Source organism: Pyrus communis, chromosome 10 (genome assembly GCF_963583255.1).
Source record: "Pyrus communis chromosome 10, drPyrComm1.1, whole genome shotgun sequence".
Classification (NCBI taxonomy): Eukaryota; Viridiplantae; Streptophyta; class Magnoliopsida; order Rosales; family Rosaceae; genus Pyrus; species Pyrus communis.
Window position 1 is genome coordinate 14646654 of NC_084812.1, and position 288358 is coordinate 14935011.

General features: G+C 38.4%; 18 protein-coding genes, 8 non-coding genes and 4 pseudogenes across 32 annotated transcripts; 11 read left to right on the forward strand and 19 right to left on the reverse strand.

The window, feature by feature from the left end:
- Positions 1 to 17053: 17053 nt before the first annotated feature.
- Positions 17054 to 21915, forward strand: LOC137747494 (probable protein S-acyltransferase 14). The gene is made up of 7 exons (XM_068487617.1): positions 17054 to 17403; positions 17744 to 17963; positions 18080 to 18171; positions 19900 to 20023; positions 20116 to 20201; positions 20598 to 20663; positions 21332 to 21915. The coding sequence occupies exons 1-7, from the start codon at positions 17194 to 17196 to the stop codon at positions 21455 to 21457; spliced, it is 924 nt and encodes a 307-aa protein (XP_068343718.1). The 5' UTR covers positions 17054 to 17193; the 3' UTR covers positions 21458 to 21915.
- Positions 21916 to 23984: 2069 nt separating this feature from the next.
- LOC137748482 (uncharacterized) lies at positions 23985 to 27526 on the forward strand. 2 transcript variants are annotated; one of them, XM_068488641.1, is made up of 7 exons: positions 23985 to 24067; positions 24769 to 25151; positions 25256 to 25422; positions 25499 to 25579; positions 26110 to 26185; positions 26271 to 26363; positions 26989 to 27526. In XM_068488641.1, exons 2-7 carry the CDS (start codon positions 24788 to 24790, stop codon positions 27150 to 27152), a joined length of 945 nt encoding a protein of 314 aa, XP_068344742.1. In that variant the 5' UTR covers positions 23985 to 24067; positions 24769 to 24787; the 3' UTR covers positions 27153 to 27526. The 2 variants fall into 2 exon arrangements, with proteins under 2 accessions (XP_068344742.1, XP_068344743.1); XM_068488642.1 differs by having other exon boundaries at positions 25259 to 25422.
- Positions 27527 to 47177: 19651 nt separating this feature from the next.
- LOC137747401 (large ribosomal subunit protein eL22y) lies at positions 47178 to 48900 on the reverse strand. The gene is made up of 3 exons (XM_068487505.1): positions 48775 to 48900; positions 47959 to 48201; positions 47178 to 47527 (listed from the first exon to the last, which is right to left on the reverse strand). Exons 2-3 carry the CDS (start codon positions 48186 to 48188, stop codon positions 47383 to 47385), a joined length of 375 nt encoding a protein of 124 aa, XP_068343606.1. The 5' UTR covers positions 48189 to 48201; positions 48775 to 48900; the 3' UTR covers positions 47178 to 47382.
- Positions 48901 to 53807: 4907 nt separating this feature from the next.
- LOC137747355 (LRR receptor kinase SERK2-like) lies at positions 53808 to 57975 on the reverse strand. Its single transcript, XM_068487451.1, has 4 exons — positions 56921 to 57975; positions 55873 to 56133; positions 54893 to 55777; positions 53808 to 54694 (listed from the first exon to the last, which is right to left on the reverse strand). The coding sequence occupies exons 1-4, from the start codon at positions 57339 to 57341 to the stop codon at positions 54216 to 54218; spliced, it is 2046 nt and encodes a 681-aa protein (XP_068343552.1). The 5' UTR covers positions 57342 to 57975; the 3' UTR covers positions 53808 to 54215.
- A 22878-nt stretch (positions 57976 to 80853) lies between these two features.
- On the forward strand, positions 80854 to 110576 carry LOC137748807 (small ribosomal subunit protein uS15-like). 2 transcript variants are annotated; one of them, XM_068488996.1, is made up of 5 exons: positions 80854 to 81008; positions 81135 to 81207; positions 81780 to 81918; positions 82012 to 82198; positions 110379 to 110576. In XM_068488996.1, exons 1-5 carry the CDS (start codon positions 80986 to 80988, stop codon positions 110410 to 110412), a joined length of 456 nt encoding a protein of 151 aa, XP_068345097.1. In that variant the 5' UTR covers positions 80854 to 80985; the 3' UTR covers positions 110413 to 110576. The 2 variants fall into 2 exon arrangements, with proteins under 2 accessions (XP_068345097.1, XP_068345096.1); XM_068488995.1 differs by lacking the exon at positions 110379 to 110576 and adding an exon at positions 82777 to 83096.
- Positions 84972 to 85682, forward strand: LOC137747181 (uncharacterized; the record flags this gene model as incomplete). The annotated part of the gene is made up of 2 exons (XM_068487229.1): positions 84972 to 85236; positions 85324 to 85682. Coding segments are annotated over 2 exons (624 nt in total), but the record flags the coding sequence as incomplete, so codon positions are not given.
- Positions 88284 to 90179, forward strand: LOC137749012 (eukaryotic translation initiation factor 3 subunit I-like). The gene is made up of 7 exons (XM_068489191.1): positions 88284 to 88683; positions 88845 to 88972; positions 89068 to 89187; positions 89284 to 89373; positions 89558 to 89644; positions 89744 to 89823; positions 90104 to 90179. The coding sequence occupies exons 1-7, from the start codon at positions 88284 to 88286 to the stop codon at positions 90177 to 90179; spliced, it is 981 nt and encodes a 326-aa protein (XP_068345292.1).
- LOC137748805 (uncharacterized) lies at positions 92806 to 95711 on the forward strand. Its single transcript, XM_068488992.1, has 8 exons — positions 92806 to 92995; positions 93280 to 93396; positions 93505 to 93652; positions 93737 to 93826; positions 94384 to 94438; positions 94575 to 94697; positions 95266 to 95322; positions 95421 to 95711. The coding sequence occupies exons 1-8, from the start codon at positions 92949 to 92951 to the stop codon at positions 95549 to 95551; spliced, it is 768 nt and encodes a 255-aa protein (XP_068345093.1). The 5' UTR covers positions 92806 to 92948; the 3' UTR covers positions 95552 to 95711.
- Positions 95870 to 95986, reverse strand: LOC137749078 (U5 spliceosomal RNA). The gene has a single exon (XR_011070155.1). It is a non-coding gene; the product is annotated as a U5 spliceosomal RNA (small nuclear RNA).
- Positions 97349 to 97467, reverse strand: LOC137749083 (U5 spliceosomal RNA). Its single transcript, XR_011070159.1, has one exon. It is a non-coding gene; the product is annotated as a U5 spliceosomal RNA (small nuclear RNA).
- Positions 102074 to 104983, forward strand: LOC137748806 (uncharacterized). Its single transcript, XM_068488994.1, has 8 exons — positions 102074 to 102264; positions 102552 to 102668; positions 102783 to 102930; positions 103015 to 103104; positions 103662 to 103716; positions 103853 to 103975; positions 104562 to 104618; positions 104717 to 104983. The coding sequence occupies exons 1-8, from the start codon at positions 102218 to 102220 to the stop codon at positions 104845 to 104847; spliced, it is 768 nt and encodes a 255-aa protein (XP_068345095.1). The 5' UTR covers positions 102074 to 102217; the 3' UTR covers positions 104848 to 104983.
- LOC137749081 (U5 spliceosomal RNA) lies at positions 105156 to 105272 on the reverse strand. Its single transcript, XR_011070157.1, has one exon. It is a non-coding gene; the product is annotated as a U5 spliceosomal RNA (small nuclear RNA).
- Positions 106637 to 106754, reverse strand: LOC137749084 (U5 spliceosomal RNA). Its single transcript, XR_011070160.1, has one exon. It is a non-coding gene; the product is annotated as a U5 spliceosomal RNA (small nuclear RNA).
- On the reverse strand, positions 109197 to 109314 carry LOC137749085 (U5 spliceosomal RNA). Its single transcript, XR_011070161.1, has one exon. It is a non-coding gene; the product is annotated as a U5 spliceosomal RNA (small nuclear RNA).
- A 1056-nt stretch (positions 110577 to 111632) lies between the features above and the next one.
- Positions 111633 to 114186, forward strand: LOC137747908 (eukaryotic translation initiation factor 3 subunit I-like). The gene is made up of 7 exons (XM_068488035.1): positions 111633 to 112032; positions 112195 to 112322; positions 112417 to 112536; positions 112637 to 112726; positions 112911 to 112997; positions 113098 to 113163; positions 114070 to 114186. Exons 1-7 carry the CDS (start codon positions 111633 to 111635, stop codon positions 114184 to 114186), a joined length of 1008 nt encoding a protein of 335 aa, XP_068344136.1.
- Positions 114187 to 116835: 2649 nt separating this feature from the next.
- LOC137748808 (uncharacterized) lies at positions 116836 to 119825 on the forward strand. Its single transcript, XM_068488997.1, has 8 exons — positions 116836 to 117043; positions 117328 to 117444; positions 117553 to 117700; positions 117785 to 117874; positions 118352 to 118406; positions 118543 to 118665; positions 119234 to 119290; positions 119389 to 119825. The coding sequence occupies exons 1-8, from the start codon at positions 116997 to 116999 to the stop codon at positions 119517 to 119519; spliced, it is 768 nt and encodes a 255-aa protein (XP_068345098.1). The 5' UTR covers positions 116836 to 116996; the 3' UTR covers positions 119520 to 119825.
- Positions 119826 to 119837: 12 nt separating this feature from the next.
- On the reverse strand, positions 119838 to 119954 carry LOC137749082 (U5 spliceosomal RNA). The gene has a single exon (XR_011070158.1). It is a non-coding gene; the product is annotated as a U5 spliceosomal RNA (small nuclear RNA).
- A 1364-nt stretch (positions 119955 to 121318) lies between these two features.
- On the reverse strand, positions 121319 to 121437 carry LOC137749080 (U5 spliceosomal RNA). Its single transcript, XR_011070156.1, has one exon. It is a non-coding gene; the product is annotated as a U5 spliceosomal RNA (small nuclear RNA).
- Positions 121438 to 124370: 2933 nt separating this feature from the next.
- LOC137749086 (U5 spliceosomal RNA) lies at positions 124371 to 124488 on the reverse strand. The gene has a single exon (XR_011070162.1). It is a non-coding gene; the product is annotated as a U5 spliceosomal RNA (small nuclear RNA).
- Positions 124489 to 125786: 1298 nt separating this feature from the next.
- Positions 125787 to 125910, reverse strand: LOC137749089 (U5 spliceosomal RNA; annotated as a pseudogene).
- A 2854-nt stretch (positions 125911 to 128764) lies between these two features.
- LOC137747413 (UDP-glucuronate 4-epimerase 3-like) lies at positions 128765 to 131010 on the reverse strand. The gene has a single exon (XM_068487517.1). It carries the CDS (start codon positions 130431 to 130433, stop codon positions 129135 to 129137), a length of 1299 nt encoding a protein of 432 aa, XP_068343618.1. The 5' UTR covers positions 130434 to 131010; the 3' UTR covers positions 128765 to 129134.
- Positions 131011 to 137886: 6876 nt separating this feature from the next.
- LOC137747910 (3-phosphoshikimate 1-carboxyvinyltransferase 2-like) lies at positions 137887 to 140771 on the reverse strand (annotated as a pseudogene).
- Positions 140772 to 141077: 306 nt separating this feature from the next.
- On the reverse strand, positions 141078 to 144456 carry LOC137747672 (3-phosphoshikimate 1-carboxyvinyltransferase 2-like). Of its 2 annotated transcripts, XM_068487828.1 has the most exons (8): positions 144078 to 144456; positions 143358 to 143602; positions 143021 to 143174; positions 142706 to 142920; positions 142506 to 142623; positions 142097 to 142307; positions 141678 to 141739; positions 141078 to 141587 (listed from the first exon to the last, which is right to left on the reverse strand). In XM_068487828.1, the coding sequence occupies exons 1-8, from the start codon at positions 144429 to 144431 to the stop codon at positions 141369 to 141371; spliced, it is 1578 nt and encodes a 525-aa protein (XP_068343929.1). In that variant the 5' UTR covers positions 144432 to 144456; the 3' UTR covers positions 141078 to 141368. The 2 variants fall into 2 exon arrangements, with proteins under 2 accessions (XP_068343929.1, XP_068343928.1); XM_068487827.1 differs by having other exon boundaries at positions 141078 to 141739.
- A 9045-nt stretch (positions 144457 to 153501) lies between these two features.
- On the reverse strand, positions 153502 to 157541 carry LOC137748144 (transketolase, chloroplastic). Its single transcript, XM_068488235.1, has 7 exons — positions 156737 to 157541; positions 156281 to 156371; positions 156043 to 156148; positions 155652 to 155934; positions 155250 to 155398; positions 155017 to 155170; positions 153502 to 154752 (listed from the first exon to the last, which is right to left on the reverse strand). The coding sequence occupies exons 1-7, from the start codon at positions 157232 to 157234 to the stop codon at positions 153790 to 153792; spliced, it is 2244 nt and encodes a 747-aa protein (XP_068344336.1). The 5' UTR covers positions 157235 to 157541; the 3' UTR covers positions 153502 to 153789.
- A 17139-nt stretch (positions 157542 to 174680) lies between these two features.
- Positions 174681 to 179693, reverse strand: LOC137748298 (probable tRNA N6-adenosine threonylcarbamoyltransferase, mitochondrial). 2 transcript variants are annotated; one of them, XM_068488430.1, is made up of 13 exons: positions 179308 to 179693; positions 179154 to 179198; positions 178549 to 178623; positions 178188 to 178284; positions 177827 to 177917; positions 177618 to 177667; positions 176632 to 176822; positions 176407 to 176492; positions 176190 to 176265; positions 175987 to 176070; positions 175745 to 175859; positions 175342 to 175430; positions 174681 to 175240 (listed from the first exon to the last, which is right to left on the reverse strand). In XM_068488430.1, exons 1-13 carry the CDS (start codon positions 179596 to 179598, stop codon positions 175106 to 175108), a joined length of 1425 nt encoding a protein of 474 aa, XP_068344531.1. In that variant the 5' UTR covers positions 179599 to 179693; the 3' UTR covers positions 174681 to 175105. The 2 variants fall into 2 exon arrangements, with proteins under 2 accessions (XP_068344531.1, XP_068344532.1); XM_068488431.1 differs by having other exon boundaries at positions 175338 to 175430.
- A 395-nt stretch (positions 179694 to 180088) lies between these two features.
- On the reverse strand, positions 180089 to 180448 carry LOC137747911 (uncharacterized). The gene has a single exon (XM_068488036.1). It carries the CDS (start codon positions 180446 to 180448, stop codon positions 180089 to 180091), a length of 360 nt encoding a protein of 119 aa, XP_068344137.1.
- A 12049-nt stretch (positions 180449 to 192497) lies between these two features.
- On the forward strand, positions 192498 to 192607 carry LOC137749091 (U6 spliceosomal RNA; annotated as a pseudogene).
- A 12433-nt stretch (positions 192608 to 205040) lies between these two features.
- On the reverse strand, positions 205041 to 206026 carry LOC137746903 (L10-interacting MYB domain-containing protein-like; annotated as a pseudogene).
- A 10099-nt stretch (positions 206027 to 216125) lies between these two features.
- Positions 216126 to 220146, reverse strand: LOC137748622 (arginase 1, mitochondrial-like). 2 transcript variants are annotated; one of them, XM_068488792.1, is made up of 7 exons: positions 219970 to 220146; positions 219699 to 219848; positions 219119 to 219278; positions 218575 to 218708; positions 217694 to 217903; positions 216888 to 216998; positions 216126 to 216593 (listed from the first exon to the last, which is right to left on the reverse strand). In XM_068488792.1, the coding sequence occupies exons 2-7, from the start codon at positions 219837 to 219839 to the stop codon at positions 216333 to 216335; spliced, it is 1017 nt and encodes a 338-aa protein (XP_068344893.1). In that variant the 5' UTR covers positions 219840 to 219848; positions 219970 to 220146; the 3' UTR covers positions 216126 to 216332. The 2 variants fall into 2 exon arrangements, with proteins under 2 accessions (XP_068344893.1, XP_068344892.1); XM_068488791.1 differs by lacking the exon at positions 219970 to 220146 and having other exon boundaries at positions 219699 to 219854.
- Positions 220147 to 254029: 33883 nt separating this feature from the next.
- On the forward strand, positions 254030 to 257362 carry LOC137746928 (protein GRAVITROPIC IN THE LIGHT 1-like). Of its 2 annotated transcripts, none has more exons than XM_068486939.1 (3): positions 254030 to 254261; positions 254372 to 254432; positions 255875 to 257362. In XM_068486939.1, the coding sequence occupies exon 3, from the start codon at positions 255945 to 255947 to the stop codon at positions 257211 to 257213; it is 1269 nt and encodes a 422-aa protein (XP_068343040.1). In that variant the 5' UTR covers positions 254030 to 254261; positions 254372 to 254432; positions 255875 to 255944; the 3' UTR covers positions 257214 to 257362. The 2 variants fall into 2 exon arrangements, with proteins under 2 accessions (XP_068343040.1, XP_068343039.1); XM_068486938.1 differs by having other exon boundaries at positions 254031 to 254261; positions 255882 to 257362.
- Positions 257363 to 288358: the final 30996 nt, after the last annotated feature.

Sequence of the window (288358 nt, forward strand, 5' to 3'; positions counted from 1 at the left end):
CAAATATATTTGATTCAATTCATAGCAAATATCAAATTCACATAATTCAACAATTATGATTATGAGGCATACACAATTTATGTAAAATCTAAAATACGTAAAACATAAAGTTGGGTCATGCATCATGGTGAATGTTCCTGCTATTAGGGCTATAAAAATATCGAGATAAAAACCGTTGTTTTGAAAGAACTTGATTGCGTGATGATATGGATGAATTGGTTTGATGCAGAAAAATTCTTCAACATCAGATTCCTATGCGCAGCGGTAGGAGCGTGCTGATAACGTGTTGTGGTCTATTTTATCTGACAAGGAAAGAGAAGGCCGGCGGCAAGGAGAAGAGAGAGAGATGTGTGTGTTGAATTGTAGGGGAATGTGTGTGTTGTTATCCCTCCTACATTGTGCCTTTATTTATAGTAGTAAAGGGAGAGAAGATATTCCTTCATCCCCAAGGAATACAAGATACAATAGGAAATGATAACTAGAATCAAATCTAATCTAGGATTTACATAATCATACTTAAACTTGGAATGTTTACAACAAATTTAATAATTTTATAACCCTAAAAAATACTGTAATAATTATATATATATATATATATTAATTTAACAATTTTATACTCCTAAAAACTATAATAATTATATATATATATATATATATATTAAATTAAATTTAAAAAATTGGTGACCATTGGATCGGCTAAGATTTAATCTCAACCGTCCATTGTGCATTAGGTTGGAGGCTATCTTTCTCTTCTCTTTCATTCACTTTGATCTCTCTAGTCCAGACTTACTCTTGTGTCGTCTCCTTAATCTGCATCTCTCTCGCATCCTCCTCCGTTCACTTTCTTCAACTTGACTCCGACAACCACAAGAAAGCCACATATAGGCAAGCACACGCTAAAGTTATGAATTTTGTATTTTTTTTCAAAAACTAGTGATTTGGGGTTTTCATTAAAATTAAAACTAATGGCTAGTTTCTGGGGTTTTCTGATTTTGGAGATTCTAGAGTTTCTTGGTTGGGGCATGTTTGCAAACATTCAAAAAACCCAACGATCGAGCAAGCGTGCTTCGCGTTGGCTTCGCAAGCTTGAAAATCACAAAAGGACGAGGGATAAATAGAACCAAGCATTGGAATTTAGGAGTATAGATGTAGTTATGTAAATTAACTTTATTATGTCATGCCATTTAGTCGTATTGTATGCCGTAAGGTGAGATTCATTATTTAATTTCATATATATATATATATATATTGGGGATATGTTATCGGGGGACTGGGGAGGTTATATATTATATATATTGGGGATATGTTATCAGGGGACTAGGGAGGTTAGAATTTAAGTGGCCTGTGAGGCAAGCAACGACAGAGTAGTGACGTGCCCCATCTATTTTGAGAAAGGCTTCACAACCTTAAAAACAAAAACTCTTTCATTTTGCATATCTTTGCACATTTAATATTTTGTAATAGACTAGTAATGTATGGATGTTTTTTTATTAAGCTCTTATTTTCGAGTGTGAATGTAGTATTTAAACGACAAATGTGTTTTAATGTTTTAAAGTAATATTTATGTGGCAATGTGTGGTATGTGCAAATGTAAGAAAATATATATATTTTTCTTAATGGGTCATAACGGGTCAGGTCACTTTACCCGTTGGGTAAAGTGATCTGACCTGTTAAGGACCCGTTAAGATAATGAATGTGATACGACACGACCCGTTAAGATAACAGGTGTTATGCAAAAACAACACGAACACGACAAACACGATTCATTTGTCAGACCTACAAGTATAAGGTAAATCAAGCCTCAGTTTCAAGGTCTTAAGTCCAAGAGGCCATCTTTCCTTGGAAGGTTCACTCGATGCAATGGAACTTGATCTTAAATGGCTATTTTTTTTTTACTTAATTAATTGGCGTTTTAAGTTTTCAAGTGTATCTATTAATACGTTTTCATAATACATATGAAGATTCCGAGTGCATTAGAACATTTATTTTGATTTCGGCACCTTATAAAGAATTTGTTAATGTTTTTTCACACACACTCTCTCCCTTCCGCACTATTTTTTAAATTGAACACTAACTATGTCTAGAACCGAACATTGACTATTTCTTAAAATGAATATTAGTACTATTACTATTTATTAAACTAAACATTGACTATTTTTAGAAGTGAACACAGGTACTATCATTATTGAGAAAGAGAGAGAATGTGGGTGAGGTTGGAACAAAATAACAAAATTTAGTTTGTGCGAAATTACATTGTTGCTCATAATTTTATTTTGTGATAGAAGATCAAATTGTCTTTTCACTATTTTTTTGGTTGACAAAGAAAACTTTGTTAATAGGTAATTTAGATTTATCCAATCATATGGACTGTTGCATGCAGACATACATAATACGATAATCTTGGTACTTTTGAAGACGTTCCAAAAATTTACTTTCTCAATTGTTCACTCACATCATAAACTAAAACAAAATTTGTAAAACATAACAACCTGCACTTGTTGTAGAAAGTAGAAACTCCGATGCCCAATTTTACAGGCCATAACTTTCGGTTGTTGTGAGGATCGTTGCTAATTTATAAAAATTGTATGACAACATTTTCAAAGAGTTATCCTAAATCAAAGGGTCATGGCAAATGGTGTTTTGCCATAGTGACGAAAAGTAAGTATGTTTATGCACCCTGGTGCGAGTTCAGTCTCACTAATCTCGCTTCACCCTAACAACTAACAATTTCACCGCCTAATGCTATCGATTGTTTAAAAAATAAAAAAAATAAAAAATAAATCAAAAGGTCATGCCAATTTCCAAAGACAATTTGAAGAACCAAATTACCCAAAAGTTAAGTAATTTGGTTTCCAAGTTATTTGACTCTCATGGTGATTTATATTTGACTGACAAAAATCATGGAATCGAGATACTCTAGCTAACTATTTGGAACCCTAATTAAGTAAGACATATTGTACAGAGCAAAAGATTCTTCATGTGTTTAATATTTAATTCTTGGTATTGAAGTAAGGTGGTATTCCAGACTAAGTTTGGGAGGTAATGTTCTTCCCAATCAACATTACCAAGGGGCTTTTGAGCTCTATCTCGAGTCCATAAGCTTACTTGTATTCCACTTTGTTACTTGTTTTCTCTAAAAGTTCGTTTACTTTCGAGATTATCAAATTAGAATTTTTCAACAGAGAATGAGAAAAAAAAAAGAGATTTCTTTTACATGAAGTTCTTCTGCGACCTTAAGTCCTACTAGTATTGCTTCGTACTTAGCCTCGTTGTTTCTTGCTTAACCTAACTTGAGGGCTTATTCGAGTATAAAGCCATTTAGTGTCTGCAATACCCATGTATGTTGGATGATCCATCTACGTAAAGCTTCCAAAGACAAGGGTTTTTTGAGAGACTCTAAGAACTAATTACTTCCTTCATACCTTGCGTTGTAGCAGTGAACTTCGCTAAAAAGTCTGCCAAGGCATGGGCGTTGATTGACGTTCTGATACCTTGTCTCCGGTTCAAGAAGAGCTTTTGATATGTAGTATATTGGTTTATGCTCCTTAGAGTCTTTTTGGATCAAAGCTCCATTTACTGCATTGTCTGATACGGCTAGATAGAGGTACATATCCTCTCCGTTGATGGATTTGGATAGTAATTAAGGTTTGGCAAAGTATTCCTTGAGTTTTGTGAAAGCCTATTCGCATTCGTCTATCCACAGGAGTCCCTTGTTTTTCTTTATTTCTATGAAGAATGGTTTGCATTTGTCGGTGGACCTTAATATGAATATGTTGAGAACGACTGTTTGTCCAGTCAGAATTTGTCTTTCCTTCATGGTTCGGGGTGATCTCATTTCCAAGGTGGCCTTGATCTGATCTAGGTTGGCTTTAATTCCACGCTTAGTCACTATGTAACCGAGGAGTTTCCCCAACACTACTCTGAAGGTTCATTTCTCCGGATTCATCTTCATGTTATACTGCCGGAGTAAGTCGAATGATTCTTGAAGTGCGTCATATGGTCCTTCTTTTCTTTGCTCTTGGCTAGCATGTCAGCTATGTAAATTTCCATTGTGTCTCAAATTTTTTCTTTGAAGATTCATTTGACGAGTCATAGGGAGTTGCCCTTGCATTTTTTAATCTGAAGGGGATAACCTTGTTACAATAAGTACCTCAATCGATGATGAAGGACGTCGCTTCCATGTTTGGCCCATACATCTTTATTTAGTTGTACCAGGAGTATGCATCCATGAAGCTTAGGAGTTTGTGTCCTATCGTTGAATCTACCAGTAAAGGTTGATTAATAGGAGATAGTAGGGATTTTTCGGACATGCCTTGTTTAAGTCTGTAAAGTCCACACATACTCTCTATTTTTCGTTCTTCTTCTATACCAACATGATGTTGATCAGCAATTCGGGTGGTGCACTTCGACGATGAATTGGGCATCTTTGAGTTTGTCTATTTTTGCCTCTATGATCTAACTTCGTTCCGTACCGTGATTTCGTTTATGCTGGATAACTGGTTTTGCTGTTGGGTATAGGTGGAGATGGTGACAAATTACCGAATAGCCAATCTTGGGCATGTCTTTTGCTAACCATGCGAACACATCTTTGTTTGCTCACAAGAAGTTAGTAAATAGTTTTTTTTCCTTAGTCGACACCTTTAAGCTGATCTAAGCTTTTCGTTCTAGTTTGTCAGGGTCAAGGTTGATGTAGACGACGTCTTTGTCCACTTTGGACTCTGGGGTGATGACGTCTTGGGGTCTTTATCATGTTCATACTCTCAACGGTGCAATAGCATGCTGCCGACTGGTTTTCTCTTATCTATTTTACTCCATCGGGTGTTGGGTAGTGAAGTAGCTAGAAAGGACGGTCTTCATCTTATGTAACCAATTTTGAACGATGATGACATTGTGCGGGGTCAGGCAATCCATTACGTGGAAAGTCACTAAGTGGTTATAAGGTTTAGCTTGGACAGTTTGCCTCACAGTACCTACAGATTGTACTAGTGTCCCGTTAAAAGTGTGAAGCGACCGTTTTCCCTTTGTTGATACTATCAAGGATTCCCATCTTTCAACGACATCTTTGAATAGGACACTAACTCTTAGACCATTGTCAACTAAAACACAGATGACTAAGGCGTTTGAGATTTGGACTTTAACGATAAGGGCATCATCGGGGGTGAGTGAACGTCTTCCAAATATCGATCGAAAACATCAAGATGTTAGAGTCAATGGTAAAAGGTTTGTTGATGTTGGTCCACCAGTTTTGGTTTCTTGCAAGTTGTCTTCCTTTCGTTTATGGTGTTTTCCAAGTATTCTTGTTCTCTATATATGCAGTTGATTCTATAGGGTGATTGGATTAAATGAAGCTTTGGGAGCCTTGTGGGCTTTCTATGGCATTTTTCTAGGAGGGAGCGTCGGGATGACTCTCCAAACGTCAAATAAATCACTTCTAGTTCTTGAGTTACCAGCTTCTTGAACCATGAAATTGTGTCTTTGAGATCTTTGATACGGGTCTTTATACCAGTGAGTTAGGCGGGTTTTTTAGCCAACAAACCGTGACAAATGACTTCGAAGGATAAACAAATATTCATGACATTTTCCCATATCTCATTACTGACTATGACACAATTGTGCCCTTAATAGGCATCTCCTGAAGAGATGGTTGGACTTTCATTATTACTGAGCTTTCTGACATATCAGAGGGTGAAGTGATCTAGTTGAGAGGAATATTGGTTCTTTCTCAATGAAAGCATTAATTGTTGGAACCAAATTTGCACACCTCCGTGATCGGCAATTGAGCACAAATCCGTGTCAAATTCGTGTAGTCTGAAACAACCTACAAAATAGTAAACAATCGTAAGCAAACCCTTGGTCGAAGGGAAGGAGTGTGTCAGCCAAAGGCTATCTGCCAGTCAAGTTAGTGAATGATTTTGTACTCAAGTAGTGGGCAAGAGAATTCAAGTGTATATATTGTGTTACCATAGATAAACCTTAGACGAGTGTATTTATACTGTGGAATAAAGACGTTTTAAGGATAGAATCATTGTTATAAGCCGGAAGAATCCGAGAATATATCTAGTAAGAAGATATTGCATCCTCTTAGGAGTGTGATTACTTACGGAGTACGCCTATCCCCAGATTGTAGGGACTCCAAAACTTATAGGATTTGAATGAGTCCATATCCAGATTAAATCGTGTGTGGAACAAGCATGGTCATCCAACGGAGTCGCTAGAACTGAGCTTATTGCCCCGAAGTAAAGTGATGGTGGCATCCTACTCTGTCTGATACGGCTCTGCCGGAGCCAGTGAGTCCATGACCGGAATTCTGAGGTAATAATATACGGATCAGCCTTACTCTAGCCCTAAAAAATCATGGTCCCATAGTTTATATACCCTAGAAGGATAGACCATGGACTGCTCGTTGACCCTGACGTCAATATTACTCTGTCACAAAAAATTTTAGGTTTCGTCGAAAACCCAAGGCTTGAATCTTTCCTAAAACCATCTTCCTCGATTTAATAGAGGTTGATGGTGAGGTCTGGAGCCTATGGCTCGACCCTAGAAACCTCCAGACACCGCCTGGTACAACAAGCTTAAAAACCCCAAGAAAGAGGTTCTCCAAGTGATTCAACTAAGAAGTATTAAATGGTATAAACTCTGCTTCAGCAAGAGTCTACCGAATGACCCACAATAACTTCACTTGCGGTCTACCGAAAGGCATGCCTGCTTCAGCAAAGATGTACCGAGAACATGCTTTGCTTCGGCAAAGGCTTACCAAATCATATGTCCAGTTTCGCTTGAGGTGTTTCAAATCTGATCTTTTTGCTTCGACAAAATGATACCGTAGAGACCTCTTAGCTTCGACTTGGACCTTTTCGAACCTATATCTGGGTCTATCCCTTTAGTTTTGGAATGGAATTGAATGTCCACTACTCAAGTCCCGATACTTGGGTCTGAGACTCAAACATACCTAATGATAAGTCTGGAAGACTCTCCACACATAAGAATTGCGAAGTTATTTACTTCGTATGCTTTCATAAACTATTGTAATGTGATATCTTTATTGTGCTGTATATTGCATATGTATATGTATGTATTCTTGTATGGTTGTTATGAATACATGTTGAATGTGCCATGAAAAAAACCTGGTGGTTTCCCTGAACAAGTGCATCACCCCTATTAATATCTTTTTAATCTCCATGATGTAAATCCATTAAACTAAACTATGTCCCTAAAACCTTTGGTTCTAGCTATGATGCTTATGAAATTTATTCAAAGCACTAATTCAAATTTTGTTCATATACAAAATGTCGAACGTCGCTAAACTTAACTTCACTGCTTTGGAGATATCTGAAGGAAATTACCTCAAGTGGATTCAAGACGCAAAGCTCTACCTCACGATAAAAGGGTATTAGAGCGACCATCGAAGCTGGGAACAAAAGAAGTGAAGTTAAGAAGGCGACCACTATGATCTTCATCCACTACCACATGCATGATGCATTGCAGACTGAACATCTATATGAAGAAGATCCTCACACTCTTTGGCAAACATTGCCTGATCATTTTAGTCACCAGAAGTTGATCATTATGCCTGAAGTTAGGCACGATTGGATTAATATGAGATTCTAGGACTATAAATGTGTGAATCAGTATAACTTAGAAGTATGTAGAATTCGATCACTGCTCATATATTGCGAGGAAGAGTTGACTAAACAGGATCCCTTAAAAAATACCTATTCTACCATTCATGTTATGAATATTGTCTTGAAGTAACAATATCGAGCACATAATTTTACTAAATTCTTGAATCTTATATTTGTCTTGTTGGTTGTTGAAAAGAAAAATTAAATATTGATGAAGAACCATCAATCCTAACCCACTAGCACTAGAGTTGATCCAGAAGCACATGTGATTACTTTCCATGGCCAAAAACAATGCCAGAGGCTAGGGAACACAACAAGGGCAAAAAATCTAAGCCCTCAAATAGGGGAAGATAGAACTTTGGCAAGTAGAGGGGAAGGCGTGATTCCCTTGTTCCAGAACTTCCAGAGTAAGCCTAAAGTTGCCAATGATTCCTCTGACCTTGATATGTGTTGCCACTGTGGGATGCTAGATTACTGGGCTCATGTGTGCCGTTCTCCTAAGAAGGTCGCAGAAGAGTATCACGCAAAGAAGAAAGCTTGAGAGGCTAATTTTGCACAAGAGACAAACTATGCTCAAATTGAGAATCTTGCAAATATGACATTGAAGACATTTGACTTCTAAAGTTTGTTATATTGTAGTCTACACTGATGATCACCTTCTAGATTTATGTATTATGACGAAATAAACATTGCACAAGTTACAGAACTACTGTTGTCTCTTAATAAATAGATTATGGTTGTTAAAGTAACTTGCAACTTAGGCTAAACCTAGGTCGTTAAACCATGAAAAATTTGTTTAAACTTTCTAGTATTTTGTGTTTTTGTCTTCCAATAATAAATATAGTATATGCCCCCATATTAAGTGTGTGTCAAATTTTTTTTTTATTTTTTATTTTAAATTGAAGGAGAGGGGAAGAGAGTGAGAGAGAACGTGAGAGGAGAAGAGGGGCAGAGAGGGAGAGAGGGAGAGAAGGAGAGAGATTTATTTTTAATTTTTTAACGTTTATTTTTTTTAATCTTTTTAATTTTTGAAAATAGAGATGTTAAAATCACCTATAGGTGAGGCCTAAATAAAAAACAATAAAATTTTGTTTTATGAAATTATGTTACTACTTTTAACTTTTTGGTTGTGATAGAAGATTAAATAGTCTTTTCATCCTTTTGGTTGACAAAGAGGGTTATATTAATATGTAATTTGTATGTATGTATGTATGTATGTATGTATGTATGTATGTGTGTGTGTGTGTGTGTGTGTGTATGTGTACGTGTCTGTGTCTGTGTCGGTGTGTGTATATAAAAAAACAGACTACTAAGTCAAAATGGCCCAGAAAAGTCTAAAGTAATTAAAAATATTTAATCTTGTTTTAATTTATTATTAAATCTATAAACAGGCAGCGAATAAATGTATAAGGAAAACAAAACAATAATTATAAATTGAAACAAACAGAGATAAAGTAAAGGATAAGTATAGGTGGTAATAAAAAATGATAAAATATGCATAAAGTAGTAAACTCACATTAATTTATTAATCTTCAACTACAATGTTACAAGATAACACCAAAGTTGGAAAGAGAGACAACAATTTAAACACTCAGACACTCAAAATATAGTTTACAAAGTGAAAGTTTTTGGCGTACAAACAACTAAGCTCGGAGGCTCTATAAATAGAAAATTAAAAGCAAACTCAAATGCTAGATGTAGCATATCCAGCAGAGCATCAAAAAGTAGCCTACAATAATGAGCGATATCTTCACTTTTTGCAATGACATTGACTTGGCTTCATGTGGAGAACCAGAAAGATTCTTGAAAAGGCACACGCCAACAAAAGCTACAGGAACCAAAGGACAATTATTCAGAAAAGGAACAAAGACTGACGTCAAGATTTCAGACAGCAAGCATATTATCTTCTCTCTTTTTTTTAGAGAAAAGCATTTCATGCTTTATTTCTTTGGACGGATAGGAGGACATATTACATAGCAGTCGTCCTCATTATCATCTACATAGTCTTCATCCATATAATGCTGAGATGACGCGTCTTCAAATTTCATCTCTTCGTCATCTAGGTCGTCCAGCATAAGGATTTTGAGAACCTTTTCTCTTAGATCTTTCTTCGAACAATATGGGTTGGACTTAATTAAAGACTTAAGTTTTTCAGTCTTTGATGATGATGATTCAGGGGTTGAACGAGAAGGTTCAATAGCACACTGCCTATTAGGCAAGATTCTTCTGGCCTTGAAAACATCTGGTTTAAGATGGTCTGGTCTAGGTGAAACTTGTCCCACCAACGGATAAAGAGCCGTCTTTCAAGCTGGGGGAACGAAATCCCAAGCACCGTCATCATCGTCTACAAAACCATAGTCCCATTTCAGGATCCATGGGAGTTCATAAATCATCATGAACTAGAGAAACAGCTTCCTTCTATCATGATAATCAACATTTTCTTTACTAAAATTATCTAGAAAAAATCAACAATTACTTGGGGTAAATAATCCAAATTTGGACCCCAAACAATGAACATTGTTTGAAACCAGTTAGGAACCTCTATCAGAGATTTAAAATGAAACTGGATGAACCAGGTATGGGAATATCAAATGTTTTGGAAATATAAGACTATATCTCAAGCTTTCTCGTAATCCCAGAAATTATAACCTCGTGGACTCATATCAGGGCTAGAGTGTAGACACAGATGATAGAGGCTATTTCCTTATTCGTCGAGAGAGATAACTTTTCGAATCATGATTTTTGAAAATGCAATCATGTTGTTCGTCTCACTTCGGTATATGTGAACAACATTGACTGATTATATCTCTATCAGAAGTTTTTCGTACCAATATCTTGGATTAAGATATAGATGAATATGATCTCGGTGGTATTTTTCACCAACCTATCTTAGAGATAACAGTAGATCGAAATCCTCTATGTTCATCAGAGGAATCGCCATGGTGCATCTAAAAGGATTGTCAGTTACAGCCTTCTCCCTACATTTGTTATAAGGGAGAGCATATAAGATTAAGTTTTGGATTTTGGAAAGATGAATGAGAACCTCTCTGGTTCGAGGTAGAGCCATTTCTAGCAAGGGCTAGATCCTACTCCTTTTTCCTTTAAGGTGCCTTGCAAAAATTCACAAGTTAAGAAATCAAGCAGCGAATTAAATTCACCCTTAACATGTTCAATATCAAATTCAAATGCTAATAGAATCCCTTGCCATCTAGCAAATATTTGTTTTGATGCTAAATTTTTAACATCTTTCAATAATATATCTTTAGCAGCCTTACAGTCTACCTTTATCAGGAACCTCTTGTTAAGAAGATTATTTTCAAATTTAGTAACTACATGGACTATGGATAAGAGTTCATTCTTAACAGTTGAATAGTTTTTCTAGGCTGCTTTCCAAACACCTGAAGTGAAGCAGACTAAGGCTTCCTTGCCATTTTCAGTATTTTATTTCAAAACTCCTCTGTAACCTTCATCAAAAGCGTCAGTTTCCACTACTTTGAATGCTTCCAGATTTGCCAAAGCTAAGCACGGGAGTTCTTTGACTTTTTTTCTTCAAAAGTCGTACCACTTGAGTTTATTCCTCGAACCAAGGAACAAGAATCTTCTTCAATCTTTGATAGAGCGGCTTGCTATCTTTCGCTAAATCCTTGTAAAAATCACCTACATAATTCAAACTGCCCAAAAAACATTGCAATTGTTTTTTACCCAGAAATTTCATCTAGAAATTTATCAGCAAAATTGATAGCTTTATCAATAGGCAGAGTTATTCCTTTATGAATATTATGCCCTAAAAATCGAACCTTGGTTTGAAAGAGTTTCATCTTTCGAGTTGAGACTACTAAACCTGCATTCTTCACCACTTTCAAAAAGATATTTAGATGTTTAAAGTGTTGTTCTAATGAATTAGAATAAACCAAAACATCATCAATATAAACAATAGTAAAAGTGGAGTAAGGATTAAAGATATCATTCATTATGTTTTGAAAATTCTGAAGGAGCATTCTTTAATCCAAATGGCATTACATTTCATTCATAGTGTCCGAATGGGACATTGAATGCAGTTTTATACATGTCCTTTTCAACAATTTGAATCTGCAAATATCCAGATTTCATATCGAATTTTGAAAATATTACTGCTTGATTTAACTTATCTAACAAATTTTTCTTATTTGGAATAAGGTACATAATCCATCTAAGAGCTTTATTCAAAGGTTTGTAATTGATAACTAACTTGGGTGCTCCTCGCTCAAGCTCAGCGGCATTCTCAATATAAAATGTTAAACAACTCCAAGGAGAGTAGCTTTTTTGGATTAACCTCTTTTCAAGAAGTTCGTTGATCTCTTTCTTGCAAATCTATATCAATCTACTATTCATCTGAATGGGTCGAGCCTTGGTGGGGATTTTCTTTTCATCAAAATCAAGCTTGTATGGTAGTTCGACAATATGCCTCTTACGATCCTAAAAGGCATTTGGAATTTCAGCACATACCTATTTTTCAAATTCCTTTTGTATTGACTCAATCTTATCTTTCACCATCTTCATGATGAGTTGTTCTTCAATTCTTTTAAAATGCATTTCTTCTTTCAGAGAACAAAGAAATCTTTCTTCGTTTTAAATATTCTTTTGTATGATATTTACGTACTGCATTTGAGGTTCCCTAGAAAATGTGAACTTTACCTTTGTTCCTTCAACTTCAGTTTCAATTCCTTTTTTTGAAACTTTGAACGGGTAACGCATGTTGATAAAGGGAGTACCTAATATCACAACATGGCTTAGTCCTTTAACCATAACAAAAGGGGTTTCGAAACAAACCTTATCTTGAATGACCGAAGTATCTAACACCTTATACTGAATTTTCATAGGTTGATCACTTGCACTTCTTAGACCCTGAGAAGTTTTTGAGAAGTACTTTATGGGTACAATTCCTTCATTTATGCAATTTAGATCTGTTCCTGAATAAATGAGTGTTTCGATCGAACACCTAAAAGTTTACTAATAACAAATGTAATTACAGAGTACCACTTTTAAGAAATTACCATGTTAATGCTACTAACATACTTTAGGGTTAAGATGCTGCTATTTGGATTAACAAGCTGCAATACCGGTTCATCCTCTGGTGGCCTGTTTTTCTTCTTTTTTGTGAAGTCATCCATCAGATGTTGAAACTTGCTTTTAGTTTTAGCTTCATTGCCCCTACTTCGAACCTCTTCTTCAGGCGAAAACTTACAGAGTTTAAGGATTCAAACTCTATGTTTTAATCCTTTAATTTCTTCTTTTGTGGTATTAATTTCATGTTGTATTTCAGCTAATGTGGGTTATTTCTTAGCTGTTTTCTCAACTATTCTATCAACAATTGTTTTGAAGCTATAGGCTTCGACTAACTGTCTCCCATTTGGCTCAAGCATTTTCTTTTCTTTTGCCAAATCCAAATATTTTTCTAAAACTTCTCTTTTCTCTAAAGGGACTTCTAGCTTATCTATTAAGTCTAGAATCAGACTTTCTTATTTGGTGATCACAAAAAGATTTAATTTGCAAGCACATTCATCTTGTGACTCTGTGCTGCTTTCATCCGTCGATGATGTAAACATCTATTTGTCTTCAAGAACTGCGACTTCATTCTTGCTTTCTTCAAAGTCAGATGAATTTATCATTAGTTGGCATAATTGCTTTTTTAGGCCCTCATCTAGATTGTGATTATTTACTTTTTCTTTCATTCAGCATTGAGGTCTCATATGTCCAACTTTTCCATACTTGTAGCAAACAAGAGGTTTTTTATCTGATCCTTCTCTCCCCTCTCTTTTTATTCATACCAAGGGAAAAATCTTGCATCAATCCTCTTTTCTATCATGAAAATATAGTGAAGTTTCTTCAATGAAGCTCTTTTTCCTGGGCTGTAGGCTTTTTCTAGCCATTCTCTTTTTAGAGTATTCCCTTCACTAAGATAATCTTTCTCAATAAAGTCCCTATTTGGTTCAAATTTTGTTATTACACAGATGTTAGATTCAACATCGTCTCATTAAATTATGGTTGTAAGGGTAGATTCCTAGAATTCCTAGAAAAAGTTGTGGCTCCAGTATTTTCAACCTTATAAAAAGGGTAATGCACTTGTTCTTAGGTCTTTCTAAGGCCTTCTAGGATAGTCCTTTCATGATCTTGCTCATACGAGCTTGTTTCAAGTGTTGTCTTCCTAAAGGAATTTATTTTGCAAAAGGTTTTGCCTAAGGGAATCAACACTTATCCGAGTACCTAAGGTTAGCCTAGTGAACTTGTCGTTGTTAAAATGTATTTTTACATCTCCATCATCATATTAGTTAATACGGCTAGATTCTTGGTTTTGGATAGGTTGAGGAGAAATTGCATCATGCAATCTTCATCTTTCAGGTAGAATAACTTTATTTCACCTAATCATTTTCGGTACCACCGTATGTGCTTTTTCTAAATTAGTTTGGAACAAAATAGTTTGTCCCTTACTATCCGTAACTTTGGCTCGGGGTACAATGGTATTCATAACCTTATATGAAAATTGATAAATCATAGCGATATTATGTGATCTAGGGTCCATATCATACCCTTGGGTATCCATACTTAAGGTAAGGGTCTTTAAGATTCTGGGGTTGGATAACGACATGGATAAGTTTGGGTAACAATTAAAGTAAATTGCCCCCTCACTTAAAGAAGACTCTACTAATCCCAAAATGGAATTAACAAAGTTTATGTGACATTTATCCCTTAGATAGAGTATAATTGAGGTATTTAACCCTGTCCTAGTCAACGGTTTCACGGCAACCTGGATTAGACTTATATACAAATAGTTATTACCCTTTTGCATATGCTGATCTATTTGGTGTTGAGAGAGTAGTTGGAAGTCTGCACTAGCATTAGTGACAGAAATGGTTTTTTCAACCGTTTTTATTGAATAATCGGACTTAAATTCAAATGTTCCCTTCTAATAAATATCACAAGTTGAGACTTTGGGGATATTCCAGTTTTCTAAATCATTTTCTATATTCAAGATGGTTACTTCTTCAACATTTTTAACCCTAATTATTCTTGAGCTGTTACTGCTATTATAACTACTACTGCTACCTACAATTCTCTTACTTAAGGATCTAACTAAACCAACCATTAGAAGCAGTAGCGGAGCCAAGGTGGGGGCAATATGATTCCTTGACCCCAATAACCTTGTGGCCAAATGGCTAACATATTGTCTTTATTGATGTGCACAATGCTGCAAATGGAAGCAGCTATTATATAAATATACATACAGCACGCATGCAATCGTCAATTATAAAACAAAAGGCATCCTTGTTGCCCATGGTGCAGTTGCCACGCCCATGATGTGCATCCACCATGTGCAAACCCTTGCTGACCAGGATGTGGTATCCACATGCAACTGTCCAAACTGTCCAGAATGTGCATCCACATGCTACATTCCTGTTGTCCACTTTGTACAGCTTGAGTGATTTCTTTTCCTTTAACACCTAGAGCATTTTTGGTGCCGACAGCCCCAAATAAGAAGAAGAAGAATGAGATGCTGCTCAATTTGTTAGCCATCACTTCATCAACGCCTCTTTTCCTCCTGCTAAATCTTCCCACCACCATGAATCTACCGCTTGGCAGTCTCTAGATCGTCAGACTCGTGTTTTCAGCCTACCCTGCCTAGGGCATCGAATCGCCTGGCACTCTGTCTTCACTACATATATACATTGTCCTTTGGTTTGGTTTGGGGTCACTATTCTTCCTTTCATCTTGCTTTGCCAAAGGAATCAACTTTAGGTGACTACTAATCTATTGCTACTCTCATTCACTTTTCCCACATTTTCCCTATTTTAATTTTAGCCTATAAAACAACATCTAATCTTAACCAATTTAATCATTTTAGCATTTTCTCAACGATTTCCTAAATCAGACTTTTGTTTTTGGGTGATTCATTTGTCTCCTATTCAATCTGTCAAAGGTACTTGTTGTTTCCCTTTCAACCACTATTTTCTTTGTTTCAAGGGGCTTCATTTGTATCCAATGTTTTTCTCAGAAAAGTCATCCATGACCCTCAAGGTAATGACAAACAAAACATTAAGGCAGTGTTTGAATTCGGAATTGCTTGCTTTGCGTGATTAGTAATGGAAACTCAACTTTTGACCCCATTGTCTTAAATTCTTGGCTTCGCCACTGATTAGAAGAGAGTTAATCTACTTCTCTGTTCCCTAGGTGATGTGTCGGCAAACTTACTTCCTACACCTCACTACGGCTTCACACAACGATCCAGCCCGCTGATGACTTCCCCCTACCTTAATGAGAAGTTCTTGTAGAGTATCTTGATCTAATGATACAGATTAACTAGAAACTTAAACAAGAGCCCTATAACTATATATAAAGAAAGGAGGCATTTAGAGCTCTTTCAGTGTAGTAAAGCCTCCTAGGTAATAGGCAACTCAATCCCCTTAAATAAGCAGTAACTGCTTGCATGAACAGTAACTGCCTAAGTGCATCTCTACTCCAAAACTAAATAGCCCAAGCAATTCGTATTAAAATATTAGTATTTTTTATTTTATAAAATAATAACAAATAACTTTAGTTTTAATTTCAGATAATAATAAAGGATTAGTTAAAAATATTTAAACGTAGTGTAAAATGGAAGAACATGATTAGGTATTTATAGAAAAAAATTATAATTGTTTTTTTATTTTTAATTAGTTTTTATAATTTTTAAATAATTTTTCTAATTTTTTTAATAATTTAAATTGTGGTCGGGCTTGAGTCATATAAGCACGGCGTTGGCCAGGTGATTATTGCCTGACTTCTCCATCGAGCTTGCCTTGAACCCAATTACCCGAGTTGGCTGTGGTGTTTTTGGGGTTTTATGGTGGGGAGTGGATTGAGTTGCCTATCCCCAAGGCAATAAGCAACAGTAAAGCTGCTATTAAGGAAATGGATCCCTATTTATTTATTTATTTAAATAAGGATTAGTTGTGGAATCCACGTTACATTGAATTTCAACCATCTAAACCGTCTATTTTTTAAGTTGGACCTCATGGATCTTCCTTACAAAATATTAGCCAAATCGGAAATATGTGAGACACCTAATTGAGTTAAAAGAAATTGACGAACACTTTATTCTATAAGAAACAATGAAATTTCATCTTGATAATCAAATAATCAAATAATTTCAAATTAAATTAAATTTTACAATAATAAATTTATAAATCAAGACTTACAAAACAAATAATTCAGATCATTAAAATTCGACGTAAAATGAGCTCACATTATCCCCATTTTTATTCAAAAAGGCAGATCCCATTAGACAAAGGGCTGTATAAAGAAAAAACCTCGTCTCCAAAACATGGATTCCAATTTCACACCCCACCTGGAATCTCACCCTTGAACCCTTTCCTTCCAAAAATTTCGTTTCCAGAACTTATAAGACATCCCACTCTGTTTTGCATTTCTGTGAGATTGTACCTCCAAACCATCAGCTGAATCATAAACCCTAGATCACACCCACCTCCCTGAGAGATCGAACTGGGAAAAAAGAATCCTTCTTTATGAATTTTCGTTATTTTTGAGTAATATTATGCATAGATCGGGAGTCGCCATGGCTTGGAACGTGTTCAAGTTCTGCATAGTTTTGCGAGGTCTGGGGTCGGTCATGATCCTCCTGGTTCTTGGGGTCGTCGGTGTCACCTATTACACTGTCGTTTTCGCCAATTACGGCCCGGCTTTGTACGATGGCGGCCTTGACTCTCTCATTGCCGTTGGCGTATTGATCATATTTCATTGCTTGGTAAGGGTTCTTCCAAAAACTATTAAATTTTGGGTTTTTTTTAACATTTTTTTTTTTTGTGGGGTTGATGGGTTTTCTGTTAGAGGTTCTGGGTTTTAGGATCTGTGGCTTTTGGTTTTGTAATTACAAAATCTGCCATTTTTTTCTTTCAAATGTTCCAAGAACTTCGAAATTACTTGGAGCTTCTTTTGGCAGTAATTTCTAGAATTCTTTTAGCTTTCTGGGTAAATTAGGGTGTATATTAATTTGTGTTTAGCTCAAAGCAGTCAAGATATGGTGTCTGATTAAGTGTATTAGAGAAAATTAGGCTAAGAGTGGAAAGCTTGTTATAATGTTGCAGTTGGTGATGCTGTTATGGAGTTATTTTTCTGTTGTTTTAACGGATCCGGGTGGTGTGCCACCTAATTGGAGGCCTGCTGTTGATGAAGAGAGAGGGGAGGCTGACCCATTGACTTGGTCGGATTTTAATGGTTTGCAGCCTGACCCCTCTAATCAGAGGATCCGGTATTGCCGGAAGTGCAACCAGCTGAAACCACCTCGTTGCCATCATTGCTCAGTTTGTGAGTCACCATATCTGTGTTATTTTATTTCCGTAATATCAGTTAGCGATATTTTGTTTTGCTTTGTTATATTCTTTTGTCTTTATATCAGAGCATGAAATTATTTCAACTTTCAGGTGGGCGGTGTGTACTGAAAATGGATCACCATTGTGTATGGGTTGTTCATTGTGTTGGGGCCTTAAATTACAAGTATTTTCTTCTTTTCTTGGTAAGTTTGCTTTCTGCGTAAGCGGAAAGACTTTTCAAGAGGAGATTATATTTGAATGGGTTAGACTTTATTCCAACTACGAAAGGATTCCGTTTTCATTATCTTATAATATGCCCTAAGGGCCCGTTTGATAATCATTTCGTTTTCAGTTTTCAGATTTCAGTTTTTAGTTTTCACTTTTTTGGCAACTACTTTCAGTTTTCAAAAAAATGAAAGCTTAAAACCAAAAAGTGAAAGCTCAAGGCCAAATTTTGAATACTCAAGGAAGTAGTTTTCAATTTTCATTTTCTTGAAACTGAAAGTAGTTATCAAACAACAATTCAGTTTTCAAAAAAGCGGAAAGTGAAAACGAAATGGTTATCAAACGGCCCCTAATGTTTTCTCTGCACCCTAGCGTGCAAATTTTTATTTGATGATCTTGTTGCCAAGAACTATTCTAATTGCATTTTAGCTTTATTCTCCGAGGTATGAGAGTTACACATGATTATGAGTAGTGATTATGAATCTATGATAGTCAAGCTGGTAGTACAAGGGTACTTGCATATAAATCGTTCGCCCTAGTTGGGAGCATTTCCAATAAAGGTACTTTGATTAGATGTTAAAGGTGTTGGGGCTAGTTTCCATTGTTCCCAAAGGGAGAGCTGGGTGACCACTCTGATGTGCAGCATTGCATGGAACGTTAACATGACTTAAGGTTTTCTGAATCCACCATAGGGGTAAACTGTGTTTTCCTTCTTGTAGATAACTCATAGCACACGCATCACACCTTGAAGAGCAAATCTTAAAAAGGAACTCCATAATTTAACTTTTAGAATGATTGTTGGATTATAAGAAGTATAACCTTGTGGATATTATTTCATAAATTAGGAACATGGTCCTTTTGGGATGTATATAATTTTGTAAATGGGTTATATATATAAATCAGATATGAGGTTCTGTAATGAGTTTTTCCTAGCGTTAATAAAATGGTCTTGGACTGCAGGCTAAGTGATGGTTACAAAATTTGATAAAAGAAGAAAATCTGAACAGATGAACTAATTTTTGTTTCTATGGGCAGGGACTTGCAACTAAATCCAAATTTCTTTATGATTTTGGGTAAATACACACAGAAAAATATTATGATTAACCTAATTTACTAACTTATATTATATCAATATGGAAATTATATCATTTAAAATTTCTAATCAAAACCCATTGATTTGATGGGAGTTGATTGCTTTTAAAAATCTGTAGTGTAGGGCCAGTGACTTTAAATGAAAAGCTTTAGATTGGTAGAAAATCTGAAAGCAGTCACTCTTTGTTTTTTGAGAATGCAGTCAATCTTTGTTTCGATAATAAAAGTTTGTAATTTATGCAAGAGTTTTAAGAATTCTAGAGACTTTTACTGTCTTCTTAAAGAATGCAGTTACTCTTTGTTTTGATGGTAAGTTTTTTGTTTCATTCTGGTTGGTATCGGTAATAGTTGCATATTATATGCTATACAATAGGAAATTCCCTGGATAACTTGGAAAGTATGTTTTACTCATGTTTGTGGGTCAATATTTAATCAACTAGATGGTAAATTGTATGGATTGTTGTGTCAGAAACTAGTTCTTGTGCATGTTATGTGATTTTCCTTATCTTGCAAAGCTATCTATTCGTGGGATTTCTGAATTTTTTAAGTAAGATTTCACATTGAATAAACTTTACCTGTAGACTAACTTCATGCTTTTGTTAATTTGAATGCAGTTTTACACATTTCTCGAGACAAGTGTCGTAACATTATCCTTGCTGCCACATTTGATATCATTCTTTAGCGAGGGAGAAGTACCTGGAACACCTAGCACCCTTGCAACTACCTTTCTTGCTTTTGGTATTTTCTAAATTTACCTATTTTCTTAGTATTCTCACCTACAAGGCTGTTGGTATCTGCTTAACTAATGAACATTTCTGCTCTGTTTGCAGTCCTGAATCTTTCATTTGCATTAAGTGTTTTGGGTTTTCTGATAATGCATATATCATTGGTGGCTGCAAATACCACAACCATTGAGGTAATGTATTTTGCTTCAGTTCACTAACACTATGTCTGGTTTTTGCATTCTGCCTTTTAACTGGGGATTCCCTTGTGCTTATATCTTAATGATGTCAAAGAGGTAGGCTCTTATAGAAAGATTAGACGTTTGATATGTAGTTCAGGCTCCATGTATTAAGGAGAATGCTGCTTTCCTTGATTTCAATGTCAAATTTTACCAGAGGTCCCTAGATCGAAGTCTGTCAACTTTAAATTGCATGGCCTTGGTTTAATGTTTGGGCCACCAGCAATGTGGAAAATCTAGTTACACTGTATTAGTAACTCATGGTTAGGCTTTTTCATACAAACATATAAGTAACTTCATTGGTCTTGTGGTATGGAATTGCATGCTGATGAAATTATTCTCTGTGATCAGGCATATGAAAAGAAAACCTCCTTTAAATGGCGCTATGACCTTGGTCGAAAAAAGAATTTTGAACAGGTTGGTACAATTTGCGATACATAAATGTCCTTCCTTTGTTTTCTTAAGTGCATCTTTTAAATTTAACCAACATGCTGCGTTTTTAGTTTGTTTTGAACTCACAAGTTAAAATTCCGAAGTTAGCATTTGCTGAGGAATGAAAGTTTATGTTCTATAATATATAATATAGAATAATCACTGAGCCCGGAATGATTTGGCATTTTATGGAAGCCTCAGAACACAATTCTCTGCAACAGACTGCTAAATGTGTAAATTCATTAGTTTTCCCTTAGTTTGCAGATTATTTATACTCTTAGAAGAACATTATAATGCTAGTTTCCTTGGTTATATCATGAATAATGAGGTGTAGCACTGAGTCATGGCATATGCACTACAATCTTACATTTTATTTAACTATTTTACTTTCCGATTAAACAAAGGGTCATCAAGGTCTTTTTCAAAACTGTTGTTATGTTAGTACATGGGGCAGGTTGAAGTCCAGCAATGGGCAGGTTAAACTGATTTCTGTTCTATCTTGCCCGGATTTGAACGTACAGGATATATTTTCGTGAACAATACTGTTTAACCTAAAATCGTCTTTAATCTGGTACCTATGTGATCATGGTTGTAATAGTCGTAGTAATTCAGTGTGTGCTCATACGACTGGAATTCTGCTATTTCCATACCAGGTGTTTGGGACAGACAAACGATACTGGTTCATGCCTGCTTACTCAGATGAAGATTTACGACGGATACCAGCGCTTCAGGGTCTCGAGTATCCGTCTAATCCTGAGTTTGACCCCCAAGAGTTCTAATACCGTATGTAAGACATGTCAGCAATACAGAAATTTCCTTGTACAAAGATAAGAGTTAAGGAGCAACATCCACAAGAAGTTTCCTTGCAGCCATAACTCAATCAAATGGCTGGCGGCTTACATGGGCGCAACTTTCGTTCCCACGGGCATCTTCTTGTAAGCATAACAGTGAGAGAAAGAGAAAGAGGACCGTTATCAAGGGGCGGGTGGCCGGGGAGAGCGGTTTATGGGTTGCAGTGTTGCGGTGTAGTGGGAATGGCATATGGCTGGCTGATGTTTATTGTGTGTGTTAAATATGTGGTAATTTGGGAATTTGGGAACTGTAACATAAGGGAAATGGAACTTTGATGTGGTAATTTGATTATGTTCCTCCTTGGGTTTGTTGTACCATCCATTGAAATTACAGAAGCCAATCAAATGTAATATGCTTGCAAGGAATAATGTAATTTCATGCTGAATTTTTTCTTCTCTTGTACATGATTGATCTTCGATATCATGTACACTGAGATTTCTGGCGTTACACTCTTCGTCAAGGATTCAATGACCAATCTCTAATGGCCGGAAATCTTGATATATACTAGGATGCGGAGTAGAATATTTTATATTTATCAATGTTTTAAAAGTTTTCGCCTAGGCATTGCGTATGCGCTAGGCAGTTGGTCATCGGTCCGATTAGTTCTTAGGCATTTAAAAATTAAGAAAGTGTGTTTGGACCTGTTTAGGCGTCCATCTAGTCTGTCTAGACGTCCACCTAGCCCATCTAAACCTACCTCGGCATCCGTTTAGGTTACGACTTTCATTTAGACACAAAATTGATAACTTGCATTTTTCATTTTATTTTCCCAATAAAATGTAAGAAACTTGTTGAATACTAAGATGAACACTCATTTTATGCTTGTTCCACATGTTTTCAATATGTTTTAATACTTTATAACCTATATGTCATTTTATTTTGCAATTTATGTATCCCTACAATTAAGTGTTTTTTAAGTAGGCCTAATTGGATAAATGGTCCTCGTGGTGATAGAGTATTCAGAATATAATCCCTGTGGTCAAAGAATTTGGATTCAATCATTTGTGGCGCAAAATCAATTTTCTGATAGTATTTCTAAGGGAGTTCGCTTCAGGGTTTGTCACTTTTAGAATGCTAGAAAGTATTACGACCAGCTGCAATTTCCTGTGGGAGTTAACGGAGGTGCTGGCTAGAGTTCCAACAATGGCAGACGGTTCATCCTTGCCCCTCCACCTTCTGGTCGCAACCAATCAAAGGCCAGCAGTGCGTGGCATGTTGTCTTCTTTAGGGCTAGCCCTGAGAATTTGGGGGTCCTAGATAGTATTCAAAGTGGGGCCAGAAAAATTTACTGACTAAAATGCAGTTCTGTGTTTCGAACTCAACATCCCAAAGAAAAATGAGGCCGAACATTTCCATTGCACTAACAAATGAATTATGATACTTCTTACCTTTTTTTATTTTTTATATTTATATGTTAATTACAGGATATAAAATTTTTTTGGAGGCCTTTCCGAAGTGGGGGCCCTAGGCGGGCGCCTACTTGGGCTACCCTCAGGGCTGGCCCTGGTCTTCTCTGAAACTACCTCAGCTCCCAGCAAGGTCCGTGATGATGCTTATCTGGCTCTTGACCTTGACTGTATGTGCTTTCATACATGGCAAATGGAGTTAACGGAGAATTAACAGGAATTTTGTTTTGGGGCTTAAATTCTATCGGACTTTACTATTAGGTTTAAATTCGAGTCTGCTTTCCAAATACTCTATCATTACGAGGACCATTTATCTAATTAGGCCTTTTAAGTATAAGTAGGCACTTATTATACCATATATAATAAATTTACTTAAATCCGCCTAACCCGCTCAAGCCCCCGTCTATGCCCTGCCTAGGCACTAGGCCTTAGCGCTCCGCCCACTTATTGCCTCATTTTTTTTTAGAACTGTGATATTTATTTTGTCAAAGTAAAATATCAAAAAATTTCTCTTATACATTTGCCTTTGGTTTTTTCCTTTTCCTAACCAAATGATATCTGGAACTATTCTAACTTATGAAGAGATAAATTTGAACTTAAGTACAAACTAACGGGCATAACTATGAGTTTGTTTTTTTTGGTAAAAAACAAACTATGAGTTTGTTCGAAAGTACTTGAAAGACTAAATACGCTTAAATGCTTTTTCGTGATATACTTGTATTTAAAAAAAAAAATTTAATCCCAAAAACATTTTTAGTAAATGACAAAAGCATTTTCAATTATTTTACAAACATTTTCAAGCTAATCGTGTTTGGTCGTAGAGGAGAAGGGTAATTCGGTAAACTAACACAAAGTTTTTCGAACATTTGTTTTGCTTGCATCCTATGATTATGTGACACGTGTCCAAGCCATGTAGATGCAGTCAAATCGTTGCCTCCAGAAAGTCGTGGACCAATGGAGGGGGACACGTGTAAATATCTGGCCCGGCGCTCCCTCTCAAAGGCAACGAGTATATAAAGGCAACCAAACGAAACGAAACGAAGCAATTAGGCCGTTCTGGAATTCTCTGGTTATAATCTTTTCCTCCACTCTCTCAATCTCTCAAGCCCTCGTTTCATTTCCTTCTAACAGGTACGAACCTCTTTTGATTTTTCATCCCTCTTTCTTTCTTCTCGCATTTTCTTGGCTGCCAAACAGAATAACGAATATCTGATTTCTCTGTTCGATTAACTGTCCATAAAATCTGCTGTCCCTGATGCGAACAATCATTTATGTTCTGCTATATCCGTGAAAATCTGCCCCCTAAACTAGTCGTTTAGCTCGTTTCCTGTGACAGTTTTAATTTTCATTCGAATTTCACGAGTGTTCAACTTAATTATAATAGCTATGGTTATCAATATCTCGGATATGGTTTTATACGAAAAATGTTTGATTAATGACTTGGATGATCGTTCACTTACATTTTAATATAATGATAAATATATACGTCTCGATAATTCATTAGTTTCTGTGTGATTAATTTTATGATTTTCTTTAATTATATGGAATTCCTCACAAAGATGTGTTGATAATTGTTTCTTAATCAATTATCTTTGGTCGATAATTTATTTTGGAAGATATGAAAGAAACTAAATATATAAGAAGATAAAATACAATAGTTTCAAAACTTAGATTTTTTTATTCTTTTTTTTTTTTTTTTTTTTTTTTTGGACTTTAGAATGATAACGTACCTAATTGAACTTAAACCGTTTGAGTTTTTGATCATTTTTATTCGTAATTTTTGACGTGTGGTAATATGAAGAATAATCTATACTGAGATTTTCTGTTTCCAGGGGGATAAACACAAACAAAATGCAGAGTGAAAGAGACAGTAAAGGTGGTGTTTCTCAGTCACGCGGATTGTTAGATAGTTTTCGGGGCTTTGGGTCCCGGAGAAGTACGTTCCCTAGCCTCTTTGGTGGAAGAGATCCATTTGATGATCCCTTCTTTAATCGCCCGATTGGTAGCATGTTCGAGTCTAGTATTTTCGGTCCAAGTTCCGTTTCTAGTGATACACCGGAGAGTGGTAGAGCCAATGAAATATCAGTAGAAGAACTGAACTCTGATGATGAGGGAGGGGATGGTATAGTTACTGGGGATGAGAGAGATAACTGTGGAAAGCAATCTGTTTCGAGTAAAGAACCATCTGTTGAGCATCCAGATGATGTTTTGGACGGTAATGAAATTTTCGCATCTTTGTTAGAAATTATTGAGGGTTTATACTCAACCTTGTAATTTACGTTTAGTGTAAGATGCTGATGGTTAACATGTTGAATGTAGAAGAGAGGAAAAGCAAGGATGTGACATATAGAAATGACCGCAATAAGGTGGAAGGCACTCGGTCACAAGGCCGTGGTTTATCTTGTCAGACTTGCAGAGTCACATATGGTGGTGTAGATGGAGCATATTACACGTCTACGAGAACCAGAAGGGCGGGCAGTGATGGCGTAAGTAATGGTTTCTGGGATTTGATATGTCACTTGCATAATTCTTTCTTTAACTGAACTTGTGATTGCACATCAGGTGGTGCTTGAGGAGGCCAAAGAAGCAGATAAGACAACCGGTCAAGCAACACATAGAATCTCGAGAGGACTTTATGACAAGGTAAAAATTTCTTTTGTCTGTTAATACAGCCTGTAGCAAGAACAATGGATATAACACCTATAACAACAATTTGTAGTTTTAGGCATTAGTCATTTTCTGGAAAGAGCAGTTGATTAAGAAATTGATATAAAAGGTGACTGACCTTTTGTATCGAACACTCAAAGTCACCCTTTTCTGTTTTATTTAGATCAAAATGGAGTGAGTGTAGCCAGTGCACTACGCTTGAATTACCCTCCCTTTCATGGGTTGCTTGAGAGATTGCTCTCATGTACATTGTCACCTTAAATATTTGTTAATTGTGTTACTATCCTTGTTCTCAAGTTTAATGGGATTGGATTTTATGCTATCGTTCGGCATATATTCATTTCAACCCATTTTGGTTCTTAAAACTGCACCCAACTATGATTTGTTTTAGTATTGCATAGATCAGTTTGTGGCTGTTATTTCCCACATCTTCTGTGTAAGCACCACGAAATCATAAGCAATTAACTCTGTACTTATTATTGGAATTGGGACGGTTGTATTGCTAGGGTCATTCTGTTACGAGGAAGCTCAAGTCAGATGGGAAGGTGGATATGTTGCAAACTTTACACAATTTAAATGAAGGTTTGTATTTGCAGCCTTATATGGTTGATACGTATTGTGTTTTGGATGTACGAATAGTAGAACTGATGTTGCCATTTTGTTGCAGATGAGCTTCCTGGTTTTGAAGAAGCATGGACTGGTAATGTTGGAGGGCACTTGCCCAGCTGGAGACATGAATTTGATATGCATGGCAATACCAGTAAGCACCCCCCTCCAGCCGCAAACTTTCTTTATTTGTCCTTTGTGTTTGTTTTGTCACCTATTTAATTTCGATCGGTGGTTAGATGGGGTCTAATTAGCTTTTTGAAGCGGAAAGTCTTGGGTAAATGTCCCTGTCAATTCTGTTATTAATTTCTAAATATCGGCCTAATCTCCAGTTAGTCAGACCTTATTGTTATCAACCGTAATCTCATGCTCCATGTGTTGAAACCGGTGGAAGAGAATGGTATGTGCCACAATACCAGTGAAAGTGCACTGGCAATAATGAAGCTTCTGAGGTTTTCCATTAAGTGGTTATGTTCTATCAACGGAATCCAGAGTGCCATATGAGATTTTGGGATAGATATCCAAGCGTCAGACCTATGAGCTGTTTGTACAAGGACTGTTAGAGCGTTTGCTCTATGCATACTTTGCCCTTCCCTCCTCTCTTTTGGGAGGCTTCGAGCGGAACTTCCTTATCTTCTTCCTTATCTTCCTTGTTAGTTTGTGCATTGGGTATCATAGGAAATGTTATGGTTCAGAATTCAGTTGATCACTTCTGGTTAAATAAAAGGTCGACTCAGTTTCTTAGCCAAGTAATGAATGACATTGGCATTACAATGTAGGTTCCTCCACTAGCAGAGAGCAGAATAGAGAGGTGATTTCGGGAGTGGGGCTTCTTCCATCTTCTGAGCACGTGCAAAGCAGCAGAGGAATGAAATCAGACAACGCAACAAAGACTACCTCCGATGGGAGGACCAAAAGGGTTGTCAGAATCAATATAGAGTAAACCATGTCAGATGTCGAGACAGGGAGATAGTAGTCCAGTTGTCTTGAAACACTTGGAGAGTACTTCATTTGTCTGAGTAAATTTACGGGTTGTCCATTCTCTGTTGGGCAATCAATAGTTGTATTTTTAGTCCGAAGTGTACGAGAATCAGAGATTCATGCCATGCACAATCACATTGTTCTGTTCATCTGAGTTCTGTAAGGTGACGATTAGGATGTAGCAGGTTGGTTTGTTGTTTGAGTGGCTCAGTGTTGGAAGTATGTATCCTAGGAGTTACCCATCTCCATTGTACCATTTACCGAATTTGTTTCACTCATCGTTGGTGATTGAAAGTTGTTCTGCGATCGGTAAATTCACTCGCGTGCTTTGCTCTCTTTCAATCTTAGAATTTTCAAGTAGATCTGCCATTTCAACCCGTGAATTGTGTCAATGTTATGGATTGGATTGCAGACGAGAATGTCATGTATCAAAAGAAATAAGAATCTAACTTGAACAAAATTACATAAAAATTCTTCTTCAATTACTAATTAAACCAACGTGGAATTTTATATGCGTAAAACAGATTATGAAATTATACCAATTTTTTATAGGAAAATGTTATTGGCATTTTAAAAATCTTATTTTACACTTTTCACAAGTGTATTTTTCTTTCTTAATATAGAAAATTTGGAGTGTAGAATGAGATTTTTGGAGTGGTAATAACAATTTCTTTTTTTTTAATTGATGCTCTAAACTAAACGAAATTCTACATCGCACCATCACCCCCGGTGGCGGCAATGGCAGCGAACCCCATTTTTTACGTTTTCTTGTAAGCCATGTTAGCCATAAATTAGATCAGGCGCGACCAAACATACCTGAATCCACTCCAATCACATTTGAGCAGCTTAACTTATCCGTATTCCGTGCTAAAAGTGGCCAACAATCAATCTATGTCCAAATTATTGTCAGTGAAGTAGATGCATTTGGGTTTTATCAGCCCCTTGAAGTCTCAAGCTTTGACGGCGGTACCCTAAGGTGTTGATGGGTTGTCATTCGTTGTCTAATATAACAATTTTGTTCTAAATACTATTCGATTTCTCATTTCTTATTATTTTATACGAGTTTTTAGCATCCAATTCTGTTAATGTCACTTTTTATAAAAAATTTCAAATATAGCAGAAAACTCACTTGAATAGACCTAAATGCCCTCAAAATCCAAAATCTATTTACACAGAAGCCAAAACACTTGAATAGATCTCTTGTACATCGTTATTCAAAGTGTGATGCCGTGATGGAAATTCGCAAACGTCGTGAAGCAGTTGCGGGTGTTCAACCATCAGCTAATTGAGTACAAACTTGTTTTCCATCTTCTTCTCTCTATTTCCTGTTTTGTTTAATGCAAACTCTATATAAATCCAACAAAAACACACTTGTTTTCAAGGCGTGTGAAATAAATCCAAAATTTTATTTCTGGAGTGATTGATGATACAAATTAAAGATTGACTGACTCATCAAAACACTCATGTTTCTGGGTTTAACAAAGGGAACTTTAATGAAAAGCTCCCGGTACTGTTCATTTTAACGAAAAATCACACTTTAATGAAAAGCTTCCGGTACTGTTCACTTTAACAAAACACTTGAAGGATGAAGGTTGTTATTGAGAGCTGATCTAGGTGTGGAAGTTGTATTAAGAAGTTGAAAGGTGGACGATAATTGATGATGCATTCTTGCTCAACTCAATCAAATTCTCCAACTTAATGGAAAAAGTTTATAGCATCATGCGTAAAACGTGCTTTAGTTTACCGACCTAAATGCTGCTCACAGCCTGCATAATTATGTGATATCTAGCTTCATACATTTCTTGCCAGAGAAAAAACAAGCACGCTTTTTGCTTGCCCATGAGGATTTCGGCCTCTTGCTTTTGGCTGGCTGTTATATTTGATTTTTACAATTGTTTAGATCTTTTAATTTTAATTTTAAACATTTATTTCTTATATCATACAATGCTACGTAGTATTGAAGAAAAATCTCTTGCTTCTCACTATTTGTGAAAGACCTGTGTTTTAAAAAAATAGTTATAATAATTACGCGTTATATATTATGATTATTTTCATTAAGCTTTGTATTATATAAGTATATGTGGTTTAATATGCTTAATTTCATCAATCATGTAAAAGGTTTTACCTGACTGTTGGGTAAAGTTGTTTCCCTCAATCACCCAGCTTTTATATGTACCAAGACTTGTACTTGGACAAGGATTGTCTACCCTCCCACTTCCGGTATCCTCCCGTGCCCTCCTATTTGTGTGGTCACGGTTAAGCTACGTCAACATTTTATATTACTATTCATTTTTGTCTTATTATTTGTATAATATATATATATATATATATATATATAAAATGTTGACGTGACTTAACCGTGACCACACAAAACAGGAGGGTACGGAAGGGCATCGGAAATAGGAGGACAGACAATCCTTGTCCCTTGTACTTAATCAAAAGTCCTGCCATGACCATGATATTCTAGATCAACCAAAATGATATAGAAATCTATTTGTGTTGAATTAGTAAGTTTAAGTATGTGGATTAGGATTAGAGTTCTTGTTATGCATTTGGTGATTTGCTTGTACTTTTGAAATAGGAATTGACCACGATGGTGGATTCTTGTGTTAATAACTTGGAGCAATTTTTTAGAATCTAGGTAGGGAAAATAAGGCATACCTTTATAAAGATTGACTTCATTAAATTTCATGAAGTGATATTTGATCTTATTGTTATGCATCTTTGGTTCATTGAAATGTTGTTTGTTGTCGATTGCGGTTAAATGTTAAATTGTGCATCTTTGGTTCATTGAAATGTTAGTTGTTGTCAATTGTGGAATTATTGTTGGAAAGCATTGTGATATATATGAAAGATTAAACGACATATTGATGCACCACTCATGTTCGGAGTTGAGGTTGAAACTTGGGTATAAAGAGAGGAAATGAGGGTAGTGGAGAGAATCTTCTGTGTAGTTGAGTTTGACTCTTAGTTGGTACTAAGCATCATGTCAGCCCAATTGCACATCGTTTTTATCTGGTAATTCAGGTATGGCGACAAGTAGTTAAATAGGATGACTAACAAACGGGAAAAAATGGGATGACTGAGTTATGGGAGTTAGTTTGTATAATAAAACATTCAAACCACTACTGCAAAGGTAAAATACACGATATGAGACGTGCAGGTCCACATGTTTTATTATATAGATTCACGGGTTTGGTAAATAACGTTAAGCTGCATTGCATTCACGCATTGTCATTTTAATCTCCATGACTGATTATATTTTATAGTTGAATTATGTGTTTCCATGGCACTTAATTTAGTATTGTCAATTTACTATGGTGAGGTTAGATCCCTACTGAGTAGTTGAAGCTCACCATTTTATTGTTATGTATGTTTACGAACTAGACAATCAAAAGGGTAAAAGGATGAGATTGGCCTAAATGTGAGGTTGGAATTTGATTTTATTTGTTTTAACTTAGTAAAGAATTATGGCTTTTATTTATAAGAGGAATTTATTCACCCTGTTTCAGTTAGTTTCTCTTAATTTTTTAATTTTTTAATTTTTAGCTCGCACTAGGCACGAGGTTACCTTTTCACCGACCCGGGTCTGGGGCGGACAATCTTGGTAAATTTTGGGTTGGATAATGCTTTGTGTCCCTTATGGGAAGACTTAATTGTCACCCACTTACGATTAACAAACATTTATTGTCTAAACATCATATATTCTCTTTATCATCATCTAAAGATCATATCTGCAAAAAAATCATTCAATTCAGATCATTTAGCCATCCATACGTGTTAAATCAATCAAAGATTTTGGTAACTAGTACATCCTCATAATGAGCCGTTTAGACGAAATTACATGTAAATCTTTGGGTGCGATAGCATAAAAAATTAGCTCTCTCCAAGTTCATATATAGCTAATTGAGAAATTTTAATTGAACCCAGCCTTTGTATCTCTACATGCAACTTCAAATTTTAGTGAAAGTTATCATTTTTACTTTATTGTTAAGGACAATATGCATTTAAACTAAAAAAGTAAACTGTATCAAGTAATTATAGCATGGGCTTCAATGGTTGCATAAAACATTAAGGACAATATGTATTCATACGTTTATGCCGAATTCCTACACTAATGCATTTGGGGGTGGTTAATACGCAAAAACACCATCATATTATCAACAAGATAGCCGATAAGTAATATAGTGTAGTATTATTTTTTTTATAAATGAGATGTTTTATGTTCGATTCTTGTCAAAAGTAAATTTTAACTATTATTGCTAGCCTATTATGAAACTTAACCAACGCTCCTACCCTTTTCACTTGTTCAATAAAAAATAAATAAAAAAAAAGATCGGCACAATTAAATGTGTAAACACAATCATTTGATGTTTATTTTATTGAATATAATCGATTAAACTCATACCAAATATTAATCGAATTAGTGGTCCATAAACTATGAGCTGTAAAGGCGATGAAGAGAAGTGAAGGGAAGATGTTAGGATGACCAAGGAAAAGTGGATGGGGGTACAGCAACGGTAGCCATGACATATGGAAAGAGCTTTACACAGAGGCAAAGAGAGAACGGGCTTTGCTCGATGGAGACGATGGATTTGCTAGGGTTTTGTTTTTTTCCTTGTTAATAATTAAGATTTAAGTGGGTGTAAAAAGAGGTTTAGATAATTAGATGGGTTTCTTTTTTTTTTCTTCTTCTTCCTTTTTTTTTTTTTTTTTTTTTTTTTTGATAACGGTAGTTTGGATACTAATGTAGGGGGAAAGAGATAATAATAAATAAAATTAAATCTTTTTTTTTTTTAAATGAACGATATTATTTACATTAAAAGGGAGGAGGCGAGCTTAGCCTTACAATAGGCTAGCAATAATGTGGTTCAAATTCACATTTGGGAAGACTCGAATCTAAAACATCTCACTTACAAGTGAAGAGGAATACCTACTAGACCGTAATTGTGACAGCCCATCCCGAGATATTTGTATCGATGACGTGAAATTACTAAAGTACCCTTGAACGTTTGTGGCCTTGTGTGGTTTAAGTTTTGGTTGTGGACAGGTTTGTTTTCTTGTTTTTGGTTGGTTGCAAACTGGACCACACAACACACACACAAAATTCCTTTCCCCGTTGACCTTTTCTCTCTCTCCTTCTCTCGAACTTCATCCATTTTCTGTACAAGTCGTACGGACACCACCCAAACCATTCCATTTCTTCACATATCGACGTCGAGGAGATGTTTTTATGTTCCTTGCAAGCTCAGGAACTCATTTACACTATTATCTGGACGTGAAGCCTTCATTTTCCCGAGAAACCATAATCTCCGATTTAAGCACTATTCATGCAATCGTAAATGTGAAGTTTTAAGGAGATTTTAAGCTGCTAGGAAGCTTTAGAACGTCTTCACGAAGCTCAGAGAAGAAAAACGAAGTGTTTTGGACATCGGGAAGTTGAGTTTGGTGAGTTTCAAGTTTGGCCGGATTATCGAGGCTTCTCCGGCGAGATCCCGTGGATTTCAGGGCTTGAAATTGGTAAGGTTTTTTTTTTCTTCTTGTTGTAAGCTTTAATTTGAGACAAATTTCATGGAATTTGGTTGAGAAATGGAAGAGATATGAAGTTTTAAAGTTTTTCCAGTTTTCCGGAACCAAGGAAGAAGACGACGAAATATTCCGTCAAAGTTGACGGAATATTTTAACGGCGTCAGGTAACGCCGTTAACTTCTGTTAAGGTTTTTAATGTAATATTCCATGGAATATTCCTAACTACCGTTAACTGTTTCGTTAGGCTTGGTCGCGCGTGGGGGCTCGTCTGGCCGTGCCTTGGCCGGCGTGTGGCGGCTCGTGGGTGGTCGGAAATTTTTTCTAAAAATATGGGGATGTTTGTGGTGTTGAGTAGATCACGTTGGTGTATTCAAACACCTCATTTAAGCAATGTATGAAAAGTTATTAGCTAGTTTCGTTTATGTGCTTTAAGTTAACGTTTATATAGTTGTTTCGCATATAGGTGAGACCTATCCTCAGGACGAGCACAGTCAATCGAGGTTTGGGGGCTACGACCCTTCCACATATTAGTGAGTGGGCTTTTGGTTTTCCGTATATACCTATATACTTGAGATTTTTCCCAGAAAATCGATTTAAAAGAAATTATGTTTGAAATGCCATGCCTATTGATTTATGCTTAGATTATGAATTTGTATGATATGTGCATATTGTGATTTGACGCTGTGGACGCTCAGGTAAGTACCAGGTGAGTTGTAGATTGTTTATGTAAATTGGTTGATTATGTGAGATGTGTTGAGAGCTCATAAACTTGCACCCCCGGTGTTAGTGCTCCCGCCCGTGGTTAGGGCACAGTACTTCACGTGATGTTCACCTCCTGCACCATAAGCTCACCTTGGATCCAAGTTAGGTGCACAGTCCTGTCATAAAAACCACTATAGGTGGTTCCGACTCGTAGGTGACCCGCGATTATTCGCACAGTCTTCACGTGATCGTAGCACTTGAGAGTATTTATTTACACCTAGTCTTGTCGTACAAACCACTTTAGGTGGTTCTGACTCGTGTGTAGGTATATTTTTTGAGATGTGGAATTGAGCCGTATGGGTCATGTTAGGTGACTTCGGCTGACATATCATTTTGCATTGATTTATATCACCTGGCTTACATATTTTTATGCTAAGATATTCGATATGGCATATTTGTGAATTTTGTTATTCTGAGCATGGTTGTGGTATAGATATGTATTCTATTTTCTGGGAAATTATACAAGTTTTACAGCGAGGGGTTAATATCTTTGGTAATTGAAATGGTTTTGAAAAGCTTTGTTTTTGCCCACTTACACTTTCTGTTTTGCGCCCATCCAGGTTCTTGTTAGGAGTGCTTTTTGGTGGCTTGCGAGGAATCCACGGCAGCTCTGATAGATTATCACCTTTGTATGGTCAACTTTGGGTGTTGTAATTAGTAATTGTCCTGCTGGACTGCACTTAGGCTACTTATGCTCTGGTTGTGAATTCACATTTATTTTGTCTTGCACCTTATCTTAGTTAGTGCTCTAGTTAGTTTGGTTTTTATTTATTCGCATTTTTATATTATTATTGATTCCGCACTGTGCACATGGCTATGTCACCCTCACATGACGGCCAACACGCTTTGATTTCGGTCGGGATGTGTCAGTAGTATTAAGTGACAAATAAAATTTAATCTCTGTAGTACTAAGTGAAAATAAAATTAAATAAAAAAGTATAGAAAGTAAATTGGATGGAGAGATACAAAATATGAGTGCAAATAAAGCTAATTTTGTTTGACCCTTTTTTTTTTTGAAACTTTTTTTTATTTGGAATTGAACACACTTCACCTTTTTTTTTTTTTTCCCCCTAATTTTATATTACCTTTAAAATTATTAAATTATGAAGGGAGCTATGGTTAGCCACTTCGGTTTAGGGATGACAATTATAACCGTTAAACCTGATAACCGTGTATAACTGCCCGATGGAATGGATTTGGGTAAGAAAATTCTGGTATGTTATGGATATGGGAAAAAACTGTGAATATTATTTGATTAAGGTTTTAGATATAGTCATAAGGGTTCTGATCCGTAACAGTTCCTGAATCCAATCCGAATAATATATTATACAATTTAATATATATATATATATATATATGTTGCAGTCTTATCGGATTAGGAATGTGATTGTGTAAATCTTCGTGTATTTAGGAGTATCTTGTATATTCCCTTTAGTAGTTTAATTCCTATTAGAGATGTAATCCTATTAGGGTAAAGATTCTACCTATCCTACTACTATAAATAAAGGCATAAGGGGGTGATACAACACACACCTCCGAATTACATATTTTTCTTCTCTATCTGTTGCCGTCGGCCCCTCTCCCTCTCTATCCTTTATACAGTTCAGTCAAAGAGGCCTACAACACGTTATCAGCACACTTTTGCCAGAAGCTAAGGAATTGAAGGATCATAGGAGGAGGCACTCTTCTACAATTCAAAGGCTTTCAATTGTTTTCTTCCAATCAGGTTCTTCTAAAATAAATTAAGATATTTGAAAAAAACCTTGAAGCATGAAAACATTCCCCATGATGCATGAACCCCCTATATTTTCCTTTCAATTTTATATATATATATATATATATATATATATATTGTATGTATGTTCATATATTTTGTCAATATATATACTTGTCCATGCATTACGCATTTATGCTATATGGAATTATGAGTCAAAGCATCGAAATTAATTTAGAAGCAACTAGGGTTTCTAACCCTAAAAATTTGGAAAAAAAAAAAAAAAAAGGAATTTCAGCACTACTGCCGCACCATCATGGCACCATCGCCGAACTACCACATTAACCCGAAGCCCAGCTGCGTGGGGAACGGTGTCGTTTGACACCCTGGACTATGCACGTAGCCCTTTGGGCTTGCCGTCTTTCGAACCCAACCAGGCTTCGACTTGGGTTAACTACCACATGGGCTTGAAGCCCCCGGTCCAACTCGAGCCTATACCCGCATTCCTGAAGCCATGCTGGGCTTGTCCCTGATAAGGCCTAAAAACCCAGCCCACGCTAGCACAGCCTATTGCTGTTTGCTGGACTTTTGCCTTGCCTCGGCCCATATGCCACAAGCCAAAGGCTCTTGATGGGCTTGTTCATGCGGCCTGTATACCCGAAACCCAGCTTTGGCTGAGCCTTTGGCTTGTTGGCCTTGCTTGTGCATTACTTTCGGCTCATAACGCCAGCAGCTTTATTGCTGGGCCTCCCACTTCTCGGCCTGTGGCCTGCAGCCATGTATTGGGTTGCTTTTTGCAGCCACCCGAGCCCACATGCCGCTTTAGGTCTTTGCCCTACTCACGGCACCCAAACCCAATGCTATTGGGCTATGGTTTTTCTAATCTAATGCTAATTTTTGGCATTTTAAATCATTTTAACCCGAATGTTATAATTATTTTTGCTTCTACGATCAACCCCGAATGGTCTCGATCTATTGAATTAATTAAAGTGCCCAACAGTCTACTAATCTGACAATTAATCCAAAATTATTGGCCTGAAGCTCACTTTTTGCCATTAACGATTCAATAAATTATTTTGTTTCTTTGAATCGTTAACTATCTTTCATAGTCTTGAAGCACTCACACTTGGGTTCCTGAAGCAATCCACAAATCCACTACACTTTATTGTATATTGTATTATGTGTTCTTGCAGGTACCTCTATATAAACTGAATGTTCATAACTAAATTGAACTTGTAGTTTCTAATTTAGTGCCTTTGAAACCCGAAGTTTTCATTCAAAACATACCACATGAAACTTGTAGCTTTCATGATTAAATTAAACCAATACATGTCTATAGAACCCAAATGTTCTACAATATAAGTTTATGGCTTTCCATATGACTAATCACATTTTGTTGTACCCTCCGTTTAAGGACATGTCGAACTTGAACAAGCTCGATTTCACCGCTCTAGAAGTCTTTGGAAAAAACTACCTGAAGTGGGTTCAAGATGTGAAGCTCCATCTTATTGCAAAGAGTTTTAGAGCTACTAGCAAGGAACCAATCGATGATGCACCCATCGATGAAACTCAGAACGCTACTGCTATGATCTTCATTAGAAAACACATCCATGATACACTGCAAATCAAGTACCTCACAAAGGAGGATTCCCGTACCTTTTGGCTCATTTTGGCAGATCGCTTTGATCACTAGAAAAACATTTACTTGTCTGAAGCAAGACACGACTTGTAGCATTTACGCTTCCAAGATTTTAAGTTTTTGAATCAATATAACTCTGAAATTTGTAGAATCTCATCACTACTTAAGTTCTGTAACAAGGACTTAGCTGAATAGGATCTCCTGGAAAAGACCTATTTGACATTCAATGCCACCAATATTGTCTTGCAGTAATAATATAAGGCATAGAAGTTCACCAAATTTTTGGATTTGATATCTGTTCTACTTCTCGTTGAAAAGCAGAACCAGATTTTGATGAAAAATCATCAAGCTCGACCTATTGGCTCGAACACCACGCATGAAGTGCATGCGACCAATTTTAGCAGCCACAACTAACGGAAGTCCCGTTGTGGCCATAGAAAAGGGCGGAAATGCCCACCATGGGCCCAAGGTCCACCGAACAGAGGCCCATCCAAGGGAGGAAACTTGACCCAGAAGCGCCAACCCCTTGCCTCGAAGGCCCCAAACTTCAAGAACAAGGGAAAAGCTACCTTTTAATAAGATTCCACTAAATTGGACATGTGTTATCGTTGTGGATCAAAAGATCATTGGTCACGCGTATGCCGAGCTACCCCCAAGGCCATTGCCAAGTATCATTCTCGTCGTGAGTCTAACTTTGCACATGTGGAACATCCGGAAGATGCTACTACATCCATGGAGGTTTCAAATTTTCAGAAGGATCCGCTCCTATGGAAGAATAAAGTTTTATTTTTCTAAGACATGTTTTTAGGGTGTTTTACCCCTAATGGCCGAAGCCTCCTTATTTTTAGGTTTATGGTTTAATTTTTGAACAAATTTTCTAAGTATTTAGAATTATTTGTTGGTTTTGGTTTGTTTTGAACTATGGATATTATTTCTCAAATTGATTAATTGAATGAATAGAATTATATTTATGCATGTGACTAATTCAATTAATTTATTTCTAGGTATGACTAGTTGGGAAGTTAGTTGTCTAGCTGATAGTGCAACTATGCACACCATATTACGTGAGAAACACTATTTTACTAACTTCGTACGTAAGAATGCACATCTGACAACCCTCTCATACCCATCCAACCTGATAGAAGGATACAGAAAGGCCCGTATAATGTTGTCCAATGGTACTGAATTAACCATTAAAGAGGCACTCTATTCTCCACTTTCCGGAAGAACGTTGCTAAGTTTTAGAGATATTCGAGATAATCAATACTATGTTGAAACCATTGAAGAGAATGGTTTTGAATTTCTTTGTATCACTTCTTACGAATATGGCCAGAAACATATTCACGAGAAGTTGGAACATCTCTCGAGTGGGTTATAGATAACAACCATTCGAGCCGTCAAGAAACACCATGTGGCCGGCCCTATGGTTGGGTTCCAGGACACTTTGCTGCTTTGGCATGATCGAATGGGACACCTCGGACGAGATATGATGCGCTGTATCCTCAAAAGCATCTTTGCAAAGCATGTTTCTTGGGGAAGTTGAACATTCAACCCTCAATTATAAAGATTATTCACGACCCCCCTAAATTTATTCAAAGGATTCAAGGGGATATTTGTGGACCTATCCAACCAACATGCAGACCATTTAGATACTTCATGATGTTGGTTGATGCATCGACATGATGGTTATACGTCTGCTTATTATCCATACGTAATGCTACATTTGCGAAACTCTTAGCATAAATTATTAAGCTTAAGGCTCACTACCCTGATTATCTGATCAAGTTGATTTGATTAGATAATGCTGAAGAGTTTACGTCACAGACCTTTGACGATTATTGCATGTTTGTTGGGATTGAAGTTGAACATCTTGTACCCCATGTTCACACCCAAAACGGCTTGGCAGAAGATTTCATAAAGCACCTTCAAACCATAGCTCGGACTTTGGTTATATGAACCAATTTGTCGGTATCTACTAGGGCCATGCAATATTGCACGCAACTATGTTGGTCCACCTGAGGCCCACTGCTACCAATCTCATTCACCGTTACAGTTGGTTACTGGATACGAGCCTGACGTCTTACATTTCTTGTGTTTGGGTGCGCAGTTTATGTGCCAATAGAGCTGCCACTACATACCAAAATGGGTCATCACAGAAAAATGGGAATCTACGTCAGTTATGATTTGCCATCTATTATACGCTACTTAGAGCCTTTGACAGGAGATTTCTTTACCGCACGTTTTGCGGATTGTCACTTCGATGAGATAGTCTTCCCGTTGTTAGGGGGAGATAAGATCACTAACGTTTTTGAAAAATTTCGTGGATTACTTTCACTATGTCTCATTTAGATCCCTGCACCCCTCAGTCTGAAACTGAAGTACGACGTATTCTAGATCTTCAGAGCATTGCTTAAAGCATGCCGAATGCTTTTACTGATGTAGAAAAGGTGACGAGATCACATATACCCGCTGCAAACGCACCTGCAAGGATGGACATACCGAACATACGCCGTAACATTGTCGTGGAAGGCCGAACCGTTACAGAGGGTAGGGTGGCCGCACCTTCCACACAACAAGGTACACTGATGGCTAGCCAATCACCTACTCCTACCCTAAAGCGTGGCAGGCCTTCTGGTTCAAATGATTCGTAACCTTATAAGAGGAAAACGGCACAAACTAGTGAACCTAGTTTGAATCCGACCATTGCTTACTCATCCGTTCCAACGCATGAGGTTATTCTAGATTACAGTGATGTTTTAGATGAGACATACCAGCCTCCTCAAAATCTTGATATTTCAATCCATTATGAAGTATTGTACAAGGTTTGGAATCAGAATGAGATGATTATCGATGATGCATTCACGTATACCACTGCTTTTGACATCATGCTTAGCAATAATATTGAACCACATTCCATTGATGAATGTCAATGTAGAATGGATTGGTCAAACTAGACACAAGCAATCTAGGTCAAACTTGATTCACTCGCGAAACGAAAGGTGTTTGGGCTTGTAGCTCCTACTCCACCATATGTGAAGCCCGTGGGCTACAAGTGGGTTTTCGTGAGGAAGCGTAATGAATAAAATAATGTGATACAAAGCACGCCTCATAGTGCAAGACTTCTCTACCCTGTGATTGATTACAAGGAGACATATTCCCCTGTAATGGACGTCAAAACGTTTCACTACCTTATCAGTTTGGTAGTTTTCGAAAAACTGAATATGCAGCTTATGGATGTGGTAACCGCGTATCTGTATGAGGATCTAGATACAGAAATGTACATGAAAGTTCCAAAAAGACTTCCATTGATTGGTTCAAATACTTCTAGACCACGGAACACTCTCTCAATTAGATTAAGAAGATCACTCTATGGTTTGAAACAATCCGAGCAGATGTGATATAACTGTTTGAGTGAATATTTGACAAGTTAGGGTTATGTGACAACGAACTATACCCATGCGTGTTCATTAAGAAGTCACATTTTGGATTTGCGATCGTTGCAGTTTATGTCAAGGATATGAGCCTCATTGGAACTCCCATAGAGCTTGAGGAAATTGCTGCTCACTTGAAATCGGAATTTGAGAAAATATGTTGGGAAAACTCAATATTGTCTTGGCTTGAAGATCGAGCATTGTTCAGGTGGAATCCTAGTTCATCAACCGAACTACACCCAAAAGGTGTTACGACTTTTTAATGAGGATAAAGGAAAGCCTTTAAATACTCCTATGGTCATTCGTACTCTAGATGCTAAACGAGATCCCTTCTGTCTGAATGAGGATGAGGAAGAGATTTTGGAGCCTGAAGTTCCATACCTAAGTGCAATTGGTGCTTTATTGTACTTGGCTCAATGCACTAGACTTGACATCTCTTTCGCTATTAATCTTTTGGCTAGATACAGTAATGCGCCTACACGCAAACACTGGAATGGTGGTAAATACATTTTTTGCTACCTCAAGGTAGCGACGAATTTGGGCTTGTTCTACACCCACGAATCCTTGAGAAGAGCCGCCGCCCCCTGGGTCCTCGGGTTGATTATTGCCTCGTTGGTTATACAGATGCTGGTTATCTGTTTGATCCACATAGGGCATGTTCTCATATAGGTTATGTCTTTACCATTGGAGACACCGCTATATCTTAGAGGTCTACCAAGCAAACGCTAGTTGTGACTTCTTTGAACCATGCTGAGATACTCATTCTGCATGAAGCCTCGCGAGGGTGATTTTGGCTGAGAGCAGTTATGGAACATATTCGAAGCACTAGTGGTCGTCCTTCCGTCGTTGACCTTCCTACGACGATCTTTGGGGGAGACAACACCAAGCACATAGTGCTGAAGTTCTTTTATTCTCACTAGCAACAACAACATCAGAACATTGAAGTCAAGCAAATTCATTCCCAGGACAACCTGGTCGATCTCTTTACGAAGTCATTGCCCAAGTCTACTTTTCAGAAGCTTGTCCAAGAAATTGTTATGTGTAAATTATCTGAGTTGAATATCTTGTAGTTCTCTTATCTGGAAGTTATGTCTAACTTAAGGGGAGTATCCTGAAGCATACTTACTTGATCTTAATGTACTATTTTTCCTACGATTAGCAGCATTTTTTTCACTGGGTTTTTCCTACCTAACGAGGTTGTAACGAGGCACCCATCCTGGGATGATCATACTTCGTTGAGTTCATTACTTTCGTACTATTTGAAGTTTGTTTTAGACATTATGCATACTTCTCACTTTTCTCCTTAGTCTATGGGTTTTCCCCATGCCTTGGGTTTTACCATAGCGAAGTTTTGTGAGTTTTACTACCGATGCATATGTTCTTATATTTGAGACTTGCATTCACCCGTTGTGCCGACGACTTCATCAATTGTTATATCTTATCTACTGCAGATCTGATGCGACGTTTTGTTTGAGTATTTACACAATTAAGAAGGAGTGTTGCAGTCCTATTGGATTAGGAATGTGATTGTGTAAATCCTAGTGCGTCTAAGACTATCTTGTATATTCCTTTTAGTAGTTTAATTCCTATTAGAGATGTAATCCTATTAGGGTAAGGATTCTACCTATCCTACTATTATAAATAAAGGCATAAGGGGGTGATACAACACACACCTCAAAATTACATCTCTCTTCTCTCTCTGTACTTTATACAATTCAGTCAAATAGACCTACAACAATATATATATATATATATATATATATATATATATAAATATAAGCATTATTCATTGAACCCATTACCTTGAGAATACAAAACATGTGAGTTGCATTTGTTCGGAAAGTTCAAAAGTTCTGAATCAAAGTCAATAAGAATTCAAAGGTGCTTGTGAGAGAGATAAAAAAATGAGCCAACATGATCAATATTTTAAATTTGATGCTTTAATTTTTATACTCCACAAGATTCGTTCATTGAATCATGTTATACATCAAATATTTAATGACAAATTCATATCTACTAAATTATGATGCGTCAACTAAATGAATATATTTCTTGTGTTTGCTTCCCTATCTCCATCTCTTTACATACTATCCTCACTAAGTGACCGGAGCAACCGAGCGAAGGTCATAAACTTTATGTTGTTCCAAAGTTTTGCTGATTTTGTGCATCAACATAACTATTAACTGATGGGAAATCCATTACCCGGTGAGTAGGGTTATGGACAATCCTCAATGGTTAATTTGCGGTTATAGATATAGTTAATTTTCGTGGTTATAGGGATGGATAAAGTATTTCTGTCCCCAAACTAAATTGTTGCCATCCCTACTTCGGTTGAAGATGGTATATGAATATGATCTGACACTGTTTTCTGGACAAGACTATGTTTAGCCCTTTTGGTTGGAGATGACCTTAGCATAATCCTCCAAAATTTTCCCTTTTGTAGCTAACCCTTCAGGGCGTGTTTGTTTGGCCATGTTAACTTTTAATGGATTGGATTGCTTAGTTAGGATTAATAGTCCATGTATAGTGCAAGCAAAGGTTGAGTTTAATGGGACTAAGTCGGACTCGTGCCGACTAAATCTTTCGCTAGGTGGGCTTTGTGAGAACTCTCGAAAAGGAGAGGATTTCTAATCTCGTCTCCCCGCTTTGCTTCACCCTACGCCTGAGCCTTCAAATGATGACTTGCCCTCCCACTCTTTCCCCCTCCCTTTTCTCCATCTCAGAAGATCTCCAAGTCTACAAGACTGGGTTTAACGCCTTCGACTGTGTTTGATGGAAACGAATCCAATAAATCCAAGTTCGTCTTAAATCCAAGCCACCGCCAATTCTCATGACTCCACAAACCTTGACTCCCTGCTAGTCAGCTTGCTGGGCCTCGCCACAGGCCAGTTTCGCCGTTCCACAAACTTGGCATCTCGGATCGAATCCACGAATGTTCCCTTTGCTCTGCGTGTTCTTGGTTTCTTCTTCTCTAAGTTTTCAGCAGTTGTGTCAAAGATTGGAAAGCTCTCTCCAATTCGAATCTAGATAATGGCGATTATTTGCAAGTATTTTCCATTTTTCCTTAACTTTTTGTTCTCATCAAAATTTTGCTTCGTTCTTTGTGGTGATTGGTTGTAAATTTGAATAAATTAGGGATTATCATTGTGCTAATGCATTCCTACCATTGAATTAGGACTCAGAGAGCTCATTAAGTAAATTTTTAGGTATTAACAAGTAGTTTTTTGTTTCCATTTTTAGTTAATCTAGCTTCTTAGTCTAACACTACACCAAACACTTTACTACGTTAGTCCAGCTTAGTCCATTCTAAGCCAGTCTAACTTAGTCTATTCTAAGCCATTCCAACTTAGTCCTTGAAGCTAGTCCAATTTGAGATAAGCCCGGTGCAACAAATGCACCTTTAGGGTCTTAATTTTTTTTAAGGAAAACTAATGAAAAGGGCTTCAAATCTTTGCATTAATAAAAAATCATCCTCTAACTTTATTTAATGATAAAGACAAAAAAAATTTAAACAAAAAAACATAAATAAAAAATAAAAATGCAACGCGCGAACCACCCCCCCCCCCCCCCCCCCCCCGCACCCCCCAAAAAAAACAGAAAAAAACCCTTTTTTCACTCTTTTTTTTTCACATTGTTAGTTATTATTAAGAGATATTATATTTATATTATATATATATATATATATATATATATATATTTTGCTTAGAATAAGAAAAAGACTTCAAATTGAATTACATTTCCCAGTTTTATTTTTGTGGTGTTGTTTTCCAATCGTAGTCAAGTGGTGAGATTCTTGTGTTAAAAAATTAATAACATAAAAAAAATATATTTCCCACCGCTTACATAATAACATGTGGTGTACCACTTGTGTTACAAGCACAAAGAAAACTTTCTCCAACATGACACTCAAGCTCAAGAAATTGGATGGAGAGCTACATTTAATTATTGTAGGTATGTAGAAAATGTGAGGGAATTTTAATTTGGTAATTGAAAACAGTTTTTTTAAATATAATTATTGAGAGCATAATCTTCTCAAGGTTTTGATTTAAATGATCACTTTTGGGTTCATTGTTTTCGGTGCAATGGGTACTTTTACAGGACCAAAAAGGGTCTAAGTTCCAAACCTTATGAAACAGAACCAAGAATTAAACACCATTTATAAAACTTGACCAATAAGTAGACACTATTTATAAAGCTGGATCAATAAGTATACACTATTTATGAAACGAAGCCAAGAATTAGGCAGTATTTCTAAAACTAAACTAATAGGTGGAAACTATTTATGAAACTGGACTATATGCTATTTATGAAACTAGACACTATTAATGAAATATGATCAAGAATTAGGCACTATTTATGAAAGTGGACCAATAACTAGGCACTACTTTTTATATTAAAATTGGGTCATTTTCATTAAAATTTAAGTTTTCTTGTTTTATTTATTTATTAAATTTTAATGATTTTTCATTAATATTTAGGATAAAGTATAAAAAATTGCCTCAACTATTGGTATCACAACACTTTCATACCTTATCTTTTAAAATTGACAATGTCATACCTCATCTTTAGAATTTGGTCCAATGTTAACCTTCCGTTACTTAGCTGTTTACTTTTCAGTTAAATGCTGACGTGGCTTGATTCGGGACCCACTTTCTATTAAAATATTATTAAAAACTAAAAAAAATTATTTAATAATTTTGAAATATTAAAATAATAATAAAAAGTTAAAAAAAAAATTCCAATTTGTCTCCCCTCTTCTCCCTCCTACAACCTAGAAAAAAAAAAAAATAAAAAATAAAACACCAGATCCCGTCGGCGGGAAGATGGGTGCGCAGAGAAGGTGAAGGATGAGTGTGGAAGAGGATGTGGAGAATGGATGAGAGTGGTGGATTTGGGGTTTGATGGGTTTTCAAAAAAATAATTTTTTTGTTTTTTTTTTCCTTCCTCCTCTTCTTCTTCTTCTTCTTCTTCTTCTTCTTCTTCTTCTTCTTCTTCCTCCTCCTCCTCCTTCTCCTTCTCCTACGAGAGAGGAGGGGGGGGGGAGGGGGAGGGGAGGGACGAACTGAGGGTTATTTTTGTTTTTTTTTTGGTGTACTTTTTATTAGGGTAAAGTACAAAAAACTACCCCAACTATTGGTGTCACAATACTTTCATACCTCATCTTTTAAAATTGACAATGTCATACCTCATTTTACGAATTTGTGTCAATGTTATACCTTCCGTTAGCTTGGCGTGAATTTCTCAGTTAAATGCTGACGTGGCTTGATTCAGGACCCACTTTATATTAAAAAAATTAATAAAATGCTATTAAAAAAATCATTTAATATTTTTTAAACATTAAAATAATTATAAAAAAAAACAAACAAAAGAAGAAAAAAGAAAAAAAAAACTTCATCCCTCCCCCTCCCCGCCCCCCCACCCGCAAGCCTGCAACCCAGAAAACAAAAGAAGAAAAAGAAAAAATAATAATAATAACAACTTCATCCCTTCCCACCCTCCCCCCGCGTCCTTCTTTCTTCTCCCCCACCCGAGCCCCTACCTGTAACCCAGGAAAAAAAAAAATCCCAATTTGTCTTCCCCTCGCATCCACCTTCCACGCCCACCCAACCTCGCACCCACCCCTTGCGAAATCGGCGAACGGGATCTGGGTTTTTTTTTCTTCTTTTTCTTCCTCCTTTTTCTTTCTGGGTTGGCAGGGGGTTGGATTTGTATTTTGGGGGGGGGGGGGAACGAAGTAGGTTTTTTTTTTTTTGGGGGGGGGGGGGTTGGGGGCTGATGGGTTTTCAAAATTTTTTTGTTTTTTGGTTGAATCACGCAGGGAAGAAGAAGATGGGGAGGGGGGGTGGATGGGACGAAAGGTTTTGATTTTTTTGATTTTTTTTTGTTTTAACTTTTCTTTATTATTTTAATATTTAAAAATATTAAATGATTTTTTTTTATATTTTTTTAATTTTTTAATAGAAAGTGGGGTCTGGATCAAGCCACGTCAGCATTTAATTAACAAATTAACGGCAGGCTAACGGAAGGTATAATATTGGCATAAATTCGTAAGATGAGGTATGCCATTGTCAATTTTAAAAGATGAGGTATGACATTGTCAATTTTAAAAGATGAGGTATGAAAGTATCATGACAGTAATAGTTGAGGTAGTTTTTTATTATTATTTTAATATTTATAAAATATTAAATAATTTTTTTTAGTTTTTAATAATATTTTAATGATTTTTTTAATAGAAAGTGGGCCACGAATCAAACCGCGTCAACATTTAACTGAAAAGTAAATGGTCAAGTAACGGAAGGTATAACATTGAACCAAATTCTAAAGATGAGATATGACATTGTTAATTTTAAAAGATGAGGTATGAAAATGCCGTGACATCAATAATTGAGGTAGTTTTTTGCACCTTACCCTAATATTTAATTATTTTTCATTAAATAAAGTTATAATTTGATTTTTGGGTTAAAATAAACTTAACCCAAACACTTTACATAAAAGCTCTCATTTTTTTATCCCCTTCAAAATTTACACTTAAAAACTCATTCAAAAAGGGCAAAGCACACAAAACAAAGAAAGCTCCCAAAAAAGAGGAAAAATGAAAATTTAAGATATAATCATTGTACTTGCTCTAAATCTTGATCCAAGTTGGTGAAAAATGAAAAACCTAGCTTCGGGTGACCAGAATCAAATCTAAAGGCTAGTGCTATCTACACTCCCTTTTACCGCCAATGCCTCATGTTAATTTCTGTCATTTGATCTAATCACAAAAAGTTGAAAGGAATATATGGAAGGTAAAAAGAGGTGTGTGTAGCAATATAAACAAAATTCAACACCAACTTGGCAGCAGGCTTGATATCATAAATTATACAAGGGATAAAACAACAATCAGGGAGAAGCAATAGCAGTGACGCGAACTTGAGAATATCACCCGGCGCAATTTGTTAAAACATAACTAGTTCAACTTCCTACAAATCCAGATCTGTATCCTCATCCACTAATAGCAAATATCTCATAACAACCAAATTGAAAAGAAAAACAAAATTTCAAAACAGCATTAATTTTAAGAGTACCACACGAAAAAGTTGAATAAGTGAACAAGGCGCTTAGATGCCCCAGCATCCTAATCTTCCTCCTCCCCTTCGTTCTCGGCAATGTTGAAGTACCTCAGTTCGTAGACATTTCTATCCTTGTTGGAAGCAATCACACGAAGCCAATCTCGCACGTTGTGTTTCTTTAGGTACTTCTTTGTCAAGTACTTCAGATACCTGAACCACAAAAACAACATAAATACTCAAACTACATAAAAACTGTACTCCACTTTTCGGTTACAGTTACAGAAGAAGAACTAGTTTAACCAAGTCTCTAGACTCGCATAAAATGCATATTAAAACCCTAATTTAACAGTTAAAAAATGCAGAATAGCTATCATCATAGAGATACCAGTGATCAGAACAAAATCCAAAGGATGCTCTACACAAAAGGTGCTAGATTTCATCCATAAATCATTTGCGAATAGAAAGAAAACTAAATAAATTTCAATGTGCATTATACATCAATGGCTAGTTCAAGCCACATGCATTCGACAGGGAGAAAAAGACAATCTCATCGACCATATAAGAACTCGTAAATCCTATAAATTAACCAAACCTCCGATCAGTCTTACATGTATCAATCATGAAAAGAGAAATAAAATTACCTCTTTGAGAAGTTACTGTCAGAGGTGACAGTGATCTTGCTCTTCTCACGGGTCACACTGACGGTGTCACCAAGTGCACCAGCCTTGCCTCCAACCTTGATCCTCTCCTGAAGAAACTTCTCAAGGGAAGCAATGTCCATGATCTTGTCCTCCACTGGCTTTCCACAATCAATGGTAAAAGTCACTCCCTTCTTTTTCCCCTTGGGACCTGCTGCAGTTCCTCGACTCATTGTCGGTTATCTCCTGCAGCACAGATACAAATCAAACATAAGCCACATTATATGTACATACATCTTTGTACAGACAAAGGCCACATTATGTGTTATAATAAAAATCACACGAAGCAAATCAACGCACCACCACACACCCTACACATTCAAATTTATACACAAACAATTATATCTCTAAAAAATAAAGTCGAGCATTCAGGTATTTTCTTGTAAAACCTGATAACTTACATTGATGTGCATAAAATTTCATACGTTCAACATAAATACAAACTGAGAGGTGAAGATTTTATATTTCAATTGCAATTTCAAGCCAAAAGCACCATATACCACCTACTAATTCATTTTTTTTTTTTTGAGAAGAAAACAATAATCTATCTCTGAATTATGAACCTAACAATCTAGCAATTTCGAATCTAAAAACAAAACCAACTGAAAATCTGAATTAAACCCAAAAATAATTAGAAAAACTAAACAAATCAAATAAAAAACCCAAAAATAATAATGTTCACGGAAAAAATATATTATCTGCAGAATGCGATGCAATCACACAAAAAAATTAACAAGTAGACGAAAACCCAGAACGTACCGGGAGTCGAGAGAGAAGGGGGTGATGGGTTCGTTAGGAAATGAGAGATAACAGAAGACGACCAAGAAGGTTAAATATCGCGGCGCCAGTGTGATAATATAAAGGAGGAGAAATGAGTTAGGGTTTATCAGCCTTCGTGCGCTATCGGGCCGTTTTTACGGGACACCCTTATTGCATTTGGTCCTCTTTTCTCCCTTGGGCCTTCAGAAAATGATGTGGGCTTTATTCATAGTATTGCGACAAACCAATTTTATATTTTATCATTACATAGAAGTTTTTTTTTCATTTTTTTTTTATTTTTTCATTTTTGGGATAAAACGATAAATTTTGTTAGATTAACCACCATCGGGGTTTGAACCCACGTCGTCATACAAGAGTTTAACTCATTTCCACCACTTAATAGAAATATAGTTAAATAAATAATTAACTTAAATACCCTTAACGAAATTTGTATAGATACAAAGAATCACATAAGTAGTTTTTTTCTTTTTCTTAAAAATGAGATCAGCTGGTGGTTTCCAGTCCACCCATCCGAGGGTTGGAAGACTTGCAAAGCAAAGGCATTTCAGTCTCTTCTGACTACCATCATGCGATTTACCAATGCTAGGAATCGAATCCAAAACGTGCATGTGAAATACGGAGCAGGAATTAATACCTAACCAATAGGACACCTTATGGTGGTTATCACATAAGTAGTTGAAGATGCCATTTTCACACGTATGTATTAAATAATACATTATAATTTATAATATATTTATTCCTCCATTTATTATTGTTCGATCTCCATGGGAGACCAGAAGAATGACTAGTTGTCATAGTTGTTTTGCACTTTCTTAATGAAGATAATTGTCGTGGTTGTCTAGCACTCTCTTAACGAAGATGGCTTGGAGATCTCTACAACGTTCTTGTCTTTTTGTTTGGCTGGAGTAAAAATGGAGACGGAGTAGTAGATCTTAACCGATGAGGAGAGGCCCGATGTGGAAATAGACAAAATTTTCATTGTGACGGGAATACAGGTGGTACACTATGTGTTTTTATGTAAGTGATGACAAATTTTATTTGTTAAGTTATTAACTTTTTAACACACATATCTCACCATTTGTATAATGATACGTGGTGTATCACCTTATGCGTCGATCACACTGAAAAATCTCTCACAAAAACGAGGGAGAGAGTAACATTGGATTTGGGAAGATACACAAAGATACAGAGAGGAGTTGGAGAGCGTGAGACGAAATAAATTTTGAGTCTAGGATGGTGGCTCGTTGGAGTTGGTGCCTGGGTGGAGGGTGGTGTCGCGGCAGGGCTAGAGATCCAGAGGTACAAACATGTTTGTGTTTCTTGAGGGCCAACTATTTTAGTCGACCTTTTTGGAGTTATATAAGCGGGTGTGAAGCACATAAGTGGCTTGCACCCATTTAAAATGGGGAATTTAAACGAAAAGTTTCCGGTACTATTCATTTTAATGAAAAATTATATTTATACACTAAAAAGTCAATCCTAGTACTATTTACTTTACTATTTATTTTGTCCTTATCGTTAAAACTCAAAGTTTTCAAGCCTTTTTCATTAGTTTTCCCTTTAATTAGTCCGGCACTCATTTAGGACAAAAATGCACCAAACGCGGATTCTGCATTGAATAATCTTATCTAATGTGTAATATGGTGTCAAAAGTGAGGCATAAGTAAGCCTAGTCGTATAGTTAGGGTTCCCAACACTTCACAACCTAGATTAATCTTAAAGTTGAACATTTTTTAGTCCCTCAAATATATAGTGAAAAAAAAATTAAATATGAAAACTTTTAAAATGTGAGAGGCTACAGTACACTGAGAATTGTTGTGGATATCAAAGTCAAAAAATGGATAAAATATGTATTGGTAATAGTGGATGCAAATTTCTTCCTACTTGTTCTTGGACAAAATTGTACCTACAAAACAAATAACACCTTAGGTCAAGGCTAAGAGCCTCACCCACCCACGATGAATTGGATGTGTGGTGGGGGGGTGTGGTGGGCGAAGTTAGAATTTTGAGGGAAAAGTGTTTGGAGAATTTAGAGAAGTTAGCAAGAGAATTAGAATTGAGTTTTGGAGAGAATGTGGAGGATTATATAGGGGTGTGGCCGGCCCCCTTGGGAGAGGAGGAACCAGCCACATGGATGAATTAGCTAATTAATTGAATAATTAATCAATTAATTGGCTAATTAATATAATAAAAAATGAATGATATAGGAGTTACCTTGTGGAGAAGATATAATGAGGGATTGATGAAATAGGTTATAAATAAATACCTATTAGGGCTCGGCGGGGTGCATCTTCAAGGTTTTAAAATTCCTAGTTTTTGCTTCTATTTTTTGTTTTTCTTTGTAATCACAAAATTCAACATAGCAATATAGCATAATAAAACATAATATACCTCTACAAAATCAACATAATATTGCGTATGCATGAACAAGATATATATTTTAGAAAGATAAATGCAGTATAAGGTAATATATAAAGCATAGATAAATTGGGGGTTTATGCATCATAGTGAATGTTTCCATACTATCAGAGCTTATAAAATATCGATTCTGTGTCTTAGAAGAACTTGGATTGGATGAAAACAAAGAAAGCCCTTGAATGCCAGTTGTAGAAGAACCTCCTTCAAAAAATTTTGCTTCCCTAGCGCAACAGCGGGAGGGGTTCTATTAACGTATTATGGGCCTATTTTGTTGAGGGATTATAAAGAGGGAGAGGGAGGCCGGCGAAAAGAGAGAGAAGAAAGGATTGGTGAATTCTATGATGTGTATTATCTCATGCCACTATGCTTTTATTTATAGTAGTAAGGAATGGAAAATTCTTGCCTTTCAAGACTTCAAGTAATACATTACAACTAGGAAACTATGTAAAATATACTATACAATCCTATAAAGATTTACACAATCACACTTCTAATGAATTTAGGACTCTAACAAAGCTATTTTTTCATTAACATATTTCGAAGTAATATTTGTATATATTGTGTTAATATAATTTTTGTGAACATTTAAACTTAGTTAAAAGTAATCAACAAAGTATGAAAGATTGCCCAACGAAACCCCCTCGAACACAGTCTAACCACACATCAATATCTTCCTATACACATCAAACACATTCCAAGCATGAAACAATTTAAGATGTTATCCTTAGGCATTAGATTTAAATTTAGGCCGTTTGATCAATTTTTTTTAAACCTCTACATCGAAGATGGTCATATAATTTGTTTGATAACGTGGAAGGAAAAAATCGACCATGGGTCTCTTTAAAACCCTTATTTGCAACTCCAATTCACATCAAATGAACCAAGTATATGCAATCAGAGGCGGATATGCATTGGGACCAAGGTGGTCCTAGGATCATTCAAAATTCATAAAATATACATGTGAAGGTCTTTCGAGGACCCTCCGAATGTTTGTATGGGTCCCTTTTTATGCCTATCAAGTGTTTAATATAATGTCTGCTAGGCATATCTTGATAAATTGCGTCAACAACACTCGACAATTTCTCTCGATATTACTCATTAGATTGTTTCAACATATGTTGATATCTGTTGACATGTACACAACGTGGTTTGACGTGACGACAATAGGTCTACTCAGTGTTCGACAAATTACCTCAGTGAATAAACTTGTACTTTATTACTAGGACCCCCAAGATCCAATTCCTGAATCTGCCACTGTATGCAACACAATTATGAAATTAAGCTGGTCATATATAATTTGCAAAACATTGGACTAAAAGCTAGTCAGTTACAACACCCTAATTTGCATCTCCATTTGGTATCGGATGTGACCCTGTTGTTTGGTTGGGATCTGACCTAGTTCCTTTTGAGGAACTTCATGGTTTGATTCTCAATTAGAAGATTGCTTTTTTAGCACAATAATGTCATTATGGATTTCGTTTGGGGGCAGGGTTCTAATTTGCATCTCCATTTGGTATCGGATGTGACCCTGTTGTTTGGTTGGGATCTGACCTAGTTCCTTTTGAGGAACTTCATGGTTTGATTCTCAATTAGAAGATTGCTTTTTTAGCACAATAATGTCATTATGGATTTCGTTTGGGGGCAGGGTTCTAAATCGGCTTAGTCAATTGTCGGTGAGACTCACATACATTAACGACTCATGATTAATCGTCATCCACACTGATACAAACCCCTAATTTTAGCATTCCTCAAAGAATAATCCAACAGCTCATATAGAAGAAAGGGTCCACTACTCTAAACAATTTGGCTAAGTTCTGAACTTATGTTTCATAACATTGGCTTTGATCAGAATGTGTGTTACACGAACTATCATAAACATGTTAGCATTTGTTCTTTGTACAAAAATGAGCAGAACCCGAAGATTCCCTCACTTGGGTACAATGGAGAGCCAGCCATTTCAATATTCATTTCTTTCTGTCTTTTCCATAAAGTAGGAAGAAAATGATAAGCAATAAAACAAAGACGACATACATGGGCAAAAACGACAAGAAGCACTCGCAGGCACTTTTTAGCAAAAGCAGATTTGGACCTATGTGTGTGTATATCAGTCTCATATATTTGGAGCTATGTGTGGGTGTATCTCAGTCTCATATGTGTGTGGATCTCAGTCTCACAGATTTGGCCATCCCCAATAAATATAACCCCGTCAAAATTATAGCTCTGAAAAAAATAAAAATTAAATAAAAAATTAAATAAACAATATCAAATTATACTCATATATCATCTCTAACCGAGAAGGTTAAAAGGAGTTGAGACTCCAAAAAAAAAAGCTAAGAGGAAGGCTATATATGGCCAACCTAATGCCACTTTGGCCAAATAATGGTCCGGTGGGCTCTACAAAATTATAGTCTAGTCATCGGTTGAAGATGAGTTTTTGAACAATCAGACTATTTTTTAACTTTTGGACCTTTAGCCCTTTCCATTGAACATGTTAAATTTTAACAAGGCAGTATTCTACTCTAGAATATTATAATATAGGAGAAGGATTCCAACTTATCTCTAAAGGAGCAGCACAATGCCTCGGCCAACTGGCATAACTAACATCTGAGCAACATGTTTATTTAAGGGGTTTACAGAAATTAGTTTTGACAAGTTCAAGCTAATGACATTGCAACACAACATCTTCCAAATGCTACACATGAAAATTACAAATAACCTTAATTTCCTAATTCAAGCAACATGCCTCCTTGCAAGGCTTCAGTTCAACAAAGGCAGCTAATCAAATGATGCATCCTCCCATCAAAAACACTTATGACCATCTGTCACAAATTACAACACAAAACCAGTACATATAATACGTACATGCCGTTCACGACAACTTCAGTCAAGAATCCGACACAATGGTAAGAAGAACACAACTCCAGTTCCAGTTAGCAGTTAATAACTTAATTGACTCATCTAACCCTCTCTAGCATTTGAAAATTGTGGCAACTCTGTATGAATCACGCACAAATAAACTCGCTTAGCTCTTTCACCACATTATCCATTGATGGCCTGTGAATGGGAGACTCGTGCGTGCAAAGAAGAGCAAGTCTGCCAAGTTTACTTGCCTCTGATTCTGAAAATTTTCCGTCAAGGTTTGCATCCATAAAATCTTCAAATCTGCCGGCCTCAGCACCTTGGCGAGCCACCTGGGTGATTTTACGTTTTCCAGAAAGGATTTGAAATACAATCATACCAAACGCATAAATGTCACTGTTTGCAGTGAAGCGTCCAGTGGTTGTGTACTCGGGAGCCAGGTACCCCATGGCAGCACTTGCTTTGAGCATGGAGAAGACGATATCATCTGCGAGGAGTTTGTGCAAGCCCGAATCTGAGAGTAAGGGGTTGTAGTGGGAGTCAATAAGCACCTTCTCAGCTGATATAGTCTGGTGAACAATAGCAGGTTTATTGCCCACGTTTCCATGCAAATATCCAACACCTGCTTCCAAAAAACATGTTAAATATTTAGTAATAAACGTCAAGTATTAGAAGGGAATAATATCATGTCAAATTTCAGCACACACCAAGTAAATTGCACGGTAAGGAGTTTTGGTGTCTCCAAAGTAGAAGAGAAACGAAAAAGCAAAATCGAAAAATAACAATGACAATTACTTTACTGAGCAATATATACACTAACCTTTAGCGATCCCATTGATTATAGATACTCTGGTTGACCATTCAAGAACCTCCCCACTCCCATCCTTAATGTCAAGATACTCTAACAGACTATCATTTGGGATAAAGTCATAGATAAGAAACCACTCTCCCCTGCCTTTTGAGCAGCAAAAGCCTCTCAACCTAACAAGATTCTCATGTTTTAATGATGTCAATATCTTCATTCCCTTCAAAAACTCAGCTTCATCGGGCTTACAACTAGTCTTGCTAATGCAGTTTATAGCAACAACTGAGCCGTCTCTTAGGATACCCTTGTAGATGGCATAAAAATTGCTCTTCCGCAACAGATTGACTTCAGAAAAGCTTTGAGTTGCACGCTCCACTTCTTCTAAATTAATCATAAAACTCTCAAGAACTTCTTGAGAGTACCCACTGCTACCTTTAGCCAACGGATCCCACCCATTAGAATACTCCAGATTGATAAGAGGAGACACGCTCTTCTTATAAACTTCCTTTGCCTGGTCGGTACTAAGCCTGCTATCGGAAGAGTCAAAAGTACTCCCAATCTTCTGCTTTCGTCGACGACACCAGAAGAACAAGAAGAGCCCAGATACAGTTAATGCAACAATAACTCCAATCACCCCAAAAACTATACCAATTTGTGGGGATTTTGATGCCTCTGAACAGCGCGTTCGGCTACAATTGGAATGGATATTTGCAGACTTGGGGATTTCTTTTGCAGTAGATGAGTCTGGATCTTTTGCCGAAAGGTTACTAGGTTCAAATGGTTGTGGCATGTTTGGGTTCCGAGTGTTAGTAGCTGTGCACAATTCTAAGCCAGAAAACCCAACCCCACATAAGCTCGGGTTGTTTTTGTATAGGAATCCTTCATTAAGTCTCTTTAGAGCTGCATTTTCATCCGAAAATGCAAAAGGGTCAAATTAAAATTCGTACAGAGAAAAACGAGGAAGAAAGCAAAGCAGAAGTGTAGCACCATATTACCTGGAGGTACATTTCCTGAGAGAATATTGCTTCGAACGTCAAGGACTTGTAGCATCGGAGCATTGGCTAATCTTGCTGGAATAGGACCAAAAAAGCTATTAAAGCTCAAGTCTAACCTTGTTAGCGTCCCCAACTCGCCCAAACTTGCAGGAATTGCCCCAGTTAACCGATTGGATTGCACAGCAAGAACACTAAGCCTTTGAAGCCGCCCTAATTGTGTAGGTATCCCCCCAGTCAACTTGTTGTAACACAACTGCAAAACTGCAAGGTCCAAACAAAGAGAACTCAGGTCGGAGTAATATGTTTAATCCCCAAGTTCTGACAATAACCCTGAGAGTTGCATTCTAATAAAACTATAGAAGCATTCTTGAATACCAAATGATTCACTGGACAAAGCAATTCGTTTATTCAAAGAGATCTCAAAAAATAAAAATTAAATTAAAAATTAAAAATTAAAAAAAAAAAAAAAGGCTCTTTTCGTAGATTCTCTTTTCGGTATCAAACTACAAATAAATATGTTGGAAAATACTAAGATCAATGGCGAACTAGGAGTGGGGATTTGAACCAGGGACATTCGCATCAAATAAGGGATGACTAAAAGACTAGAAAAGTAAAACTATTACATTTCCTCCCTCCATTTTTAAGCTAGATTACCAAACGGGCTTCGACATTTTGGAGTTGACTAAACCTTTGGAGAGCATTCCATATCAAATCATAGGGTGACTTGGTGAATGAGGAACCAGATCAAATTGATCAATGCACCCGCTTCAACCCCTAGATTTCAGAATTCAAAAAAGACCCAGAAATCCTTATGCAATAATTCAATGAGCAAAAACTTTTAATGCACCCACTTTTCACCACATGAGATGCACAGCAGAAAGCTTTGAGTGCCTCTTTATGCATTTATCAAAAAGCGTGGCCAAGTTCAAATCCCCCTCCTCGTAAATCAGACTAGTTTAGAATATCGTTCGTCAAAACAAATATGTGAACATTCAATCTCAAAACAGCACAAAAATGCAAATTTATAACAAAAATTAAAAAAACCCACCTTGCAAATTGGGCATTTTACCAATCTCACGAGGAATTGCACCAGAAAGATTGTTCACGTTGAGGTACAAATCAGTGAGCTGGTTCAAACCAGCAATCTGCTTCGGGATTTTCCCACTCAAGGCATTGAAGTGAAGATAGAGGCCAGTGAGGCTCTTGAGGCCGCCAACGGCCGGGGGAATCTGGCCCCACAGGCCCTTCCCCTGCAGAGAGATGTTGGTCACACGGCCCTGCTCGTTGCAAGCCACCCCTTCGAAAGCGCCGCCGCAAGGGTCGGCGTGATCCGTCCATGACGTCAAGAACTGGTTTTGTGGGTCCAACGAAGCCTTCATTGCCATGAGAGCAGGGAGCTCGGTGAGCGAGGAAAGAGAGAGGGGGAGGAGAAGGAGGACGAGGAGAATGGAGAGAGGGAAACAATGCATGTTTGGTTAGTGGGGAAGTGTGGGAAAATGAGAGGGAAAGTGTGGGGAAATTTTGGATTTTTTTAGTTTTTGGTTTCTGGGGTTTGCTGTGTTTTTGAGTATTTGTAGTGGAATGGGTGGTTTAGGCCTTGCATGTTGTCTGGGAAGATAACAGGGTGTGTTTGGTTAGAGGAAAATGAGAGAAAATGGGTAGGAAAACGTCGGGATTTCTCTCTTTCTGTTTGGAGGGTGGGGAATTTTGGAACTTTCTCAGTTTTTGGCATCTGGGTTTTTCTGGGTTTTTGAGGATTTGAAGTGAAATGGGTGGTTTAGGCTCTGCATAATGACTGACAAGATAACATATGCTGTTTGGTTAGTGGGAAAATGAGAGAAAATGGGTAGGAAAACGTGGGACTTTCTTAATTTTGTTATGAATGTGTGGGAAAATGTGGGATTTGGAACTTCTAGGCGAGAGCGAGAGGACTGTTGGTTTTTTAATTTTCCTTCTTTTGTTTTTGTTTTTTTTTTTTTTGAATGGAGATAGAGAGTGGGCTTGGTTTGAGAAGGAGATGAGTGGACTCTGCAGGTGAAAACAGAGCTGCACTGTCACACACTCTTCAGTTACAGTATTTAGATGTGAGAATGATTTGCTCGATGCATGCATATTTGAGTGGCTTATACTTTATATGGTTCATTTGGAAGCAAAAGTATATGAAAACTATGGGACCCTCCCCCTTGAATTTTGAATTAATGGGCCCTTGCAATTTTGTTCATAAGGTCCTACAGTATTGATCCTATTAACACATTTTGTGATCCCATTAACACATTTTGTTCAAGTATTTCATTGTTGTTTTTGGGATTCATTATCATAAAAATTCGATATAAAAATTGAGCGTCGGCTATCGATTACCAAACGTCATTTCTCTCTTTGTTTACCTAAGAAATGAGAGAATTGTAAAGAAACGTAACTTGGTTGAGGCTAGGGTTGGTAAATTACAGGGTACTTATGATCTTCTAACGCTCGTCTTCAGATACGATATTCCATTCTTGTGACAATAACACTCCAAACTACAAGAACAAGCAAACTTTAATTATGTAGAAACTCTCTCTCATTGACTCAAGAATTAACACATGAATTTTTAGGAGGCTTCCTATGTAGACTGATTAATTTTGAATTATTTGACTGCTAGATAAACCATCTATTTATAGATATAGAATAACAACAATCAAGTCTTATTCCACTATGAATCCTAAAACGTCACGCTCTGTTTGACTTCAAACATTCCGTTAGCTCAAAGTACTGTATATCTTTTATTATAGTCTCTTTAAAAGTCTCCTTAGATATTTTTCTACCTCTTTTGCGATGAGCCTTCGTCTCATAGTTGCATCTTCTAACTGGAGCATCCATAGGTCTTCGATTCACATTTCCAAACCATCTTAACCAATTCTCTCTTCTTATTTGCAATTACGGCCACTTCTACTTTAACTTGGATATCCTTGTTCTTAATCATAATCATTTCTTGTGTGCCTACACATCGAATGAAGCATTCTTATCTTTACTACACTCATTTTTTCCACGTATTGCTTTTTAACCGCCCAACATTTTATGCCATAAACCATCGCCGACCTTATTGCCTTCCTATAGAATACCTTTAAATTCGGAGTGCGACTCTTCAAACAAAATGAGCATGACTGTTGGGAGGGGACGCACTGCGTAACAAGAGGCGTGTTCCTTTTCATCAAATTTCTCATACGGCATCGTTCTCTTGGAATGGAGATATTACCCCTATATGAGTTTTCCAACAGGACTACTTAAACCTTTGAAATTTTAACTAACTTGTCCTATTGAAGTCTTTGCCGCATGCCTACATAAGAAATTTAATATAATTAGCATCCCTAGTTAAGTTAATATGTTTTTAAGACTAAATAATAAAATTGAAGTTTATTTTCGAAGAAAAAATATGAACCGAAGTTGTCACATTTAGATTGTTACATCTAAGGCATATCTTATTCAAACTCTCTAAACCAAGTTTAAGTGGGGCTTGCTACATCTGTAACATTTCCTTTTTATCATATTATAATGAATTCAAGCTACAAAACTTGAATTCAAAAAGGAAAAAAAAAAAAACAAAGTGTCGATCAGTCTAACTTAAATTGTTTTGTAGAATGTCTAAATACATTTAACGTTGGCAATTAAGCAATGCCAAATGCCTACTTTAATGTGCTTCTTAAAAAATTGCTATGAATCTCTCTTCTAAAACTATAAATGATGTATTTGATTATTCTTGCAAAAGCAGCAAAATACACCTGAGGAGCATAAATCTATTGCAACAATAGCTTCACTTGATGCACAAATAAACATTATGAAAATAACAGTGGTTAGTGGAAGCTGTAAATAATAATTGGGAATAAGAAAAAATCATCTATATATGAAAAAGGAAATTTAAAAAAATAATAATAATCATGACATCCCTTTTAAAATGGATCATGGAATGGGATTAGGAAAAAAGAAGGATTCTCTTTGTGAGGATTTTCGGGATCATTTTATTGTGTTCGTTCATCGTACATCGTGCAGTTAATTTTTATCAAGTACTATTTGTCTTCAATTTTAAATTAAAAAATTCAAAATAATTTCTGACCATATGATGATAGATAAACGAACAAGATGAATTGACATCGGGAATCCTCAAAAGAGGATCCGGATTGGATCCCATTCCTTGAAAAAAGCCTAACAGCTTAAAAGGTAAAAGCAAAGAAAGAATGGCATAAACAAGGATGACAGTCCTTTGGATTCATTGTGGTCTCTATCAATTGAAAGGGAGTGAAGTGAGATGAGCAGACAAATCCCATGCTGCTTCTGTCTACTGGTTCTCACCATTCTCCACTGTTTTCATTATTCATTCCAACACATGTGACTGGTGTCCTTGAATCTATTGAAGGTACCTTCCCTTTAAAATCTTATTTGGGTAACATTGTCACTCCGATATGTGTTGGCAAACTACTGATTTAACTCATGCAGGTAGACGATAATGTTTTATCTTATAGTTATAGTTATACTCTCTTGTTTTGGTTATCAAACTTTCATTGGTGAATGTGAGGTGAATACTCAATACTAAACTATCTGCTTTGAATCCCCCAAAGCTGATACAATTCCAAGCCCAAGTACACGGAAAAATGACAAGTTCAAAAGGCATATTTATCAAGATTCTCTCAAACAATACACTAAGCATCTCTATACCCTATATTTTGTAATTAATTCGTCAATTTTGTTCATTGAATTATTAACTTTTGAGTACATGATACTCGATATGTCATCCATAGTATTGATATTACGTCGAGTCGATATCATAGAGCAAAGATAATAGCCAATGGACGAAAGTTGGATATAGTACAATAGTTAATGTGATAGATAATGTGAGATATGAAATGAACATTATAAAAGTAGGAGTGAAGTCATACTTTCTTAATAAACATTATAAAAGTGGTTAGCTATAAGTCATAGTCATTAATTAAAAGTTAAATTTAACTAAATATTTAGCTTGGCATTGCTGAAGATGCTCTTAAACAGTTCGCCAGAATGTTGGAAATAATTGAATATGTAATACTTGAGGGCTTCTGCCAATGTTCCTCCCGTCAAATTCAAGGTAGACGTGTAGAACCTTGTATTCCTGCAGCTTGAAGATAAACTTGTTTTCTTTTTCTTTCTCCCCATATTCGTATAAAATAAATCATATATATCAAAACTGATACTGGATGTGACATCAGTTGTCAATGATGGAGAGGATTACATAAGCATATTATATATATATGGACCCATTATTCTCTACAGCTTCTTGCATGTGAACCCCCTTTTTCACCTGTGCATGCATGCATGCAATAGTACTCATGCTAGCTAGCTAATATGCAATACATGTGAACTTTTTTATTCCTTGTCTTTTTTTCCCCGGCTCCAATGGTAAAGGCCATTTTTCGTAGAGGACAGATTTTATTCACAGGCTCGCTGACTAGCCAGTTCTGTATTTTGTGGTAATTGGTAAGCCATATCACTCGCATTTGGATTACTGAGTACCACTGATAATTGCAACCAGCTGTCATCGGTAATAATATATTTTGCTTAATAATGTGACATACCGTCATATATAAGTTACTAGAGCTAGCTCGTGATCAATCGAAAGCTCTTCCTCGGCACCTACTTCATTCGTAGGACAATACTATGAAAGTAACATGCACACCTTTAGAGCTTTCCAAATTCGTAAGGGATACAATTCAATGGACCATGATTAATCTATACCTACTCCGATCTGAAATATATCTACCTAGTAGTACAAGGTTGAACTTGTAAATTTTCATATAGAAAAGTCTTTCTTTTTCACAATGTATTGACAATACATATAACATTCACGCACCAGACAATCTAATGAGAGAATTGTAGGATTTATTTTAAGGGATAAATAAATATCAGAGGATATTCCACCCATATGAGGATATTAACCTCCTAATTCTCTATGTGATAATTAGATGAAAATCAAGAGAAATTCATATTAAAATATACTTGGGATTTTCATGGGCTTTTTTGTCTTTGTACGTTCTTCCCAACTACTATATAAGGAGGCTTTGGGGAAGAGAGAAAACACACACAAAAAACAAACTTTTCCACAGTTCAAATATTCTAGTTAGGTCTTTAGGGCTATCACTTTCAGCCCTAGGTCTTGGCAGGCAAAAACTAAGGGACAACTCAACATACCGTAGCCAACCCAAAGACCTACAAGGTTCTAGATGTGCACGAATGGTCAGAGCAGTTGTTCGTGTTTGTAGGAGCGTGTCGAGATTCAAGCTTCTGCATAAAAGGTACACACGTCCTTTCGAATTTATTTATAGTCTTCCAACAGTGGGATCAGAGCCACTCACACACTGCTCACACGAAAGCATGAGATATATATGAATATGCCATGAATGCTTGTCTTTAAAATTTTTGTTTTTGCCATGCTTATTTTTTTCTGGGTTTTAATGTTCGAGTTATGTTCTTTACATTCATATGAGACTATGTTTAAAATTTGGTAAAGAAAAACCGTGGTTAGAGATTGAAACCCTAGTTTCGTAATAGCATGAAAAACGACTTTTTTTAAGGTTTTTGTGACCCTTTTTCGTGTGGTTAGAGTTGCTTTTGGAATTCGCCAAAGAAGACTTAATTGTAGCTGGTAATCTGATCTTTCTAACAACATAAAATACACATAAAACGGATGCATAGTCGCTAAGTTATGGCCTCTGTAAACAGGCCTCGTGAAAGTGAAAAATCGGGAAATTCCAAATTTCTTGGAGGAAGATGATGAATAGTGTTTCATCTCTTCCACTCTCGGCCTGAGCGAGTACAAGTACAACACTAGGCTTTCGTGGATGTTAGCTACATTGTTGAATTCATCTTAGGGAGTTCAATCCAACGGAGGTCAAAAGAATGGCATCAGACCGATAAAAGGCGGCGGGTGTATGTCACGTGGCACCCACGACAAGTGGGTTCGCGCAACATTAAATTAATTAATTTAAAAAAATTAAATTTTGCACTGCCGCTTTGGGCGGCGTGTGGGCCATGTTTTTGGGACACGGCTAGCGAGTGAATTATTGTGGTTCACTAACCTACGTAGGTGTATATTTAGGTTTGGTAATAAAGACGTTTTTAATTTACTAAAATTAAGGAAACATTCTTATTTAACCTTTAAAAATATCCAACACATGCCAAGATTTTAGGAAAATCAAAAAGAGATAATGTCGATCAAATTTGCTCATGTTGATTGAGCATTTTAAATTAGAAAGGAATATTCTTTAGGAGAATATTTAAAAATGATTACCTAATTAACAAAAATAAAAAAAATAAAAAATTATACTGAGGTTCACTAATAGTCTGTGAAAAATCTTTAAGGAGATACTTTGGGTGTCAAAGAGGTTCGGTTTTTAAAAGATTTGCGCTGCCACCCCTCTCGGATTTGACTTGGCCACATTTACAAGGGCCCACATGTCGAGTCCATTGTCTAAAAACCCTAATCATTGTGCATTCAATTGGATGTTGCAAAAAAAATGGATAAGCTTAAAACATAATAATGTTTAAATAAGATTTATTTCAAAAATAATTAGAAAATATGATCTTGACTCTTAGAATTGAATGATAATTACGAGTGACTTACCGGATTTTTCAATCTCAACCTAGGAGAAAAAGTGAAATATTTTCTAATGAGTATTTTGAAATAAATAAATATAAGATGTGTAATTAATAATGCCAAAATTGTTTCACCCTTGTAAAAAGAAATGGCTGCCAAAAATGTTGTCGCTGATTTGACCAAAGGAGAAAAACTGGTTGGAACCAACTATGATATTTGGCATAGGAAGATCCAATATCTTCTCAATGAACAAGAGCTCTTGGAGCATTTGGAGGCTTCGATGGATGAGCCTGATCTTAAGAGAGGTGGAACCAATGCGGCTCAGCATACTGCTAGAGTAAGGTCTTATGAATCTTGGTTCAAGAAAGATCGAAGTGCGCACTTTACTATGTTAAGCAATGTGCATGATGATCTTATTGGTGAGTATGAAAGGTACTCGACTGCTAAGGAGATGTAGGATCAACTGAAATTTTCTTTCGATGGAATCTCAACTACTAGGCTGAGAAGTCTAGTGTTGAAGTTTGAGGTTTACAAGGTAGATCTTAAGCACTTTGTATCTGAACATCTTAGGAAGATGTCCAGCATGGTACGAGATTTGAAAGCTACTGGGATGCCTTTAAACAAATCATGACACACAATGATCAAATTAAGAACTTTCATGACATCTCACGTCATGTTGAATTGAAAGGTGAGCACCGAATGACGACCCAGAGTACTGCCCTTTTGACTTAAGGTGGGTCCAAAAAGGGTAAATAGTTCAAAGAAAGGGTAAGACCAAGGCTGAGAAAAAAGATGCAAAGCTTTCTCCTAATTCTACTAAGATTAAGGCTCACAGAGGTAAACGTGGCAAGAAAGACGAATCCAAGTCAACAAGCTTTAACTGTAAGAAGAAGGGACACTTCGCTCGTAATTGCACTGAGCCGAATAGAAAGGTAATCCCTAACCCCAATTCTGTCATTGTTTATGTATGTTCGCATATACATGTTGCTCACACGTATGATAATTGGATTGTAGACATCGAAGCAACCAAACATGTGACGCGAGATAAAAGGGGGTTCGAAAATTATCAACAATTTCCAACAAAGTCACGCTTGGTGTACGTGGGTGAAGGAAGTCATACATAAGCTTTAGGAGTTGGTTCGTATCGACTTTAACTAAGCATTAGGTGCCAACTACTTCTGCATGATGTCTTGCAAGCCCTTGGAATGCAATTTAATTTACTTTCAGTTACTGCACTTTTATATGAGGGATATTGTTTTTACTTAAGCCCGTCTAGACTTGTGATCTATTTGGATCAGGTTAAAATTGGATATGGTTCGATAAAGAACGATTTTGTTTGCTTGGATTTAATTGATTCTGTTATTCTACTTCTTTAGTAACTGTTATTAAACATGTTAATTCTGAAACATGGCATGCTAGACTAGGGCATATAAGGCAAGATAGAATGACAAGGTTAGTTAGAGAAGGCTTGTTGTGGTCACTCACTAATGTCAGTCTGCCTGTATTTGAGCCTTGTTTAGCTGGCAAAGCAATTAGAAAGCCTTTTGGAAAGGTTGTTCGAGCTACTCAACCGTTAGAAATAATCCACTCTAACATATGCGGACCAACGAGTGTGAAGGCCGGTCATGGAGCCTCTTATTTTTTGAATTTGATTAACGATTACACGTGATATGGTTATGTGTACTTGATCGCTCATCGCTACGAAGCTTTAGATTGTTTCAAATGCTTCGCAGCGGAAGTTGAGAATAAAAAAAGGGAAGACTGTAAAAACTCTTCGCACTGATCATAGACGCGAGTATTTGTCTGAAAAATTCAAGTTTTTTTTTAAAGTAAGGGGATACGCACACAACTTTCTGTTCCTTACACGCAACAACAAAATGGTGTTGCTGAAAGGTGATGCGAGATTTATACGCACACAAATTAAACCCTCTTTTTGTCGATTTGTAGTATAAGTATAAGTAGGGATCGTTCTGGACCGGGGATTAGGAGGGATTGCAAATCTCTTGGAAACTGACTCAAAAACGTAAAATAAAGTTTAAAACACTAAGACAAACCAAAAACTCAAAATGCTTTAAAAACACAAACTAAATTGAATTCTAACTAAAATGAACATTAAAGCAAAAGGGGGATTGAGGTTTTTACGAAAATTGAAATAACGAAACAAGTTAATAAACTAGACAGAATGTAAATATGAAATTTATGGATGAATGCTAGCTAAGGGGTTCATCTCCATACATGTTACACTTGCATACAAGATTGATTTCCAATTGCATTTCAACAAACCATGAATTCTCAACACCCCGGGTTAATTAGGTCCGCTTAAATTAACCGTCAAGTTTTCCTTAAGTTAATGAATTGGATGATTGCATACGACAACCCAAAGCATTCCTCACAAGTTCCCTACATGAATTGCATAATAGAGAAACAAGCAAGAATCATTAAGCATCATGAAAACTATAAGTGTTGACGAGGCATTCGTTACTATGATTGCATGAAACTTATGCCAAGAATTTGTTTAACGCGATTGTTTATAAGCAACCTCCACTACTTGTGAATATAAGTTCATAACTATTATGTGAAACTCACTTATATTCTAGCGTCAAATTCATGCATGAAAATTAAGCGTTCATTCTTAATAAACATACATAAATAGGTTATCAATCAAACAGTTAAACAAATTGAATTCACAATTTATGAAACGTAATTAAAAGTAATCAAATCATATTACAAACATAAACATAATTTCGAATCACCCCCTAGCTAAAGGGGGGTTTAGTTCCTCATACAAAACAAAGAGAATTGAAATTAAACATTGAAATCAAAGAAACGCCTAAACATTCCAACAACTCAAATTTGAATTGTATGAACGTTTAGGCCTTCTTCTCTTCCTCTTTATTGTAGCATAAGGTCTAGGGATAATTGGTTTGGGGGATGGAAGTGTGAAATGGAAAAGATGGTTTTGGATTCTAAGGGGACTCACGGCAAAGAGAAGGAATGGAAGTGTTTGTGGTGTGTTGTGTATGAAAATGAGATGTTTTTGAATGAATGAATGCAAGGGTATTTATAGGAGTAGTGGAGGGAACATATGGCTATGTCATTTGTAGGTGAAGTAGGTGGATGTTGTAGGTGAAGTAGGTGGATGTTGTAGGTGAAGTGGATGTTGTAGGTGAAGTAGGTGGATGTTGTAGGTGAAGTAGGTGGATGTTGTAGGTGAAGTAGGTGGATGATATGTTAAGTGATAAGTGATAAGTGATATGATATGTGGTTATGATATGATAAGTGGTTAAGTGCATGTGGGTTAACTAATGAAGGAAATGCATGTGCAATGACAATGTGTTAGAATGGATGTGTGTTATGCATGGCATGATTGGGATTAGGAAAGGTTTAAATGTCCTAAAACTAAAGAGAACAAGGTTCCAACACTTTGGCTCCAATTAGGTCTTCAATTTCGTCCAACACTTTGGCTTCAAGCATAAGCTATCCGTCCTTAGCCCAAAAGTGCTCCAAAAGTCTCCAAAATGCATCTTTTTGCTCCTTTAGCCCTTTGGACCTACAAACACACGAAAATAGCTTAAAGTACTAAAATAACTAAAGAAACATAACGTAAATGCACGAGAACAAGCCATTTAAGTCGCATGAATATGCTCCTATCAAATACCCCCACACTTATCTTTTGCTAGTCCTCGAGCAAAACAGAAAGAAAAACAAAACAAAACCAAACGAAACAAAACAAGTAAAACACAACCTAAACCTTCCAACAACCGTCTTAGGGATTTCCAAAGCACATGACAAGTTAAAAATCATCATTCCCACAGATTTTTTCCATCATTACACTTAAGTACATTCTTAATCATAGTCACCACATACTAGTTCACAATTAAGCATTTAAAACACATTTCGAATGTAGTAACATGCCTTAGAGAAATTGCTCAAATCCTTACAAGATATGCACTCGTTTTTCACACAGATTTTCTGACTACACACCCTACACTAGTTATATGTGAGAAGATTGATGTAAACATGTAGACGAACACTCACATATGTTATAACAAGGAAAGCATTTTCTGGATTTACGATAATGACATGAATATGATCTCATGAATGGAATGCTACTACTTAGAATGAGAACCAGTGATTCCATAAGCTCATATCAATTTCAAACTCCACATTATTGAACACATAACGATCAAGATAGAAGTCAAAGGGGTGTAACGGGGCTAAAGGTATTTGGCTAACAAAGAAGGTATATGGAAAACAAAGGTTCTTAAAGAAATAGCGAGCAAAGCATTTGAATTAACGTAGAATTCACTTTTGAATGAAAACTCAACTTTTGAACAACAAGGGGGAACAAGCTCTTTTTTTTTTTTTTTCTTTCTTTCTTTTCTCTTCTTTTCTGTTTTTCTTTTTCATATGTTTTTCACAATTTTTTTTTTTTTTTCTTTTCTTTTGACTCTCAAAACATACAAACTTAAGAACAAACTTTTACTCCCCCACACTCATTTTCTTGCAAAATGTACTCAAAAGGAATTCATTTAAGTCATGCTCACTATCTTTTAAGAACAAGGGTACGGATGGTCCTAATCTAGGCTAGGTAAGGGGTGATATGGTTAGCAAAGAAAATAGGTTAAACGAGGCTCAACGGTGTTAAGACTTACAATATATACGAAATATGGGAAGTAAGGCTATTTGGCTATGGTGGCAACTACACAACTTCATCTTGATATATGTTATGCAACTCAATAACATGCTTTGAATGAAACGGATATAAGTTCTAGCATTTAGTTCTATCATGATACAATTGCATTCTAAGTAGCAACCAAGCAAGGAATAATGAGATCATTCAACAACTTTAGAAAACAAAGAATCACAGAAAATAACTCTCCAAAGAAGGTAATGGCTCGAGTCTCACAGGGTTGTAGCGTTTGTTTGAGTTCCTTCCTTCAAGCATGTTACAAAAACGAATTTTTCTTTTATGATTGCATGTGAAGTCATACATTATAACCATAACTAAGCATAAACCAAGAGTAAATCAAACTTTTCTCTATGTTTATAACTCTTTTTAACAGTCATGCAATTACAAACCAAATCCTTATCATTGTGTTGGAAGGTACCCTAAGACACAAACTCACAAAAACGACTCAAAACACTCTTTTTAGGCTTTTCAAAACAATTTTCAAATTTTTATGTGCTTTTCGGAGTTATAAAAACAAAACATACTAAAACACTCTAAAACAACTTAAAAACACCTTAAAACAGCAAGGAACAACATTTGAAGTTATGGGTGATAAAATCCCACGAATTTGCATTAACAACATTAGTTACCCCCCCACACTTAAATCAAACATTGTCCTCAATGTTTTAAGCATAGATTCACACAAAACATAAGTAAACACACAAACAACAACTAAACATACTAAACATGGCAGAATGTAATTAACAAAGAGAAGAGTTTAGGGACGCAAATCTGGTTATGGAGTGTAAATTCCCTCTTCTCTTTGTTGATTGCATTGAGGCTTGATCTTGATGATTCCACAGGCTTACTCTCGAACTGGTTTCCGCCCATCATTGATTTTCCTTTGTGCTACTTCTTGAACTGGGCAGCAGGATGGTTCTTTTGGTCTCCCCCGAAGGTCTGAGCTTACCCTTTTGGTCTGTTTCTTTGTTCAATCTTTCCAATTCGTATTGAAAAGGGTTGGAGGATAACTCAGCCTATGTTTGTCTCCACATGCTTCAATGTATCATTTTCACTTGCCTTACTCGCTCTCCTTTGCAGAAGTGGTCCCTTCTCCGGAAGTGTATCAACCGTTGAAGATGACTACTCGAGAGCAACGCTAGGTAAGCAATCAGGAATAGATTCCAGGCAGTTGGCTCCAGATCGGAAGATTGACTCCAAGTGCCGGCTGATTGCTTCTTTTACTTTGCCATGCGAGTAAGAACAAGGACAAAGAAAAAGACAGGGAAAGAGCATGATATGAGATACTTTTGCTTTTGACCTTGATGATATGAGATACCTTTGCTTTGAAGAAGCGGTGAATGAATCAGCACATGCTTCAATCCGCCGTTTCCTCCTGGGTCATATGTACTCCAGGCATCTGGTATCATCTTTGGGGAAGAAGAAAGAATTGAGTATTTTGAAAGGCTTTGCTGGGAGTGCGCCCTCAGAGGTGAGGGAGAGTTGGGCATTTTCTTCAGGTTTGCCCTGCCATAAAAGACGAAGGTCGACATATATAGAGATAATATCAAGTGGTGGTACTTTTTACCCTTGTCGACAAACGTTTTGATCCCGCAATTCCGGCTTTTTGAAATAGTGGCGCCTCTTCGATCTTTGAATACGCCTCTTTGATTTCTGAGCAGGCGCCCCTTCGATTTCTGAACGACGCCCCTTCTCTTTCTGAACGACACGTGGTAGTGCAGATGCGGCTCCTTTTGACAAAGCTGCACGCGTTTTCTGAAAAGCAGAGAAAGCGTCGCCGAACTTTGCGCTTGTCGGCTAAAGACGTGTAGTTGCGATGATGGCCTCCACGTGTTTTCAGCTTTGTCAGAAATCTTTTGACAAAGTTGAACGCGTTTTCTGAAAAGCCGAGGGAGCGTCGCCTAACTTACGCCCGAAAATCCGGCTCTTTGAATCGGTGGACGCGTCGCCTTGGCATTTTATAGAGCTATCGATCACCGCCAACATACACACTCTGAAGATTTCCCATTCCTGAAACTCGACTTCGGCCCTTTGTGAAATTTTTAACTCCATCCACCCCTTCTCTTTGAACACTTTTGAAAAAAATGGCAAACTCATCGAACCTTAGCTTAGATTTGAGTCTCAGCAGCGATCCGGTTGCGCCCCGTCAAGGTAATGTATGGCGCCCTTCTTTTTTATCTTCTAACGGTCCTCTTTCAGGTGAAGACTCTGTGATGCAGGACGCCACAACAGCTACAATAGTAGCTAAAAACCTCCTCACTCCAAAAGATAGTAGGCTGCTGTCAGGACGGTCCGATGAGTTAGCCGTTCAAGAGTCCCTCGCACTTAGTGTTCAGTGTGCGAGCTCTGTGTCCAACATGGGCCTACGCCTGCTTGCTCGGTCCCGCCAAGTGGAATCGTTGATGGCAGAGGTGGAAAGTCTTAAGCAGGAAATCAAACAGCTTAAGTACGAGAATAGAAGTTTGCATGTGCTTGCAAATAACTATTCGGCGGGCATGAAGAGGAAGCTTGATGAGCTGCAAGAATCTGAGGGTCGAATTCACAGTGACCGTCAAAGGCTTGCGTCTTATCTCCAGAGGCACCTTTTTCCTGGGTCATCCAGCGCTTGGCCAAGTATTGAGGCCTGGAATGCTCTAGCTCCGATGCCTCCCGCTCCGATGCCTTCCGCTTCGATGCCTCCCGCTTCTATGCCTCCCGCTTCTGCGCCTTCCGCTTCTGCGCCTCGTAGTGGGACTTCACGCAAACAACCTTTGTGAAGCTCCACCTTTCTCCATGTTTAGTATCTTTCTTTTTTTCTTTTTCTCTTTTTTTTTTTTTTTTTTTATTTTATTAACATAAATAAAATCAAACGGCATGGAATTGGTCCTTGAATGGAAGGTGATACTTGAAGTGAACCGGCATTGGTTTGAATTCTAGTGTAGGTGCCTGATTCAAAAAAAATAGCAAGTTAGTATAAAATCTAATGGAATTTGGAAAAAAAATACTTACTTGTTTTGTCTGACAAGAACTCAATGACAAATACCACTCCTTTGAAAGTTTCAGGGATATTGGACTTGGCCAGATTGCAAGTGATGGTTATTACTTGTCCAATGTCATCAAATTTAACTTTTTTGGATTTTGTGGTTTCAAGAACGTCCTCTTTGATGGATTCATGACATTCCCTACTTGTCACCTTTGGAAGGGCTTCCAAGATGTCTTTTTCACCTTCTTCTTCCTTGGAAGTCATGAATCTGCAAGGAATAGGGTTAAAAATAATGAAATTTGGAACAACCATACCTGTATTAGATGGCATAGGAGCAATAGGTGCCTCCGGTAAAGGTGTTTCCACCCTTGCCGTGGGTTGGGTGTATTCCTCTTCCTTGTGATTTGATTTTGATGGTTGAGGGTCCGTTCCAACCTCCTTGTCACTTCTCAACATGATTTCCTTGGCAGTTTCAAATTCTCCCTTCGGATTTGCAATGGTTGAACTAGGGAGTTCGCCTTGGTCGCAAAATTGTCCTTCGAACTCTGCTATCTGCCCAATTTGCTTTTCCAGAGTAGTAAGTATTTGAAAAATCGTATCATTATCATTTGAATTACCTACATTACTTTGGGCAGGTTGTGGTGGCTGCATAGGCGTTGAATAGAGCTCCTCATACGGCTGCCAATATCCTTCTTGTTGAGCCTCATTGTCTTGATTTTGTAAGCCCTGCACCAAACAAATTAATTCATCAAGCTTTTGATTATAATTTATTGACGAACATAAATTTGGTTGGGCATATTGAATATGAGGTTGTGGTGGCTGCCAATATCCTCCTTGTTGAGCATTTTGAGGTTCCCACCACATAGAGTTTGAATGATCACTCCAATCCGAATTGTAAGTATTGGAAAACACGTTATTCCTTGATTGAAGATTAAATATATCAACTCTTTGCATTTGGGACCTTTCCATGAGTTGTGACAAAAGAGAAGCATTATCAAGTGCCATCTTGTTCTTAACAAACAAAACACAAATAAAAAAAACTAAATCTAAAAGACAATACAGAAACAAACAATCCAAGGGATTAGCAAATTTTCTAATCCCCGGCAACGGCGCCAAAATTTGATGCGAGATTTATACGCACACAAATTAAACCCTCTTTTTGTCGATTTGTAGTATAAGTATAAGTAGGGATCGTTCTGGACCGGGGATTAGGAGGGATTGCAAATCTCTTGGAAACTGACTCAAAAACGTAAAATAAAGTTTAAAACACTAAGACAAACCAAAAACTCAAAATGCTTTAAAAACACAAACTAAATTGAATTCTAACTAAAATGAACATTAAAGCAAAAGGGGGATTGAGGTTTTTACGAAAATTGAAATAACGAAACAAGTTAATAAACTAGACAGAATGTAAATATGAAATTTATGGATGAATGCTAGCTAAGGGGTTCATCTCCATACATGTTACACTTGCATACAAGATTGATTTCCAATTGCATTTCAACAAACCATGAATTCTCAACACCCCGGGTTAATTAGGTCCGCTTAAATTAACCGTCAAGTTTTCCTTAAGTTAATGAATTGGATGATTGCATACGACAACCCAAAGCATTCCTCACAAGTTCCCTACATGAATTGCATAATAGAGAAACAAGCAAGAATCATTAAGCATCATGAAAACTATAAGTGTTGACGAGGCATTCGTTACTATGATTGCATGAAACTTATGCCAAGAATTTGTTTAACGCGATTGTTTATAAGCAACCTCCACTACTTGTGAATATAAGTTCATAACTATTATGTGAAACTCACTTATATTCTAGCGTCAAATTCATGCATGAAAATTAAGCGTTCATTCTTAATAAACATACATAAATAGGTTATCAATCAAACAGTTAAACAAATTGAATTCACAATTTATGAAACGTAATTAAAAGTAATCAAATCATATTACAAACATAAACATAATTTCGAATCACCCCCTAGCTAAAGGGGGGTTTAGTTCCTCATACAAAACAAAGAGAATTGAAATTAAACATTGAAATCAAAGAAACGCCTAAACATTCCAACAACTCAAATTTGAATTGTATGAACGTTTAGGCCCTCTTCTCTTCCTCTTTATTGTAGCATAAGGTCTAGGGATAATTGGTTTGGGGGATGGAAGTGTGAAATGGAAAAGATGGTTTTGGATTCTAAGGGGACTCACGGCAAAGAGAAGGAATGGAAGTGTTTGTGGTGTGTTGTGTATGAAAATGAGATGTTTTTGAATGAATGAATGCAAGGGTATTTATAGGAGTAGTGGAGGGAACATATGGCTATGTCATTTGTAGGTGAAGTAGGTGGATGTTGTAGGTGAAGTAGGTGGATGTTGTAGGTGAAGTGGATGTTGTAGGTGAAGTAGGTGGATGTTGTAGGTGAAGTAGGTGGATGATATGTTAAGTGATAAGTGATAAGTGATATGATATGTGGTTATGATATGATAAGTGGTTAAGTGCATGTGGGTTAACTAATGAAGGAAATGCATGTGCAATGACAATGTGTTAGAATGGATGTGTGTTATGCATGGCATGATTGGGATTAGGAAAGGTTTAAATGTCCTAAAACTAAAGAGAACAAGGTTCCAACACTTTGGCTCCAATTAGGTCTTCAATTTCGTCCAACACTTTGGCTTCAAGCATAAGCTATCCGTCCTTAGCCCAAAAGTGCTCCAAAAGTCTCCAAAATGCATCTTTTTGCTCCTTTAGCCCTTTGGACCTACAAACACACGAAAATAGCTTAAAGTACTAAAATAACTAAAGAAACATAACGTAAATGCACGAGAACAAGCCATTTAAGTCGCATGAATATGCTCCTATCAAAAGGAAAAACAAAAATTTATTAGACATGGTCAGGTCTATGATGGCGCAGGCAAATCTCCCCATACATTTCTGGGGTGATGCATTGTTAACTGTGACGTATATACATAACCATGTGCCTTCAAAAATAGTTCCTTCAACCCCATACAAACTTTGGAATGATGTAAAACCCAATCTGGGCAAGTTGTGTCCATGGAGTTGTGCTAGATTTGTTCATAAACAATCACATAAGTTTGGAAAGTTGGGTCATAGAGCAAATAAACATATCTTTATAAGATATTGTGAAAACTCGAAAGGTTATGTGATGTATGGTGAACATCCATATGGAGAATGAACCGAGATTGATTCACGTGATGTGGAATTCATAAAGAATGACTTCCCAAAACTTGGCGATACTTTAAAAAACCTTGATCTCCATAAGTTTGAGAAAGGTGAAGAACTCGTAACATCTTCAAGCAAAGAAGGGAAATTAATTTCCAATCCGATGGTCACTGAAGATGATGTATGAGGACTTGATCAAAGTGGAAGTACACAAACCAGTGGGAGTAATGTATCCTTGGACACTTAAGATAATATGCCCAATGATGAGAGCATACCCTTTGAAACTCATGGTCACACAGTTCGAAGAAGCAAGAGATGCCACATTCCCAAACATCATTTTGAGGTTGACAGGGAGGTCTTCATTTACATACCTTCAGAGGAAGACGAACCTTCTTCTTACAAACAAGCATTGTCTTTAACGGCCAAAGAAAAGTGGATAACTGTAATAGAGGAAAAGATGAGCTCTATAAACAAAAATAATGTTTGGGAGTTAGTTAATCTTCCACCTGGGCGTAAAACCATTGGAAACAAGTGGGTTTTAAAAATCAAGTGCAAGGTGGATGGTTCAATTGACAAATGTAAGGCACGCCTTGTGGCGAAAAGATACACTCAACACTTGGGTGTAGACTATGAAGAGACATTCTCCCCTATGGTGAGGTTTGCCTCTATTCGCCTCATTTTAGCTATTGTTGCTCAACTAGATTTGGAACTTTACAAAATGGATGTTAAGACAGCATTTCTCAAAGAAGAACTAGACGAAGAGATATACATAGATCAACCTCTAGGCTTCGAGGCCAAGGGACAAGAGCGCAAAGTTTGCCGCCTAAAATGTTCCATATATGGCCTCAAGAAAACGTCTAGACAATGGAACATTAGATCCATAATTCAATCACTTCATTTGGTTTTGTGATGATTGAGGAAGACCACTATGTGTATCTTAAGAAATCCGGGAAAAGTATTCTCATACTTTCTCTATATGTTAACGATATCCTAATAGCAGGAAATGACAAAACCTCCATAGAAACCACGAAAGCATGGTTGTCATCCCATTTTGAGATAACAGATATGGGTGAAGCACATTATGTGCTTGGAGTTAAGATGTCGAGATATCACTCAAGGAAACTTCTAAGTTTGTCTTAAGAAACTTACATTAAGAAGGTACTTGAATGATTTAAGATGGAGAACTCCAAACCCATAGACACTCCTATGGAAAAAGGCGCGATATTTTCCTTAGAACAGTGTCCAAAGACTAAGAAAGAGAAATAATAAATGGCAAACATCCCCTATGCCTCTGCAGTAGGAAGTCTGATGTACGCGATGCTTTGCACACGCCCAGACATTTGTCATGCCGTGGGCATGGTAAGCCGCTATCAAAGTAATCCTAGATGAGCTCACTAGCAAGCCGTCAAGAGGATTATGAAATACCTGCAAGGAACAAAAGACTTGGACCTATGTTATTAAGGAGGAGATTTGAAGTTGAGAGGATATAGTGATCCAGACTGGGCAAGCGATAGAGATGAACGTAATGTTGGAAATGTGCCCTAAAACCAATCATATGATGATACTTTATGGACATTTCACATGTTAAACTAATCTAGTTTAATATTAAGGGCAAACATTATTGTTTGAGCCGTCTCATATAAATGTTATATGCTTAAACGATAAGTCCAAGGAATATGTGATTGGAAGAATGCGATCTAAAGAAGTTAGATTCATGAGACCATTCTTTCGTTGACACATCCTAAACGTTCCTGATCATAGGATTGTCAATTGGGCATTGACAGTCCGTTAAGATCAGTATGTGTTATGTCTTCTCTCAGGGAGAGTGACTAGTCTCGAGTCATTGGTGTGTGTGACATCAAGACAAATACGTAGGTGCTCAATAGAGAATGAGTTCACTGAACACGATCAACGAAGAGTTCTCATATTCATGTCACATGAGAACTCATGGTTGGGATAATGCAAATTAGTCTTTTGACCTGAGGCATCACAGTTGTCTTGTGGTTAGGTCCTTAATCTTTGATTATGTCAAAGTCACTCCATCAGGAGGGTGTCCACGGCATCGTTGGGGTTAAGCCACTTAGCCATGGAGGCAAGTGAATGCGCAACAAGGGATCTCTAACCTTCAAACTGTTTGAGGGAGAATACTCTATGATATGATTAAGAATCTTTGGCCAAAGTATGAATGAGATTTAGGAATGTGTTCCAAATCACATTCAAGGTAATCATATAAGCACAAGACTCACATTGGATAGTAGACATGAATAAACTATCAAACCAAACAATGTGGTCAAGAGTATTGTATTAGAGAAAAACCGTATTGCATTTGTAATCCTAAAACTGAATAGGTTCTCCACCTCTTCTGATTAGCTTGGGTAACCATGACATGCTGCTAGGCGTCAACCATGGTTTGTGGAAGCCCTAAAAGTGTATTATCACTAACGGGAGAATTGAAAGTAAGTTTCAATTCACAATCGATTTGAAAGAGTTTGAATCGCCCACTGCCTCGCTAAAAGGAACCTAATGGATCGTACACCGTGTAAGGTAGAGATTGAAGATTCAACGAAGATGAGTAAGAATAATTAAATGGTTTAATTATTTATGGCAAGGATTAATTAATATGTTAATTAATCAAACGAATAAGTTCGTTAAAGACCTCGGGATAGTTTTGGACCTTAAGGCCCAATGGGCTTTGAACGTCAAGTCCATTGACTTAAGTTGTATGACAACTTAATGAATAATGATTCACAAAGGCCCAAATAGCCCAATAAATCCCCTAAGGCTGGCCATTTAGAGGAGGGTAGTGAACTTGGCTTAATTGCAAGTTTGCCACTCCATTGTGAGGTGGTATAAAGACATCTTTATAGCCATTTCATCCTTAGGGTTTTCTAAGGAGTAAAGATGAGAAGAAAAAAAACCTCCATTTGCTCTCAAAGAGGCCGGCCACCTTGGAGGGATCATCTAGCAATCAAACTCCTCCAAGGTCACTCATTTCTTCTACAATATGCCTTGGTGTGGAGATTTAGAGGTTCTCAATTTAGGGAACTTGGAGAAACCTTTTCATCCATCCAAATCCATGGATCTAAGATGCAAGGAATGAAGGCCCTCTCTTTGGGTGATTAGCCTTTGCTTATGCAAAGAGGAGTCTACAAAGGTATTGATTTCTCAACTCACTTTGTTTTGAGTTGAGTCTTGGTTCACCTATCTACTAGGCTTTAAAGTTCATGGGTTAAGTTTTGTTTTTGAGTGCATATAAACATGATTCCGCCTTTTAATTGTTAATTGCATGTTGTTGATGTTGCTCAAATGAACTTGTTTTTCACAAATCATCCTTCACGTAAGTCCACCTCAGGTTATGCTTTTGTCCTTGGAGGTGGAATTGTTTCTTGGTGTAGCAAGAAACAAACTTGTTTTGCTTTGTCCATAATGGAGTCAAAATATGTTGCCCTTGGATCAACTGTTCAAGAAGCTGTTTGGCTTAGGAGGTTTCTACGACAGATGAGAGTTATAACTTATGCTCAAGAAGTTGTACTTGTCTACTGTGATAGTACTTCAGCCTTAGCATACATTAAAGATCCTAAGTATCATGGCAAATCTAAGCACATAGATACACGATATCATTTCTTTAAGAACAAGGTTACCAAGGGTAAAGTAGTGTTGAAACATATCTCGACCAGTAATATGCTTGTTGATCCCATGACTAAACCCATAATTAGAAAGTCATTTATGACTCATGTAAAGAATATGGGTTTATGTAGGGTTTGATGTGTTTTTTCTTTGTATTTGACATTATTATTGAGTAAAAAGGCATTGAAGTTTTTCATTTCATATTTGTTTATTTTTGAAATGTTTGTTTACACATCTTTACGAGTGTCACCAAGTTAGAATCGATTTTTTACATGAACGATTCACCCTGGCCATGAGATAGTGAGTAGGATGAGACATTTGTGTCCTCATTGCATTGGACTGCAAGACTGGACATGTGTATGTTGAATGTACCAATATGCACAAGGTAAACGTCACTTTAGAAATGTCTGAGATGAGACTTAACAGAAGTCGAACATGAAATTTATTTTATGTTGAAGTTTGTAAAGCCGGATATGAGTATCTAAATGGGCACCGAGAAGGCGACTAGGCTAGCAAACTCAGGTTAGGCGTTTGTGTAGTGACTAGACTAAGATTTGTATGGTGTATGTCCAATGGACATGTGACACACTCACTGAAATAAGGATACACCATAGCATACAAATCATACTGTATGTGATATAACTGACTAATAATGAGAGTGATGAATTGATACCTGCTTTAATCACTATGTGAACCACAAGGAATCTATACGATTCCACCTTTATGCCATTTGAACTAAAGTTTATGTCAAAAAGATGAGGTTTGATGATCGCCACTTTAGCACATTTATCTAAGACAGTCAAGTTGCTACTGTCCCAAGAGGTTTGTCTAGGCAAGCAGTTAAACCAAATTAGACTGACATGAGAGCTTAAGGAAAACAGTTCAAAGATAAAACCATGTCATGCGATTCATTAGCTACGCGGCGTCTTTTGATATTTGTTATCAAACATAAGACATGGATAAATGATACTTGTGAGACATGACATTGTTTTTTATTTCATAACGAGGGATAAAGAATGTCAAGTCTGGTGTGTGACGAACAGTTTGGGGTATAAAGCAATGAACTTCTGAGTGATGCACTGTTGTTAGTTTAGTGATAGCTTAATGGCAGTGCTTCTGGTTATGTATGTTCTTTCTCGCGAGGTCGCGCGTTCCATTTCCTATATGAGGAGATAGACTAGAATGGATGTGACTTAAGTGTGTTGATTGAGACTATACCACACCCTATGTGGTTGAGTGAGAGATGTAGGATTTATCTTATGGGATAAATAAATATCAAAGGATATTCCACCCACATGAGGATATTAACCTCTTAATTATCTATGTGATAATTAGATGAAAATCAAGGGATATTCATATTAGAATATACTTGGGATTATCATGGGATTTTCAGTTTTTGTACGCTCTTCCCAACCACTATATAAGGAGGCTTTGTGGAAGAGAGAAAATACAAAAAGAAACACAAGCTTGTCCATAGTTCAAATACTCTAGTTAGATCTTTAGGGCTATCACTTTCGGCCCTAGGTCTTGGGAGGCAAAAACCAAAGGGCAACTCGACATACCATAGCCAACCCGACGACCTGCGAGGTTCCAGACGTGCACGAAGGGTCAGAGCAGTTGTTCATATTTGTAGGAGCGTGTTGAGATTCAAGTTTCTGCATAAAAAGTACACACATCCTTCTGAATTTATTTATAGTCTTCCAACAAGAACATTTTGCTTATTTCATATAGTTTTTGTATTTGTATCACAAATGAAACCCGATTATCGACATAGAATGGTTTGATTGTCTTCCATAACAATCATGTACAAAGTCATAAGCAGGCTCGGGGTGACTTAACAACATTTTTAGCGTGTGATTACATTAGGGAAGATCTCGGATCAAATTAAATCGGGAAAGTGATAAAGATTAGTCTCTGTTCATTCACAAGCTCATACAGTAGTATATGCAAGAGGGATGCAAACGCAAAAGACAAATGTGTGTGTACAATTGCCAATGAAAAATGAAGTGCAAGATGTTTCTCCCTCTTAACATATCTTACATTTGTCCATTTGATCATATGATTTAGGTTATGGAGTTGGTGGATATAATTCACAGTTCAACTGAACTTTGTCCTGCTAATAGATCTTAGTTTAGCCATAAGATTAGGAGAATAAAGATTTTTTTTTTTTTTTCTTCTCTTTTGTCAATAATAATTGAATAAGAAAAATTCAAGACATGTACAGAAGGGTATGAAGAAACATAAAATATGAGGCTTGATTCAAAGTGAGACCCAAGATACATTGCCTTGTTTACCTTGCCTCTCGGTCGATCCGAATCAAATCTATATGTAGGCAATGAATCTTTACTAGGAAAATAATAATTTTTACGCCAAAATGAATCGTGGTCTGAGACTTAAAGTACAACTGCTTAAAGAAAAACTAGCAAATGGCCACACACAGAGCGCGTGTGTGTAAATTTTTTTATTTTATTTTTAAATAAAAGGAGAGATGAGGAGAGTGAGAGAGAATGTGGGACAATGGAGAGAGCTTTAATTTTAATTTTTTATTTTTAATTAAAGATATGTTAGAATCACATGTAGGTAACGATTTGAAAAGGAAAAAACAAAAAGCAAAATTTTAGGTGTAGAAAATTACATTTTTGCCTATATTTCTTATTCATGTTTAATTTTAATTAGAGAGTTAAAATGGTAATTTCATAAAATTTTGGTTGACGATTTTGTGTTTGAAGTTTTGGCATGTTTGCCAAATGACTATTGAGTCTTATGTTGGCCCAAGGGCCGAATAAGTACAATCATAAGAAAGTAGGCCCAAAGATTTAATTAGTTAAGCCCACGGGCCGAAGTAATAAACAAAGATTGTTAAAAACCCTAGCCCAAGGACTGAACAGCAATAAACAAAAATTATTAAAAACCCTAGCCACCACCTTGCTTATATTCGTTGTTACTGATAGGACCTAGCGTTTCTGGTCGACCAACAGAGAGAGAGTGTGAGAGAGAGAGGGAGCGGCGGAGCTAAAGTCACCAGCAGCTGCATATACACTACTACAAGCCGGCAATCATGGGGCGTATGCACAGCAGAGGGTTCGTTCTCTTCTCATTCTCTGAACAAAGTTCTGTGAGCCGATGATTTGTGCTCTTTGAGCCGTTGATTTGACTGGGATTGATCCGTTTTTCATGGTGGCTTTTGTGTTTTGTGGTGTTTTGCAGAAAGGGTATTTCAGCTTCGGCTTTGCCGTACAAGAGGACCCCACCTAGCTGGTTGAAGACCTCTACACAGGATGTGAGAAAACCCCAACTCTTTAGCTCTTGAATTAATTTGGGTTGTTTTAGGTTTTTGTTTGGTTGATGAGAATATGGGTTGTGTTTAGATTTGTTTGGCTGATGAGAAAATGGACTATAGTTCGAATATTTAGCTCAATTTTGTTCCCCATTGTTGGAAAATCTAGGTTCATTGCTATTTGGTTTCGGATGTTAAAAGATTTAAACTGATTTTATGATTTCATTTTATGGGTAGTATTTTATAATTTTGGCAACCAGGCCGCACTGTGTTGTTTAATCTGTTTCTGATGTGCTGTTTGTATTGATTGACTGATGAAGATCTACAATTGATCTTGTTGAAGCTAATAAAACATGGAGTTTGATATCGCTGTCTTTTCCTTTTAGGTTTAATAGCACATCAGAAACAGATTAAACAACACAGTGCGGCCTTTTCCTTTTAGGTTTAATAAAACATGGAGTTTGATCTTGTTGAAGCTAATAAAACATGGAGTTTGTATTGATTGACCCAAATTTTCTATTTGTGTTTTGTGCATTATGGTTTAATAGCTTATCAGGTTGGTTTTTTCCTTTTAGGTTGAGGAGAACATCTGTAAGTTTGCCAAGAAGGGTCTGACACCCTCTCAAATTGGTGTTATTCTTCGTGATTCTCACGGTATTGCTCAGGTGAAGAGTGTCACTGGCAGCAAGATCTTGCGTATTCTGAAGGCTCATGGTGCGTATCTTGAATTTATTTTCATAATAACCTCTTTGTTCATAGGAGAAATCTTGAAAATTATATCTTATACTTTCCTTTTTGCGTGGTTAGGTCTTGCCCCTGAAATTCCTGAGGATCTTTACCACCTGATCAAGAAGGCTGTCTCAATCAGGAAGCATTTGGAGAGGAACAGGAAGGACAAGGATTCTAAATTTAGACTGATTCTGGTTGAGAGCAGAATCCATCGCCTTGCTCGTTACTACAAGAAGACAAAGAAGCTTCCACCAGTCTGGAAGTAGTAAGTACCTTTTTGTATTTCATTTTAAGTAGTCATAGATTTCATTAATCTTACCTGAAGATGCGCAGATGGGTCATTGCCTTCAAAACACTTGAGAATTTTATCAGAATAGTTGAGTAATAAACACTGCCATAGGTCTGCTAAATCAAACTTTGGGTATGGGTCCAAGCAGTTTAATCTTTGATGCGGTTTTACAAATCTTGGATTTAGTTCATGTATTCTATAAGTAATAAACCACTGCCCTAACCAAATTGTGTACTGTATTATGTAAACTAATTCGTTTTCTGGTGTTCTTACGTATCCAAAATCGGAATACCTTATTAAACGTGGTAATCTAATATTTGTTCCCTTGAAGAATGAAATTTGAGTCATGTCAAAGTGTGTTGGTTTTCCTCCTAATTCATATTTATGCTTGTTATATAAGTAATAAATCATTGTTAGGCTGAAGCGGGCCTCACCATGAAATCGTTGTTGTTCCGTGTCTTGTACTATAAGTTTACATGTCAACCGTCGTGTCATTTGCAATGAAATTGTAGCGGCTACCTTGAATGCTTACTCCTTTGTTCTGTTGTTTGCAGTGAATCGACGACCGCCAGCACTCTTGTGGCTTAGGAAGGATATGACTGGCAACAGTTTTGGGTGCTCCTGTTAATGTACTTTTTAAGAGAGTAGTACTTATGCTTTAATGTCTTATTTTCTTTCATTTGCTTCAAGTTGGATGACTTAATTCAGAATCCTGTGGAGCACTCCTTCGTTGTCGACGCCCGTTTCGGATATTTTTCTCGTATTCAGCTGCATAACTGTGCTATCTCTCGTGTTTGTTTAGTTTTCCATGGGGAGTTGATTTTGGTCACCATATATGAAAAATCAAACAAAAGCGATCAGAGTTCTCTGCCTACACCCACACCTGGGTTTTCTATTCAAATTCTTCAATTGGGTGTTGCCATATTCGATTTACTTAAAAGAGTAAACTATTGATTTCCCTCCTAATTTTCACGTAGCTTTCAATTTACCCTCTATTATTTAATCCTCGTTAATCACTATTTTTTGCATGCTATATAATTAGCTTGTATTGTATTTAGTGTAACGTAAGAGAGATGGATGATTTTTTTATTTTTGTTGACAAGACGCATGATACTTAACCACAATAACGGAAAGTAATCATGCATTTATACCATGGTTTGAGTTTGATCTTCCTCGCCTCTAACAACTAAGGAGAGTATTCAATTGGGGATTTGTGAGATTTTAATGCATTTTTATGGAATTTAAAAGATTTGGAGAGATTCCAGATAAAATTTTAATTCACTTCCCTTACAATCTCATGAGTAAATGTGAGATTTGTGGATACTTAAAATGCATTACGAAATATCTTCAGTTCTCTCCTATTCCTCAACTTTTTCAAATTCTTTAAAATAAATTTCTAATTGAATACAGTTTTAATAAACTATCTTAAAATCTGAATTAAATATATTTTGAATCACTTAAAATTATGATTGAATACACTTTAAATTATAGAGGATCGTTTAAAATCCTGATTAGATATCCCTAAATCTATTATAAGAATTAAAAACTCTTAAAATTTCAATTGGATGCACCCTCCTAAGTATTTAATTCACTAAGAGCAACTCCACCCCTAAAGACTTTGCGCCAGCACCCAGCCCATTTATCCACTTCAGTGAACAGTAATAGACTCTAATGAACAGTAATAGGCCAAAGCATCTCCACCCCAAACAAAATGTGCTGGCACCCAGTCTAAAAATGCACTGGCACAAACGATCTCCACCCCTACAAAATGCGTTGGCACCCAGTCCATTTAAAATATTAAATAACTTTTTTATAAAATAATAAATAAAAAAATAGTTTTAATTTCGGATAGGATTTTTAACCAATCTCGTCACGCCACGTGTCATTATCCGAACGTACTATTTTTTGAATGGATTTCCGCTAAGATTTTCAACCAATCCCGACAACCCACGTGTCACTTCCTGTTTACAATAATTTAGGCAAGATTTCGATAAAATTTTTAACCAATCTTGTCACGCCACGTGTCATTATCCGAACGTACTATTTTGTAGATAGATTTCTGATAAGATTTTCAACCAATCCCGACACGCCACGTGTCACTTCCTATTTACAATAATTTAGCCAAGATTTCGATAAGATTTTCAACCAATCACGTAGTGCCACGTGGCATTGTCCAGAACCTCATCTTCTTTTTTTTTGTCCATATAAACCCTACATCCCTACATCCATCCTTACACTAAACTCAATCCTTTTTTTTAGCTCAGAATTCTTCTTTATCGTTTTCAAATCTTGAGTTCTTACAATGTCTTCTTCAAGGAAAGCGTATAAACAGTTGCAAGAGCAGGAGAAAAGGTTGTTGGCACAACAGGAAGAATTGGTCAATCTTGACCAAGGTGGAGGTGGAGATGAGGCCTTCGCAATGGATGAGGATGAGGATGATCACCATAGAAGGCGGAGGGCCTCACATTCCCGCCGTATCATGGAAGCTATGGGTCAGATAGCCAAACCCAGACGTGCGGCAAACATCGATAGAAGAAGGGAAAGATGAGGTAAAGATCTCTTGGAAGATTATTTTATTCCCAACAGCGTTTTCCCTGATCATGTTTTTAGACGTCGTTTTAAAATGCAACGAAGTTTGTTCGATAAAATCATGAGTGATGTTTGCAACCATGATCCATATTTTGTGCAAAAAGAGGATGCTTTTCATGTTCTAGGTCTTCTTTCTGAGCAAAAAATTACGGCTGCCTTGCAAATGCTTGCATATGGAGCATCTGCAGATCAAGTGGATGAGATCACAAGGATGGGAAAAACAACAGTTCTGGAGTCCCTAATGCGGTTTTGCTCTGCAATTGAAGCCCTCTACACCAATGAGTACCTTCGGCAACCCACGCCAAGGGACATGCGAAGGCTTCTGAGGAAGGGTGAGATGCGAGGCTTCCCTGGCATGATTGGAAGCATCGACTGCATGCACTGGACATGGAAAAACTGTCCAAGTACGTGGCAAGAAGCTTATGGCGACAGAAAATGAGCCAAAAGCATCATTTTAGAAGCGATGGCTTCTTTTGATACATGAATTTGGCATGCTTTTTTTGGTGTTCCAGGAGCTCAGAATGACATAAATGTCCTTGCCCAATCTCCAGTGTTTGACGAACTGCTACAAGGAAATGGGCCGAGATGCACATATTGGGTTAATGGTAATAAATACGAGGGACCATACTACCTTGCAGATGGTATTTACCCAAGGTGGTTAACATTTGTCAAAACAGTGCCACATCCGCAGAGTGAAAAAGAGAAACACTTCGTAAAGTGTCAAGAAGGGTGTAGGAAGGATATCGAGCGTTGTTTTGGTATCCTGCAAGCTCGTTGGGCCATTGTCAGGGCTGCAGCTAGAATGTTTGATGTCGAGGCTCTTCGATCCATCATGATGACGTGTATTATTCTCCACAACATGATTGTTGAAGACGAGTATGATTATGATGTCGTCGATGAATACGAGTCGGATCCGATGAACAACTCAAGAACACAAATCTACTATGCTCATGACCGGACCGAAGATCCCGTGCAACACGAGCTGTTGGAACGGGATGGACGTTACAATGAATTGATCGTTCAACGGTACACTTCATTGCAAGAGCCATACTGGCACATAACCCGCCAGAATGACTTGATTGACCATCAGTGGAGATTGCACGAAGGCGAAGATAATTAAAATAAGGCTTGTGGTTGAAGAATAAAGTGTATTTTTTTTTAAGTAATCTTATTTAGTGTGTTTTTTTTTTTAAAGTTTAAATGGTGAGGTTATGTAATGTTATTTGGTGTAATTTTAAATAAAGTTCTAAAAATAAATAAGAAATTACATAAGAAATTAAATAAAATTCTAAAAGTAAATAAGAAATTAAATAAAGTTCTAAAAATAAATAAGAAATTACATAAGAAATTAAACAAAGTTCTAAAAATAAATAAGAAATTACATAAGAAATTAAATAAAGTAGTACAAATAAATGCAAAATTATACAAAGTCTGTGGAGTTAGGATATGTGGTGCTAGGATCTTGGTTGCTATGATTTTTGTAGCTGGAACCCCCTTGACTTGTTTCGGCATCTCTTGCACGCCTCCTTCGCACGACATCTCTTTTTTCTGATGTCCAAAAATATTTTGAATTCGGAGACAGTCCTACTAGAGACTTGTTCATAGTGTCACGATCTGTTTGAGCCATCCTTTCTTCTCTAAGCATCTCATTCTCTCGATGAAGTGCTTCTCTAATCATCTCGTTCTCTCGATTAACTATTTCTCTTTGTCTCTCAGCCGCCGCATCACGAGCCTCAGTTGTCACATCCCGGCCTGGGGCGAATCACTTCCCGGGCCCGCTTCACCACCGTAGCACGATATTGTCCGCTTTGGGCTTACCATTCCCTCACGGTTTTGTTTTTGGGAACTCACGAGCAACTTCCCAGTGGGTCACCCATCATGGGATTGCTCTAGCCCCCTTCTCGCTTAACTTCGGAGTTCCTACGGAACCCAAAGCCAGTGAGCTCCCAAAAGGCCTCGTGCTAGGTAGGGATGAGAATATACATTTAAGGATCACTCATCTGGGCGATGTGGGATGTCACAATCCACCCCCCTTAGGGCAATCTTTGACAATTTGCCAACATTCCCATTTGTTGAATGATTTGTTATGGTTCTTTGCATTGTAGAATGCTTGTGCTTGTAGTGTCTATAAAAATGTGGGATAAGATAGTATTAAAAAATACGGGTGTAACACAAATAAATAAATTAAAATATTGATGGGCGTGGAATGCATATTACATAGAAATTACATAAGAAATTAAATAAATTAAAATATTGATGTGGGTGGAATGCATATAAATAAATAAAAATATTGTTACCTCATCCGCTAAACTTGTCTCACTACGCAGATTACCAGAAGTATGAGAGATGACGTTTTTCCAACAAGTAAAGGATGCGTTGAGTTTTTTCCAACAACCTTGAGGACCTTGACTAGATTTGGCATCTTTTCCATGTACATTGCAAAACGATTTTGTAATTTTACTCCACATTTCTCGCTTATCCATCTCATTACCCGTAATCGGGTCATGAGTAGTGCGAACCCAACATTCACACAACGTAACATCTTCACTGAGCTTCCACGAAGTCATTTTTTTCTCTCAAAGTGTACAAAATATTCAAATGTAGAAAGTGTAGAAAGTGTAGAAAATATTGAAATGTGGTGTAAGGTGGAAGATGAGGGTTAGGTATTTATAGAAAAAAAAATTAATTTTTTAAAATTTTTCTGTATTTTAAAAAAAAAAAATCACAAGTTTTAATTAATTTTTAATAAATTTTAATGTTGTAATTAATCTGGACCGTTAGATTTGAAAAATAATCAAATCCAACAGCCAACCAGCTGCCACGTGGCCAACAGTCAAATTTCTGACCGTTGGGCCTTTTTTTTTTTTTTTTAAGTTTTATTTTTGGTGAAAAAAACGTGGACCGTTGATCTGTGATCGGACGGTCCAATTTAAAAGTCAAATTTAAATTTTTTTACCGTTGGAAATCCAACGGCCTACAAAAACTAGCCGTTGGAAATCCAACGACTCTGAGGAGGGCCACGTAGCCCTCAGCTGTTCGAAGGCAAGTTGGCCTGAACGCGGGCCCCACCGCTTGCAAAACTGTTGCCTACTCACGCCCAGTCACGAGTGTTGTGCACACGCCAACCTTTTGGACCGGCTTCTGGGTCTGTCCGAAATGGGCTGGCCTGCTGCCTGGCTTGGGCTGGATGCCAGGCTGTTTTGCGGGCTGGAGGTGTTGGACAGGGTGCGGGCTGTTTTTTGCGGGCTGGAACTGCTCTAACGCAACAGCTCAAAAAAAAAAAATAATAATAATAATTGTTTACAAGAAACTCTCTTAATACAGTACTTTTTTTTGGCGCGAAGGAGGATATGAACTCCGAGTCCCAACTGGGTTTTGGAGTTTTTTGGGTACAAATAGCTGGGATTAGGATTTAGGAAACTGTAAACCCTAGTTCCCCAAATTCCTCTAGATTTTCCCGCTGTATCCAAACATGAGGCCAATACTGATGAAGGGGCATGAGAGGCCCTTGACCTTCCTCAAGTACAACAGGGACGGCGACCTCCTCTTCTCTTGCGCCAAGGATCACAAACCCACCGTCTGGTTCGCCGACAATGGGGAGCACCTCGGCACCTACCGCGGCCACAATGGCGCCGTTTGGTGCTGCGACGTTTCCCGGGACTCCTCCCGCCTCATCACTGGTAGCGCTGATCAGACCGCCAAGCTCTGGGACGTTCAGACCGGCCGACTGCTCTTCACCTTCAACTTTGACTCCCCGGCCAGGGCTGTTGACTTATCCGTCGGCGATCGGCTGGCTGTTATCACCACCGACCCCTTCATGGGGCTCACTTCCGCGATTCACGTCAAGCGCATTGACAGAGACCCCGAAGATCGTAACAATAATCTCCTCTTATTTGCTTTGCCCTGTTTTTAGTTTATACAACGAAATTGAATACGATGTTTTTTTATTACGAGCGATATTACTACTTTAAGCTAAACTAATTCAAAGGCAATTTTGAATGTAGTATATAATTCGTTGGTTTCGATTTTTCAGAGGTTGGTGAATCGATTTTGATTCTCAAGGGACCTAAGGGACGAATTAATAGAGCTGTTTGGGGGCCCTTGAACAGAACCATCATAAGCGCCGGAGAAGACGCAGTTATTCGCATTTGGGATGCAGAGGTGAGTTATTGTTGGCTTGTTCAATTCTTGCATTTGAAATTTCGAAACTTTTCGTTAACTTTGTTGGCAATGAGTGTTGTGTTGTTGTATTGCAGACCGGTAAATTACTTAAGGAGAACGACCAGGAAGTGGGTCACAAAAAGACGATAACTTCACTTACAAAATCCGCCGATGGTTCACATTTCCTAACTGGTTCCCTTGATCAATCTGCCAAGGCAATGCATCTCATACTCGCCGCCTTTCTTTTGTTCGTATTGAGTTGTTGCCGGCTCTGTACTCTTTTTGTGGGTTTTCTGTTGCGTATCTTTTAGCTTTGGGATACTAGAGAGTTGACACTTATCAAGACCTATGTGACAGAGCGTCCAGTCAATGCTGTTGCAATGTCTCCTCTTCTTGATCATGTAAGTAAATTTCATCTCAAATGGGTTTGCATTATCTTCTTGCCAACTTGTTTCAAGTCAGAAAGTTTCCGGCATAAGTTCTAAGTTTGAAGATTTGATTATACTTAATCAACACACTTAGTTCCATCGCATCTCTCATTTACACGTAATTAATCAAAACAAAATGCTTTTTGTTGCTGTCCAGGTGGTACTTGGTGGTGGTCAGTATGCAGGAGATGTCACCAGAACTGATCATCGTGCTGGGAAATTCGAAGCCAAATTCTACGACAAGGTAAACCATTCGACTTTGTTTATGTTTTGTAGAATGAATGTTCTTTGTTGTCGTCTCTTCAGTACATGGTTTTTAATTTTTTTTTTCCGGATCCTATAGATTCTTGAAGAAGAGATTGGAGGTGTTAAAGGGCATTTTGGACCTTTAAATGCTTTGGCTTTCAATCCCGACGGCAGAAGGTATAGTTCGATTCCATAAATGTATTGGTTAGTTTCATGAAATTACCCCTAAAATTAATTTACTCTTGAAATCGAGATGAAATCGTGCTTAATTAATGAAATCGTGCTTAATTAAGGGTGCTGGAGTTTAATCTAAAGTGGTAGGGGAAAATTGTCTGCTTATATGCATTGAGAAGGTTGTTCTGGAACTAGGAATTTCATGTTGTTTTGATTAAAAACGTTTTAGCATTGATATTTAGGTTTTGTTTTACTATTTGTTTACTCCTTTTTTAACTGTCAGTTTCTCAAGTGGAGGTGAGGATGGATTCATACGTCTGCATCACTTCGACCCTGATTACTTCAACATCAAGATTTAGGTTGCAGAGCGTGCCGGAAAAGCTATTTCTCCCCTTCCCAAACCAGTCGTGTAGAAGAATTTGCAGATGAGATGATCGTTTTTATCATTCCCGGTAGTTCCAGTTAATTTTCAGATTTGATTTTAACTCTACAATTTTAGGAAAAAAGAGAACAAAAATGTAAACAGCTGACATGATAGTACAAGTTTCAGTTTGGTTTTTAGAAGCATTTTGAAGCACAACATTTCTACTTGTATTGTCTTGACAAGCTAGGTTTGAAATGAAGACTTCGTATTGGACATTTTATTCTCAATTTCCTTTCGATATAGGGCATATTTAATCTTCATTTACCCTTGTTCATATCAACGGGCTTATAGCTTAGTTGATTATAAGCGTTCACCCTTTGCATTTGAGGTCCCGAGCAATGATTCCCTCCTCTCACAATATCGCTTCTATAAAATAAAAAATGTTCATACGGTTAATTGGAAAAGAGTACTGTGTTTATAAGCAACATTCAAGTAGGCTCATATATTCATCTGGCTATGCCATCTTCCCAGTTCACTGGCTATGAACAATGTAGCTTCTATTCTGCTACGTCATCCACAGCTGCACATTTACAAAGCAATTCACTATGGCTTACGAGCATCTGTGAAGGAACCCCATCACGTCAAATGCAGTTCACCGGTTCTAAAACAGTTGAGTAGAAGATTATATTTATATAGTTTGCATCAGTAACTTGAATCTGTTACACTACCACTCCCCTGCATCCAAGCACAAACCCTACCGCTCGTAGCCCACACTGCCACCCCAAACACGAGAAACGTGAAGTACCATTGTTTACTCTCAGTGCACCGAAGCTCCAAAGAAAACTTGCCCTTGGAGTGTGCGTAAAAACATTCGATCCTTGAGAATTGGTGTATGAAGAACTTACCGTACCTAATTGGTCATCAAGAAGAAACTAGTGGGAGATTTAGCAGGAAGAGCTTGAAGGAGCTAAAACTGCAATCTGCTGGATTCTCATGACCAAAATTGTGGAAATGATGGAGGACGATTCCGCTAATACCTCTTAAATAAATGGTATATGAAGAAATATGATGAGTTATTCAACTAAAGACCGTATGAACTACAACTAATTAATGAGGCCGCCGTTTTTACCAAGAAATGTGTTAGTATATATGTGTTAGACCCTAAAATAACAAAGCTTACGTGGCGCGCAGGCCGAATAACTAATAAGCTAACTAAGTTCAGGGCATGCCAACTCGTCGGCCGAGCTCGGCTGAGGAGTAAAATTCGTTGTTGTCGCGTTGAGCGCGTTGCTGACTTCTTAATTTTGCGACTATGACCGAGGAAGGAACGCTCTCGGTCTTTGGGTTCTAGAGCCTGAAGACGAGGCTGCTAGTTCTGCGAAGTTCACAAATCGTCGATGCCCGATTCGGTCACCGTGATTATATTTGTAAGAGTATAAGCACGTCGAATCGACACCAGACTATATGGACACAAATATTCAAAGGTGATGTATGTCTTGATGTTGAACGTGGTTCGGCCGTCAGAATGCCGAACTCTAAAACTCACTTGTGAGTATCCAATCATAAAATCACTTGGCGTCCGATACGCCGAATTTCGTAACTCGTAACATCTTACTTCGTCGAGAGGGCTGATAAGATGACCCCTGCCAATAAGGATTCGAAAACCCTTCTCGACCGAGACTTGGATAAGTAACCAGTAGGCCTCGACGCAGTGCTGTTTATCCAAACTGAAGGTGCTCCTCAGTCCGCTGATTCTACGGCAACAGTGCTGTTTATCCAAACTGAAGGTGTGTCGGCGGAAAAAGAAAAGGAAAATTCTCAAGGTGTTTGAGAGGTTTTGCGCAGGGCAATTGTAAGTTGAATTGAAGGTCCTTCATTGTTGCATGATTTCTTGTATTTATAGCACCAACTCCTTGAGATCGAATTAAACCCCTATCTGGATTGGGAGTCCTTGCTCCGTTCCAACTTTGCTTCAAACCACCCTACTCCCATTAGGACTTTGAACTCACCCCCCTTGGGGGCTTTGTTCATTGCTGGTCGAGAATCCTAGTTGCACCAGGACTCCCTCGACCCTCTTTACTTATCTGGGCTATTCCTTCTTGCGATAGGACTCGACCATCCCTGCTAAATGGCCCGGAATCAATCAGGCAGCCCATAGCATTTTGACACAACTTTGGGCCAAGCATAAACTTACCCTTGGCCCAGCAATATTATTTTGAGTCCAAACAATATGTTTAATATTTAATGGGGTTATGCTAATGCTAATGCCATACTATTCTACTTATTTGATATGCATTTAATTAGTTAAATTAGCGTTGGACATTTTCTATATAACACAAAATGTCTGATGGTAGTTAGAAGAAGACTGCAATATTTATGTCATCTTCTTGGCCTCCGAAAGAATAAACTGATAGAACGAAGCTACCCGTTGGTTCTTTATAAAAATAAAATGTGTATATATATATATATATGTTAAAAAAAAAAAAGTGTCAAAGGTGTGGGGTTTTACCTTATCCTTCAGATCACTTGTTTTACGTTAGTTTAGGACATTTAGGTCAAATTCCTTATATGGGATAATGTTGCATTCATCATCATTCCATCTCTCTCAGACTCTCGGGGCATCGCAAAATCTCGTGACATTCATGTGGGCGTCTGTCACCGAAAATAACATTTGAGTTCTACGCCACTACCGTGTTCTCCTTCCACGTAGCCCTAAATCTCCTCCACCTCCCTCACCCTTTCCAGCTTTCCTGCTCTGGTTTTCATGGACAACAACAATCGCAACGTCAGCAGCAGCAGTACCTCCAGAAGGTAGTTTCTTCCCCTTCCCATTTCCTCTCCTATCCTGTTTGGTTGCTGAGAAAATGGGGAACGAGTTCAGATTAAACAAAATCAGAATTGTGACCTTCCTTTGTTTTCTGAGAAATTTATTCCATTTTTTCATTGTTTCAATCAATTCACCCTTCTTTTGGGAATTTCTCGATAAAAGTTGGGAAATTTTTATTTTTTTTCCATTTAACGGCAGAGGAATAATGGAGTTTGTGCTTACCTATAACAAATACTGTGAAATTCTGATTGTGTATTTTTGTGGGCAGTGGTGGAGGAGGAAGAGATTGGGAGGTGAAAAATCATAGTGAAACATCGAAAGGACGCGGAGGCGGCGGAGGTGGTGGCTCCGGCAAAGATAAAATTGACGCACTTGGTAGATTATTGTAAGCACTACACTGGCCTATCTGTTAATTATTTGTTAATTATTGTTAGGGTAATGCAGCTTAATGGCATAGTTTATTTAAACTCTAGCCTCTCTGTTACTTATTTAGGACGCGTATATTGCGCCATATGGCGGGTGAGTTGAGTTTGAATATGCGAAGCGATGGATATGTGAAGGTTAATGATCTATTAAAGCTAAACATAAAGACATTTGCTAATATTCCGTTGAGATCACATACTATTGATGAGATTAAGGAGGTTAGTGATCAGTTCTCGATAGTCCTTTATTTGTTAGATGAACTGCATAAATAGGATGCTTAATTATGTGTTGCGTCTTGTTAGGCTGTCAGAAAGGATAATAAGCAGCGCTTTGGCCTCTTGGAAGAAAATGGGGAACTTTTGATACGTGCAAACCAAGGCCACACAACAACGGTAATTTATCTTGAATATCCGTTTTGAGTCGCTTCATGGAGATGCGAGACCTTCTGTTAATTGCTTGAATTGTCAACTGTTTCCGTAGATTACTGTTTTCCTGCTTTAGTCACACGCTATCCAAGTAGTTTTTGTCTGTGTAATCTTGTGAAATCACAGCAAGGTATTAACTCGTTTCTCTTTGCATAATCTTGTGAAAGCACGGCCAGGTTAGAGTCTTTCTGTAAGTGGAATCTTTGTTGAGTCTTGAAAATTTGGTTAAGCTGGAGAATTGTTACCTTACACTCTAAGACTGGATGTCCTTTCATTATTTTTTCTTGAGCTCTGAGTGTCAGATCATTATGTAGATACTTATGGAATACTTAACAAATCAGAATTTAGTTATCCAGTTTATTTGTCCTGTGCATTTTTAGATTATGGATCTGCCTAAAATGCTAGCTTAAGAATGCCATTGTATTTACCATTTTTTGCGTTGTGCGTTTTTGGATTGAGCATCCATCTATACTTGTTGGCTTTAACATTATATGTTAATATCTACTTTGCGTGTATATTGACAGATAGTTGAATCTGAAAGATTGTTGACACCAATCCTTTCATCTGAAGAAGTTCCAGGTTTATCTTTTAGTGTGCAATCTTATTGCATTCTTAGCACATAATTTCTCAGTCAAGAATGAAGAGTTGTGCGTGTTTCTATGGAAATTTTACCCCTTTGTTTGTCTCACTGTTTTTCTTTCCCTTTGATTTGCAGTTTGCGTGCATGGGACCTACAGGAAGAATTTGGAATCGATATTAGGCTCCGGTCTAAAGACCATGAAAAGATTGCATGTTCACTTCTCACGTGGCTTGCCAACAGATGGGCAAGTGATTAGCGGTACTGTGTTTGATTAGGATTATTGATTAGTAAATTTTTCTTTTCATGAACCTGTGATGATGAACCGTCTTTCATTTATAATCGCACATGAATGACAACACTTGTCTGGGGAGGACCATTTGTAGACCCAATTTCTAAAACTTAGCACTTATCTATGCAATTTTTTGTAGACCTGAAAGTTTTACATATGTTTGCCATTTTTAAAGGTTAAAATTTTTCTCTTAGTTCATCAACTCTGTTGCAAGTTGTATACAAAGTTTACTTTAGTGAAGAAACAAATGAAGTAATACTGTTCACAGGTGGTGAACCTATTAAAGTATGTGATACAAGTTCTCCACCTTTGTGTCTAACCTCGATGAATTCTGCATTTTGTGGTCACCGACTTTTTCAGAATTTTAGATTTCTTAAAATTTTTTAGTCATTCTCTAGTGTTTTAACTGGTAATAACTATCATGACTTAATGAGCTATAGTGGCAATGATTCTGAAAATATACAAAAGTTATTCATTTGAATCCAAGACACTTTTTTCGTCATACTGTAATAACTTGTTTGATTTGTATTCTTGTAGGTATGAGGTGCAGTGCTAATGTTTTGATCTATCTCGATGTTAAAAAAGCTTTAGAAGGTATAGTTTTACAAACCATTCATTATCGTAGTTCAGAATTTTCTTTTACATTTGTCATGAACCCAAGCACCTATGATTTCTTGTAATTTTCATTGCAGAGGGAATGAAGTTTTACATTTCAGAGAACAAGGTGATCTTGACTGAAGGTTTTGATGGTGTTATTCCAGTCAAGTACTTTGAGAAAATAGAATCATGGCCCGATAGAAAGCCGATACCTTTCTCAACCTAAATCGGTTGGATGCAATCGTTCCATTTCTCTATTTCATTTCCGACCCGTTGGAGGATTGTAGCAACTATATGAGATGCAACGATTCTGTTTTTCGTAACATATGTAAAGCCGGTTGTTGTCAGCAATTTTCTTATCAATGGAAATCAAATTTGATGTTTTTTATGTTAGATTGATGTCTTTATGTCTACACAACTAGAAGACTGCTTTTCTTATGTAATGAAAGTGGAGTGAAGAGACTTACGGACACGGGCATCGTGTCAATGCCCCGTGAGATCATGAAAAGCCAATGAAATATACTTGAAAACTAGTTTATAGGGGCTTCTCTGTGAAGAGAAACTCCTCTAAAAATTAGTGTATGCCATTATTTGAGGCAAGCACACGGTATTCTTTAGTAAAAGGCGAAAGAATAATTCGCTCTGTGCTCACCTCATGGCTGCATGGATACTAAATTTTCCATTTCCTCTATTTTTATAGCAGTTCCCATCGTGATGGTTTTGCTTCTGTTCCATGTGGGATTTTGAGAAACAACAACAAAGTGTTGCCCATTTGGCTTTACCTCAAAATCCCATTACTAACGTTCCCTTTAGATCTAATGATTTCAAATTTTACTGGATCTTCAATTATCCAATACCCTTTAAACATTTCAGGATAACCCTTTAAACATTTTAAGGTTCTCATTTGAAGTGTAAATAGGTGGACATCAAAACAACACTGAAGATGAAGAACAAGGTTTCGACAGAGCAAATAATAGGTGACAATTGACTCCAATAAAGGCACATTTGGAATGGATTATGCAAGAAGCACTTCTGGCTATAGACATTTTGTGACAAGTACTTTTATTAGTAGCATGTTAAAAAATTTCTCAAAAATACGCTTCATGAAAAACACATGAAAGTGTTTCATGAAGATGTGCTTCACCAGAAAATATTTATCCAAAAAGCACTAAAAACTATTTTCATGACCAATAAGTATTTGAATGTCCTTGATTACCATTTCATTTTTTTTTTTTTTTTTTTTTTTTTAGTTTTATAGATAGAGGGGACGCAAAGGAAATGAGGTATGAAAATGAGTGAATGACACATGGTGGGAGAGGTGCAGACAAAACCACCGCCAAAAGCTAAACAACATCGACATCTCTTCAATGCACCTTATAACTCGATTCTCGTCCAAGACCACCAGAAGTGGATATTAGAGTTGGTTATTGCAACTCACGACACTGTTTTTGAAAAAAGCTTAAAGTTAATAAAGGCCCATTAATCATCTCTCCTCCCAATCATCTTATAAATTTATGCATGTTATTTTATTAACTATAACAATTTTGACATAAAGACACAAATAAAAGAATATTAAAGAGCAGGGATGTACTTTAAGCATACATTGGTATGGGTTGGCTAAGTGCTCGACAAAGTGTCTCATCGAAAAACTGGAATTTTTATTTTGGCATTGTGCACACTATTGTTGGATGCAATGAGGATAGAGTTCTGCATCCTCATCTACTTAATTGTGCCCCGGTGAACTAACGTTCTAGCTTGGCCCTGCTCTCCCACATCATTTGCCTCGTATCTCAAGCACAAAATTGAAAAGCAAAAACTAAAAACGAAACCTAACCCTAAATTTCGAGCAGAACAACGTTAGAATTTGATTGTCCAACCTCCAAAAACAAATCAAACAAGCCATGAATCTGTTCTAAACATATTATCCGGCAAAAGAACAGGTAGTGTTTGCATATTGAACTTCATTTGTAATCTGCAAGGAAAGTTCCCGAACATAAAACTTTAAGTAACTGAAATTTGTAGGGCTTCTCTTGTAAGAGAAATCCCTTGAAAAAATTGGCGTATGCCACTGAAGGCGGTGCACACACGGTATTCTTTAGTAAAAGGCGAAAGAATAGTTCGCTTTGTGTTCACCGCATGGCTGCGTGGTTGCCATATTTGACATTCTCTCCTCTTGTAGGCGCATTCTCGCAGAGACTGTTTTGCATCCTCCGATGTGGGATTCAAATGCATTTACATATAATCACATCACATGCTAAAGGACATCCAGATTAACAGCCATATCATTATTATTTTAGACCAAGATATTAGGTTTTAGCTTGTCATGTGTAGCAATCACCAATTTGAAAACTTACAAATATACACACAAACGAAGCACACACGTACCACACATTTTCTTTTCCTAGATAGACGCTGGTGAATGTAACCTCCTCCTCTCTGCAGCCTTTGGCCTTCACACTGCTGGCTATTTTCCTCATCCTTCTATACATGTGGATTATTCCTCCGCCACATCCACAAACAAAACCCCGTCGCCGCCTTCTCCACCCAAGCTCCCTATCATCGGAAACTTGCACCAACTAGGGTTGTACCCTTATCGCTCGTTTCAAGCTTTATTTCAACGTCATGGCCCTCTCGTGCTTCTACACTTTGGAAGTGTCCCCATCCTTGTTGTCTCTTCAGCTAGGTTGCCCGTGAGATCATGAAAATCCATGACCTCACATTTTCTGGTCGACCAAAGTCCACCATCGTAAAGAAACTACTAAATACAACTGCACCGGGGTTGCATTTCTCCTTATGGTGAGTAATTGAGGAATATTAAAAGCATATGTGTCTTTTCGTTCTGTGAGAGAAGAGGAAACAAAATCTATGGTCAGCAACATGAAGCAATCGTCGTAATCAGTTTTGAGTTATTGTTGGCTTGTTCAATTCTTGCATTTGAAATTTCGAAACTTTTCGTTAACTTTGTTGGCAATGAGTGTTGTGTTGTTGTATTGCAGACCGGTAAATTACTTAAGGAGAACGACCAGGAAGTGGGTCACAAAAAGACGATAACTTCACTTACAAAATCCGCCGATGGTTCACATTTCCTAACTGGTTCCCTTGATCAATCTGCCAAGGCAATGCATCTCATACTCGCCGCCTTTCTTTTGTTCGTATTGAGTTGTTGCCGGCTCTGTACTCTTTACTGAATTGGGTTTTCTGTTGCGTATCTTTTAGCTTTGGGATACTAGAGAGTTGACACTTATCAAGACCTAGAGCGTCCAGTCAATGCCGTTGCAATGTCTCCTCTTCTTGATCATGTAAGTAAATTTCATCTCAAATGGGTTTGCATTATCTTCTTGCCAACTTGTTTCAAGTCAGAAAGTTTCCGGCATAAGTTCTAAGTTTGAAGATTTGATTATACTTAATCAACACACTTAGTTCCATCGCATCTCTCATTTACGCGCAATTAATCAAAACAAAATGCTTTTTGTTGCTGTCCAGGTGGTACTTGGTGGTGGTCAGTATGCAGGAGATGTCACCAGAACTGATCATCGTGCTGGGAAATTCGAAGCCAAATTCTACGACAAGGTAAACCATTCGACTTTGTTTATGTTTTGTAGAATGAATGTTCTTTGTTGTCGTCTCTTCAGTACATGGTTTTTAATTTTTTTTTTTCCGGATCCTATAGATTCTTGAAGAAGAGATTGGAGGTGTTAAAGGGCATTTTGGACCTTTAAATGCTTTGGCTTTCAATCCCGACGGCAGAAGGTATAGTTCGATTCCATAAATGTATTGGTTAGTTTCATGAAATTACCCCTAAAATTAATTTACTCTTGAAATCGAGATGAAATCGTGCTTAATTAAGGGTGCTGGAGTTTAATCTAAAGTGGTAGGGGAAAATTGTCTGCTTATATGCATTGAGAAGGTTGTTCTGGAGCTAGGAATTTCATGTTGTTTTGATTAAAAGCGTTTTAGCATTGATATTTAGGTTTTGTTTTACTATTTGTTTACTCCTTTTTTAACTGTCAGTTTCTCAAGTGGAGGTGAGGATGGATTCATACGTCTGCATCACTTCGACCCTGATTACTTCAACATCAAGATTTAGGTTGCAGAGCGTGCCGGAAAAGCTATTTCTCCCCTTCCCAAACCAGTCGTGTAGAAGAATTTGCAGATGAGATGATCGTTTTTATCATTCCCGGTAGTTCCAGTTAATTTTCAGATTTGATTTTAACTCTACAATTTTAGGAAAAAAGAGAACAAAAATGTAAACAGCTGACATGATAGTACAAGTTTCAGTTTGGTTTTTATAAGCATTTTGAAGCACAACATTTCTACTTGTATTGTCTTGACAAGCTAAGTTTGAAATGAAGACCTCGTATTGAACATTTTATTCTCAATTTCCTTTCGATATAGGGCATATTTAATCTTCATTTACCCTTGTTCATATCAACGGGCTTATAGCTTAGTTGATTATAAGCGTTCACCCCTTGCATTTGAGGTCCCGAGCAATGATTCCCTCCTCTCACAATATCGCTTCTATGAAATAAAAAAAGTTCATACGGTTAATTGGAAAAGAGTACTGTGTTTATAAGCAACATTCAAATAGGCTCATATATTCATCTGGCTATGCCATCTTCCCAGTTCACTGGCTATGAACAATGTAGCTTCTATTCTGCTACGTCATCCACAGCAGCACATTTACAAAGCAATTCACTATGGCTTACGAGCATCTGTGGAGGAACCCCATCACGTGAAATGCAGTTCACCGGTTCTAAAACAGTTGAGTAGAAGATTGTATTTATATAGTTTGCATCAGTAACTTGAATCTGTTACACTACCACTCCCCTACATCCAAGCACAAACCCTACCGCTCGTAGCGCACACTGCCACTCCAAACACGAGAAACGTGAAGTACCATTGTTTGCTCTCAGTGCACCGAAGCTCCAAAGAAAACTTGCCCTTGGAGTGTGCATAAAAACATTCGATCCTTGAGAATTGGTGTATGAAGAACTTACCGTACCTAATTGGTCATCAAGAAAAAACTAGTGGGAGATTTAGCAGGAAGAGCTTGAAGGAGCTAAAACTGCAATCTGCTGGATTCTCATGACCAAAATTGTGGAAATGATGGAGGATGAGTCCGCTAATACCTCTTAAATAAATGGTATATGAAGAAATATGATGAGTTATTCAACTAAAGACCGTATGAACTACAACTAAATAATGAGACCGCTGTTTTTACCAAGAAATGTGTTAGTATATATGTGTTGACCCTAAAAATTACAAAGTCTACGCGGCGCGCAGGTCAAATAACTAATAAGCTAACTAAGTCCTTCGGTTGAATGCGGGGCGTGCCAACTCGTCGGCCGAGATCGGCCGAGGCGTAAAATGCGTTGTTGTCGCGTTGAGCGCGTTGCTGACTTCTTAATCTTGCAACTACAACCGAGGAAGGAACAGTCTCGGTCTTTGGGTTCTAGAGCCTGAAGACGAGGCTGCTAGTTCTGCGAAGTTCACAAATCGTCGGTGCCCGATTCGGTCACCGTGATTATATTCGTAAGAGTATAAGCACGTCGAATCGACACCAAACTATACGGACACAAATATTCAAAGGTGATGTATGTCTTGATGGTGAACGTGGTTCGGCTGTCAGAATGCCGAACTCTAAAACTCACTTGTGAGTATCCAATCATAAAATCACTTGGCGTCCGATACGCCGAATTTCGTAACTCGTAACACTTTACTTCGCCGAGAGGGCTGATAAGATGACCCCTACCAATAAGGATTCGAAAACCCTTCTCGACCGAGACTTGGATAAGTAACTAGTCGGCCTCGACGCAGTGCTGTTTATCCAAACTGAAGGTGCTCCTCGGTCGGCTGATTCTACGGCAACAGTGATGTTTATCCAAACTGAAGGTGTTCGCCGGTTGCCTCCACAGTGCTATTTATCCAAACTGAAGGTGTGTCGGCGGAAAAAGAAAAGGAAAATTCTCAAGGTGTTTGAGAGATTTTGCGCAGGGCAATTGTATGTTGAATTGAAGGTCCTTCATTGTTGCATGATTTCTTGTATTTATAGCACCAACTCCTTGAGATCGAATTAAACCCCTATCTGGATTGGGAGTCCTTGCTCCGTTCCAACTTTGCTTCAAACCACCCTACTCCCATTAGGACTTTGAACTCACCCTCCTTGGGGGCTTTGTTCATTGCTGGTCGAGAATCCTAGTTGCACCAGGACTCCCTCGACCCTCTTTACTTATTTGGGCTATTCCTTCTTGCGATAGGACTCGACCATCCCTGCTAAATGGCCCGGAATCAATCAGGCAGCCCATAGCATTTTGACACAGCTTTGGGCCGAGCACAAACCTACCCTCGGCCCAACAATATTATTTTGAGCCCAAACAATATGTTTAATATTTAATGGGGTTATGCCATACTATTCTACTTATTTGATATGCATTTAATTAGCTAAATTAGCGTTGGACATTTTCTATATAACACAAAATGTCTGATGGTAGTTAGAAGAAGACTGCAATGTTTATGTCATCTTCTTGGCCTCCGAAAGAATAAACTGATAGAACAAAGTTATCCGTTGGTTCTTTGTAAAAAAAAATGTATATATATATATGTTAAAAAAAAAAGTGTCAAAGGTGTGGGGTTTTACCTTATCCTTGAGATCACTTGTTTTACGTTAGTTTAGGACATTTAGGTCAAATTCCTTATATGGGATAATGTTGCATTCATCATCATTCCATCTCTCTCAGACTCTCGGGGCATCGCAAAATCTCGTGACATTCATGTGGGCGTCTGTCACCGAAAATAACATTTGAGTTCTACGCTACTACCGTGTTCGCCTTCCACGTAGCCCTAAATCTCCTCCACCTCCCTCACCCTTTCCAGCTTTCCTGCTCTGGTTTTCATGGACATCAACAATCGCAACGTCAGCAGCAGCAGTACCTCCAGAAGGTAGTTTCTTCCCCCTCCCATTTCCTCTCCTATCCTGTTTGGTTGCTGAGAAAATGGGGAACGAGTTCAGATTAAACAAAATCAGAATTGTGACTTTCCTTTGTTTTCTGAGAAATTTATTCCATTTTTTCATTGTCTCAATCAATTCACCCTTCTTTTGGGAATTTCTCGATAAAAGTTGGGAAATTTTTTTTTTTTTTTTTCCATTTAACGGCAGAGGAATAATGGAGTTTGTGCTTACCTATAACAAATACTGTGAAAGTCTGATTGTGTATTTTTGTGGGCAGTGGTGGAGGAGGAAGAGATTGGGAGGTGAAAAATCATAGAGAAACATCGAAAGGAAGCGGTGGCGGCGGAGGTGGTGGCTCCGGCAAAGATAAAATTGACGCACTTGGTAGATTATTGTAAGCACTACACTAGCCTATCTGTTAATTATTTGTTAATCATTGTTAGGGTAAGGGTAATGCAGCTTAATGGCATAGTTTATTTAAACTCTAGCCTCTCTGTTACTTATTCAGGACGCGTATATTGCGCCATATGGCGGGTGAGTTGAGTTTGAATATGCGAAGCGATGGATATGTGAAGGTTAATGATCTATTAAAGCTAAACATAAAGACATTTGCTAATATTCCGTTGAGATCACATACTATTGATGAGATTAAGGAGGTTGGTGATCAGTTCTCGATAGTCCTTTATTTGTTAGATGAACTGCATAAATAGGATGCTTAATTATGTGCTGCGTCTTGTTAGGCTGTCAGAAAGGATAATAAGCAGCGCTTTGGCCTCTTGGAAGAAAATGGGGAACTTTTGATACGTGCAAACCAAGGCCACACAACAACGGTAGTTTATCTTGAATATCTGTTTTGAGTCGCTTCATGGAGATGCGAGACCTTCTGTTAATTGCTTGAATTGTCAACTGTTTCCGTAGATTACTGTTTTACTGCTTTAGTCACACGCTATCCAAGTAGTTTTTGTCTGTGTAATCTTGTGAAATCACAGCAAGGTATTAACTCGTTTCTCTTTGCATAATCTTGTGAAAGCACGGCCAGGTTAGAGTCTTTCTGTAAGTGGAATCTTTGTTGAGACTTGAAAATTTGGTTAAGCTGGAGAATTGTTACCTTACACTCTAAGACTGGATGTCCTTTCATTATTTTTTCTTGAGCTCTGAGTTTCAGATCATTATGTAGATACTTATGGAATACTTAACAAATCAGAATTTAGTTATCCAGTTTATTTGTCCTGTGCATTTTTAGATTATGGATCTGCCTAAAATGCTAGCTTAAGAATGGCATTGTATTTACCATTTTTTGCGTTGTGCATTTTTGGATTGAGCATCCATCTATACTTGTTGGCTTTAACATTATATGTTAATATCTACTCTGCGTGTATATTGACAGATAGTTGAATCTGAAAGATTGTTGACACCAATCCTTTCATCTGAAGAAGTTCCAGGTTTATCTTTTAGTGTGCAATCTTATTGCATTCTTAGCACATAATTTCTCAGTCAAGAATGAAGAGTTGTGCATGTTTCTATGGAAATTTTACCTCTTTGTTTGTCTCACTGTTTTTCTTTCCCTTTGATTTGCAGTTTGCATGCATGGGACCTACAGGAAGAATTTGGAATCCATATTAGGCTCCGGTCTAAAGACCATGAAAAGATTGCATGTTCACTTCTCACGTGGCTTGCCAACAGATGGGCAAGTGATTAGCGGTAATGTGTTTGATTAGGATTATTGATTAGTAAATTTTTCTTTTCATGAACCTGTGATGATGAACCGTCTTTCATTTATAATCGCACATGAATAACAACACGCACATGAATAACAACACTTGTCTGGGGAGGACCATTTGTAGACCCAATTTCTAAAACTTAGCACTTATCTATGCAATTTTTTGTAGACCTGAAAGTTTTACATATGTTTGCCATTTTTAAAGGTTTAAATTTTTCTCTTAGTTCATCAACTCTGTTGCAAGTTGTATACAAAGTTTACTTTAGTGAAGGAACAAATGAAGTAATACTGTTCACAGGTGGTGAACCTATTAAAGTATGTGATACAAGTTCTCCACCTTTGTGTCTAACCTCGATGAATTCTGCATTTTGTGGTCACCGACTTTTTCAGAATTTTAGATTTCTTAAAAGTTTTTAGTCATTCTCTAGTGTTTTAACGGGTAATAACTATCATGACTTAATGAGCTATAGTGGCAATGATTCTGAAAATATACAAAAGTTATTCATTTGAATCCAAGACACTTTTTTCGTCATACTGTAATAACTTGTTTGATTTGTATTCTTGTAGGTATGAGGTGCAATGCTAATGTTTTGATCTATCTCGATGTTAAAAAAGCTTTAGAAGGTATAGTTTTACAAACCATTCATTATCGAAGTTCAGAATTTTCTTTTACATTTGTCATGAACCCAAGCACCTATGATTTCTTGTAATTTTCATTGCAGAGGGAATGAAGTTTTACATTTCAGAGAACAAGGTGATCTTGACTGAAGGTTTTGATGGTGTTATTCCAGTCAAGTATTTTGAGAAAATAGAATCATGGCCCGATAGAAAGCCGATACCTTTCTCAACCTAAATCGGTTGGATGCAATCGTTCCATTTCTCTATTTCATTTCCGACCCGTTGGAGGATTGTAGCAACTATATGAGATGCAACGATTCTGTTTTTCGTAACATATGTAAAGCCGGTTGTAGTCAGCAATTTTCTTATCAATGGAAATCAGATTTGATGTTAGATTGATGTCTTTTATGTCTACACAACTAGAAGACTGCTTTTCTTATGTAATGAAAGTGGAGTGAAGAGATTTATGGACACGGGCATCGTGTCAATGCCGTGAGATCATGAAAAGCCAATGAAATATACTGGAAAACTAGTTTATAGGGGCTTCTCTGTGAAGAGAAACTCCTCCAAAAATTAGTGTAGGCCATTATTTGAGGCGGGCACACGGTATTCTTTAGTAAAAGGCGAAAGAATAGTTCGCTCTGTGCTCACCGCATGGCTGCATGGATACTAAATTTTCCATTTCCTCTATTTTTATAGCAGTTCCCATCGTGATGGTTTTGCTTCTGTTCCATGTGGGATTTTGAGAAACAACAACAAAGTGTTGCCCACTTGGCTTTACCTCAAAATCCCATTACTAACGTTCCCTTTAGATCTAATGATTTCAAATTTTACTGGATCTTCAATTATCCAATACCTTAATAGCACACTAACATTTCAGGATAACCCTTTAAACATTTTAAGGTTCTCATTTGAAGTGTAAATAGGTGGACATCAAAACAACACTGAAGATGAAGAACAAGGTTTCGACAGAGCAAATAATAGGTGACAATTGACTCCAATAAAGGCACATTTGGAATGGATTATGCAAGAAGCACTTCTGGCTATAGACATTTTGTGACAAGTACTTTTATTAGTAGCATGTTAAAAAATTTCTCAAAAATACGCTTCATGAAAAACACATGAAAGTGTTTCATGAAGATGTGCTTCACCAGAAAATATTTATCCAAAAAGCACTAAAAACTATTTTCATGACCAATAAGTATTTGAATGTCCTTGATTACCATTTCATTTTTTTATTTTATTTTTAGTTTTATAGATCGAGGGGACGCAAAGGAAATGAGGTATGAAAATGAGTGAATGACACATGGTGGGAGAGGTGCAGACAAAACCACCACCAAAAGCTAAACAACATCGACATCTCTTCAATGCACCTTATAACTCGATTCTCGTCCAAGACCACCAGAAGTGGATATTAGAGTTGGTTATTGCAACTCACGACACTGTTTCTGAAAAAAGCTTAAAGTTAATAAAGGCCCATTAATCATCTCTCCTCCCAATCGTCTTATAAATTTATACATGTTATTTTATTAACTATAACAATATTGACATAAAGACACAAATAAAAGAATATTAAAGAGCAGGGATGTACTTTAAGCATACAATGGTATGGGTTGGCTAAGTGCTCGACAAAGTGTCTCATCGAAAAACTGGAATTTTTATTTTGGCATTGTGCACACTATTGTTGGATGCAATGAGGATAGAGTTCTGCATCCTCATCTACTTAATTGTGCCCCGGTGAACTAACGTTCTAGCTTGGCCCTGCTCTCCCACATCATTTGCCTCGTATCTCAAGCACAAAATTGAAAAGCAAAAACTAAAAACGAAACCTAACCCTAAATTTTGGAGCAGAACAACGTTAGAATTTGATTGTCCAACCTCCAAAAACAAATCAAACAAGCCATGAATCTCTTCTAAACATATTATCCGGCAAAAGAATAGGTAGTGTTTGCATATTGAACTTCATTTGTACTCCGCAAGGAACGTTCCCGAACATAAAACTTTAAGTAACTGAAATTTGTAGGGCTTCTCTTGTAAGAGAAATCCCTTAAAAAATTGGCGTATGCCACTGAATGCGGTGCACACACGGTATTCTTTAGTAAAAGGCGAAAGAATAGTTCGCTTTGTGCTCACCACATGGCTGCGTGGTTGCCATAGTTGACATTCTCTCCTCTTGTAGGCGCATTCTCGCAGAGACTATTTTGCATCCTCCGATGTGGGATTCCCACATGCTAAAGGACATCAAGACTAACAGCCATATCATTATTATTTTAGACCAAGATATTAGGTTTTAGCTTGTCATGTGTAGCAATCACCAATTTGAAAACTTACAAATATACACACAAACGAAGCACACACGTACCACACATTTTCTTTTCCTAGATAGACGCTGGTGAATGTAACCTCCTCCTCTCTGCAGCCTTTGGCCTTCACACTGCTGGCTATTTTCCTCATCCTTCTATACATGTGGATTATTCCTCCGCCACATCCACAAACAAAACCCCGTCACCGCCTTCTCCACCCAAGCTCCCTATCATCGGAAACTTGCACCAACTAGGGTTGTACCCTTATCGCTCGTTTCAAGCTTTATTTCGACGTCATGGCCCTCTCATGCTTCTACACTTTGGAAGTGTCCCCATCCTTGTTGTCTCTTCAGCTAGGTTGCCCGTGAGATCATGAAAATCCATGACCTCACATTTTCTGGTCGACCAAAGTCCACCATCGTAAAGAAACTACTAAATACAACTGCACCGGGGTTGCATTTCTCCTTATGGTGAGTAACTGAGATATATTAAAAGCATATGTGTCTTTTCGTTCTCTGAGAGAAGAGGAAACAAAATCTATGGTCAGCAACATGAAGCAATCGTCGTAATCAGTTTTGAATTTAAGCGAAATGTTTATTAGACTTACTAATGATGTGGTATGTCGAACGGCTTTTGAGAGGAAGTGCAATGGTGGAGAAGGTGGGAGGACGTTTAAGGAGCTTTTGGGGAAGTATGTAGAGTTACTGGGACTAATCAATATTGGGGACTATATATCCCGTGGCTTTCTTGGTTGAGCCATTTCAATGGTTTGGTTGCCAAGATAGACAAGGTGACTAAGCAGTTTGATGACTTTCTAGTTCAAAGACTGGATATCATGACGAATTGAAAGGAGTTTGTCGAAGTTTTGCTTGCAATTCAGAAAGAAAACTTTACCACTAAACATACTTAAAGTGTAATCTAATTGGAGACAACAGTAGCCAATTACATTAGGATCATCAAGCTTCAAGTAATCTTGATCGATAAAAAAAAGGCAACTTAGTTTTAGACATAAGCGCACGATCAACCAAGTGCAAGTAAACAAGCATATGTTATGAGTATGAGTAATGATCTTAGCGGTTTTTATCTCAACTTTTAGGTTTCGTTTCACTTTTAGTTTTTATCCTCATTGGGGTTTTGAGTGTGATTCCAATAATGTCGAGTAGAAGGAAGAGAAAGGGAAAAAGGAAACTCGATCGTTTTGAGTTGTTTACATTTTGGCATAGAGAGATATGGTTGAGGCGTCGTGTCCTATGCGGTGCAAATCTTAGGAGGATTTATCATTCAGGACGGGAGATTCTCGTGTGGAATCAGAGATAAAGTGAAGATTGCTCAAACTCAACTCTAGTTAATGCGGGGATCCCAAAGAGATGCAGATGCAAGACAACAAGACGAGGAAACAATTCGCATTTGGGTTGCAGAGATTAGAGATGCTGCTTATGATTTGGAGGATGTCACAGATTTCCACTTCCATATGCAGAAATAGTAAACCAGTGAACCGTTCCTGGATTTCAATTGTGATTTTATCATCATATTAAGGTAATATATGAGCAGAATTTTTCTACACAACGTGCTTTAAACCTGGTTCCCATATCCTTCTGTAGTCCCGATCATATTCTTTTTTTTTTTTTCCCCCCCTACATTCATAAATTTTTTTAGTGCTTCAAATAAAGTTGTTGGTCAGGATCATGAATCAGTTTAAATTGGAGGCTCCATATACCTCATCTCATCTTAGTGCTTCTTTGATTCTTGCGGATGTCAAACCTGCATCGCTTGGTGTACAAGAAAAGGAGTATGCAGAGAATCTCTTTGAGTTACTCCAAGTTGCTCATCCGAATGGAATCAAAAGGAAATAGAATCCACTTTACGCGTCTCTACTGTTTGGATAGATAGCCTTTCAGATGAAGAATTTAGTGGAAGAATCATATCTACTCTCTTAGAAGCTTGCAGTGCGGATTATCACTTCTATCTCATGGTAGTGCAAGAAATTATGTACATCGTAGACAACAAGATGATCTTGACTGTAGGTTTCAACAACGTTGTTACAGTCAAGTACTTCGAGGAAATAGAATTACGACCTCACAGAAGGCAGGCACCTCTGTGAACATTGATCCAGAGAGGCACGAGCATTCGTGTTTTCCTTTCCCTTTTCGACCCATTCAATGGTTGTTTCAGGTGAGGAATCTAAGTTACCAAATGTAGTTAATGTGTATATTGCAAAGTTGCCAGAAATGTAGTTAAGCTTTCGCAAAGAGAACCATTATGTTGTACCAAATTGTAGGGCTTCTTTTGTGAGAGAAAACCCTCGAAAAAATTGGCACATGCCACTTAATGTGGTGCGCACACGGTATTCTTTAGTAAAAAGTGAAAGAAAAGTTCGTTCTGTACTCACCACCCGGCTGCTTGGTTTGCAAATTTCGACGATCTCTTCTTTTGTAGGCGCATTCTCGTAGGGACTGTTTTCTATGTTGGGATTTGCTTGCTAACTAATGACGTTTAAAGTTGAGATTTGAGGTAGTCGCATTTCTCCATTTAATCACATCACATGCTAAAGGGCATTAAGTTCAACAGCCATATCATTACTACTAGCCAAGTTGAAGGATGAAGAATCACATGACTTCGAGATTCTAACCGAAACCGTTCATGTTATAAATTTCTATGTAATTATCATCTCTACAAATAAAAAAAAATTAAAAAAAAAATCAATTAAAACTAAGGTTGCTTAGTCAATTAATTGTAGCAAATAGATAGACGGTTCGTAATTTATTCAACGAATCCATCTATCTGTTTTAATACAATTCAATGATCAAACGATTTCATATTTAATTGATTTTTTTGCAGAGATGATCTTCACAATGATTTATAATGTGAACGGTTTTGATCATAAGCATGAAGTTCCGTGAATTAGCTACATAGTGAATAAGAAGGAACTCATCTTAATTCATTGAGAAGCCAAGTTAATTCTCAATGTAATATATAGGGGAGGATGAAATTGTTTTGGGAAACTCTCGTAAATTAGGGGCTCTGTGTTAGTGCACCCTTTGCGCACCCTCAACGCGGCCCTTGTACTAGTCACATTATTCGCCTAAATTGTAATATTTACTCTTTTCTTAATTATTTCACATAAAGTTGGCCGGGCAAAGACCATATCATAATGAAGCAATATTTCACTTTGCTACAATTTATCGCTAAATACTTGATTTTGAGTGTGAAATTCCTTATTAAACGTGGTAATCTAATATTTGTTCCCTTGAAGAATGAAATTTGAGTCATGGCTTTCCTCCTAATTCATATTTATGCTTGTTATATAAGTAATAAATCATTGTTAGGCTGAAGCGGGCCTCACCACGAAATCGTTGTTGTTTCGTGTCTTGTACTATAAGTTTACATGTCAACTGTCGTGTCATTTGCAATGAAATTGTAGCGGCTACCTTGAATGCTTACTTCTTTGTTCTGTTGTTTGCAGTGAATCGACCACCGCCAGCACTCTTGTGGCTTAGGAAGGATTTGACTGGCAACAGTTTTGGGTGCTCCTGTTAATGTACTTTTTAAGAGAGTAGTACTTATGCTTTAATGTCTTATTTTCTTTCATTTGCTTCAAGTTGTATGACTTAATTCAGAATCCTGTGGAACACTCCTTCGTTGTCGATGCGCGTTTTGGATATTTTTCTCATATTCAGCTGCATAACTGTGCTATCTCTCGTGTTTGTTTAGTTTTCCATGGGGAGTTGATTTTGGTCACCATATATGAAAAATCAAACAAAAGCGATCAGAGTTCTCTGCCTACACCCACACCTGGGTTTTCTATTCAAATTCTTCAATTGGGTGTCGCTGTCGCCATATTCGATTTACTTAAAAGAGTAAACTATTGATTTTCCTCCTAATTTTCACGTAGCTTTCAATTTACCCTCTATTATTTAATCCTCGTTAATCACTATTTTTTCCATGCTATATAATTAGCTTGTATTGTATTTAGTGTAACGTAAGAGAGATGGATGATTTTTTTTATTTTTGTTGACAAGACGCATGATACTTAACCACAATAACGGAAAGTAATCATGCATTTATACCATGGTTTGAGTTTGATCTTCCTCGCCTCTAACAGCTAAGGAGAGTATTCAATTGGGAATTTGTGAGATTTTAATGCATTTTTATGGAATTTAAAAGATTTGGAGAGATTTCAGATAAAATTTTAATTCAATTCCTTTACAATCAGCAAATGTGAGATGTGTGGATGCTTAAAATAAATTACGAAATATCTTCATTTCTCTCCTATTCCTCAACTTTTTCAAATTCTTTAAAATAAATTTATAATTGAATACAGTTTTAATAAACTATCTTAAAATCCGAATTAAATACATTTTGAATCACTTAAAATTATGATTGAATACACTTTAAATTATAGAGGATCGTTTAAAATCCTAATTAGATATCCCTAAATCTATTATAAGAATTAAAAACTCTTAAAATTTCAATTGGATGCACCCTCCTAAGTATTTACTTCACTAACGCAACAGCTCAAAAAAATAAAATAAAATAAATAATTGTTGACAAGAAACTCTCTTAATACAGTACTTTGTTTGGGCGGGAAGGAGGATATGAACTCCGAGTCCCAACTGGGTTTTGGAGTTTTTCTGGTACAAATAGCTGGGATTAGGACTTAGGAAACTGTAAACCCTAGTTCCCCAAATTCCTCTAGATTTTCCCGCTGTATCCAAACATGAGGCCAATACTGATGAAGGGGCACGAGAGGCCCTTGACCTTCCTCAAGTACAACAGGGACGGCGACCTCCTCTTGTCTTGCGCCAAGGATCACAAACCCACCGTCTGGTTCGCCGACAATGGCGAGCACCTCGGCACCTACTGCGGCCACAATGGCGCCGTTTGGTGCTGCGACTTTTCCCGGGACTCCTCCCGCCTCATCACTGGCAGCGGTGATCAGACCGCCAAGCTCTGGGACGTTCAGACCGGCCGACTGCTCTTCACCTTCAACTTTGACTCCCCGGCCAGGGCTGTTGACTTATCCGTCGGCGATCGGCTGGCTGTTATCACCACCGACCCCTTCATGGGGGTCACTTCCGCGATTCACGTCAAGCGCATTGACAGAGACCCCGAAGATCGTAACAATAATCTCCTCTTATTTGCTTTGCCCTGTTTTTAGTTTATACAACGAAATTGAATACGATGTTTTTTTTATTACGAGCGATATTACTACTTTAAGCTAAACTAATTCAAATGCAATTTTGAATGTAGTATATAATTCGTTGGTTTCGATTTTTCAGAGGTTGGTGAATCGATTTTGATTCTCAAGGGACCTAAGGGACGAATTAATAGAGCTGTTTGGGGGCCTTTGAACAGAACCATCATAAGCGCAGGAGAAGACGCAGTTATTCGCATTTGGGATGCAGAGGTGAGTTATTGTTGGCTGTTCAATTCCTGCATTTGAAATTTCGAAACTTTTCGTTAACTTTGTTGGCAATGAGTGTTGTGTTGTTGTATTGCAGACCGGTAAATTACTTAAGGAGAACGACCAGGAAGTGGGTCACAAAAAGACGATAACTTCACTTACAAAATCCGCCGATGGTTCACATTTCCTAACTGGTTCCCTTGATCAATCTGCCAAGGCAATGCATCTCATACTCGCCGCCTTTCTTTTGTTCGTATTGAGTTGTTGCCGGCTCTCTACTCTTTACTGAACTGGGTTTTCTGTTGCGTATTTTTTAGCTTTGGGATACTAGAGAGTTGACACTTATCAAGACCTATGTGACAGAGCGTCCAGTCAATGCCGTTGCAATGTCTCCTCTTCTTGATCATGTAAGTAAATTTCATCTCAAATGGGTTTGCATTATCTTCTTGCCAACTTGTTTCAAGTCAAAAAGTTTCCGGCATAAGTTCTAAGTTTGACGATTTGATTATACTTAATCAACACACTTAGTTCCATCGCATCTCTCATTTACGCGCAATTAATCAAAACAAAATGCTTTTTGTTGCTGTCCAGGTGGTACTTGGTGGTGGTCAGTATGCAGGAGATGTCACCAGAACTGATCATCGTGCTGGGAAATTCGAAGCCAAATTCTACGACAAGGTAAACCATTCGACTTTGTTTATGTTTTGTAGAATGAATGTTCTTTGTTGTCGTCTCTTCAGTACATGGTTTTTAATTATTTTTTTTCCGGATCCTATAGATTCTTGAAGAAGAGATTGGAGGTGTTAAAGGGCATTTTGGACCTTTAAATGCTTTGGCTTTCAATGTGACATCCCACATCGTCCAGGGGAGTGATCCTTAAATGTATATTCACATCTCTACCTAGCACGAGGCCTTTTGGGAGCTCACTGGCTTCGGGTTCCGTAGGAACTCCGAAGTTAAACGAGAAGGGGGCTAGAGCAATTCCATGATGGGTGACCCACTGAGAAGTTGCTCGTGAGTTCCCAAAAACAAAACCGTGAGGGAATGGTAAGCCCAAAACGGACAATATCGTGCTACGGTAGTGGAGTTAGGCCCGGGAAGTGATCCGCCCCGGGCTAGGGAGTTACGGATTGGAAATCTGATATGCGGATCTTCTCCACCCCCCTTAGGGGCCCGACGTCCTCGTCGGCACACACGCGATCAGGGTTAGGCTCTGATGCCAATTTGTCACATCCTAGCCCGGGGCGGATCACTTCCCGGGCCTAACTCCACTATCGTAGCACGATATTGTCCGCTTTGGGCTTACCATTCCCTCACGGTTTTGTTTTTGGGAACTCACGAGCAACTTCCCAGTGGGTCACCCATCATGGGATTGCTCTAGCCTCCTTCTCGCTTAACTTCAGAGTTCCTACGGAACCCGAAGCCAGTGAGCTCCCAAAAGGCCTCGTGCTAGGTAGAGATGTGAATATACACTTAAGGATCACTCCCCTGGGCGATGTGGGATGTCACATTCAATCCCGACGGCAGAAGGAATAGTTCGATTCCATAAATGTATTGGTTAGTTTCATGAAATTACCCCTAAAATTAATTTACTCTTGAAATCGAGATGAAATCGTGCTTAATTAAGGGTGCTGGAGTTTAATCTAAAGTGGTAGGGGAAAATTGTCTGCTTATATGCATTGAGAAGGTTGTTCTGGAACTAGGAATTTCATGTTGTTTTGATTAAAAGCGTTTTAGCATTGATATTTAGGTTTTGTTTTACTATTTGTTTACTCCTTTTTTAACTGTCAGTTTCTCAAGTGGAGGTGAGGATGGATTCATACGTTTGCATCACTTCGACCCTGATTACTTCAACATCAAGATTTAGGTTGCAGAGCGTGCCGGAAAAGCTATTTCTCCCCTTCCCAAACCAGTCGTGTAGAAGAATTTGCAGATGAGATGATCGTTTTTATCATTCCCGGTAGTTCCAGTTAATTTTCAGATTTGATTTTAACTCTACAATTTTAGGAAAAAAGAGAACAAAAATGTAAACAGCTGACATGATAGTACAAGTTTCAGTTTGGTTTTTATAAGCATTTTGAAGCACAACATTTCTACTTGTATTGTCTTGACAAGCTAAGTTTGAAATGAAGACCTCGTATTGAACATTTTATTCTCAATTTCCTTTCGATATAGGGCATATTTAATCTTCATTTACCCTTGTTCATATCAACGGGCTTATAGCTTAGTTGATTATAAGCGTTCACCCCTTGCATTTGAGGTCCCGAGCAATGATTCCCTCCTCTCACAACATCGCTTCTATAAAATAAAAAATGTTCATACGGTTAATTGGAAAAGAGTACTGTGTTTATAAGCAACATTCAAGTAGGCTCATATATTCATCTGGCTATGCCATCTTCCCAGTTCACTGGCTATGAACAATGTAGCTTCTATTCTGCTACGTCATCCACAGCTGCACATTTACAAAGCAATTCACTATGGCTTACGAGCATCTGTGGAGGAACCCCATCACGTGAAATGCAGTTCACCGGTTCTAAAACAGTTGAGTAGAAGATTGTATTTATATAGTTTGCATCAGTAACTTGAATCTGTTACACTACCACTCCCCTACATCCAAGCACAAACCCTACCGCTCGTAGCGCACACTGCCACTCCAAACACGAGAAACGTGAAGTACCATTGTTTGCTCTCAGTGCACCGAAGCTCCAAAGAAAACTTGCCCTTGGAGTGTGCATAAAAACATTCGATCCTTGAGAATTGGTGTATGAAGAACTTACCGTACCTAATTGGTCATCAAGAAAAAACTAGTGGGAGATTTAGCAGGAAGAGCTTGAAGGAGCTAAAACTGCAATCTGCTGGATTCTCATGACCAAAATTGTGGAAATGATGGAGGATGAGTCCGCTAATACCTCTTAAATAAATGGTATATGAAGAAATATGATGAGTTATTCAACTAAAGACCGTATGAACTACAACTAAATAATGAGGCCGCCGTTTTTACCAAGAAATGTGTTAGTATATGTGTTGACCCTAAAAATTACAAAGCCTACGCGGCGCGCAGGCTGAATAACTAATAAGCTAACTAAGTCCTTCGGTTGAATGCGGGGCGTGCTAACTAGTCGGCCGAGCTCGGCCGAGGAGTAAAATTCGTTGTTGTCGCGTTGAGCGCGTTGCTGACTTCTTAATCTTGCGACTACGATCGAGGAAGGAACACTCTCGGTCTTTGGGTTCTAGAGCCTGAAGACGAGGTTGCTAGTTCTACGAAGTTCACAAATCGTCGGTACCCGATTCGGTCACCATGATTATATTCGTAAGAGTATAAGCACATCGAATCGACACCAGACTATACGGACACAAATATTCAAAGGTGATGTATGTCTTGATGGTGAACGTGGTTCGGCCGTCAGAATGCCGAACTCTAAAACTCACTTGTGAGTATCCAATCATAAAATCACTTGGCGTCCGATACGCCGAATTTCGTAACTCGTAACACCTTACTTCGCCGAGAGGGCTGATAAGATGACCTCTGCCAATAAGGATTCGAAAACCCTTCTCGACCGAGACTTGGATAAGTAACCAGTCGGCCTCGACGCAGTGCTGTTTATCCAAACTAAAGGTGCTCCTCGGTCGGCTGATTCTACGGCAACAGTGATGTTTATCCAAACTAAAGGTGTTCGCTGGTTGCCTCCACAGTGCTGTTTATCCAAACTGAAGGTGTGTCGGCGGAAAAAGAAAAGGAAAATTCTCAAGGTGTTTGAGAGGTTTTGCGCAGGGCAATTGTATGTTGAATTGAAGGTCCTTCATTGTTGCATGATTTCTTGTATTTATAGCACCAACTCCTTGAGATCGAATTAAACCCCTATCTGGATTGGGAGTCCTTGCTCCGTTCCAACTTTGCTTCAAACCACCCTACTCTCATTAGGACTTTGAACTCACCCCCTTTGGGGGCTTTGTTCATTGCTGGTTGAGAATCCTAGTTGCACCAGGACTCCCTTGACCCTCTTTACTTATCTGGGCTATTCCTTTTTGCGATAGGACTCGACCATCCCTGCTAAATGGCCCGGAATCAATCAGGCAGCCCATAGCATTTTGACACAGCTTTGGGCCGAGCACAAACCTACCCTCGGCCCAGCAATATTATTTTGAGCCCAAACAATATGTTTAATATTTAATGGGGTTATGCTAATGCTAATGCCATACTATTCTACTTATTTGATATGCATTTAATTAGCTAAATTAGCGTTGGACATTTTCTATATAACACAAAATGTCTGATGGTAGTTAGAAGAAGACTGCAATGTTTATGTCATCTTCTTGGCCTCCGAAAGAATAAAGTGGTAGAACGAAGCTACCCGTTGGTTCTTTATAAAAAAAAATGTATATATATGTTAAAAAAAAATTGTCAAAGGTGTGGGGTTTTACCTTATCCTTCAGATCACTTGTTTTACGTTAGTTTAGGAAATTTAGGTCAAATTCCTTATATGGGATAATGTTGCATTCATTATCATTCCATCTCTCTCAGACTCTCGGGGCATCGCAAAATCTCGTGACATTCATGTGGGCGTCTGTCACCGAAAATAACATTTGAGTTCTACGCTACTACCGTGTTCTCCTTCCACGTAGCCCTAAATCTCCTCCACCTCCCTCACCCTTTCCAGCTTTCCTGCTCTGGTTTTCATGGACAACAACAATCGCAACGTCAGCAGCAGCAGTACCTCCAGAAGGTAGTTTCTTCCCCTTCCCATTTCCTCTCCTATCCTGTTTGGTTGCTGAGAAAATGGGGAACGAGTTCAGATTAAACAAAATCAGAATTGTGACTTTCCTTTGTTTTCTGAGAAATTTATTCCATTTTTTCATTGTTTCAATCAATTCACCCTTCTTTTGGGAATTTCTCGATAAAAGTTGGGAAATTTTTATTTTTTTTCCATTTAACGGCAGAGGAATAATGGAGTTTGTGCTTACCTATAACAAATACTGTGAAATTCTGATTGTGTATTTTTGTGGGCAGTGGTGGAGGAGGAAGAGATTGGGAGGTGAAAAATCATAGAGAAACATCGAAAGGACGCGGAGGCGGCGGAGGTGGTGGCTCCGGCAAAGATAAATTTGACGCACTTGGTAGATTATTGTAAGCACTACACTAGCCTATGTGTTAATTATTTGTTAATTATTGTTAGGGTAATGCAGCTTAATGGCATAGTTTATTTAAACTCTAGCCTCTCTGTTACTTATTTAGGACGCGTATATTGCGCCATATGGCGGGTGAGTTTAGTTTGAATATGCGAAGCGATGGATATGTGAAGGTTAATGATCTATTAAAGCTAAACATAAAGACATTTGCTAATATTCCGTTGAGATCACATACTATTGATGAGATTAAGGAGGTTAGTGATCAGTTCTCGATAGTCCTTTATTTGTTAGATGAACTGCGTAAATAGGATGCTTAATTATGTGCTGCGTCTTGTTAGGCTGTCAGAAAGGATAATAAGCAGCGCTTTGGCCTCTTGGAAGAAAATGGGGAACTTTTGATACGTGCAAACCAAGGCCACACAACAACGGTAGTTTATCTTGAATATCTGTTTTGAGTCACACGCTATCCAAGTAGTTTTTGTCTGTGTAATCTTGTGAAATCACAGCAAGGTATTAACTCGTTTCTCTTTGCATAATCTTGTGAAAGCACGGCCAGGTTAGAGTCTTTCTGTAAGTGGAATCTTTGTTGAGACCTGAAAATTTGGTTAAGCTGGAGAATTGTTACCTTACACTCTAAGACTGGATGTCCTTTCATTATTTTTCCTTGAGCTCTGAGTTTCAGATCATTATGTAGATACTTATGGAATACTTAACAAATCAGAATTTAGTTATCCATTTTATTTGTGCTGTGCATTTTTAGATTATGGATCTGCCTAAAATGCTAGCGTAAGAATGGCATTGTATTTACCATTTTTTGCGTTGTGCGTTTTTGGATTGAGCATCCATCTTATACTTGTTGGCTTTAACATTATATGTTAATATCTACTCTGCGTGTATATTGACAGATAGTTGAATCTGAAAGATTGTTGACACCAATCCTTTCATCTGAAGAAGTTCCAGGTTTATCTTCTAGTGTGCAATCTTATTGCATTCTTAGCACATAATTTCTCAGTCAACAATGAAGAGTTGTGCGTGTTTCTATGGAAATTTTACCTCTTTGTTTGTCTCACTGTTTTTCTTTCCCTTTGATTTGCAGTTTGCGTGCATGGGACCTACAGGAAGAATTTGGAATCCATATTAGGCTCCGGTCTAAAGACCATGAAAAGATTGCATGTTCACTTCTCACGTGGCTTGCCAACAGATGGGCAAGTGATTAGCGGTACTGTGTTTGATTAGGATTATTGATTAGTAAATTTTTCTTTTCATGAACCTGTGATGATGAACCGTCTTTCATTTATAATCGCACATGAATAACAACACTTGTCTGGGGAGGACCATTTGTAGACCCAATTTCTAAAACTTAGCACTTATCTATGCAATTTTTTGTAGACCTGAAAGTTTTACATATGTTTGCCATTTTTAAAGGTTTAAATTTTTCTCTTAGTTCATCAACTCTGTTGCAAGTTGTATACAAAGTTTACTTTAGTGAAGGAACAAATGAAGTAATACTGTTCACAGGTGGTGAACCTATTAAAGTACGTGATACAAGTTCTCCACCTTTGTGTCTAACCTCGATGAATTCTGCATTTTGTGGTCACCGACTTTTTCAGAATTTTAGATTTCTTAAAAGTTTTTAGTCATTCTCTAGTGTTTTAACTGGTAATAACGATCATGACTTAATGAGCTATAGTGGCAATGATTCTGAAAATATACAAAAGTTATTCATTTGAATCGAAGACACTTTTTTCGTCATACTGTAATAACTTGTTTGATTTGTATTCTTGTAGGTATGAGGTGCAATGCTAATGTTTTGATCTATCTCGATGTTAAAAAAGCTTTAGAAGGTATAGTTTTACAAACCATTCATTATCGAAGTTCAGAATTTTCTTTTACATTTGTCATGAACCCAAGCACCTATGATTTCTTGTAATTTTCATTGCAGAGGGAATGAAGTTTTACATTTCAGAGAACAAGGTGATCTTGACTGAAGGTTTTGATGGTGTTATTCCAGTCAAGTACTTTGAGAAAATAGAATCATGGCCCGATAGAAAGCCGATACCTTTCTCAACCTAAATCGGTTGGATGCAATCGTTCCATTTCTCTATTTCATTTCCGACCCGTTGGAGGATTGTAGCAACTATATGAGATGCAACGATTCTGTTTTTCGTAACATATGTAAAGCCGGCTGTAGTCGGCAATTTTCTTATCAATGGAAATCAAATTTGATGTTTTTGATGTTAGATTGATGTCTTTATGTCTACACAACTAGAAGACTGCTTTTCTTATGTAATGAAAGTGGAGTGAAGAGACTTATGGACACGGGCATCGTGTCAATGCCCCGTGAGATCATGAAAAGCCAATGAAATATACTGGAAAACTAGTTTATAGGGGCTTCCCTGTGAAGAGAAACTCCTCCAAAAATTAGTGTATGCCATTATTTGAGGCGAGCACACGGTATTCTTTAGTAAAAGGCGAAAGAATAGTTCGCTCTGTGCTCACCGTATGGCTGCATGGATACTAAATTTTCCATTTCCTCTATTTTTATAGCAGTTCCCATCGTGATGGTTTTGCTTCTGTTCCATGTGGGATTTTGAGAAACAACAACAAAGTGTTGCCCATTTGGCTTTACCTCAAAATCCCATTACTAACGTTCCCTTTAGATCTAATGATTTCAAATTTTACTGGATCTTCAATTATCCAATACCTTAATAGCACACTAACATTTCAGGATAACCCTTTAAACATTTGAAGGTTCTCATTTGAAGTGTAAATAGGTGGACATCAAAACAACACTGAAGATGAAGAACAAGGTTTCGACAGAGCAAATAATAGGTGACAATTGACTCCAATAAAGGCACATTTGGAATGGATTATGCAAGAAGCACTTCTGGCTATAGACATTTTGTGACAAGTACTTTTATTAGTAGCATGTTAAAAATTTTCTCAAAAATACGCTTCATGAAAAACACTTGAAAGTGTTTCATGAAGATGTGCTTCACCATAAAATATTTATCCAAAAAGCACTAAAAACTATTTTCATGACCAATAAGTATTTGAATGTCCTTGATTACGATTTCATTTTTTTATTTTATTTTTAGTTTTATAGATAGAGGGGACGCAAAGGAAATGAGGTATGAAAATGAGTGAATGACACATGGTGGGAGAGGTGCAGACAAAACCACCACCAAAAGCTAAACAACATCGACATCTCTTCAATGCACCTTATAACTCGATTCTCGTCCAAGACCACCAGAAGTGGATATTAGAGTTGGTTATTGCAACTCACGACACTGTTTCTGAAAAAAGCTTAAAGTTAATGAAGGCCCATTAATCATCTCTCCTCCCAATCGTCTTATAAATTTATACATGTTATTTTATTAACTATAACAATATTGACATAAAGACACAAATAAAAGAATATTAAAGAGCAGGGATGTACTTTAAGCATACAATGGTATGGGTTGGCTAAGTGCTCGACAAAGTGTCTCATCGAAAAACTGGAATTTTTATTTTGGCATTGTGCACACTATTGTTGGATGCAATGAGGATAGAGTTCTGCATCCTCATCTACTTAATTGTGCCCCGGTGAACTAACGTTCTAGCTTGGCCCTGCTCTCCCACATCATTTGCCTCGTATCTCAAGCACAAAATTGAAAAGCAAAAACTAAAAACGAAACCTAACCCTAAATTTTGGAGCAGAACAACGTTAGAATTTGATTGTCCAACCTCCAAAAACAAATCAAACAAGCCATGAATCTCTTCTAAACATATTATCCGGCAAAAGAAAAGGTAGTGTTTGCATATTGAACTTCATTGGTAATCTGCAAGGAACGTTCCCGAACATAAAACTTTAAGTAACTGAAATTTGTAGGGCTTCTCTTGTAAGAGAAATCCCTTGAAAAAATTGGCGTATGCCACTGAAGGCGGTGCACACACGGTATTCTTTAGTAAAAGGCGAAAGAATAGTTCGCTTTGTGTTCACCGCGTGGCTGCGTGGTTGCCATAGTTGACATTCTCTCCTCTTGTAGGCGCATTCTCGCAGAGACTGTTTTAAATCCTCCGATGTGGGATTCCTTGCTAATTAATGACGTTTTCACATTTCTCCATTTACATATAATCACATCACATGCTAAAGGACATCAAGACTAACAGCCATATCATTATTATTTTAGACCAAGATATTAGGTTTTAGCTTGTCATGTGTAGCAATCACCAATTTGAAAACTTACAAATATACACACAAACGAAGCACACACGTACCACACATTTTCTTTTCCTAGATAGACGCTGGTGAATGTAACCTCCTCCTCTCTGCAGCCTTTGGCCTTCACACTGCTGGCTATTTAACTCATCCTTCTATACATGTGGATTATTCCTCCGCCACATCCACAAACAAAACCCCGTCACCGCCTTCTCCACCCAAGCTCCCTATCATCGGAAACTTGCACCAACTAGGGTTGTACCCTTATCGCTCGTTTCAAGCTTTATTTCAACGTCATGGCCCTCTCATGCTTCTACACTTTGGAAGTGTCCCCATCCTTGTTGTCTCTTCAGCTAGGTTGCCCATGAGATCATGAAAATCCATGACCTCACATTTTCTGGTCGACCAAAGTCCACCATCGTAAAGAAACTACTAAATACAACTGCACCGGGGTTGCATTGCTCCTTATGGTGAGTAATTGAGGAATATTAAAAGCATATGTGTCTTTTCGTTCTGTGAGAGAAGAGGAAACAAAATCTATGGTCAGCAACATGAAGCAATCGTCGTAATCAGTTTTGAATTTAAGCGAAATGTTTATTAGACTTACTAATGATGTGGTATGTCGAACGGCTTTTGAGAGGAAGTGCAATGGTGGAGAAGGTGGGAGGACGTTTAAGGAGCTTTTGGGGAAGTATGTAGAGTTACTGGGAATAATCAATATCGGGGACTATATATCCCGTGGCTTTCTTGGTTGAGCCATTTCAATGGTTTGGAGGCCAAGATAGACAAGGTGACTAAGCAGTTTGATGACTTTCTAGTTCAAAGACTGGATATCATGACGAATTGAAAGGAGTTTGTCGAAGTTTTGCTTGCAATTCAGAAAGAAAACTTGACTCAAGTACAACTTTCAAAACATTACCACTAAACATACTTAAAGTGTAATCTAATTGGAGACAACAGTAGCCAATTACATTAAGATCATCAAGCTTCAAGTAATCTTGATCGAGAAAAAAAGACAACTTAGTTTTAGACATAAGCGCACGATCAACCAAGTGCAAGTAAACAAGCATATGTTATGAGTATGAGTAATGATCTTAGCGGTTTTTATCTCAACTTTTAGGTTTCGTTTCACTTTTAGTTTTTATCCTCATTGGGGTTTTGAGTGTGATTCCAATAATGTCGAGTAGAAGGAAGAGAAAAGGAAAAAGGAAACTCGATCGTTTTGAGTTGTTTACATTTTGGCATAGAGAGATATGGTTGAGGCGTCGTGTCCTATGCGGTGCAAATCCTAGGAGGATTTATCATTCAGGACGGGAGATTCTCGTGTGGAATCAGAGATAAACTGAAGATTGCTCAAACTCAACTCTAGTTAATGCGGGGATCCCGAAGAGATGCAGATGCAAGACAACAAGACGAGGAAACAATTCGCATTTGGGTTGCAGAGATTAGAGATGCTGCTTATGATTTGGAGGATGTCACAGATTTCTGCTTCCATATGCAGAAATAGTAAACCAGTGAACCGTTCCTGGATTTCAATTGTGATTTTATCATCATATTAAGGTAATATATGAGCAGAATTTTTCTACACAACGTGCTTTAAACCTGGTTCCCATATCCTTCTGTAGTCCCGATCATATTCTTTTTTTTTTTTTTTTCCCCTACATTCATAAAGTTTTTTAGTGCTTCAAATGAAGTTGTTGGTCAGGATCATGAATCAGTTTAAATTGGAGGCTCCATATACCTCATCTCATCTCAGTGCTTCTTTGATTCTTGCGGATGTCAAACCTGCATCGCTTGGTGTACAAGAAAAGGAGTATGCAGAGAATCTCTTTGAGTTACTCCAAGTTGCTCATCCGAATGGAATCAAAAGGAAATAGAATCTACTTTACCCGTCTCTACTGTTTGGATAGATAGCCTTTCAGATGAAGAATTTAGTGGAAGAATCACATCTACTCTCTTAGAAGCTTGCAGTGCGGATTATCACTTCTATATCATGTTAGTGCAAGAAACACACAGGACTTGTTTAAGCCTACTTTGTTAGGTTCTTTTTTGTTTAACATTCATTACGGAGGGGATGAAGTTATGTACATCGTAGACAACAAGATGATCTTGACTGTAGGTTTCAACAACGTTGTTACAGTCAAGTACTTCGAGGAAATAGAATTACGGCCTCACAGAAGGCAGGCACCTCTTTGAACATGGATCCAGAGAGGCACGAGCATTCGAGTTTTCCTTTCCCTTTTCGACCCATTCAATGGTTGTTTTAGGTGAGGAATCTAAGACCTGGTTTGGTACTGAGGTGATTCTGAAAAAAGCTGGTATCAAAAAAAGCTGGGAGTTGTTTTTGTGTTTGGTAAACATTCAGCTTCAGCTTTTTTTCACAGTTTTGGGTGAAAAAAAGCCAAAAACAAGAAGCTGCAAAACCCAGCTTTGAAAAATCGGCTTTTTTTCTCATCTGTTTTACATAAAAGTTTACCAAACACTATAATACGGTTTTTTTTTTTTTTCAAAAGCACTTTTACAAAAAAGTTTACAAAACACCCTGCTGCTTTATTTCACAGCCGCTTATTCTCACAGCACAGCAGAATCAGTTTTTTTTCAAAGCACAGCAATACCAAATCAACCCAAGTTACCAAATGTAGTTAATGTGTAAATTGCAAAGTTGCCAGAATGTAGTTAAGCTTTCGCAAAGAGAACCATTATGTTGTACCAAATTGTAGGGCTTCTTTTGTGAGAGAAAACCCTCGAAAAAATTGGCACATGCCACTTAATGTGGTGTGCACACGGTATTCTTTAGTAAAAAGTGAAAGAAAAGTTCATTCTGTACTCACCACCCGGCTGCTTGGTTTGCAAATTTCGACGATCTCTTCTTTTGTAGGCGCATTCTCGCAGGGACTGTTTTGTATGTTGGGATTTGCTTGCTAACTAATGACGTTTAAAGTTGAGATTTGAGGTAGTCGCATTTCTCCATTTAATCACATCACATGCTAAAGGGCATTAAGTTCAACAGCCATATCATTACTACTAGCCAAGTTGAAGGATGAAGAATCACATGACTTCAAGATTCTAACCGAAACCGTTCATGTTATAAATTTCTATGTAAATATCATCTCTACAAAAAAAAAAAAAAAAAAAAAAAAATCAATTAAAACTAAGGTTGTTTAGTCAATTAATTGTAGCAAATAGATAGACGGTTCGTAATTTATTCAACGAATCCGTCTATCTGTTTTAATACAATTCAATGATCAAACGATTTCATATTTAATTGATTTTTTTGCAGAGATGATATTCACAATGATTTATAATGTGAACGGTTTTGATCATAAGCATGAAGTTCCGTGAATTAGCTACATAGTGAATTAAGGAGGAACTCATCTTAATTCATTGAGAAGCCAAGTTAATTCTCAATGTAATATATAGGGGCGGATGAAATTGTTTTGGGAAACTCTCGTAAATTAGGGGCTCTGTGTTAGTGCACCCTTTGCACACCCTCAACGCGACCCTTGTACTAGTCACATCATTCGCCTAAATTGTAATATTTACTCTTTTCTTAATTATTTTACATAAAGTTGGCCGGGCAAAGACCATATCATAATGAAGTAATATTTCACTTTGCTACAATTTATCGCTAAATACTTGATTTTGAATGCGAAATTCCTTCTTTGATTAGAAATTGCAACTCTAAATCTTAGTTATAGACAAAAATAAAGAACAACGCTACAAAATTTCAAAAAGGCTACATCCTATACATAACTCAAAAAGATTACAACTTATCATACTTAATTCTAATGTGTCGCGAGACGAATATTATAAAAACCTAAGGGTTATGACCCTAATAGAAAAAGAATCATAACCCTTATCCATCCCACTACAAATCGCTCGTGCATAACATATGAAAAATAGCGTAACATAAAAATAAACCAAATTGCTAACTAACTAAATGTTTCCAACAAGTCTCGTCAATATCAAGAAGCTTTATTTTATGTAGTCCTTATAAGAAAAATTAAAGGTGTTTCTAGCATCCACGTCACTAAATTCGTTAAACAAAAAGAAGACATTTGGCACTTTCATTATTTCATAGTGCAGATAGAATCGAAAACTTGTGAAAGAGAACCATAGCGTTGAACTGAGATCGTATGGCTTCTCTTGTACGAGAAATCCCTATAAAAAAAATTGGCGTAAGCTGTGCTTAATGTGGCGAACACACGGCATTCTTTAGTAAAAGGTGATGGAATAATTCGTTTTGTACTCACCGTGCAGCTGCGTGCTTTGTCCATACGGAAAGGGTCTGCTTTTATACGCCTTTCTTCTGAGGATTAGTCCAGTTCCTCGTCGATGTGGGATTACTCATTCATCATCAGCAAGTCTGCCATTTGCTTTTGTTTTGTAGTAGCCTGGTTAGGTTCATTGAAATAATTTTTAACTAACAATCAATTGGAGCTTTTTTTTTTTAATTGGTTTGACTGTAATTTTCAAGCTCACGTGTTGGTTTGGTTGATTTTTAGTATCCTTTCGTGCTGTAATTTTTTATTTATTATTAACAGGTTTCAAATTCTGAATCTAGCATACTCTTACTCATTATTTTACTCACACTCACTACTACACTAACATACTAGAATAATGTATATTAAAGAAAGAAATAGAGGATAAGTTCCAAGCACCGTATAGGTTTGAAAGTAGAAGATATAGGTTTGAGTTGAGTGAGTAGAAGCGAGTCACTAACTCGCAATCTTGAACCAGAAGTGAACGTGCCAATTTTCCCAAAATAATATTACTATATTGAGACGGCTAATTTGTTCTCTTGTGATTTCCATGGTGAGAAAAATCAAAGTTCAGTTTGGCAAGACCATTGTCAACAAACAAACAATGATATCATTTATCTCCCCTTTTTTTTTTGGGAGTTTTAACGAAAAGCCCACGGTACTGTTTACTTTAATGAAAAACTACATTTTTACACTAAAAAGTCAATTCTGGTACTATTCACTTTACCCTTTATTTTGTCCTTATCGTTAAAACTCAAAATTTTCAAGCCCTTTTCATTAGTTTTCCTTTCTTTTTTTAGGAAACAGAGAGACATTCTGTTTGGTTGATGAGAAAATCGATTGTACAGTTCAATCTGGTTTTGATAATTCATACCACAGGAAAAAGGACACGAAATTACTAGGCTTCTTTTGGTTTTGAATAAATTGAAAAACAGACTAATGCCATGCCAGGAATTATGTTAACGGCAGTCGTCTTAAGTATTGTATGTCTCCTAACCATGGTTCTAAAAGACGTTAGACGCTAGTCGGGCGGTGGGTTGGAACCTAACGCTTAGGCAGGCATGGGCCTAAGTGAGAATCACAACTTAAACAAGTGCCTAGATGGATCTAGGCAGTCTAGTCGGGCACCTAGGTGGGCTAAGAAAACGCCTAAGTAGGTCTAGACGCCATTTTTTAGTTTTCAAACGCTTAGGGATTAATCGTGGCAATGACCAGCCGCTTCGCGCCTAGGCAGGAATTTTTAGAACATTATTCCTAACAATCAATTATTCAATACCGTCTACGACACATGTATGACAAGTTAAATCAGGCACACACGCCAAACACAATTTCTCAGAAGTGTCCAAATAGGAAGCCAATATTGAGGCACATCAAATAATTTAATTGTTAAAGAGGACGGCCCCTCTCCAAAGAACACATAATGACAGGCAATAAACGTCTAAGATGCAAAACAAACTAACACCACAAATAAAACATACGTCGAATCGGCATAGAAGAAAACTCCTTACACTTTGAAGCTTTCCCAGCTTGTTCCGTTCTACTTGTCAAATGATCCGGGACAAGACCGAAGACAACTGTATGCTTAACGCTTTCCCACTTTTTCCTTTCTGCATGCTCCGCCAAAGGTTGATGATTTTTTTCTTACCTAACGTATGTTATGTTGCCGTACTGTCAATCTAGACTATGACTTACAGTTTCTTGTTGAATGTGTGCTCCGATTAACAGTGTATATAACATAACGTGCCAGATATCTGAGAAAAGAATATTACCTTTCTCGAACTTCTTGCAAAATAATCTCAACGATTCAATGTTCCTGCAACTTATTAGCCAAGACACAAACTAATAGTTTATAATAGAATGCATTCTTCCCCAAGCATTCAAAGAAAGTTTAACAACGAGCCAAGAGTATTCTTGCCTTCGTGTAGAACTTAATGTGGCAGGGAATGAGAATGATTACAGGAAATAAATGAATTGTCATGAAAAGCAAATCAACTAGTTTCTGCCAGAGCACTGCTGTTATACATTCTACTTATGCAAATGCTATAAATCTTTACTTACGCTACCTGCATACCGGAATAAATTCTACTTATGAAATCGTCATCTTTGTCATAATTCACTTACTAAACAAAGACAATCTACAGTGTTCCAAAACTATATCATGCACAAGGAAATGTGTCATAAAAGATGAAAGAGTTACTTGTGATAGTTTTAAGTTTTAATATACGTATAAAGACAAACAGGTCTTTCAAAATCGGAGGAAGGAGCAAAAAGCGGACAGGTAAAGTCTGTAACAACAGAAATTGACAACAAAAGGAAGATATATGAATACATGTCTACAAGTTTTTCAGTTTCCGCTTTATTAAGTACTTCTATATTCATCATCTTTCAACAAAAGAAGAAAACCAAACAGTTAATAAGGACCCTAAATGGGGAGAGAACAAAATGCTAGAGAGATTCATACAAAAATTTGTGTTATGATTTTTCATTCATTCCTTGAAGATTCAAACATGGAATGTAAAGCCCGGCAGAACATATAACTCGAGCACCTCACTTGTCATGTGTATTAATGACAAAATAAACCGGAAAGTAAAAGAAAACTGAAGAGCAAACCTGATCTGCAAGAATGATCAGTCATTGACTCTAAGCAACAAAACGGCATGCAGGGTTAGTCTTGCGGTTGAGCTGCGTGACATACTTAAGCTGGTTCTAAAAGGTCAGATGGCAGGGAGCTGCAAAATTAACCATAAAACTGCAGCAGAAGAATTTGACGGATATCAATTCTACACAATGAATTTTACGAAATACTAATAAGTTTTACACAAAAACAAACTGTGATTCACTTCATATAGTAGTAAGGAACCAAACTATCCTGTGGTATTTTATTGATTGCATGGCAATAATACACATTCACCAATTAGCATATATTCTATCAGTCATGAATTCTACAACGCCGTAGCTCCAACAATTACATTCCAAGAAAAAGAAAAAAAAAAAGAGATGGTCCTCGTTTTCGCTCAATACAGCATGCGAGTGCTTAGAAAACAATGTCCCCTAGCCACAAAACTTCTTCACCGTAGTTCACAAGGTTCCTCCTCATATGGCATTACATCATTATGATATATGGAAAAACGATACAGGGGCAATGACAGAAATGTTAAAAACAATCATATGAATTATAATGAACAAGAATTCAAAGGGGTCCATCACACAATCAAAAGAATTTTATCATCCAGAAGCCTTCTTCCCACCAGAGTAGTAACTGAGGTACCACCGAACAAATTTCTTCAGCCCTGTCTGCAGATCTATTGTGGGCTTATACCCAAGTTCCCTCTGAGCCGAACTGATGTTTGCATGCGTAAACTGAACATCCCCATTACGCGGCAACTTCATTATATTTCTCTTAGCCTTTACCTTCAAAAGCCTCTCCAAAATGGTCACAAGATCCGTAACTGGCACAGGCGATGTGTTCCCCAAATTGAAAACCCGCAATTGGGCAGGCCCCTTCTTCTTTCCCCCACTCCCAGTACTCTTCTCAGCGGTATCCAATGACGCCAAGCATCCCTTCACAATATCATCAATGTAGGTAAAATCCCTCGCAACGGTTCCATGATTAGCCGCCTCAAAGATTGGAATGGTTTTCCCCTTCAATATATCCCTCGTGAAAAAGAAGTATGCCATATCAGGCCTTCCCCAGGGGCCATAAACAGTAAAGAACCGCAACCCGGTAAGGGAAAGGCCATAGATATGGTTGTAAGTGTGCGCAATTTCCTCACCGGCTTTCTTGGTAGCGGCATAGAGACTAGCCGGCTGGTCAGTCCGGTCTCTTTCCGAAAAGGGTACCTTAGTATTCAAACCATAAACAGAACTAGAACTTGCCCAAACAATTGCAGGTTGTGGATTTGCATTTTTACAAACTTCAAGAAGATTAACAAGACCAGCTATATTACTATGAACATACGAGCCTGGGTTTTCCATGGCATACCTCACACCGGCTTGGGCGGCCAAATGCATCACATGGGTGAACGCCACCACCTCGAAGAGCTTGCTCAGCAAAGTGACGTCGTTTATGTCGCCTTCCACAATGAACACCCCACTCCGCTCCAAAAGCGCTTGCCGAGCCCTCTTCAACGAAGGGTCGTAGTAGTCATTGAAGCAATCCAGACCAAGGACCCCGTCTCCGCGGCGTTTGAGCGCCGCCGACACGTGAGTCCCGACAAAGCCCGCCGCGCCAGTGACGAGGACCGAGATTCCGTGGCGGGAACGGACTCTGGCGGATGACCTAACCCGTTTTTCCCAGGCGGGTCCGCCCCAGTTGTAGGTTCTGAGAGAGCGGCGGGAGGGATCGGATGGCAGAGAATTAGAGGACGGCGAGCGGAAGAAGAAGATCAAGATCATGCCGAGGAAGACGAAGGACCAGAACGTGAGCTTGGAGAGCGAGCCGTGCCAACGGAGGCGGTGAATGTACGGCGACTTGTCCATCTTGAACTTTCCGGGCGTCGGCGGACTGTTGTCGAGATGGGTCATCTTCAATGGCGAATGCGAGCAAAACCCAGGTCTCGGATTACTGAATTTCGGCCGGGAAGCTTGGGATTCGGGTCCTCTTCAGGGTTTGACGAACTCGGGTCGTCGAGATTTCTTCTGAATATGGCGGCGGCGGCGGTTGCAGATAAGAAAAAGTAAGCTCCTTTCAGCTCCTTTCCATGTTGTGATTTGGTAAAGGAGGAATTTCTGGTTTCTTGGAGAGATGGGTTGGTGGCGGTGGCAGCAGTTTCTCTTCTTTTATGCAGAAAGAGTAAAAAACAAAGTTCAAAGATTCTGATTTGGGTTTAATGATTTTTGTTTAATCCCTGTTTAGAGAGAGAAAGAGAGGAGGAGAGAGAGAGATAGAGAACAGATGACAAAGAACTACAATATTTAATGGAGATCAAACAAGACAAAACAAGTGTATAAATTTAATTAAAATCGGTTAATCTGATGGTGGTTTCCTGCAAAGATAGCTTGTTTTGGTTTTATTTTTCAGTTGATTGTTTTGGGGCTTCATTTTTGCAAACAATTCAGAGATTGTTTGTTGTTTTGAATCAAAAGAAAGAAATTTCAAACATTAAGGTTTTTTAGTTTGTTCGTTTGTTTGTTTTTAGGCTGTCAAAATTCAGAGATTAGTTTAATGGAGGAAGGAGAAAGGTGGTTTACCCAAATTTGAAGGTGGAAGTTTAACATTTGATTGGATAGGAACACCTCTAAATTTTTGCCCCCATTTTTGTGTGGGGGGTGGGGGCACATTTTTGTGTGGGAGTTGTCTCTATATTTGGATTGGAGATGGTGTGGATGACATTTTTTACTCTCGTTTTGCTCACTTGGGATTTTGACTCATTGAGGTTAATTATAAACAGGTTTTTAGGGTCCGGTTGTTGTGCTGGATGGCATTGCGCCTTAGCTAGGGCTAGGGTAGGATTATTATAGACTTGTAATCTATGTATAAGGATGGATTATGTAATCTATTCTATTGTGAATTCATAATCTATCATGTCCAATCATGTTCATCTCACGGTTTTTTTTTTTTTTAAACAAACAATATTATCTCGAGTAAGAGAGAGGGGATGCTTAGCCTCACAATCAGTTAGTAATAATGTGGTTTAAGGTCGCATTTGGCAATAATCGAACCTAAGACCTTTCACTTAAAAGTGAAGAAGAATATCACTATATCGTAGTACTAAGTAGTTGTCCATCTCACATTTTGACACAACAAAGAACGGACTAAACTCAAGTCCATTTTAATTAGCCACAACCTATCCTATCTAGCCCACCAAACGGAACCTTAAGGCATCAAAGATGCAAATGTAAAAGTTATACTTACATTTCCTTTTTACATTTGTCAAACTCTACCGGGAGATACGCAAATTTGGTCTCATTTGGCAGAATCCACCTCCAAAAGAGATATGAATTTTTATTTACATCTTCCAATCAAGATGGGTGTTTACCATCTCTCCCATTATAAGAGAAAATTTTCGTTGTATCAAGAACACGAGTGATACACCATGTATCATTTTATAAGTGGAGGGAGTTTTATTTTTTAAGTTGTTAATTTTTTAACCCAAGTATCTCACCAGTTGTATAGTGACACGTAGTGTACCACTTCGTATTTTGGGTACACTAAAATATCTCTCCCACTAGAGAGCTTTCCGACCAACAAAAAATGCAAAATGCCCATTCCAAAGCAATTTACATCTTTCATTGGAGATGTTCTTAGCTCCTAAATGCAAAATAAACCAAAAGAAAAAAAAAAAACTGGCTTTCAGTTTCTCTTTTCTTTTTTGAAATAAACGGTTTTTTTTTTTAATTTTTTTTTTTTATGAACGGTTTTTTAGTTTCTCTTTATTGAAATAGAAGTGATTTATCTACAATTTTTTTTCCTTTGACGCCTATGTTTATTTTCTAGATTTGAATAGAATTAATTAAAAACAATTTTATTGCACTCGACATCTCACAATATCTTAACGCAGTTATATATTGTTATAAGAACTATGGTATTTTATGTGAGATATATATACATGCCGCTTCATTTACATATAAAATATGAATAATAAGTCAAATGTGCTTAAAACTTAAATATTCTTTTAAAAGCAAAAATTAAATGTGCTTGAAAAAGAAACCTTAATATGCATAGAAAATGTATGGCGGAGAACTCGGTCAACAAAAATAGGAATTTGGTTTATGGTGTCTCTTAAGTTGGAAATTTCAACTTTATATTTTGGGCATGGAGCTCCCTCGCTTTACGGAGACTAATTCTCATTAATATGCACTAGATCCCTATATAATAAGCTTTGCATGGTTATTGTTCTTTGCATCAGCGTCTGAGATCTCTCTTATCATACACAAGCACACACACAAAAACACACAGATCAAGCACACACTCACATACACACAGATTCAAATGGAGCGTTCAATGCGTCTTATTTCAGCCGCCTTCGTTCTTGTCCTGCTTTTGGCCGCTACCGGTAATTATACCTCTTTTTAATAATTAATTTTTTGTGATGTTTCGATTAAAGCATCTTATTCAACAAAAAAAATTTGATCTTTAGAGATGGGGCCAATGGGTGTTGAGGCAAGGACTGAATCAAGCAAGGCAGTTGAGGGAAAGATATGTGAGTTTCCGAGCACACTATTCAAGGGGTTGTGCTTTTCGTCTAACAACTGTAAACACACCTGTAGAAAGGAGCAATTCACCAGAGGTAAATGTAGTCTCCTCACCCGTACATGCATGTGCACCAAAAAGTGCTAATTAATTTGTTAAAAAGAAATGTAATCTGTGTAAAGACCGTGCTTGTGTAATGTGATGGATTGATATGACCCTGTATCCACATGGTTGCTTTTGCTAATAAATTGAATGACCCTGCATGGATCATTATTCATATGTCTAGTGTAGTGTTTTCACCGCGCCTCACGTACTTTTAATCACCTATTATCCTGTATGTTTTTCTTCAAGATTATTATTAACATTCCAAATAGTCATCAACTCTTCTTTTAATCATCTTACGCGATGTATCACCCGTGTTTGAGGAAAATTGAAAAATATCTCCCGCTAGAGAGCTTTCCCACCAACAAAAAATGTGAAATGCCATTCCAAGGCAATTTGCATCTTCAATTGAGGAGATGCTCTAGCCCCGAAAAGCAAAAAAAAATAAAATTATTTTTATTGCACTCGACATCTCACAATGTCTTAACGACAAAATTAAACAATAATATGACGACAAAAAAAAAAATAGTGTGAAATTTCGCTTAAAATATGCAAAATTTGGGATGAGAAATTGCAATTTTCTCATAAAAGGGAGAGTTATGGTAACAATTACATAGACTAATCTGCAATCAATCACTACAATAATTGAATCAACCATGGGAGTTTCTCTACAATTCTTCATATTGATTCCATCGGACTAAATTTTCAATGAAATCGTAAGTTTCCTAACACTATGTCATATTCTTGCCTAGATATTACAAAGTTCACCCAAACTATATAATTTATACAATTACTAATTATGAAACTTCAAACACAGAGAGTTGTAAGCCTAAAATTTGTTCTATATATTATAATTTGAGTAAAATTGTAGTTAAATCAACATGTCACACGTCATTTACATCACATCACGTACCAAAATTTGTCCTAAGAGTGAAAGCAATTGGTACATGTAATGTGCCAATGTGGCCAGTGGTCACTTGTAACAAAAAAAATAAATAGATCATGTCTCTATCTATCTTCTATTAACATATTACAAAAATAAACAAAAATAATAAAACTAACAAATTAAAGAATTTCAAAGGGAGAGTGGTCCAATATTTCAATTTTAATGTTCCTCTACAACCTTGTCCAATGTTTTAATTTTAATGTCTTTTTTCCTTGGATTATTTAGTTTATCATAATTGTGTTGGGTCATATAAATACATAATGATTGTAATTTGTATTTCAAAGCATTTTTCTACAGTCACTTAGTACTACGGTTTATTGATATTTTTCTTCACTTGTAAGTGAGATGTCTTATATTCGATTATTGTCAAAGACGAATTTGAACCATATTATTGCTAGTTCATTGTGAGACTAAACCCACTCCCTGTTCTTAGTGTAGATGATATCAATTGTTAAAAGAAAAAAAAAACATTGTTTTACATATTTATTTAAATTTTCGATTTTGTGGTAGGCGAGCTTAAAATTCGATCTTAAGCAGCTTGTGATTGTCATGTGTGATTGTTCAACGCATTTATATGCAATTGCACATTGATGTGGCAAATAAGCTTTTCTATCCGTATCGTTATCATGACAGACGGACTTACATCGTGTGAAAACTGAGAAGTGAAATAGACACAAATGATACATATTATGGTAGATGCGTATTTCAGCCTCGTCATAGGTTTATCATTTTCATTTTTATGCCACATTGTTCGAAGTATACTTTGCTCTTACTTAAACGAACACATTCTTTTGAAGACACATTACAGTTTCAGAAGGGGATCCAAGATACAGTTTCAAAAGCTAGTATGTATTATATCAAATATTTAGTAGGCTGTGTCATTACCTCTAAGGGTAAAATTATCATGTCAATAACTTTCTATGATATGATACATTTTTGGATGAAATTTTAACAAACGGAGTTTTGGGAAATCAATATTAAATTTCAAGAGGTGTTAATATAATTTCAAAATTCTCAACAAGTTTTTATAAAAATACAAAAAAACTTCAATATAACATTTAGAGGGTCCTCGGAAGACCGAAACGTGTATGTTTTCCAAACTCGGGTGATCCTGAGACTACCTTGGTTCCTGGTTCCTATTTCCATCCGTCCCTGATAGTTTCAGTGCACAATCCTTTTCTTTTGTGCTTATAACGAGTTGTTTTTGTGTGCATAAGATACTGCGATTTGCTCGAAATTTTTTTTTTTTTTTGACTTGTAGGAAGAGAAAATGCAAGGAGAGAGAGTAAAATGTGACTACTACTAGTAATGAAAGGACTTACTTGAAATGAAGGCAAAAGCATCTTTCCAAGAAGTATTATTGTATCTTATAGTGCAATTTATGGCATGCCAAGGCTAGCATGTATCATGTGGGTTGATAACAATCTCAACTCAAAATGTAGGAATAGTGATGGTGAAGAAATCACACCTATATTTGTGCCCCACCTTCCCTACAACAATATACTCTTTAATTATGATAATAGATTGCATAAATACTCTTACATTTTGAAAAGATAACAACCATTTCCAACCCCTTTTTATCTGCCTTTTTTCTTGGCTATTGCTATTTGCTACTAGGGAATAACATTTTTCCCTTCTTTTCTTTATACCTTTGTTAGCCCTTATGTAAAGAATAAAATCTTGAGAAGAACTTTTAGGTGAAAACTTCTATGTCACGTGACAACATGAGCAACATACATTGTCGAGTTGAAATTTATTACGTGTTAAAAGTTTCTACTTGTGATTCACCTAAGTTCTTTAACAAGTGTTATGTCAAAGCATCATTCAATTTTTTCTCAATAAACCCCTCGCTACTTATCCATACACCATTTACACAATAATTCCGAGCAATTTTTTTTTATCAAAAGAAATAACTTCATTGGATAAAGTTCAACGTTAAATCATTCATCAGGTCTAACCGGATACGAAAAACAAGAAGTTCAAAATGGAAAACTGTTGAAGCATATGCCTCACATCGGACAAATTCATGAAGTTAAAATTGCACATCGGAAGACTGTTGAATAACTACTAAATGAATCGAGGTCTTTTGTAAAACCCTCCACACCTATAAAATTGCACATGTGATCAAGTTTGATATAATATCAACACTTAAATCGTAAAATTAGTCAAGTCCAAGCAACTCAAAACCACTAAAATCGTAAAATAATCCGTAAACCCGAAGTACTATTGTCATCAATCTCACGTCGCATCATATAACCAAGAAGAATATGTAATACAAGATGCGAATGAGTCGATCATAAATCGTAGCACAACAACCAAAATATGCCAAGAGCACTGCAAATTGAAGTACTTTTGATCCTCAGGATTCAGTGTGCATTATTGAAAAGAGAAAGTGATTCTCTCCGGATCTCTTCTACCAAGCTCACTGAATCATATGATCTGGATTTTTAAAATTTCTTCAAATAGTAAAAAATTATTATAGCTTTTAAGGGATCAAAACAGGTGAACCGTTGAATGAAATTTTAAAGGTCTGAATCACTTGATCCGGTAACCTTGATGGAAGAGATCCGGAGAGAATCTCTTCTTTATTGAAAAACGTGAAATAATTACTCGGTCATCATGGTAAATTAACTTATTAAATTGTTAATAAATACTTATTAAGACTTATTTAGTTTGATATCATTTTATACCATCATCTTCATTACCTTTACATTTATATTATGATAATATCAAATCAAACGGATTTTAACAAATAACCGTTAACAATTCAGTAGATTGATTTGCCGCATCTGACAATCACCACCGTCTCCATGTGAAACTGATGCAAAAGAAGACAGAGGAACACGTCTTGTTAGTCCTTTTTGTTTAATAAGCTGGCATCGTGCTCCATGCCCTGCAATTTAATCTAAGCAGCTAGCTGGACAGACACGGACACGGACACGGACACGTGATTAAATCTACCCCGCCCCAACTTGTAGTTGAATGATACACCCTCGTAATTTAGTGGATATGTGGATCCTGGACGGTGCTCCTACAAACCTATGTACCATGCACGGCCTTACAAAATGTGCTTTTGGGTGGACTGTCGGTTTAGAGTTTGCCCCAAGACAAATCTGATGCCATTTATGGACCAGGATCCCCTCATGAGCAAAAGATGAAGATACTTTTGATCAAACCCATCAAGCCGTTGAAATTTTATCTAACGACTACAAACAGAAGGTTCTTCTAAAAATTATAATAATTGTAGCCATTAGATAAAATTTCAACGGTCTGATGAACTTGGTTAGGAGGATCCTCACCCTTTACTCAGGAGACGATCCTGATCCGTCATTTATCATATGTAAAGGTAGACCAGAGAAAGGGTTTACAAATCCATAACCAACGTGTATCTTAACTGGTTAAAAACATTTATTTATACGCTCGAAAGTCAATACGAGATTTTGTTCGGCACCTGTATTAAAAAAAATGATAATTCGTAAATTGTGAGAAGCTTATAACTAAACTGGTTAAGAGCATTCAATTATGTGCTCGATAATCAAACACAGGATTCACTTTTCCAGTTACCTTTTTATAAAAGGAAAGAAATGGTGGTTTGCAAATTGTAAAGAGCTAGTAGCTCAACTTGTCAAGAATATTCATCCATACGTTCGGAAGTCAAATACAAGAAAGAAAGAGTAGTTTGAAGATTGTAAAAAACTTGTAACTCAACTAGTTAAGATCATTCATCATACACTCAAGAATTGAACAAAAAAGTCTGCTTTCCCCTAATGTCAACTTGTATAAAAAATAAAAAAGGGTCAGCAGATCCAAGAACCACTTGCTAATCCAATAATATCGAGTAGAATAAGATCACAATCTTAGAAAAACTAATTAATGTGCTCTACTTGAAAAATGTAAGCATCCAAAATTACATCTGCATTGCTTTGTCCAATGCTTGGTAAACTTCCCAAGGACTTGAAAGCAACCAGGGAATGTTTTACTGGTACCCGGGATCCTTGAAGGTAACCGGAACATCTCCACAGGCAGCAAGAGAGAATGGCCAGTCTGTGGTCGTTGTACATGTTCATTCATGTCGCATTTAGTTTTTCCGGCGGTATGATCATGCAGTAATCTGATCCTTCTTCAACCGCTGCTCCAGCTGAAATTTTTACGTCCGAAAATGTTAGAGAAAAGGTTTAGGAATATCAAGTACAACGAAAGTCATTAGATAAGACCCTAGCCTTTCTAAGTTGTGTGCAAATGGCAGTCATCCCTTCTGTTTCCTTCACTCTCCAGCTTGCCACTGAAGAATACAAACTCAACAAATCAAGGCAGACCTTCTAGGGACATTTTTCACATGGAAATTCCGAAACATGCAGAATTTTGAAAAATTGCGATGCTTTGTTCTGGTAATCAAAATATTAACAGTTTAGTCATATAACATCAATAAGGGCTTAAACCTAGGTGCATTACGTTCACGGTTCATGTCTTTGTAAAAAAAAATACTTGGACCAGACCATACCATCTCTTATGGTAGTTGGTCCTTCGGCGAAAAGAGAAACTGCAGAGAGAGTTATGGCAACATCTGGTATTTTGTTCATGTTGACATCAATAGCTTTCAAGTGTTTTCTTCTGGATGATTGTCGCCGAGGTAACTTTAGCACCCATTTTTCAAGAACTTCTGCAAACTATGCATCTCCCTTGATTAGTAAAATGACCGAAATAATTGTAAAGATTACTTGAATTTTGTATGCATAATTCACAACTATTTTCACAAATCGTCTAATAGATACTTGTAACTACGAATTTGGAAATAAATTGTCCGAAAACTACTAAATATGTTCAATCTGAAATTTGTTTTATGCATGCGCTGAATTAAACAAAAATATATTGGTGTGTGCAAAACACCACAGCCCTCAACTGTGACAGTTCCTCTGGTGACAGCAGCACCAGCTAGGAAGTAACTTGCACTCGAAGCATCACCTTCGACAAAAGCATTTCCAGGAGACCTGATGTATTCTTTTCATTTTGTTACGCACAGTAAAACAATATTTCTCACAGCGGTTCGGCTAAATAAAACATACTTTGTACTTTTGACCTCCTTGGACGAAAAATCAATCTAAAATATTGCTATGTTGCACTGTGACACCAAAGTGTTCCATCACTTTCAAAGTCATCTCCACAAAAGGACTAGAAACGAGTCTATCGACTATGTCAATTTCGATGTCTCCAAGAGCCAAAGGAGACGCCATAAGCAAAGAAGTCAAGTATACGCTACTAACTGACCCAGAGAGCTTCACCTGAAAACAATATATAATAAAATTTGAATTAAACTGATGAATCTCATCGCGGCTGCAGGCCAAAATAGGAGTGGATTCGGATAGGAAAATCAGGACTTTGGCATGCAAGGCAGCAAATTTTTATTTTTATTTTTATGGTTTTACATCGCATTTGATCAAAAACTTACCAGTTAAACAACAACCATTAATATAAAAGACGAGCAAACCACACCTTTCCCCCTGGAAGGCCTCCCTTTCCAATCACGCGGACAGGAGGGCAGTTTGTTCCGAGAAAACAATCAACATCCGCACCAAGCTGCTTAAGACCAGCGACCATATCTCCAATTGGCCTCTCCCTCATTCGGGGCACCCTATCAAGTACATGCCTGAAATATGTTTAACATCCAAAGTCTCTAGTGAATTATAAAACCGGATATAAAAAAACGGTAAAGAAAAAAAAATATGCAGGGAAAGCAGATTGAGATTAGAGAAAACGCATGCTTGAAGTGTTGGTGCTTGAGCACGATTTGCAGGGTACAAGAAGATCCAAATTGGTGGTGTTTGGATATATGCTGCCTTCTTTTCGATCATCAAAGGTGGGTGATGACTGCTTTTTTTCTTTTCCAGTTTGTGTTTCCAAGTACAGCAGTCAATGACCAATTGCTGTTCCAGCAGTTCCAACACTTGAACTCAATCTCTTGATTCATTCCCTGAGGGAAACCGACCACCACAACCCTCCACGAAGGCTCGTTTGTGTGCCTTATCTTCTTCCACATTTATCCCAATGATTTTCAGTGCACCAATCATATAATGAATATCATCACTATCTAGCAAGTTGTCAACAAGTTGGTCCCTGAACTATACAACAATAGTTATGTCTACCAGGATAATATCGTCTTCTGTCCAATTACTTGATCCCTAAGTAATTTCAGATGCCAAAACACTCAAGATACTGGTTTACCTTGTATCCCTTCTAGTTCAGCCTCCTTTTAAGTTGTCATCAAGAAAGAAATGGTTGACAACTACAGGTCGAGTGGTTTAATGTTATGTAGCACTCAGTGTCGAGTCTTTTAATGCTACGTAACACTCAGTGTCAAGTGTTTTAGCCATTAGATTTGATTTCCACAAATATTATATTTTCAATCTTAAAACATTAATTTTTCATACCACTCAATGTTACGTATCTGTGTCTTCTAATTGGAAGACATTTTACCTCATACGGATTCAAAGAAAGGTGCTAATGGAATAATTATACAAACAAAAAATGAATTTAAACTTGCAACCCTAAAAATTAACTAAAATCAGCTAATTAAACCGCCACAATCTTTATGGTGCCCGAGATTTCTCTGGTGGGCTGCAACACTATCTGTCACTGTTGATGGCTTCTCTGCTGTGCAAGCTGAAGCTCTAACCGAACGAACCATCCAACCATCTACCAACCTGTTAACAAGGATTTGGCCATCTCTCTCTCTCTCTCTCTCTCTCTCTCTCTCTCTCTGTGACAGAAAAGGTAATGAAGTGTACATCTGATACAGCAATATAGTGTCACAGTCTCGCAACAAAATAAGAAGGGCGGAAGCGATGACCGAACAGCCATGAATGTTGTTCAATTTCGAAATGTTCAGATTAAGAAATGCAGACACTGCATTATGTAAAGAAAGACTCTTGAACGGAAACAGCAGAACTGCATCCCAAATTTACAAGTGATGCAAATTCTTTGAACCAAATACTTAACAAACCTAGCAATGTATGCATTTCTTGACATCGAGTTTGTCCCAAAGAGAGGTACAAAAGAAGATCCACGAACCAAATCATGAATCACTATTATTGAGTAGAATCGGATCACAAATATTAGAAACAATAACAAGCTCAACTTGCAAATACAAATCATCCAAAATTACGGGGGAATAAAGAGAAACTGAAACAAGTGTGGCTTCCATCTGCACTGCTTTGGCTGTAGAGGCACAAGGACGATCCCTCTCTCTCCCTATCTACAGATAAATATATCTTATAACCGCTGTTCAATGCTTGGTAAACTTCCTGAGGACTTCGAAGTAATCGGGGAATGTTTTTCTGGTACAACCGGGATCCTTGATAGTAACTGGAACGTCTCCACAGGCAGCAAGAGAGAAAGCCATGGCCATTCGGTGGTCATCATACGTGTCTATTGCTGTCACGTTTAATTTTTCTGGCGGTGTGATTATGCAGTAATCTGGTCCCTCTTCAACAGTTGCTCCCAGCTGAAATTTAGGTCCGAAAAATGTTAGAGAAGTAATAAGCATATGAAGGTGTGGGAATATCAAGTGTGAGGGCAGCCAACTAAAACGAACCTTTCTTAGTTCAGTGCATATGGCGATCATCCTTTCTGTCTCCTTCACTCTCCAACTTGCCACTGATGATAAGAACTCAAGAAGTCAAAGCAGGCCTTTGTGATTGTTTTCACATGTTATTTTTTAATAATATGAACTACTTTAAAACCATAAGCATTCTGCTCAGATACGCAAAAAGATTAATCTTCAATGATATATGTATCAGCAAAGGCCTCAACCCGGAAAATATTCATCCTCACTTCTAACTGTTAAGAAAAAGATTTTTAGCATGGATCCATTAACCACGAGATTGATTTGTTACTTGTCTATTTACCAGTTCTAAACACCTATGCGGACTCCACCCACCCTTTTCCTTTATTGTCTACTAACAACGAAAATAGTGAGCACAAGCCATTCACAGGAAAAAGACTAGACCATACCATCTCTTATGGCAGTTGGTCCATCAGCAAAAAGAGCAACTACAGCAAGAGTCATGGCAACATCTGGCATTTTGTTCATGTTGACGTCAACAGCTTTCAAGTGTTTTCCTCCAGAAGAAAGTCGTTGAGGTCCTGTAACTGTGACAGAATTCGCTGTCCACGTAACTTTAGCACCCATCTTTTCAAGAACTTCAGCAAACTTTACATCTCCCTTGATTAAGAGAAACCAAAAAGGTTGTAAGATGTCATATTTTCTTGAAGTGATAACTCTTTTTCAAAAACCATCCAAGCGATGGTTGTAAATGTGTAATTACGATCAGGAAATAGGTTGGCCCATCAATCTGGAAATCTATCATTCATACACTGGGAAGTGAACAGAATAAGAAAAGATATTGGTCCCAGAAATTACCTGTAAACTGCTTGTCCCACAGCCTTCAACAGTGACAGTCCCACCAGTGACAGCAGCACCAGCTAGAAAGTAACTAGCACTTGAAGCATCGCCTTCAACAAAAGCATTTCCAGGAGACCTGATAGATACATTTTTCATTTTGTTACACAATGCAATCATATATCACATAGTGGTTCAGCAATACATTGAATAAAACATACTTGTACTTTTGACCTCCTCGGATCAAAAACCGATCCCAACTATCACTGTGTTCCACTGAGACCCCAAAGCGTTCCATCAACTTCAAAGTCATTTCCACATACGGAATGGAAATTAGTTTATCAATAATCTCTATTTCAACATCTTGAAGGGCCAAAGGAGCTGCCATGAGCAAAGCAGTCAAGTACTGACTACTAATTGATCCAGAGAGCTTCACCTGAAAACAACAGATAAAGTGTGGATTGAATTGATTAAGTGCATCAAAACTGCAGGCATTACAGAACAACCATAAATGTACAAGACAATGCAAACCACACCTTCCCCCCTGGAAGGCCTCCCTTTCCAATCACACGGACGGGAGGGCAGTTTGTTCCAAGAAAACAATCAGCATCCACACCAAGCTGCTTAAGACCATCAACTAAGTCTCCGATTGGTCTTTCCCTCATTCGGGGCACCCCATCAAGTACATACCTGAAACAGAATCAATATTATAGGAAAACCTTTTAAAATACAATATCAGTCTGTACTAGCATATTCAAGGTTACTAAAATCATTTAACATCACCAAGTTGGGTAATGCAGAATGTGGTAGAATAAAAAATCCGCAGAATGAGGAAGGAATCACACTTCTAGTCAATATGGAAATAGGACAAACCTAGCATGTCCACCAGCAGCAACAACTGCAGCAGTCAATGGCCGCATTGCTGTTCCAGCATTTCCAAGGAATAGTTGCACTTCATCTACGGATTCATTACTCAAAGGAAACCGACCACCACAACCCTCCACGACTGCTCGCCTGTTTTCCTTGTCCTCTTCAACATTCAGCCCAAGGGTTTTCAACGCACCAAGCATATAATGAATATCTTCACTATCTAACAAGTTGTCAACAACAGTTGTTCCCTGACAATACCATAAAAAAAAAAAATTAAAAAAAAAAAAAACAATCATGTTAACCGGGATGCTTTAATACATAAGGAAATCTTGAAACACATGTATGAAGTGATAAGAAGTATCATCAATCACTCTAAGGAGCAATATACTTCATTCTCTCTAATAATGCAACTTCGATAACATCACCCTAATAACTGAATTTTCTTTTTAGATTTCTTATCAGCCAAACAGAACCATGTCTAATTAGTGAACGAAACATTCCCGATCATTCGATCTCCTCAAGTAAATTTGAGATACCAAAGCACTCAGGGTCCTCGAAATCGAAAAGCAAACACACGAACCCAAATCCACAAAAATCTCTCCAATTTCTTCCCCCAAACCTTTCACTTTCAGCAACCACTACTAATCACACTACTACAACAAAAACTCAAAATTTTTATATCATCGTATCACAATTAGTTGCAAAGCAACAATCTTTACATACCTCAGAGAGAGCAGCAATCAGCAGAATTCGATTCGACAACGACTTGGAACCCGGCAACTTTATGGTGCCCGAGATTTCTTGGATGGGTTGCAGCACAATCTCCGGAACCGTGGACGGCTTCTCTGCTGTGGCAACTGAAGCTGCAACTGTAAGCGGATCGACCCTGACTTTACCGACGGTCCAACTGCCCACAAACCCATTTTTCAGCTTCAAACTCAAAGAATTTGAGGAACCCAGAAACTGGGACTTCAATGGGAGAAAATTTGATGATCTGGGCATTTGGGGTTTGGAAACATTGGGCAAAAGATTGATGCTTTGAGCTCCATTGCTGCAGATTTTGCTCACTTGGGCCATCTCTCTCTCTCTCTCTCTCTCTCTCTCTCTCTCTCTCTCTCTCTCTCTCTCAAAAAATCACTTTTGAGAGTTGTCTAAATTGGTGTCTCTACAATTGTGGGAGCTTGGCGGAAGGGAAAGTTGGGGTTTTGGTGAGAATGGTCGTAGGTAGGGATTGATGGACTCTCTCTCTCTGTGGTCTCTAACAATTCACCAACCAATTCTGCCACCAGAAGTTTGAAAAAGAGATGGGGAGATGGAGACGAGGGTGGTAGGTGTGCTTGCCTTTGTGCTTGGAAGGGTTGTACGTTGTGCTTTAAAATGGTGCACTCTGACTTCTTTGAGAGAGCGTATAGATTTTGAAAGGATTTGTACGCTAGTTGGGTTGGTAGGGGCTGCTATAGAAAGTGTCAGAGTCTCTCACCGACCCCTTTTTTTTTTGTTTTTTTGGAAACTCACAGACCTTTTTTTTTATTTTTTTCATAGAAAAGAACTTCGTTAAAGAGAAAAGCCTCTGGGGTTATGGCAGGTAATTTTTCATCTGATCTGTTAACACGACATGTAAATAATACAAAATAACGGATTTTGGGTCAATATGATAATTAATCGAAGTCATTATCAGGTCGCATAATAAGAACCCGTTAATAATGGATCTTTAACAAGTTTACACGAACGTGTCACGCGAATAACCAGTTTCGACACATTAAAAAAAAAAATTATTTTGATGATTTTAATTTTTTAAACTACTAAAGAAACTTACTATAAAATACAAGCCATATTGTATGTTAAATATGTATTATTGTATTATTATATATATATATATATATATTTTAAAATTTTAAGTTTTATTTATTTATGTATTTTTATAGTATATTATAGGCAAAGAGTAAGATTAAAAATTATAAAAACACATTAAAAATAAAAAAAAATATCAAATAGTTAAAAAATACAATACACAGTAAAAAAAAATTATAATAATTAATTTACAAGAGCGAAAAATGTGAAAAAAATATGCAAATGCTTGTGATTGCATCATCTACGCTTAGACGATGGTTACATTGGGTAGAGGTTGTCTTACATTACTCGGTTGGAGCGCTTTCTTGGGTGAAATAGTAAAAGCAAAAAGTTTAGCATATGTTCTTGCCAAGAAAGTTCACCTGTGTCAGTTTGGCACCGAAATCCAGATGCCAAAGGGATATTTAACTATGGAATAATACATTTCACAAAACAACATTATCATTACTATATTGGATAGGGGTAGTGGCATATCGTACAAAATATGTAACCTATACCATCATTCGTAGAGCTAGCGACAAATTGTTTAGCACTTGTGCTTTCATTATGGATTAACTAGCGTAAAAGAGAATTGAATCCCTTGAGTTAACCGTTGTAAAGGAATAAAAAATTGAACCTTTGGCAACTCGTCCGTATCTCGGCCTCACCTAGTGTAAAAGAGAATCGAATCCCTTGAGTTAACCATTGTAAAGGAATCAGAAATTGAACCTTTGGCAACTCGTTCGTATCGTCTCTCGTGCCGTATCCATTCTCATTTATGTCGAACCCCCTCCCTGTAGACTCTATTTGGGCATTCCTTAAACAAGCGGCCTACCACCGACTTGCTATCACCTATCTTCCCTTCCTCCTACTAAAGCAAACATTGAGCCCAAGGAACACGCTTTCTCAAGCGTGGTCAGCCCACTCTTACCTTGAGTGCTAGCCCTTTCGCGCTAGGAGCATGACAAACCCCTCATGTGGTATATCCACCAGTCGTTTAGATTTTTAAAATCCTCCAAATCTCATGAATAATATTTTTATATGAGTGAAATTTCATAAATTTAATAATAACTATTGTAGGAGTGTGAAAAATGTAAAAAAAAAAAAAAAAAAGGAAAAATACACACACACACACACACAATCATGCGTAATGACAAGCTCTACAACTTTCGTGAAGGGGACAACTCAAAAATTCGACACCATAATCCATAAACCTTAGATTTAAATTTAACCATCGATTGTCGTTTATATTTTATTCTACTCACCGAATTTCATTTTTTAGATTTTCATTATTTATTGATTTAAAATATATTTTCTTTAACAAGTAACAGGTCGACTCATATTACCTGATAATATTAACGGGTCAATTTCGTGTCGGGTCATATTATCCGTTTACTTTAACGGGTGTTACACAACACGACCCATTAAAATATCGGGTATGACATGAAAATGACACGAACACGGAAAGCACAACATGAATGTTAGGTCTACTTAGGGCAACCAGTTTGGGTACAATCAAAGAAGAAGGCATGATGAATAGCCCTAGGAAGAGTTCTATCCCAAACATGAAAATCAAAAACAGAGTAACCAACACTAGTTATTGCATTCACAAGAAAGTTGGCCTCCCTGAAGACATGCTTCCAACAAATGTCTTAAAAAAACCCCGCAAACCAACGAATATCCTTTAGAATGAGCTTCAGTCTCCAATGGGGGGTTATAAGTGCCACGTATGGAGTCAATCACCAGCTTCGAATCTCCCTCAACTATAATACGAGATAAACCTCTAAACTTTGCCATCCACAAGCCATCCTGAAGAGCTAGACATTCCACCACAGAGATAGTATTCTGACCGATAAACCTTGCTCCAGCAACAATGGGATCCCATTTCTCATTTCTAGTCACAAATCCAGCAGATGCACTTTGATTCGCAACGGAGCCATCAAAATTAAGTTTAACACCGACAACTTTTGGAGGGGACTACCGAATAAAAGATGAAGATTGATGTCTTCTTCCATCATAATCATCAGGATTATTATCGTTGCCAATGATGAAATCTCGTTTAAAGTTAAGAGCAACCTTAACAATCCTTACAAAGCTTGGATTTTTGTTTTGAAACACAGCTAGATTCCACTATTTCCAAGTTTGCCAGCAAATTAGTAAAGCTTTACTGAGATCACATAATCCTTCGTCAGTTCTGTGAGCTAGAGCATTAAACCAGTCATTAAATAAGAGAGACTGATTTAGCCTTAAGTTATCGGAGACAACTTGACCATTCCAACAAGTCTAGGAAAACTATAATTTATGAATAATTGGGATTGGCTTTCATCCTCCAAGTTACACATACATAGGGTAGATAGTTCGAATATTATTGTTAGTCTGTCTTTTATATGGAGCCTTCCTAGGATAAGTAGCCAACTAAAAATTTTGACTTTATGAGGCAGCTTAAGATTCCACATTTTATTTAAAAGCTCTCTAGCATTCGCATTATTATTATCACATTTTGTGATCCAAGTTACCGACTTAATTAAGAACTTACCATTACCATTTGGCCTCCAACAACAAGAATCATCTTGGGGAATCAAGGGGAGAGGGATATTACATATATTATTTACAATGTCCTCCTCTACCATGAACCGTAGTTGGTCTCTGTCCCTTTGGCCATTATTAATGAACTGATTTACTTTTAAGTTCTTATCCAGATCATTAACTTGATTGGTGGCAACAAGGCTGGAAAGAACACTCTTCTCACTCATATGACCGAAATCCTTACCATTCTCACCGACCCCTTTTATTAGCGGGGGATTATAAGAGTTTCACTTCATAATTTTTCTTTCATATACAATGACGATATTGAGACATTACTTAGTATGACGGTCTACTAGCATTCTTCTTAATTTGTACGTGAGATGTTTTAGGTTTGATTCTTGCTGAATGCGAATTTGAACCACATTATTGTTAGCTGATTGTAAGGCTTAACCCACTCCCCCATCTCCTTAGTGTAGATAATATCGTTTGTTAAAAAAAAAAAAAAAAAAAAACGATATTGAGACTAAGAATTGAGCTTAGAAAACATGATAGATTGGCATGGAATTAAGAAGCTTACGGTGGAACCAAAATTTTCACTTACAGTTCAATTGATTTTAAATGCAAAAATGGATAATCACCTTTTGGTAAGTTTAGTATTGAATTGTCGTGCTCAAAGTAGGTCTTGTGGAATTTTGTTGCTGATGATTTGGCTTGTTTGGATATGTCATGCAGTTTAGGTCCAGTCTATTTTGAGCAAGTTCCTCCTTCTAGTTGGATGTTAGTAATAGATGTAGCTAATATCTCCTGGTCACGTGATATTCTTAAGTAATCTTTTATTTTCTTTAGCGCTTATTCACCATTGTTAACCAAAAATAAATAAAAATAAATACATGATAGATTGATCATAATTTGGTATCAACTTCATGAAGGATCACATGACATTCTAATAGGTCAATCTTAATTTGATATCAAACTCCTCATTCATTGAAGTCGAATTTAGTAATACTACTAAATCGTAATACTAGTATTTTTATTTTTCTTTCGATTTTTCAAAGGATATTCAAATTAGAGATTTCTCATGGCATTGAAAAAAAGAGAGTAGATATTGTTGAGGCCTTTGCAATGTGACAAGGATACTTACCACCTACTGTTGAATAATTAAATATTAAGGATAATGCGAGGGAGATTAAATTTTTAAACCAAATGATGTGTCAACCAATATGAAATAAACACGTTAATTAATACTTAAGTAATAATTTAATCATCAAATCCACGTCATTTGATTTACAAAATTTAGTTTAAAAATTTGATCTATCTAACCCGAGTATTAATATGCACTAGTATGTGACCACAAAGTTGTTGAACAATATGCGCTATAATTTTCAAGATTGGTCGTGACCTACACGTGCTAGTATGGCACGTGTTGTGCCAACAACACCATACGTGCATTGATTTACATGTGCAACCAACTTCTTAATTGAATTATATAATTTTTTTTTCATGGAATTCAACTATATCATTGGAAAATTGAAAAAAACGACAAATGTACGCACGTGTTTTTCGCTTAAACATGTGAAAAGAACTAGAGGTGGATTATCCACCCGTCTATTTCCATACTCTCCCCATACATTCTTGTGATGTGTGGTCATGGTTAGGCTATATCAACATTTTATATTAATTTTTTATAGAAATAATAAAACAAAAAGTAATAAGAATATAAAATGTTGACGTGGCTTAACCGTGACCACACAAATAAAAGAGCATGGGAGAATATGGAAATAGGAGGGCAGACAATCCACCTCTAAAAGAACCAATCAAATTGCTCTACAATTAAATAAAAAATACATGCATAAAGATAACACATTGCATCAATTAAATTTAATAAAATCTTGTCCTCCGTGCACTTTTTATTAATGTGTTTTTCAACTTGCATTTGACTATACGATTTGTAACATCCCACATCGTACAGGGGAGTGATCCTTAAATGTATATTTCCATCCCTACCTAGCACGAGGCATTTTCGGAGCTCACTGGCTTCGGGTTCCGTAGGAACTCCGAAGTTAAGCGATAAGGGGGCTAGAGAAATCTCATGATGGGTGACCCACTGGGAAGTTGCTCGTGAGTTCCCAAAAACAAAACCGTGAGGGAATGGTAAGACCAAAGCGGACAATATCGTGCTACGGTGGTGGAGCGGGCTCGCGAAGTGATTCGCCCCGAGCCGGGATGTGACAATTGGTATCAAAGCCTAACCCTGACCGCGTGTGTGCCGACGAGGACGTCGGGGCCCTAAGGGAGGTGGATTATAACATCCCACATTGCCCAGGGGAGTGATCCTTAAATGTATATTCTCATCCCTACCTAGCATAAGGCATTTTGGGAGCTCACTGGGTTCGGATTCCGTAGGAACTCCAAAGTTAAGCGAGAAGGGGGCTAGACCAATCCCATGTTGGGTGACCCACTGGGAAGTTGCTCGTGAGTTCCCAAAAACAAAACCGTGAGGGAATGGTAAGACCAAAGCGGACAATATCGTGCTACGGTGGTGGAGCGGGCTCAAGAAGTGATCCGCCCTAGACGGGGATGTGACACGATTACATTATTAAGTTAGAGATTATATGCTTGAATCTCATAAATGACGATTTCAAAACTAATTCATTATCTCAATCTTTAATGTACATTGTATCATTTAAAAGCAAAACCAGATATTATTATTAGTAGTATAACTAGTCACTTATAAATTGCATTGTATCTTGTCAAATTTCCAATTTTATATTCTTCAACATGTATAAAGGGTAATGATTCTCCTCCCCATTTTTTAGTTTATCACACTCTTCTTTATTTTGATCTTCAAATTGAATAAATCAAACAAAAACAACAATCAAGACCGAACATGAGTGTATGAAAAGTTAAAAAAAAGTATAAATTTATCATTTTCCAAACTAGAAATGAAGTAAAAGAATGAAAGGAAATTGGTGATACGCCATAATTTCTTCAAAAATGTAGGAATAAATCTTGGCATGCAAACACGGGCTTCTTCCGGGGTCCGGAGTCAATCTTGGGCCACTTTATGTGGGCCCTGGCCATATCATTTACACCCAAGTCCCTCAAAATATAGGTCGTCAAATTAGAAAATGTTGTTCTGCCCCACACCCACCCACCCACCCCCCCCCCCAAAAAAAAAAAAATTTGAACATAATATTATATATATATATATATATATATATATTTTAACAAACGATCGTATCTACACTAAGGGAATGAGGAAGTAAGCTTAGCTTTATAATAAACTTGTCATAATAATGTTGCTTTTAGCAAAAATCGAACCTAAGATTTCTCTTACAAATGAAGAAGAATATCATTAGGTTGTAGTACTAAGTGGTTTGCATAACTTCAAAGTTTTTATGAGGTCTGTGTATGTGGGTTGGTATAATCACATCACATAATGTATATTTTTATTGTTTGGTAGTAGATAGATGCAAGTAAAGGCATAAATATATTAGATAGATGCAAGTAAAGGCATAAAGAGATTTAGGTGACAAATAATAAGCACGCGAGCATCTTACTCTATATGGTACGTACTTGTCATTTGTCAATATCCAGGGTTGTGTCATTACCTTGCCTTACCAACAGTTCAAGACTCAAGAGGAGGAATATAATATAAGCATACAGTATATTCCAAGGCTCACCACCACTATCTTTTTCACCGGAAAGCGATCCGGAGAGAATCCATTCCATCAAATTCACCCAATCAATCAATTTAGACTTTTGAAATTTAATTTAACGATTACAAACAGAGGGGCATCTTTAAAAATTATAATAACTTTAACCGTTTGATCAAATTTTAAAAATCCAAATTAGGTGATTTGGTGAATTTGATGGAAGCCGGATCCCTTTCCTTTTTCACCATTGTTGTGATTTGGCTCGTCAAAATATCAAGGTCAAATAGGTGCAAATTTTCAATTGGTGTTCAGAAAAGAGAAGTAATGTGCACAGGTTACTTCCCGTAAAAGTTGGGAAATATGTTTTTCTTTCTAGTCCCAATCAGTTTAGGATTATGAAATGAGTTAGTTTTCTCTTTTCTAAAAGGACTTAAGATAGGCTTGTCGGGTGCTGTTTATTCACGTGAACAGCAGACAGAATACAAGCAGCTGAGAGAAAACAAGGGTGGAGAGCCAAGAGTGATAGAGAGATCTGAAGCAAGTTTTGGGGTTTAGCATAAGGGCTTTCAATAAGTTCTTGAAACTAAGTTGTTATTCTACATATTGCAGGTGATTTCGCAAGAGAGATTAGGCAATGTTCGATGAACCTTGCTAAATTCTTTGTGTTTGTGTGTAGCGTGTTTACTGTATTGTTCATATATCCACATAGCATCATCTTATAAGTTTGCATAATACCGGAGACTATCGATAAACAAGATCAACTAAGGGAGATAAAAATCAACCATTTAGATATCGAGTAACATTTTATTTATTTGATATACTTAGATAACTAAAAGTTGGAAATATGTTTTTCTTTGTAATTCCAATCAGTTTTGGATTAGGAAATAAGTTAGTTTTTCCTATTCTAAAAGAATTTAATAATCATATACTTGTAAGGCATGTAACCATGGTCTATGGACTATAAATAGGCTTGTTGGGTGTTGTTTATTCACACGAATAGGGAACATAATACAAGCAGCTAAGAAAAAACAAGGGTAGAGAGACTAGAGAGCCAAGAGTGATAGAGAGATCTAAGACAAGGTTTTGGGTTTAGCATAAAGGTTTTCAATAAGTTCTTGTAACCAAGTTGTTATTCTACATATTGCAGGTGATTTCTCAAGAGAGATCAAGCGAAGAGTAGGCAATGTTCGTTGAACCTCACTAAATTCTTTGTGATTATGGGTGGCACGTTTACTTCATATATTCACATAACACCATCTTATAAGTTTGCATAATAGCGGAAACTATCGATAAATAAGATCAACTAGAGGGGATTAAAATCTACAATTTAAGTATCAAGTAACAGTTTATTTATTTGATAGACTTAGATGACTAAATAACTTCTTATTCGAATGATTTTTTTTTTGTAAAGATAATCTTCAAATAAATATTAAAGAATTAAATAGTTCCAATTATGAAATATGATATTTGCAACTTGCAAGTGGAAGAATGAGCTGATCTTCTTTAAAGGAAGTGCAAGTATTATTCCAAAGAGAATATGCCCAATAGGTGAATATGCTGGGATTCTCCGAGCACCTTCATGCTTAAACCGTGTCCATTGCAATTTGCCGACAACAAAGTTGACTCTCAATTCAATTCCAGGGAAAAAGATATTGGAGGAAGGAAACCACCAACCAACCTGTCTTCTCTTGCACTCAACTTTTGCTAACCCATGACCCATGACCCATGACCCATGACATGACTCCGTTCCAAACCATATCAAATTATCAACCTAGTTTTTGGTGGCAGAAATAGAAAAAGACAAACAATATGGATAGGCAAGCTGAGGGCATACACCTTCAACTACCACAAACCTTAAGGGTCAACATTTGCCCTTCATTACCCACATGTGGGACCCCCCCTCCTGGAGGTAGTTCCCAGACCAGAAATGTGGATATCACCCTACTGATTTTTGAATGGCTTGAAACAAATATCCAATATCCAATATCCAATATCCAATCCTATCCTATCCGATCCAATCAAATTCTCTAATTTGGTACTAATGAGAAGGGTGGAGATTTATTCAACTGAAAAATTAACTGTTTTACCTACAGCATTCCCATAGTTTTCTAAGTTACAAAGTGAAGAAAGTGAGATGGAAAAAGTGAAACTCAATAATTTAACCACACAGCATTACAAAACTCAAGATTGGTCCAAGAGCTGTTACAAAATACATGACCCTAACCCTCTCTCCCTCTCTCTCTCTCTCTCTCTGATCTATGTTGCTTTCATTCAAGAATTATACGCAACATCGTGAAAAACGATATTATTTTTATTATTAAAACAGAAGAGACCGTACCCGTGAAATAAATCACAAGAATATGACCTCTTTACCCTGATGATGATCTCCAACCAAAACCAAATCTGCGAAATAAGGAGTTATCTTAACTGCTAACTTCTTTTGCTGCTGCAACAACTGCCTCAACAGTGATGCCATACCCCTTGTATATTTTTCCAGCCGGTGCACTCGCCCCAAATTTATCGATTCCAATCGCCTTTCCTTTGCTTCCAACAATCTTGTGCCACCCGAATGTTGATCCAGCCTCAAGGCTAACCCTGGCTGTTACCGCAGCCGGCAAGACACTTTCCTTGTAGTCATCTGATTGATCATCAAAGAGTTCCCAAGAAACAAAGGAGACAACTCTAACAGTCTTCCCTTCTTTTCTGAGCTCATCGCCAGCTTTGGCAACAATTTCCAACTCAGATCCAGTTGCCATCAAAATGACATCTGGCTTGTTACCGGAAGAGTTGTCTGATATTGTGTAGCCTCCCTTCTCGACTCCCTCAATGGAAGTTCCAGGAAGATTGGGCAACTTTTGTCGAGAGAGGGCAAGGATGGATGGTCTCTTCCTGTTAAGGACTGCAACCCTGTACGCCCCAGCAGTCTCATTCCCATCAGCTGGGCGGAGCATCAAAATGTTGGGCATTGCCCGGAAACTTGCCAAGTGCTCAATCGGTTGATGGGTTGGTCCATCTTCTCCAAGCCCAATTGAATCGTGGGTCATAACATAGATAACTCCAGCCTCTGACAAGGCAGAGATCCTTATGGCAGCTCTCATGTAGTCAGTGAAAACAAAGAAAGTGGCACAGTAAGGAATCAGGCCAGGGCTGTGAAGGGCAATCCCATTGCAGATGGCTCCCATTCCATGCTCTCTTACACCAAACCTTACATTGCGCTCTTCTGGGGTATTCTTCTGGAAGTCTCCAAAACTTTTCAGTAAAGTCATGTTAGAAGAAGCAAGATCTGCACTTCCTCCAATAAGACCAGGAAGAACCTTCGAAAGGGCATTAAGGTTCGCTTGAGATAAATTTCGGGTAGCATCAGCTGGGGACTCAGGAGTGTACCTCTGGAAAATTGCAATTAAGAGGTCTTATAAGATGACCTTCATATCTTAAACAGATAAGTTAATATAGAAAATGGTTGTAACAGACCAAGTTAGTTCTACCCCCACTAGACAGTATCCAAATGCAGGGCTCTGAAAAAAATAGGGTGTGATATCAATGCCATCCAGAATGCTTTCCCCAACATGTTTGTGCTCATTTCCAAATAGCTCACGTATAAAATATCTAAATAAGTTAAGATGAGCAATAAAAAAAAAAATTCTACTCACCGGGAGTGCTTTTTCCCAACCAGCAGGTAGCTCACCCTTAACGATGGACTTCAGCTCTGCAGCTTCCTCCGCGTACTTCTTCTCATATTCTGCAAACTTGGCATTCCATTCAGCTTCAAGTGCAGAACCTTCAGCGGTATGGCGGCTCCAGTGACTAAGATAGAAACAAGATGATGAGTAATTAATGCTAACAGACTGATTAAAGATAGAAATTAAAACGGAGTGGTCCTTACCTTTTAACATCCTCTGGCACGTGGAAAGGCTCATATGGCCATCCAAGGTTCTTCCTGGTAGCATCAACTTCCTTGGAACCAAGTGCAGCACCATGAACACTGTATGAGTTTGCTTTGTTTGGGGATCCAAAACCAATGGTGGTTGTCACCTAAAAAATGCAAAAGTTCAACACAACATTGATTAGTATGAAATCAAAGTGAACCAACTAGACATGTTCTGGTAAAAGAAAAGAAAAACACTTTCAGCAGACAATGCCAGAATGCATATTTGGATAAATCAAATACCACAAATTGTAGATACTTTAAGTGAACTATAACAGTTAATAGACAAATAGTTTTCCATCCCATCACATCCAAATGAACATATTTGATAATCTAGAAAGAATGCAGCATATATCTGACCTTTATTAAAGTGGGTTTGTCTGTGACAGCCTTAGCTTCCTTAATGGCAGCTCGAATCTCATCATACCCAGTGTTTCCATTCTTCACCCAGATAACATGCCACCCAAGACCCTCAAAACGGGTGTCAACACTTTCGGTGAATGCAATCTCAGTGTCTCCATCAATGGAAATGTGGTTGTCATCATAGAAGGCTATCAGCTTCCCAAGCCCCCAGTGTCCTGCAAGAGAAGCAGCTTCATTTGAAATACCCTCCATTTGACAGCCATCACCCAATATACAATAACTGCATTGAAACAACACCAAAACTGCTAAGCAAAACCAAAGCATTAAAGATTTACATCAAAACAGCAGAAGGTAGAAAAAAAGAGTTCAAACGTTAAGGTAATCTCACGTGTAGTGGTCAACGATCTCACTGTCTGGCTTGTTGTAACGTGCAGCCAAGTGCTTCTCAGCAAGAGCCAAACCAACAGCATTCGCAATACCTTGCCCCAAGGGACCTACATAAAATGAAAATACTCGTAAGAATACCAGCTAATGCTATTAATTGTTTTCCTTTATTAAGAGCAATCAAATTAACCATCAAGCTCAGAACTACTCAATTAAATATCGAAAATGGAAGAAAAACTAACCGGTTGTGACTTCAACACCGGGTGTCTCAAAGTTCTCAGGGTGTCCAGGGGTCTTGCTTCCCCATTGACGGAAACTCTTCAAATCTTCTTCCTACTCATTGATCCGAAATCAAATCATCAGCTTATAACCAACATTCAGTCAATCATACGAAATCAATCGGATAATTAACAAAGCTAACAGTAATCATACATTAATTTACATGTGGAGTGCTGGATGCAACTCTAATGGAACAAAGGGCTACATGCATTATGAATTTCCCAAACAAACATGCAGAACCAAATCTAATGTATGTGTGTAGAGAGAGAAAGCTAGAGAAAGGGAGAGAATATCAGAAAATTAAGCTCAAAGCTAAAACAATTCTCCAGCAGTGATCCAATTCTCCACCCAAAACACCAAAGTTCAATCCAAATCCACAAAACCCAAATCACTTTTCAACTCAAAAACACAAAACCCACCTTTACACTGTCGTATCCGGCAAGGTGCAGCAGAGCATACTGCAACATACATCCGTGTCCAGCAGACAACACGAACCGGTCACGGTTGAACCAGTAGGGGTTCTTGGGGTTGTACCTCATGACTTCGTCGTACAAAATATGACCCATTGGAGCACATCCCATGGGCAAACCCGGGTGACCCGAATTGGCCTTCTCCACAGCGTCAATCGCCAAGAACCGGATCGTATTCACCGACTTCTCCACCAACGACGTCTCCGTGGTCTTGTCCAGAGTCTCGACCGCGGCAGCCCGGACCGGCCGGTTGGCCCCAAGCCGGCGGCGGGGGAGGCGGGAAGACGACGGTGATGACGAAGAAGAAGCTGATTTGAGGCCGGAGAAAGTGGGTAGTGTGAGGGTTGTGGAGAGGGAGACCCGGTCGGACGTGGAGTTGGAGCCGTGATGGGAAATGGCTCGGGCCAGGAGGGCCTGGGACAGAGTAACAGATGAAGATGAAGTCATGGCTGCTGCTCTGTGGTTCTGGCTATGGCTCAGAGGGGGGAGAGAGAGAGAGAGAGCAGAGCCAGGAGAGAGAGGGAGAGTGAGGAGAGGTAGGGACTATATGAGAGTCTGAGAGAGCGGTTGGAGAGCTCTTGGTTTTATCGTGATATCAGAGCCGGGCACAAGAGGACAGGTAGAGAGATGGGCTGACCGTTAGATTGGGGAAAGGTCCGATCTTTGCCGTTGACTGAGGGTAGGAGTCGGAAATGCTCTGCCTTCCATTTATTTTCACCGTCTAAAACCAAATTGAGACATTTATTTTTGTATTTTTCTGACTTTTGTGGCGTATTTACCGAACTGGAATGGTGGTAGAAGAAGGGAAATTGAATTCCTCTCCAAATGATTCCGACGTTTACCAAATTTTGGGAATGAAAAAATTAGTGGGCTCTACCCAAAATCAATAAACGGATTCCTGATATCCCTGGAATCCAAATACTGACTTGAAGGTGGTAATTGAATTCCGGAAGAAAGTCAACATCCGGAATCAAACTTCTCTACCGAAATTACCCTGCCCTTCCCATTTGCCTCCCACGATTTAACCACCCGAAGTTTTGCTGCTACCCTTCAACAATATGCTGCCCGTCAGATCGAGAAAGTTGAAGCTTAGACGGAGAGAATGAGAAATAGCTAGAGAGACTGAGAGAGAGAGAGAGAGAGAGGACGTTCTATTAGCTGTTTTACCTACAAAAATGGACGACGACCCACCGCCGGATGAGCCGACATTATCACACCACTTGTTCGGTTTTTCTGTTAAATGATTGGTCCATCAGTATCAGCGTACTGAGAGATTCAACATCTGAAAGTCTCACCACTCAAGCTTTCTCTCAGATTCCTGGAAAATGGATACTAAATTCTCACGATCCAAACAGAGGGCTAACGCGGCAGCTGTGCTTCGGAAATCATGGTACCACCTCAGGCTGTCGGTAAGGCACCTAACCCGGGTTCCCACTTGGGATGCCATTGTATTGACGGCGGCAAGCGAGACAGTGCGGAACGGACGAAGATAACAAAGTGAAAAGGGACTGGAAAAAAATAGAAAAAAAAAATGATGTAGAGAACCCGTGGGGGGTTCTAGAAAGCTGTTGGGAGACTTATTTTCCATTACTTAGATTAAGGATAGTTTAGTAATCATATTAATTTTCATTCCGATTCAGGTGAATTGGTATACAACTTATATGAATTTCGTTTCATTTTTACTTCAATTCCATAACATTTAAGTAAACAGCTTCAACAATAATCCGATTCTGACTCCTCCTTAATCCAATTCCTCCTCAATTCAATTCCTCCTCAATCAAATTCCTCTATTTTGATTACGGTTACATTGTGTTGAAAATCAATCTAAGGTAGTTTGAAAATGTTTTTAAAATGACAGAAAGTGCTTATAGTGAAATAGATATTAGGTTTCAGAAGCAATTAAAATGCTTTTTGAAGGAATTACTAGATATGTGCTTTTTACAAAAAGCATTTAAACATTTTTCTAGGATTCACTTGAATTTTACTAAGGATTAGTTTCAAAAATATTTTCACCAAAACTATTTTCAGTCATTTTAAAAGCACTTTTAAACGAGCCATTCATTTGGGAGAAATTATTTTGATTTGGTTGTTCCACCTTGGTTTGTCCGATGGTTATTCTTTGTATGGATTTTTATGATTGGTAATTTTAGGATCTAGTTGCTATCTTAGTGGTGGTTAGATTGGGCACACGATCATAAAAGGGAAACATTTTTTTTCATGACTTTCAAGTGATGGTGATGTTCATCACATAATTTATAAGAAACTGTTATTAGCATTTCAAAAATCTCAATTTGCACTCCTCACAAGTGTATTTTCTTTTCTAAAATAAAAAGTTTAGAGTCTCAAATGAAAATTTTGGAGTACCAATAATAATTTCCTATTTATATAGTTAGATAAGTATAAATGTCGAGATTTATATAATGCATAGACACAAATCTCTAAATTTAAACTGTTTTTAGATCTTAATTGAGATGAAAGAGGGGATTAATTATGGATGGGATAAGGAATTCATAATTTAGAATGTTAGGATACTTCAAAGGAGGGGGCTTATTTTTCTCACATAAGAAAATCTTTGTTAAAAAGGGCAACCGAAAAAAAAACAACCCACAATTGGCTATTGAGGAAGGTTTTTTTGTTTTTTATTTATTTTTTTGAAAACAATTTTGGTGGGTTGTTGGAGAGTAAGGACTGAGGAAGATGAAAGAGTTTTGGTGAGTAGGGATGGTGTTTTCAGATTTGTTCAAAAATAAAGAGTAAAAAGTCTGTTAACCCCTTTGCCTTCAAAATTCAAAGCCCCTATTCGACCATCAAAGGTTCAAAATTTGCAACTCTTACTCTTATGTTTGACGAGTGCCAACTTTTTATTTTATTTTATGGGTAATATAAGGATTTGGATCCTCTCCTGAGCTAATGGAGAGGATCCTCCTGATCAATCATTGTGGATCATTGGATTTTTATCCAACGACTACAAATAGGGGGTCCCGTTAAAGTTGTAATAATTGTAGCTGTTGGATAAATTGAATAAAAATCCAACGGCCCACAATGATTGGTCAGAAGGATCCTCTCCATTAGCTCAGGACAGGATCCAAATCCGTAATATAAAACCCTTAGGGTGTGTTTGTTCGGCCTCACTATCTTTCACTATATTAGACTGTATTAACAATCAGTGAAATCCCGTGTTTGTTGCGTGCACGGACTAAAGTTAACAAGACTAAAGGGGATTCGCTCCGACTATTTCCCTCGCTAGGAGGTCTTAGCGAGAGCGCCCTGAGACCATGGGACTGCTAAGCCCTTCGTCTGGTTTGTCCTCTTCTCCTTTCATCCACTCTCTGCTCTCCGTTTTCTTGAGCACCGACAGCCACCATCACACCACCACTCCCAACTTTAGCGAGATACACTGCTAGCCCAACACCACACACTCTCTCTCTCTCTCTCGCCTTGAACCCAGAATTTCGAATGAGGAAGATCCCGCTTTCTTTGTTGTCCGTTTTGCTCTAGCAGTCTTCTGATTCACCTCTGAGGAATATCTCGTTCTAGCACTCCTTGATTCAATTCCTTTGAGTTTCTGGAGGTTAATTCTTTGATTTCCTGTATTTTTTATTGGGGGGCGGGGGGGGTTTAATTTTGTTTGGTTGGTAGGAAAGATGAGAAATTGGTTTCTATTGAGATCCAAGGAAAGCAAGCATCCTTGGCAATTTTTGGTAGAATTGAGGGGAAGAAGAAACGAAATGAAAAAGGCTTGAATTTATTGCAGGCCATTGATGGACAAGATTTTTTTTTGGGAAATCGGTGATCAGTTTTTGGAGAAATCTGGAGATCATGCAGTTTATGGAACTCTCTAGATAGAGTCAATGAAAATATCTGAATCAAAAAGTAATAAAATATTAATAAAATAATTAAAAAGTAGTAAAAAAATACTTAGATTCTAAAAATAATTTAGTCTGTGACTAAGTTCGATACTGCACCAAATATTTTACTATTCTTGTCCTGTTTAGTCCATGTCAAGACAGTCCAATTTAGTCCTTTAAGCTAGTCCAATCCAAGATAGTTCGGTATAACAAACGCACCTTTATAATCTTAAAAATAAAAATAAAAAATTAAGCAGCACTTGGCTGTTAGTCTACTCACATGATTCCATTTAAACAAAAGTAAATTATTAATTTTATATCAACCAATTCAACACTTTATTCCCCTTCCGTCCCTCCGTACCCTCAATCAATGCTGTCATCCGTGGCAATTCTAGGAACTTTTCCGAGTGGAAGTGGAAGTGAAATGTACCTAGATTTTACTTAAACAAGAGCCTCCGTAATAAAACTCTTCATTAATTTGGAATGATCTAAAATTTGGTCATATCATTAAATAAAGTTAGGAAGGTGCACTAAAAAAAATTGAAGTTTCATCATAAAATTAATTGGCAATTTGTGGAGTAACCAAATTTACTTGTAAGCCCATGCAACCTTTCACCAATGTGAGACTATTTTACTTTCATATTTTCACACGCCCCATCCCGTTTGGTGAATTTCAAGCCAAACACGTGAACAACACAAATTGGGTGACGTGGAGCACGTGAAGCCGCTAAGCTTCACACGTGGGCCAACCTTGCTCTAATACCATGAAGAAAGTTGAGGTTCCACTATAAAACCAATTGACAATATAAGGAGTAACCCAACTTAATTATAAAAGCCCATACAAAGCTTTTATTTTCACCAATGTGTGACTGTTTTACCTTCACATTCTCGCACGGAGCACTTGTTCAAACACCTTGTGACAAGTCTCCATGTTACAAGCAAAGCTTCGAGTCTGGATATTCAGATGGGCAAGTGACACCTCTTGCCCTTTCGTGCAACCACCACTGCTCTTAAGTCTTTGTATTTGCCTTGTTCCTACTGCTTGAAAAATATAACATAAACGTAACTCAAGTAGTTAAGAACATCTAAGATCTTGTGTTCAAATCCCGCCTTAACTTTAAACACTAGTTTGGCATTTAAGTAGCCATTACTAGATCAAAGCATGCTTACTACGAAAGTTCCTATATGGTCAAGGGGTAACTTCACCGGCAACCCTCACAAGGTTGCTTATCATGATGAGTACCGTTACCTATTTGTTGATGCATTGTGAAACTTCTTTATGTCGATGGGTTACAACCATATATTCACGTGTGCATGCATGGGTGACTTAACGTTTATCTCAACACAATAGAAGGATAACCAATCACCAAAATGCATAACAAAATTAAAGCGTGAATCTTGTCCAAGCAATATTTGTAAGGGAAGTGGTTTATGCACTCTTGTTTACTACTTGTGCACTCCTCCCCTTTTCTAGCCATTAAATTGAATAACGAAGAATTAGTGGAATTCAATGAAATACTCCAACTAGTAATACTACATGATATAGCGCGCAACGTGGTAGGAAAATAAAATGAACAATACAGGTATAAAAATAATAGATATGTAGGGTTCACTATCTCCTAAATACGAGAAGAAACCTAAAAACCTTAAGAACTTTGCTTCTAATACTAGCCTACGACGTAAACAACTAGAAAAACAAAGCAACACTCTTAAACAAGAGAAAAACACTTAAAAAACGAGTTTACAACTCAATTTCAATATGATAATTGAAACAAATTCTACAAACTTTCTACCCTATAAATACAAATATTTATAGGCTTACAATTAAGTGAGAAATATGAAAAGACAAATGAAATAAACCCTTAAAAAATAACTCCTAGAAAACTAAAAGATTTCAGTTAACCTAAAAATCTCGTAAGCCACAAATTTAAAGCAAGATACATGCATTGTAGCTCTAAAATGCATGTATCTTATTATATTAGTTTAGTTCTAGCTGTCAATTATTTAATATAATAATGCCCTTGGTCCATGACCTGCATCACTCACAATATATGATTTCACTAGATACACCAAGATTGTGGGAGAGATAGATCCCTTTTTACAAATTCTAACTGCATTCAACTAAAAGGTTTGGTCACACACGGAAGAGGTTCCACTATAAAACTATTTAACAATATAAGAATTAGTTCATTTTACTTATAAACTCATGGAAGGCCTTTCATTCCAGCAATGTGTGATTCATTCTCAACCCCCATCCCCACACGTGTGACGAATGTTTAAGTTTAACATGTAGACAACACAAGTCGAGTGCGGAGCATGTGTGGGCTTCACTTCACATGTGAGATAACCTGCTCTGATATCATGAAAAAAGTTGAAATTCCATCATAAAACCAATTGCCAATATGAGGAATAGCTCTATTTACTTAGGAACACATACAAGATCCCTCCTTGACTCCTCCCATCAATGTGATATTCATTCTCAATAGCATATACATGCACCATACCCCACATCATCAAAACAATAACACTAAGACTGTTGGTATTCTAAAGTTTACTAACTCAATACCAAAATATGTGGGTGATAAGTTTACAAACTCTATCACACCTCTCACTTTCACTCTCAATAAAATTGGACAAAGAAATAGAGAAAGGAGGGAAGCAACAAGCTTTGAAAAACAACACTTGGACTTTGATATATGAAAAGAGAGTTTACAACTCTTAAAGCTTACAAGCTGAAAAATGAGAATGGGAAATGGGATTCGGATGATATGCTATAAGGCTTAGCAAGATGGCCTATTTATACAAAACTGAAAAAATAAACAATCCAACAATACATATAATGAATGATGGTGTTCCACATCTTTACACCCTTTCAAACACATGCAGCAACTTTGATAGTTGGCATACACATGCATTGCATCATGGCAGGTTGTAATAACAACCTTTCGGTTTGCACACAGCAGCACACTGTTGTCTTCCTGCTAGCACATCACATGGCAGCACACTTGCTGTCTTTCATCACCATTCGGCTGAACATGGAAGGAGCAATGATGATTATATTTTGCTGGAAACAATCTGTAAAGAAAGGTTAGCATCACATGGACAGATCACATGACTTTTAATTTGAATTTCCAACAAAGACACCATAAGTTTTCTAAATTTTAAACACCAATTAATTTAGTATAAAACCTGACAAATTCTTAACAATCTTATATAAGTAAAAATTCACTAAAAAGCTGTATTTTAAGTTATTCAAAGATGGTAGGCTGCACACTAAGGAAACTCATTTACAAAAGTAAACTTTCCGCCAATTAGTCAAGACACTGCAAACTATACGCTGCGTTTGGAGAGAAAATCTGCCTTATCACCGAGTGTATACAAAGAACCTCCCGCGTTTGGGGGGCGACAAAGAGAGTTCTTCTTACAATCATTTGCAGTTATGGTACCTCTCACTTCACAGGTTCTATTCTCAGTGATGTATTTGCACAAAACAGTGATGCCTATAGAAAGAGATGAAATAGTTCCCCTTTTCCCTTCTCTAATCTCTTACAACTGCTGGAACTAAATGAAGTAACGCCCATTTAGTCGAAGACGAAAGGAAAAAACCAAACTGATGAATAAACCTCGTCCAATTTGTCTAGCTGCGCATTCCGTTCATCACCATTCCAATGCAATATGACTCGATTGGTGCAACAATATGACAAAGGCGTACAAATGGATGGCCATATCATACACATTACACCAAATAGGGTAAGAAAATAACAAACCAATTTCAGTAACTTCTTTGTAATTAATTCCCCCACCGAGGATGTTATCTGGATCATCAGAAGATGTAGTGATGCGTGGAAATGACAGCTCTTCATGGAGCATTTCCCAAGCATTTTGTGCATGTAAAAGGGACAGAACAAAGTTGCCTTGTGACTTCAGTTTTCAAAATATACAAAAATGGTGGCATAAGATGTATGTTCAAGTAATTGTTCCAAATTTTAAGATAAAAACAAAAATTTGTAATGTAAATATAATGACTGAAGTTGCAGAAACAAACACAGACAAATCCAATACCACAAAATAGTTACACAAGGACAAAAATTACGGTAATTATTGCTGCGCTTGTGATCAATGGTAATGCAAGACAACCAACAAAGAGGTAACTTCAGTTCAAAAAAAAAAAAAAACCAAAATGGAGGAAAAATGTCAAGTAATCAAAGTATTATACGACTCAATGATGGTATGCAAGACGGAAACCAGTAATAGTCAGACTTGTCTTAACTGAGGGTTACTGTATGGAAGTAGAAACTCTAAAAAAACGTGTTGTACTGGAATTGTATTTCATCTATATTCAATTAGGTTTACATTCTTATATACACATATCAGTCAACACATTCCTATTCTATTGCCTACAAGTAAGGCTGAAACATAGGCTAAATAAGGAAGTAAATAATCTACATATCAATTTACAATATATGAAAATCAATCAGAAATTTCTTTTTCAACATTCCCCCTCAAGTTGGAGTGTATGTTAATGACACCCAACTTGCCAAGTAAAACTTCAAACTGCGTCGAGCTTAACTGCTTGATGAACAAATCTACAGGTTGATTCAATGTCCGTATGTAAGCTGTCTTCACAATTCCTGTTTTAATCTTTTCACGTACTAAGTGACAGTCTATCTCTATATGCTTCGTTCGTTCATGAAATACTGGATTAGAAGCAATATGCATGGCAGCTTGATTATCACAAAAATAGTGTGACAGGTTGTGCATGGTTCACTCCCAAATCCTTCAAAATGTTCTTTAGCCATATAACTTCACAACATGTAGCACCCATAGAACGATATTCTGCTTCTGCACTGGAACGGGATACAGTGCTTTGCTTCTTCGTTTTCCAAGTAATTAGTGCTTGACCAAGAAAGATACAATAACCAGTTATAGATCTTCAAGTGTCTTTACACCGAGCCCAATCAGCATCACAAAAGGCTTGCAACTGTAATGAACCTGTAGAGGGTAAGAAAATTCCTTGTCCAGGTGATTGTTTAATATACCTAAGAACCTTATGAACTGCTTCAAGGTGTGGCTGTCGTGGCTTGTCCATGAATTGGCTCAACATATTAATCACATAGGTTAGATCAGGCCTTGTGATGGTTAAGTAGATCAGTCTCCCTACGAGTCGTCTGTAAGAAGAAGGATCATGAAGAAGCGTCCCATCCGTTTGCGTGAGGGACAAGTTTGGTTCCACTGGGAACCGTGAGGGTTTCACACCAAGGAACCCTGCGTCTTCCAGTTTCTCCAGCACATATTTGCGTTGGCACAAGGCAATCCCTTGTTTTGATCTTGCAACTTCTATCCCCAGAAAATATTTAAGTTTTCCCAAATCCTTTAGCTTAAAATGTCGGGAAAGAAAGAGTTTAGTTTCTTCAATTTCTCTCAAATTATTTCCTGCAAGTATCACATCATCAACGTAGACAAGTAATGCCATGAAGATACCTTGACGGTTTCGGACGAACAACGAGTAATTTGAGCATGATTGATGAAAACCAGCGGCCTTGAGAGCACTAGACAACTTGATAAACCACTGTCTCGAGGCCTGTTTCAAACCGTAAAGAGATTTGTTCAATTTACATACTCGAGTTTCCCCCTTTTGTCCGAACCCAGGAGCCAATGACATATAAACATCCTCGTAGAGATCACCATGCAAAAAAGCATTGTTCACATCAGGTTGATGAAGATGCCAACCACGGAGAGAAGCAACACTGAGGAGGACACGAATAGTGGTGAGCTTGGCAACGGGAGCAAAAGTTTCCCGATAATCAAGGCCTTCAATTTGACTGTAGCTTTTAGCAACGAGACGGGCTTTGTAGCGCTCAACACTTCCATCAGGTTTAAACTTCACCTTATAAACCCATTTGCACCCAATGGGACGTTTGTGAGAGGGAAAGGGCACCAGAGTCCAAGTACGATTGTCCTAGAGAGCGGCAAGCTCTTGTTGCTTGGTGGCATGCCATTGAGGGTCCTGGACAGCCTGCAAAAAACTTGCGGGTTCTTTGGTAATGGTGAGGTTGGCGAGGAAAAGTTTGTGAGGGGAAAAGAGATGGTCATAGGATAAGTAACGAGATAGAGTGTGAGGCGTACCTAACGACTGGACCATGCTGGTGGAAGATGGGGGAGCAACACGGGATGGAAGGGCCACCTTGATGTGAAAGTCCTGCAAAAATGTGGAGGGTTTTGTGGGTTGGGTGCTGCGACGGGGTAGAGGGGTTGGGTTGGGTAGGGAAGGTGTAGTATGCGTGGGAGGAGAAGGTAAAATATCAGGGGTGGGAGAGGGTGTTGAGTCTGGTGGGTGAGGGGAAGGTGGTGTGATTTCAGTGGGTAGGGAAATAGTGGTATCTAAAGGAAGATTGGTATCGAAGGTGGCTATTGGGGAAAAGGGTGGATGAGACGACTTAAGGGAATAGTCAAAATCAACCGGGATAGAGAGTGTGGTAGGGTTTGAGGAGGTGGTTGCAGTGGAAGAATTAGAGTTTTGGAATGGAAAATGGTCCTAAAAAAAACACAACATCCCTGGAAACAAATGTTTTATTTTGTTTGAGGTCAAACAACCGATAACCCTTTTGACCATAAGGATAGCCAAGAAAAAGACATGGTGTTGCACGAGGATCAAATTTAGAGGGTTTTTGGGCGTGTGTAGAAGCAAAATATAAGCTACCAAAAACCTTTAAATGAGAATAGTTAGGTGCCTTGTGAAACAATTTTTCGTAGGGTGTTTTACCGTGAAGAAGTGGAGTGGGTGTTCTATTGATGACATAGGCCGAGGTTAAAATGGCATCCCCCCCAAAAACATTTTGGTAGGCAAGCTTGAAAAAGCAAAGCCCGAGCAACATTGAGCAAATGCCGATGCTTACATTCAGCAACACCATTTTGTTGTGGTGTGTTGACGCAGCTAGATTGATGTAGAATGCCTTTGTGGGCATAAAATTGCTCAAGTTTAAACTCAGGGCCATTGTCATTTCGTATGGTTTGAACTTTAGTATTGAATTGAGTCTCAACCATTTGAATGAATTTAACTAAGATGTCTTTTGTGTCTGATTTGTGCTTCATCAAATAAACCCAAGTACTTCTAGTGTGGTCATCTACGATGGTAAGGAAATATTTGGCACCTGAAATAGAAGCAACCTGATAACCACCCCAAATATCAATATGTAATAATTCAAAACAGGATTTGGTAGAAATTGAACTTAATGGAAAGGGCAATCTTGTTTGTTTGGCCAATGGGCAAATTAAACATTTGTCAGACTGGTAAGTCTTGTTATTTAAATATGGAAATAACAAAGAGGCTTTATGAGATGGATGGCCTAGGCGTTGATGCCAAAGTTGTGGTGAGACGGTATGGATAGTGTTGCATGTTCCTTTCTTTGATGATCAAGGTAGTAGAGTCCCTCCCTTTCAATTCCAGTCCCAATCATCTTCCCCGAGCGAAGGTCCTGGATGACACAAAAACAGGTTAAGAAGATTGTGACATATAAGGAATCATAGGCTAGTTTACTTATGCATATGAGGTTGAATCTAAAAAATGGCACGCATAGGACATTATCAAGGATAAGATTAGAAGAAAAAACAACTTGTCTAATATGGGTGACTTTGGTGACAGAACCATTGGGCAGCTCAACGGTATGGTTATCAACTGCTCGTGAATTTGTAAGCAAACTAGGGCTACAGACTATGCGATCCGTGGCGCCACTATCCAGGATCCAGATGTTGTTGGTGCCTTTAGATGAAAAAGAAAAGGCTTTACCTGAAAGGTCTTCTTGAGTAGAATGGTTACCGACTTGGTTGGCAAGTGATGACTTGTTCTTGTTCAACATCTGAAGGATTTGCTTGCAATCCTCTTGAGAGAACGGGAAATTTGACATTGTCTCTTGCTTGTTATGTTGGGAAATTTGATTCCCCTTGGAAGAAAAAGGGCGACTAGACTCGATCTCTGCAGTAGCTTTCCGTTTGCGACAGAATTCAGAAGTATGACCTTTCCAACCACAAAAAGTGTACTTAAGATGTGCGCGGAAATTTTTGGTGGTGTGATTGGATTTGTTGCACTTTCCACATCGTGCCTCAGTGTTCTCTGATGCAGGTTCTTGTAATGAGTTTTTCACTGCAAAAACAGCAGCTTTCGGTTGTGTATTCTTCCCATTAGAAACCTTTGCCTGACGTTCATGTCGAAGGACCAACGCATATACCTTGTTTACCGTAGGCAGTGGTTCGAGGAGAAGAGTATTGCTTCGAACCGTAGCATACGATTCATTCAATCCCATAAGAAACTTCATGGTTTTCTAAGTTTCAACATACGATGTCATCTCCGTCTTAGTTCCACAACTGCATGCGGGAATGGAACACAAAGTGTCGCGTTCATCCCACAAACTCTTGAGTTTGGTAAAATAAGAACTTATACTCAAGTTGCCTTGGACGCAATCATGAATCTCATTCTCAACATGGAATAATTGAACTACATTCACATGTGAGGACCTCTCCTGCAAATCGGTCCACATCTGTCGAGCATCTTTGTAGTTGATGACGCTCCCTGAGATCTCCTTTGACATGGAACCTAGTAGCCATGTCTTTACCAAGTTGTTGCAATGATTCCACTGCTGCAACTCTTCAAGATTGCTTTCACTTGGCTTTGTGATTGTCCCATCAACAAAACCAAGTTTGTTCTTGACCGTTAAGGCCATACTCATGGATTGAACCCATGTGTTGTAGTTGTCTTCCACCAATGGTTGTGACACAAGGATCGCACCAGGTTGGTTCGAGTGATGGAGAAAAAATGGATGATTGGGATTTTCCCATTTTGGATGAGAAGTCATGCCTGAACTGGTTGACTTCGAATCTGGCTTGTCGCCCATGATCGTGTTTGTTTTGGAATTGTGGTTTGCGTGTTTCCCAGATCAATGCTCTAGTACCATCTAAAAAAACATGTTGTACTGGAATTGTATTTCATCTGTATTCAATTAGGTTTACATTCTTATATACACATATCAGTCAACACATTCCTATTCTATTGCCTACAAGTAAGGCTGAAACATAGGCTAAATAAGGAAGTAAATAATCTACATATCAATTTACAATATATGAAAATCAATCAGAAATTTCTTTCTCAACAGAAGCTATACCTATTTTGAGGTTATAACAGATATCGACCATAGGTGAGAAAAGAACATTTAACTGACATGGATATAACAAGTGCACGTATTCTGTGCGATATCATATACTGCACGGCATGGAAATCATACAGGAACAACCACATTATTGCCCTAAATTTGATGAAAAATCATGGACAAATGGGGGTTAAAGCATTACTTGGCTCCTGTGAGCTTAATTGATGCCAGTTAAGTCATTGTATTTGGCTCGTGTGAACTTCCTAGTGAAGCCACAAGGCCATAAATAAGGACACTAGAAGGATAATGACATTCCATATAACTGTGGAACACAAAGAATACAAATTTGTTTAAGGATAAGATAGTATAGGGTAGTGAGATGTTATATCGTCAAATTGTAAATTTGGATGATGGATTAGACAAATCTTTGTTTCAATGTATGTTCCTGCTTAACAATATGGAAAGAGAACATTTAACACGTGTATATAGATAAAAGAGATCATTACCGTTGACAATAGCATTGTTTTTATCTGGTTGGTCCAACCTATGATTGAGTGAGGCAACCTTCAGGATTTCAAGAGCTTCACTCTCTGGAATTTTCAGTTTTGTCCAACAAGGAATGCTGGAAAACTTTAACCATCACATCTGAAAACTTAACCAAAATACCAAAAAGGGACCAAAATTCAGTGTAAAAAAAAATTCTATACTGCATCATAGAGAAAAATTTGCAAATTACATTACTCTGTTACTGCAGTAACATCTACAACCAATTCAACCCATAAAGCAAAGAAAACTTTAGATTGTTTTTTGAAATGTTAATTACTATTTGTAGTATTTAAACATCCTCTGCACTGTTTCATAAGAACCTTTGAACCACCACAACTAATCCATTTCATATAACAAAAAAGAATACCCGTTGCAAATTTATATGGAAACTCGGTAGTATGAAGAAATTTTTCAAAGTGCCCATTATTTCATTGGGTGCTACATGTGTCATGAAATAAGTGCTACACGTATCATGAAATAAGTGAAGGGACAAATAAAAATAGGGGTGTGCTATCCACACACCTTATTTTACTCCTCACACACCTTATTTTACTCCTCACACACCTCTTGATAATTTATGTCTGTTAATCTTCTTTAATTCATCTGATCCGACAGTTGAAAATTAAAAAAATGTGTGACAAGTAAAATAAGGTGTGTGGATATCACATCCTATAAAAATATAGGGTATTACTAGGGAGACTAAATTTGTAAACAATTTGCAAACTAAATTATGTGTCACCAATAGAAATGAGAATGCTTATCAACATTTAAGTAATAATTCTGTAGACATTGAAATTTCGATGAAATAAATGTTGACCAATAATTAAAATTTCAACGTTCATGTATCACATAAATTTTACACGTATCATGTAACTCAACACAAAATTTGAACAAAATCAGAAAAGTCATCAAATAGGACATGTGTCAACACCTGACAGAAATGATTTATTTCATCTGAATATTATATCCAAAATTAGGCCTTGAAAAAGTCTATAAGTAGAAGCCAATTTCATTCATTTCACTTCACCAATTGACATCACACCAAAACCTTGAAGCTTTGAAACTCCAAAACTCTCAAGCAAATCCTAAAGGATCAAGAAAGCCTTCTTCATTATTCGTCAAATCCTCCTTCAAGATCAAGCCCCGACGGCCCTTGAAGAAAGTGTTCATTGTTCATCATTCGTTCATCCTAAGATCAAGCCCCAATGGCCATTTGGATCAACAACATCAACAAATCCACACATATGTTCTTCAAGAACAATCCCAAAAGTCCTTTGAAGATCCATTCATCACTGTTCTTCAAGATCAAGCCCAAAAGCCCTTGAAGATCTGTTCATCCTCAACCCTCAAGATCAATCCCTGAAGGCTCTTGAAGAAACTTCCAACCGTTCATCCAAGATCAAACCTCAACGGCCATTGGATCAACAAAGCATCCACAAATCTACATCCTACAGAGATCAAATCAGAGGATCAAATTATAAAGAGATTGTAACCCCAAAATCATTAATACAAAATATTATTTTGTACACGTGTTCTTATCTCGTTTCATCGCAGGAAAATTCGTGTTTACAAATTCAATAATCAAATTCCATATCATTTAGTTTACAAATTTTCCCTATAAATTTGGTCTCCCGAGCATACCTAAAAATATCGCTTGAATATCCAGTACTTGGAAAAATCTCTCGAAAGTATGAAGCAGTAGTGTGGTCAGAGCTCAAAGAGTAATTACGTTGAACAGTTGGCGGGCACGCCCATAAGCTGTTGATTTGACACAAAACCCAACTGAAAAGGTTCAGAGAAATTTGACGGCGGAGAGAGGATTACCTCTAGCAAGGTCGAAGGGCGAAGGGGGAGAGAGAAGAGAGGGCAGCAAGGGTGGTGTAGCCTGCTGATATCAGTTTACTCTCTGTGACGTTGAGATTGGTAACCTTCCCACTTCCATTCTATAAACGTAGAAGAAACAGAGGAACAGAGGTTTTCAATGTGTTTGTATGGTGGTAATGTGGAGGGAAATTTTGGTGACTGCTAATTCACTCTACGCATTCATATGAATGTGTTCTAATAATATTTATCTTTACTCAAGTGCGTGATTTTAGGATTATTTTTTGTCACTTGCTATTACGGTTTAGTGGTATTTCTCTTCATTTGTAATTGAGAGGTTTTAGGTTTGATTCTCACCAACTACAAATTTGAACTACATTATTGCTAACAAATTGTGAGACTTAACCCACTCCCCATCCTAATATCGTTTTTTCAAAAAAAAAAAAAGAAAAAAAGTGCGTGACTTTAGGATCGAATTTTATGAATTGTGTTCGCAACAATTTATTTTTTTAACTCTTGGTATAAATAGATAGTTATATTAAAAATTGGTTACAAAAGGGTAACTATATCGACAATAAAAGGCACTAAAGAAATACTTTTAATTGAAAATGAATTTTTTTCACTAAGCAAAGTTGTAGGGTGATGGTGGTGGTTCTGGTGATGATGATAGTGTGTGGAGGTGGAGGTGGAGGTGGCAACGATAAGCAAAGTACTGGTTGTTATGATGCAGAAAGTGGTGATGATAATGATGGCAAAGCTGTAGCAGCAATAGCGACATTGGTGGTTCCGAGTTCAAGGTGGTTGTGGGATGGTGGTGGTGGGCCTGTAAATTCCATGTGTTTTGTTTCACACGGAGTAGTTTTGAATTTCTACGTATATTAATTCAAACAAGTGAATTGATGTACATCAATTGTGAGATATAATACTTTTTCTATTGTCAGTTTTAGCTCTTGTTACAAAAAACACGTTGTATATTCATCAATGTTTTAAAAGACAGAGGCATAGACGAGGCGTTCCATGAATAGTCTCGGCTAAGTGTGAGGCGAAGCCTCACTCATGAGACCTAAATATTTTAATATAGAATGTATATATAATTATATCATATAATACTTTGTAAAATAATTAATCAACAATCAAACAAGCAATCAAGACCAAATTGAGACTAGAATACTACAAATCTTACTTGAATTTTGAAACAAAATGTGGTGGTGTGGACAATTTTGAAACAAATTGAAGTATGAGATTGGGGTAAAATTGATATATGGGATCAATTAGGTCAAAATCTGCGGTTTTTTAAGTGCATTCACTGTAGGTTCTCTTACTTGCTCTAGTGGTTGACAAACGCCAACTAATCGGTAAGCATTCCTCCTGTTATCTACCTTTTTCGGGATTTTTGGCCTACATTACTTTTTCCTTCCTAGACGTCCATTTCAATCGTGCAACTTGCATGAAACCCTGTCTTTTTTTCTTCAAGTATCAATCTTACTCCAGGTGTGACTAATCTTCCAACAAAGACTTCTATTTTTCTTCTCACTTTCGGTTTGAAATTTTATTTTAACTTTCCAGGAATGTTAACAAGCTGAGAGAGGTGCTACCTAAGGATATTGTGGAAGAGATTATTGGGATCCCTGCTGGACTTATTGATTCTGATGATGATAGATACATCTGGCAGGGTTCGACTAATGGAACCTTCTTGGGTTTGAGAATTTAGGATTTGAGGAATTGGGGAATTGTGGAATTGGTGATGTGATTGGGTGAACTGTGAATGGGAAGATGGGAATCGGGTATTGGGATGGGGAAGAAGAGGGTTGGGGTTATAATTGTTTTTTTTAAATAAAATTAAACTTGGCCAAAACGACGTCGTTTGGGCCAAGTCATTAAAAAAAAATAAAAGACTTGGCCAAAACGACGTCGTTTTGAGCCAAGTCTACAAAAAATAAAAACTAAAATCCTTTTCTTTTCTGTGTGGTCGTCTTCTTCGTGTAGATGCCGCCACTGCAATTAAAGAAAAAGCAAAAGGCAACTGCTGCAACAGAACCAGACTTCGACTTCGGGGTCCCCAGCAAATTTCAAGCAAGATTTCGACCACCTCAAAACACCCTAAGACGTGGTTCAAGACCTAAGTCGTTTAGAGCCAAGTCTACAAAAAATAAAAACTAAAGTCCTTTTCTTTTTTGCGTGGTTGTCTTCTTCGTGTAGATACCGCCACTGCAATTAAAGAAAAAGCAGAGGGCAACTGCTGCAACAAAGCCAGCCTTCGACTTTGGGGTCCCCAGCAAATTTCAAGCAAGATTTCGGCCACCTCAAAACACCATAAGACACGGCTCAAGACCTAAGCACGCCCCGATGCGCCTAGTCAAGTCCTTTGACGGCTCCCACAAAACAAAAGTAGCAAGCCAACTGCCCAGTCTCCAAGGCAGCCTAGGTGCGCCTTGAGGTGAGTATTTTAAAGCACTAATATTCATTCTTATTTCTCCTTCACATCTTTGTCTTTGTTTTCTTGAACTCATCTCCAAGTATGGTCATTGGCCAAAGTAATTCTGATATCAAATATTATTCAAGTGAATGAACAAAACAAAATAATCGTATTCTGCTTCCACAGAGTCACAAACCATACAGGTACGGCATAACTCTTCAGAGAAAAATCTCACTTGCAAAATGGCGGACCTAGCTCAGTAGTTTAATACAACCGATGTTATATTACATGGGCAATGTAAGAAGCTCCTCTCCTGCAAGGATTTTTAAACCATATTTAAGGGGCATCACGAACATTACAGGACATTTTCTTGATGTCAATGGCCAGTCGTTTAGCTAGAGCCGCACTTGTGATCAATCTTCCGTTCACTGTTAGATAGGTGGTTCAGTTCGAGTCAACCATACTATCATCTAAACATCAATTTGAGTTGTAGGATGGGTTGAACTGTGGAGCGCCATGAAGTGGCTGCAGATTCAGAACACGAAGACTACAGTTGCTGTTGCAAAGATTCTTGGATCATAGACGTCAGAGAAGGATGCATGCGGGCCGTTCTTATTGAGCGAGCTTCACTTCTACCCTCAGCATATTCCTCCCCCAATGGCCACCTTGGCCGCAATTCGTACTGATTGATGAAGCAAAATAATTAATAACGCTTACAATAAACATGAAAATAAAAAAATTGATTGAAAAGCAATAATATGTAATCAAAGTTTTCATACAAACCACAATATCTTCAGGTTCATCTGCAGGTGGTGGTGGATCAAATCTTCCCATACGAAAGTTCTCAATGCCAGTCCAAGCCACCATTACACCTGCCAAGGTTAAAACTCAGGTATCAGTCTTTTTTTAGCTGAAGTTTAAGGTATCAGTCTTAAATGACAGGCGACGACCACCTTGTCTGACAAGCAACATAGGAAAGGCTCCAAAAAAAAATTATTTGTAAAGACGGAAAACTAGAGATTTTTTCCACATTAATTTCGTGATGGCCAACTATGGGTACAATTTCTTTTAACACTTATAATAACGTCATGTCATTTACTGATGGTTAAAATGCTATGATACTCTTTTATCAAAGGAAAGTTAGCTTCATCCATAAGTTGAGCCGAAACTAGAGAAAAGGAATTACCGTTGTCAGTACAAAGGCAGGGAGGAGGACAGACTAGTTGTAAGCTATTTTTCTTGACAACCTGATCAAGGCGAGACCGAACATATTGATTTGATGCAACGCCTCCGGAGACAACCTGCATAGGAAGAACATAAGGAGGGATCCATGATCAGCAATATTCAGGAATACCATCATAACGAGGAGGTGCCCATTATCATGTGGTGGGTTCAAGAATACAAAATCAAAGGCTGCAGTTTACGCACCAAATGTTTTACAGAAGGTTCAATTTTCAGGGCCCATTCAATTGCTCGCTCACACCTTTCCTCTAGATGTAACACCGCGACTCGCTGCATGCATCAGACAATCTTAATGTGAAGATAGAAATTGGAGAGATAATTAACGCCGAAAACTGAATAATGCAGTATTTGATCAAAATAAGATAACCGACAAATATACATCCAGTCACCTGAAAAGAAGCAGCAATATCAGCTCGAATCCTTCTATCTTCGCTACTTGCTGAGGAAAGAGGAATTGTAGTATTACTGCATAACATAGGAAAGTTGGGTGGGTAAAAGTTAATAGCTAAGCTAGCAGACCATAAATCACTGCACAAAAAAGTACAGTTAGTACTGGCAGCAACCAAGAATCAATGATAATAATGTATATCAACAGATTATACATACATATTTTTAGATTCAATTGCCAGTCTCACTTGAGTCTTCAGACCAGCGTACGAGAAGTTGCAATCTTTGTGTTGTTTCATTGGGGTCTAGAAACAAATGAGTACCAGGCTTAGAATACAATTTCACATCGCAGAAATCTCAGTCATCTGTAATAGACTTCTTAAGTAGAACCAGTATATACATTCAGCCAAAGGTGGAAAAGAGAATGTCTTGAAATAAACTTACCGAGAATTTGACTGATTTGGCATCACCCTCACGAGCAAGCTCTTCAATAGCTGGCCCACCACTTCTCCTCAAGTCAAGGCCAAGCCATTTTGCAGTCTTGTCATATGCCTCGCCAATTGCATCGTCTATTGTGGTGCCAAGTTGTACATACTGACCAAGATCACGAGCAAGGATGAGTAGATTATGTCCTCCTAAAGACAGACACCAAGATTGTTAAACAATTATGACAGCCCAAATCAAATGTCATACAGCACCAAAAACTTTGATTGAGTCTACAACTTTAAATTGTCTGGGAAGTCATAAGTGTCATCTCTTATCAAAGCAGAAATCCAAATTTAGATAGAAATACAAGAAATAAAAGCAAGATACTAGCTTAACAGCCAAACTGCACCGTGAGGAAATTACAAAACAATTCATTTATTTATAAACTAATGACAATTCAAGTTTTACAGAAACCACACTAATGCTTCCAAAAAATACAAATGTTCCCTAACATACAAATACAGTGTTTCGTTTTTTTCTTGTAGTCTCACTCACTTTTTCATAATTTTTCTTGTAGTTGTCTCACTCACTCACTTTTTTGCAGTGCTGACTTCTGAACTTATCCACAACACCGAAACTCAAAACCTCCCTCCAAAGAAAACACTCAAATAAATTTTTCTTCAACTTAATCGATAAGACAATAAGACATAGCTAAACCACCAAAAAATTTTTGTCAAAAACAAACAATATAGAACTTTTAGATTTTAAGTGAACAAAAAACAACTAATAAATGGTATTTAGCAACCTGTGGAAACTAAGTTTGCACGTATGGCGGCAAACACCACAGAAGTAACTGATGGATATGAGTGTTTTCATGCAGTTTCTTATGTTTATTTTATTTTTCCAAAAAGAAAAGGGTACAGTCATGTAGTCTAAAAATGTAGATGCAAAGTCCAGTGAATTAGTAAAAAGACCTAATGCGGGATAGGTGTATATTTTCTTACCTGAAATAAGCAAGGCCATGAAAGGAAATTGCAACTCTCTTTCCGTTAACCTAGATCAAGAAAAGGAAATTCATTGTATGCACAAGAGCAACTCAGATCAATATTTTAAGTGCATATAACAACCACATACTTTATGCCCCTAAAAATGAGTGAGGGAGAGAGTTTGTACATTCCAGTTTGCATTGCATAGATAGTCAAAATTTCCGTACCTGGCTACAAGAGCATGAGCCTCCATGTGATGTACACCAATGATCGGTAAGTTACAGCTACCAGCAATTTCACGAGCTTTCCGCACACCAACTGCATGAATACAAAATTAGTGCTAATATGCTCTGAGGATACGAAAGAATTCAAGTCTGGTCATTTCTGAGCATAATAAAGACAATGTAACCCATTTCCAGTTTTGAATGGTAAATCACTGCCAAAAAGAAAAATCACATCTACTACTTTCCTCGAACCTATGCCCTGGAAATTCCATAGCACAAACCCAACCATAAGGCATCAGTAGTATGAAAATTTTGCAACACCAAGCAAAAGAGGAAAGAAAGAGAGTGCTGCTATGCAATTTACCACGAAGACAAAGGCCTAAACCGGGACCAATAGTAACCGCCACTGCAGATAAATTCATCTCAGTTAACTTAGCTTTGTCAAGTGCTTCTTGCACAACCTACAATCAACAATCACAAATTCAGGCCCACATTATCACCGAGAAAAAAAGGAGATAGCCTTGAACCATTTGACTAGATTACAACTGACATTTTGAAATGGCATAAGCAATCCAAATGACACAGCAAGTTTGCAAAATATCGAGCCTATTTGTGTATTACGTGGGTGCTCAACATAAATAACAAAATCTCATTCAAGTAGAAAATGTAAATAAGATATGAACATCATACTGCGTTTAAAGGTGATAGTACGGAGGATGCTATACCTTATCAATCACCTGCAAATGTGCTTCCTCTGCCATTTTTGGAGCAACACCTCCATATTGAGCAAGCAAATCTGCCTTCATATGTGGCCAAGGCTCAAAATTAGATGAACGTATCCAATATAAGTACCACAAAGAAAAACTAAAAATGAATCGTCATTATTGAATATTGGTAATTAAAAGAACGTAGTATGTGGCACTGTCCTAGAACCATATTTCTTCCACAACACACTTTTTTCTAACAAGTAGGTATATGAAAAGCAGCACAGTAGACGATCATTCTTTCTCTGCCAAATTCACCATAAATCTCCATTGGGGATGATTTAAGAGTTGCGGATTGTTTGTCATGAAAGTATGAATCTTTAAGTACATTTGATTGCATTACATAAATCTCCATTGTGTTTTCTCTGGAAAAATTAGATAACTCAATCGCCCTTTTCGAACATTATTCATGACCTGCAGTATGGAAAAATTTGAAGCGTAACTAGGTTCCTCACTCTCTAAACGTGCAAAACTAATTTGTGCCAAATTCTTCTTCTTTTTAATGGTTCATCAGAACTCTGCAATTTTACTACCCAAACCAAATCCAAGGAACAAAATGTTCATACCTGAGAAGACACAACTTGGCTGAGGATTTCACCATTGCCTCTCACCTGTACTCATAAAACCCACAAAATACAAAACAAAACCCATCAGAAAAAGCACAAAATTAACAAATACCAAGTACAAAAAGCACCAAAGGAAGCAAAATCAGAGTCATACGATAGCGGCGGCGGTGTCGTCGCAGCTGGTTTCGATTCCCAGAACAATAAGATCATCTTGGGGAGATGGAGTTCGACTGTGAGGTTCCGAAAAGGCAGAATTTTTCGATGTCGAGAAAAGGGAATTGGAGGAGTTCAATGAAGAAGAAGAAGAAGAAGAAGAAATGGGAAGTGAAAGGATTGGACAAAGTTTTTGTCGGAGGGGTTTTAGGGATTTGAGAGTGGTTTGTAAGGGGGAAAGTGAAGGTTTTGGGAAGAGATTTAGGCGCCAAAATCTGGAAGAGAGCGCCATTCACAGAGAGGGATACGGAGATGGAGAATGGTGAGTGAATGGTGGAGGATTCAAACTTGAAAGAAGGCAACGTATTTTTCATTTCTCAAAACGTTATTTTTTTATTTTTATTTTTATTTTTTGAGAAACTGGGAATAACATTACTAGGGCCAAAGCTAAAAGAAACAAAAGGCTAAGAGAGACCAACAAGAACTACACAATGAGAAGAAGGTAGAAAACAGACTTGGAACAAGCCCCAAGTCACCTTAATCTTCATCCTAACAGAAATCTAAAGAGGAGGGCAAGGGAGGCTATCCTTGTTTAGCACACGAACAAACGAAGATGGGGGTCTTACGATCCAGACAATGTCGTTCATCTCCACACCCTCATGCGACGCTACAAAGTCAGCCGCTCTATTGCAGGTTCTTGGCACCCAAGCCTAACTACAAGATTTGAAAGCCCTACCTGCTCCACAAATTTCTAACAGAATCGGGAAAACCTCCTAATTGCCCTACTCAATGTTCTCATTTAACCAGGAAATGAGGTTCCGCGAATCCGATTCAACAACAACATCCTCACAGCTCCATCTCAAAGCAGTCCTGCATCCCTCCAAAATCCCTAAAGCCTCCGTTATTAACACAGAAGTTGCACAGATCTGCTTCCTGCACACTGCCAAGCATCGGCACGTCGAGTCCCTAATAACCACCCCAATATGACCACCTCCATCAACACCATGCCAGCTAGCATCCATGTTAACTTTAAAAACACCCAAAGGAGGCAACGACCACATACGGGTAATAGACATCTCAGCCGTCGAGATTCGCATTGTGCCCCTGTCCAGAATAGCCTCATTGAAAAAAGACAGCGCCATTGAAGCAGCATGGATAGTCCTCCTAGGGGAATGAAGTTTAGAATTGAAAACCATATCCCACCTTGCCTTCCAAACTGACCAACACTCTAAAGCAATATAGGACAAAGCCTTTCGCATATCCTCAATATGCCCTGAGAGAGAGGACCACACTCCATCAAGCCACGACTTAAAATAAGTTATTGCAGCCTTATCAATCCTCAAACCCAAAATACTTCCAAACCAAACTCTATCCACCCATGGGCATAGAAGCAAAACATGTTCAATAGACTCCTCTTGAGATTGACAAATGGGACATAAAGGATTAGGAGTGCACCTATGTTTAAACAGATTCAATTTTGTAGCAATGGCCCCACTTACTGCTCTCCACAAAAAGGGCCTGATTTTTTTTTTGGGGGGGGGGGGGGGGGGGAGACAAAGACCATAACCTCTTCCAAACACCCTAGTTGACCACCACAGAAGAAGAAGGCCGTGAAACACAACTTCGACGATTCAAATCGAAGAGTCGGGGATATCCCGATTTAACTGTGAATCTTCCCCTATGTTTATGCGGCCAGATCAAACAATCATTTTGCTCGGGGTCTCCAATAGAAACATTAAGTACTGCCTCCTTATCCCTCTCAACCACCCTACCTTTGACCTCAACCTCCAACTGGAAAAATGTTTTTTTTCTCGATTAAGGCCACCAAGATTGGGTCATGCTTTTTTTCTTTTCCCTTTTGTGATTTCTAAGGTGCGGATCGAGCTTTGCGGACCACACGAATGGATCGAAGTGAGCCGTTGGATGAAATTTGAATGATTGAAAACCAATCCATTAAAATAAGCTTAGGGTAAAACTGGGTTAAAAATGACCCGTCACTTATTGAAAATAGTACCCAACATAAATTCAATTTTTTTTGGAATTTAAACTGTCCCTCCTCCCCCTAAGATCAACAGTTACCATCTTAAATTTGCCTTCTCCTCCAAAACTTTCCATCTCCTACCATCCCTCAAACATCATTCCTGTCGAAAAGTTGCACATTGTTTGAAAAATTCGTTATTGTTTGAAACCCAGTCAAAGTTTTGTTGTGCTTGTCGTCACTGCCCTCACTACAGTTTCAGACAGAAGTTTAGAAATTCAAGCGAGTTTGGTTTCGAGAGTGAGCAGTCGGTTCCACAGAAATACATGGTGCTTGCTTGATTTGAGTTAGGTTTAGAGCAGGGCCTGCCTTGATGGTGTGCGATTGCCCAGGGCCCTCGATTTGGGGCCCCCAATTCTAAAAACCTACAATATACTATATATAAAAAAAGCATGGAAATAATTCACATCATCTTCGTAGCGGAGTTTTTAGGCATGATGCATGAGTTCGACTCCCTACTTGCACATATTTGTTAATTTTTGCGCAGCAACCTTTTTGAGCTACACTATTTTTTTTTTCTTTTAAATATTTGTAGTTTAATTTCTTTCATAATAAATTAAAATTCTTAAAAGTCTAATATAATCTTTATAAGCTCCCTTCTTATATGACATCATTTAATAGTATACATGTCATAATCAGAATCGTTTATTCTTTTGGTCACTATTTAAAGATCATCTAATTTTCATTCAATTTGAAAACCATTTAGTCATCCCTATATCAAAAGAAATTAGAGTACACACCTCCGTTATATTAAGTTGGTTTAATTGTTTAAGACATGAATCTCAAAATTTGAATTATTCTAATGACAATCAACAGGAGAGGGGCAGTGAGAATCATCCTCACTTTAGGGCATGAGCAAAAATGCAATAAAAAGATTTGTTATAAGATGTTACTAATATCATAACCAGTGATTTGTTTAACACATAATTTTTTTTGAGATGAGAACCAAAAACATAGAGAATCCATATAGGTACATAAACACCATACTGTACTTCATTTTTATTTACTTATTTGACGTTATATTAATTTATACATAGTAAAAAATAAAAAATGTAAAAGAAAATATACCAACCAAAATTTTAGACCATGTAAGGGTCTCTGTTTGAGTTTTGCACAGGGCCTCCAAAATCTTAGGACCGACCTTGGTTTAGAGTCGTTGCTTCCCTAATAGTCGATGCCATACTTCATTCTCCAAAGTAAATTTGAAATTTGGTGAGTTTGGAAATATGGAACCTAGAAATAAAATTGGTTATTTATGTTAATTTGATTAATTATGGAAGTTGGTTGATGAAATTAGTTGAAATTGGGTTCAGGGTTGATGAAATTAGTTGAAATTGGTGGATATTTGTGGAATTTTTGAGAAATTTCGATGGGATGTGAGTTTTTGAAATGTTGTTGGCAGGTTGTGTATTAGGGATAAGTCATTCAGTTTTGTATTGTTGAAGTTATATTGTTGAGTTGGGAATGATTTGTGTTGACATGTTGTGTTAACGTTATACATTGTTGAATTTGGTTGTTATCAGGGGATACACACACACACACACACACATATATATATATATATGTGTATATATCAATTTGGTTGTGTTGAATGCTTGTATTGTTATGTGTACAGGAGATGACAAATCAGGGGGTTCATCTAGCAACAAAAGAGGAAGAATCGTATAGGGGGAAGGGTTAACAACCTTTCTCAAGCAAGTCATGTGCTAGGAGTCATGCATCAAAAGTTTAATGACGCATGGCTTGCTAGTTTTAGGGCATCATGCTTTGGACACTTAGAGAGTGTCGATAGCCTAGCCTTTTGTAGCGAATTGGTGTATGAACTATTGCTCTATAAAGTAGGTAATCAAAGGGTGAAAGATTTAGAGGGACTCAAGTATTTAATAGGCTTCAAAGTGACCCGATTCACAAAGAATGATTTTTGCCTCATTACAGGTCTCCGTTGTGTCAAACTCTATAATATAAAGGTTGAGCCTTCCAACGTTAGGCTTTTGACTAAGTATTTTCCTGAGAAAATTGGTTTTGTTGGAGAAAGTAGCAAGGGTAAGGGTAGGAAGGGCAAAGGTAAAAAGAAGACCGTTCCTAAGAAAGTTAGCAAAAAGGTTTAATGACTTGTGCTGAGCTTGAAAAAGCTTTTAAAGAATGCAAAAATGAGGATGATGTGTTAAAGATGGTGCTGGTATACTTCACCAAAGGTGTCTTGATAGGGGTGAAAAGTAATGTGGCTGTGAACCTAGACTACTTCGAGCTTGTAGATGACATGTATAGGTTTAACAGTTACTCATGGGGTGCGATATCTTTTGAACAACTACATGACATCCTCTCTTTTGCTGCTTCTAAGAGAGGGAGATGAAGAGTGGATGATATTGTGGAAGGAGATGAGAATGAGGAAAAGGAAGAAGGTAGGGGAAGTAAGATGAGGCAGAGATCCGGATAGGGTTGGAAATGGTTTAACTATGTTTTTCAAGTACTATTTGTTGCTTTGATTGAGCAGTAATAATAGTTAAATTATTGTGATTGAGTACTAATTCAGTATGCGTGCAGGTGTAGGCATTCGAAATAATTCCTTAGCTGGATAAGCCATTAAGCTATTGCAAGATGATTGATTCGGCAACCAACCTAAGAATTCTTCGTTGGTTGACAACAAAGAAGTAGACGATCCATAAGCAGTTGCAAATGTACATAATTGAGAGTTGAGAAATATGACTTTATTTGAAATTTTATGAACTTTGTGAATGAATATGAACATGGAATGTTAAGGGTAATTTGGTAATTTCACATCGTGGGAGATATTTTCTATTTTGTCCTTCATGGCTTTAGAGTGTGTGCCAAGTGGGGCCCACACCCTATTCCATCCAATCTCTCTATGTCTCCCATTCTCTCGGCTCCCTCCTTCTCTTGTTTTTCATTTTCCCCCCATCCCTCTTATTGGCTCTCTAAAAGCATCCCAATAAGGGTCTCCATCTAGGGCTAAAAAAGTGGTGATCTAGGGAATCTTTGGGGCTCTAAAATAGGATTTCCCTCAATGAGGGGCTATTTACTTTCGGGCTTTATATGAAGCTATATATATATATATATTTATTATGTAGTAATTTGACTATGCGATAATTTTATTTTCTTTGTGTTGACTTTTCTTAAGTTGATTTTTGGACGTGTTATCTCAAAAAAAATTTATGAACATTTCAACCTAAAAAATATCAAATTGTGACAAAGTTTTATTTCATCACTTATGAACTGTTGGATTAGGCTCTCTTATCACTTATGAACCGTTGGATTATGTTTTCAGTTTAGGTCCCTAAACTTCCAATGTCATTTTAAGATGTAGTGTGTTTTTATTTGGAAATTAATAAAAGCAAACCCTTTTAGTAGAACATCTTCTATCATTTTATATCTTAAGCATTAAACATACAATAAAATGGAGAGGGATCTTTGGAACAAAAATATGTAAAGAAAAAGAATTAAAAAAATAAAATAAAAGGAGAGTATAAGTGCATTCGCAAGTGGGGGAAGAATGGTAGTATTTGGCTCACATGGGTAGCTACTTTTCTCATGGGACCCATTGCTTTTTTGGGGCTAGATGTAGCCTAATTTTTTGTTATCCAAGGAAGAAACTTGTTAGCCCAACTGGTGTATCTAGCTCTATTTTCTGGCTCATTAGAGATGAAGGTTCTCACCAGGGCTTCAAATATAGTAGCTTCATGGAGGATAAAGCCCACATTGGGGATGCTTTAACTCTCTTTTTCCTCTCCCCTCAATGAAGCACAGAGAAATATTAGCACTATCACTTTCACTTGCCCACCAGCAAGGCTACCACTTCCAACTACCTAAACCATCACCTTTTCATCCCTATAGTTTCACCTAGGTCTTGGTTCTCGTTTTTAGAATGGAAAAACCTACAAATAAAAAGCTCTGGCACAGAGGGGGAACTCCAGTGAGTTTTGAAATCCCCGATGAAAATTCTGCCTAAATACATTCATTTGGGCAAGTTCGAGGTGTGCAATCGACTCACATAATCCAAAGACCCAGATTCGAGCATTTCATGCTCAAATCCTCCAAAAATCGATGAAATCCAAGAACCTTAATACGAGCCGTGGCTTTCTGGTCGTCTTTAGCCAACTTTTGGCCTCAAAATAGGTATAATCTGATTCCTTTCTTTCCAGCTTTGTTTTGATATGTTATTAGTGAAAAATGGTTGAGTTTTGAGCTAGTTATTTAAAGTTTTCGTACAAATTTTAATTATGGCGAAACTCTAGCCGACTACCGGCAAGAAGAAGAAGGAGGCATAATATTCCATCAAAGTTGACAGTGTGGAGCCTAAAATAATCCCAAATATTCTGGAGGTGACACATGGACTTTTGCCCAAGAAAGACAAGATTGTCCTCATTAAATGGGCAAGCTTCTCAGACACTCCCATGCGCAGCTCACCTGCCCTTAGCAAGGAAAAGTCAAAGCATTAAAGATAATGATTAATTTACCCAAATTCTATCTTTAATACATTCCCAATTGAAGATTGAATTCATTCAAGTAAGTAATTCCTATTTAAATCAATTAGGGATAATTACTCTATTATCTCAAGATATTATTTCCTATTTAATATCTTGAGAATCTTTCTCCATAAAACCTTGGCAAATAGGATGCCACCATGTGTAGGGTAAAACCCTAACACCATGGCTGGCCACTCCCCTATATATACCCCTTATACTACCAAATTTCGGTAAGCTTTTGCTACCCTAAAAAAGCCCTAAACACTTTACTCTTCTAAGAGAAACTAACCGAGGCATTAGAGATCCATTGGCCTAACCCCCTACCTCGTGGGCGTGAGGCTTAGGTCTTTGATCAAAGGTGTTGATTGTTTTGCAGGTGCATTTTCGTCAAAGTTAGAGACGGTGGAAATTTGCATCGACAAATTGGTGCTTTCATTGAGAGCTGATTCAAATACTAGAAGAAGCCTTTTGCATTTGGTTTCTTGAATTTTCTATTACGTTGAATTTTTCACACGTTGTATCAATTAATTTTTCATAGATAAGTTTGTTGATCAATCTCTGGAGAAAGGATACAATGGTAGGAGATTCTAAAACCACGATGAATGGGACCCCATATGTACAAGGATTTGGACTGGAGAGCGGAGACGAAGATATAGCCCCACGATGGCGGTCCTCAAGACTCAACGCGACAGCGGGAGGAGCCCCACCACCGCTATCACCACCTTGTAGCCCACGACAAGGACCGCAGCAGCACCAACAGCCTAAGCTAAGGCCCTTGGGAAAACGTTTTCTTCTGCCTCAGTGCGCAGAGAAGCATTCATTCCTGACTTGGCTCGCGAGTCAGTATGCATTCGAGGTTGGGTCCACACCATGATAAATACTTAAGACATTCTAGGCGAAGCGTCCACACGAGGCTAAGCCTACAAGGAGTTCCTTCTGCGAGGCACCAGAGTAGGCAGCCATATGAAGGATCTAGGAGAGCTCGAGATCAGTCAAGCTCAAGTTCCGCTGGCAGTTCCTGCCAAGCGCAATAACGAGTATCACAGAATAAACCACGTGTACCACGACAACGACATAGATGAGCAACAAATGCCGAAGAGCAACATGGACCAGTAGGTTAACATCGAGGCCAGTTAGAGGTTCCGCTGCCCCACCAGGCGCAAATCCAGGAGGAAGTACAAAGGCTCTTAGTAAAGCAACTGCGTGGATTCTAGTGCATTGAGACTACTGATAATGCCCTTTGTAGAGACGTGGCTAACATGAGTAGGTCACCATTTACAAACAAGAGCAAACATAGCCACTGTGGAAGTTTAGCCCACCACATTTCACCTTGTTCATAGGAAATGAAGATCCAGATAGACACTTGATGCACTACCGAAACCCCATGACCCTTTACGGCAACAATGACACTTTCATGTGCAAAATCTTTGCCATGACGCTCCAAGGTGAGGCACAAGATTGGTTCCATACCCTGTCACCAAGTTCAATTTGGAATTTCATTGAACTTTACTTGGTTTTCACTAAGGAATATTCATCCTACCGCTCGATCAAGAAGAAGTTTGACCATCTCTTCAATATGAAAAAGGATCCGAATGAGTCACTCCGCACATATGTCAAGAGCTTCAAGGCGGAGAAGGCAAAGATTATCCGATGCGATGACAGCATTGCAAGTTCAGTCTTCCAGAAGGGGTTCCCAGTAAATTACCCATTTTCAGTGAGCTGATAATGGGTGAGAACTTGACCCTAGTAGATTCTTATGCTTTGGCAGAAAAGAACTCCTTCAGAAATGAGGCTAAAGGCTCCCAAAAGTCGCCTGAGCAGCTCCGCAAAGCGCAAAGCCGGCTTAAAAGAAGGCAGACGAAAAACGGCTCAATGTCAAAAACAAGCTAGGAAGCAAACGCAGGGACCAATCCCTGATGAAAGAAGGCATGACACCTAAGATGTACACCAAGTTATCAGTCCTGATTAACCAGACCATTCGCAACCTCAAGGACAAGCCACGGTTCAAGATGTCGCAACCTATGAGAGGAGACATTTCTAAGATAGACTAGATGAAATATTGTGCATTCCACAGAGGCTCGGGGCACGCAACTAATGATTGTATCACATGGATGAAGCACCTTGAGAAGTTCGTAAAAGAAGGCAAATACGACCAGTATGTTAACATACCAGCTTTCTAGCCAAGGTGAGAAGCAGATGTCGATGCCAAACCCCTAACCAAGATGATTCGAATCAACGATATCTTTACCGAATCTGAGTATGCAGGGGCCACCAACAGTTCCAAAGAAGAGGAAGATCCAGCAAGCAAGATTGATCTTTTAGGTTCAAGCCATAAATGTTGTACTTAGACCAATCGTTGGCTTCACCGAGCAGGAGGCTGAGGGAATAGACTTTCCCCGCAATGTTGCATTGGTGATTTTTCCTCAACTGGCCTGCACCATTGTTGACAAAATTATGGTGGACAATGGTAGCTCAGTCAATATCCTACAACTGTCAATCATCCAGAAGATGGGCCTGGAAAGCACGATCAAACGCAAAGCAGAGATCTTGACCGAATTCAACGAACTTACCCCAACTGTCATTGTCACAATCACGCTCAACGTAACTAGCCCTCCCATTGTCTCATCGTAGACCTTCATGATCCTCAACGACCCATCTCCCTACAACGGGATATTGGCTGGCCCTGGCTAGTGAAGATTAGAGCTGTGATCTCGATTTAGTATTAAAAGATCCAATTTCGCATCCTGGGAAGAACAGTTTTAGAAATCAAAAGCGACCAGCCATGTCTCGGTGATGCACTGTACAAGTTCTTAAGGAGTCGAAAAAGAAGTCTTTCACCTCGATAGTAACAGCTAAAGTGTAGAAAGATAATTCTACCTCCACCAAATAGCAATCACAGTATGCAGGTCATGAAGATGACGTCAAGGTCGACAATGCCCTCGCAGATGAATCAGGATGGAAACTCGAAGAGGATGCCGAACACATTATTCTTAACCGCCACCAGTCGAAGAAGACAGCTAGGATTGGCTCACATTTAAGCCCGACGGAGAAGGTGGAACTCACAGTTTTCCTTTAGGAAAATCGTGACGTTTTTGCATGGCTTTGATATGCCTGGTATTGATCCAGCGATAGCTTGTTACAAGCTGCATGTTCACTGCTAAACTTGTGATCCAGAAAATGAGACATTTTGCACCTGAGCAAGTAGCAATTATTGAAGCAGAGATCGACAAGTTACTAGAGGCTAGATTCATTGAGGAAGTGGCGCACTCAGCATGGTTGGCCAACGTTGTGCTGGTGATGAAAAAAGATAAGGGCAAATAGAGAGTATGCATGGATTACATTGACCTTAACAAGGTGTGGCCTAAAGATAACTACCCAGTTCCCCGAATTGATCTGCTCATTGACTCAACATTTGGGAACTAGCTGCTCAGCTTCTTGGGCGCATACTTAGGTTACAATTAGATTGCCATGCACAAGCCTGACAAGGAGAAAACTGCATTCATGATCAAGCGAGGCATATACTGCTGCGAGGTTATGCCCTATGACCTTAAGAACATATGAGTAACCTATTAACAACTTATGAACACGATGTTCAAGAAGCAAATTGGAGTAACCATGAAGGTCTACATCGACGATATCATGGTGAAAGGCAAGCAGCGGTCATACCACATTGGCAACTTGGCAGAGATTTTTGACATCCTCCGAGAGTACAAAATGAAGCTCAACCTAGCCAAGCGCACTTTTGGTGTCTTCTCAGGCCGATTCTTAGGGTACTTTGTAATCCAGTGAGGAATCAAAGCTTATCTAAGGCAAATAAGATGAATCTTGGACATGAAGTCTCCTACAACTCTGAAGGAGATCCAAAGTTTGGCCAGACGAGCAGCTACACTTAATAGTTTCCTCTTGCGATTCATCGACCGATGCAAGCCCTCTTTCAAGGTAATCAAGAGGGCGCGGAGAGACAAATGGGATGACAAGTGCGAGAAAGCATTTCAAGACTTGAAGCAGTACCTAACTCACCTCGATGCGGAAACCAGATACATGAAGATTGAAAAGCTAATTTTGGCGCTAATTGTTGCAGCTTGGAATCTCATACCTTACTTTTAGGGACTTCTGGTTATCGTTAAGACCCAGTACCAACTGCGATTAATTTTGCATAGTCTAGACACTTCTCAACGAGTGATGAAGTGGGCATTTGGAATTCGACTTAGCATACCAACCTCGCACAACGATAAAGTCCTAGGCATTGGCGGACTTCATTGTAGAATTCATCCCAAGCTTGAAAGACGCAGCAACTCAGCATAAAAATGTCCCAAAGGCAGCAGAGCACACCATAACCACACAAGCCTCACTTGTAGGAAATTTCTCGCGCTTGCACATTGACGGATCATCCAACTACTAGGGATCGGAAGTAGGCCTAGTTCTCACTACCCCATACGGTTCAATGCTCGAGCAGACGATCACTTTAAGCTTCAAAGCATCAAATAACAAAGCAGAGTATAAAGCCCTACTAGCAGGTCTCTGATTGGCGAAAGATCTAGTAGTGAAGAAGATCGCGATCTATTCCAATTCCCAACTAATCACCAACTGAACCTCAAGGGAGTACGCAACAAAGTATCTAAGGATGGCCTAATACCTCGAGAAGGTACGAAAGCAGCTAGCGTCATTCTAAGTGTACACATTCACTTAGGTTCCACGAGCAGAAAATACCCACACAAACGCACTAATAGGCCTAGGCTCTGCCTTAGACCATCAGCTCAAGCGCTTCATCTCGGTCGAGTACTAGGAGAAGCTGAGCATAGATGAGGAACCAACAGTAGTGGTGGCGCAGATCAACACAATTCCGAGTTGGCAGGATCCCATCATCGACTACATTGTTAACGGAATGCTCCCGCAGACAGACTAGAGTCCAGGAAGCTCCAAATGAAGGCACCACGTTATTACATGTGGAACGACATGGTCTTTCGCAGATCCTTCTCAGGACCACATCTTCACTGCTTATCGCCTCCCGACGACCTGAAAATTCTTAGCTCAATCCACGAAGGTGTTTGTGGAAACTAGTCTGGAGGTCTTTTCCTGGCGCAAAAGGCTTTTAACGTAGGCTATTATTGGCCAACCATGCATTAAGATGCCAAGGAGTATGTCTAAAGGCGTAACAGCTGCAAGCGCTTTAAGGCCGTGCTCGCCCTACTTGTCAGCGCTTCAAGGCCATGCTCGCACTACCTGCCAGCGAAGTTCACCCGTCGACAAGCCCTTAGCCATTCATATAGTGGGTGATTAACCTGGTGGGACCAATGCCACCTACCATTGGGGTAGAGGCATAATGATTGTAGAGATCGATTACTTCCCGAAATGGGTTGAAGTCGAACCCATTAAGGGTGAGTTCAAAAAATCAAAAACCGAAAAAAACCGAATCAAAATAGGAAAAACCAAACCGAACTGAACTAAAATCCTTTGTGTAACATCCCACATCGCCCAGGGGAGTGGATCTTGTAAGCCTTATATGTATATTCCCATCTCTACTTAGCACGAGGCATTTTGAGAGCTCACTGGCTTCGGGTTTCATCGGAACTCCGAAGTTAAGCTAGTAGTGCGCGAGAGCAATCTCATGTTGGGTGACCCATTGGGAAGTTTTCGTGTGAGTTCCCAGAAACAAAACCATGAGGGCGTGGTTGGGGCCCAAAGCGGACAATATCGTGCTACGGAGGAGTCGAGCCCGAGATGTGGTGGGGGCCAGGGCTGGGATGTGACAATTTGGTATCAAAGCCAATCCCTGGCCAGAAATGTGCCGACAAGGACGTCGTGCCCCTAAAATAGGTGGATTGTAACATCCCACATCACCTAGGGGAATGGATCCTGTAAGCCTTATATGTATATTCCCATCTCTACCTAGCACGAGGCCTTTCGGGAGCTCACTGGCTTCGGGTTCCATGAGAACTCCGAAGTTAAGCAAGTAGCGCACGAGAGCACTCCTATGATGCGTGACCCATTGGGAAGTTCTTGTGTGAGTTCCTATAAACAAAATCGTGAGGGCGTGGTCGGGGCCCAAAGTGGACAATATTGTGCTATGGTAGAGTCTAGCCCAGGATGTGGTGGGGCCCGGGTCGGCACGAGGCCTTTCGAGTTCACTGGCTTTGGGTTCCATCAGAACTCCAAAGTTAAGCGAGTAGCGTGTGAGAGCAATCCCATGATGAGTGACCCACTAGGAAGTTCTCGTGTGAGTTCCCAGAAACAAAACCGTGAGGAGTAGTCGGGGCTCAAAGCGGACAATATCGTGCTACGGTGGAGTCGAGCTCGTGATGTGGTGGAGGCCTAGGCTGGGATATGACAATTCACCCCTGTTACGGGCCCGACATCTTCATCGGCACACGTTCTGCCAGGGATTGGCTCTGATACCAAATTGTCACATCCTAGCCTAGACCCCCACCATATCCCGGGCTCGACTCCATCGTAGCATGATATTGTCCGCTTTGGGCCCCGACCATGCCCTTACGGTTTTGTTTATGGGAACTCACACGAGAACTTCCCAGTGGGTCACCCATCATGGGATTGCTCTGGCGCGCTACTCGCTTAACTTTGGTGTTCCGATGGAACCTGAAGCCAATGAGCTCCCGAAAGTCCTCGTGCTAGGTAGAGATGGGAATATACATATAATGCTTACAAGATCTACTCTCCTGGGCGATATGGGACATCCGATAAAATTGGAATGGTACAGAGAAGATTAACATAGCCCCTGCGCAAGGATAACACGCATAAATCAAGAAATGGTCCAAATTTTTATTGTAACATCCCACATCGCCCAGGGGAGTGGATCCTATAAGCCTTATATGTATATTCCCATCTCTACCTAGCACGAGGCCTTTCGGGAGTTCACTGGCTTCGGGTTCCATCGGAACTCAGAAGTTAAGTGAGTAGCGTGCGAGAGCAATCCCATGATAGGTAACCTACTAGGAAGTTCTCGTATGAGTTCCCATAAACAAAACCGTGAAGGTGTGGTAGGGGCCCAAAGCGGACAATATCATGCTACGATGCAATCGAACCCGGGATGTGGTGGGGGCCTGGGCCAGGATGTGACAATTTGGTATCATAGCCAATCCTTGGCCAAAAGTGTGCTAATGAGGACGTCGGGCCCTTAAGGGGGGTGGATTGTAAGATCCCACATCGTCTAGGGGAGTGGATCCTATAAGCCTTATATATATATATATATATATTCCCATCTCTACCTAGCACGAGGCCTTTCGGGAGCTCACTGGCTTCGAGTTCCATCGGAACTCCAAAGTTAAGCGAGTAGTGCGCGAGAGCAATCCCATGATGGGTGACCCACTGGGAAGTTCTTGTTTGAGTTCCCAGAAACAAAACCGTGAAGGCATGGTCGAGGCCTAAAGCAGACTATCGTGCTACGCTGGAATCGAGCCCGGAGATAGTGGGGGCTCAGGCTGGGATATGACACTTTGGTTCGGTTTCGATTTCAGTGGTTAGAAAACCGAACTGAACCGAACCGAATAATTATATTAAATTAATATTTATTTATTTTATTTATTATTTAATCTGTTTGGGTATTATCTTCAAAACCTAATTTTTAAGCCATTGTATTTCCAAATTATAAGCCTTTATATTATTAAAAAAAGCTTTTAACAACTAAACCCTAACATATCTTCTCTCACTTTGTTCTTTCTTTCACCCCAACCGCACCACTTTTCTCCTTGTTCTTTCTTTTCCTTTCTCCGTCCTCCATCCTCCATCTTCATTATTCGTTCCCTCCTCCCTCTTCTATTTTCTCCCCCATCTAGATCTTTACTCTCTCCCTCATCCATGACAAATCATGTCTTTCTCTCTCCCACATAAATCCTCTGTTGCATCTTCTGATCTTTCTCTCTTATTTCGGGCGAGCCAAGAATCCATACTCGCCGGTAGTCACAACAACTCTTCTGAGTCCAACTTTCAAAGGGGTAAGAGATTTTGTTTAAGATTTGAACCCAAGATCTATGTGATGATGTGAATGAATTTTGTAAATTTCTCTGAGATTTGTATCTTTGTAAGTTTCTGAATGAATTTTGCGATGGGTTTATGAATTGTGTGAGTTTTTTCTGAATAAATTTTGTGATGGGTTTGTCGAAATAAGATAGGGGTTGGATAAAAAGGAATTCTCCATAGCTTTGGTTATGTATTTGCAGGTAATTTTGCATGCAAAATTGAGCACGTCAACCCTCCACCTCCATCCTCCAAGGCCTCTAATTAGAGTGACATTTGCTTTTTATTTATTAAATTTATTGTACCTGGCATTTTTTATTCTTTCTACTAGTTAAGAATTATTCATATGGAGTATTTTAATTAATTATTTTTTTGTTTTGGTCTTAGCTTTCAATATTTTATTGTTGGTTTGTTGTGAACTTGCAGCTTTGGCTATGAAGGTAAAAATAATTGATTTGTATCTTTGTATTTTTTTTTCTATAATTGTTTTCGCAGCAAAAATAAGGGAAAAAGGACAATTAGGTTGTTGCTAGTGTTCTTCCAAATGAATTAAATTGAGTATGTAAGAAGAATCGCCCACAGATCAATTTCAGAATTTAAAAAAAAAGTGAAAAACCGGAATTGGACTGAAACCGAACTGGAAATATCGAAACCAAAATTAAACCGAACAAAAAAAAACTGGAATAAAACCAAACCGAACTGAGCCGAACAATAACTTCGATTCGGTTTTCGATTTTGGCAAAAAACTGTACTGATCGGAACCGAACCCACTCATAGAACCCATGACTATAACTACCCAGACGGACATAAAGCGCTTTATATGGAAGAACCGCATTTGCTGCTTCGACATCCCTTACTCCATCGTCAAAGACAATGGTCCCTAGTTCTTCAAAAAATATGGCATTAAGCAGTACATGTCCACTCCTCGGTATTCGCAAGGCAATAGGCAAGTCGAGGCATCTAACAAGGCCATTCTCAACTGCCTCAAGAAGTTTTTCTCAGACAAGAAGGCAAGTGGCCAGATGAGCTTCTCGGTGTTCTGTGGGCATATCGCACCACTAAGAGACAAGTAACCGGCAAAACTCCATTCTTCTTGGTGTTTGGCTCTGAGGCGATCATTCATTCCAACATCATGGTGCTGAGCATCAGCATTGTATTGCCGAATTTCGGGAAGAACGAGAAGGAGATGGCCGCAAACTTAAACTTGGCAAAGGAAGAGTGCGAAAAGGTTATCACCCGCATTGCGGCCTATCTGCAACAGATCCTCTCGAACTACAATAAGAGGGCGAAGATCCAGCAGTTCTAGCCATGAGACTTAATCCTTATAAAGGCCTTCATAACCGCCTGCCGGGAAGGCTAAAAAAAGATGGCTCTTATCTGGGAAGGTCCGTACATAATCAGCCGAGTAGGCGGGAAGGGCAGCTACACCCTCACCACTATGAGACAGTACTAGAATGGTATAATACTGTCTCAAGTTTACCAAACCAACCCGTAATAGAATGCCTACAACTTGAGACAGTACTACGGGCTGGTTTGGTATTGCTGTCCTTTGAAAAAAAGCTTCTGTGAGAATAAGCAGCTGTGCTGTGAGAATAAACGGTTATGAAATAAAACAGCAAAGTGTTTGGTAAACTTTTTGTAAAAGTGCTTTTGGAAAAAAAAAAACAGTATGATAGTGTTTGGTAAACTTTTTTGTAAAACAGCTGTGACTGTGTGAAATGACCAAAAATGGTATAATACTAAATGTGCTATTAATTTAATTTTCTTAACAAATTAAAGTGAATTACTAAATATATTTTATTTTTAGAAGAAAAATATTTATAAACTTTATCTTAAATATTAATTAGTATGACAAACTACTTTAATAGAAATATTTTAGAGTGAATAGCTAGGATTCATTATTACAATATTGTTAATGTACTTGAAAGTAGTCTAATTAGATGCATTCATCAAACTTGTTGCTATTCTATTTCTTAATGCCTCTACCTCATGTGATCCTTCAACTTGATAATTTTGATATTCATCATCATCATCATCACTACTATCGCTTTCTTCGCAAAAGTCCCTGGGGTCTTCAAAATGACGATCACGTTCAAAATACCTCCGTATGTAGTTATGAAGAGCCATTGTAGCAATGACAATCTTCACTTGCTTATTGAACGGGTAATTAGGCATATCCCTTAAAATTGCCCATCTTTTCTTCCATACCCCAAAAGTTCGTTCAATGATGCTCCTAAGAAAAGAATGCATGTGGTTGAATACCTCTTTGTGACCCGTTGGTTCGGCACCCCTACGAAAGTCCAGGAGATGATATCTTTCACCTTTATATGGTCCCAAATAACCTCTCATTTGTGGGTACCCCGCATCTACCAATTAATAATTTCCTGACAATTGAAAATTTGTTTTGTATTGTAATAATTATACAAAGCAAGTATGTGAAATGTTATAATAAAAGTATGAAGATTGCCATTTGGAGGCTTAGAAAAATTTAAATTTGGATTCCATAGCACGGATAGAAAAACCCTTGTATCATGTGCAGTGCCTTCTCGTCCGGCACAAGCAAATGTGAATTGCATGTCAAAATTACATGCAACCATAACATTTTGAGTCGGTATTCCTTTCCTACCAATGTATGGAACTTGATCCGAAGGTGTTATTGAAGCCTCAATTGTTGGAAATGTGCCCTAAAACCAATCATATGATGATACTTTACGGACATTTCACAAAGTTAAACTAATGTAGTTTAAATATAAAGGGCAAAGATTATTGTTTGAGCCGTCTCATATAAATGTTATATGCTTAAACGATAAGTCCAAGGAATATGTGATTGGAAGAATGCGATCTAAAGAAGTTAGATTCATGAGACCATTCTTTCGTTGACATATCCTAAACGTTCCTGATCATAGGATTGTCAATTGGGCATTGACATTCCGTTAAGATCAGTACGTGCTATGTCTTCTCTCAGGGAGAGTGACTAGTCTCGAGTCATTGGTGTGTGTGACATCAAGACAAGTACGTAGGTGCTCAATAGAGAATGAGTTCACTGAACACGATCAACGAAGAGTTCTCATATTCATGTCACATGAGAACTCATGGTTGGGATAATGCAAATTAGTCTTTTGACCTGAGGCATCACAGTTGTCTTGTGGTTAGGTCCTTAATCTTTGATTATGTCAAAGTCACTCCATCAGGAGGGTGTCCACGGCATCGTTGGGGTTAAGCCACTTAGCCATGGAGGCAAGTGAATGCGCAACAAGGGATCTCTAACCTTCAAACTGTTTGAGGGAGAATACTCTATGATATGATTAAGAATCTTTGGCCAAAGTATGAATGAGATTTAGGAATGTGTTCCAAATCACATTCAAGGTAATCATATAAGCACAAGACTCACATTGGATAGTAGACATGAATAAACTATCAAACCAAACAATGTGGTCAAGAGTATTGTATTAGAGAAAGACCGTATTGCATTTGTAATCCTAAAACTGAATAGGTTCTCCACCTCTTCTGATTAGCTTGGGTAACCATGACATGCTGCTAGGCGTCAACCATGGTTTGTGGAAGCCCTAAAAGTGTATTATCACTAACGGGAGAATTGAAAGTAAGTTCCAATTCACAATCGATTTGAAAGAGTTTGAATCGCCCACTGCCTCGCTAAAAGGAACCTAATGGATCGTACACCGTGTAAGATAGAGATTGAAGATTCAACGGAGATGAGTAAGAATAATTAAATGGTTTAATTATTTATGGCAAGGATTAATTAATATGATTATTAATCAAACGAATAAGTTCGTTAAAAGACCTCGGGATAGTTTTGGACCTTAAGGCCCAATGGGCTTCGAACGTCAAGTCCATTGACTTAAGTTGTGTGACAACTTAATGAATAATGATTCACAAAGGCCCAAATAGTCCAATAAATCCCATGTTAAAGAAAGAGTGGTTTTGGACTTATTTACAAGTTTGCCACTCAAATGAATTAAGGAATAAGTATGACTTAATAGCCAAAATTCATTTAGGGTTGTATTTGGGGAAATTGGAGAAATACAAACTCTCCTTTCTCTCTAGAAATGGCCGGCCACCCTTGAGGAAAACATCTAGCAATCTTACTTCCTCAAGGTCACTCATTTCTTCTACAATATGCCTTGGTGTGGAGACTTAGAGGTTTTCAATTTTGGGAACTTGGAGAAACCTTTTCATCCATCCAAATCCATGGATCTAAGATGCAAGGAATGAAGGCCCTCTCTTTGGGTGATTAGCCTTTGCTTATGCAAAGAGGAATCTACAAAGGTATTGAATTCTCAACTCACTTTGTTTTGAGTTGAGTCTTGGTTCACCTATCTACTAGGCTTTGAAGTTCATGGGTTAAGTTTTGTTTTTGAGTGCATATAAACATGATTCCGCCTTTTAATTGTTAATTGCATGTTGTTGATGTTGCTCAAATGAACTTGTTTTTCACAAATCTTCCTTCAAGTGGTATCAAGAGCCTAAGTCTAGTAGTTGGTGAATCCTTTTAGGTTTTGTAGTTCATAGTTTGTGATTTGAATGTTGTAATTGTTACAAGGTTTATTCTTGCTTCTTTGAATGTAAATTTTGTTAGAAAATTTGCCATCTCAAATGTTGTAGATGTAGTTCATATGAGCATGAATTTTGGAGCTAAATTTTGGTGCCATGTTTTTGGGGAAATTCGGCCAAATCCAAAGGGTGGATTTTTGGGTTCTTGTTTGACTTGTTAAAAGTGTTTTAAAGTGACTTTTGGAACCCCTATATACCCTAGTATGGTTGTATGTTATTTCCCTTAAGTTTGAGTGGTTTTGGGATGTTTTTGGGTGAAGAATGTTCATGGAGCTCTTATGGGTTTTTCATGAATGTTCTTCATTGTTCTTGATATGTTCTTGCCAAGAACAAAAGGTTTGGTGTTTTGATTCAAAGTTTTGATTTATTTCATAAAGTTTTTGTTTTGAAATATTTCTTATGTTTAAATATATTAGATATTTATTTTGAAAAATTAAAGAAATTTTAGTGGGTAGGTGTGTAATGATTTATTCCATTTCACACATCCCACTTACAAAAACTTTGAAAATTTTTTTAATACTTTGCTTCAAAACCGGCCACCCTACTCAATTAGGGTCCTTGTGGGGCTTTTATGCAATTACATAAAGTTTTGATACTTTTGTGTATTTGTATTTTGACCCAAAAGTTTACGTTTTTACGTAAAGGTCCAAAATCACTAAAAGGACAAATTGTTTTGCTCCTTTAATGAAGTTTTAGCTTTTGTGGAAATTTTTGGGTTCTAGTTGTAATTACATGAAGTAGTGGACTTTTGTGTTTTTACAAAGTGACCCCAAAAGTTTAAGTTTTGCAAAATGGCCCAAAAGTTGAGGTCATAGCATTTTGGCCCAAATTAGGTAGAGAACAAAATTGTTTTGTCTCTTTAAATGAGAATTGGATTTTCATTTCATTTAGCTCCATTTAAATCAATTCTATGGATACAAAAACCAAATGAAAATGTTGCATTCAAGTTTAATTAGTTAAAGCGTTAATTAATTAAAGAAAGGGTGATTATGAACCTAAGCCTACTATAATTGAGCTATGTGAAAGGCCGTTTCAAATTTGTTTGAACCATGGGAATGTGTAGATTAAATTTTGGTTGTAATTTGATATGATCAATTGTTGTAAAAGAGCATAAGCTCTTCTTTACTTTAAAGTAATTTGATTTGATCAATTGTTGTAAAAGAGCATAAGCTCTTATTTACTTTGAAGTACTCCTTTCTTGTTTTATTCGATATGCATGAAATTGGAGTAGTTGGGTCCAACGCCCAATAAGACAACACGCCTTAATGTGATTAAACGCGTAACTAAAATCAATCACCATCCCTAGACCGAGATTCAACACTAGGCTCGTGTTGAATCGAATCAAAGGTTCATAGTCATCCTAAGGCCCTAAGGCAACTATATAGTCCATCAATGAATGCAAACCTTATGTTAGTAGTATCATATACTCTTGCTTTAAAAACCATTTTAAAAGCTTAGTGGGAGTATTATATACAACTAAATCAATCAAATGGACCAAACCTTATGTTAGTAGTATCATATACTCTTGCTTTAAAAACCATTTTAAAAGCTTAGTGGGAGTATTATATACAACTAAATCAATCAAATGGACCAATAGTTGTAATAGGATCAAAATTGTTTTAATTAGATTAAAATGAATATTTATGTGATGAGACCTAAAACCCTCAACCAAACCATTATTAAGTTGATAAGCGAGAGATGCTTTGAATATCTCTTCGTGGCCTTCCACCGTGGTAGGCTCCAATCGTTTGTGACTTGTACACCGGCTTCACCCTATCATGGGGGAGTACAAAGTGCATGCTTACACTCAGGAGGAGTCTATACGCATATGATGAGGTGAGTGTAGGCAACGAGGATGGCCAATATCATATCATTGTGAGGCTATTCTTGAACCCCTTCATGAACTAAGCATGGTGGGAATAACTTAACTAAGTGCAATGGCGCCGATATCATATCATTGTGAGGCAACATTCTCTAGAGGCCAAATAAGATGGGTACTTGCAAGAGATGCAAATGAGTAAGCGTACTCTCTCATTATTATTAATGCTAGCCAATATCGTATCATCGTGAGGTGGGCTTGGTAATAGTGAGCCTCCCATACCCTACTAAGAGTTTCCTCCAAAACTCTCGAATTCCGATGAGGGATATGGAATTTGCCAAAAATAGTGGGTGGTGCTATTTGATTTAAAGACCCGAATCAAATGGCTTAAAATCAATCAATTTATATTCGTTATGTATTTGTTTACCAATATATTTGCAAACGCTATCCAAAACTTGACAAAGAAAAGCCGAATGCTTTAATTTCCGGACTTAGTTCTACAATCCCATAGATTGTCTTTAATGGCTTGTAGATGTAACTAAGTAGTCGCATCCTCACAATCTTCCTATTGATAATGTATCATTGGAAGAATATGTTAGATAAGTCTAACATGAGAAGGACAACACTTTTAATGTCATAATTCTTCAAATACAAATTGTTGTATGAAGAAATGAGAGTTGCCTTGAACAACTCTTGAAAGTTTGTAATTATGTTTAGAACATAATGGTTGGTTGACAAAAATAGTCCATCAACATGGACTTATGATGATTTTGAATCATTGAGTGTTGAAGTGTTAAACCACTTAACGAGACGGAAATTAGGCAAGGACTTCACCTTTGTGTCCCTATCCTAATGGTTCACTAAGTTTATTGTAAACTATATAGTGAACAATAACCGCACGCTCTCCAAATCGTTTGATGTGTATAACACATTTGAAATAAGTTTCAAGAGAGATAGTGGGAGTTTAGGGACCATGACTATTGTAGTCAAAGGAGAAGTCAAATGAAGAAGGCAAAATAACTCCAAGGGAACAAACTTTCTTTATGAAAGGATGGACATTGGAAGGGGTATTTGCAAGAAATGTCTTGCAAGTGTCAAGAACACACCTTTCGAAGGTGTTGTAATATGTTCTTGAAATAGTTCAAAACAGTTGGTTCTTCTACTTGAATGCTTGATTCCGTATTAGTAACTATGTTTTACAATTGTTGTAAAAGTGTGCTAATAAAAAGTAGAAGATTAATGAGAGAAGAGAAAGTACTTCACATTCGGAAAGTGAATAAAATAAAGATCTCTGCGAAAGCGGATTGTACTTACTTCCTCATATGAACTACCAAAGAAATTGGAAAATACTAAAGATTGTCTTTACATTCCAATTTTAAGGAACTTAAATCCGTCACTATAGTAGAGATGGATAAATGTTTTGTTTGACAAAACATTGTTCTTTATTAATCAATAATTAGATTATTGTAATTTAATTGGTTGTCTCTATAGTAGAGATGATGTGGTAGTTTAACTGTTTAGAATACGATGATGCTTAAAACCCAAAAGGTTGCAAGGTAGTGACTAATCCCAACTGAGTTGTGATACCTCTAAAACATAAGTTACGAGTTGGTCATAGATGGATGCTTTGGATCGTTAGATCCGGATCCAATACCTTCTTGTTAAAATTGTATAGAGGCGAAATGTTCGAATCTTTATTCTTTTGGAAAGAAGAAAGAATCACAAAGTTGTTGAGGTTAATTCACTTAGATGTTAGTGGCACTTGTCCACAACATAATACTACTCATGAGATATCTCTTTATTATGACTAAAGAGATATTTGGGTGGAAACGTTAAAAGTAATGACTTTAATGTGTTCCATCATGTATGCAAAATATATTGCCATATAGAAGCTTACAACATTGTTGTTTGGATGGGAAAGTTCATTTATGAACTCTCCATTCGGTTCCAACCAGAAAGTGTATGACACTAATGGGGCGATAGCTCAAGCCAGGGAATCAAGGTCTCATCAAGGTCCGAACTCAAATGAGAGACTGAACCACATGATTAGGAATCATGAATAATGGTGACGTCGTTATTCTCAAGGTTGCTTCTATGGATAACATATAGATATCCATCTTGTTTAGGCCTACTACTCAGCCATTTATGAAATGAATTACAGAAGAGGTATCATCACTAATAACCAAGCTGATTGGCTCTAGTGCAAGTGGGAGATTGTTGGAAATGTGCCCTAAAACCAATCATATGATGATACTTTACGGACATTTCACAAAGTTAAACTAATGTAGTTTAAATATAAAGGGCAAAGATTATTGTTTAAGCCGTCTCATATAAATGTTATATGCTTAAACGATAAGTCCAAGGAATATGTGATTGGAAGAATGCGATCTAAAGAAGTTAGATTCATGAGACCATTCTTTCGTTGACACATCCTAAACGTTCCTGATCATAGGATTGTCAATTGGGCATTGACAGTCCGTTAAGATCAGTACGTGCTATGTCTTCTCTCAGGGAGAGTGACTAGTCTCGAGTCATTGGTGTGTGTGACATCAAGACAAGTACGTAGGTGCTCAATAGAGAATGAGTTCACTGAACACGATCAACGAAGAGTTCTCATATTCATGTCACATGAGAACTCATGGTTGGGATAATGCAAATTAGTCTTTTGACCTGAGGCATCACAGTTGTCTTGTGGTTAGGTCCTTAATCTTTGATTATGTCAAAGTCACTCCATCAGGAGGGTGTCCACGGCATCGTTGGGGTTAAGCCACTTAGCCATGGAGGCAAGTGAATGCGCAACAAGGGATCTCTAACCTTCAAACTGTTTGAGGGAGAATACTCTATGATATGATTAAGAATCTTTGGCCAAAGTATGAATGAGATTTAGGAATGTGTTCCAAATCACATTCAAGGTAATCATATAAGCACAAGACTCACATTGGATAGTAGACATGAATAAACTATCAAACCAAACAATGTGGTCAAGAGTATTGTATTAGAGAAAGACCGTATTGCATTTGTAATCCTAAAACTGAATAGGTTCTCCACCTCTTCTGATTAGCTTGGGTAACCATGACATGCTGCTAGGCGTCAACCATGGTTTGTGGAAGCCCTAAAAGTGTATTATCACTAACGGGAGAATTGAAAGTAAGTTCCAATTCACAATCGATTTGAAAGAGTTTGAATCGCCCACTGCCTCGCTAAAAGGAACCTAATGGATCGTACACCGTGTAAGATAGAGATTGAAGATTCAACGGAGATGAGTAAGAATAATTAAATGGTTTAATTATTTATGGCAAGGATTAATTAATATGATTATTAATCAAACGAATAAGTTCGTTAAAAGACCTCGGGATAGTTTTGGACCTTAAGGCCCAATGGGCTTCGAACGTCAAGTCCATTGACTTAAGTTGTGTGACAACTTAATGAATAATGATTCACAAAGGCCCAAATAGCCCAATAAATCCCATGTTAAAGAAAGAGTGGTTTTGGACTTATTTACAAGTTTGCCACTCAAATGAATTAAGGAATAAGTATGACTTAATAGCCAAAATTCATTTAGGGTTGTATTTGGGGAAATTGGAGAAATACAAACTCTCCTTTCTCTCTAGAAATGGCCGGCCACCCTTGAGGAAAACATCTAGCAATCTTACTTCCTCAAGGTCACTCATTTCTTCTACAATATGCCTTGGTGTGGAGACTTAGAGGTTTTCAATTTTGGGAACTTGGAGAAACCTTTTCATCCATCCAAATCCATGGATCTAAGATGCAAGGAATGAAGGCCCTCTCTTTGGGTGATTAGCCTTTGCTTATGCAAAGAGGAATCTACAAAGGTATTGAATTCTCAACTCACTTTGTTTTGAGTTGAGTCTTGGTTCACCTATCTACTAGGCTTTGAAGTTCATGGGTTAAGTTTTGTTTTTGAGTGCATATAAACATGATTCCGCCTTTTAATTGTTAATTGCATGTTGTTGATGTTGCTCAAATGAACTTGTTTTTCACAAATCTTCCTTCATCAATATGCACTCCATCTATGGCACCAATACAATCCTAAAAATAATAATATAGAAGAAAACCGTCAACCTACACTTATAGTTTGCAAATAAGTTAGAAGACGAGTCAATTTTTACCTTAAAATAAGGCATGTATCTTGTATCTCTCCTTATTTCTTGGGGAATGCCACGAAACTCCGAATCCATTGGTTTGATAATATATATTGCCATCTTACATATGATATCCAACATAGCACCAAAATATCTACTAATAGTCTCACCAGAATGTTGAAATCTCTCTTGAGCTAATCTATTTTTCACACCATGTCCCAACATATGCAAGAACATTCCTAATATTTCAGTTGCATTCATTTTCCTTGAACCTTTCAATCCATAATTAGTTTGCAAGTCATTGGATAATCTATAAAAGACATCTTTGTTCATCCTAAACATTCTATAGCATCGCACATCATTTCCTTGTAGCACTTCCATCAACCAAATATTACCTGTATGGGAAGAATTCATACATGGAGTTTTGTGGACATATTTTAAATACTATGTTTCAACAGCTCTCGCTACAGCGCATATAATTAAACCATCCTCCAACTCCTCAACATCATCATCAGAGGTGTTCATATTGAATATACATGTAACCTAACACATAATTCAATATTCCACAAGTCATAATCCAACAATCACTAAGAAGTCATAATCCGACATTCAAGAACAAGTCAATCCAACGTTTAACAAGAAATCATAATCCAACATTCAATAAACACAAAATACAAGCAACATTCAACACATAGTCTTAATGCAAAGTACAAAATACACAAAGTCCTAATTCATAGTTATAGCTTCTTATTGTTCTTTGTTGAACATATATTTCAACCAAGTTAGCTGGACTTCAGGATCTTGTATCGTGGTAAACACCTCTCGCTTCTTTGCAGCACAAAATAAACATGTAGCAAACAATCATAACTCGCTAGGTGGCTTACAACCAGGCAATTGTGCAACAACCGCTAACACTTCCGGAATACTACTACCTATAAGCAGCGACCTCATCAATGAGTTTGCAGAACTCCTAGTTTCATAAGCTTCAACAAGATAGTCAATTTGACCACAAAGTTTTGCAACACCTCCAATTTTTTTCCCTTTCTTATCAACCTTCTTCTTTTGCAATTCTCCTTGGTTAGCCGCTCTTTTTTTTTCCCTTCCTACTTGCTTGCCTTAGATCATGCATAGTCTCAGTTTCTTCCTCATCATATGAATCAATTTGTCCTACAGATTCCTCTCTTGACTCTGGTGGTAGTACTCCAGATGATGGTGCCCAGGCATGTTCACCGGTAGCAATTGTACTCAAGAACATCCTATCTAACTTGTCCTCCATCTCAGGACTAATGCCTTTTTTTTCGCAATTTTCCATATTCTTTGTTTATCTACAAGTAAGAAAGAATATGGTTAATACATATTGCATGATATCATAATACATATTAAAAGATAAGTACACAAACCTGAATTTTATTGTTCCATCACTCCTCAGAGGCATCAACGGTACCCTTGCTTGAATTCCACCCTAGGCCAGTTTCTTTACCAACTAGCTCTTTACACAACTTCCACTCATTTTTAAGTGTATCCCACTTATTTTTCAGTTGCTTTTTTTCATAATCATGCCCTGTCTCTGCCTTGAAGTTAGCTCTAATATTTACATATCCTTCTTTGTCAAAGTGAGTGCCCGGACGATGTCCGGCCTCAACCTTCTTGATGCAAACATCACAAAATATTGATATATTGTGCGCATTCCATGTAGCTACAGGATTTGACGAAGATGCCCCCTTCTTTGCCATCGATACCAACTACTGATTTGTATACATACATACATACATGCATATATATATATATATATATATATATATATATATATTAAAACACGAACAAATGATGTTGTAATATAACCAAGAAATAACCAATAAATGATCCATATACAACTGCAAATAGATTACATCACAGATTGGGTTCACAGTTTGTATATATACATACATATAAATACATATATATATATATATATATCAAGAAATAACCAATAAATGATTACATCACATTTTGGGTTCATAGTTTGTAATACAAAAGATTACAATTTGTAATACATATACATACATATACATACAAAAGATTACATCATAGTTTGGGTTCACAGTTTGTATATATACATACATATAAATACATATACATACATAACCAATAAATGATTACATCACAATTTGGGTTCACAGTTTGTAATACAAAAGATTACAGTTTGTAATACATATACATACATATACATACAAAAGATTACATCACAGTTTGTAATACAAAAGATTAAAGTTTGTAATACATATACATACATATACATGCAGCTGTTTTCCTGTAAAAACAATTTCAGCAGCACCAAATTACTTTGTAAATAAAACTGTCTATATTCCAAAGGGTAAAAGTCTGAACCTTGCCAAAAAGTCACCTACGTAGGATATACACACCCACGGTTTTAAACATAACCAAGTTGATAGTGGTTCCTCAAGAACCACTCATAAAACCTTGCAGTTTGGGTTCACACTTTGTAATATAACCAAGAAATAACCAATAAATTATCCACATACATATATATATATATATATATATATACATACATACATAAATGATCCCTTACTGCAGCTATGTTTAAATGCTTTAGCTATAGCCCGGGACTCCTTTGGTCGAGGAAGTAAAATTTTTATTACAACCAGAGATCGACACCTACTGGAGCAAGTTGAAGTTAATATAATATATCTGGCTTGAAAAATGAAGGAAGAAGAAGCTCTTGAGCTCTTTAGTTGGCATGCCTTTCGAAATCCCTGTCCTAATGAAGAATACAGTGAATTGACAAGAAGTGTTCTATATAATACAAGAGAATAACAACTGCATATAATACTTGGTTCCATATAATACAAGAGAATGAGAGGGAAATCTGTAAGTACTTGGTTCCATATAATACAAGAAGTGTTCTATACTTGAAGTTTTGATGCACTAAGTGATGAGGATGAGAGGGAAATTTGTAAGTACTTGGTTCCATATAATACAACAGAATAACAACTGCAGATGTTTGTATGTAATTCATTATTGCACATATGCACTAACATGTTCCTTATTCACTATTTTTTATTAGGGAACAGAAGAAATTGAAGAATGTGTACTGCATATGCTTCGCAGTTTATCAGAAGAATTATTGGCGAGATCAAGCAACTCGATACCACATTAAAATGTAGCTGTCTACCAAGTGGGAATAGATTCTTGGGTGAACGAGATTAACAGCTTAGACGGGGGGATCATACGATGTTCAAATGGTCGGAATTTGGGGCATGGGTGGAATGGGGAAAACATCAGTTGCAAAAGCCATCTATAACAAGTTCTACCATAGCTTTGAGTACAAAAGTTTCCTTGCAAATGTTAGGGAAACTGCAAAGGAATTGAATGGCATGACGAATTTGCAAGAAAAGCTTCTTTTTGATATCTTCAAACCAACCAAGATGGAGGTTGGTGATGTTCATGGAGGTATTAATCTGATAAAATAAAAACTTCGAAGCAGAACGGTACTAGTCATAATTGACGATGTAGATCATGTGGACCAATTAGAAACATTGGAAATTACAGACCCTGCAGTAGATCAGGTTCTATCCAGGTTTTTTTTTTATCTTAAATAGCAAAAGTAAGACATTGCAGTAGATTAGGGGATAGCTAAGCAGGTCAAAGCATATGGTTCTGTTTAGGCATACATGCCTTGCATTGCATTGTCTGAAAAGAAACCGAATGAAAACCACACAGACCATAAAAGACACATTTGGCAAAAGTGTAATCCTCACTATAATACATACAGACCATAACACACACAGACCATGATCTGTTACACAACTACCAAACCAAGTTTGCAGGAGAATTCAGAAACTCTCCATAACCAAATTTCATGTAATGGTTGACTGAAGAATTCAGAAGAAAAAACAAAAAAAAAAACAAAAAACAAATAGCATAAATGAAGAATTCAAAAAAAAATATATAAAACAAGATAGCAGGGAAGAGAGATAAGATACGAACCTGGAGGTTGGAGTTTCAGAAGAGACTGCGAGAGCTTGAAGAAGACAATGAAATGGCGTCGTAGAAGGGTGAGCTGAATCGCAAGAGACGCATGACAAATCAGAAGCACAATTCATAGATTAGAAGCAGAGCAAAGCTCTATAAGAAATTATCCCTTACCTAAACCCAAATCAGAAGCAGACATTCTTTATAAAAACGAATACAGAAGTAATCAAATTTCTCTCTCAATTTTTCTTGTTTCCTCCACAAACCCTAATTTTTTCCCCAATTAATTTTTTCCCAATTAATTTTTTCCACAAACCATATCACCTTCCCCAATTAATTTTTTCCCCACCCTCCATCCCTAATTGTTTTTCCCGACACCCATACCCTTATCCCTTTGCTCTTCTCACCCCTCTTTCCCTAATCTCCCCATCCCCAATTTGAAAAATTCAAACAAATAAATAACAAATTTTTACAAGAGAAGCTTACCAAAGGAACCTGGAGAAACCTGGAGAACGAGAGAGATCGCTGGTTTTTGGAACAAGAGAATGAGTGAACAAGAGAGTGGTTTTCTCCTAGTTCGGGTATGTGCAATAGCTCTGAAGGCGAGAGCGTAGGTGAAGGGAAAGGAGGGCAATTTTGGGTTATTGAATATTTCATTAAACGTACACTGTTCACTCGTGTGTTTCGAAAATAAGCTGTTTTTGGAAGCTACTATTTGCAGCTTCAGGTTTTGGGCTTTTTTTCACCCCAAACTTTGAAACAAAGCTGCTTTTCAAAGTTTACCAAACACCAAAAACTCTCATAGCTTTTTTTCATATCAGCTTTTTTTTTAATCACCTCAATCCCAAACTGCATCTACGTGTGATTTCCCACCATTCCTTGGACCTTGTCCAAGACAAATAAAGTTCAGACTCAAGCAGCTCGACAAACAAGACCTCGCATGTCGAGGACTATTAGTTGATATGTTATTACTGCCTACAAGCAAAGTTAATACATTTCTCTATTTTCAATGAAGATTGAAGGAATTATTCACAAGCCTGGAACAAATGCATAAACAAACTGAGCACCCCTGCCAAAGTACAAGACATTACTACCTTTGCAGACATGGTGTGAGCTCTCCCATTAGGAGAGGGTAAACTGATTCGAGATGTCCAGACGTGGATGGGTTTTACAACTGCTCAACTTCCCCTCAATGCATTAACTTCCTGCTCAGGACTACTTCTAGAAGTGTCCACAATATACTTTTTCCTAAAAAAACTTAGTCGACTAAAGGATTCAATTCTGTGGGAGCCCATTTCTCTAATCGGAAGAGACGTTAAGTGCAGGATCCTTGCTTATGAAAGAATTCGCATGACTAGATGGTTTGTCATCGACGTCCAAGTCTTCATGAACGTAACTCGACTCTAAAGTGTTGCAATACTAGTTAAGCGACCTACAGAATCAAGTTACAATTGTTGCCTAAGAGATCTGTATCGAGCTGCGTCCAGCTTAGAAGATCAAGGGACTAACAGCTCGGAAAGATATGGCCTATGAGTCGTGATTTCACCTACAACTTAAGCCTAAAATGCCTCTAAGAGCTAGGGCCAACGCCGAAAGTGGTCATACGGGTCGTCTAATTCTGTAAGTGAGACGCCCGACTGACGACCCAACGGCTGGCAGCCCTAGGCCATCTGTAAGCCGAGACTTACACTTGCTATGACTACATGGACCCATCTGCTTATTTAAAAGTAGCACTTCCAGCCAACGGTTTACGGTTTAAGTCTTGCAAAAGCTAAAGCTGAAATGTACGACTATAACAGCTACGCAGACTCCTTTACTTTCTACGAGAAGCACGTGTCCGGCTGCCGACTTGCAATATGCCCTGGGAGGGCTAAGGCTCGTGCAACTGCTAAAGCCAAGATTCACGACTATAGCAGCTACTCGGACTCCTTTGCTTTCTACGTCCCGTCACCGACTCTATAAATTAAAATTTTCACAATATGCCTTAAAAGGGCCAAGGCTCGTGTAGCCGGTAAAGCCGAGATTCACGACTATAATAGTTACGTAGACTCTTCTGCTTTCTACAAAAGGCACGTGACCAGCCGCCGACTTTATAAGTTAAAAATTTCACAACATGCCCTGGGATGGCCAAGGCTCGTAAAGCCACTAAAGATGAGATTCACGACTATAGCAGTTACGCAGACTCACCTGCTTTCTATGGAGGCTATAAGTTCGGCTGCTAGCTCTATAAGTTAGAAATCTTGCATTTGTTCCTCATGCAGGTAAAGCTCCTTATGCATCAAAGCCAAAACTAAAACATAAGTGACGACGTGGGATTGACTACTTCATTGAAGCATCTCACCCAACTGCCTATCCTACGGTAAAGTTATGCAAAAGACATGGTGAAATGGAAGGATGAAGCAAAGTAAGGAAAACTATTTATTAAATTTCTAGCAAATTGATAAATCGGCTCGAAGGCCAACAAAGTTCAATAAAGTAGAATGAAAAAGGAAAGAAGAAAATTCCTAAGTCTAAGCAAAAAGACTACTTATCAGCAACCTGTGCAACCACTAGTCCCTCTACTGCCACACCTTCAGCAGCCACACCGCTCTTAGCAACCAAAGCTTCTATCAGGTCATTTTTAGCCGCCCCTGCCTGGACTGCCTAACTTTCAGCTGCTCTACCAAAGACAGCCTCAAACGAGAAGTCAAGTAGATCAACTGGACAAATGGAGAAAGTCTTGAAGTCCTTATTGGAAAACTCCTACCCTAAATATGGTCTACATAGCCAAGCTTGTAGAAATTGGCTTGACAAGAAGCAAGCGTAACTTCGTGACCAATCTTCTGATTCTTCATCTGCACATTCTCCAGCTGTCGAACCCTCAGCATTCTCTAGCTACATAGAAGTGGGGGCAGAAACATTAGACCTATTCAAAATGGCGAGTTCAAATTCAAGCTTCTCGATCTTTTCAGCAGCCAAGCGAAGTTGAGCTGTCAGCGCCACTTTGGCCTCCTTAGCATACTCTACAGCATCCTGATCAACAGGTATAAACTCAGCTGCCAGGATCAAAGTCTTATGCATTATAGCAATCAAGGAGGACATTTTCCAATAGGTATGACACTTCGCAAAAGAGTATGAGAGGACAACAACTTTCCCAACACTATTAATAGACTTGGCATATGCATTAACGTCCTCAAGCAGGTCAGCTTTCAGCAGCGCACAGATTTCAAGAAACTCCCTAGCTTCAAACTTGGTGGATCTCTCACAGCTGCTCGTGTGAGCAGACTTCCCTTTCTCAGCAGATGAATCAATCGCAACAGAAAAAGGAATAGACCCAAGGGCCACTTTAGTAGTAGAATCCACATTCCCGCTGTTCATAGCTGCGATCTTCTCAGAAGTCGAACCGGACTTAGCTCCCGATGCACGCTTCGACACAAACCCAGACACTAGGGGCACCACTGAACCTTTCTGCTAGGCAATCCTCTCAGCAATGGTCATGGCTACCTTCAGAGCAGCAGGTTTCACAGGCTTAGACTCAACAATATTTTTTGTCCCCTTGGGATAAGTCAGATCGATGACAAGCTTCTCAATAGCAGATGAGCCCCCACGGGTAGTAGAAGAAGTCTTTGGCTTCTTCCTGGTCAAAGGCTCATAAGTAAGTGAGGAAGGTCTCTTCTTTCCATCCTCATTGGCAGCAAGCTCTATAGCAACAATCGGATGAGCAAACACCTCATCCTTTATCCACTTTCTCTATTCCTTCAGAGGCAGTCTACCTTTCTCCCAACTAAGAGGATTGAGCAGCCAGCTCCACTCACATTACTCAGCAGCAAGGCGATGTGCACTTTCTTCATATCCATCGAAGTTCTTGGAGTTGAGCCAAATTTCGAATTTACACAAAGTAAGAAGGACAATCAATAAACTGAAGTCATGGAACAGCTCAACAAAAATTCAAGCAAGCTAGGAATGAAGCAGTTCACTTACCATTGATAAAGATAGTCGGAACATGCAACTCAGGAGAGAAGTCAAACTTCCACTCTCCACTTACCTTTAAGGTATCTATCGCTCACTCATGATCATCTTTGCAGGAAACATCAAGCAGCCTATGGCGAGACCTTAGCTACCCCCACGCCTTCTTTGTGGCCAATTTTGAAGCAGTACCAGAGTTCATTTATGGTCAAGCCAAGATCAAATAACCTGCTTATTTATGGTTAAGCACTAGGCCTTATGCCTCAACTCGCTAGCTCAGCTAGGCCTCAAATGCCCAGCCATTTCTCTTGCACAGTGTAGCCTAAAGGCCCTTGGTCCCTTATGCATGCGGCCTACACCGCTCAGCCTAACACGGGAGGAGGCCCGCGCTTCATTCCTTTTTATTTTCTCGTACCCAATGCATTTCAAGCAGGCTCAGGCCTCTCGACCTAGGTCACAGGAACCGAAGAACCGGCCCACGTCGATCTCTCCCTCTCTCTCTCTCATTTCGCCTGAACGGACCTGTGCCTAGCAACCTTGGAAGCCCAGCCCGAGCTGGCCTCCCCGCGCCCCAGCGCCCCTGTCACCTCAACCAGAGTCGAGCTTAGCACCTGGCCAATGCTAGACGAGCTCCGTTGCCGCAGCACCTATGCACAACAGCCATGTGGCACTCTTGCCACGTCCTTCACGCCATCAAGGTTTTGCTAAGCCAATATTTTGGAGCCTCGAGGCTCCCAACAATTTAAGAAGAAGAAAACTCAAATTTTCCTTACATTGGTGCGACACGGAGAAGAAGAACAACAACGAAAGACAACTCTTTTCAAGGGCAAGAGAATAAGAAAGCTAAGGGAGGGGGAACAAAATTTCCTCTGGCTTCTATCTTCCTTGTTGGAATGATGATTATTCTCCAAATTTATTTAATCCTCTGCTTAAGGCAGAATTAAGTAGGTATTAGGGGCAATTGGTTTTCTTTTCCTAGAAGAAGTCTATCTCCAAATCAAGGAAGGAGATCAAGTTCAAATTGGGAAACAACTCTACAAGCCAATGCAGCTTGGATTTTTACACTACTACCCTTTTTTCCACATTTAGGCCAGTAGGTGTGGGGGAATTTTTGGGGCCTAAAATAATCCCAATTATTTTGGTGGCGACACATGGACTTTTGCCCAAGAAAGACAAGATTGCCATTAAATGGGCAGGCTTCTCAGATACTCCCATTGTAGCTCATACACCTGAAGGTCCCTGTAACTGAATACGATTGCTCACAGCTCACCTGCCTTTGGCAAGGAAAAGTCAAAGCATTAAAGATAAGGATTAATTACCCAAATCCTATCTTTAATACATTTCCAATTGAAAATTGAATCCATTCAAGTAAGTAATCCCTATTTAAATCAATTAGGGATAATTGCTCCATTATCTCAAGATATTATTTCCTATTTAATATCTTGAGAATATTTCTTCATAAAACCTTGGCCAATAGGATGCCGCCATGTGTAGGTTAAAACCCTAACACCATGGCCGGCCACTCGCCTATAAATACCCCTTATTCTATTAAATTTTAGTACGCTATTACTACCCTAAAAAAGCCCTAAACATTTTACTCTTCTTAAATAAACTAACTGAGGCATCAGAGATCCATTGGTCTAACCCCCCTCCCTCGCCCTCCCCCCCCTCCAAAAAAAAACTTCATGGGCATGTGAGGCTTAGGTTCTTGATCAAAGGTGTTGATTGTTTTGCAGGTGCATTTTCGTCAAAGCTAGAGACGGCAGAAATTTGCATCGACAGACAGTATATTCCTAATGGTGTCAGAATATTCCTAATTTTAAAGGTATATTCCATTACTAGCATATTCTTTGTTCCATCGGAATATTCTCTCCGGTGATTGGAATCTAGAAGATTCTGGCCATCGGTGGTGGAATATTTCGTTAGGCTTGGACCGTTGACTTTTTCAAAATTTCCCCCAAGGCACTTCTTAGGGTATTTTGACGCGCTGATTTCGATTTCACATTCCATTTCTCCAAATTCATTGTTTTATTGGAGTTTTACTAATGGGTCCCTATATATGCTTAGGTGCAATTGTTATCGACGACCCCACCATTCATAGTTTGAGCAGATGCGACCCCATTACATGACTGTGAGTAAGTCTTTGTTTTCAAGTATTATGCGTTTATGTAGTTTCCATAGATGCGTATTAAAGTATTTACTACATTATGCCATGACTATATTTATATTTACAAGTACTATTATATTGTTGAGAATTATGAATTATCATGACATGATTATACATATGTTATTTGCTCATCATGCATGCTTACACTGGTGTTTGTACTCGTCTCAGACCAAGGCCAGTTTTCACGTGTATGTTCACCTCGCACCAATACACTTACCTTGGATCCATTGTAGGTGACATCCCTGTCCTAGATCGCAATAGGCAACTAGGACTCATATGTGATGCGCATAGTGTTAGTCTTCAAGTGATTGTAGTACTAGAGCGTAAATTGCTATTACACCTAGTCCTATTTCATGTCAGAATATATGTGCTTAAGCTTATGTGTCAGCATATGTCGATTAGCATCTGATATTTTAATTGATTTCGAGATAAGGAACTGTTATTAACACTCCACAAATCTCATTCTACACTCCTCACAAGTGTTTTTTCTTTCTAATTATAGAAATTTGGAGTGCAAAATGAGATTTTTGAAGTGCCAATAACAATTCCATCAAGATATTGTGTTTACCGTATTCGTAGAAATTTGGTTCTTACAGTAATTGTTTTAATATTATACGTAGTATGTTATGCTGGAAACTAATACTTGTTTTACAAGAAGTGGTTACCCATTTTCAAAAAGGTTTACAAAACTTTGTTTTTCGGTTTGCTTACCTTTGTTTTTCTCCCCTTCAGGACTTAGTGGAGTATTCTGGTGACGACGAGAACTTTTGGCAAACGCTAACATGTAGGAGGTTATTCCTGATGGTATAAACATTATTTACTCATATTGTAATTTTATTTATGCTTTGACATTACGTGTGAAATAGGTTCAATCTCCCTCACATGCGCACTCTTGTCATAGTAACTTTTAGGTTTGAGTTTATCACATTTTTCCATGTCAATACACTTTATGACTTCGCCATGTTCTAGGTGTCGTCCAGCACAGCTCAATTTGGGATCTAGGTGGACATTCGAGTCAGGGTGTGTTAGTATGAAATGTTTACTATTCTCACTTAAATAGAGGCGACATTGAACTTCAAAAATGTTTACATTTTCTGGGCAAGATGGGTGTTTTAGTTTTACATATCAGCCATATTGAAAAGCTTTGTGGTCAACCAAAAATCTAAAATTTCCATTTTAAGATATTTTGAATTGTCCATTAGAAATGCTATTAGTACTCCATTACTAAATCATTACTAAAAATGTATTACAAGAACACTATCAATGAACTAGACTCACTACAACCTACTAAAACACTAGAAATGCACTTTAAAGAACACTAGAAATGTCCATTTCAAAGCGTCCAATTGAAAGTTCAAATGCATGTCTTATTTCACTTGACTACTGGCTACTATTTGTAAAACACCTCACCTGACCACATTTGCTGTAACATCTTTGGAAGAGATGTGATTCCAAGACCCATGTGAGCAGTGGGAGAGCCAGAAATCAGAATCAATCTTGAAAAAAGGGGTGGACGCCAACCGGCTTGAGCCGATCTGAACAAACCGGTTGTGAACCATGGAATGGCCAGTTTGGCTAGATTTTGACTTTCCACAAAAATAATGTCTGAATAGCATAACTAAACAGTGCCCATAACAGTGTTATTTTTCTCACACGTTTTTTCATCATACACAAAAATAACTTGAATCGTTAAAGTTTTGATACTTTTTAAGGAGTAAGGTGAATATTCGAAATTGCGTCCGAGCTTGGAAAATGTTTGCTAATATCAGATTTGTATTGGATTAAGCACAACGATGTCCCCCCGAAATATTATTGCTGAAAATGAATAGTCATCATCTAAATACTGCAGATATATGTTTTATATTTTCAGTTAAGCTCTGATGAAACGGCAAAAATCCGTGTTATGCTGAAAGCTTTTGGTCTTCAGGCCTACTGTTCCAAAAACATATGTATCATTTCGAAACCTTCGCAGTCAATTCTCTCACCAGTTTCGCGGCAACCATTGCAGTCATCCCATCAACAGTATCGCGCTGGGGGTTGAATTCAACGACATCTGCAGCAACAACATCACCTTGCAGGTTATGGAGTATGTTGAGTACATCGCGGAAGGAGAGACCACCTGGCTCAATGTGTGACACTCCAGGAGCAAACGCAGGATCCAGGCAATCTACATCTATCGAGATATACACGCCCTTCACACCTTCTCCTAATTTCTGTCAAAGAAAGTTTTTGTTATGATCTACCTTCAAAATATATATGAAACGGTATGCCATTTATATATCACAGGTTGAGATTCCTGAAGATAATTTCCTCAAATATCTAACCAGGAATCTACAGAACCACTTAAAGATACAGAACACAGTGATTGATATGCATAGGCAAGCTAGAGAAGAGGAACAAAAGAAAAAAAAGAGCGAGAGATGCTCAGAAGCTCATAAATGTGAACACAAAGACACATGAGGCGGGGAGGGAGAGAAGAACAGAGAGAGAGAGAGAGAGAGAGAGACCAGATTTTCCAAAAAGTGGTGATCTCTTGAAAAGGTTCGCATTTCATATTGCTCAACACCAAATCGTTTTCCTTGTTCACGCCCTTCATTGTTAATTGATCTAATACCGACCTGAAAAGTCAGAAACCAAGTTTATTAGGTTAGCTGCAAACGCTGGATAGCAACTAAAACAGGACATTCAACTTAATCTGAGAGCGCAAGAGCATACAAGATTACATTAGGTTAATTGCTGAACACATATAAAGGAGAAAAAGAATTGGCATAGGTAGGGAAACTTGTTATAGTAAGTACAAAACACTCTTAATGAAGTAGAATTCATTGATATTGCAGACAGATGCCCAAAAACGAAACACTACTTCTGCTAACTACTTAATTTAAGAATCAGAGATGCAGTAACTATACGGAAAGTCACATAAGGTGATTAAGCCATTCTTGATTCTGAGATCAGAAGTAATGCGTTATCCATAAAGCACGGGAAGGGACTAGTCACTATGTTCATTTGAATACTTTCCAGGAGGCATTCTGCCTCCCGCTCCAAAGATTCTAAACTTTGAATCTTTTTTCTAGTGCAACAAAAGTGCAAATGTTATCAACCGCGTATATCTACAAAGTTCCCACAAGCAATGTCAAAATCCTATAAGATGCTTTACAGAAAACCAGTAATGACACACCTAGAAAGCAAGGCCAGGTGAAACTATAGAACATATACGTCATCTTCTTATTTGGATCAATGCACATTTCTTAAATAAGTGTGAATGCAAGCCATAAAGTGAGCAGATGCAGAGCAGTTATAGAGAAAAATTTACCTGCAATAGTCGCCGAGCATAACCCCCTTCCATAATTCGAGCAAAAGAAGATGCATGTGAATATTTATTACCTTCAAAGGCATGATAGATATCAGGATGGGCATCAAGATGAAGAATATCCACAGGTCCCCCAAGCTTCTCAGAGACAGCTCTTACAACAGGATAAGAAATTGAGTGATCACCACCTAACACTAATGGGCGCAGTGGATCCTGAAAGTGTATGGACGCAATGTAAACTTCGTCTATTAAAGCCAGAAGGTAGCTAGAATATACATAAAGTCATTGGAATGAAAAGTCTCAGTCAAAAAAGGATAACATTGTCATGAAAGAGCGCTCTCAATATGTCTGAAGCTTTCCCGGAAACAAATTTCCAAGTAAGAACATCCAAACATGCCCTGGTTATTTCCAGAATGAGCTCAAGATATCAGAACACTTGTGCTGCCCACTGATGGCATCTGAATTTTCTAACTTCATTGTCTGGCGTGAAGAGTCTTAAAGTTTTCACCAAATTTTTCTGAAAAAGATCATGATTGGTTTACTACTAGTAAAGTCTCCAATTAAAAAGGAAATATAGACACTCAATGGTAAATGTACCTCCCTCAAGTGTTCAGAGGAGTTCATAGCACCCGAGGACCTGAAAATGGCATTATACTGCACGCAGGGTACTTGATATCTAAGCATGTAAAATATGAACTGCACTGGCTCAGCTTCAAAGTATACTTCTCAAAAAGCTCAAGCTACCCGCGGAATAAGAAGCGGAATTTTGACAGAACAATAGGTTGATGTAGTTTTTCCATTTAAATCTTTCCACAGTTGCAGTTTTTTTCCTCAAAACAAATCATTGCAATACTTTTTTCAAATTTTTAGAAATTACAACCAACCTGTTCCATTACAAGCTTGACAAACTCACTTATGACATTCATCAGTCTGTCATCATCTACTCCACAGTCTCGAATTTCTTGGACAGGAACATCACCAACATCAGTTAGCACCCGCGGGTCATTTAGTTCTTTCCCTGCATTGCCAGCAACATATTATAATGATTTCGCACACCATCAAATAATATATATAGAGAAAAATTGAAAGGACAAGAAATCATCAACAACCACAAGCATTATACTTTCCTATCCGGGAATTCACTTTTGTTAAAAAAGAAGGTTCAGATCTCTCCAATTCACAAAATTGCAGATGTTTCATGAATTGATGCCATTATCGGACAATCTGAGTATATGCACATACACATGATAGTTCTGAGATTAGTTGGTTGCACTAATAGCATAAACTGCTAAATGCAATTGTAAATATGAGAAACAACGGCCAATGTTATACTTTGAATTCTCAAGTGGCACCACTTGATGGGTAGAGAGCTAAACATTGACTGTTTTGAGAAGCAAAAGTTTAGTACTAACTTAGATAATTAGATACCTTCTTCAGTTGTTGAGTTGGTGCTCCCACACCAGATAGCCTCTCTAATCCTTGGAGGAGCAAAGGCCGGCCCTTGAAGAAATGACGAGTTATGTCCAAGAGGAACTCCAAGAAGAGATGTGGATGCCACAGCTCCTCCTAAAGCACGCACAAGCTCTCCCTGCACAAAACCAAATAAAACCCAATTCACCAAAACCAATCCAAAGTCCAAGAATCTCCCTACACAATCCCATAAACTTAAAAAACCCAATTTTTAATTCCGGCTTATTAAACTAATCTAAACCTCCGGGAGTGGGATTCAAACTTAAACAATTGAAAAAGAAAAAGAAACCCAATTCGCCAAAACCAATTCCAAGTCCAAGAATTTAGTTACACAATCACATAAACAAACCATTTTTTTATTCGAGCGATATTCTTATTAATCAAGTCTAAACAACGTGGAGTGGGATTCAACTTAGAAAATTGAAAAAAATAAAAGAAAAACCCAATTCACCAAAATTCATTCCGTCCAATAATCTCCTCACACAATCATCACAAAAACAAAAAAAATTAAACACAACCCAACAAGGAAAAAGCATACCTTGAGCTTTGCTCTCTCACCAATGAGGGTGAGGGAAGCATCTATGACTCGACTCTGGCCCTTCTCTATCAGAGCAACGGGAACATTTTCAGCATTCAGTTTATGCAAGAAATGGATTCCTCTGCGCGCAATGATTGACATTTCTGAAAACTGCATGAACAAAGAGAAGAAAAAAAACCAAACACTTGATTCTCTCACAAGTCACCAGAAAAAAGAAAAACCCATGTAATTATAATCGTTTTGGGGTTGAAAAATTAGAGAAAGTTGATACCTTTGAGGAAGAATTTGAAGGTGGTATCGAGTTGCTGAGGCGAGAGGTAGAGAGAGAAAGCTGAGGAGTGAGAGGGAGCTTGAGAATGATCAGCTGAATACCAATAAGCAGAGAAAATCCAGGGAGAAGAAACGGAATCCAAGAATTGCATTGGTTCAGTGCCCAGTGAAGAATGACGCAGAATGCAAACAGTGGGAAACTAATTAACAAAGATTGCAACTAATTAAGCTTGATTAATGACGTAATCCAAATTAAGATTTGATTTAGCAGGTATGAACATGATGACGTGTCATTTCTCATTTGATATGGCCACTCCCTTTTCTTTCTGATTAAGGTCTCACAAAGACATTATTGTCCCTAATCAAACATTTCTTTTGCTTTCGAGATGTTTATTGACAATTCAAAATAATCATTATAAACTACTTAATCATTTTGCAATCATTTAGTACTACAGTTTAGTGATATTTTTTCATTTGTAAGTGAGAGGTCTTACGTTCAATTATTGCCAAAGATGAATTTGAATTACAGTATTGTTAGCTCATTGTAAAACTTGAGTCAATCTCCCATCTTCTTAGTATATATAACACTTTTGCAATTTTTTTTTTATTTGACAAGCTTTTCATGTTAAATGAAAAATGAAAAATAACTGGAATTAGTAGAGCTTTGTGGAGATTATGATTGTTTTAAAAGCTGCCAATTTTAGTGCATTTTGTTACAAAATATAATACAAAGGTTGTCCAATTGTTTGAGAAGCTTGTGGTGGGTGCCAGTTGTAAAACAACTGGGAGATAAAATGATGACGTCAACAACTGAACGTGTTGATTTGCCGAGTCACATGTCAATCAGTCTTTCGTCGGACAAACAAAACAAATTCCTAATAAATGAAAACTGACGTCACGCATTTCGAGGCGTGTTTTTTTTTCTGACGTGTACCTATCACCTGTTGAAGGAAAAGATCCTCGTTGGATCATTTTCCTAGGAATCATAGATATCCCGTGATCTTATCTGTTTATTGTACATCGTGATATTATAAATTATTTCAAAATTTAAAATTTAAAATTAAATATAAATAGTATCTAACGAAAATTGACCGTATGATATACGATGAACATGTGATATCACGAGATTCTTAAGATCCTTCCCCTTGTTGAAATGCACGATACTGGTGCCTCACCCAATCAGATTCTCTACCAACCTTTGCATGTAGCCCAAATCTTTCCTTTTTTTTTAATTTCTTTTTTCCAATCTTATTATCCAAACAAACGTTTATTGGATACTATTGGATCAGTATCATTTTTGGTTCAGGGTTCAAATATCTCCGGTCTAAATCTTGAAATTTGTCTTGGATGAGAGCGTTATTGTTGTGGATTATAAAGCATTTTCTTTTAATTTTTTTCTTTTTTGAGAAAAGAATAACTTCATTCAAAAAGCCAAAAGTAACTAAACAACAAATGTCGAAACAAACAGAATATTAAAACAAAACGGAGACTACAAAACAAAGAACAGTCCCACACTAGCAGCCAAACCCTTGGTCATATCTACACTTCATGGCAATCCATTGCGAGGAGGGATGAAGACTAAGGATGTTAGTAGTTATCTAAGAAGGGTCTTAGTAAATGCCGCAACACACTCCGATACATGGTTTGCATCTCGATTCACCCACGATCAGAGGAGACAGTCAAAATCTGCTTTTAGGGCTCTGATTTCTTGTAGTACAAGGAAGATTGACGGGCGAATAGAATGCTTCTCACTAGTCACTACTATGCACTCTTTCGAGTCACTCTCAACGACGAAATTTTTGAAATCTTGGCTTTTACCAATCTTAATCTTTCAACTATCGCCTGAAATTTTACTTGCGCAGATGATAATGCCTGACAATAATTCACGAAACCATCAACCAGACCACCATTGAACTCTTTCACCACTACACCAAGCCCAGCATCACCGGGATCTTTGGACCAAGCTCCATCACAATTAACTTTCACTAAGTTCTCCAGATGAGCTAACCATGTCGAAGGAAGGGGGGTCGGAGCCATTTAAGGAGTAATTTGGCTCACTTAAGGGGTTTGAATGGTCTGTACAAACTCATTACTGTAGCGAGATGCCAAATTTGAGATCTCAAGAAGAGATGGGGGTAAACTTGCCCCTATCATAAATAAAAGAGCACCTAGCCTTCCATATTTGCCAACAAGTAAACGGTAAGTAGTAAAAGTCCATTGCTTCTCATTCTTTGTGAAAAGCTTAGCGTATATAATCCCCTTAAGCAAAGCATTCATGAAGGAGAAAGCTTGCAGATTAGGCTTGAAAGCGTTGTTGCTTGCATGTCAAACCATCATGGACCAAGGGCAAAAGAAAAGGATGTGCTCAATGCTCTCAAGTAACTCATTACATATAGGACACATATGAGTTCTACTTAACTTTCTCTTGTACAGAGATTCAAAAGAAGGGAGAAGGCTAGACACAACTCTCTAAAGAAAATGTTTTCTTGAAGAGTATGACATTCCCAAATATGATGAGACAAACTTGCCATGCTATTTGAGTGACTAAAGCTCTTCCCCACTATCCAATGATAACCTGACTTAACTGTATATGTGCCATTATTGGTCTAAGGCCAAACTATGTGATATAGGGCATCCCTTTCTTCAATAGGCATCTGCAAATGGCTTGTGCTTCTTCTCAACTGATTAGCCTCTAAATTTGTGACAAATCCCAATTATAACAATCCCAATTAATAAGATCAACTTTGCTTAGACCAGTTGATGGAACAAGCAGAGAAGGCTAAGTACCCCATAATCAGATGAATGGATCTTAGCATCTACCTAAATATCAATCTAACTTACCCCCCACACAACTTGCCATCTAGCCCCATTCAAGGGAACGTCCCTACTGTCCAGCAAACTCGACCAAGCCTAAGAGGCCTTGTCGTCTTTCGTCACTTCCATGAAGCCATGATGTGATAGAAACTAACACACAAATTAAATCCTATTTTTGATAGTTGTAGTATGTGAAAGTAGGGATCGTTCTAGGCTAGGGATCAAAAGGGAAGCTAATCTACACTTATTTAACTCAAAAACAGAAAACTAGACTCAAACAACTCAAAACAAGCTAAATTGACTCAAATAACACAAAACTAAATTAAATTGACTCAAAACATGAACTAGAGATAAGTTTGGACAAAAATTAAACTAAAAAGACTCATAATACTAAATGGGGGGTTGTTTTGACGAATTTTAACTAAAACGAAGTAGGTTGCAGAAACAAACTAAAGATTGCACAAATGGGTGAATTAAAAGGTGAAAGGCTAGTTAGAGGGTCCTTCTCCCCACATGACACATATGCATACAAATCGATTTCCAGTTATTATTCCTATAAACCATGAATGACAATGCCACAAATTAATTGTGAACATCACTAGCTAACTCTCAGATTTTCCTAATTTCATTGAATTGGACTCAGCGACGCAATCAAATTATTCTTATCAAGTTCCCTATATGAACTGCATGATAGAGATACATATCAAAGATCATTAAGTTTTATGAAAATCATAAGCATTGACAAGGCATTCGTATCTATGAACTGCATGATACTCATGCCATGGATTCATTTAACACAATCATGACTAGTGATTTCCACTACTTATAAATATAAGTTCATAACTATTAGGTGAAATTCCCTTATATTTTAGCATGAGATTCACGCATGCAAATTAAGTATGCATCCGTAATCAACATACAAGAATAAGTTATCAATCAAACAGATAAGTAAATCGCATTCATGATTTATGAAACAATAACTGGATGTAATTAATTCATATCACATATATGTTCATGGCTTTGAATTCACCTCTAACTAAAATGAAATTAGTTCCACATGTTTGCAATTAAACAAAACCAATCTAATTTAAACATTGAACTAAATCTAAGGATAGAAAGAACCCAGAAACGCTCTAGCACTCAAATGGCCTTAGATGGCAGGTCATGGCACAAGCTCTTCTTCTCCTTCCTTCCTTGCAAAGCTGCGGCACCAAGTGTATTTTTCTGATTTTCTCTTTAAGGCTCTCCCTGATTTTGTGCGGCATAAATATGTATATATATAGGCTAGGGTTCACAACACCAATCCTTGGAGGACAAGGATAGGGCATAGTACATTTCTAAAGGAAAAAGGGTTTGCTACATGGCAAAAACCAGAGAGAATAAGGAGAGGGTGGTTGCGGCAGATTCTTAGGGCTTCTAGATTCTTGGTTTAAAAATTTGGTTTAGCTAGCATTATCCTAAAAATTTCTTTTATTTTTAGTGTTCTTTCATCATCAATGCCTCATAGATTCATAGGCACAAATTGAATTTTTTTTTTTCATTTTTTTTTATCATAATTGATTTTTTTATTTAATTAAAGGGTAAATTACAGTTTGTCCCTCGAGTTTGGCTAAAATTGCAACCTCATGCAACATCTTTAAAAGATTTCAATCACATAAATTTACTTCTCACTCTTTTCAATATCATACATCTGTTAAAAAATTTGTTAAATTAATTGTTAAGTGATGATGTGACATATATAAGGTGTATATTTGTGTTGATGTGGCTACCAACTTTGCACCATGTGAATAAAAAAAAAATTAATAACCAACCACAGTCGGCCAACTAACCCATCCATCATCACCTACATTCCCCCTCTGTCGGTCCCCTCTCCCTTCACTACCAAAGCCACAACCCATTCCACCACTCCTCCACCGCCACCTTTCGCCCGATCTGACATCAGACCTGAATTGCAAAATCCAAACCCAATTTTGGATGACATAGAAGGAGCAAGCTTATTCCTAATAACCGTGTTATTAACCTTGATTGCCTTGACGATTAATCTAAATCAAAAATCCTAAAAGGCAGGGGCTCGGTGTCGAATCGATTGAGTTGTTTCGCGCGATAAAGGTGACAAATGTCAAGGCCACTCCTCATATATTTTGCATGTTGATTTATAGGTTGGTTCTAACAAGAGGTTGAGTGAAACCCTCAAGTTTTTTGAACTGAACAAATCGAGTGGTTTCAAATTGGAGTGGGTGATATTCATCGAAACCCCACCATTGGCTACAAGATTAGAAATATCCTATCTGTGGATATTGTTGCCTGAAAAGGACCAGGGATGTAAAGATGGAGAACTGTGGAAGAGTTGAAGCAAATCAGGTTGAGGTGGCAATGAGGAAGTAGGTAAAATTCCAGATGTGACAATGACGTAAATCGAAGAAAAAGAAGCCCATCAACAAGAAAACCCTAATTTCGAACCCCCACAATTTCTAATCCAAAACCTTAACCTTAAACCCCCATCAAGACCAAGAAATCCAATAAAATGATTCAATCGGAGCCAAACCTTAAACCCAAATCCGACAATGTGGAGCCTAAAATAATCCCAAAAATTCTAAAGGTAACACGTGAACTTTTGCTCAAGAAAGACAAGATTGCCTTTATTAAATGGGTAGGCTCCTCAAATACTCCCACGCGCAGCTCACCTGCCCTTGACAAGGAACAGTCAAAGCATTAAAGCTAAGGATTAATTACCCAAATCCTATCTTTAATACATTCCCAATTGAAGAGTGACTCCATTTAAGTAAGTAATCCTTATTTAAGTCAATTAGGGATATTTACTGCATTATCTCAAGAAATTATCTCCTATTTAATATCTTGAGAATATTTCTCCATAAAACCTTGGCCAATAGGATGCCGCCATGTGTAGAGTAAAACCCTACCACCATGGCCAACCATTCCCTTATATATACCCCAAATTCTACCAAATTTTGGTAAGCTTTTGCAACCATTAAACCCTAAACACTTACTCTTATTCAGAGAAACTAACTTAAGCATCAGAGATCCATTGGCCTAACCCCACCACCTCGTGGGCGCATGAGGCTTAGGTCCTTGATGAAATGTGTTGATTGTTTTGCAGGTGCATTTTCGTTAAAGCTAGAGACGATGGAAATTTGCATCAACAAATTGGTGATTTCATTGAGAGCTGGATTCAAATACTCGAAGAAGCCTCTTACATTTGGTTTCTTGAATGGAAATCCGTATGTACAAGGATTTGGACTGGATAGTGGAGACGAGGATGTAGCCCCACAACGATGATCCCTTAAGACTCAACGTGATGGCAAGAGGAGCCCCACTACCACTGCAGCCACCACTTTGTAGCCCATTGTAAGAACCATTATAGCAGCAACGACCCAAGCTTAGGCCCAAGCACGAGCTACAGTTGCCCACCGCGCTGCTATAACACCAACAGGTTACAGCCAAGAAGCCCAACCTACTACAACTGCCACAACAGGCCTAGGGCAAGAGGCCCGCTCACTACAATAGCAGGCCTTGCTGCACAGCAGGCCCAGAACAAAGTCTAAGCTACACCAGCTGCCAGCCAAGCCCAAGCTTGCTAGGCAAGAATTGGCCTTAGGCCAGCTACCTCATGCGTGAGCCCAACGTACCCTTGCATGTACTCTGTCCACCTAGTCAAGTTAGGTTGCCCTACGACCCGGCCCGCGGCTTGCGGCCCAATCCAAACTGAGGCTACCTTCGGCGATTCCAATTTCAGCCACCAATCTCGCGATTGACCTAGAGTTATTTTCACCCCACTTTTCTACAGAAATACCTGCTCCAAGCTCAAGCTTTGTACTTGCATCCACTACACTTCCACTACATATAGAGATGCTCATCATCTGGACTTTTCCAACCCAAATGGCGAACATCACCTGTTTCAGCAGGTCGCCAATTTAACCAGCAACTTCGTGTAGCAGAGCACTCTAGTGAACCAGCTTATTAAGCACATTAAGATGTAGCGTACCCCAGACAAGGTGTTTTGTAGCAGGGCAAGAATAGATGATCGTGACTCATTCTAGGGACGTCCAGTTAAACAGCTGTTCAGCCCGTCATGAACCGTGTGTTCGAGTAGTGTGCACTCTCGTTTGGGCCCTCGGGAAAACATTTTTTCCCTCCTCAGTGCACAGAGAATCGTTCATTCCTGACTTGGCTTACTAGCCAGTGTACATTCAAGGTTGGATCCATACTCTGACGAGCATTCCAAACATTCCAAGCAAAGTATCCACACGAGGCTAGGCCTATAAGGAGATCCTCCTACGAGGCACTAGAGTAAGCAGCCACATGACAAAATGAGGAGAGCACAAGAGCAACCTAACTCGAGTTCCATTGGCAATTCGCGCCAAGAGCTATAGCGAGCAGCACAAAATGAACCACATGCACCACGACTGTGGCATGAACGGGCATGACATGCAGAAGATCACTATATACCAGTAGGTCAACACTGTGAGTAGCCGGAGTCTCCACTGCCTTACCAGGCGCAAATCCAGGAGGAAGTACAAAGGCTCGTAGCAGAGCAGCTGCGCAGATTCTAGCTCATTGAGACTACCGACAATATCCTTCGTAGAGACGTGTCCAACATGAGCAGGTTAATGTTTACGGACGAGATCGAGCAAAAGAAATCACCATGGAAGTTTAGCCCGCCACATTTCACCTTGTTCAAAGAAGATGAAGATCTGAACATGCACTTTAGGTATTATTGAAGCACCATGATCCCCTACGGCTATATTGACGCTTTCATGTGCAAAATCTTCACCACGACACTCCAAGACGAAGTGTAAGACTGGTTCCACACCCTACCACCACGCTCAATCCAGAATTTCAACGAACTTTCCTTGGTTTTCACTAAGGAATATTCATTTTACCGCTCGATCAAGAAGAAGTCAGATCACCTCTTCAACATGAAGAGGGACTTGAAGAAGTCACTCCACACATACGTCAAGAGGTTCAAAACGGAGAAAGCAAAGATCGTCGGATGCGATGATAGCATTGGAAGCTCAACCTTCTGGAATGGGCTCCCAACAGATCACCTACTTTTTAGAGAGCTAATTATGGGCGAGAACTTAACCCTGGCAGATTCTTATGCTTTGGTAGAAAAACATTCCCAGAAGTCACCTGAATGGCCATGCAAAGAAACAAAACAAATTTAGAATAAGGCAGGCGATAAACCACTTAATGACAAAAACAAGCTAAGAAGCAGACACAGGGACCGATCCTTGGCGAAATAAGGCTCGGCACCCAATATGTACACTAAGTTCTCAGTCCCGATCAACCAGATCTTTCGCGACCTCAAGGACAAGCTGTGGTTCAAGATGCCACAACTCATGAAGGGAGATACTTCCAAGATGGACCAGATGAAATACTATGCATTCCACAGAGGTCAAGGGCACACAACTAATGACTCGTGAAGGAAGGCAAGTGCAACCAGTATGTTGATAAGCCAGCTGCCCGGCCAAGGCGAGAAACAGACGCTAATGCCGAACCCCTAACCAAGATGATCTGAATCAACGACATCTTTGCCAAATCCGAGCATCTGGGGGCCATTAACAGTTCCAAGAAGAAGAATATCTTATAGGCAAGATCAGTCTTTCAAGTTCAAGCCATAGATGTTCTACCCGGACCAATCGTTGGCTTCACTGAGCAGGAAGTTGAGGGAGTAGACTCTCCTTATGACGACGCCTTGGTATTTTTGTTCAACTGGCCCACGCCATCGTTGACAGAATTATGGTGCATAATGGCAGCTCAATCAATATTCTACAACTGTCAATCATCTAGAATATGGGCCTAGAAAGCACGATTAAATGCAAAGTAGAGGTCTTGACCGGGTTCAATGGACTTACCTCAACTACCATTGACACAATCATGCTCGACATAACCAGCCTTCTAATTGTCTCACCCCAGACCTTCATGATCGTCAGCAACCCATCCCCCCATAACGAGATTCTGGGCTAACCTTGGCTAGTGAAAAATGGAGATGTGACCTCGATCAAGTATCAGAAATTTCATCCTGAGAGGAGCAGTCAGAGAGATCAAAGTCGACCAGGCCATGTCTCCGTGATGCACTGTACAAGTTCTTAAGGAGTAAAAGAAAAAGTCTTTGGCCCTAACAGTAGCGCAGCTAAAGTGCAGAAAGACGATTCTACCTTCACCAACTAACAATCACTGCAGACAGGTTAAGAAGATGACATCAAGGTCGAGAATGCTTTGGTAGATGAATCAGGATGGAAACCTGAAAAAGACGCAGAGCACATCATTCTTGACCCCCACTAGCTAAAAAAAATAGCTAGGATTGGCTCACGTATAAACCCGACACAGAATGAGGAATTCACGGTTTTCCTTAGGGAAAATCATGACATTTTCGCATGGTTACCCTCTAACATGCCCAACATTGATCCAGCGATAACTTGCCACAAGTTGCATGTCGACCCTACTACCAAACTTGTGATCTAGAAATGCCAACATTTCACACCCAAGCGAGTAGCAATTATTGAGGCGGAGATTGATAAGCTACTGGAGGCTGGATTCATTGAGGAAGTGGCGTACTCATCATGCCTTTTCAACATCATGCTGGTGATGAAAAAAAAAAAAAAAGGAAAATTGAGCGTATACGTGGATTACACCGACCTCAACAAAATGTGCCCTAAAAATAACTATCCGGTTCTCCAAATTGACTTGCTCATTAACTCAACGTCTGGGAACTAGTTGCTTAGCTTCTTGGACGCATACTCAGACTACAATCAGATTGCTATGCACGAGCCTGATAAGGAGAAAACTGCATTCGTGATCGAGCGAGGCATATACTGCTTCAAGGTCATGCTCTTTGGCCTCAAGAATGTTGAAACTACCTACCAACGATTTGTTAACATGATGTTTAAGAAGCAGATAAAAGTAACCATGAAGGTCTATGTCGAAGATATCATGGTGTAAGGCAAGCAGCGGTCAAACCACATTGGCAACTTGGCGAAGACTTTTGACATTTTCCGAAAGTACAAAATGAAGCTCAACCCAGCCAAATGCACATTCGATGTCTCACCATGCCAATTCTTAAGGTACTTTGTAACCCAGCAAGGAATCGAAGCTCATCTAAGGCAAATCAGAGTAATCCTGGATATGAAGTCTCCCACGACTCTGAAGGAGATCCAAAGTCTGACTGGACGAGTAGCTGCACTCAATCCTTTTCTCTCACGATCCACCAACCAATACAAGCCATTCTTCAAGGTAATCAAGAGGGTGTAGAGAGACAAATGGGAAGACGAGTGCGAAAAAGCATTTAGGACCTTAAGCAGTACCTGACGTCACCTCCACTACTACCTAAGCTGAAAGTTACGGAGAACTTATACATCTATCTGGCGGTATCAAAGGTAGTAGTAAGCTCTGCCTTCATACGAAGAGTTAGGGGCTCAACTGCTTGTATTTTACATATCCAAAGCTCTTCTCGATGCTAAAACTAGATACACGAAGATTGAAAAGCTGATTTTGATGCTAGTTATTATAGCTCAGAAGCTTATACCTTATTTTCAAGGACATTCATTCATCGTTATAACCCAGTACCCACCGTGATCAGTTTTGCGTAGTCTAGACGTTTCTCAACGAGTGATGAAATAGGCGTTGGAACTTGGCTAGTATGGCTTATCATATTAAACTCGTACGACGTTAAAGGCATATGCATTGACGAACTTCATATTAGAATTCACCCCAAGCTTAAATGACGCAGCAACTCAGCCCAATAACGCCCCAAAGGTAGCTGAGCACACCGCAGCGACATTAGACCCACCTGCAGAAGATTTCTAGCACTTACACATTGATGGATCATCCAACTACCAGGGATTGAGAGCAAACCTAGTTCAACTACCCCGGACAGTTCGATGCTTGACCAGGCAATCAATCTAAGCTTCAAAGTGTCAAACAATGAAGCGGACTATGAAGCCCTATTAGCAGGTATTCGATTGGCAAAAGACCTAACGATGAAGAAGCTAGTGATCTATTCCGATTCCCAGGTGATCACCAACTAAACCTCAAGGGAGTACGCAACAAAGCATTCAAGAAGGTACAAGAGCAGCTAGCGATGTTTTAAGCGTACACACTCACTCAGGTTCAACAAGTCAAAAATGCCTACGCAAACTCACTAGCAGGCCTAGGCGATGCCTTAGACCATTAGCTCAAACGCTCTATCCTAGTCGAATACTTAGAGAAGCTGAGCATAGATGCGGAACTAGCTATCGAGGAGGCATAGATCAATACAACTCTGAGTTAGCAAGATCCCATCATCGACTACATAGTCAATGAAACGCTCCCCGTAGACAGACTGAAGTATATGAAGCTCCAAATGAAGGTAGTACGCTACTACATATGGAATGGCATGCTCGTTCCCCAATCCTTCTCAGGACCACATCTTCGCTGCCTATCGCCTCCCGACAACTTGAAGGTTCTTACCTCACTCCACGAAGATGTAGTGGAAACCACTCTGGAGGTCGTTCCCTGGCGTAAAAAGCTCTTAATGTAGGCTACTACTAGCCAACCATGCATCAAGATGCCCAAAGAGTATGTACAAAGGTGCGACAACTGTCAGCGCTTCAAGCCCGTACTTGCACTACCTGCCAATAAACTTCACCCACATATTAGCCCTTGGCTATTCATGCAGTAGGCGATCAACCTGGTATGACCGATGCTGCCTGCCACTAGGGGCAAAGGCATGATAATCATAGCAACCGACTACTTCATGAAATATGTCGAAGCTGAACCTATGACTACAACTATCTAGATGGACATAAAGCGCTTCATATGGAAAAACATTATCTACCATTTTGGCTTCCCTCACTTCATTGTCATAGACAATGGTCCACAATTTGTGGGCAAAGACTTGGCGAAGTTCTTAAAAAAATATGGCATTTAGCAGCACATGTCCATGCCCCTATATCTGCAGGGCAATGGGCAAGTCGAGGCATCCAACACGATTATTCTCGACTCCCTCAAGAAATACCTCTCAGAAAAGAAGAGCAAGTGGCCAGACGAGCTTCCCGGTGTTCTGTGGGCATATCGCACCACCAAGAGACGAGTAACCGATGAAACTCTATTCTTCATAGCGTTTGGCTATGAGGTTATCATTCATCCCAACATCACAGTGCCCAGCATCAGCACTATATTATCGAATTGTTAGCATAACGAAAAGGAGATGGCCACAAACTTAGACTTGGCAGAGGAAGAACACGAAAAGGTTATCACCCGTATTACTGCCTATCAATAGTAACTTTTCTCCAGCTACAACAAAAGGGTGAAGATTTGGTAGTTCCAACCAGGAGACTTAGTCCTTATAAAAGCCTTTATAACCACTCGCCGAGAATGCCTACAACCTGAAAAGTACTATGTGTGACCTCCCACCATTCCTTGGACCCTACTCAAGACAAATAAAGTTTGAAGACTTTAGCAGCTCAACGAACAAGACCTCGTATGTCGAGGATTATTAGTTGTTATGTTATTTCTACCTACAAGCAAAGTTAATAAATTTCTTTATTTTCAATGAAGATTGAAGGAATTATTCATAAGCTTGGGCTGAATGCATAAACAACCAACTGACCACCCTGCCAAAGCAGAAGACGTCCCTGCCCTTGCAAACATGGCATGTGTTCTTCAATCAGGAGAGAGTAAACTAATTCGGGATATCCAAACGTGGATGGGTTGTTCAATTGCTAAATCCCCCTGAATGCATCGACTGCCCGCACTAGACAACTCCTAGAATTGGCCATAATAGATTTTTTCCTGAAAAGACTTAGCCGACTGAAGGATTCAATTTTGTGGAAGCATGGGTTTTTAAACGAAAGAGATGCTAAGTGCAAGATCCTTGCCTATGAAATAATTCGCGTGACTAGATGGTTCGTCCTCGACATGTAAGTTTCATGAACGTAACTCGGTTTTAAAGTGTTGCAATACTAGTTAAACGACCCGTGGAATTAGTTACAATTGCTACCTAAGCGATCCGTATCAAGCTGTGTGTAACTTAGAAGATCAAGGGACCAGCAGCTTGGAAGGATATGGCCACTGAGTAGCGATTTCGCATACAACTTAAGCCTAAAATGCTCCGAGAGCTAGGGTCAATGCCTAAGTGGTTACGCGAGTCGTCTGCTTCTGTAAGTAAGACACCCGACCGACGACCCAACGACTAGCAACCCTAGGCAATCTGTAAGCCGAAACTTACACATACTATGACTAAGCAGACCTGTCTGCTTATTCAAAAACAACGCTTCCGACCCACAGTCTACGATTTAAGTTTTACAAGAGCTAAAGCCGAAATGTACAATTATAGAAACTAAACGAACTCATCTGTTTTCTACGAGAAGCACGTGTCCGGCTGCCAGCTCTATAAGTTCGAAATTTTGTAACATGCCTTAGGAGGGCTAAGGTTTGTGAGCTGCTAAGGTCGAGATTCACGATTATAGCAGCTATGCAGACTCGTCTGCTTTTTACAAGAAGAACTTATCCGGGCACCGGCTCTATAACTTTGAAATTTCACAACATGCCTCGATAGGGCCAAGGCTCGTGAAGTTGCTAAAACCGAGATTCATGACTATAGCAGCTACACAGACTCCTCTACTTTCTACGAGAAGCGCATATCTGGCTCCTGGCTCTATAAGTTAGAAATTTCACAACATGTCCTAGGAAGGCCAAGGCTCGTGAAGCTGCTAAGCCTGAGATTCATGACTATAGCAGATACGTGGACTCCTTTACTTTCTATGAGAAGCACGTGTTCTGTCGTCAGTTTTATAAGTTAGAAATTTCGCAACATGCCCCAGGAAGGCCAAAGCTCGTGAAGTTGCTAAAGCCGAGATTCATAAATGTAGTAGCTACATGGATTCCCCTGCTTCTTATGGAGGCTACGAGTTCGGCCGCTGGCTTTATAAGTTAAAATTTTGCATTTTTTTTCTTGTGCATGTAAAACTCATTAAGCATCAAAGCCAAGACTAAAGCCTAAAGTGACGACGTGGGATCGACTGCTTCATCAAAGTAGTCAACCTAGCCACCCGTTTTATGACAAAGTTTTGCAAGGCACCTTAAGCAGGTAACGCTCCTAAAGTCTGGAAGCTGGAACTAAAACCTAAGTGATAACGTGGGATCGACTGCTTCCTTAGAGCAGCTCGCCTGTCTAACGGTAATGTTTTGCAAAAAAAATGGCAAAATAGCAAGGATGAAGCAAAGCAAGGAAAACTGTTTATTAAATTTCTAGCAAATTAATAAACTGGCTCGAAGGCCAACAAAGTTCAAATAATGTAGAATGAAAAAGGAAAAGAAGAAAATTCCCAAGTCTAAGCAAAAAGACTACTCGTTGGCAGCTTGCACATCCACTGGTTTCTCGACTGCCGCGGATTTAGCAGCCACACCACTCTTAGCAGCCAATGCTTCCATCAACTCATCCTCAACTACCTACGCCTGGATTGCCTAATCTTCACTTGCTCCATGAAAGGTAGCCTCAAACGAGAAGTTAAGCAGATCAATTGGAGAAATGAAGAAAGTCTCGTAGTCATTCTCATAAAACTTATAATCTGACGGCCTACCTTGGAAATGGTTTACATAGCCTATCTTGTAAAAATCAGCCTAACAAGAAGTAAGCGCCACTTCGTGATAGACCTTCTTATTCTTCAGCTGCACATTCTCTTTAACAAGCCCAGTGTGAGCATCCTGCAAATTACTAATTCATTCTTCAGGTTCTCGCTAATAGACAGCGCACCTTGCAGATTAATTTTTTTGGACTCAAGCTTACTAGCAACATCCTTAAGACAAGACACTTCAACATGCATGAAGACAAACTCCTCGTCCTTGGCAAAACAAGCAGATCGTAGCTCTGAATTGACACGCTTATGGTCCTTGACCATTGGTGCAACATTACTGACTTCCTTTTCTGCAACTTCCAACATCGTTTGAGTTGCACTAAGCTTAGACTTTAAATCCACAACCTATTGATGAACGATCTCTAGCTAAACAGAAATGGGGGCATAGACCTCAGACCTCTTCAAAATAGTGAGTTCAGATTTGACATTCTCGATCTTTTTAGCAACTGAGCGAAGATAAGCCGTCAACACCACTTTGGCCTCATTAGCATACTCGACAACATCTTGATTAATGTGCATAGACTCATATACCAGGATCAAAGTCTTATGCATTGTAGCAAGCAAGGAGGACTTCCTCTATAAGCAAGACACATCGCTTAAACCTCGGGAAACTCCCAACTCTAGACTCAGTGGATCTTTCACTACAGCCCGTGTGAGCAGATTTCCCTTTCTCAGCAGACGAATCAATCGCAGCAGAAGAAGGAATACGCCTAGGCACCACATTAACAGTAAAATCCACACAAACCTCTCAGAAGTTGAACTAGACTTAGCTCTCGATGCACGTTTCGACACAAACTTAGACACTAAGGGCACCACCAAACCTTTCCGTTGGGCAATCCTCTCAACAATGGTCATGACCACCTTTGGAACAACAAGTTTCACAAGCTCAGACTCAACAGTCATTTTCTTCCCCTTGAAGCAAGTCAGATCAATGACAAGCTTCTCAGCAACAAATGAGCCCCTACAAGCAGCAGAGGAATATTCTCAGCCGAAGGCTCACTAGCAGGTGGGAAAGATCTTTTTTTTTTTCCACCTTTATTGGTAGTAGGCTCTACAGCAGCGATCAGACGAGCAAACACCTTATCTTTAATCCGCTTTATCTCTTCTTTCAGAGGCAACCCACCTCTCTCCCGATGAAGAGGGCTGAGCATCAGCACCACTCACGGTACTTAGCAAGAATGCCCAAGGCGATGTGCACTTTCTTCATATCCATCGAAGTTCTTAAAGTTAAGCTAAATTCTAAATCTACACAAAGTAAGAATGACGATCAATAAATTGAAGTCATGGAGCAACTCAACAAAAATTCAAAACAAGCTAGGAATGAAGCAGGTTACTTACCACTAATAAAGACAGTCAAAATATGCAGCTTAGGAAAGGAGTCATACTCCCATTTTCCACTTACCTCTATGGTATCTCTCGCCCATTCGTGATCACTTTTGTAGGAAGCATCAAGCATTCTATGGCGAGACCTTAGCTGCCCCACGCCTTCCTTATGGCTAATTTCGAAGAAGTACCAGAACTCATTTATGGTAAAGCCAAGATCAAAAAACCTGCTCAAGTTTGAAAACCTCATTATCGCACGAACTACATTCAGGGAGCATTGAGCTGGACGCATTTCATGGAGCAGATCACTTCCTGGAAAAGACGAGGCATGGGAAAAGTAAATCCCAACACAAAGTAATATGGATAGAATTTGACAGCCCTCTTCTTAGCAGCGGCGCATTCGCTGCATGGTTCATGGTCGTTATCATTATTCACTCGCTTAATGTGAAACCTTAATAGAATTGTATGCTTGCACGTCTCGAGAAAATCTTGAAACAGCTCATTGGAATTGAGTTGACATGTGTAGCCTTGAAGTAGACCACCTTGCCAGAAGAACCACCTTGATGGTACAAAGGTGGAGGATATTCGTCACTTTTGCGATCGGAGGAAGACATCTCAAAATTTATGCGGTCCTTTACCTACATACATACATATATATATATATATGTATATATAGATAAAGAACCGTAAAGCCTAGCGCCTCCGCGCCAGGCCACTACCTAACTTACCCACACTGCCAGGCCATAAAGGGCCTAACCCCCATACTCTATCCCCTTCAACGTAGGCTTAAAACGCAGCAGCCCAGCTACGTGCTTGGCCCCATGGCCCTGACCTTTGCCATCTTTCTCTCGCGCCCAACGTGGCCAATAGAGCCCAAGGCCTTTTGGCACAACCTGCCAGTATGAGAGACCTGGCCCATGCCGGTCTCTCTCTCCCTTCCGACCTCCATAGTAGGCTCGAGCCTGCTCCTCCATGCTTGGTCGTGCCAAGCTTAAACCCAGATAGGCTAGAGCTTCACGGCTCGCCCAGCTCCGCGCTCCAAGTTGTGGCTCTTGCCACATGTCACCTCGACCTAGTTGAGCCGAGCCCCTGGCCCATGCCATCCGAGCTCTGTCGTTGCACCCCCTGCACATACAGCAACACTATGACACCCTTGCCACATCCTTCATGCCACCTCAGCCTTGTCGAGCCAATTTTTCAAGCCTTTAGGCTCCCAAAAAATTAAGAAGAAGAAAATTCAAATTTTTCTTACCTTGGTGCGGCACAAAGAAAAAGAACAACAATGAGAGACAACTCTTTGCAAGGGCAAGAGAAAAAGAAAGCTAGGGGAGAGGGAACAAATTTCCTTTGGCTTCTCTCTTCCTTGTTGGAATGATGATTATTCTCCAAATTTATTTAATCCCCTGCTTAAGGTAGAATTAAATAGGTATTGGGGGCAACTGGCTTCCTTTTCCTAAAAGAAGTCTATCTCTAAATCAAGAAAGGAGATCTAGTTCAAATTGGGAAATAACTCTACAAGCCCATGTAGCTTGAGATTTCTACACCTACTGCCCTTTTTCTATGTGCAGCCCAGTAGGTGTGTGGGCATTTGTGGAGCCTAAATAATCCTAAAAATTATAGAGGCGACACGTAGACTTTTGCTCAAGAAATGCAAGATTGCCCTCATTAAATGGGTAGGTTCCTCATATACTCCCACGCGCAGCTCACACTCCTGAAGGTCCCGACAGCTGAATACAATTGCTTATAGTTCACCTGCCCTTAGCAAGGAAAAGTCAAAGCATTAAAGATAAGGATTAATACCCAAATTTTATCTTTAATACATTCCCAATTGAAGATTGACTCTATTCAAGTAAGTAATCCCTATTTAAGTCAATTAGGGATATTTACTTCATTATCTCAAGATATTATCTCTTATTTAATATCTTGAGAATATTTCTCCATAAAACCTTGGCCAATAGGATGCCGCCAAATTTAGGGTAAAACTCTAACACCATGGCTGGCCACTCACCATATATATAGCCCCAATTCTACCAAATTTCGGTAAACTTTTGCTACCCTTAAAAGCCCTAAACACTTAATCTTTTTTCAAAGAAACTAACTTAGGGATCAGATATCCATTGGCCTAACCCCCCCTCACCGCGTGGGTGCGTAAGGCTTAGGTCCTTGATCAAAACTGTTGATTGTTTTGCAGGTGCGTTTTCGTCAAAACTAGAGATGGCGAAAATTTGCATCGACGGACAATTTTCTCACCTAATCTCCTCATGGCACCACCACTACCATTATCTTCTACTGTCACAAAATAATCTCGACTTTGAATAGAGTGAGCAAGAAGGGTGAGGAAGAACGATTGATTGGGGGTGGGGCCCACGGTTGCCTAATACAATGGTTTGAATTTATTATTTTTTTTTATGCTAAAGGAATTTTATTTTTGTTTTTTGCTTGTGGCATGTTATGACTTCTACATCAGCATAAATGAGGGTCCTACGTCGTCCACATCACCACTTAATGGTCAAATTAACGCATTAATTAACGGATGTATGAAATTGCAATGAAATGATAATAAATGTATAAGATTGATGTAAACACGAAAATTCTATACCGAATGAAATAAGAACACGTGTACAAAGTAAATTTGTATTGATTTGAATTTGTAGATTACAATATCTGTTTACAACTTTTCCTCTGATTTAGTCTTCAATTTTGATGTAGATGGTTGATTGTTGATCTAGGGGTTACGATGACTTGATCTCAGATGAACGGTTGAACGATTGCTTCAAGTTTTGAGCTTGAAAACAACGCGTGGATGGTCTTCACCTCAAGGGTGCGGCAAAGGTAGTGTTTGATGTAGGATTTCGTTACTTCAAGGGTCTTGGCGACTTGATCTTGAAACGAACGTTGCTACAAGTTTATAAACTTGCAACAAAGTCTTGAAGGAATCAGCACGAGTGCTTGTTGATTCTTCAAGGGAGTGCTTCGGCTTTGGTTGAGAGAAAGCTTCGGCTTTGGTTGAATGTTCTTCGAAGAGAGCTTTGGTAGCGTATCAGTTTTCAAAGGTTTGGTAGAGGTTCTTCTGTGTAAATATTTTTCGACCCTTTGATAGGAGCATATTCATGCGACTTAAATGGCTTGTTCTCGTGCATTTACGTTATGTTTCTCTCGTTATTTTAGTCCTTTATGCTTCTTTTGTGTGTTTTTAGGTTCTAAGGGCCTAGGGAGCAAGAAAGTGCATTTTGAGGCCATTTGGAGCATTTTTGGGCATGGATTGGATAGCTTATCCATGGAGCCAAGAGGATGGACGAATTTGAAGGCCTTGTATGCACTTGAAGACACAAAACAATGGCCCTAACCCAATTACATTCACCTTGCCTTGGGCTTAACACAAACACCATTCCTTGCCACGCAAGGGGGAGCAATTTGGGTCCATTTCATGTACTTAAACTCTAGCCCAATCCACAATCACTTCAAAGCCATGCAAAACCTTTCAACACCCTTTAATCTTCCCCCTTTAAGTTATGATTTTATTTCCTAACCCTACATGCATTATTTATTAGTATCTTTACAAGACATTATCATTGCATAACATTCCATTTCCACCTCTTTCCCACCTAATTCACATGCCTTCATTCATTCTTTATTCCACTTACACTCATCATCACACACCTTAGCAATCAACACATGTAATCACATGCATCACAACCACAAAGAACCATCCCCAAAACACTTTGCCGTGAGTTCCCACTCCCATTTCCAGCTTTTCATAACTTTTCCTAGTTGTTTTATTACATACATTCCCCCTTCATTATTCCAAACACATGCACCCATAATCATTCATCCCCTCCTAGCTGCAATATTCCCTCTTTTGTTCCCCCATTTCACCTATAAATAAGCATCCAACACTCCTCAAAATTCACTTACTCTTCCATACACATTTTCAGTTACAAACACCAAGCAACAAACCCATTGCATTGCCGTGAGTCCCACTTCATTTTCTGCATATTTTCTCTTCATTCTTCCATCTCCAACCACTCCCTACTCCATTCCACATACACCTAAAGCCCTTAAGCTCACCTTAGACCTTGTGCTACAACAACGAGGAAGAAAAGAGTGCTTAAACGTTCATACAATTCAAGTTTGAGTTGTTGGAATGTTTAGGTGTTTCTTTGATTTCAAAGTTTAAATTTAATTCTCTTTGTTTTGTACGTATGAGAAGGGAAGAGAAGAGTGCCTAAACGTTCATACAATTCACGTTTGAGTTGTTGGAATGTTTAGGTGTTTCTTTGATTTCAAAGTTATGAGGAACTAAACCCCCTTTAGCTAGGGGGTGATTCGAAACTATGTTTATATTTGCAATTTGAATTGATTACGTTTGGTTGGAATTTCATAAGTTGTGGATTCAATTCGTTTAACTGTTTGATTGATAACTTATTTATGTATGTTCATTGAGATTGCAAGCTTAATTTTCATGCATAAATATGACGCTAAAATATAAGTGAATTTCACCTAATCGCTATGAACTTATATTCACAAGTAGTGGAGGTTGCTTATAAACAATCGCGTTAAACGAATTCTTGGCATAAGTTTCATGCGTATTCCATAGTAACGATTGCCTCGTCGATGTTTATGATTTCCGTTGAACTTAATGATCTTTGTTGAATGTCTCTATCATGCGTATTCCATAGTTAGGGACTTTGATTAAGAATAATTTGGTTGTAATGCGTATTCCATTCAATCCAACGAATTTAGGGAAATCTGAAAGTTAATCTAAGCGGATCTAATTAACTTGGAGCATTGAGTTTCACAACTTATCGAAAGACCAACTGAGAATCAATTTTGTTTTGCAAGTGTAACATGTGTGGAGAAGAACCCCTTGGCTATTCCATCATCCATATTTTTATCACATTCATATTTACATTTTGCCTTTAATTATATTCTGTCTTTTTAATTTAATATCGTCCAACCACAATTCCCCCCCCTATTTTGTTAAGTCTTAATCATTCGTATTTGTTTTATTTTTGTATCTTTAAGCTTTTGGAGTCATAAACAATTGCAAATTCGTCTAAATCAAGTTCTAGCTTCTATTTGAGTCAATTTGATTGTTTTAGACAATTTGAGTTTTTCAAAGCCTTTCTGAGTCATAGTAGTCTTGTTAAGAGTATTTTAATTTAGTTTTTATGTTTTTAAGTCAATTTAGAAGGTTTTAGCAAGCCCTCCTAATCCCCGGTCTAGAACGATCCCTCACTTATCCATTCTACTACAATTGTCAAACGAGGGTTTAATTTGAGTGTAAAGTAAAATCTCGCATCAAATTTTGGCGCCGTTGCCGGGGATTAGCAACTTTGCTAATCCTTTGTCTTTATTTTTATATTTTGTTTTTCGTGCATTCTTATTTCAGATTCTTAGTTTGTTTGTTTCCTTGTTTTTTTAGGTACTGTGTATGACTCGTAGCTCTCGGCCTATTATAGAGAACATCTCCGACTTTGACGGTGATTTTGAACGCACTTTGAGGAGAACGAGGAGTCAACAAGAGCCACCACAACCTCCACCACAACCTCCACCACAACCTGGGCTTGAAGAAGACGAAGTAGGTGTAGAAGAAAAGCCCACGGATCAGATTTTTGAAGAAGAACAAGCCATGGCAGCAGATAATAGAACCATCAAGGAGCTTTCGGCCTCGGGTTTGGATAATGCATTGCCTCTTTGTATCCAATACCCCACGGCTGCAGAGGGGAAGACTGAGGAATTTGAACTCAAATCCAGTTTGTTACACCATATTCCGAAGTTCCATGGCTTGTCTATGGAAGACCCCAACAAACACTTGAAGGAATTCGAGGTGGTTTGTTCGAGCATGACCCCCGTCAATGTGGATGGGAGTATATTGAAGATGAAGGCCTTTCCATTTTCACTTATGGACAAGGCTAAAGATTGGCTCTACGAACTAGCCCTGGGAACTGTGACTTCGTGGGAGAGTATGAAGCGTGCTTTCTTGGAGAAATTCTTCCCTACTTCGAGAGTGATTCTCCTACGGAAGAAAATTAGTGGTATTCAACAGAATCATGGTGAGACATTCCCGGCTTATTATGAGCGCTTCAAGGGCCTTGTAGCTTCATGTCCTCAACATCAAATGAAGGAGGAACTTCTCCTTCAATATTTCTATGAGGGCCTCCTTCCTATCGAACGTCAAATGCTTGATGCATCAGCGGGAGGAGCATTGGTGGACAAAACACCAAGGGATGCCAAGATTCTCATAGCCAACCGAGCGCTCAACGCTCAACAATATGAAGGAGTGGGCCAAAGGGAAGCCCCACGGCAACAAAGTATAAATAAGGTGAGTGCTATTTCTGAAATTCAATCACAACTTGCTAATCTTAATGCTCTTGTTTCTCAGGTTGTGATTGGTCCAAAAGCACAAGAACACCAAGTTTGTGGCGTGTGCTCAACTCAAGGGCATCCATCCGACAAGTGCCCTCAACTAATCGAGAATGGTGGTTGGGAATCTGCCAATGCAATTGGTTTCCAAGGACAAAATCAAAACAACCCATACTCGAACACTTACAATGCCGGATGGAGGGACCATCCAAACTTCAAATGGAGGGAGCCACAACAAGCTGCCCAACAAGGAGGATTTAGGCCAAACCCCCCTGGTTTTTATTCCAAGCCGTATGCACCCCAACAATCCCAACAACCTTCGGCATCATCTCATTCAGGTACGTCTTTGGAAAGTAATCAAGCTATGCAATTACTAACCTCTATTTCGCAGGGGTTGCAAAATCAAAACAACCGGATAGAAAATAACGAGAAGGAGATGATGGATATGAAGAAACAAATAGGGCAGATTTCTGAGTTCCTTGGACAGATTAGAGAGCAAGGAAAGCTTCCTAGCTCAACCACAGTCAATCCAAAGGGAGGATTCGAATCCGCCAAGGCCATCACCCTAAGGGGTGGAAAAGAAGTTGGGACCGAGCCAAACAATCCCAAATTTGCCCAGAAAGTAGATGAAGAGAAGACACAACCTGAGGCAGATCACCCTAACTCGGCCAAATCAGGTAATTTAAGTTCAAATTCATGTACTTCACGTCCTAATCTGCCCAATGTACCTTTTCCTCGCAGGTTCATGCAAGAAAAAAAGGAAGAAAGCGAGAAGGACATTCTTGAAACGTTCCGGAAGGTGCAAGTGAACATACCACTTCTCGATGCAATCAAACAGGTTCCAAAGTATGCTAAATTCCTCAAGGACCTATGCAATACAAAGAGAAAGAGGACAAACAAAGAGGTAGTGAAGGTAAGCGAGAATGTGTCCGCTGTTTTGCAACGTAAACTGCCTACCAAGTGTAAAGACCCCGGTAGTTTCACGATTCCTTGTGTGATTGGACATAATCGTTTTGAACATGCCATGCTTGATTTAGGTGCATCCATAAATGTCATGCCTTATTCTATTTATGCATCTATGAATTTGGGTGAATTAAAACAAGATGGTGTAATTATACAATTGGCCGATCGTTCTAACGCGTATCCAAAAGGAGTTTTGGAAGATGTGCTTGTGCAGGTGAACCATTTAATTTTTCCAGCTGATTTCTACGTCCTAGACATGGAGGATTCAGCCCATTCTACATCTTTGCCGATTCTCCTTGGTAGGCCATTCATGAAGACGGCCCGAACAAAGATTGATGTATACAAAGGCACCTTGACAATGGAATTCGATGGGGAAGTGATTGATTTTAATATTTCTGAAACTATGAGATATCCCGTTGATGACCATTCTTGTTTTTCCATTGATGTTATCGATTCTTTGGCGCAGGTATACCTTGAAGAATTGAACGAGGACGCCCTGGAAACAACCATCACTAAGGCCATAGAGCGCAAAAATGAAGGATTTGGGCCAATGCAAGGCCACGGCAAGGAGGAGGAATTCTTTGCAATGGGTTCTAGTGAAGAAATAATTGAGGTTGTGGCAGCCCTTGAGTCATTGCCACAACAATATGGTAAGGTTCCACTCTCACTTTCCAATTCAGTTTCCACTAAGATGCTACCTTCTGTTGTTCAGGCACCATCGCTTGAACTTAAGCCGTTGCCGGACCATTTGAAGTATGTGTTTTTGGGAGAAAGCGAAACATTGCCCGTCATCATTTCATCAAGTCTCACGGCAATGGAGGAGGAGAAGCTTGTGAGGGTGCTGCGAGAGCACAAAACGGCCATAGGGTGGACTTTGGCCGACATTAAAGGAATAAGCCCTACCACATGCATGCACCGTATACTTCTTGAGGAGGGGGCTAAACCAACTCGAGAGGCTCAACGCCGTCTCAACCCTCCGATGATGGAAGTGGTGAAGAAAGAAATAATCAAGCTTTTGGATTGCGGAGTGATCTACCCTATCTCCGATAGCCGTTGGGTCTCTCCAGTTCAAGTCGTTCCCAAGAAGTCCGGAGTAACTGTTATCAAGAATGATGAGAATGAGCTCGTGCCTACACGCATTCAGACTGGATGGCGAGTATGTATCGATTACCGGAAGCTAAATTCCATGACTAGGAAAGATCACTTTCCTTTGCCATTCATCGACCAGATGCTCGAAAGGTTAGCCGGTCATGCTTTTTACTGTTTTCTTGATGGATACTCTGGATATAACCAAATTGTGATAGCCCCGGATGATCAAGAGAAGACCACATTCACATGTCCCTTTGGAACATTTGCTTATCGTCGCATGCCATTTGGCTTATGCAACGCACCGGCCACTTTCCAAAGGTGTATGGTAAGTATATTTTCCGATTTTGTTGAAAAGATCATTGAGGTTTTCATGGATGATTTCAGTGTATTTGGGAGTTCATTTGATAATTGCTTGGATAATCTGACCTTAATTTTGAAACGATGTGTTGAAACTAACCTTGTCTTGAATTGGGAGAAATGTCACTTTATGGTGAAACAAGGTATAGTTTTAGGACATATTGTTTCAGAAAAAGGAATTGCAGTAGATAAATCGAAAATAGACCTTGTACGTCACTTACCCTCTCCTACTTCGGTTAGAGAGGTACGTTCGTTTCTTGGCCATGCAGGGTTCTATAGGCGTTTTATCAAGGACTTCTCCAAGATGTCCAACCCTCTTTGCCGATTGCTTCAAAAAGATGTGCCATTCAAGTTTGATGAAGAGTGTAATTCGGCATTTAACCAACTCAAGGAGAAGCTAGTCTCGGCCCCCATTATTGTACCTCCAGATTGGAGCCTTCCGTTCGAGCTCATGTGCGATGCATCCGACTATGCATTAGGAGCTGTTCTAGGACAAAGAAGAGACAAGCGGCCGCATGTCATATACTATGCCTCTCGGACTCTCAATGATGCCCAATTGAACTACTCCACGACGGAAAAAGAACTTCTAGCTGTGGTTTTTGCTTTAGATAAATTCCGTTCATATTTAATTGGTACTAAAGTAATCGTTTATTCTGATCATGCAGCTTTGAGGTACTTGCTCACGAAAAAGGAAGCAAAGCCGAGGCTTATCCGTTGGATTCTTCTTCTTCAAGAATTTGATATTGAAATCCGGGATAAGAAAGGAAGCGAGAATGTAGTGGCTGACCATTTAAGCCGAATGATCCACGAGGAGCATGAACATGCCGTACCTATCCCTGAAACTTTTCCCGATGAGCAGCTGCTATCCATTGAGGTAAGTGAACCATGGTATGCAGATTTAGTGAATTACTTGGTGGCTAAACAAATTCCAAATGAACTAAACAAGCACCAACGTGATAAGCTTAAAAATGATGCACGTTTCTATGTTTGGGATGACCCTTATTTGTGGAAGTATTGCTCAGATCAAATTGTACGTAGATGTGTGCATGATTCTGAATTTCACTCAATTCTAAGCTTTTGTCACACATATGCATGTGGTGGTCATTTTGGCACACAACGCACTGCCCTCAAGGTTCTAGAGTGTGGTTTTTATTGGCCGACTATATTTAGGGATGCTAGAACCTTTTGTATGTCTTGTGATCGTTGCCAACGAATGGGTAACATAGGTACCAAGGACCAAATGCCGCAAACCCCTGTCTTTAATGTTGAAATTTTTGATGTTTGGGGCATTGATTTCATGGGCCCTTTCCCTCCATCTTATGGTTTCACTTATATCTTGCTAGCCGTTGATTATGTTTCTAAATGGGTGGAAGCAAAAGCCACCCGTACTAACGATTCTAAGGTGGTTGCAGATTTCGTGAAAACTAACATTTTTGCTAGGTTTGGAATGCCGAGAGTAATCATAAGTGATGGAGGGTCTCACTTTTGCAATCGGACCATTGAGGCGTTGCTAAGAAAGTACCATGTCAACCATAAGGTCTCCACACCTTACCATCCTCAAACAAATGGCCAAGCCGAGGTGTCTAACCGAGAAATCAAACAAATTTTGGAGAAGACCGTTGGACCAACAAGGAGGGATTGGAGCTTACGTTTAGATGATGCACTGTGGGCATATCGTACGGCATACAAAACACCCATTGGGATGTCACCTTTTCGGCTCGTCTATGGTAAGCCATGTCATTTACCCGTAGAGTTAGAGCACAAGGCACATTGGGCCGTGAAGATTTTCAACATGGACATAGATGCAGCGGGAGTTCATAGGAAGCTCCAATTGAATGAACTTGAGGAGATTCGGAATGAAGCCTATGAGAATGCCCGGATGTACAAAGCCAAGACCAAAGCATTCCATGATAAAATGATTCGAACCAAGACCTTCACAGTTGGGCAGAAAGTGTTACTTTTTAACTCTCGCCTACGTTTGTTTCCTGGTAAGTTGCGTTCTAAATGGATTGGCCCGTTTGTTGTTACTAATGTTTTCCCTCATGGTGCAGTGCAAATCAAAAGTTCAAGGACGCAGCAAGAATTCAAAGTGAATGGGCATCGATTGAAGCCCTATTACGAGATGTTTGAGGAGCATGTCGTGGAGGAGGTACCCCTCCATGCCGTGGAACCTAGTCAAGCTTAAACGGAGGTACCGTCCGGCTGCAAGACGTAAAAGAAAGCGCTTCGTGGGAGGCAACCCATGCATCCGAATAGAGAAGAACTTGGAAACCCCTTTAAGAGACTTATTTTTATTCCTTTCTTTTTCTTTACTGCCTTTACTTTGCTTTCTTTCTCGAATTTGTTTATTTGCTTGCTCTGTTGTGACTTTCTGCTTAAAACATTGAGGACAAAGTTTGATTTAAGTGTGGGGGGGTAAACAATTTGTATTTGCATGAATTTCGTGGGATTTATTCACCTTTCACTTAGAATGTTGTTTCTTGATGTTTTAAGCGTTTTTAGAGTGTTTTAGTGTGTTTTATAGTGTCTTGGTATAAAACTCCGAAAATTTGATAAAAAAAAAAAATAAAAAAATAAAAAAAAAAAATAAAAAAAAAAAAAAATAAAAAAAAAAAATTTCTTTTCTTTGTTGCTATTTCGTTTCTGCCTTGTTAGGTTGTTTAGTTGTTATTGTTTGTTTGTTTATTAATTGTGTGAGTCTATGATTGTAACATTGAGAAAATGTTTGATTTATTGATAGGCACTGCTAAACAAAGAAAGATGGTGCTTCACAAAGGGTGTTTGCTTGAGGCCCCACTACGTGGCTTTACTCTTGAAGCGGAAGGCGTAGGAACAGAAGGCGTAGGAACAGAAGGCATCGGAGCGGAAGGCATAGGAGCAGAAGGCATCGAAGATAGAGCATTCCAGGCCTCAATACTTGGCCAAGCGCTGGATGAGCCAGGAAAAAGGTGCCTCTGGAGGAAAGACGAAAACCTTTGACGGTCACTGTGAATCCGACCTTCAGACTCTTGCAGCTCATCAAGCTTCCTCTTCATGCCCGTCGAATAGTTGTTTGCAAGCACGTGCAAACTTCTATTCTCATACTTCAGCTGCTGGATCTCCTGCTTGAGACTTTCCACCTCTGCCATCAATGATTCCACCTGACGGGAGCGGGCAAGCAGGCGTTGGCCCATGTTGGACACAGAACTCGCACACTGAACACTAAGTACGAGGGACTCTTGAACGGCCAACTCATCGGACCGTCCTGACAGCAGCCTACTATCTTTCGGAGTGAGGAGGTTCCTAGCTACTATTGTAGCTGTTGTGGCGTCCTGCATCACGGAGTCTTCACCTGTGAGAGGACCGTTAGAAGAAAAGAAAGAAGGGCGCCATACGTTACCTTGACGCGGCGCGCCCGCATCACTGCTAAGGCTCAATTCCAAGCTAAGGTTCGATGAGTTTGCCATTTTTCAAAAGTGTTCAAGGGGTGGATGGAGTTAATTCTCAAAGGGCCGGAGTCGATTTTTCAAGAATGGGATTTCTTCAGAGTGTATTTGTTGGGGTGATCGATAGCTCCATAAAAAGCCATGGCGACGCGTCCACCGATTCAGAGATCCGGATTTTCCTCCGCAAATTTCGACGACGCATTCGCGGCTTTTCAGAAAACGCGTTCAGCTTTGTCATAAGATATCTGACAAAGCTGATAACACGTGGAGGCCATCATCTCAATTACACGTCTTTAGCCGACAAGCGCAAAGTTCGGCGACGCTTTCTCTGCTTTTCAGAAGACGCGTGCAGCTTTGTCAAAAGGAGCCGCATCTGCACTACCACGTGTCGTTCAGAAAGCGAAGGGGCGTCGTTCAGAAATCGAAGGGGCGCCTGCTCAGAAATCGAAGAGGCGTGTTCAAAAATCGAAGAGGCGTGTTCAGAGATCGAAGAGGCGCCACTATTTCAAAAAGCCAGATTTGCGGGATCAAAACGTTTGTCGACAAAGGTAAAAAATACCACCACTTGATATTATCTCTATATATGTCGACCTTCGTCTTTTATGGCAGGGCAAACCTGAAGAAAAATGCCCAACTCTCCCTCACCTCTGAGGGCGTACTCCCAGCAAAGCCTTTCGAAAGACTCAATTCTTTCTTCTTCCCCAAAGATGATACCAGATGCCTGGAGTACATATGACCCAGGAGGAAACAGCACAACAAATACATGTGCTGATTCATTCACCGCTTCTTCAAAAGCAAAGGTATCTCATATCATCAAGGTCAAAAGCAAAAGTATCTCATATCATGCTCTTTCCCTGTCTTTTTCTTTGTCCTTGTTCTTACTCGCATGGCAAAGTAAAACAAGCAATCAGCCGGCACTTGGAGTCAGTCTTCCGTTCTGGAGCCAACTGCCTGGAATCTATTCCTGATTGCTTACCTAGCGTTGCTCTCGAGTAGTCATCTTCAACGGTTGATACACTTCCGGAGAAGGGACCACTTCTGCAAAGGGGAGCGAGTAAGGCAAGTGCAAATGATACATTGAAGCATGTGGAGACAAACATAGGCTGAGTTATCCTCCAACCCTTTTCAATACGAATTGGAAAGATTGAACAAAGAAACAGATAAAAGGGATAAGCTCAGACCTTCGGGGGAGACCAAAAGAACCATCCTGCTGCCCAGTTCAAGAAGTAGCACAAAGGAAAATCAACGATGGGCAGAAACCAGTTCAAGAGTAAGCCTGTGGAATCACAAAGATCAAAAGCCTCAATGCAATTACCAAGGAGAAGATGGAATTTACACTCTATAACCAGATTTGCGTCTCTAAACTCTTCTCTTTGTTAATTACATTATGCCATGTTTAGTATGTTTAAGTGCTTTTTGTGTATTTACTTATGCTTTGTGTGAATCTATGCTTAAAACATTGAAGACAATGTTTGATTTAAGTGTGGGGGGGTAACTAAGTATATTTGATGCAAATTCGTGGGATTTATTCACCTATCACTTCACATGTTGTTTCTCACTGTTTTAAAACTATTTTAGTGTGTTTTGTCTTAAAAATTCGAAAATCCCATAAAAATTTGAAAAAATTGTTTTGAAAAACCCAAAAAGAGTTGTTTTAAAGTTGTTTTTGTGTGTGTGTTTGTGTCTTAGGATACCTTCCAACACAATAATAAGGATTTGGTTTGTAATTGCATGACTGTTAAAAAGAGTTATTAACATAGAGAAAAGTTTGATTTACTCTTGGTATATGCTTGGTTATGGTTATAATGTATGACTTCACATGCAATCATAAAAGAAAATTTAGTTTTTGTAACATGCCTGAAGGAAAGAACTCAAACAAATGCTACAACCCTGAGAGACTTGAGCCTATAACGTTCTTTGGAGAGTATAATCTGTGATTTCTTGTTTTCTAAAGTCGTTGCATGATCTCATTATTCTTTGCTTGGTTACTACTTAGAAGGCGTTTCATCATATAGTTCCAAATGCTAGAACTCATGCCCATTTCATTCAAAGCATGTTATTGATTTGCATAACACATATTCAAGATGAAGTTGTGTGGTTGCCACCATAGCCAAATAGCCTCACTTCCCATATTTCGTATATGTTGTAAGTTGTACCCCCGTTGAGCCGTGTTAGCCCATGTTCTTTGTTAACCCACTTTTTCCTCACCTAGCCTAGTTTAGGACAATCCCCATCCTTGCTCTTAAAAGATAGTGAGCATGACTTAATTGAATTCCTTTTGAGTTACATTATGAAAGAAAATAAGTGTGGGGGAGAGAATGTTTAAGTGTTTATGTTTTGAGATTCAAAAAAAAAAAAAAAAAAAAAAAAAAAAGAATAAGTGATTGAAGAAAGGTTCCAAAACACCAATTCTGGGCGTAAATTGCCTAAATTCTTCCTTTTTTTTTTTTTTTGTTCAAAAGTTGAGTTTTCATTCAAAAGTGAATTCTAAGTTGATTCAAATGCTTTGCTCACTATTTCTTTAAGAACCTTTGTTTTCCATATCCCTTCTTTGTTATCCACATACCCCAAGCCCCGTTACAACCCTTGACTTCTATCTTGAGTGTTGTGTATTTCAATTTGTGGAGTTTGAACTTGGTATGAGCTTATGGTGTCACTGGTTCTCGCATCTAAGTAGTAGCATTCCATTCATGAGATCATATCTAAACATGCTTATTAACTCCAGAAATTGCTTCCTTTGAAATACATATATGTGAGTGTTCGTTTTTATGTTTACATCAATCTTCTCACATATAACTAGTTTAGGGTGTGTAGTCAGAAAATCTGAGTGAGAATCGAGTTCATATCTTGTAAGGAATTGAGCAAATTCTCTAAGGCATGTTACTACATTCAAAACATGGTTTTAAATGCTTAATTGTGAACTAGTATATGGTGACTATGATTAAGAATGTACTTAAGTGTGAAGATGACTAAAATCTGTGAGAATGATGATTTTTAACTTGTCATGTGCATTGGAAATCCCTAAGACGGTTGTTGGAAGGTTTAGGTTGTGTTTTACGTGTTTAGTGTCGTTTTGTTTATTTGTTTTTATTCTGTTTTGCTCGAGGACTAGCAAAAGCTAAGTGTGGGGGTATTTGATAGGAGCATATTCATGCGACTTAAATGGCTTGTTCTCGTGCATTTACGTTATGTTTCTCTCGTTATTTTAGTCCTTTATGCTTCTTTTGTGTGTTTTTAGGTTCTAAGGGCCTAGGGAGCAAGAAAGTGCATTTTGAGGCCATTTGGAGCATTTTTGGGCATGGATTGGATAGCTTATCCATGGAGCCAAGAGGATGGACGAATTTGAAGGCCTTGTATGCACTTGAAGACACAAAACAATGGCCCTAACCCAATTACATTCACCTTGCCTTGGGCTTAACACAAACACCATTCCTTGCCATGCAAGGGGGAGCAATTTGGGTCCATTTCATGTACTTAAACTCTAGCCCAATCCACAATCACTTCAAAGCCATGCAAAACCTTTCAACACCCTTTAATCTTCCCCCTTTAAGTTATGATTTTATTTCCTAACCCTACATGCATTATTTATTAGTATCTTTACAAGACATTATCATTGCATAACATTCCATTTCCACCTCTTTCCCACCTAATTCACATGCCTTCATTCATTCTTTATTCCACTTACACTCATCATCACACACCTTAGCAATCAACACATGTAATCACATGCATCACAACCACAAAGAACCATCCCCAAAACACTTTGCCGTGAGTTCCCACTCCCATTTCCAGCTTTTCATAACTTTTCCTAGTTGTTTTATTACATACATTCCCCCTTCATTATTCCAAACACATGCACCCATAATCATTCATCCCCTCCTAGCTGCAATATTCCCTCTTTTGTTCCCCCATTTCACCTATAAATAAGCATCCAACACTCCTCAAAATTCACTTACTCTTCCATACACATTTTTAGTTACAAACACCAAGCAACAAACCCATTGCATTGCCGTGAGTCCCACTTCATTTTCTGCATATTTTCTCTTCATTCTTCCATCTCCAACCACTCCCTACTCCATTCCACATACACCTAAAGCCCTTAAGCTCACCTTAGACCTTGTGCTACAACAACGAGGAAGAAAAGAGTGCTTAAACGTTCATACAATTCAAGTTTGAGTTGTTGGAATGTTTAGGTGTTTCTTTGATTTCAAAGTTTAAATTTAATTCTCTTTGTTTTGTACGTATGAGAAGGGAAGAGAAGAGTGCCTAAACGTTCATACAATTCACGTTTGAGTTGTTGGAATGTTTAGGTGTTTCTTTGATTTCAAAGTTATGAGGAACTAAACCCCCTTTAGCTAGGGGGTGATTCGAAACTATGTTTATATTTGCAATTTGAATTGATTACGTTTGGTTGGAATTTCATAAGTTGTGGATTCAATTCGTTTAACTGTTTGATTGATAACTTATTTATGTATGTTCATTGAGATTGCAAGCTTAATTTTCATGCATAAATATGACGCTAAAATATAAGTGAATTTCACCTAATCGCTATGAACTTATATTCACAAGTAGTGGAGGTTGCTTATAAACAATCGCGTTAAACGAATTCTTGGCATAAGTTTCATGCGTATTCCATAGTAATGATTGCCTCGTCGATGTTTATGATTTCCGTTGAACTTAATGATCTTTGTTGAATGTCTCTATCATGCGTATTCCATAGTTAGGGACTTTGATTAAGAATAATTTGGTTGTAATGCGTATTCCATTCAATCCAACGAATTTAGGGAAATCTGAAAGTTAATCTAAGCGGATCTAATTAACTTGGAGCATTGAGTTTCACAACTTATCGAAAGACCAACTGAGAATCAATTTTGTTTTGCAAGTGTAACATGTGTGGAGAAGAACCCCTTGGCTATTCCATCATCCATATTTTTATCACATTCATATTTACATTTTGCCTTTAATTATATTCTGTCTTTTTAATTTAATATCGTCCAACCACAATTCCCCCCCCTATTTTGTTAAGTCTTAATCATTCGTATTTGTTTTATTTTTGTATCTTTAAGCTTTTGGAGTCATAAACAATTGCAAATTCGTCTAAATCAAGTTCTAGCTTCTATTTGAGTCAATTTGATTGTTTTAGACAATTTGAGTTTTTCAAAGCCTTTCTGAGTCATAGTAGTCTTGTTAAGAGTATTTTAATTTAGTTTTTATGTTTTTAAGTCAATTTAGAAGGTTTTAGCAAGCCCTCCTAATCCCCGGTCTAGAACGATCCCTCACTTATCCATTCTACTACAATTGTCAAACGAGGGTTTAATTTGAGTGTAAAGTAAAATCTCGCATCACCCTTATGCTTGTGGGAGGACCTTGTATTTATAGGCTTCTCAAAGCTTGCCTTTGGGTAGATTTAGCTTTGATTTGTGTCTTGATTCGTCCATGGGATAATTTAGGCATGTTTTGTGTCTTAATTTCTGCCACTTTACTCCCTTGACCAAAATTATAAGGCCTTGTTGCCTATTTTGTAAGCAATCTTCAATTCTTGCTTGTTTTATGAAGATACCTTAACTTTCTTTCCGGTTTTAAGAGCATTTTGGTCCCTTGCCGAATTTAAAGGGTGCTTCTCCCTTGTGCCGATTTTTGGGAAGGTTTTATACTTCCTTTGCTTTGATTTGTGCCACATGTTATTGATGACTTGTCCATTTGTGATGAGTCATACGCCACGTGGAGCTTTGTGATGCATCATTTGTATGCAATGAAATTTACATGTCTACAATTAAAATGTATTAAAGATGTTGTATGATTTTACAATTGCACTTAAACTTAAGGGTGCAAAATGTAATTTACCCTTCTGTATTACAGTTGAAATTTTTCTTTTTTTTTTTTGGATGAAAAAGGAAATATTATTAAAGAACAAAACATCTAGTAGAACGGTTTTCAATTGAATTTACTATTTTAATTACAATGGAATTTTCTCTTGGGTGCAATAATATTAAAGAAAAATGGGTTGTTTAGTTGGAGTTTTACCCGGCCCATGTTAATTTGTTACCCAATAGAAAAAAATCCCAACACTTCGTATCATACAGTGACAAAATTGCGTTTTATAGACACCGAAACGGCAAGACAGTTCGGTGGAACGATCCCGAAGTTTTCAATTAGGGCTTGCAGACCCCCTGATACTACACACTCTAGCTACCAGCACAGCAACTTCCAGTGAGAGAGACAACGATACGAATTGCAGCAATCGGAAAATTAGAGTTAGGGCTTTGAGAGGCCTCAGGATTCCGATCTCCGACGAGGTCAAAAGGAGGATTCTTGAATCAGTAAGTAAATCTCGTTATGGCGATAAGCTGAAAATCTGAGTAAAAAAAAAGGAATTTAGGGTTATTAGAGGGATTAGTGTTGTTAATTTGGGATTTGTGTTGTGTTTTAGGTTGAAGGGGTGGGATTATGTTTGATAGATGCTGTCTGTGGCAGAGATGTGGTCCTGATAGGTAAGCAGCTCATGCCCCATTTCTCTTTTCTTTTTCTTTTTTTAATTTATGTTTTGGGTTCTCTATATTTGCAATTTTTAATACTTATCCAGCCAATTTCCAATTTTATTCTTTGATTGTTGTTAATACCCATAATCTGAATTTTTTCGGTACGAGTCACTGAGAGTTGCACAATGCTTTTTGGTGTGAACCATGTAAATTATCTGACTTTCGAGGAGTGCTGCTTGTAAGTTGCCCCTAATGTTCTAGCCTTCTAGTTCGAGGTTGGCATTTTGGTTGATCATATAATTTGTATTTTGTTGATTTACAGAATAACACTGTAGATTCACATTAATTGTATCATAGGTTGTTTGTTTGTTGATCACAATCTTAAGTGTAATGGACAATATGGGTGAGCATCCGAAAGTGCAGATAGTGCATATAGATTTAATTACATAAAGATTAAGACTATTGAGGTGTGAGCCTTAACTAGTTCCTGTGTGGAAAAAATAGCCTCAACTAGATTCCTGCATTAAAAAGATCACACACCTTATATTGGTTAGCATTCTTCAAGCCGTCAATTGACCATTGCAGAAGAATCGTAGCTGCAATTTTGAATCTTTTGTGCTTATATTGTACTTGCACATGTGTTACATGTTCATGAAGCTAGTATTTTGATTAAAGTTTCTTGGACAACAGTTTCCATGCATTTTCCAAGATAAATTGAGCAGATTCCCTGTGTTCATATATGAGCACAATCTTGAATTGAGACCTTTAGTGTTTAGAGTGTGGAGATATTAGCATATTTATCTAGTTCCTATATCTAAGTTATAGGTGTGCTAATTCCTTCAAAAGTTAGAACATGAGCAAGAAAAGTTAAACTGAGTGCATATGGTCACAGAAAATCTCATATTTTGACTCCAGCAAACTCCCCATGACACTGTCCCGTCAGTTTCAGAAAACAAAACAAAACAATAATTGAGTAGAAATACTTTCATGGAGTCATAAAAGAACTGCTTTCTAGGGACCATTAGTACTTCAGCTAAGGTGCTATGTCTATTTGATGTTCTTTCTGGGAAGAATTCGTTTTCTGTACTACCTGATACGTGTCAATGCTTCATAAAAGTGTCCAAATGGAATAAAAAATTGTAATCTAGAACAGATCCGAACGTGATAGATGTTAATCTTCAGATTTTGATTTCATTCATTCTTCTTTGTTTATTTCCCTCCCTCTCACCACCCTTCTTCTTCCCGTGTTTACTTTCTCCATGTCTCAAGCTCAAAAATTGAAAACTAAAAATCAAAACATAAAAAACAAATGGTTATCAACGGCCCTGAATGTCTATGTACTTATTATTATTATTTTTAATCTTTATGTATGCTGGATTGAAGCACACATCATTGCTGTCACCATTTTGGGTGACTACATTATTTTGTCACCACCCATTAACACTTAGCCAAAGTTTGCAGGTACTGTAGTGTTGGTGCTTTTTCTGAAGAAAGTCAACTTAACCACTCCTTTTGGAAGTAGCTATGCTACCCACTGGAGCAAGAGATACTCAACTTCGCGAGAGCAATAGCCAGAAGGTTCACCCACAACCCATGGAAGAGGCCATGAATCAGAATCCAGAAGCTGTGGAAGCCTTGATATCTAAGGTTTTCACGAACATCTCTTCTCTGAAATCAGCATACATTCAGCTCCAAGCTGCTCATACTCCCTATGACCCTGAAAAAATTCAAGCTGCCGATAGACTTGTAATTTCTGAGCTAAAAAACCTCTCTGAACTTAAGCATTTCTACAGGGAGAACAATCCCAGCCCAGTTTGCGTTTCTCCACAAGACTCTCGCCTAGCTGCAGAGATTCAAGAACAACAAATTCTTTTGAAAACATATGGGGTTATGGTTAAGAAATTCCAGTCTGAAATTCAAAATAAAGATTCTGAAATCCTTCAGCTCCAGCAGCATATTGAAGAGGCACAACAGAAGCAAGCAAAGTTAGAAAAGAATCTAAAGCTCAGAGGCATGTCTACAAAAGAATCAGAAGGTTCTACTGATGAGAATGGTTTTTTGCCTGCAGATCTAACTCCCGATCTCTTCATATCGGTTGTTGAAGCTGCATATAAAGCTATTCATGACTTTTCTAAACCGTTGATTAACATGATGAAAGCGGCTGGGTGGGACCTTGATGCAGCAGCCAATTCAATTGAACCCGGTGTTATTTATGCTAAGAGACCTCACAAGAAGTATGCCTTTGAGTCGCATATATGCCAAAGAATGTTTAGTGGCTTTCAGCAGGAAAGTTTTTCCCTTCAAGTGGACAATCTTACAGTGACTAAGGAGGGTTTCTTCCACCAATATGTTACATTACGGGACATGGATCCATTGGACATGCTTGGCCAAAATCCAGATTCTATTTTTGGGAGATTCTGCAGGAGCAAGTACCTGGTAGTGGTTCACCCGAAAATGGAGACTTCGTTTTTTGGGAATTTAGATCAGCGAAATTATGTAATGGGTGGAGGGCATCCAAGAACTCCATTTTACCAGGCTTTCCTAAAACTAGCCAAGTCAATATGGCTTTTGCATAGGCTGGCTCATTCTTATGATTCTCGGGCTGAAGTCTTTCAGGTCAAGAGGGGGAGTGAGTTCTCAGAGGTTTATATGGACAGTGTGGTGAAGAATTTGATAATGGATGAAAACGATGAAAAGCCTAAGGTTGGTCTGATGGTTATGCCTGGTTTTTGGATTGGAGGTAGTGTGATTCAAAGTCGGGTTTATCTCTCTGGCATGAAGGTTGCTGAATGACGGGCCAGTTCACGGTGACAATCAGTGTTCATATTGGTACGCGGTGTGCTTTCATACATGTCTGTTGCTTTCATCATATATTGCTGTTGTTTGTGTTTTTTATTTTGTATAATTGTAAGATGAAGTGAGCTATTAAACACTACTTCAAACTCTCTCTCTCTCGCAGACATTTTTTTTTGTCAATCTCTCTGGATCATGAGCCCTTGATATGCGCCATGTCTTATGTCTTTCCGATCAGACTCATAACCAGGATTTTACATAGTTAATCAGCTAGCGGGGATTTTCAAGTATGCACCGGAATTCATGGTCGTTAGATCCATAGAGGGAAATGAAATCCTTTATTTTTTTTTTCCATTCTGCACACCCAGGAAGAATTTTCGAACTATTTTTTAAAATATTAATTTTTGAAGGGTGACGTTTAGCCGTCCATGACTGGAGATGACGTTAATCTTTGTTGCGTCTTACATGCATCTAGATAGAAAACAGGACCACCATTTTAGGAGCAACAATATAACCTCATTCGTTGATGCATCGGAGAAGTGAAAGCAAGTTTTACAGAAGTGTCAATTTTAAGGTTACTAATTCGCATTAATTATTATGTTGTGTTAATGAAGCAAGGACTTTTATAATACAAATTTCCCCTCAACGCAAGAGCGTTTGGTATATTCCAAGATTGCAACCAACGTAAAGGTTAGTTTCCACTTAAAAGCGCACCCACGTGATTGATTTGATGTGGTCATTTGTACGAGGAATGTGAAAGCTTCCTTATTACATTATTATTCTATAATGTCTTAAACCATAATGCAAGGTTTATGTTCCCTAAAGAAAGTGGTCTTGGAAGACAAATTCCAAAAGACATGATGCAAGTATGGTCCATGAAAAAGCGGTGAAAATTTCACGTTCAGAAACTGTTGGGAGAAAAGTCCAGAAACAATCCATGTTTTCAGAAACAGTAACAACAATAAAGAGAAGAAAGATATTTTGTAAATTAAGGTTCTAAAAAACGTTAGGAGTTAGTCGGGCGGCGGGTAGGGGCTTAGTGCCTAGGCTGCTAGGCGAGGCTTAGGCAAGCGCCTAGGAGGATTTATGTAAATTTGTTGTATATCTTTTAAATAAGTGTCTATTTACACTTATAAAAAAAAAAAATATACTTGTATGGATAATAAAAGAATGAAAAAAAGCACACAATTAACCAAAAAAAAAAAACCCACCTAGGCCAATTTTTACAAAACTACTGTAAATAATTGTACATTTATCTGAAAAGGTCTTTTTCTTTTTTTTTTTTTTTTTGTAAAGAAGCACCCTCATTCATAAATATAAGAGGGGCTTTCCTTCATTGTATACACATGAAACACAACTCAGAAGAACTCATGCCTATATAGAGCAACCAAACTCCCAAAGCTTTCCATCCCTCTTGTAAACACTTTCCTTTGTAATATTTTGTATATCAATAAAAGAGCAAGTGTACATATTCAAACAATTCTCTAGTCTTAAGTAATTTTTTCTTTCTTTCTTTTAATGTGTTTGTTTAATTCGACTTTTAGTTTAAAACAGGAAAATACTATTGTAGTTATATTATTAGCTTACTAAACTAACTATCATACTTTGTTCAAGCACTCTGTATAGTTGAATGCTTGCCATACAAATAACTGGACATTAATTAGGGTATCTTTTAGTTCTTAGTACCTCCGAGTTTAGCCTTTGCGGCCTTATACCTGCATTGTGAGTGGTCGTTATGCTGAAATATGTCGAGTTCTATGTGCTAGGTTTTATGTCTAGTTGTTATAATGGTCATCTGATTATTTAACCTGCTTGTGCCTCGAATATGGTATCAGAGTCAAGTTTAGCACTTTAATAGTATAATTATAATAGTAAAGTACTTCAAGGACGGAAGTCATCAACATAACTGATATCACACACTCATTTAATTTTGCATGAATACCGTCTATTATTGTCTTTGTAGACCTTATCAACCACAACCATCAAGAATCTATTGTCATGGACATCTAACTATAACTAGCATAAAAATAAAAATAAAAAATAAAAAATAACATATATTTATAAGAGAATTAACAAGACTATTGAAGAAGCAAAAGTTTTATCTTGGATATATTGAACACCCCACTTTTACCAGTAAAGTAGAGAAGTGCATTATAACGTATTAGCAGTAAAAAGAGCAACTAATCATACTTTAGAGACTTTGAGAGAAGAAAGAGAGTTTTTAACAGTGTTATAAAAAATGCCCTAGGTGGTGCCTAGGCGTTCGGCGGTGCTTGCCCGATGCGATTCAGGGAAAATCGTTACAAAAATTGGTGGGTATCTAGGCGGCCGCTAGGCGCTCATTAGGCGCTTGCTAGGCACTTTAGGCGGCGCTAGGCGGCACTCTAGACGGTTTGAAATTCTTGCCATAGCTAAGGGCCCTACAACTCTCGCCGTTTCGAACTCTCATCGAATCTACAACTCCCATCTCAAACTCTCATCAGATCTGCAAGTCCAACTCTTGCAGCAACATCTGCACCAAACTCGCAGTTGCACCTGCATCGTAACTTGCGTCTGCATTTGAATCTAGCCTTGCTAAAGGTTTCTGGAAAAACTAAAGAGAGAGAGAGAGAGAGAGAGAGAGAGAGAGAGAGATTTTCTGGGTTTGTGTGTAGTTGATAAGATATTAAAGTGGGAAGAGATGTGGAGTAATGGGTCATCGGCTGATAAGACACTAAAGTGGGAAAAGATGTGTAGAAACAAGGAAACAAGAAAATTTATTTCTTATAAGAAAACAAGGCTGTTATTAATTGAAAGGCAAAGCCTAATATTGTAAAGTCCAATTTTGAATGAAATATGTAGGTTGAATAAATGTTACAAAACCAACATAGACAATATTAAAATATTACAAATATACTCATATTTTATAACATATATAATAATTTTACGTAAATCCGCCTAACCCGCCTAGGCGCTAGTTCCCAGCTTGCCTCCCGACTAGCGCCTAGCGTTTTTTAGAACCTTGGTTTTTAAGAAATCAACTAGTAATAACTCTAGAGAAAGGTAGACTGTAGGTCATGATAGATTATGACACATCCCGACCCGGATTGTCCACTAGGACTTCGAATCGAGTTGTGCTGGCCGACACTTGAAAGGTGACGAAGCCATAAAGTGTGGTGATGTGGAATATGTGAATAAATTTAAACCTAAAAGTGCCTAAACATGAGAATGTGTTGTGAGCGGGAATGAACCCATTTCACACGTGACGTCAGAGTATAAGTAAAGTACAATAGAGTGAATTGAAAATCATACCGTTGAAGGTAACCTCCAATACCAAGACTTACCACGAATCCTCGTCCATACGAAAACTTTGCTACTAGAACCTGGAGGGATAAAAACAAGAGTGAATGGGCTCGGATATAAAGCCTTAATAAAGACCTTTTAAACGATATAACTCCTCGTTGTAATACCTATATAGTTTCCAGGAATCATATTACATATAAGTATGAAGTCAAATGTAAATCAACATTAAATCCAAGAATAATCCAAAATCACTACATATCAGCAACAACATAATAAAATAAGGTGCTCATCAATCTATGATAACCCACGAGTCAGAGTTGCCTAACACAACCTGTACGACTCATAAATCAATCTATGATAACACAAGAGTCGGAGTTGCCTAATGCAACCTGTACAACTCATAGATAACCTGTACGATAGTGTTGAAGTTGCCTATTATTGTAACTTGTACGACATTGAGTTGCCTAACGCAACCTGGACGACTCATAAATCAATCTATGATAACACGAGAGTCGGAGTTGCCTAATGCAACCTGTATGACTCATAGACAACCTGTACGATAGTGTCGGAGTTGCTTATTATTGCAACCTGTACGACAGTGTCGGAGTTGCCTAATGCAACCTGTATGATAGTGTCGGAGTTGCCTAAAACACTAATATAGTCATGCCATAACTCAATCATTTCAAATAACACCATAAACTCACATGAACTTACCTGTACGTCCCACGTTCCTTAGCACTTCAAGGCATTCACAACAATTATATGTAGGTAATATGCATATGGTTATACCATGATGCAATCTAAAACTCAACCATATCATAGTATTTTAGAATATATAAATATATATATATGACATGGCATAAAGTGCATAAATCAATTTAGAAGCGTTTGTGGAACTATCAATTATATACATACAATAAAAGGAAAAGACCTGCTCACCTGACGTTTGCGCTACGACTCCCTAGCAAAAATATCGAGACATCACAAACGATCCTCACCTAGAACAATTATTCAATCACGTCTCAGAACTCTTATCAATATAACACATAACTTACATAAAACACATCCCAAGGACGTTCTAGAATGATTTGAGGCCCATTGACCAAAAGTCAACCTTCGGTCAAAGATCAATGGTAGGGTCCACAACCCTACGTAACTCAATTCGGAAGATCCGCATCTCTGATTTCTGTTCCGTAACTTCCAAAGATCCACATTGTCCTTCTAAAACATCATACTAAAGTTTCATTACAATCCAACGGTTGGATCTTCGCCAATTGCCAATTCAAGTGACGGTCAACGTTTTATTTTTCGAACTTACAAATCTAATTCGGGAAGATCCGTACACCGGATTCCCAATCCATAAGTTTCTAATATCCTCAAATATTACATACTATATTGTATTAAAGTTTGGTGACGATCCAACGGTCAGATCGTCAATTCACGTAATGTTCAAGGAGCGGTCTTTATCAAAACTATGTTCAAACGATGAGATTTCATCAATCGGACTTCACCTATGGAATTGAGGTGTCAAACTTAGCTTAGAATGGTCAGGGGATGGCTCGGCTTACACGCCACCGAACACTGCAGTCGACCGCCCTGATTCGTCGAAAAATTTAACTATCTCCAAAAATTCTCAAATTTTACAAAAATGAAGATCTCCAAGAGTAGAGCAAGTTTTATACCTGTGGCTAAGTCCAATTTGGCCGGGAAAGGCTCCAATTTCACTCAAACCCGCTGGAACCCTAAAATGGGTGAACTTCAATTCCCCTACCTCGGTGTTCCAATGTCTTTACCACTGGTTGGGTCATGTTCCTGGGTCCAAAGGGAGTTGATTGAGGGTGATGGTGGGTAGTGAAACTCATTGGAACGGTGAAATCGACTTCGAACACCTCCGATGCTCCAGCATTGTTCTTGGTGATTTTGAACTTAAAAACCCACGAATTTGGGTGAAGATGGAAGAGGGAAGATTGTGTAAGAGGTTGCAGGTGTGGTATGGGGATGATTCGATGGAAGAAATGGCAAAATTCGTCGGAATTGGTTGGGTTGGGTGTGCGGGTTGCATGGGTCGGGGGAAGGCTGAAGGCTTTCCTCCCTTTTTTTTTCCTTCTTCTTTTCCTCCCCCTGTCTAATTGGTCCTTAGTTCCATTTAAATTGATTGGTCCTTTATTCCCTTGCTAAAAGCTGATTGGCTTCCTTCCCACAAAATGGAAGCTCAAATTATTTAACTAACTTTAAATAATCAACTTCAAACGTTTGTAACTATACCGTTATAATCCGGACTCACAAACGGCTTTCGCCCACATGTTCGTAGCTTCAAGATCTATTTGGAAACATTAATTGTGACTTCGAACGGTCAACAAAAGTCAAACATCCTCGCCTCTAAGGGCATTTTCGTAAAATCACTACTTTAAAATTTATAAAACTTAAAATTTTGGGACGAGATGTCACAGATTACCCTAATAGAAATTAGTGAACAAAAAGAGAAAAATCACTCTAGACCAAAACATTTTACTCTATAATTTTCCATTAAGGAAGCATAATCATATTTTACATAGTGAAGAAAATCCTCAAGCAAATAGTATTGTAGATCTTATCACGAGCCAAGCAGAAAATATAAAATTAGAAAACAATAAGTATAATTATTTATTAAACTAGTTGTTAGACTATTTTCAGAAAAATTTCATAAAGATTATTAGGCAGAATTTAGATTATATAACATTCCAGTTAGAAGATAATAACCCAATTACTCAGAGGTTTCCTAGCAAAAGAGAGATAAAAGAACTCATTGATATTATAGATAGTAAGCCTAAGCAAGTAGAACTTAGATCATTAGAAATAGTTAAATAATTAAATTTAGAACTTCGAAAAGTTCAATTAGTACAAAAAGAGTTTACTAAGCAAGTAGATAAATTACATAATAAAAGAGAGACCTTATGCAACCAAGAGTTTCGTCACGCATGATGCATTTACAAAATGATACCATATGTTCGTTGTGCAATGACTGAGAAAAAACATGGGTAGGGGAAATTTGTCGCCAACATCTCTCGCAACAAATATTTTCTCGCGAAAATCACAGATTCACTCTCCCTTTTCCTCACATATTTTTTGATGCAATAGAGAACCAAAAGACCGAGAGAAATAGAAAGAACGGTGGATAGATACACATGAATCCCTCAACCAGGGGCAATGGAATCACTCATGTTGCTAATCTTGGATCACTTGACACGATCAAATTTCACACTTGTTTTCGGAAGGAGGAAACACTCACTTTAACTGCACAAGGCAAATATATTTTTAATTCATTATAGTCTTCCAAATAATTGTATTACATCATAATTTTAAGGAAGCATAAATGAATTACAACTTCCTAAGTGTGACATCCCACATCGCATAGGGCAGTGGATTCTGTAAGCCTTATATGTATATTCCCATCTCTACCTAGCATGAGGCATTTTGGGAGCTCACTGGCTTCGGGTGTTATGGGAACTCCGAAGTTAAGCAAGTAGCGCGCAAGAGCACTCCCATGATGGGTGACCCACTAGGAAGTTCTTGTGTGAGTTCCCAGAAACAAAACCGTGAAGGTGTGGTCGGGGCCCAAAGCGGACAATATCGTGCTATGGTGAAGTCGAGCCCGGGATGTGGTGGGGGCCCGGGCCGGGATGTGACACTAAGACCATCTCCAAAGGAGATGTCAAATATGCCAAATAGGATTAAAAGACATTCAGGTGTTCTCAATGGATATGCCATATATGATGTGACATGTGAGTCATTTGGCTCCTTACTTTCTAGCTGTCTTTTTTAACAGCAAACAAAAAATGAGTGAAATATATTTTATTTAATTTTTTAATGTATGGGTCCCATTACCAACCAATAGAATAAAAACTAAATGGGTTAATCTCAGTTTACTACTTAATATTTCGTGATTTTCAACATTTTGCACCTGAAGTTTTTTTTCATCCCAGAGTCATACCTTAAGTCTTAATTTTGGAACAATCTTATACTTCCATTAGTCTTTCTATTAAGGACTCTATTAAAAGGTGATGTGGCACTTGATCAGGCAATGGCAATGCAAAATGTGGCATTGTGAGCCCCACATAGACCTATAAAACAATTAAAAATTTAAATAATATTTTTTTCCTAGCTCTTTCTTGAGTAAGGAGAAGACCGAATAAACAATATATATATATATATATATATATATATATATATATTATAACCTCCATCTTCTTGAAGTCTTTATCACCTATACCTTTTCCAGCCACCCCCATATCTCCGCCGACAACCTATTCCCAAGCTTCCCAAGTCGTCATTTTTCACACACTGATGCGAGTTTTATACGCGCACAAATTAAACCCTCTTTTTGTCAAATTGTAGTATAGGTGCAAGTAGGGATCGTTCTGGACCGGGGATTAGGAGGGATTGTTAATCTCTTGGAAACTGACTTAAAAACGTAAAAACAATATAAAACACTAAACTAGACTCAAAGAATTCAAAAATACTTTAAAACATAAACTAAACAGATTCTAACAAGTTCAAAAGACTCAAAACTCTTAAAAACACAAACTAAATTGATTTCTAACTAATTTGACATTAAAGTAAAGGGGGATTTAGGTTTTGACAAAATTAAACTAAATGAACAAATTGCAATTAAAACAGAATGTAAATATGAATGTGAATAAAATATGGATGATGGAATAGCCAAGGGGTTCTTCTCCACACATGTTACACTTGCATACAAGATTGATTCTCAGTTGGTCTTTCGATAAATTATGAAACTCAACGCCCCGGGTTAATTAGGTCCGCTTAAAGTAACCGTCAAGTTTTCCTTAAGTTAATGAATTGGATGGGTTAGCGCAACGCAATTCACCACATTCTCCAAAAGTCCTTTACGTGAACAGCACAATAAAGATACAATCAAAGATCATTAAGCATTATGAAAACTATAAGTGTTGACGAGGCATTCGTTACTATGATGAGCATGAAACTCGTGCCAAGAATTCATTTAACGCGATTGTTTATAAGCAACCTCCACTACTTGTGAATATAAGTTCATAACGATTAGGTGAAATTCACTTATATTCTAGCGTCATATTTATGCATGAAAATTAAGCGCGCATTCTTAATAAACATTCATAAATAAGTTATCAATCAAACGGTTAAACAAATTGAATCCACAACTTATGAAATTCCAACGAAAGTTAATCAATTCATATTGCAAATATAAACATAGTTTTGAATCACCCCCTAGCTAAAGGGGGTTTAGTTCCTCATAACTTTGAAATCAAAGAAACACCTAAACATTCCAACAACTCAAACTTGAATTGTATGAACGTTTAGGCACTCTTCTCTTCCATTCCTCATACGTACAAAACAAAGAGAATTAAATTTAAACTTTGAAATCAAAGAAACACCTAAACATTCCAACAACTCACACTTGAATTGTATGAACGTTTAGGCCCTCTTATCTTCCTCGTTGTTGTAGCACAAGGTCTAAGGTGAGGTTTGGGGGATTATGGAAATGGATGAGGAGTGGTGTTTGGATTATAAGGGAATGGATGGGAAGCTCACGGCTAGGGAAGGGAGAATGTGTTTGTAATGTGTTGTGTATGAAAATGAGATGTTTTTGAATGAATGAATGCAAGGGTATTTATAGGAGTAGTGGAGGGAACATATGGCTATGTCATTTGTAGGTGAAGTAGGTGGATGTTGTAGGTGAAGTAGGTGGATGTTGTAGGTGAAGTAGGTGAAGTAGGTGGATGTTGTAGGTGAAGTAGGTGGATGTTGTAGGTGATTATGAGTGATAAGTGATAAGTGTATGATATGTTAAGTGATAAGTGAATGATTATGATAAGTGATAAATGAATGTATGATATGATAAGTGGTGAATGATATGTGGTGAATGATAAGTGGTAGTGTTTAAGTATTTAAAATAGGGAACAAAGCCCTTCCTTGCATGGCAAGGAAGGGAGACACAAGGAAACACACGACAATGTCCTAAGGTTGCTAGGAATGTTGTTTTTGTGTTCTAAAATGCGTAGGAATTTTCAATGATGCTCAAACATGAGGTCTTTTTAGGATTTAACTTTCCTACTTCAAGTCTTCAATTTCGTCCATCCTTTTGGCTCCAAGCATATGATATCCATTCCAATCTCTAATTTGCTCCAAAAGGCTCCAAAAGGCATCCTTTTGCATACTTTGCCCTTAGAACCTGAAAACACACAAAAGAAGCATAAAGAACTAAAATAACTAAAGAAACATAACGTAAATGTACGAGAACAAGCCATTTAAGTCGCATAAATATGCTCCTATCAAATACCCCCACACTTAGCTTTTGCTAGTCCTCGAGCAAAACAGAAAAACAAAACAAAAAGAACAAAACACAACCTACACCTTCCAACAATCGTATCAGGGACTTCCAATGCACATGACAAATTAAAAATCATTATTCTCACAGATTTGAGCCATCTTTACACTTAAGTACATTCTTACTCATAGTCACCACATACTAGTTCACAACTAAGCATTTAAAACCATGTTTTGAATGTAGTAACATGCCTTAGAGAATTCCCTCAATTTCTTACTAGATGTACTCTCGTTTTTCACACAGATTTTCTGACTACACACCCTACACTAGGTATATGTGAGAAGATTGATGTAAACATGTAGACGAACACTCACATATGTTATAATAAGGAAAGCATTTTCTGGAGTTAATAAGCATGTTTAGATATGATCTCATGAATGGAATGCTACTACTTAGACGCGAGAACCAGTGACACCATAAGCCCATACCAAGTTCAAACTCCACAAATTGAAATACACAACACTCAAGATAGAAGTCAAGGGTTGTAACGGGGCTTGGGGTATGTGGATAACAAAGAAGGGATATGGAAAACAAAGGTTTTTAAAGAAATAGTGAGCAAAGCATTTGAATCAACTTAGAATTCACTTTTGAATGAAAACTCAACTTTTGAACAAAAAGGGAGAGTTTAGACAATTTACACCCAGAATTGGTGTTTTGGAACCTTTCTTCAATCACTTATTCTTTCATTTTTTTCTTTTCTCTTTTTTTTTTTTTTTTTTTTTTTTTTTTTTTTGTCTTTTCTTTTGAATCTCAAAACATCAACACTTAAACATTCTCTCCCCCACACTTATTTTCTTTCATAATGTAACTCAAAAGGAATTCAATTAAGTCATGCTCACTATCTTTTAAGAACAAGGGTGGGGATTGTCCTAAACTAGGCTAGGTGAGGAAAATGTGGGTAAACAAAGAATAAAGGCTAAACAAGGCTCAACGGGGTTAAAACTTACAACATATACGAAGTATGGGAAGTAAGGCCATTTGGCTATGGTGGTGGTCACTACACAACTTCTTCTTGAATATGTGTTATGCAAATCAATAACATGCTTTGAATGAAATGGGCATGAGTTCTAGCATTTGGAACTATATGATGAAACGCCTTCTAAGTAGTAACCAAGCAAAGAATAATGAGATCATGCAACGACTTTAGAAAACAAGAAATCACAGATTATACTCTCCAAAGAACGTTATAGGCTCAAGTCTCTCAGGGTTGTAGCGTTTGTTTGAGTTCCTTCCTTCAAGCATGTTACAAAAACGAAATTTTTTTTTTCTTTTATGATTGCATGTGAAGTCATACATTATAACCATAACCAAGCATATACCAAGAGTAAATCAAACTTTTCTCTATGTTTATAACTCTTTTTAACAGTCATGCAATTACAAACCAAATCCTCATCATAATGTTGGAAGGTTCCCTAAGACACAAAAACAACTCAAAACACTCTTTTTAGGCTTTTCAAAAAAATGTTTTTCAAATTTTTATGTGATTTTCGGAGTTATAAAACAAAACACGCTAAAACAGTTTAAAAACACCTTAAAAACATTTAAAACAGCAAGGAACAACACTTGAAGTGTGGGTGATAAAATTCAACGAATTTGCATCAACATACTTAGTTACCCCCCCACACTTAAATTAAACATTGTCCTCAATGTTTGAAGCATAGATTCACACAAAGCATAAGTAAATACACAAAAAGCACTTAAACATACTAAACATGGCATAATGTAATTAACAAAGAGAAGAGTTTAGAGACGCAAATCTGGTTATAGAGTGTAAATTCCATCTTCTCCTTGGTAATTGCATTGAGGCTTTTGATCTTTGTGATTCCACAGGCTTACTCTTGAACTGGTTTCTGCCCATCGTTGATTTTCCTTTGTGCTACTTCTTGAACTGGGCAGCAGGATGGTTCTTTTGGTCTCCCCCGAAGGTCTGAGCTTACCCCTTTGGTCTGTTTCTTTGTTCAATCTTTCCAATTCGTATTGAAAAGGGTTGGAGGATAACTCAGCCTATGTTTGTCTCCACATGCTTCAATGTATCATTTTCACTTGCCTTACTCGCTCCCCTTTGCAGAAGTGATCCCTTCTCCGGAAGTGTATCAACCGTTGAAGATGACTACTCGAGAGCAACGCTAGGTAAGCAATCAGGAATAGATCCCAGGCAGTTGGCTCCAGATCGGAAGACTGACTCTAAGTGCCGGCTGATTGCTTCTTTTACTTTGCCATGCGAGTAAGAACAAGGACAAAGAAAAAGACAGGGAAAGAGCATGATATGAGATACTTTTGCTTTTGACCTTGATGATATGAGATACCTTTGCTTTTGAAGAAGCGGTGAATGAATCAGCACATGTATTTGTTGTGCTGTTTCCTCCTGGGTCATATGTACTCCAGGCATCTGGTATCATCTTTGGGGAAGAAGAAAGAATTGAATATTTTGAAAGGCTTGGCTGGGAGTGTACCCTCAGAGGTGAGGGAGAGTTGGGCATTTTCTTCAGGTTTGCCCTGCCATAAAAGACGAAGGTCGACATATATAGAGATAATATCAAGTGGTGGTACTTTTTACCCTTGTCGACAAACGTTTTGATCCCGCAATTCCGGCTTTTTGAAATAGTGGTGCCTCTTCGATCTCTGAGCACGCCTCTTCGATTTCTGAATGACGCCCCTTCGCTTTCTGAACGACACGTGGTAGTGCAGATGCGGCTCCTTTTGACAAAGCTGCACGCGTCTTCTGAAAAGCAGAGAAAGCGTCGCCGAACTTTGCGCTTGTCGGCTAAAGATATGTAGTTGCGGTGATGGCCTCCACGTGTTGTCTGAAAAGAAGAAATCTTTTGACAAAGTTGAACGCGTCTTCTGAAAAGCCGAGAAAGCGTCGCCAAAATTACGCCGGAAATTCCGGCTTTTTGAATCGGTGGACGCGTCGCCTTGGCTTTTTTATTGAGCTATCGATCACCACAACAAACACTCTCTGAAGATTTCCCATTCTTGAAGATCGACTCCGGCCCTTTGAAATTTAACTCCATCCCTTTTCTTTGAACACTTTTGAAAAATGGCAAACTCATCGAACCTTAGCTTGGAATTGAGCCTTAGCAGTGATACGGGCGCGCCGCGTCAAGGTAACGTATGGCGCCCTTCTTTCTTATCTTCTAACGGTCTTCTTACAGGTGAAGACTCCGTGATGCAGGACGCCACAACAGCTACAATAGTAGCTAGGAACCTCCTCACTCCAAAAGATAGTAGGCTGCTGTCAGGACGGTCCGATGAGTTGGCCGTTCAAGAGTCCCTCGCACTTAGTGTTCAGTGTGCGAGTTCTGTGTCCAACATGGGCCAACGCCTGCTTGCCCGCTCCCGTCAGGTGGAATCATTGATGGCAGAGGTGGAGAGTCTTAAGCAAGAGATCCAGCAGCTTAAGTACGAGAATAGAAGTTTGCATGTGCTTGCAAATAACTATTCGTCGGGCATGAAGAGAAAGCTTGATGAGCTGCAAGAATCTGAGGGTCGAATTCACAGTGACCGTCAAAGGCTTGCGGCTTGTCTCCAGAGACACCTTTTTCCTGGGTCATCCAGCGCTTGGCCAAGTATTGAGGCCTGGAATGCTCTAGCTCCGATGACTTCCGCTCCGATACCTCCCGCTTCTGCGCCTTCCGCTCCTATGCCTTCCGCTTCTATTCCTTCTGCTTCGACGCCTCGTAGCGGGGCTTCACGTAAACATCCTCTGTGAAGGCTCCATCTTTCTCCATGTTTAGTATCTTTTTTTTTTTTTTTTTTTTTTTTTTTTTTTTTTTTTTTACATAAATAAAATCAAACGGCATGGAATTTATCTTTGAATGGGCGGTGATACTTGAAATGATCCGGTAATAGTTTAAATTCCAGATTGGGTGCCTGAATCATTAACCACATGTTAGTATAAAAGAAAATTGAAATTCGGGGAGGCGGCTTACCTGTGTGCTCCAAAATGAACTCCAAAATAAACACCCCTTCGAAATTTATGACTTGTCCCGTGTCATAAAATCCAACTTCCTTGGGAATTGTGGTTTCAAATATGTCCTCTTTGATGCCTTCTACATCTTCTCCAGCCACTACCTTCTCTTGAATCATTCTTCTTGGTGTACAAAGTCCTTTGAAGAATTCAACACCATCTAAAACTTGCTGTGTTGCACCAAGAATTTGAATAGCATTTTGCACCTTTGGGAAGGCTTCCACGATGTCCTTTTTACTCTCTTCTTGGTTGGGAATCAAAAACCTGCTAGGAAAAGGGACATTGGGTGGAATAACATCAGAATAACATGGAATTAGGACGTCCTTACTGGTGGTGGGTGGTTTAGAGGGCTTAGGGGGCTGCGGCAAGGGTTGTTCTACCCTTGCCGTGTGCATGTCTTCTTCCTCCTCCTCAATTAGCAGCTCTTCCTCCACTTCTAGGCTATGTTTGGACATTTTTAGGTCAGCTCCAACCTCCATAGCACTTCCCAAAGTGATAGCATTATGGATTTCAAAATCTTCCTTCGAGTTTTCAATAGTTGAGTTGGAGAGTTCACTTTGCTCTTGAATTTGTTTCATGAACTCCATAATCTGCCCAAATTGCTCGTCCAATTTACCCAACTTCTTGTCTTGATTTTGTTCGTCCTGCGTCAAAGAGGTTAGTAATTGAAAATTTTTATCATTATCCATGGACATACTTGAACTTGATTGGAATTGTTGTGGGGGAGGTTGTGGTGGCTGCATAGGTGTTGTATTGAACTCCTCATATGGTTGCCAATATGCTTCTTGTTGAGCCTCATTGGCTTGATTTTGTGACCCCTGCGCCAAAGAATTTATTTCATTAAGAATTTGAATATAATCTATTGGCGAACTTGAATTTAATTGAGCATATTGCATATGAAGTTGTGGTGGCTGCATAGGTCTTGAATAGAACTCCTCATATGGTTGCCAATATGCTTCACGTTGAACTTGTTGATCTTCCCACCATATAGAGTTTGAATGATCCCTCCAATCTCTTTGTGGACATTGATTGGCTTGAAATCCTTGCCTATATGAAGCATCAAATGTAGGGACACTCTGCATTGTGGTCCTTTCGGCATACGGCGACAATTTAGAAGTAAGATTTGCCAATTGAGCTTGAATGCTAGCAAAATCCATATCTTACTTCTTTAGCACCTAAAATCAAAGAAAGAGAACTAAATCAAATATGAAAAGTAACAACAAACAAAGAAAACAACACTAATTTAGAAACTAAAACGAAAACAACTAAACAAAAAAAAAAAGAAAAGAACCAAGGGATTAGCAAAGTTGCTAATCCCCGGCAACGGCGCCAAAATTTGATGCGAGTTTTATACGCGCACAAATTAAACCCTCTTTTTGTCAAATTGTAGTATAGGTGCAAGTAGGGATCGTTCTGGATCGGGGATTAGGAGGGATTGTTAATCTCTTGGAAACTGACTTAAAAACGTAAAAACAATATAAAACACTAAACTAGACTCAAAGAATTCAAAAATACTTTAAAACATAAACTAAACAGATTCTAACAAGTTCAAAAGACTCAAAACTCTTAAAAACACAAACTAAATTGATTTCTAACTAATTTGACATTAAAGTAAAGGGGGATTTAGGTTTTGACAAAATTAAACTAAATGAACAAATTGCAATTAAAACAGAATGTAAATATGAATGTGAATAAAATATGGATGATGGAATAGCCAAGGGGTTCTTCTCCACACATGTTACACTTGCATACAAGATTGATTCTCAGTTGGTCTTTCGATAAATTATGAAACTCAACGCCCCGGGTTAATTAGGTCCGCTTAAATTAACCGTCAAGTTTTCCTTAAGTTAATGAATTGGATGGGTTAGCGCAACGCAATTCACCACATTCTCCAAAAGTCCTTTACGTGAACAGCACAATAAAGATACAATCAAAGATCATTAAGCATTATGAAAACTATAAGTGTTGACGAGGCATTCGTTACTATGATGAGCATGAAACTCGTGCCAAGAATTCATTTAACGCGATTGTTTATAAGCAACCTCCACTACTTGTGAATATAAGTTCATAACGATTAGGTGAAATTCACTTATATTCTAGCGTCATATTTATGCATGAAAATTAAGCGCGCATTCTTAATAAACATTCATAAATAAGTTATCAATCAAACGGTTAAACAAATTGAATCCACAACTTATGAAATTCCAACGAAAGTTAATCAATTCATATTGCAAATATAAACATAGTTTTGAATCACCCCCTAGCTAAAGGGGGTTTAGTTCCTCATAACTTTGAAATCAAAGAAACACCTAAACATTCCAACAACTCAAACTTGAATTGTATGAACGTTTAGGCACTCTTCTCTTCCATTCCTCATACGTACAAAACAAAGAGAATTAAATTTAAACTTTGAAATCAAAGAAACACCTAAACATTCCAACAACTCACACTTGAATTGTATGAACGTTTAGGCCCTCTTATCTTCCTCGTTGTTGTAGCACAAGGTCTAAGGTGAGATTTGGGGGATTATGGAAATGGATGAGGAGTGGTGTTTGGATTATAAGGGAATGGATGGGAAGCTCACGGCTAGGGAAGGGAGAATGTGTTTGTAATGTGTTGTGTATGAAAATGAGATGTTTTTGAATGAATGAATGCAAGGGTATTTATAGGAGTAGTGGAGGGAACATATGGCTATGTCATTTGTAGGTGAAGTAGGTGGATGTTGTAGGTGAAGTAGGTGGATGTTGTAGGTGAAGTAGGTGAAGTAGGTGGATGTTGTAGGTGAAGTAGGTGGATGTTGTAGGTGATTATGAGTGATAAGTGATAAGTGTATGATATGTTAAGTGATAAGTGAATGATTATGATAAGTGATAAATGAATGTATGATATGATAAGTGGTGAATGATATGTGGTGAATGATAAGTGGTAGTGTTTAAGTATTTAAAATAGGGAACAAAGCCCTTCCTTGCATGGCAAGGAAGGGAGACACAAGGAAACACACGACAATGTCCTAAGGTTGCTAGGAATGTTGTTTTTGTGTTCTAAAATGCGTAGGAATTTTCAATGATGCTCAAACATGAGGTCTTTTTAGGATTTAACTTTCCTACTTCAAGTCTTCAATTTCGTCCATCCTTTTGGCTCCAAGCATATGATATCCATTCCAATCTCTAATTTGCTCCAAAAGGCTCCAAAAGGCATCCTTTTGCATACTTTGCCCTTAGAACCTGAAAACACACAAAAGAAGCATAAAGAACTAAAATAACTAAAGAAACATAACGTAAATGTACGAGAACAAGCCATTTAAGTCGCATAAATATGCTCCTATCACACACCCAAAACCCGAATCCTTCACTTTCCTCACTGTCTCCATCTCATCCTTCAGACTTTCTTGCTGCCATAGTTATCTCCTTCACCAAACCACAACCTCTCTCGCTACCATAGCCATCGATTATAGCGATCCAGATCTGAAGATCTTCTAGAAGATTCCACGACATGTTGAATATGGCCACGATGGTGATCGACTACTCGAATCTAGCTGCAGCAGTGAGTGGGCTATTTGTGATTGAGTACCCCGATCAGATTGGGATGAAACGACAACTTCAAATCTTGGCTTCGTCCGTACAATTAGGAACCGATTCTTTGAACCAAGAGGGGTCCATAACCTTTGCGACATCTTCATAGCTCTCCCTTAAATCTCAGATCCCCAGCAACCCTTGCCCTCGCGACCTTGTAACCCTCACCAGAGGTTTGCGGACCTCGTAACCGTCACCCTTCCTCTCGTTGCCACTGGCAATGGGTGGGTGGAGATCCATTTGGACATCGATGAGGAATTGAACGGGAAAATAAAGCATGCCCAATGATAAGCCTATCAATCTGATTTGCTCCCAAGAATTCGAATTCTTTGTCCATGGAGTTTGCCCATTAAATTTTTTCCAATTCCAATTTCCAGTGTTTTCCCTATTCTTGCCTTTAAAAAAAATTGCAGAAATTTGAGGACAAAGGTGAAGGCCAGAGAAATCCTGCTTATCTCTTCACTCCACGGCCAAATCCCACTCATTGGGTTTTCATCTCTTGTTCTTTAATCCGAGCCACGGCGGAGCTGGGCAAAGCCAAAGGCACGTCAGACTGACTAGCCCAGATCCCAACCATTTATTTTCTGCCTAAACCACCCAGCCAACCCTGATCCACCAGGACCCACACCTGTTGTTGCTCGACCGTGGCAAGCTCTGCTTGCCTGACCACCCACTGCAACCTTCCAAAACCACCAAAGTTGCACCTCTGTCGCACTTAGATCCGTACAAGAAATAATTGCAGAAGAGAGAAAAAGGGATGGGGAGGGAGGAAGCAATTATCCCCACCTTTTTCAATTTTTTTTTAATTTATTAATTTTTTAAGTTTTTGAATTTTGAATTTTTTGAATTTTTAATTTCCACATGGACCCTTAATGACACGTAGCGCCTAGTCATTGTCCATATGGGCACCACATCATCAGTTAACGGGAGACTTAACAGCCAGGTTAACGGATGCATGAGACTGTCCCACAATTAACATTTTAGGTATTACTTTGGGACGAAAAAGCCTTCATATACTAAATGTTGAAAACCACGAAACTTGAGGATAGTAAATTGAGATTTACCCAACAAAATAATTACTGCAAATTAGTAACCTTAAAATTGACACTTCTGTAGAACATGCTTTCACTTCTCCCATGCATCAATGAATGAGGTTGTTGCTCCCAAAATGGGGGTCCTGTTTTCTATCAAGATGCATGTTAGACACGACAAAGATTAACGTATCTCCAGTCATATAAAGGATTTCATTTCCCTCTAAAGATCTAACAATCACGGATTCCGGTGCATACTAGAAAAATGCCGCAAGTTGATCAACTTTGTAATCTTGGTTATGAGTCAGATCGAAAAAATGTGTGAGAAAGAGAGAGAGAGAGTTCGAAATAGTGTTTAATAGCTCATTTCATCTTACAATTATACAAAATAAAAAACACAAACAACGGCAATATATGATGAAGGCAACAGACATGTATGGAAGCACACTGCATACCCATATGAACATTGATTGTCGCCGTGAACTGGTCCGTCTTTCAGCAACCTTCATGCCAGAGAGATAAACCCGACAGTGAATCATACTACCACCAATCCAAAAACCGGGCATCAGACCAACCTTAGGCTTTTCATCGTTTTCGTCCATTACCAAACAAAAATTGGGATATGAGGGGTTTGGTGAAGAAGAAAACGATGAGAACTTGAGGATTTTGGGGAATGATGCGGGAGCAAGCATACGACCTTGGAAATTGCTCACATGCATTGGAATTGGAATAATAATGGCAGAGCACTTTTAATTACTTAGAAATTTGTTAAGTCCATTTAGAATGTGGTGAGTCTTTTAGAGCATCTCCAAATGAGATGTTAAATATGATATGTCAAAATATTATTTGATGGTTGATGTGACAAATTGAATACAAGTGCTAAATCCTCTTCTTTTTCAATGGATGTGTCAAATGTTTATTTTATTGGGCCTAGAGGTATGACTCTAGGATTAAAAAAACTTCATGTACCAAATGTTGAAAACCATGAAATATTAGGGTAGTAAACTGAGATTAACCCTGTCACATCCTAGATTGGCTTTACTGTAGCACGATATTGTCCGCTTTGGGCCACGCCCTCACGGTGGTTTTGTTTCTAGGAACTCACGAGCAACTTTCCAATGGGTCACCCGAACTCACCCGAACTCACCCGAACTCGCTTAACTTCAAAGTTCCGATGGAACTCGAAGCCAGTGAGCTCCCAAAAGGCCTTGTGCTATATGGAGGTGGGCATGTACATATAAGGCACATCACCCTTCTCCGTTGGTTGATGTGGGATGTTACAATCCACCCTCCTTAGGGGGCCGATGTCCTCGTCGGCACACTCGCACCACACGGCAGAGTGGCTCTCATACCATTCTGTCACATCATAGACCGGCTCCGCCATAGCATGATATTGTCCACTTTGGGCCACGCCATCAAGGTTTTATTTCTGGGAACTCACGAGCAACTTCCTAGTGGGTCATCCATCCTAGGACCACTCTCGCTCGAACTCGTTTAACTTCGGAGTTCTGATGGAACCCGAAGCCAGTGAGGTACCAAAAAGCCTCGTGCTATATGAAGGTGGGCATGTACATATAAGGCACATCACCCCCTCTGCGTTGGTCGATGTGGCAAGAGCATGCAAGATATTCCAAGATTGCAACCAACAAAAAGATTAGGGCTTACTTGGTATCCTATTTGAAATTTTTTATCATTTTTCAAAACATTTCTTAAGAACATTTCTTGATGATCACCACAGACCTCATCAGCTGTGTCGGTGAGCAATGTGAGATACATTGGTTTTGAAGGAACCTGTGGTAACGAGGAGGCGATTGCGTTGAACTGCAGCCAGATTTCAGGCTGTCAAAACATCGTTATTGAACATGTTAACATCACCTCTGCGGTTCCTGGGAAGAAGGTTTATGCAACCAGCAAACATGCAAAAGGAACTTCCACTGACACTAATGTGCCCGTATCTTGCCTCAAGGGATATCCAAACTCAATTGCTCTATAGCTTCAACGTCAGCTAACCCTAATGTTGTGCTTCCTTATGGCCGTGTAATAAGAGGCTTATCGTATTCTCTCTTTTTGTTGGAGGAAGTTTTCAATGTGTAAGAGTTAGTTCTGGTAAAAATTAATATATAGTAAGGGGTCAGAGATACTGCAATAAGCAACACACCTAACTCAATAATTCACTTATGTTAATTGTCTTATAGAGATTAAATGGGAAATGGAAGCACATGTGAATTTGTAGATTAGAACATGTGTGGAAAAATAAAACCAAAACAGTCTTTAATTTACTAGAAGAAGGAGAACTTTACCATTTTTCTGATTTATTGGACCAAAATAAGCAAGCCATCACATGGAGGGCTATTTATCATGTGCAGACACTGATATACTTTTAAGCACCAGACACTGTAAAACAATAAGAAACAAAATAAAAGAGAAAATAAGGCGAGTTCTAAAGTTCTAATTAATTATCAAGCTTTTTTGACCTAGTCCATTTTTTCTGTGAATTTGCTTCTTGCCCTAATCAGACACTAATTTTTGTTAATTGTCGTGTTTCTTTTCCCTAATGCTTCAATAGTGCCCTAATCCTACATTAAACAATGACACAATACATACATGATTTTCTTTATCCGACTAGATACACACAAGACTTTTACGATCACAAATAATACATAAAAATTTACGATCACAAATAATACATAAAAATCAACTCCTAAAGTACAAAGACAGGTTTACAAATAAAACAGAAGATGTACTTTCCCAATTCTAATCTTGATTTCTCATGGCTGTCCATACTACTAGAGTGCAAATTAATTAAATTATATTGGTACCTTAATGCAAAGACCAAAATGAGTTAGGTTTTTAAACATACTAAAAATAATGCAAAAAAATTACTCTCAAAGTGTAAGACAAGTTTACAAATATTTGTAAAGGTTGGAAGCCTTCACTTGAGATAGAAGTCCCACGAATTATTTCTTGGATCACCGACTTTGCTTTAATGTACAGTTTCACTTGGGATAAAAAAAAAATAATAATAATAAACACGGTAGCGCAAATAAGGTATTTTGCTTTATATATTCTTTCTTTAATTTTAAGTGTTGATCAATTGTTCAATATGGATGATTATTAATAGGGTACTTAATGTTATTTTTCATTAAGTTGTCAAAACTATGGACCTGTACCTGTATTCACATTCAAACATGGCAATGTAAAACTTTCCACGTTGCCACAGTCTAAAAGAGAAATAATTTCACGGTTTATATTTGTTGACATGGCAAAGTAAAGATGGAAAGTTGAGACATCTGGTTGATTCACCAGCATGGGAAAAATTAGATCGTAAGTATCCTAATTTTGCATCAGATCCACGAAATCTTAGATTTGCCTTTTCATCTGATGGGTTTAATCCTTTTGTTGATCTTAGTTTCAGATATAGTGTTTGGCCAGTGGTACTAGTTACGTATAATCTTCCTCCATCATTATGCATGTCTAAGGATAATGTGGAAGTTGTCATTATTAATTCCTGGGAAGGAGCAACCAGAAAATGATATAGATGTATATTTGGAGCTACTGATTGATGATTTAAAAAAGCTATGGAACAATGGTATTGAAGTGTATGATGCATTTGGTAAGTCCATGTTCAATTTGAAGGCTATTCTGATGTGGACAATATGTGATTTTCCAGCCTATGGAAATTTGTCTGGGAATCCTGTAAAAGGTAAAGTAGCATGTCCGATATGTTGACACACCCCGATCGAGGTCAGGGCATGCAGGCCATCACGTGGAAGTGACGTAACCATGTGCATAGTGCGGAAGCTAATAAAATAATAAAAGTACGAATAAATAAAATCCAGCTTTACACAAAGCAAGAGCATACATGTGCAAGCATAAGTGTGAAAACAAAGTTCAGAGCTCGAAGACCTAATGCAGTCCGGGAGAAAATAACGCTACAAAAACACACCCAAAGGTGGTCCTACACTGGTGATAATCTGTCAGATATGCCAGGGAAAATCCTCAGGGAAGCCACCAAAAGTACTAGCCAGGGGCGCAAAACAAAAAGTGTGAGTGGGCAAAAACAAAGCTTTTCAAAAACCATTTCATAAACAAGATTCTAACCCCTCGCCGTTAAACCTGTATACTTTCCAGAAAAATAGAATATACATATATATAAGTCATGCTCAAAAATATGCCATGCCAAAAGCCTCGAAGTAAAATGCAAGTGCTCAGGAATTTCAAAATCAATGTCATGTAATCTGTCAGTCGGAGTCACCTAACGTGACCTGTATGGCTGAATCTAGAGCTCAAATCTCCATCTCACTAACTATACCTGCACATGAGTCGGAACCACCTAAAGTGGTCTGTACGATAGGACTGGGTGTAATATAAGTACGCTCAAGTGCTACGATCACGTGAAGGCTGGGCAAATAATTGCGGGTCACCTACGAGTCGGAACCACTTAAAGTGGTCTCTACGACAGGACTGTGCACCTAACTTGGATCCAAGATGAGCGGGTGGTGCGGGAGGTGAACATCACGTGAAGGACTGTGCCCAACTCTGGGCGGGAGCACTAACACCGGGGGTGCAGGTTATGAGCTCTCTATGCATCTCAAATCACTACTAGACATAAACATCAACCATAACTTACCTAGCACTTACTTGTGCGTCCACAGCACCAACACACACACACATATATATATATATATATATATATATATATATATATGTGCAACTAATAATGCGTAAATAAATGGCAAACAATAAGCATGGCATATAAATGAATAAACGTTTCATTTCACTTTCTGGGAAAAGTATAAGTATATAGGTATATACGGAAAAACCAAAAGCCCACTCACTGGTATGTAGAAGGGTCATAACCCCCTTGCCTCGAGTGACCGCGCTCGTCCTCGGGATAGGTCTTACCTATATGCGAAACAACTATAAAAACGTTAATTTTAAAACACATAACCAACCTTATGAAATAACTTCTCATACAATGCTCAAATGGGGTGTATGAATACACCAACATGATCTACTCAACCTCAGGAACATCCCCATATTTTTAGAAAAATTTTCCACCGCCGCACGCGCAAGCACGTGCCTGGCACACTGACGGTGTCAGTTAACGCCGTCAGGAATATTCAATTAACTTTAACGGATTCCGTTAACGCCGTTAGGAATATTCCGTCCAAACTGACGGAATATTCCGTCGTCTTCTCCGACGAGGTTTCGGCGCTGTCGCCGGCGCCGGAAAACCGGGAAATTTTCAAAACCTTGTAACTTCTTCGTTTTTCAACCAAATTTCACAAAATTGGTACCAAAATGAAGCTTACAACAAGAGGAACAAATCCATACCACTTTCAAGCACTAAAATCCATGGAATCTTGCCGGGAAAACACCACCAACTCCGGCCAAGCTTGTAACTCACAATCCCGACGTCCAAAACTTTCAAACGAACCACCCCGAGCTTCCTAAGGACCTCACCAAGCTTCCTACAAGCTTGAAATTCCCAAAAACACAAGAATTAACGTGTGCATGAACAGTGACAAAATCAGGGTATCCCGAGTTCAACGTGAAAACGAAGGTATCCTTACCTGAAATGGGTATGGTTGAACTCCCAAGGACCTCACGAGCACGAATATGTAATTTGTTTCCTCGATCTGTGAAGGTTTCAATGGTTTTTGGGTGTGTCCATATATATGGGGATAGAAATGGGAGAGATAGAAAGAGCTCGGGACAGGGATACAGGACAGGGAAAAGGGTGAGGGGGTGTGGGAGAGTGTGTGTGGTCCAAAACCAGCCAAGCAACACCCAAAAACAACCACACAACGAAACAACCATAATAAGGGCAAAATCGTCATTTCACCCCTACGGTTCGAAAATCCGGAATGGGCTGTCACAACCTACCCACCTTATTAGAATTTCGTCCCGAAATTCAAAACAACCACACAAAAGAAACCCCTAGCGATCAAAGAACAACCGAGGATACAAATCTCTCATCTGATCTTCAGTTTCCCAAGTAGCTTCCTCCACGGAATGATTCCTCCACAAAACTTTCACTAAATTCATTGTCTTGTTCCTCAAAACCTTTTCCTTCCAATCTAGAATCGTCACTGGTTCCTCATCATAAGTCAAATCCGGATTGATTTCCAAGGGTTGATGAGGTATTACATGAGACGGATCAGCAACATAATGTCGAAGCATGGACACGTGAAAAACGTTATGTACTTTAGCCAACTCCGGAGGCAACTCTAGCCTGTAAGCTACCTCGCCAACTTGCTCGGTAATCATGTACGGTCCGATATACCTGGGACTCAACTTACCTTTCTTTCCAAACCGTAAAACGCCTCTCCACGGTGAAAGCTTCAGAAACACCCAATCGCCAACCTCATACACTCTGTCAGTAGCATGCCGATCTGCTAAACTCTTCTGCCTATCCTGGGCCGCCTTCAGGTTAGACTTAATTACCTTAACATTTTGAGTAGTCTCCTCAACAATCTCCGGGCCCACCAAAACTCTTTCTCCGACCTCTGACTAACACAAGGGCATGCGACAAGATCTACCATACAACGCCTCAAATGGTGCCATGCCGATACTCGAATGAAAGCTGTTGTTGTAGGCAAATTCCATTAAATCTAACCGCTGGTGCCAAGCATCACCAAACTGTAACACCGAAGCTCGCAACATATCCTCCAAAGTCTGAATGGTTCTCTCTGACTGTCCGTCCGTCTGAGAATGATACGCCGTACTATAAAGTAGTCTCGTACCCAAAGCTTCCTGAAATGCCACCCAAAATTTAGATGTAAATCTTGGATCACGATCCGAGACAATACTCACAGAGACACCATGTTACTTCACGATCTTCGAGATGAACAACTCAGCTAATCGGCCCAAAGAATACTTCTCCCTAACTGGAATGAAATGTGCTGACTTAGTAAGCCGATCAACAATCACCCAAATGCCGTCAAAACCATTATGTGTACGTGGAAGCTTGTACACAAAATTCATAGTAATGTTTTCCCATTTCCACTCTGGAACAGGAAGCGGCTGCAACAACCGAAACGACTTCTTCCTTTCCGCCTTAACTTGCTAACAAACAGCACACCTACTCACATACTCAGCTATTTCCCTTTTCATACCCAGCCAATAATAAAATGGTCGAATGGTATGATACATTTTAGTAGCTCCTGGATGCATAGCATAAGCCGAGATATGTGCTTCATCGAGAATTGCTTTCTTTAAATCCAAATTATTAGGCACAAACATCCTACCTTCCTGCATCAGCATGCCATCCGAATCACGAACTCTGAGGTCTCTCCTCCTCCCTCGATCTCGAGCTTGGATCAATTCTTGAGTTTCCCTATCAACTACCTGAGCTTCAAGCACCCGATCAACTAAAATTGGCCTAAATTGAAAATTAGCAAGTAAAGCCACCTCTCGATCTTCTACCTCCAACCTCACTCCCGTGGATCTTAAGTCTGCCAGAAGAGGAATACGACTAGCGTACAACGCATTGATATGGCCCTGAGACTTCCTACTAAGTGCATCAGCCACTACATTTGGACGACCAGGGTGATAATCAATCGTGCAATCATAATCACTGAGCAGCTCCATCCACCTCGGCTGACGAAGATTAAGATCCTTCTGCGTAAAGAGATACTGAAGACTCTTATGATCTGTAAAGATCTTACATTTCTCTCCGTAAAGGTAATGTTTCCACAATTTCAACGCAAAAATAATGGCTGCTAACTCCAAATCATGTGTAGGGTAATTCAACTCATGAGGTTTCAGTTGTCGTGAAGCATAAGCAATTACCCTACCATGCTGCATCAACACACATCCCAGACCATTCAAAGAAGCATCACTAAAGACCTCGAAATCACCACTATCGTCCGGGAGCGCCAACACAGGTGCATGAGTGAGACAATACTTCAACTGCTGAAAACTCTGCTCACACTTATCATCCCACTCAAATTTAACGTCTTTCCTCGTTAACCTCGTCAGTGGTAAAGCAATCACAGAAAAATCCTTAACAAACCGTCGATAATACCCTGCTAAACCAAGGAAACTCTTCACCTCAATGACGGTTCACGGTTGCTCCCATTTCTCCACAGCTGCCACCTTTTGAGGATCCACCAAAATACCCTGAGCTGAAATGACGTGCCCCAAAAACGCAACTTGGTCTAACCAAAACTGGCACTTGCTAAACTTAGCATACAATTGGTGTTCCCTCAACCTTTTCAACACCAAAGTAAGATGTCGAACATGCTCCGGTTTAGACTTAGAGTACATCAGAATGTCGTCGATGAAAACAATAACAAACCTATCCAAATATGGCTGGAATACTCGGTTCATCAAATCCATAAAAGCAGCTGGTGCATTCGTCAATCCAAATGGCATAACCAGAAACTCGTAACGACCTTAACGAGTCTTGAAGGCCGTCTTAGGAACATCATCCCTACTAATCTTCAGCTGATAATATCCAAACCTCAAGTCAATCTTGGAGAATACACAAGCACCTCGAAGCTGATCAAATAAATCATCAATACGCGGCAATGGATAACGGTTTTTAATCGTTACCTGATTTAATTGCCTATAATCAATACATAGCCTCAAAGTTTTGTCTTTCTTTCTCACAAACAACACTGGAGCTCCCCAAGGTGAAGTACCAGGCTGAATAAAACCCTTATCCACTAATTCCTGCAACTGAACTTTCAATTCCCTTAACTCAGCGGGAGCCATACGATAGGGAGTCAAGGAAATAGGATTAGTACTTAGAAGCAACTCAATGGTGAACTCCATATCTCGGTCTGGCGGCAAGCCAGGTAAATCCTCAGGGAAAACATCAGGAAAATGTCTGACTACCCTCACATCCTCCACTCTACTAGGAGCAGCCTCATCCAACACCACATGAGCTAAGTACCCCTAGCAACCTTTAGATAACAACCTTTTCGCTCGCACGGCCGAAATAACGCCATGTCTCACCCCACTCTGCTCGCCCACAAAAGTAACCACAGGTAATCCAGGACGATGGAATGTAACTATTTTCCCGTAACAATCAATATTGGCATGATTGAAATGCAACCAAACCGTGCCCAGAATCACATCAAAGTCAACAATATCCAACGGGATAAGATCAGCTGGCATAACAACATCATCCACTATCACTGGACATCCTGGGTACACACGAACTACAATACATCTCTCCCCTCTAGGCATAGCGAACTCTAAATCATACCCTAGAGGTGTGGGGCGAGGTTGCGTCACTTGAGCAAAGGTATGAGAAATCACATAATGTGTAGCACCACAATCAATTAATACTCTAGCAAAATAACCAAGGATGTTTAACGTACCCATGATCAAGTCTGGATTGTTTTGAGCGTCCTGCAGAGAAATATTATGAATACGCCCCTGGGTTTGTTGCCGTCCACCACAACCTCTGCTCGTCTGGCCACCACGACTCTGTGTACCACGCCCCTGACTGGGCTAACCAGACTGCCTCGAAGACCCCGTACAACTCGTAGCAATCTCCCCCTGCTGAGTCTGTCCTCCCTGAAACCACTGAGACCCGCCTGTTGGAACTGGAGGATAAGGCATATAGCCACCAGAATACTAGGGATAACCACCCTGAGAATATGGGTCATGGGGATATTGATAATGTCCCGGGGCATAAGGAACAGCATCGCCCTGATAGTAAAAGGCACCACCTCGACCCGTCTGCCCATAACTACCAGGATCAGGAATCTGCTTAATCGGTACAGGTGGTGGCAAGAAAGTCTGCTGGGGCTTCTGCTGACTCTGGGGACAATTTGCAGCCCGATGTCCCATCTGCCCACAAGTAAAGCAACCACCGCTGCCCCGCCTACACTCACCAAATTGTCAATTATTACACCTGCGGCAAACTGGGGCCCTACCTCTACCAGCATCACTCTATCTCTGGCCTCTAGCACCACCAGCAAACCTACCACCACGACCTTGACCAGTGGCGCTAAAACCACAGCTAGAAGAGCTAGAACTAGTGCCACCCCTCTTGAAGTTCTGGGTCCTACGAGGTCCGAGCGACGCTTGACCCTTGCCCTTATCATCATTCCTCTGATTACCGTCTTTCTCTTCCTCCTCACTCTCGCTCGACATATTTTCTGAATCCTCAATTCTCAACAGAATCTCATAAAACTCCTGGTAGGTGTCACAAGGGGTAGTGGTCGCCATCGAACGCCATTTCTTCTTAGTGCCTAAACGGAAACGACGAAGCATCTCCGCCGGATTGCTAGCAACATCTGGATGATAGCGAGACAAATCAGTAAACCTCCTGTAGTACTCATTTGCTGTCAACTTCCCCTGTCTCAACTCAGTGAATTCTTACTTCTTGCAGTCAATACACTCAGGAGGCACAAACCTTCTCCTAAACAACTCTCGGAATACATCCCAATCAGTCTTCTCCGCTGGAGTCAAACGACGAAGTTCCTGCTCCCACCAGGATGCAGAATCCTTACCCAAAAACCACAATGTCGTCTCTACCCACTTCTCAAAAGAGAGATTCCCCTGATTATGCAAAACACGAAAGGTCTTCTCAATATGTTCTAGCCACCGCTCCGCACCCTCAAAACCCTCGTTGCCTTCCAAACTTATCCAACTTCAAATTATACATAGTCTCCAGAGGAGTCCTCTGGGGAGGGCGGAGCGCCGAATGAATAGCTATAGCGATAGCTTCCCCCAGCTGAGCTACATCGGGGAAATTAGGCTCAGCAGAGCGACGTGGTTCCCGACTAGGCGGCATAATTCTGATAGAAGACACCAAAACCATTAGAATACTCACAAAAGTACAGGACTGCCAAACCTAGGCTCTGATACCAAACTGACACACCCTGATCGAGGTCAGGGCATGCTGGTTGTCACATGGAAGTGACGTAACCATGTGCACAGTGGGGAAGCTAATAAAATAATAAAAGTATGAATAAATAAAATCCAGCTTTACACAAAGCAAGAGCATACATGTCCAAGCGTAAGTGTGAAAACAAAGTTCAGAGCTCGAAGACCTAATGCAGTCCGGGAGAAAATAACGCTACAAAAACACACCCAAAGGTCGTCCTACACTGGTGATAATCTGTCAGATATGCCGGGGAAAATCCTCAGGGAAGCCACCAAAAGTACTAGCCAACTAGAACCTGGAGGGGCGCAAAACAAAAAGTGTGAGTGGGCAAAAACAAAGCTTTTCAAAAACCATTTCATAAACAAGATTCTAACCCCTCGCCGTAAAACCTGTATACTTCCCAGAAAAATAGAATATACATATATATAAGTCATGCTCAGAAATATGCCATGCCAAAAGCCTTGAAGTAAAATGCAAGTGCTCAGGAATGTCAAAATCAATGCCATGTAATCTGTCAGCCGGAGTCACTTAACGTGACCTGTACGGCTCACGAACACACACACACGTATATATATATATATATATATATATATATATATATATATATGCAACTAATAATGCGTAAATAAATGGCAAACAATAAGCTTGGCATATAAACGAATAAACGTTTCATTTCACTTTCTGGGAAAAGTATAAATATATAGGTACATACGGAAAAACCAAAAGCCCACTCACTGGTATGTAGAAGGGTCGTAACCCCCTTGCCTCGAGTGACCGCGCTTGTCCTCGGGATAGGTCTCACCTATATGCGAAACAACTATAAAAACGTTAATTTTAAAACACATAACCAACCTTATGAAATAACTTCTCATACAATGCTCAAATGGGATGTATCCTGGCACACTGACGGCGTCAGTTAACGCCGTCAGGAATATTCCGTTAACTTTAACAGATTCCGTTAACGCCGTTAGGAATATTCCGTCGTCTTTTCCGGTAACCTTGTAACTTCTTCGTTTTTCAACCAAATTTCACAAAATTGGTACCAAAATGAAGCTTACAACAAGAGGAACAAATCCATACCACTTTCAAGCACTAAAATCCACGGAATCTTGTCGGGAAAACACCACCAACTCCGGCCAAGCTTGTAAATCACGATCCCGACGTCCAAAACCTTCAAACGAACCACCCCGAGCCTCCTAAGGACCTTACCAAGCTTCCTACAAGCTTGAAATTCCCAAAAACACAAGAATTAACGTGTGCATGAACAGTGACAAAATCGGGGTATCCCGAGTTCGACGTGAAAACGAAGGTATCCTTAACTGAAATGGGTATGGTTGAATTCCCAAGGACCTCACGAGCACGAATATGTAATTTGTTTCCTCGATCTGTGAAGGTTTCAATGGTTTTTGGGTGTGTCTGTACATATGGGGATAGAAATGGGAGAGAGAGAGAGAGAGCTCGGGACAGGGATACAGGATAGGGAAAAGGGTGAGGGGGTGTGGGAGAGTGTGTTTGGTCCAAAACCAGCCAAGCAACACCCAAAAACAACCACACAATGAAACAACCATAATAGGGGCAAAATCGTCATTTCACCCCTACGGTTCGAAAATCCGGAACGGGCTGTCACATATGTGATGTTGGCACATGTTCATTATGGCTTGATGCTTGCCATAAGTTTGCAAACATGGGCCATAGACGATTTCTTGCTCACAATCATCCATTCCGCATAAATGAAGATTGGTATGATGGAAAAGAAGAACATGGGGTTAAGCTTAGAATGTTGAATGGTTTAGAAATTGCCCATGCACTTAATGATAAGGAGAATGACTAGGGAAAGGTAGGAAAGAAGAGAAAGTTTGGGAAGAGAAGAAAGAAGAAGAAGACAGATGCTATTTGGCCTTGGAAAAAAAATCCATCTTCTTTGTTATACCATATTAGGAGGTTAGAATTTCTACTTGACCTTTTTGCTTACTTTTCCTATTCATTTTAAACATGATTTTACTTATATTTATGAGAATTTTCTTTTAAATTTATATATTTCAGATATTACTTTTGCGTCATAATTTATATGTGA

Bases quoted from the DNA above. Each gene is read 5' to 3' on its own strand.
- LOC137747908 (XM_068488035.1), top strand. From the start codon at position 111,633: ATGAGGCCAATACTGATGAAGGGGCACGAGAGGCCCTTGACCTTCCTC. The intron at 112,537-112,636 runs GCAATGCATCTC...CGTATTTTTTAG, and splicing joins CCCTTGATCAATCTGCCAAG to CTTTGGGATACTAGAGAGTT. The intron at 112,998-113,097 runs GTAAACCATTCG...CGGATCCTATAG, and splicing joins AAGCCAAATTCTACGACAAG to ATTCTTGAAGAAGAGATTGG.
- LOC137747672 (XM_068487827.1), bottom strand. From the start codon at position 144,431: ATGGCCCAAGTGAGCAAAATCTGCAGCAATGGAGCTCAAAGCATCAAT. The intron at 143,603-144,077 runs GTATGTAAAGAT...TGGTATTGTCAG, and splicing joins TGATTGCTGCTCTCTCTGAG to GGAACAACTGTTGTTGACAA. The intron at 142,921-143,020 runs GTGTGGTTTGCA...TGTTGTTTTCAG, and splicing joins GAGGCCTTCCAGGGGGGAAG to GTGAAGCTCTCTGGATCAAT.
- LOC137746928 (XM_068486939.1), top strand. From the start codon at position 255,945: ATGCTACCCACTGGAGCAAGAGATACTCAACTTCGCGAGAGCAATAGC.
- LOC137748144 (XM_068488235.1), bottom strand. From the start codon at position 157,234: ATGACTTCATCTTCATCTGTTACTCTGTCCCAGGCCCTCCTGGCCCGA. The intron at 156,372-156,736 runs GTGGGTTTTGTG...ATCAATGAGTAG, and splicing joins CCGGATACGACAGTGTAAAG to GAAGAAGATTTGAAGAGTTT. The intron at 155,935-156,042 runs GTGAGATTACCT...GTTTCAATGCAG, and splicing joins GAGATCGTTGACCACTACAC to TTATTGTATATTGGGTGATG.
- LOC137748622 (XM_068488791.1), bottom strand. From the start codon at position 219,854: ATGCAGTTTTCAGAAATGTCAATCATTGCGCGCAGAGGAATCCATTTC. The intron at 219,279-219,698 runs GTATGCTTTTTC...GGTTTTGTGCAG, and splicing joins GTGAGAGAGCAAAGCTCAAG to GGAGAGCTTGTGCGTGCTTT. The intron at 216,999-217,693 runs GTAAATTTTTCT...CTGACTTTTCAG, and splicing joins ATGCTCGGCGACTATTGCAG to GTCGGTATTAGATCAATTAA.
- LOC137747911 (XM_068488036.1), bottom strand. From the start codon at position 180,448: ATGGCGCTGTCTTTTTTCAATGAGGCTATTCTGGACAGGGGCACAATG.
- LOC137747494 (XM_068487617.1), top strand. From the start codon at position 17,194: ATGCATAGATCGGGAGTCGCCATGGCTTGGAACGTGTTCAAGTTCTGC. The intron at 17,964-18,079 runs GTGAGTCACCAT...TTCAACTTTCAG, and splicing joins TTGCCATCATTGCTCAGTTT to GTGGGCGGTGTGTACTGAAA. The intron at 20,024-20,115 runs GTATTTTCTAAA...CTCTGTTTGCAG, and splicing joins AACTACCTTTCTTGCTTTTG to TCCTGAATCTTTCATTTGCA.
- LOC137747355 (XM_068487451.1), bottom strand. From the start codon at position 57,341: ATGCATTGTTTCCCTCTCTCCATTCTCCTCGTCCTCCTTCTCCTCCCC. The intron at 56,134-56,920 runs GTGGGTTTTTTT...TGGACCTTGCAG, and splicing joins TAAAATGCCCAATTTGCAAG to TTTTGCAGTTGTGTTACAAC. The intron at 55,778-55,872 runs GTAATATGGTGC...ATGAAAATGCAG, and splicing joins CTCAGGAAATGTACCTCCAG to CTCTAAAGAGACTTAATGAA.
- LOC137748482 (XM_068488641.1), top strand. From the start codon at position 24,788: ATGCAGAGTGAAAGAGACAGTAAAGGTGGTGTTTCTCAGTCACGCGGA. The intron at 26,186-26,270 runs GTTTGTATTTGC...ATTTTGTTGCAG, and splicing joins TTTACACAATTTAAATGAAG to ATGAGCTTCCTGGTTTTGAA. The intron at 26,364-26,988 runs GTAAGCACCCCC...ATTACAATGTAG, and splicing joins TGATATGCATGGCAATACCA to GTTCCTCCACTAGCAGAGAG.
- LOC137748806 (XM_068488994.1), top strand. From the start codon at position 102,218: ATGGACATCAACAATCGCAACGTCAGCAGCAGCAGTACCTCCAGAAG. The intron at 102,265-102,551 runs GTAGTTTCTTCC...TTTTGTGGGCAG, and splicing joins AGCAGCAGTACCTCCAGAAG to TGGTGGAGGAGGAAGAGATT. The intron at 103,105-103,661 runs GTAGTTTATCTT...GTATATTGACAG, and splicing joins ACCAAGGCCACACAACAACG to ATAGTTGAATCTGAAAGATT.
- LOC137748298 (XM_068488430.1), bottom strand. From the start codon at position 179,598: ATGGCGCTCTCTTCCAGATTTTGGCGCCTAAATCTCTTCCCAAAACCT. The intron at 179,199-179,307 runs GTATGACTCTGA...TTATGAGTACAG, and splicing joins ACGACACCGCCGCCGCTATC to GTGAGAGGCAATGGTGAAAT. The intron at 175,241-175,341 runs GTTTGTATGAAA...TTCATCAATCAG, and splicing joins ATGAACCTGAAGATATTGTG to TACGAATTGCGGCCAAGGTG.
- LOC137748808 (XM_068488997.1), top strand. From the start codon at position 116,997: ATGGACAACAACAATCGCAACGTCAGCAGCAGCAGTACCTCCAGAAG. The intron at 117,044-117,327 runs GTAGTTTCTTCC...TTTTGTGGGCAG, and splicing joins AGCAGCAGTACCTCCAGAAG to TGGTGGAGGAGGAAGAGATT. The intron at 118,407-118,542 runs GTTTATCTTCTA...TTTGATTTGCAG, and splicing joins TTCATCTGAAGAAGTTCCAG to TTTGCGTGCATGGGACCTAC.
- LOC137748807 (XM_068488996.1), top strand. From the start codon at position 80,986: ATGGGGCGTATGCACAGCAGAGG. The intron at 81,919-82,011 runs GTGCGTATCTTG...TTGCGTGGTTAG, and splicing joins GCGTATTCTGAAGGCTCATG to GTCTTGCCCCTGAAATTCCT. The intron at 82,199-110,378 runs GTAAGTACCTTT...TGTTGTTTGCAG, and splicing joins CTTCCACCAGTCTGGAAGTA to TGAATCGACCACCGCCAGCA.
- LOC137749012 (XM_068489191.1), top strand. From the start codon at position 88,284: ATGAGGCCAATACTGATGAAGGGGCATGAGAGGCCCTTGACCTTCCTC. The intron at 88,973-89,067 runs GTGAGTTATTGT...GTTGTATTGCAG, and splicing joins TTCGCATTTGGGATGCAGAG to ACCGGTAAATTACTTAAGGA. The intron at 89,188-89,283 runs GCAATGCATCTC...CGTATCTTTTAG, and splicing joins CCCTTGATCAATCTGCCAAG to CTTTGGGATACTAGAGAGTT.
- LOC137748805 (XM_068488992.1), top strand. From the start codon at position 92,949: ATGGACAACAACAATCGCAACGTCAGCAGCAGCAGTACCTCCAGAAG. The intron at 93,653-93,736 runs GTTAGTGATCAG...GCGTCTTGTTAG, and splicing joins CTATTGATGAGATTAAGGAG to GCTGTCAGAAAGGATAATAA. The intron at 93,827-94,383 runs GTAATTTATCTT...GTATATTGACAG, and splicing joins ACCAAGGCCACACAACAACG to ATAGTTGAATCTGAAAGATT.
- LOC137747401 (XM_068487505.1), bottom strand. From the start codon at position 48,188: ATGAGTCGAGGAACTGCAGCAGGTCCCAAGGGGAAAAAGAAGGGAGTG. The intron at 47,528-47,958 runs GTAATTTTATTT...TTTGTGGTTCAG, and splicing joins GACAGTAACTTCTCAAAGAG to GTATCTGAAGTACTTGACAA.
- LOC137747413 (XM_068487517.1), bottom strand. From the start codon at position 130,433: ATGACCCATCTCGACAACAGTCCGCCGACGCCCGGAAAGTTCAAGATG.